The 284976-nt window shown below is 41.9% G+C and overlaps 4 protein-coding genes across 6 annotated transcripts in view; all 4 read right to left on the reverse strand.

The window, feature by feature from the left end:
- LOC117412673 (serine/threonine-protein kinase 26-like) overlaps nt 1–25253 on the reverse strand; it is a 48583-nt gene extending 23330 nt beyond the window's left edge. The window contains exons 1-3 of the mRNA XM_058988988.1: nt 24928–25253; nt 24697–24814; nt 9734–9964 (exon numbers count right to left, since the gene is read on the reverse strand). Of these exons, the coding sequence (XP_058844971.1) occupies nt 9734–9964; nt 24697–24738 (273 nt within the window). The 5' untranslated portion in view covers nt 24739–24814; nt 24928–25253. The remainder of the gene's footprint in view (nt 1–9733; nt 9965–24696; nt 24815–24927) is intronic.
- Nucleotides 25254–53131: 27878 nt separating this feature from the next.
- On the reverse strand, nt 53132–62913 carry LOC117412028 (interleukin-13 receptor subunit alpha-1-like). Of its 2 annotated transcripts, XM_058988989.1 has the most exons (11): nt 62677–62913; nt 61471–61601; nt 61206–61350; nt 60931–60984; nt 59253–59367; nt 58632–58822; nt 58397–58542; nt 57448–57583; nt 55369–55471; nt 54273–54354; nt 53132–53680 (listed from the first exon to the last, which is right to left on the reverse strand). In XM_058988989.1, the coding sequence occupies exons 1-11, from the start codon at nt 62762–62764 to the stop codon at nt 53522–53524; spliced, it is 1350 nt and encodes a 449-aa protein (XP_058844972.1). In that variant the 5' UTR covers nt 62765–62913; the 3' UTR covers nt 53132–53521. The 2 variants fall into 2 exon arrangements, with proteins under 2 accessions (XP_058844972.1, XP_033875859.3); XM_034019968.3 differs by lacking the exon at nt 60931–60984 and having other exon boundaries at nt 53138–53680; nt 62677–62910.
- A 374-nt stretch (nt 62914–63287) lies between these two features.
- LOC117412018 (dedicator of cytokinesis protein 11) lies at nt 63288–180097 on the reverse strand. The gene is made up of 53 exons (XM_058988990.1): nt 179813–180097; nt 160015–160131; nt 159584–159673; nt 157876–157958; nt 157722–157788; nt 151241–151336; nt 149778–149912; nt 147616–147796; nt 144216–144295; nt 143867–143950; nt 142883–143023; nt 141009–141224; nt 138167–138289; nt 137628–137710; nt 136057–136179; nt 135394–135470; nt 132576–132760; nt 132417–132482; nt 131207–131299; nt 130797–130920; nt 128943–129064; nt 128597–128680; nt 128227–128316; nt 125136–125257; nt 124493–124562; nt 123741–123866; nt 119996–120067; nt 119374–119520; nt 117734–117817; nt 117175–117286; nt 113829–114010; nt 112723–112839; nt 112393–112471; nt 112185–112282; nt 111786–111900; nt 111620–111686; nt 111230–111277; nt 110447–110589; nt 93823–93938; nt 93177–93314; nt 92842–93024; nt 87173–87286; nt 86631–86846; nt 85868–85925; nt 82836–82942; nt 81913–82035; nt 79542–79655; nt 79056–79202; nt 73480–73690; nt 71877–72067; nt 68899–68999; nt 68646–68784; nt 63288–65141 (listed from the first exon to the last, which is right to left on the reverse strand). The coding sequence occupies exons 1-53, from the start codon at nt 179912–179914 to the stop codon at nt 65016–65018; spliced, it is 6228 nt and encodes a 2075-aa protein (XP_058844973.1). The 5' UTR covers nt 179915–180097; the 3' UTR covers nt 63288–65015.
- A 13030-nt stretch (nt 180098–193127) lies between these two features.
- LOC131697768 (WD repeat-containing protein 44-like) lies at nt 193128–242271 on the reverse strand. 2 transcript variants are annotated; one of them, XM_058988991.1, is made up of 20 exons: nt 241715–242271; nt 230324–230357; nt 220137–220217; nt 214957–215575; nt 214433–214563; nt 213847–213951; nt 213528–213664; nt 210919–210996; nt 210616–210722; nt 209165–209316; nt 206199–206337; nt 205681–205745; nt 205307–205423; nt 204886–205008; nt 204150–204341; nt 196090–196191; nt 195585–195700; nt 195376–195503; nt 194508–194642; nt 193128–194264 (listed from the first exon to the last, which is right to left on the reverse strand). In XM_058988991.1, exons 1-20 carry the CDS (start codon nt 241789–241791, stop codon nt 194173–194175), a joined length of 2730 nt encoding a protein of 909 aa, XP_058844974.1. In that variant the 5' UTR covers nt 241792–242271; the 3' UTR covers nt 193128–194172. The 2 variants fall into 2 exon arrangements, with proteins under 2 accessions (XP_058844974.1, XP_058844975.1); XM_058988992.1 differs by lacking the exon at nt 220137–220217.
- Between the last annotated feature and the right edge of the window lie 42705 nt (nt 242272–284976).

Below are 284976 nucleotides of genomic sequence, written 5' to 3' on the forward strand. Positions count from 1 at the left end.
TATAGGGATGCCCACCTATAACGCTTTTTGGCTAACCAACAGCTTGAAACCCGAGGAAAGCCTCCTGCTAGAGCCCTAACAGTCTTCACAATAATTCTGCAAGCAGATCTTAATGTGGCAACGAGACACTGTGGGGCAAAAACTGCAAGCAGATTGACCCAGCGCGAGCATCTCGGTCTAACACAGGGCAGCTGAGCCCAGCAGTTAGTATTTCTGTGGAAAAAGATAGAAAATGCAACAGAGAGAACAATTCTCTCTCACACAAAACAATAACCAAATTACCGTTATTTTAATATATTTTTTATAACAAAAAACAAATTTTTTACTTTTACGCTTCAACCGAAGCTAGCAGCTTATGAGAGAGCATCAGTAGCCGACAAAGGCGTTCTATCCCGGGGAAGGGGTAGCGGAGCTGCCAGCTTCACGCAGGGCACAAGGCCACTAAGGGACTAACGAAACAGCTGAGTGCACAAACAAAGTAGATTTTACTAAAACATGTGAAAACAATCGCAATAAGTGTTAAAACACAAGCGAAAAGTCTGATATAACTCTTTCCAGGCGGTGAAAGGAAAAATGATGACGATACTTGTGTCAATGGTGGTTTATGCCCTTGGGGGAGGACATGACTACGTCACAAGCACTACGTGCAGCTCTGATATATCCAGACGGTATTAAAGGATAAATACCCATGAAGTAATGGGTACATTTCGTACTTGAAAGGGTCTCCAACCCTGGTCCTGGACGGCCAGCGTCCCTCCTGGTTTCTGTTCTAACTGTACACTAAACTGGACCAATTAAGCTTCTAACAAGCACTTAATTGGTCCAATTAAGTAAAGGATTACATCAATGATCTCTGGGGAAGAGATCAGTTTCTTCCTCCTGACCAAGCAACATGGAGTTCATCAAATGAAATAAGAAATAAACATCTCATACAGATAGTCATTTCTGACAGACATTTTTTTTTGCTGTCTTCAAATACATGTAAAAAAATGTGTTGGGATATTTGACCCAGCACTAGTTTTAACATGGTAAAAAACACATTAAATACATTTCAAATACCACAGACAGGTAGGATATAAACACATTAGCACTATTTAATATGAAGTTACTGCAAACTGAAAACAGACACTGTTTGTAAATGTTTGGAAAAACAAAGTTGTATAAATTACTGTTAAAGAGAAATTACAATAACAAACATTGGAACAAACAGATCTCAAACAATCTGTTCCTCTGTAAAATACTCATCCAGGACACACAACGCGTATGCTGCTGATACAGTTTAATGATTAACAATATTGACCCACTGGATCATTTTTCCCCAAATCTCTCCCAAACACAGAAATCAGAAATGGCAGGCTGCAACAAACGATACTCACTATGACACAAATAGCAACTGGGTCATTACCAGCTCAGGGCACAAAAAGGTGGTGAGTGGCCAGGACCTACTTTAACTCTTAGCGGTCCATTTATTCAGTGCGTCTCAGGCGCGTCAGGTCAAATTTATTTTCACACGCGCAGTTTATTTTAGACGCACGGTTTAAAAGTATTTTTTTTCCACAGTAAAACAGGTTTAAAAGGCACTGCATATCAACAGGACACTCAGTACTGCATCTCCAGCCCCGCCCCACCCCTTGTTCGCTGTATTTTTCACATACCTCTTCATAGTAGTGCATACCGATAAATCATCTCCTGATCTCTCGTTTTAATCACCAAACTCCTCAATAATAATTATTTTATTACTATAACATCTAAAAAAAGCTCTGCAAATGAATGTGATATTCTTTGAGCACTGGTTGCAGAAGCAGCTATCTTGTTTGTTTATGTCTGTGTTATCTATGTGGTGCCGGGGCTATCTGTATTCATGAGATAAGCTCCTTTTTTTGTTTCGGCTTCTCTCGGCTCCTTTCGGTCTCACTCGGCCATTGAATGGTTTTCTCGGCTTTAACCGGAGAAAAAACGACTAGAGACCTGTTTTTTACGACTTTTTGATGATGTCGGACAGGGTCTGACATAGGACTGCAAAGGGTTAATAGGTGGTGAATGGCCAGGACCTACTTTAAAAGGTGGCGAGTGGTCAGGACCTACTTTAAGCTATACTATCAATAATCTATGCTAAATAATGTTAATACCAAGTTTTATCACAACTGGATAAGCGCACGTGAACTGCCGACAGCACAGCATAACCCTATCGGAACTAAGAATGTTCACACCAAACGATTTGGTCAGAAGCCGAAGATTACCCCCCCCTCCCCCCCCTCCGGCACGAAGTTTTCGACTTTCGTCGGCATCCGATAGGGATCCGAAAGAGTTGCAGTTAAAAGAAAGTGTAATTTCACTCTGTTCTCAGGGGTCATTTACACAGCACATTTAACTCCCTCACAGCACACACTCGCATGTGCTACAGTACCTCATTTGACCGGTGTGTGGATTTCTACATGTCATTTTTGGTTAAATTACATTATTAATACTAAGATTTAAAATAAATGCATAAATAAAAATGCACTTTTCCCTAAATTAGTAAAAATATCTTAAAAATCACTAAAAATGAAAGCAGCATATTTTATATTTTTCCAATAAACAAATAAAGAAAGAGATGTTTTACAGTGCTCGTCTAATACCCCTTTCACACACACACGAGTTATGACGGCTCAGAGTCGGCACTGATGTGACTTTGTGGTCTGTGTGAATGCCGCCTCAACTCTGTGTGAAAGGCTATGCCTGCACTGAAGCGCTATAGTGGGCGTGGATTGAAAACCAGCATCCCACATGACTGTATACCGGACGTGTTGGGTAGTTTTGTCGTCTGTGTTACACGCTTTCATTTTTTTCAAATCCAATGGCTGATCAAGAACGAGGTAGTAACTGGAGTCCTGAAGAAGTTAAGTAACTTTACAGGCTGATGAGGAGGTGAATTCACAAATAGAAGGGATGGTGCGTGATGCTGTAATTTATGGGCGAATCACAGACATGATGCGCGAGCGTGGATACAACCATACCAAAAAATAGGTAACATCCAAACTGAAGGCCCTAAAATTAACATACTATGAAATAAAAGACCACAATTCTAGGAGTGGCAGAGCTCCTAAACAGATACGGCACTTTGAACTGTGCAGTAGAATTTGGGGGCACAGACCCCCCGCAGTTAATGTGATCGGGGGACTTCGAGAATGCAGAGGAAACTCAAAACAAACAACAGACACAACAGCTCTCGGGTCCCACTTCACCATCTACCGAAGAATGTGATGGATCCTGTGAAGCTGACGGTGGCAGCATATCTGGTAGCACTGTCAGTGACAGGCCCGGAATGGCCATCTGGTAGCGCTGGCAAATGCCAGAGAGGCCGGTGCATTAGTGGGCCGGTAATCACTATTGTGTACGTGTAGATTAATCAAATAGAAAAGACTTCAAATGACTTACTACATTAAGAACTCACCTAAAATAATCTAATTAAATACAAATTCAGGGGACTTCCCTCTCAGCAACTTTACTTAAAAAACACTGCGATGCACACACACTCATGCAAGGCTTCTCCCTAATCCTGAGCCAATCAGTACAGAATGTTGAGTCATCATGTGTTGACATTTAAAAAAAAAAAAAAAAAAAAAAAAAAAAAAAAAAAAAAAAGCAAAGACGTCAAAATTAGTAGGTCTGCACTCCCTGTTAGGAAGATGGATAAATCTAATAAATGAAAAGTTGGAGTATTGCCGTGTGGGTGATTTAGAGTTTCAACCAATTGGCACTAAGCAATAATGTGCAAGGGCGGGCGTTCTTGTTTTCAACCCATCAGTGATCAAACCAGCACCAAGCGCTGCGAGAGACAGTGTTTACTGTACTTGATGCTTTCGCTAACTGTGATGTCGGATGGCAAACTTTAAAAGTAAATTTCTAACTTACAGAACACCACATTTAAAACAATCGCACATGTGCATAAACTCTAGGTCGGACTACGCATCATAAACTCTGGGTGAGATTTTGTGCATACAGCTGATCCCTACAAGAAAATAGTTTGAACACTAATTTGAAGAAAGTATAATAATGCGTGTTTTTATTTATTCCACACCTCATTAATGCAGTGGTTTCATTTGCATGGTAGTTTCTATACTGTCATTTATAAATTCTGTGACATGAATAGAAAATACATTTTAATTGAAGCTGCGTATTTGTCCCAGTGCTAAACAAAACAATTGCACTGCATGTTCCGTTTTGCCAGGATTGTAATATTGTTGCTACTGCATCATAAAGAAAATACAGCTGCATAAGCATTATATCTTTCTACCACAGAATATGTTCTTAAAAATCATGTGAGAGAAGTTTCTTATTATTTATATTTAAGTTAAAGCTGCCAATTGTCCTGGGAAAATAGAAATAGAAATCAAATTATGTTTTTAAGTAGCATGTGTCTGTAAACTGTACCGTATTACTGTATTACTGAGGGTTACATATTAATTAATTTAGCTGATTGAAGTGTTTCATATGCAATATTAAGCAGTGTACATTTTAAAACAAATCTTAGGCAATGAACTAACAGACTACCTGAAAAGTCTCTCTTTGGGGCTGTGAATCTCACTCTTTAGGACAGCCAACCCTTGGCACCTCTGTCTTGCATATAAAAGCGTGTTAATATTAGCTTGGATATTACCTCCGAAATGTCAGCAATAATAACATATTAGGCTACTGACATAAATAAGCAAACCTATTGTACACTGTATTCCAAATATATCTGTAGGTCTCCTGTGGTTTATGTATATTTACAGCAAACAGTAAAACAGTCCCATCACAAGATAGCCTGTTTTAGTTCAGTAATTGAAATTTGCTAAATGCCTTATGTAATGCTCTGTCAGAACACAAATTCTGCCTCAACGTGGGCCGTGCATTTTAAAATGCCAGCGCTGATTTGGAGTCCCAGTCAGTCACTCATGAAGATGCAACGTGTGATCGGGCTCAACTCCAACAGGTAGAACTTCTCTTTGTAGCTGTTGACAGTATATGCAACAGGTAGAACTTTTTTTTTTTGATGGTCGACAAGCCTACAACTTTTAATACACTACAGTTGGTATCAGATGGCTGAATGAAAATAATATTAATGCTTCCCCACTTAAATATTCTTATTTAAATTTTCCGCATATATACAAAGCGAGCACAGGGAAGTTTACAGTACACTAGTTCTCCAGCACCATTCATTAAAAGATAAGAAATTGATATACCTGTCTATAGGTTATGGTTACTAGAAGGGGTGCCATTTCAGATTTCAGTAGGGGGGGTGACGCTTAGGCCCCTGGAAGCTCTTGGATGTTTTGCAGATAAAAATCAGTTTATTACGGGAGCATTTTCTATTTTTTTTTATAAAATCATACAGTAACAAAATTACCAGCACAGGACAAACAAGCAACTTTTAAAGCAAAGCAATGTGTACCTGCGTGGTGCAGACCCAGTACCAAATAAAGCCTTATTTTTAAGCTTATATATAAATTCAGAACACACAGGAGATAACAGTAATATATTACTGATCCCACAGCCTTGTATCAGTCTTAGCACAGGTATCAGTCACAGTTTGATACATTGGGGGGGGGGGGGGTGGAGGAAGGAGTGTTATTGTATGGAACTCACAGTATACTAATGACAGCTTAGTAGCAAGTGATTTTCTAACAATTTGTGAATAAAATCAATCCGTTAATGCTTTGAAGTTGAGTCGATGAGGTCGTTAATGAACAAATTTCTAGTTAAAATGCTTAATTGGTTGCATTTTGTCATCCTGAATTTCATTTATTTAGAACACTTCACATATAAAATGCTGATTTATGATTATCTGGCGTGTGGGTAAAAATTAAAACTTTTAATGTGCACCTTGCAATCATTCTTTGGATGGGGGTGGGGGGGTAAGCTTGGTGTAGGCTTGGTGATCCTCTGCTTTTCCAAGACGTGGCCTGTCCCTCACAGAGCTGGTTTCCTCGTTTCTCCAGACTAGTCTGCTGATTGTTGAAGCAGAACATCTCATTCTCTAGGCAACTTCTCTCACAGACAGGCCGCCTTCAATCATGTCGATAGCAACCAGTCGATCTTCATTCTTAAAGCGGGGCATGGTCATATCTTTCTCTGCTCTTGCGTTAATTAAAATCATGTCTTTACAAATGGCTATTTAAACAGATTCTTAATCAACTCATTTTATGAAATCACATGACTTAAGCTCAGTATTTTGTTATCCCAAGGAACAATACTCCTCAAACAATCAACAAACCTCTCTGCTCACTATTTAAAGTGTAAAAAACATTATGTATGTGCCCAATGAGCTATTGATGTAAAGCTTAAAGACTGTTGCGTTTTCATTGTGCATCACCATCTATATTATTGAAGAGCTGGTTTTCTGAGCGTCACTGGCTTTTTGGTGTTTTTTGATCTCTCTGGTTACCACAAACATTATTGTTGCTCCCACGTCTCACCGTTAAAATCAGTCCTGATAGTTTACAGAAAACTCATGTTCCAACATTGCTTAGGATTATGTGAGAAATATGTTGTGGTTCAAGAACAGGACTAGGAGTGCTTATCGCACGTGCAGCCATCGCAGATGGTCAACTAGGTGAGCTTGCCTCACACACTGAATGTATGCCTGCCACAGGGCTCCCCTGGGTCCTAAACCCTGCTAAGTTCTGACGGGGATTTCAGTAACCACAGACAGTACATGCATTTTGCAGAAATTAAAGGTTTTCTGACAAAGGGGTTTAACAGTAGAGTTTTGAGCAAAATACGGGAGAAAATCTGTCCCGGGAGATGTCTGGGAGAAGTGTCCAAAACACGGTAGAGTCCTGGTATAAAAGCGGAGTTGAAAAATTATACACCCTCTTGTTGGTGTTCCATTACCCAAGTACAGCGTTCACACAAGCATCCTTTATATATAGCAAATACCAGCATCCACGGTATTTTTGCTCTCTGCTTTTGCCTGAAGAGCTGGACTCTCTTAAATATATTGTATCGCCTTCTTTGCAATAAAATACGCAACCTATATTGTGCCTGAAGCTCCTGAAATTTGACACTTAACAGGTTGTTACATTGTATAATATAACTGAAGATTAAAAGCAAACAAAATGCAGTCTTTGACAAACAACAGTGCCATTTTGTTTTGTGATTTTGCCATGAAAACGATCTGTTGACTGACAGGTTTGAAAGTTGTACTGGCATGATCCCTTTGGCTGTGTACCCTTACCAGCATAGATTGCGCAGTTTTGTACTGCTCATTAGCGACAAGTGTGTGTGAAAGAGGTATAAGCTATCCTCTTTACAACCAACAATAATGCTCACAGGCTTCTTAATCTGTTGAGACTTCCTTTATATTGCTGCCACAACAGTGTAAATCTGCACACTGAGCACTGCAGCTCACTCCCACTATCTCATGCATGCCCAGCCATCTTCAACTGCTTAAGTCTGCCTACCACAAGTCTGAGCCATTGTTTTTTAATGTTGTATTTCATGTACTATGCCCTGTATTTCACTGTATTTAATGTATTATGCATTGTTCCTCACCATCTTGTAAAGCGCTTTGTGATGGTGGTCCACTATGAAAGGCGCTATATAAAATAAATATTGATTGATTGATTGATCTTGCAGCAAGGGGTGTTTCAATCTGGCTTTCACCCGTAAAGTTCAAGAATAAATAATGCTTTAATTCGGGGGAATTTAAAGTAAATTCAGCTGTACAGTTTTCTTGACAGGCTGTTTTAAATAAAGCGTTGCCCCACAAGTTAATCTGACTGTGTAACCCTTTTACCCATATTGAACTTGTTCTGGCAGTATCTGAGGTCAAAAGAACATGTACAGAGGTCGTGCTAGCTTTTCTATTCATGCCTTCCTGAAACACACATGCCTAGAATTCTGCATCCCCATCCATCAGATATTAAATGATCAGTTGTTAATACAAAGGCACATCCAGGGATGTGCATTTTGGTACATTTTTATGAACGCTTAAACCCTATGCTATATCATAGTTTAAACAATCTCTCTCTGTGCATAGATATACATATGAATACAGACACACTTCTTTATGCTAGTATATACTAACAGTACACCGTTCCTGCATTCCGTTTTCCTGCATTCCAATAACAGCAAACAGCATCGCCATGTCTGTGTTTTAAGCGAAGATTCTTGAAAATCTGTATATCTGCATGTATATGCATTTTTCTGCCCAGCAGCTCTTTCACACACACTACAGTACATCATGCCGTCTCAGTAAACAAGCCACAGGTACTTCATCTCCCATTCAGAATTATAAGAACATATTTTTTGTTTGCGTTTTTCTGCATTATTACTGTTTGCAACTGCTGAGGTCACTGTAGTACAGTACAGTCTCCGGCTTAGAGAACCCCCCTCAGGAAGCAAGTGAAGTGTTCTTATATCCGAAGTGTTCTCTAACACGGAGTGAGCCACCAGACACAATATGAATCAAATCAATAAATAAATACATATGTATTACTTGTCATGATGCACGTGTATCAACATGAAATGAACTGAATAAGTAAAAGCAAAACAATAGGCAAGTGTATGTTAATAAACTATAATAATAAAGTAACCGTCAAACTAAATTAACACAGCACCTCTACACAAAAAAAAAACACAACAGCAGCAATATTCAAGACATGCATATTATTTAACAGAATGGTGAAGCAACTCACCAGAACGGGAAACAGCAAATTGCTTGGCGACGTGTCTGGTCTGATTCAGGTTTCTTTCAAGAGCTCAAACAATTTCCAACTTTTTATAGCAAGAGAAACAGCAGCATATTTTGCCGTTTTGTTTACAGTGGCTCTCAAAAGTATCCACCCCCTTGGACTTTTCCACATTTTAGTGTTACAACATGGAATCAAAATTGATTTAATTAGGAGTTTTTGCCACTGATCAACACAAAAAAGTTCATAATGTCAAAGTGAAAAATAAAATCTACAAAGTGATGACAAGTCGCTTTTGAAAAGACTGCATAAACCATTTCAATTTAAGTTTGATGATGAGTTATCAGGTTATAAAACACCAGTACTGTATCAGTTGTGAACAAATCTCTATGGGTGTCAAGAAGGTGTTCTTTTAAGCAAAGTTCCTGTTCCTTTAACCACAGCATTTACAATGAGAAGAATCTGTTCGCCTAAAGTTTGTTTCCTTAGGAGAAATGTTCTCTTAGGAGGTGTTCTGGAGACTACTGTACTTGTACAGTCAGAAGATGCTGACTGCTTAGTAAAAAAGCTTCCGATTGACTGCTTCACCATATTGACACAGACACTGGTATTTTACGGTCATTTTGCTGCAGTGTAATAGATTACCATGAATATGCATGTTTGCATCCCTTTCCATTCTGTGCGTCCCATGAACGCAGGACAAAATATTTTTCTGTCCAATGGATTTATTTTGCATCTAGGACAGAAAAATGTGTGTTAACGCGGACTCTGACATGTATAAATACTGTGGGTCTGCCCTGAGCATCTTTATCTAGTGAAGCTCAGGTGAGTGTTCCTCAGATGACACTGGGTGCAAGCATTGGTGTTACCATCAGTTTGGCATAGCTCTGAAATTATAATGAAAAATTGATATTTAATAAACAGAGACAACCTTTTCAGTTACTCCATGCTCAAACACAGGGGGGCTCTCAGCTCAAACATACATCTTGTATTATAATCATGAAATAAATACTATTCATTACAGATTCTGTGTTGTGGGGGTTTGTCCTAAACTACTTAATCTAAGACATCTAACATACCTTCAAGTAGGACCCATAGTACTTGGTTACATAGGGACTGTCGCACTGACTCAAAACAGTGATTTCCTGTTGAATGTCTTCTATCTCATCTTCTGCCTCTTCCAGATCAATGGTTTTAATAGCCACCACTTTTTGTGTCCGATTATCAATCCCTTTAAAGACTTCCCCAAAGGAGCCCTTTCCAATTCTCTCCAGTTTGGTGAAGAGTTCCTCAGGATCTGCCCGGCTGTTCTGCAAAGAGAAGGACACAGGTATTGTAACAGGCATTGTCTTCGGGTGGTCTGCTCAAGGATTTTTTAAATTGTAATATTTACATTGTATTGAAGCCCTAGCAAGAGGAAAGCATTGGGTTTTAATTACATTGCATTAGGAATGTAAATATACTATAATCAAGTTTTTGTAAATTATTTTTAAAGGTGGGATTTGGGCCGGGGACATACTGTAGGTGTTGCAGATTTTGCCGATGTATTAGTGCATTTGCTGTAGCAGTTGATTAAATCTAAAGTATATTACTTCAATGTTTTACATGTATTTACAGTTAAACAGCCTTGTTGTACAGTACATGCTCAATGATGTCATCAGTTTGGATATTTGAAGGTGTAAAGGGAACAGGACACTACAGACTGTAACAGAGCCTCTCAGAGACTGGCAATGTGCTGAATGGGTGTGGAATTGGGATGTGTGCACTGATGTCCACGAAGATCAAGTCTTTTCAGCAAAGAAAAGGTTTTTATTTTTACCGAATGTGCAATGGCTGCTTTGTGGTGCAGAACACAGACTGGCCACTAAAAAACTTTATTTATACAAAGTACAGTACAGGGTAATTTCAGGCAGACGTTTATATCAGACAAATAGCGTTTGCCTTTCCCACTGATTTCAATAACAAAGGCATCATTTATACCGTGTTAAGCACGGCGTATATTTCAGGCAAACTCAGCTGTTTGGATCTCGTTATGTGCCGTTCACATAGATTTAAATAACAAATGCACTGCTTATACTGTAGTAATCACTCTTACTAATCAGCTGTTTTCACCTCGTAACCTTGCCATTCACATAGATTTCAATAAAAAGGCAGCACTTTACTGTAGTAAAAGCTTCACAGATCGATTAATCAGCTGTTTGCACCTCGTTATTGAGCGATAACCCCTGTACTGTACCTTGGCTATTTAATCCCTTTACGCAGTGTCTGGTTTGTACAGTTTGAAAAAACAGCACTGAGTGCAACAGCAAGCAAGCATGGCTGGAAAGAGAAAAGCGCTGCGCATAAAATGTCTCTGTTAGATGCTGTGTGCTTGCTAAAGCATGCTTGGAACTCTGTCAGTCAGCAAACAATGCAACGCTGCTTCAAAAAGCTGGGGTTTCTGTTGTTGAGGAGGAGACTGGGGAGGGGATGGGAGTACTCTGTAAATAATGTGTGTTTGTAAACTGTGTTATTGTTGTTCAGATCTGTTAGCATTCTCTGTGGGTTTTGGTGCTTGTGTGACTAGAGCTGAAAGACTGCCTGTGTGTAAGTGCATCACTGAGTGGGGTGGGAGCAGGTCTGACACCACCCGTCAGAGATAGGGAGTGTTGGAGCAATGAGTGAGGAAGGGGGAGGGACTTGGGTGTGTGTGTGTGGAGATGACACTTTGAAAGAGAGAAGCGGATCTGGTGGCGGGAGAACTGAAAGAGAGAGTTGAGAGGTTGAGTTTGTGAGTGAGAGGAGAGGCATGAGAGCCATTGTTCACTTAAAGCTAATAAAAAATAATAAATACAGCGGTTTCCTACTGCTTTGAACAGCAAATGCTGTCTTGTCATTATATCCTAGAAACCCTGCAGCTCAGCGCTACAATATGTAAATAAATCCTGTAAAACCTCCATCTCGATCTCCTGTCTGTCACTCAGCAGCGAATGCACACACCAACACGGCAGATGGCTACTCTGTCACAAGCATTAATACCCTGTATCTTTCTAAACAAGGGGTTTAGGGGAGCTCCCTAATTTAAAAGCTGAATCTCAAATCAATAACAACATAGTACAGTAATTGTTACAGCTGTGTATAATGGTATTTGAAAACATGATTCATTTATCCGCCTTTTTACATATCCGCTCTTACTCTCTCCCTAGCAGCCTGCTTGCATGTCAGTTCTGCGTGTGTGTATAAATACGAGTGGATATCGATGGGCCAATGGGTGACGTGTGGGCGGAGTTAGTGTCCATAAAAGGGCATGCTGCGTGCCAATTGATGGAATTGAGTAGAGCAGGAAATATGAAAGAGAGAGAGAGAGAGACACAGATCCTGACCAAGTACAAGCTCAGTGACCACAGCCTGGCCATTGAGAAAGGCTGACACCGGCAGACCTGGCTTCCTAAAGAAGAAAGGCTCTGTGGTCACTGTGAGACAGGAGAGGTCGAGACAGAGATGCACTTCCTTCTTCAATGTAAGAAATACTCAGAAAATAGACAAACTTATTTTAAAAAATTTGCAAATTCCCTCCCAAATTTTCCAAACATGACCAACCCTGAAAAAGTCACAAGCACAGCCCAACTAGCAGCCCAGTATGTGTCTGCATGTCACAGACTGAGGGACACACGATGAGAGCTCTGCACAGAGACACACACACTTATGTATATACAGTATGTATGTTGTTGTGTATGTAGGCATGTATGTATTATGTAAATACTTATTGTCCTGATACATGTTTATTGTTAGTAGTGATATGTTTTTTTTTTTACTGTACTTTATAAATCAGTTTGTTTATATATATAATGTATTTATATATATATATATATATATATATATATATATATATATATATATATGTATTCATGATGCATTGTATATATACATGTATGTATTGTATAATTGCTTTGGCAACACCTGCTATTGTAAGTCATGCCAATAAAGCACCACTGAATTGAATTGAATTGAATTGAATAGAGAGAGAGAGAGAGAGAGAGAGAGAGAGAGAGCGAGCGAGAGAGAGAGAGCGTGAGCGAGTCCCTTTGAATAAAACAGCGCAAGAACGATTTGATACAAATAAAAAAGCAGTTTTACCGCTTTCGCTGCACCCTGTTGTCTGTCTCTTCATTGATCGCCAGAACCCCCACACATAGCCGACCGCTATAATATATTTCTTTCCACTAAGCAGAAAATTAAGTGTTTTGCAATACTGATTCCAAAGTGCTTGCTGATTGGGGGATAAACAATACATTGTATATCAGGTTTTGCATACAACTACATATTGTATTACATTTAAGTCTCGCTATGGTACTGGAACCCTCATACACAGGAACGCAGAATAACTTTAAAGTAGCGTACATTTGTATTTTCAATGTTTCATTGTGTTATAACAAATTCAGTGAGAACAACTGCACTTCTGCGATCAGCTTTAAAACATCAGGTGTGAGTGTGACAGACTTGACAGCGATAATAGGCAGCCCTGCAAAAATGTACGCGTCTGTGTCGGGGTGATGCAGTGCTCAAGGAAAGGACAAACTAAGTACTGGTGAAATGAAGGTTTTATTTGTAATCCAAAGTCTGATGGCAACAGTAAACAAAAATGAGAACAGGCAAAACACAGCGTTGCGTATTGCTCCGTTTAATCCATGGGTCCAGTTCTGAAATAATAGTCCCGGTATTTAAACACCAACAGTTAAAACAAACACGATCACAAGTCCACAGTGAGTGCTGCAGTGCTCGTGGTGCAAATACAATTAATCATGAAACAGGTGCAGTGTTGTCCGGGTTTTATGCTGGCCTGTAGTGACAGCTCCGGATCGTGTTAGCCATCTAACAACAACAAACAAGTATATTTTTGGATAGGGCTGTAAAATCTACGTTTAATTGACTACACGTTTAAACCCATTGTTAATCAGGTCATTTAAGCGTTTAAAACGGCCATAAATTTAATGTTTCACTAATTTCATATTTTTATATTTTACTTCCAATATTTTAAGTCATATTTTAACCTTGGTTCGTTATGCAAATCGCGTACCATATAGATCCACTTAAAGACAAACAATGGTAAGCATAAGGATTGTAAGTTAGATTTCTCCATAAGCTCCATAAAAAGTGTGTGTATCCAACATTGAAAAAACATTAAAAAACACCTCTATTTAAATTCAACTTAAACACAGTGCACAAGATTTTATTTTTTAGTTCAATTCACTCGTATATTGATGGCAGGAAACCAAATGTCTTCAGAACAAAACACCTTTTTATTTTCATTAAAAATCAATTGCAGATGTCCTGTTGAACACACACAATAAAATATGGACGAATAAAAATTTGTACGCACTTTGTAACGACATCTTATTCGCCGTTCTTTTTATAAATAAATAAATAAATAGTAGCTACATGTTTTTCTTTTCCAATGTGTTAGAGAGTTTTACTGTGGCGTGAATGGAGCTGTGAGGTTTCTTAATCACACAGGCTATTGAAATAATGTACAGTACTAAGACTAGGGCCCTATGGAATTCGTGTTATTTTGTTCTGATTTCCATGTTATTTTTTCCTGATTTCCGTTTTTACCGTTTAAAAAATGTAATTAGGTTTATTTAAATTAACTTATGCACACCGCAGGCAAGGCGAACAGCACAAAAACGTAAACCTACAGGCTTCTACTTTTTCCATTTGGTTTGGGTTCGTGGTCATTGGATTAAGAGTACTGTTTTATCTAATTGTATTGAAAAATAGTATTGCTAACTTTAAAAAACGGGTTGTATTTTTTATTTTTGTGCAATGTGGGGGTCTCCAAAGGAAACAGACAAGCAGGGAGCAGAGTAGTAAAAATTTTTTTGAAATTGATCAGTTCTATATTTACTGCTATGCCTAAGGTTTCACTGCAATAAATCTTCTCTGTGTAAACATTGGGATCTTATTGTTCAAAAGTGACTGTATTGCAATAGCAGTCTGTGTGAGTAGTACTTTTTGTGTTTTAACACAGACGTTAAAAACAGTCTACAACGTTGTCTAATTGTTTAAGTCCTTAAAGGTTTCTATTTGTTTTCCATGATTGCATTTATTTAATGCACTCGAACGGCGAATTATTTTCACTGATTCAAACCTTCTCGTTGTTTATTCCTTACAGAATACCCTGCCTCATTTATAACCCAGGCAGCTACAGAAACTGCCCCCGCCCCTCCCACACACACTTTTGAAACCAAAGTTACGCCACTGCCTGTACTGACCTTTAAAGTTTCACATTTTCCCCTCAAATATGTAAGCTTAATGCTCTACTGTCAAATGCATTTTCTTTCCCGTACAGCACTTAATTCCACGTTAATATTCTTTTGATTCCGTGATTCTGTCCATGCTCTCGTTAACACGGATTCCATAGGGCCCTATAAGACCTGAAAAGAGGCAATGCGACGGAACCAGAAGCCAGAATGGGAAGTTTTGTATGCTGGAAACTATTGCATTCGACACCGCTACAGTGATTGTTTGTTTGGCCTGAGTGAAGAGATACCAAAGAGAATATAATATCTTTGGAGATACACAACGAAGCACAAAGCTGATCCCTCCTTAACTTATGCAAGACGTCTTTAGAGTGATCACGTGGGAGAACAGGTCAGGTTTCCTTAAAGGGGAAAACCACACATGTAGAAAGGGAAGCATATATATGCGGAAAACATGCAAAAAAAAATTGATAGTGTATTTTACTGTTAAATTGCGTTTAAACGTATAATACACATTTTAAACGAAAATATTTTTAATCCACTTTTACCGTTTAAACGTTTAACCCTTTGCGGTAATAAAATAATGACTTGGATCGCATTATTGACAAGTTTGGTGATAAAATGAGTGATCAGGAAATGATTTATCGGTATGTACTATTATTATTATTATTATTATTTTTTTCTTAGCAGACGCCCTTATCCAGCGCAACTTACAATTGGATTACATTATTAAGACGTATATGAAAAATATAGCGAACAAGGGGTGGGGTGGGGCTGGAGATGCTGTACTGAGTGTCCTGTTGATATGCAGTGCCTTTTAAACCTGTTTTACTGTGAAAAAAATACTTTTAAACAGCACGTCTAAAATAAACTGCGCATGTGAAAATAAACTTTAATCTGCCGTTTTTTTCCATCACGGAACAGATATCAATACATTGGGTCGTATATGCAGGTAAAGATTATTGATGCAGCATGTGAAAATAAACTTTAATCTGCCAGAATATGCCTGTAACCATGAGGATTTCATTGTGGAAGACAGCAAAGGGAAGAAGATACAAGTGTGCAAGTACTGTCCAGTTACTATACATATTGTGACAGAAAAAAAGACCCAAGAATTTTGGAAAGTAACTGAAAACAATAATTTCATATAATATAAAAAGCGAAAGCCGTGAAAAAAAAAACGACATCTAGGGGTATCTACATAAAACTCAAAAATAGCTCAAAATAAACATAGAAAAATGAAATTAATAAAATATAGAAAAACAAAAGTCCTATTCATAAAACACCCTTGTTTTATTATCCAATGATAAGAAATGTTTAACCATTTCCCCCTTTGTATTAATACAGTAGCCTATCACAGCAATGATTAGAAGCCATTAGAATACAGAAGATATGTGGATAACTGTGAGAGGGTGTGTGGGTGGTTCACTGAAAACACGGGAGTCAGAAAGTGTCTGAGACACTGGCTATATAAACTATAGTGCGGATCTAAGATATTAAAGGTTTAAATAATATAAAGCCCACAGCTCTGTTTAGTAATGTAATATTTTTAAGCGCACCTTTCTTTGTGAGTAGGGTGTAGTAGGATTTGAAACATATACGTGGATTCTGGGAAGACAGAAAGCAACAGTGTTTATTCAAAGTGTATTAATAAAAATGTTTCATACAAATCTATTTTTCACAGTGGCACTAAAGGTAATGAAGTCATGTTCCAAATGACAGGCCCCACACACATTATAAATAAGCTCTGTATGGCAAAGGCCTGTTTAAAACTTCTTGCCAGTGTAAAACACAAATGCCCTGATTGTAGCATAAACAGTAAATAGAGAGTTGTTTAAATGTATATTCAATGAAGTGCTTTATGTACAACAGTGTTTGTGAAAGTCAGTGTTCACAGTACATACATGAATAACACTGGATCACAAGCAGCGATAGGCTATGAATTATTTTGCTAGGGGATTTTAATATACACGTTGACATTAAATCTGATCCAAAGACTGGAATTTAAGGCTTTTTAGATTCTCTTGATTATACTCAGTACGTTACAGGACCCACTCACAATCGTGGACACACCTTAGATGTGGTCATTTCTCTGGGCTTTGTTAACTGTAGATTTTTCTGTCTCTCATCACTTTTGCATTCTTTTTGACGCTATACTGCCTTTATCCAACAAGTGGCACGTGCTATTAAAACACACAGAATACATTCTTCAACAGCAATAAGGTTTTCTGAAATGGTGACACTATCACCACGAACCACGAACCATTCTCTTTCTACTGACGAGTTAGTTCACAACTTTAACCACCTTTTATCAAGTGTGTTTGATGTTGTGGCCCCGGTTCAAACCGGAACAGCTCTTTCTAAAAAAGCTGCACCTTGGGTTAATAGTGCTGTATACCTCATGAAAAGGGAATGTCGCAAATCTGAACGTACATGGAGGGCTACTAAGCTGCATATTGTCTCAAAAGCTGGGGTGGCCTGACAGGAACTGTTCTTAACTGGTTTAAATCATATCTAACTAACACAATTAGGGGAGTCTGTATCAGGATTATCCAATATTGCTTGTGGTATCCCCCAGGCCTCTATTCTTGGTCCAATATTATTTTCTTTGTATATGCTGCCAGTGGGGGAAATCATTCGTAAACATAGTATTAACTTTCGGTTATGCCGATGACACTAAACTTTATATTTCTGTAAAGCCTGGTGACTCCACTGCTATTTCAGTCTTTCTATATTGTCTTGCTGACATAAAAAGTTGGATGTCTAAAATTGTTTTGCAATTAAACTCAGATAAGACCGAAGTTTTGCTGTTAGGTTCTCGGCAACAACTAGAGCATGCAAAAACTCCCTAAAAAATTATTTGGGCAACCCAACCTCTAATATAAAACCTGATGTGAGAAACTTGGGGGTTATATTTGATTCTCATTTGAGGCACATATTAAAAAAATTATAAGTGTCTTTTTATCACCTACGAAACATTGCTAAAATTGGGTCTTTTCTTTCTCTGGTTGATGCAGAGAAACTAATCCATGCTTTCATTTAATCTAACTTGATTACTGCAATGCTTTATTTGCATTATTACTTCCACATCATGCCTCATCACGTTTACAGCTTGTTCAGAATGCAGCTGCGAGGGTTCTGACTAGAACAAAACAACGGGATCACAGAACTGCTGTGCTGGTCTCACTGCACTGGCTTCCAGTGAATTTTAGAATTGATTTTAAAATCTGACTTTTAACATATAAAGCACTAAATGGCATAGCACCAGATTACATAAGAGAGATTCTGTCCCCATATAAACCTCTGCGCACATTAAGGTCGGCTAATGCTGGACTTTTGTGCCTCCCAGAGGTAACACTGAAAAGGAAAGTGTGTTCAGCTTGAATGCTCCCAGACTGTGGAACTCTTTGCCTCCCTCTATTAGAGGCGCTGCTTCGGTCAGTATTTTTAAATCAAGATTAAAGACTAACTTTTATAGATTAGCTTTTTTAACCTAACAGATATAAAGTTGCTGGTACCTATTTATATCTGCTAAGTTTTGTATTTTATCTATCATTCTTATTTATTTCCTTGTATTTTTTTTACTTCTTTCCTTTGTTTTTATACTTGTCTTATCTAGATATTTGTTATGTTATTTATTGCTATTATTGATATAATTGTATGTTGTTCATTTTGTGGTTTTACTGTGTTTTATTGATGGTGATGCATACTTTCTGTAAAGCGCTTTGAGATACCATGGTATGAAAGGCGCTATACAAATACAATCAATCAATCAATCAATCAATAAATAAATAAAGTAATAAAGTGATAAGGGGAAAACTGAAAGGTTAAACACTTCATATCGGTGGACAAAACACACAGCTGTGATGTCACCAAAATCGCATTGCGTGTTTTTTCATCAAAATCAGGGCCAAATGCAATTTGCCCTTGCGTTAGAGGTTTGCTCTGTCATCAAAATTAGTCTCTAAATATTTAAACATTGTCCATACATTAAACTTGTAGAATTGTGTCTACACATTTAAAGAATATCAAAAATATGAGAATAAAAGAATGTCCTTACCAAGTTTCTTCACACCGGGATGCACAGTTAATCCTGTATATGTGAAAATAGAAGTGCACCACACTAACAATAGTGTCACCCATATACATGTATCCCCAGATGCTGATATTCGTTTATACCCTGCCCTTGCAAAATTTCAGCACAACTGCAAAAGCGTGTCTCAATGTATGACATGTAAAAAATAGGGCTGCAAGGGTTTAAACGTTTAAACAGTAACGTGGATTAAAAATATTTTCATTTAAAATTTGTATTATACGTTTAAACACAATTTAACAGTAAAATATATTTTTGCATATTTTCCGCAAAGATATGTTTCCTTTTCTATGGTTTACTCCTTTAAGGAAACCTGACCTGTTCTTCCACGTGATCACTCTAAATACGTCTTGCATAAATTAAGGGCAGACCAGCTTCCTGCGTTGTTGTGTATCTCCATCACATTGCCTTTTTTCAGGTCTTATAGGGCTCTATGGAATCCGTGTTAACGAGAGAACGGACGGAATTATGGAATCAAAAGAATATTAATGCGGAATTAAGTGCTGTACGAAAAAAATGCATTTGGCAGTAGACCATTAAGATTGAGATTTACATATTTGAAGCGAAAATGTGAAACTAATGGTCAGTACAGGCAGTGGCGTAACTTTGGTTTCAAAAGTGGAGGAATGGGTGGCGGGGGGGCGGTTTCTGTAGCTGGGTTATAATGAGGCGAGGTATTCTGTAAGGGATAAACAACGAGAAGGTTTGAATCAGTGAAAATAATTAATTCACCGTTCGAGTGCGTTAAATAAATGCAATCATGGAAAATAAATAGAAACCTTTTTAAGGACTTAGACAAAGTTGCAAACTGTTTTTAACGTCTGTATTACAACACAAAAAGTACTCCTCACACAGACTGCTATTACAGCAGTCACTTTTAACAACACGGTCCCAATGTTCTCAGAGAAGATTTATGGTTTATTTATTTATTTCTTAGCAGACGCCCTTATCCAGGACGATTTACAATTGTTATAAGATATCACATTATTTTTACAGTACATTATTTATGGTAGTGAAACCATGGGCATAGCAGTAATATAGAATTGATCAAGTTCAAAACTAAAAGTTATGAAACACGCCTATCTGTTTGCTTTGGAGCGCCCCACACTGCACTAAAAAAATTAAAATAAATAAATAAATACAACCCGTGTTTAAAGTTAACAATACTATTTTTCAATACAATTAGATAAAACAATACTTAATCCAATGAAGACGAACGCAAACCAAATGGAAAAAGTAGAAGCCTGTATGTTTACGGTTTTGTGTTGTTCACCCGGCCTGCAGTGTGCATAAGTTCATTTAAATTAACCTAATTACATTTTTTTTAAACAGTAAAAACGGAAATCAGAAAAAAGGGAATCAGAACAAAATAACACGAATTCCATAGGGCCCTAGTCTTAGTACTGTACATTATTTCAGTAAAGGGAATAGCCTGTGTGATTAAGAAACCTCACAGCTCCATTCACGCCACAGTAAAACACTGTAACACATTGGAAAAGAAAAACATGTAGCTACTATTTATTTATTTATAAAAAGAACGACGATGTCTGTTACAAAGTGCGTACACCCTTTTACTTGTCCATATTTTACTGTGTGTTCAACAGGACATCTGCAATTACAGAACAGCTTTTAATTATTCAAGCAAGCTGAACCGAGAAGCCGTGAAAGAGAGGGAAATGTGAAGTCTTTATTTTTTCACGTGAATGCGCAAACGCCGTTGTGAAGGGGAGGGACGCTGGAAACTAGTATTGTATCAGACAACGGCTTCGATTTTTAATGAAAAAAAAAAAAAAGGTTTTTGGTTCTGGACATGTTTTGTTTCCTGCCAACAATATACAAGTGAATAAAACTAAAAATTTAGTCTTGTCACTGTGTTTTAAGTTGAATTTAAATAGAGTTGTTTATAATGTTTTTTCGATGTTGGATGCACACGCTTTTTATGGAGCTTCTGGAGAAATGATACGTTGTAAAATCGACTATGAATGTTTTTTTATTCTATTAAAATAGATTACATTTTAGTGTTAATTTACAGTCCTCCTTTATGCTTTTATGTTTACCATTGTGTGTCTTTAGGTGGATCTATCTGGTACGCGCTTTGAATAACAAACCAAGGTTAAAATATGACTTAAAATATTGCAAGTAAAATATAAAAATATAAAATGAGTGAAACATTAAATTTATGGCCGTTAAACGGTTAACAATGGGTTTAAACGTGTAGTCAATTAAACGTAGATTTACAGCCCTAGTAAAAAATAAAGCAAAATGAGGCATGTTGACAGGTTTAGGACTTCGTTGGGTGCCTCCACTATGTCCCAGTCGATAGGCATATGAGCATTTAGAAGCCACGTTGTTTTTGTGGATTAACCAAAAATACTAAAATGTGTAGATTAAGCTCAATGTAAAAGCAGCAATGTCTTACTGCCCTTACCAAACAGGATTTTTACTTTGAACTGTATCTTTTAGGGTTAGGGATATTATTCTTGCTACTGAATAAAGTTATTTGTATGAAAATGACTGAAAATAGAACACAATAAGAAATCTAAATAACTACGTAGAGTTTATTTCTTTTTCTGCACCATTTCAATTCATATGTTCCCAGCTATGTTAATTAAAGCTGTGACTGTCTGGCCGAGTGACAGTTACAGATGCTGTATGACAATCAAGAATTGAGATGTTGAACCTTTGTGTTTGAATTTCAGATGGAGATGCTGTGTTCTTATACAGGACAAGTGAAGTCAGGAGACTGACAAGCACTGAAGCTTTCAAGAACACCACACACTTTCATAGCATTCTCACCGTTTACTCGCCCCAGCCTTACTGTTTACTGGGCTGCTTTCCATGGAATAGGTGTTGCACATTTCTTAACCATGTATTGTATAAGAACATCACTATTGGATCCTAATTAATTGAACTGTGTACAATGGAAAGCCCTTTGAACCTCTGCAAAGAGAGAATGATAGCAAACTGGTTGAGAGCTTGAAGAATTGCTCTAGCCTAAATAGACACAAGACTAAATAAATAATTTCTACACAGAGTTTGAATGGCGGGCAGAAAGATTTATTTGGAAGCACATCACAAAATCAGATTATAATCAGATTAGATTAAATTAGATACTGTATTATCTGCTTCAGCCATTACAAAACAACAACAAAAATATATACAAAAGGGCCATAGAAAATTTCAGAAAGAAATAAAAAGATGTACAGTAATTACTGGACAGTAACTCTGTCCCAAGTAGTAATTTGCACAGATTCCTCCCATTAAAATGGAATCTGCATGTTTGCACAAGTTGCACAGTGAGAGGTCTGTATCCTGCTCAACTACAGCACACATAAAGCTGCGATTGCAACATTCAACATTGAATATTTGTCCCAGTTCTAATATATTTTGAGATAAACCTCCATCAACAGTGCTGCCATTTAGCCATTTGAACTCCTAGTCTTCAAAGTGCTACAGTACATACCAAGCAAAGACTGCAGTTGTCAAGGCAATATACTGCAAGGCCCTGTCCACACTACATAACGAGAACCGTACTCAAAACCGTTCTAATTAATCGAGCTAAAGGCCCTGTCCACACTACATAACCGATCTGGAGAACCGTACTCAAAACCGTTCTAATTAATCGAGCTAAAGGCCCTGTCCACACTACATAACCGATCTGGAGAACCGTACTCAAAACCGTTCTAATTAATCCAGCTCAAAGCGTCCACACCGAAGTAGCGTTTCATGTTTAGTGTTTAATGTGTACACACACTATTAAAATAGCTTGGTTACAGTTCCTAGCAGCTCTAGGTCTTGATTTAGGGTTTTATTTTTAATCAGGTGACATCCCTTTAAACAAATTGAGCTGATTCTGTTTCATAATGAAACTCAGAAAAAACTGTTAATTACAAAACAATCTTTGCTTTTACCTTCATATCTTGCCCAAGTCTAATTCTGGTCCCCTTAATTTTATTTGAAACACAGTTGACAAATTACGTGAATTGTTCATCCCAGTTCTTACTTTTAACTCGCATTAATTTTTGCAGTCGCCTAATTTAACATTGTGCTTAAAGGCAATTTATACGGGTTAAAGGCATAGTGTGGACAGGGCCTAAGACAACTGACCCCAAGTTATGAGCACATTATGAATGAACAATGTTAAAAAATGAAGATCACTGAAATTTATTATTTTAGGAATGTTAAGTGTAACAAAAAAGTTAAAGAGAATTAATAAGAAAATAAGAAAAAAAGCAAAAGTCGTTGAATACAAGAATTATTTTCACTTTGATAACATATCTTTACTACATAACTTAGCAGAACTGGATTTAATTTGGAAAGCACTCTGCAATCAGGAAACTGTAGGGTGGTGTTTTCTGGAGGGGGCGGGTTCTGAGCAATTCTGTATGTCAATCACTGCCCTTGTTACCTCATTGGCTTAGCCTTACCCTGAATGATTGCTTTCCCTTAGTATGTATTTTCAGTAATTGTATGTATTGCAGCCTGTTATTTGTGCCCCTATAAGGAAAAGGAATTAACTTTTACTCTGCCTTTTTATTTGTCTTCTCCAAATCTACAGTCCCCAAGTACTCTGGTATTTTTAATTTGAACTTCCCTCCTTCCGTGGCCAGTAGCTCTGATTAAGTGCTGTGTGCTGTTGTCTGGTCAGTTTGTAGTTGTAATATCAAAACAGCTATTGTTTCTTTAACTTCTCCATAGAAAGCAGGTTTTTAGCACGGAGTATCTTGCTGCCACTGTATTACTCTACTGCCCATGACTGGAATCCAATGCTATGCTGTAATGTTCACACACCGTTTATAGTTGTATGCATTAACATATAATAATAATAATAATAATAATAATAATAATAATAATAATAATAATAATAAATTATTATTATTTGTTTTGAACGCCTTTCATACCAAGAGGTTCAAGGCGCTTCACACAGACTTACAATTAGATGGCAGATAAATGCAAATCAAATTAAAGCTCCAACAATCATATTTAATTTGATATATATGATTTAATTAATTGTTATCTGTTAATTGCATCCTTCTCAAGTGCAGCTCCACCAAACAATACCATGGTCACATCACAGTCCAGTTTGTTTAGTCTTGTTCTTGTCGACTACTGCTTAGGAAGCTTTTCCCCTAATGTTGCCTCTTATACCAATAGTATTATATTATAAAGCACTTGTGATATTTCTTAAGTTTTAGGTAACAGCAGTTTTAACTTCAAGCATTACACATAAACAAACGAGTGTTCGTACTTTAGTACAAATGATGCCGTGCATAACTATCCAACACGTTTAACAAAATCACAACTCATGAAACATATAAGGCACACATTATATTTTGTGTGCAGGCTTTCTTAATAATATCAAAATTAATTTACAACATTTACATTGCGTTTAATGGGAAACAACAAACGTACTTTGGTTTCCACATAAAATATCGCGTTTCGAAACTGCTCCAGGTGCACTTGTGTTTATCACAGGCGTGTATCTTTCCAATTCAAGACGTAAACATTAACATTAACGCGACGCTTCTCTGCAACTGTAACTACCTTCTTTCTAGAAGACTGTGTCGAGTATACAGTCAGATCGCGCAGAGTGGAGCAACAACACGGGTAAGCGAGGTTTACAGTCCTTTAACTCGAGCAGCGCATGCTCAGTCAAAGCGTTTCGGATATTTCAGTTTCCAGTTCATGAAGTTATCTGCGGCCTCCTTACCTGCATCCCCGGTACTTGAACCGACACCGGCGAATGGGCCATTGCGGTCTCCGCGTCCTCTTCCACGGGTAGCTCAACCCACACTGCCTGGACTTCTTCTAGGGCCTCTCCCCTTTGTCTTAACACAGCAGTGACAGGTCAGCAGCAATCGATTAAAACAACTGTGTCTAAAACTTTGCTTACTGTTATTGTTGTATATAACGTAATATCCCCTTTATTCGATAAACTCACGTAGATGTAAGCCCTGTCTGTTCTTGTGATCACTGCCCTGTGCAGGGTTAAATGATGGTCGGTATTTCTTCTGCCTTATACAGGTGCTCGTCGTCAGATTGATTCCACTGTTGTCATGTTTTCGCAGAGAAAGGTTTAAGCAAGGCTTCAGCAATGGGATGTGATCGCCATGTTTGCTGTTTAAAGTGATTGTACTGTGTTCAAGCTGGTTAGGGTGGAGCCGTGTTACCGAGCCAGAACACACAGACAGCCTACGTCACGACTGCTGCTGCTGCTGCTGCTCAGCACTGGCGCTTAGGGTGTGATACGGTGAAAGCTGTGCACTGTGCTCAGCCCATAACTTGCTCAATGTTGTAATTGTTTCCTGAAAGGAAGGACTTTGTAATGGCAGCGCCCTTGTCAGCGAAAGACACTTTGCCTCCGGCACCGATACTGTGACACCGCAGGACTGGCAATTAATTTAGTACTAGCTGTCATTTACAGCATTGTTTTTGTAGTGTACATTGTTTCTCTCATATTTTTCTTTGCTTTTAGAGGTATTAACCAGATTTAAACGTGTTTACATATTTAAGTGTATTACTTTAGATCCCATGTATTATTATTTTTTATTTATTTACAAGTTCTTGTAAACGTTTACGTTGACAAAATACTTCTAAATGTAGCTTATATAGCTTTTTACTAAAGTACCAGTTTCATGTGTATGACTGAGTACAGACGCAGCGGAAACTTTATTTATTTTTGCTGTCCTTACAAAGCAAAGGTACCACCAAATGTTCCTGTCAGGACACTGCACTCTGATTGGTTATCATATTATTGGTAATAAAGCAATGAATAATCCTCTCCCAACACCGAAAATCAAAACCTAAGGTCAGTAACCTATACTGCAGCCATTACACAACTAAAGTAGTTCATGTTTGGCAGCGAATAAGCGTTTTTGTTACTTAAAAAAAAAAAAAAAAAAGTGACCGGAGATGTTGACTTCCTCAGTTGTCCTGACAGGAACATTTCGTGGTACCTTGGTAAGCAGTGCATTTATTATTTTAATTTATTTATTTATTTATTTATTTATTTATTTATTTATTATTATTATTATTATTATTATTATTATTATTATTGTTCTCCTCCACTTGTCAAGTTCATTCCTGATGTCGCCCTAGGAATAGTCCTAGATGTCGCCGTCGATGCTGACTCGCCTTGCTCACTGACTGGATACTTGACCTGGACGATTGCACCCGATTACATGAAAATATAGCCCGGCTCGATAGCTTGCGATCGGGTACAAGGTGCAATCGGGTGCAATTTCTATGCAGTTTCGGTGAAATCCGATCGCATTCCGATTGCATGCGATCCGATTGTACCGAAATTCCATAGTGTACCGTGGCCTTAAATCTGCATCCACATTGGACACGAGCGAAGTCGCCGAATGTCAATCCACACCAGACGCGACTTTGAAACGATCCGAGAGACTGGAAATAAATACATGACCCCGCCCATGTCCTATTGGACATACTAGAGATGGGCTGTCCCATTACAAAACAGGTCTTGTTTTGATAAAAGGTTACCACCCTGACCTCCAGCAACTCCGTTGTAAAAATAAAGGTTGGACTTGTAAAATCTATAGAGTTATTGAACATCCCTATATATCCAGCAGTTTTATTGTTAGTAGACCACACAAAAATAGGAGTGGCAAACACTGTTATTATTATTATTATTATTATTATTATTATTATTATTTATTTCTTAGCAGACGCCCTTATCCAGGGCGACTTACAATTGTTACAAGATATCACATTATACATTATTTCACATTATACAGATATCACATTATTTTTACATACAATTACCCATTTATACAGTTGGGTTTTTACTGGAGCAATCTAGATAAAGTACCTTGCTCAAGGGTACAACAGCAGTGTCCCCCAGTGGGGATTAAACCCACAACCCTCCGGTCAAGAGTCCAGAGCCCTAACCACTACTCCACACTGTTGCAGCAGCAAAGGTCATTCAAAATGATCTAGACAGCATTCAGAACTGGGCAGACACATGGCAAATGACATTTAATAGAGAAAAGTGTAAAGTACTACACGCAGGCAATAAAAATGTGCATTATAAATATCACATGGGAGATACTGAAATTGAAGAAGGAATCTATGAAAAAGACCTAGGAGTTTATGTTGACTCAGAAATGTCTTCATCTAGACAATGTGGGATAGCTATAAAAAAAAGGCCAACAAGATGCTCGGATATATTGTGAGAAGTGCATGCTACAGTATTTTTGTTTGGTGAATTTACACCAAATTTCACTTTATGCGTATGTAAAGACATTTTATTGTCACGGATTTGTGCCACAGAACAATTTAGTTAACAAAACTGTTTTTTTTTTATCATAAAAGCTAACAAACAAACCAAAAAAGCCATAGCTTCAAATTAGGTCACATGTTCAAGTTGTGTGAATGCGGGACATTTTTTTGTCATTTAAAATGCAGCAAAAATGTCTCGGTGCTGCTAAACACACCACCTGCAAGCCACGACTACTGGTGCTACATAAAATGATTAACATGTTTTGAGGCGTGTGTTTGACGTGTTTCAAGGGTGTTAATCTTGCTTCTGATTTCTCAGTTTCATTCCAGTCGCGCGACGAAAGAAAAAATGGAAACGGGTTCGAGATGTGGAATTTTCTCAAAGCGACGTCGCTCGGTGCTGGTGTGGATACTCCCATTTGACTGCAGTGACCTCTAAATGATTCGCTCGTGTCCAGTGTGGATGCAGTTTAACTGTGTTTAAAAAGTAAGCAGCGCCCGGTTGTTTGAACCGAGGAGGCTGTGCTGGATCGTACCTGTAGTTCTGATTTCACTTGGCTACAACCAACAGGAACACATTTTTTTTTGTCTGTGCTGACTTTCCAGTTTGTTTTCTGAAAGCTGTTTATTTGTTTTACGTTCTGTTTAGCATCCTCTGTAGTATTCTTTCATTTAATGTGTGATTCTGAAGTTAAATAGCGGTCGATCGTATTTCCTCCGCTCACATGGCGTTTACCTCCGTCTGCATGTAGAATTTCTTTGGGAAGTTTCTTGACACGATCCTCACCTGAAATATACTTAACTTTTTTTTTTTTTTTTTTTTTTTTTTTTATGTTAGCCTTTAGGCGTAATTCGGGGGATGCCATAGAGGGCGCTCTCCCGCTTTGCGCTCCTTTTTTCTTCTTATCCTATTTCCTTTTCTTTAGCCTGTCTTACCTTCCCTCCGTGGCATCCTGCCCGGTAGCGTCCGCGATCTCTTCCGGGTGGAAGCTGATCCCAGTTCAGCCTCATTTAGTATTTCCAGCCAATCGCACAATGCAGCGCTCGCCACGTCAATTATTAGGGCATGGCCAGCGCTGCTCCACGTATGTGTTATTGGCTGCCCCTCCTGTCTATCTCGCTCTCTTTTTCTACTTTAACCCAGCACTATTTCCGCTTCCTTGTCTGTGTTTGTTTTTTGTTCCTCCTCCTCCCCACCTCTGCTCCTTTCCATATCGCACTGTCCGCACAGGGCTCCCTCAGGAGGGGAAGTGAGTCTCACTCCCCCGGCTGTCCGGGTCGGCTTCTCGTCTCAACCACTGCCGCCCGGCTGTTCATCGCCGGCCTGAGGGGACCCCCGGCCACATCCTATTCTTCTGCTGCTTATGCGCTAAGCCTTCCAGGCCTCAACCTTGCTGTCCCATCTCCTCTCTTCTATTTCAGGTCCAGGACCATTTCAGCCCCCTCATGCAGTAGGCCGTGCCTCCACCTGCCGAGCGGGCCCCGACCGAGGGGGGTGGGGGGGTTTCTCTGTTTTCGTCTCTCCTAAACGGACCCGAGACACTTTTTCCTAAGCTCTCCACGCTGCCCAGCTGCCAGCTTAGCTGCCTGAGGATGCTGCACTGAGTTGCGAAGGATCTGTCCTTTTGTCCTGTTCGTCCCCTTCCTGTCTCTTGCTCCACAAAACGCCCAGCAGCCAGAGGATGCTGCCTGACCCGTCGGGAGCGAGAGTCAGTTTGTTGTATGTTATATGTCTAAACTTTGCTCTCTCTCTCACTTTTACATCACCCAGCAGTCGGAGGATGCTGTCTGACCCGGCGGAAAGTGTTTATATCTAATCCTTTGCTCTTCTCATGTCTCCCTCTCTATGTCGCCCAGCAGCCAGAGGATGCTGCCTGACCCGACGAGAAGGGAAAACTCTTCGTCCCCCCTATCTCGTCCTGCTATCAGTATCTAACCTCAATGTTACTAAGCACCATTCCCAAACTCCAGCCCTCAATCTCGCCATCCCTCAAACTCGTCTCACTCTTAAACTCTCAAATGTCTCACCCCTCTCAAGCCTCCTAAGCAACCGGAGAAATCTTCTCATCTGGTCTCATTCTTAATATCTCACTCCCAATTTCGCCTCCTCTCAAGCCCTCGTAGGCAACCAGTGAATTTTGCTTTGTTGTCCATTTTTGGTATTTTACTTTCAATGCTGAAAACTAGTAGATTTTAGCAACCTAAATCAAAATAACAATGCAACACTTCCTGTTCAGGTCTCAGAAAAGTCAGTACACACGCACGGATACCGATAGGCTGATTAAAACACTGTTGTCATGTGAACAGTAATCAAGAAAGTTAACCGCGTTGGCGTATTTTTCATTGATTTTATTTGTCTAAGGCACGTATTATTTATTTATTTATTTGTTTTACCTAAGTGCAATGCACACAGGACGGCGAATGATAAAAAAGCCTATCTACAGAATTAAGATAGGTAGTGTTGCTTGTCTTGTATGGAGGATAATTTGTGCCAAAATTAAAAAATAAATAAATAAAATTCGAAATACATAATCAAAAAAATAAATAAAAAACTAAATAAATACACAAATAAGTAGAAACTGATATATATTTAATAATTTATCTATTTATTTATGTATTTCGTTATTTATTTACGTATTTATTTCTTTTTTTATTTATTTATTTACTTATATATTTATTTATTTATTCCGTTTTTTATTTCGTTTTTTATGTCTGTATTTATTTCGTTTTTTGTCTATTTAGTTCGTCTTTTCATTTTGGCACAATCTTTTCGAGCTACCGTCAATCATGCTCGATGGGCGGGACAATAAGTGAATCGGTGATCTACTAACTTTGCCTGGTAGTAGTGCGGAGCAGTGATGGTCAGTTCTCGATTCATTTTAATGACTCGATTCATTTGATTCATTTCAGATTGTTGAATCGATTCATTTCGTGCATTTGATTCACTGATTCAATGACACAAAACCAATCAATGTAGACCGCATTAAGATTGTTTACGTAGGTTTATTTGAAACGGAAAGAACGAGTCGTCAACCATTGTTTTTTACAACAACAAAAAAGAGAGGCTCGAACGAGTGGTATTTGTGGAACTAATCCGTGGTATTTATTCAGCACATTGCAAAACGCTGCTTGCCCAATTCCTCTTCTATCCAGTAAATCTTTGGGATTAGTCATGTGATCAATCACACGTTGAAGCACACCCATAACCGCAACATGTAGGCTACATTTTATATAAACAAAGTTTAAATGTGTATATATTTAGTATTTACCACAGTAAAATAACATTTAGAAAATGTGTATTTAATAATGTAAAATATAGACGTTTAAGAACGTCATCTGTTAGAATGTGCAATGTCATCCTAAAAGGTCGTTGTATCGTAGCTGATACTACGTGTCATCTTGTGGACTAAGGTGAGTCGCCATCATTATTAAATTATACAATATTTAACCGTAGTTGTAAATCGTCATGTAAGTTATATAATTAAGCCTAAACGTACAATAACGTTACAATACCAGTAGATGTATGTATTTATTTATTTAGGAAATTAGGTGTATATCTCTATTATTATTATTTTTATTATTATTATTATTATTATTATTATTATTATTATTATTATTATTATTATTATTGTTATTATTATTTAGTAATTTGGCTGACTTTACTCAAGATGACTTAAAAGTATTAATCATAATTTGTGCAAAATAGTTAACTGTAGATAGGATTAATTTTGTATGTGTATAAAAAATAACAAACATACATAGACTACAACTAGTAGTGATTCATTTTATTATTTATTTGTTTGGCAGACTTACACAAGGTTACGTACATAGTAAACTAAGAAGAACTGTAAGAAATTATGATGCACAAACTTGTAATCTGAGTTTCTGACAGCGTGAAGCAGCACTCTAGAAAGTACGCACCGTCTGGATCACAGATATATAGCTATGGTCTGGAGGATGTAACTGGCGCCATTTTGGCTCACACAGAGTTCTTATCATGCACTAAGTAATCGGGAATTTGGATCCAACATGGCACATACGGTCTTCAGTTTCATAACACTCAACGAGTTGAGAGACAACCCGGTTTCCTTGTTACAACGAACAAATCAGCGAGACTCGAGAGGTAAGGAATCACTTGAGTTTTGATAGGCTGGTAACTGAACTCCTGTGCGCCACGCAGCTTGTTCATTGGGTGAATCAAAAGAACCGATTCAATAGGGACTCTGATCCGAGTCCCATCGTTCACCTTAGTGAGTCGTTCAAAAAGAACGATTCGTTCGCGAACTACACATCACTAGTGCGGAGAGGGCTCCCTGGGTAAAAACATCTTGGGACGTCCAGATTTTCCCGTCCCAGTTTGGCCTACCGCTGCGGACTCTTCTGCTATACTGTCAACACTGGTACTGCGTAGAATTTGATGGCGAATTATCTGCAAGTTAGTCATCAATATTTTCATCAGTACATGCCAAATATCTGCCCTATTCTTTCCAACAGCCAATCTACTCGACACAAAATAAAGTCGTCATTTACCGACCCACATTCAACTTGAATTAAAAGCTCCCTAATCTTTTCTAGGATAAGACTCATATAAGTCATGTTGCACACATTTGTAAGATATGGAATATTCACAGCATTGAAACTGTACAACAACGCCGTTGTAGCCCTGACTGCACACCTGTCCGCACTATTACCAGGCAAAGATAGTAGATCACCGATTCACTTATTGTCCCGCCCATCGAGCATGATTGACGGTAGCTCGAAAAGATTGTGCCAAAATGAAGACGAAATAAAGAAATAAAAAACTGAATAAATAAATAAATATATAAGTAAATAAATAAATAAATAACGAAATAAATACGTAAATAAATAACAAAATAAATAAATAAATTGATAAATTATTAAATATATTTCAGTTTCTACTTATTTATGTATTTATTTCGTTATTTATTTATTTAACTATTTCAAATTTTATTTATTTATTTATTAATTTTGGCACAAATTATCCTCCTTAGTGTTGTGCAGTATTTCATTTAAACCAGGTTTCTTTTTTCTCTGTCTCTGTACTTGTCCGGTATGCATTGGCCCCTAAAGAGGTGAATTTTGTGGTGGCCCCTCAATTTCCCAATTTTCGTGAATTAGGTAGACCCCTACTTATTAAGGTCACAGAGGGGGTTATACAGTATTGTTCATGACAACATCCAGTCTATTCTTGAAGGATCCAATAGTCTCTGCTTCAACAACTCTGTCCGGCAGCCTGTCAATGCTCACCATCCTTTCTGTGAAAAAAGCTCCTTCTCCCCTTGATTCTGAATATGCCCTTCTTCAGCTTCAAAGATGACCCCTAAACTCTTAAAATTCTAGTTTAAGTTTATGTGAACCCACTGGCATAACCTCTGTTTTATCTGAATTCAACATTAGGAAATTCTGTGACATCCAATGCTTGATGTCTGTAAGGCAAGCAGCTAATAACACCCAGGCAGAAGAAATTCCTGGCTTTAGGGACAAATATAGCTGGGTATCATCAGCATAGCAATGGAAGTTCACTCCGTGTCTGCGGATAATGTCACCTAATGGTAGCATATATAATGAAAACAGCAAGGGACCTAGAATGGAGCCCTCTAGCAGCATCCAGTTGTCCTGGGCGAGGATTGGTTTTAACACCTTTTCTTGGTGGTTGCTCTCCTGGGTGGAGGAATGTTGTCTTTTGTGTGTAAAGTTTTGATGGAACTGATGGCAACTTATGTGTCATGTTACGGCCAATGCTAAGGCCAAACATCGCAGCACCTGGTCATGGCGCCAAGTAAACCGTCCTTGGCTAAGAGCCACCTTACATCCTGTCAAAATGTGCCTTAATGTTGCAGGTGATGAACACAAAGGACATGAGGGATCCTCTCCTACCCAGAGGTTTAGGTTCTGTGGTGATGGGAGAACATCATATGTTGACCTGATGAGGAAACTGATCCTGCTCTGTTCCATTGTGCATAGGTCTTGCCAGCCAATCTTGCGTTGTTCCACACTCTTCCATCTCATCCATTCTCCCTGCTTGGCCTGGGAAACGGCCTATATACACCTCATCCTCTCCTCCTGCTTTTGCACCTCGTTGACTACCAGCTTCCTCCATTGAGCTGGGGCTGCCTTGTGCCATGTAGGAGGAGCTGAACTGAGACCAAGACCCCCTCTTCCATGCTGAACTTGCCCTATGATATCACCAATTCGATGGGCAGTCTTTGCATCCTCCACAGCTTTCTTTGCCGCCCACTTCCAGTTTTCAACACAGGTGCTGCCTCCCTTACACATTTGTCGTGAGACTCTACTAATGTCATTTCCAGTCGGACCTTGGCGCACTTAAACTCCTCAGGCAGTTCTTTAACAGGTAAGTTGACAATCTCTGAGCAATAATGCTGAAGAAAATCTTGCCTTCTACGTTTAATAGGGAAATAGGGCGAAACTGACTGATGCTTGTAGAATATTTTTCTTTAGGTATAAAGACCCCACCTGCTCGGCGCAATGCTCTTGGTACAACCTGTTTTTCCCATGCCACTTTCATCAGTTTCCACAGGATTCTTAGAACTCCTGAAGCACTCTTGTACACTCTGTACGGAACTCCATTAGGCCCTGGAGATGATGAAGCCTTTGCTTTTTTCACAGCTTGCTCTACTTCTTTCCACTTAGGTGCACAGTCCTCCATTTGGTATTCTGGTGGATTGATAGGTGGGATGTCTGAAGGAAATGACATCTGGATGTGTTTCCTCCTAATATCTCTCCAGCTCAAACTTAGATGCTTTTAGTGTGCCATTCTTCTCACTGGTGAATAACTTCTTTACAAATTTGAATGGGTCTTTATAAAAGTTAGTTCTCGCACGCTCCTTCTTTTTGTAGCGTTTCCATAGGCACTCAGCTCTGCGCAATGTTGCAAGCTTGTCTTTTATGACCCTTTGTAAGAGATTGAGTCCCTCCTTCTGACTTTGTTCTGCTCTTCTCCATTGCTTCCTCAGCTGTCTCCTTTCTCTAACTAAGCGTTCAGTCTCCTGCTGCCGTCTAGACGTTCCAGGAATAGTTTGTACTTTTTCCTTCCTTTTTTCAACTCCAAACCTCTCGCTTCCATATGCGTAGATGATGTCCCCAAATTTATCCAGCTTCTTTTCAACTGTTCCACTTAACCTTTCCAACGCAAAACAGAGATCTGTGTTTACTGTGTCCCACGCAGTTTTCTCACAAGCTCTTAGCCATTTAACTCCAGGCTTGTGCCTGTTGAGGTTCTTTTCTCTCTTATGCTGGTTTGTCTGACCAGGTTCACAAGGATTATTAGGTTCATCACTAACTGTATTCATGCAAGTCCTCCTCACATCTATGACAGGGGTGCTGATATCCTGCGAACTGTGGTTTGCTTCTTGTCGCTGGATTTCATTCGACTGACTTGACTGACTTCGTAAGAAGTACTGATCAATGCGAGGCCCTTGTCCCTTCTCCCTCAAGCATTTCATTCTCCCTTGATGAATCTTCAAACCCCTGACCGTTGTCGCCTTGCTCCAGTCGCAGACACAAACATGGAGTTCCATGTCTTTGCTAACTGCAGATCTTGAACTAGTCTTTTGTGAAGTACTCTCCATACTCATATCCGTTTCCATTCCTAAGTCGTTAACCGTGTTGTCCAATGTTGAGTCATCTTCCGCCCCCACTCTCGCAGACTCTAGGGGTATTTTTCTCTTTAATTTCTTAGAAGCCTTGGGCGGGTGTCTCCAACATCAAGCCGGATACTGTCGACAAGGGTAGCTAACCCTTGCCAGCCCCAATGGGGTCTCTTTCCTCCTGTCAGCTGTCTCTCTAGGCTGTCACAAGGTATTTCCCTTGTTGCCAGCTGCACTATTCACAGCAGTCACTGGACGTATTCAGATCTTCATGATTTCATAAGAACATAAGAAAGTTTACAAACGAGAGGAGGCCATTCAGCCCATTTTGCTCGTTTGGTTGTTAGTAGCTTATTGATCCCAGACAGACAAACGAAACACGGTGAGTGAGACAGTTATTCACTTTATATTTACGTTCTTTCTTATTATTTAGTTTCTCCTTCTCCACACTCGTTCTCCACTCACCGAACACCTAACCCCGACTGACAGAAATGTGCATCTATATATACTGTTGTGCTGGGATTCAATTACTAATTAATTATTCACTTGAATCCCAGCACGTGAATTAATTCTGTGCAACCCCGTGCTCGCATATTACATTTAACCAGCACGTGAAGTGATTTGTGCTCTCCTCGTGCCTAAATACAAATCTACACTTTTTAAATACATGTGAAACACAGACCCGTTTATATCCCGTGTACCAATGACTATACACCAACATTAACACACGCACGCAACACACAAATGCACACAGGGACGGGGCACATTGCCACATATACCCCCCCTTGTGCGCAGCACACATGGCCTCAACGGCCACCTCCCCCCTTAAAAATCCAGCAGTCCAGGACAAAGTCTCGGGCTGGGAAGGGAGGCTTCAGTGGGCCCATGGCTGGCAATGCTGTCCGCACCCCTGCCGGTAGTGGCACGGCTGACAGCCTGCTGGTCCATGCTTGCAAAATTGCTGCGGGGGATGCTGGTCTCCTGACCTCTCCCCCTTCCTTCGTAGCCGGTAGCTCCCCTTGGTGGGGCTCCGACCACAGTACTGCCGGCAGCGAAGAAGCTGCAGTGGGAGCAGGTCTCCGGACCTCCCCCACGATCTCCGGCAGCGAAACTGCTGCTGGGGTTGGTGGTCTCCAGACCTCCTCCCCCTTCTTCGTGGCCGACAGCTCCCCTTTCTGGGGCTCCGGCCACCGTACTCCCCGTGGTGGAAGTACGGGAAGCAGAGACAGCTGCTGTTCTGCTTCTGGCGGTGGTGGAGGCAGAGGCAGCTCCTGCTCCTCTGCTCCTGGAAGTGGCAGAGGCAGCTCCTGCTCCTCTGCTCCTTCCGGTGGTGGTGGCGGAGGCAGAGGCAGCTCCTGCTCCTCTGCTCCTTGCGGTGGTGGAGGCAGAGGCAGCTCCTGCTCCTCTGCTCCTGGAGGTGGTGGAGGCAGAGGCAGCTCCTGCTCCTCTGCTCCTGGTGGTGGTGGAGGCAGAGGCAGCTCCTGCTCCTCTGCTCCTTCCGGTATAGGTGGCGGAGGCAGAGGCAGCTCCTGCTGCTCTGTTCCTGCCGGTGGAGGTGGCGGAGGCAGAGGCAGCTCCGGCTGCTCTGCTCCTGCTGGTGTAGGTGGCGGAGGCAGAGGCAGCTCCGGCTGCTCTGCTCCTCCCGGTGTAGGTGGCGGAGGCAGAGGCAGCTCCGGCTGCTCTGCTCCTGCCGGTGAAGGTGGGAGCAGCGTGTAGTCTCCTGCCGATGGAGGAGGGAGCAGCGTGTAGTCTCCCCCTTTTCCAGGGGACTGGTGCTGCTCTGCCTCTCTTGCAGGGGACTGGTGCGGCTCCGCCTTTGACGGGGAAACCAGCAGGCATTCTCCCTCTGCTGGTGGAGGTGGAACCAGCAGGCATTCTCCCTCTGCTGGCAGCTTGGGTCCTGGGGCTGTGGAAGCCCCGACTTCCCTCTCTTCGGGCTGTGGACGCACCGACTCCTCCCTTTTGGGCTGTGGACGCACCGACTCCTCCCTTTTGGGCTGTGGACGCACCGACTCCTCCCTTTTGGGCTGTGGACGCACCGACTCCCCCCTCTTGGGCTGTGGACGTTCGGGCTCCCCCCACTCAGGCGTAGGACGTTCGGGCTCCTCCCACTCAGGCGTAGGACGTTCGGGCTCCTCCCACTCAGGCGTAGGACATTCGGGCTCCTCCCGCTTGGGCTGTGGACACTCAGGCTCCTCCCGCTCGGGCTGTGGACGCAAAACCAGCAGGCATTCTTCCTCTGCTGGTGGAGACGGGGACAGCAGGCATTCTTCCTCTGCTGGTGGACCTGCTACCTGGGCTGCTGTTCCACGTATAATTGCCTCCAGGTAGCTGAGGACCAACCCCACACCTTCCTCCCAGGTGCTTAGGGTCTGTTCCCTCGCATATGCCTCCCATCGCTCTCTGTCCATAAACCGCAGGAACTGGACGACTAATGGGATAGACTGGGCCTCCAGCCCAGCATTTTCCAGCATCCAGTCCCGCACTTTGATTGCGTCTTCTGCCATTTTTAGCGACGACTAAATTAAAAAAAAATAAAAAAATAAAAAAATAAAAAAAATAAATGATTGTTTCATGCGGCAAGGTCTGCACAGGTGCAGTGTGGAGAAGCACCACTCTGCTGGTACAGACAGCAGCAGCAAACACCGCCGCAGCCTCCATTCCACAGCCCGCCCCGTCTTTCTCTACCCCGAGAGGCCAACATAGTCCCGGAGGTGGCAAGGCAAGCGCCTTCAGCGGTGAGGCTGGTGGGAAGAGGTGGGCTGGGGTGCCCACAATCACTGGCGGAGCACAAAATGTTTAGTTTTGCTTGGATATTTATAGTCTCTCTCACTCTGCTAAATAGCCACTTTCATGAGATCATTTGTGTATCTTGCCCTTTGTTAAACTCCCAGTCCTTTGATGTTTTAATGTCCTTTTCCATGGGACATCGCTAGTTTGTCGTCTTTTGCGTCAAAACAATTATTGTTGCACGTGTGAATTATCTGTACATAATTCAACTGTCCGCTCAGCCTAATCCAGTTCAGGCGCCGGTCCTCTGATCAGTAGGTCACATAGTTCAGTATGTCTGCAAGCCAGAGGCCCCCTTCTCAAGACACAGCAGTTTGCCCTGTTTCTCAAGACACACAGTTTCATTAATGTTTCACAATCCAGTTCCATTTCTAATACATGTTCATGTGTTATCATATTCAGGAAATATGTCCCTGTCACACGGCTAGCTGAGTGGTGACGTCAGAACCAGGAAATGAATACACAGAGAACAGATGAGGTGAAATGATGAAAGCGCTGTTGCGCGGTTTATTATAAATAAAAGGTTTAAACGAACAGAAGACAGGACACGGCACTTTACGCCAAAATAAATAGACAAACAAAACGGACTAACACTTAACAAACGGTGCATGGACAGACAAACACACACGGTGAGTCTAAACACTTATTTACGTTACGTTACGTTACATTACGTTATTTTACTTTCTTTCTCCTCCTCTCTCCGGTTCTCCACTCACCGAACACACCCAACCCCGAGTGAGTGAAACGTGCACCTATATATACTGTATGTGCAACCTCGTGCTCACATATTAAATACTTTAAATGCACGTGAAGTGATGTGCCATCCTCGTGCCTAAATACAATTATACATTTTAAATCACACGTGCAACACAGACCTGTTTAGATCCCGTGTACCAATGCCTATACACTAACATTAACACACCACACGCAACATACAACATAGAAACGCACTCAGGGGCGGAGCACATTGCCACAGTCCCACATCATACTTGCCTGGGAACGGTAGCTTCCAATGTGTTGGTTTCGTGTTGTGCTGTTCTTTCCTGCTAATTTAACAGAATGTTCTCAATTAGGATGTAGCGGCTTAAGACTTAAAGGCAACCGTTAAAAGGAAAATAGCAGATGGGAAAATGTAAAAGTGATGTTACTTATTATCAAGCTGCGCAGACAAGGTCCCCCAAGGTGAAGTGGTAGGTCAAACACAGCCTCGTGTATTTCCTCCCTGTAGTGTTAAGACTCTAAATTGTTCCCATCTTTCCAAATCTTATTAATTATAATGTAAAAATGTTCTATCAATGTTCTGTTTATTTTTGTTGCCTGTTGCTTTTTTATTAGTCTGTACAATACCTCATTAATCTGTAAAGGTTTGTCATATAGCTTATGTAAAAGTTACTCCCTAGTAACTTGTACAATTTTACATCAGGACAAATACACTCAGCTTGTAGATTTTAATTTTATGTTCTTAAATCAGACACAATTAAAGGGGATTAAATGTGTCAAGGAAAAGTTACAGAAAAAAATCCTTAATGTTATAAATGTTAGTTTATGCAAGATAAAATATTTTCATATCATACTTTTCTGTACCTGTGACAGGGTGGCTGGGCAGTGACGTCAGGTCAGAAGCAGGAACTGAAAACAAACTGACACCAAATACTGCGGTTCAAAACAAAGACGCGTTTTATTTAAATACAAAAATAAATAAAAAGGTTTAACAAAACGACTTGCTCACAGAGCGAAAATAAAAGGTTTAAACAAAACAAAATCACGAACACAAAAATAAACAAACCCAGGTCAGGCTGAGCAATAGCCTTCACTGTTCCTTGGGTTATTATTATTATATTTTATTTATTTATTTATTTATTTATTTTTAAAGTTTCGTTTTCTCTCGCTCCTGACACCCACCCACCACGAGTGCCGACAGCTGCAGGCTTTTATATTAGTGACCGAGGGATTACCTACCTATTAATTATTTAATAATCCCCCGGTCGCATTCTGCACAGGTTTTCTAATTATTCCTGGCAGAGGACGAGTACCCACTCTCGCCTCTGCCAGAACACATTTTAAATTAAAACAAAAACCTGCGGCGCTTCGCTGTCACATAAATAAATACACTTCTAAATAAATACAAAAATAACAAAACACTCGGCTACTCCGTCAATACATTTTTAAATAAATACAAAAAAACACATGGCGCCTCGCCGTCATATAAATACAAATACAATAATAAACCATAAAACAAAACAAATACAAAATAATACACTGCACAGGGGCGGAGGGGGAAACCCTGTTCTAAAAATCAACAAATACTACATTTAAACAGCACGGCTTTCTACCACCCTGCTACAGTACCTTTTAAATGTTCTTATTAAAATCCTAGTATAAAACTTTTTTTTTTTTTTAAAGATACAGCTCTTCTTCATAGATATATAACCTTTTTATAGCTATGGTAGTTATACTTCATTACAAATTATTATTGGCCTATTAAAAAAAAAAACAAAAAAAAAAAACCTGTCAGTCATGAGGGTAGCATTGAAATAAATGTCATCTTCTCTATATGTTACACCCATCATTCTGGGTTTGTCATCTTCTCTATATGTTACACCCATCATTCTGGGTTTGTCATCTTCTCTATATGTTACACCCATCATTCTGGGTTTGTCATCTTCTCTATATGTTACACCCATCATTCTGGGTTTGTCATCTTCTCTATATATTACACCCTTCATTCTGGGTTTGTCATCTTCTCTATATATTACACCCTTCATTCTGGGTTTTTATTTAACAATCAAAAAACACCTGTTTTGTAAATCAATATTTACACGTAATTTGTGATTTTAATATATTACGGAACAAGTCAAAGTTTAAACAACGAAACACCCCTTCTGTATCTCCACTCCTATCTGTTACCTTATAGGGTATGAAGTTCCTTACCTAGGCCACCCGGTTTGTATTCTGCTGCTAGGAGTTTCCATGGGCGTGTCTGATCTAATCCTTCTATATCTATGGGTGTGACACAGGCCCGGGTTTTTGGGATGGAACCGCATAACAGTCTCGGTTTTGATTGGTCCTTGTCTGTCACAGGAATATGACGTCAACACAAGTGGGAAAGCTTGGAGGCATTTTAACATTGTTACCGGAGACAGAGAGAGAGAATTGCTTTCCAGAATCTTTCAATTAAAATCTAAGGTGATATTTTGCTGTATGAATATAATAAAATGTGGGTGATTATTACTTAATGTAAATTATCATGTTATGAACAAATGTGGTGATCTACTTTTTTTTTTATAATTGTTTGCATGATTTATTTTAATTGCAAATATATATCCTGCCTGCTATTACAGTTTTGTTATAGGGTTCATTAGTTTAGCTGTAATGTAATCACCATTGTACATATAGACTGCTCCTGTTATTATTATTATTTATTTCTTAGCAGACGCCCTTATCCAGGGCGACTTACAATTGTTACAAGATATCACATTATACATTATTTCACATTATACAGATATCGCATTATTTTTACATACAATTACCCATTTATACAGTTGTGTTTTTACTGGAGTAATCTAGGTAAAGTACCTTGCTCAAGGGTACAACAGCAGTGTCTCCCACTGGGGATTGAACCCACAACCCTCCGGTCAAGAGTCCAGAGCCCTAACCACTACTCCACACTGCTGCACACTCCTGTTCCCAGATAACGTCCTAAATTCTGTGCCACTCTGGTTTTCAGATAACGTTCCAAATTCTGTGCCACTCTGGTTTTCAGATAACGTCCCAAATTCTGCGCCGCTCTGGTTTTCAGATAACATCCCTGTAGCAGGGCGATTTCCCTGCACGTGTGTATTTAGTGTTGGCATCATTTGTATGGGGAAATTGGTTTATTGTGTGTCGTTTTGCAGTTGATTTGTTTAATTACATTATTGTTTACAGATGGGCGCTCGATTGAGACTTGCTGCCTGTTAGGCTTGGTTGAGGGGAAGGGCAGCAAGTGATTGGCTGTGCTGGACCTCAATCAGCAGGTGGGCAGGTCTTGACCAAGTGTCCGTCAGTTCAAAAGCATCCGCGGGAGATGGTTTGAGGCGACTGCAACGCCATGCCAGAGGGGAGCGGCGTACACTCAGGAGGAGAGGGTCCGCGCTGCAGGAACGACAGCGACGCAACCCTGAGACTGCAAGCGGTGCTTGTGAAGGCAATGCCCAGCCAAGGCCGTATGAAGCAGCAGGAGTCGTTGTATGAATACCGGCTCATGAGTAGGTTAGTTAGGGGATAGTGATCCCATGTGATGTATAGCGAGGGTTATGTAGTGTAGCCGGTTCCTGGAGCGGGACGCCTCGTTTATAAGGCTAGCGCTCACCCTCTGGGGCACCTTTTATTTGTAGTTTGTGTACTGTGTTTTATTTTGCCTTTTGTATAAGCTTGCTGTATGTGTCCTCTGTGCGTTACCATGGCTGGTAATGTCACATGACCACCTTTTACTTTCTTTTCTGTTTGTATTAATAAATCCTGCGCGCCTGTGCTGGTGTTTCAACTCCATCCCCAGTTGTCTCTCTGTGTTGCTTAAATAGCGGCTATCCACGCACGTGACGTAAGACCCTGTCACAGTCCCAAATTCTGTGCCACTCTGGTTTTCCAAATTCAGCCCAGTTTTTGGGATATTCTGCTCAGCTGACAGCCGAGTTTCTGGGTCATGCTCAGTTTACCATAAAAAAGTAAATTCACTTAAGAGTAACCCTTAGTACATGATCAAAGTTAATATATTTTTTTACTCTCCTCAGAAAACACTATTTTTTTTTATGAAGAAACAAATACAATTTAAATGTGTTTTGTTTTTTAAATGCATTTCTTTGTTACAATGAAAAAAACTACATTGCACTGGAATAGCTACCTGAAAATTCATTAAAGCAGTCATTTTCCTTTATTAAAGGCTAAACACATTTTTGAAAAAAAAAGGACAATTAAATTTGCTTATGTAATGTCCATCAATATATAGTCATGCGTAGGGGTTTATCAGAGCTCAAAATGAATAGAATGGCAGAGTTCAATATATTTAATTCACCTATCACACGCAAAAACAAAAATACAATAAAGGCCTTGTGACAAGCTGGCCTGAGCGGTGACGTCAGACCTGGAAGAAACACACAGCACTGCGAATGAAATGAAGGGAATGTGCTGTGGCACCGGTTTATTACAAAATAAAAGGTTTTAACAAAACAACTAGACAAACACTGAAAAACAAAACGAACACTCAACCAGACAAGTGTCGTGCTGTTCTCTTTATCTTTCTCTTTCCCGCACCTCCTTGCTGTACACCGAGTGAGTGAAACAGACTATTTTTATACAGCTGTACTAAGACTCCATTGTTAATCAATCATTCAATTGGAATCTCGGTACATCTACACGTATTGTGCTCCCTGTGTTTCCATCCTAATACCCTCTTTAATCTGCACGTGGAGTGATTGTGCATTTCCCCGTGCCTAAATACAAATATACTCTTTACATCACCTGTGCTACATAACCCACACTCTGTGCACCACTGCAATAATACATATAACAGACAACATTAACACAAACTACACACAGGGGCGGGACACCCTGCCACAGGCCTATACCAGCTCTTTCACGTCTGGGTTTTAAGAGACCAGTGCCTTTCAACGACTTCACAGAAATACTGTTGCATTGTATTGGTAAAATATTCCTTATCTATTCCTGATAGTTTAAACTGTAGGCGATGGATAATGTTTAAACAGTTGGACTATGCAAATATAATGTATAAATTCCAATTTGGGCACTTGCAATCTGGCCTACCTAAATTTCCTCCTGTAGTTCAATTGGCTAGCAATTCCTCACTCCTCCTCACTCCTCCCACTTTAACTGCTATGTCAGCGTGCTGGCACAGAATACTGCCGCGTGTGAAGAGCTTTGGGATCCTATGGGATGAAAGGAGCTATATAAATCCAGAGTATTACCTTTCATTTAAATAAAGAGCTTTTTAAAACTAGGGGTACAGTAATTTCGGGAGTTCAAAGTATTTTGAAGATCTTGGGTCAATCACCCTCAAAATGGTTAGAAAGGGCATTCTGTCTGGTATGGTAAAGGGGGTTCTAAACCACAGGGTGTTGCAGTGTGGTATGCTGACAGCATAACAAGCTCTCTGATTGCTCCTGGAGTTTTAGAACCCTCCTGTGACAAAATGGACATTCCATTGCTTAATTATCAGTGCCCGCTTTGGGATGCTGGTAGAGGACACAGCAAGTTTCTTCTTGTTGTTTTTTTTTTAAATTTTTTTTTTTTTTTTTTTTAGCACATTCTTATCTCAAACTCAGCTGTGGGTAAACACAAAATGCAAGACAGGCTGTTTATAATTAGGCTTGCTACTCTCTACCTGCCTTTAAAGCTGTAATTAAACCATCTCAATTTCTTAATTACATCACGGATATCTGACGATGAAATGAGCTACACATTCCTTGAACGAAACTGATGGCTTTACTCTCACTGTAAGGAAGATGTAGTGACTACACTACACACCACTTGTTTCATAAAATAAATAAATTCTGTCTGGAGAAGCACATAACAAATGCAGAATTAGCAAGGAACAATAGGGGGTTAATTACGTGTTTGAATTAAAAAAGGGCGCAATATAAATCTGGTGATCTGGAGCAATGAACCTGCTAGAAGGGGTCTCCAATCCTGGTCATGGAGGGCCAGCGTCCCTCCTGGTTTCTGTTCCAGCTGTACCCTACATTACTTAATTGGACCAATAAAGTGTGTATTATAAGCTTAATTGGTCCAATTAAGGAATTTAGGGTAGAGTTGGAACAAAAACCAGGAGGGACACCAGCCCTCCAGGACGAGGTTTGGAGACCCCCGATCTAGACAGTTATTAGGTGGCACAGGTTGATACATTTTACCTGTGACATTGGGAATGCCTATGGATTGTTAGAAGTATCAACTCCAGCAAAGGTCACACAGATTGACACAATTAAGTTGTGTCATTCTATCACTCTTCCAGTTAACTCTTTTATGACCAGTGTAAATGTTTCCACGTGAGAAGGACTGTACAGTAAATGGTTGAGGTCACATTGTTACACGTTACTTGTACTTTGCACAAGAATGTCTGTAATCTCTCACTAGATGTAATCATTACTGTGTACAATGTGTTTACTTTTTTCCCATTATATTTGCATAGTCCAACTGTTTAAACAATATCTATAGATGATGACTAATACAATACAATAAGATTTATTTGAAGTTCTTGAAGGGCACTGTCTCTTAAACCCAGACTGTCTGATAAACCCTTATGCATGACTATATATTGATGGACATTACATAAGCAAATGAGCTGTCTTTTTTTTTTTTGGGGGGGGGGGGGGGGGGGAATACACTTTCCTTCTCAAAAATGAATTGTCATGTACCTATTTCAGTGCAATGTAGTTTCTTCATTGTAATAAAGAAATAAGCTTATTTAAAAAAAAAAAAAAACATTTCCATTTTATTTCTGTTTCTTCATAAAAAAATAATGTTTTCTGGTGAGATTCAAAAATCCATTAACTTTGATTCCTGTACTAAGGGTTACTCTTAAATGAATTCACCATCCAGTTCTTTTGTACTTTATGGTAAACTGAGCATGCATGACCTAAAACTCTGCTGTCAGCGGAGCAGAATATCCCAAAAACTGGGCTGAATTTAGAAAATCAAAGCAGCCCAGAATTTGGGCCGTTAGGGGGAGTAAGGGGAGGGGGAGTGGAGTGGAGGGTGGAGGGTGAGTGGAGGAGGAGTAGGGGAGGGGGAGGAGTGGAGAGGAGAGGGGGAGGGTGGAGGGTGAGTGGAGGAGGAGTAGGGGAGGGGGAGGAGTGGAGAGGAGAGGGGGAGGGGGGTAGTAGAGAGGAGGGGGAGTGGGGGAGGGTGGAGTAGTAGAGAGGAGGAGGAGTGGAGGAGGGTGGAGGGGAGGGGGAGGAGAGGGGAAGGGGGAGGAGGGAGTGGAGGAGGGGGAGGGGGTAGGAGGAGGTGGAGGAAGAGGAGGTCTGTGTAAACAGAACGGAGTACAATCTGTGTGTGTGCTTAAAGTGAAGGAGGAAAGAGCCTTTACTGTGTTTTGGTGTGGCGACAATTGTAAATAGTAAATCTGATTTTGAAGGACATTGGGTGGCTGTAGTCTTAAAATTGGATGAAATTAATCACATTTTGATTAACATGCATGGGTTCAATAATATAACAAGGAATAAACGACTACTCTTTACTATTTGCTTCCTAATTAAGGAATGGAAATTGTTATACTCGATGACCGTATAATAGTAGCTAGTGACTTTAACATCACTCCAGACGAATGGCTAGACCGTTTCCACAACAAAACATGAATCACGTTGTATAACCCATTGATCCTTGAGTTTTGTAATGAGCTAGGTTTGATTGACATGGTGCCATATTCATCCCTGTATCAAGAAATTCTCATGGTTTAATTCTAGCAAAAATTCTCAAAAATCTGGAATAGACTACTGACATTTCTATCAACACATTACAATGTGTGTCAAAATGTGTGTCATTACAATGTGTGTTACACGATGTGATAGGTGTTACAGAAACTTGGTTGTCTGAAAGTGATGGAGAAGAATATAATATTAGTGGGTACACACTGTATAGGAAAGACAAGCAGGACAGAAGAGGCGGAGGGGTAGCGTTACACATAAGAAATAGTGTACCAACAGACTAGAGAATTGCAGAAGTAATACCGATCCACAAAAAGTGAAACAAAACCAAACCAGGTAACTACAATAAGCCTGACTTATATGTAAACTTATGGAAACTATAATAAGATCCAAAATGGAAAATTACCTATATGGTAACAGTATCCTGGGTTGGCCTGACAGTTAATTTCCTGGGTCGGGAGGTCAGTCAGCCTGGAAAAAGGCAAGACTCTGGTGCAGGAACGTATTGACCTGGAAGGTAAACAATTCTCCAGCCCCTTTATGCGATTATGCATGACCCCTTGGTAAACTATTGCAGCTGACTCTATTGCAGGCTGCAGGCAATAGAGTCAGCTGCAATAGTTTACCAAGGGGTCATGCATAATCGCATAAAGGGGCTGGAGAATTGTAAATCTTTTCCTTCGCTTGGGTTTAAGAGATACGAGGAACTGGAAGGACCGGGAGATTTTCCAAAGTAAAAAGAAAAGAGTTTGTGAGTGTTTTGTTTGTTTGTCTGTTTAGTAACTGTCAGTGTTTTTGTTATATAGCACTAGACAGCTAAACACGAATCCGGAGCTGTCGCCAAGGGCCGCAAAAAACCGGATCAACACTGCACTACAGTCACGATTAACATTGTTATCAGCACTTGTTTCACCACTATTAGCACGTATTATATTGTACTTCACCACAAGCACTGAGAGTGCTCACTTTGGACCTGTGATCGTGTGTGTGTCTAATTGTGTGTGTTTCGTACTGTGCTTATTGTTTACAGGACTGCAACCCTTTTTCATTAATGTGTAATACACATTGCTGTGTATTGCCAGCTCATTATTATTTGCTGGCTGGTCATCAGACCATTGGATTTATAATCATTAAAACAAACCATTTCACCCGTACTTTGTTGTCTGTATGTTCTTGGAATTACTGCATCCGCACTGCACCTGCTTTACACCTGCTGCCAATTACCAGTTTGCCACATGCATTAGTAAGACCTCATCTAAAATTTTGTGCTCAGTACTGGTCACCTCGTTACAAAAAGGATATTGCTGCTCTAGAAAGAGTGCAAAGAAGTGCAACCAGAATTATTCCGGGTTTAAAAGGCATGTCGTATGCAGACAGCCTCAAAGAATTGAATCTATTCAGTCTTGAACAAAGAAGACTACGCGGGGATCTGATTCAAGCATTCAAAATCCTAAAAGGTATAGACAATGTCGACCCAAGGGACTTTTTTGACCTGAAGAAAGAAACAAGGACCAGGGGTCACAAATAGAGATTAGATAAAGGGGCATTCAGAACAGAAAATAGGAAGCACTTTTTTACACAGAATTGTGAGGGTCTGGAACCAATTCCCCAGTAATGTTGTTGAAGCTGACACCCTGGATTCTTCAAGAAGCTGCTTGATGAGATTCTGGGATCAATAAGCTACTAACAACCAAACAAGCAAGATGGGCTGAATGGCCTCCTCTCAATTCTAAACTTTCTTATGTTCTTAAGACAGCCCTGAGTAAGGGTCAGGTCCCCCTGGAAGCTGAGCCCCTTTCGAAGGTCCTGCTAGCTGCCGGTTCATCTGAGAATGTCCAGTCCCAGGGTGCAGGGATTTTGTACCACTGACACCCACTCTGGGTGTTCATGGGCCCCTTCCAAGCTCCGCAGTTGCACGGTCGTGGGCTCCAGACAGGCTGGTGATTCTCGGCTGCTTGTTGGAAGATGTCTGGCTGCACTAACGTCACACTCAAACAGGTGTCCACCAGGGCTGTGCATAGGATCCCCTCTACACTGATGGGAATGTGCCAAAAGTTCCCCACTGTCGTTCTCCCCACAGCTGCGGCTGGGCTCGGCGGGCTGGCGCAGGGTGGGGGTGCACTGTCAGCTGGTTCTGGGGGGAGCTGAGCCCTCCCACAGTGCGACTGCCGGTCAGGTTGAGATGTGGCTGTAGTACTGTCTTGTTTGCTGGGGTTCTAGAGCCTAGAGTCGTTTCTTAGCGTCTTGCGGGGAGGCTGCTGCAAGGTCTGCGCAGCTTGCAAGGTCTGGGGCCGCTGCAGGTGTCGCCTCAGCTCTCCGGTTCCGAGTGCTTCCAGAAACTGCCGCCTTGCCTGCTTATCTGCTCAGAAGCAATGTTGGCCAGGCCATCCCCCCCCCCCCTCCATTGTATCAGTCAGTGCTGCAGTTTTAGCTTCAGCCCCTCTTGATCGTCAAGGCCCCTGAAACAGGCTTTACCTAGTGAGCGTAGCTCCCCAGGCTCCCAGGGGGAACATTTAGTAGCATCAGCTGCACGTCACCCCTCAGCGCTTTGGTCAGACGGCTTGTTTTCTCTGCCTCACTCCAGCAATTCCGCTTCGCCAGTGTCTCCAGCTGCACAGCCTCCCAGCTGCTGCTTCCATCGAAACTGTGGATCTTTACTGCTCTCCTGCTTGCGCTGCCCCCTGTGGAGCGCTCGCTTCTCGCTGCTCTCCGCTGGTTGGCTTTGCTTTGGAACCCGATCCCGCTTTGCCTGGCGAGCTGCTCCCTCATAGCCGGTCTGCTTCACCTCAGCGTATCAGCATGGACTGCGGCTTCCTCTGGCTCTTCCTCGGCTTTCGTCCATCCCACTGACACCAGTGTAACAAGCTTGCAAAAGGAGAAACGTAGAAGCAGGTAGTACTTCGTTTAGACAATAGTCCCATTCGGATCTAGTCCAACAGAAAGGCCTGGGCTGTCCCGGCTGGCCAATCAGGGTGCTTCTGTCACGCCCCCCCCTTGTTTCCCGTCAGCTGAGCCCAGGGCGCTTCTCCCGCGCACAGCAAGCTCAGCACAGTGCAGAGTGGAGAAACACAGCTTCAAACAAATCCCACCGCAAGCCTCTGTTACAATACAGTTCCAGTGATTTAACTAAAACAAAACAATGCTTTCGTGTGCTTCTTTCCTTTCTTAGTGACAGACATGCTCCCAAAAATGTTAAAAACAAACCAAAATGTCCAAACATTTTTTTAAACTGTACAGATACTGCACTAATGCAAATAAAGAAACAACAGCATTGTATTTCTTACTGATCGCCTTGCTATAGCAATATAAAGCATCCTGACTCTCTCTAAACACAGAAGATTGTATTTATTATATACATTTACCATCCAAAAATTCGGTTGACAGATAGGTCAGTTGGTGAGAAATCCTAAGGCTCATTCACCAGTTACAAACATGCATTGCAAATGAGGGGATTCAACCATAGTTTATTTTGTATTGAAAACGTGTACTAACTGCTCACGTGTTTATGGCCATTCCCAGGTGGCTACAATTAGCTGTACTGACAGGATCCATTCTTTAGCTACCACATGCAGTTTATTCACAATTGACCATTGAGACACCAGGAACCAACTAAGTACACGAAGCTTGATAACATGCAAACTCAAGCTGTGCAGCAAAATTGCTATGTGTATTCTTTACGCATTCAAATATAATGCGTAAAACACCCAGTATACAGCTTTTCTGGAGCGCTGGCCAACGCTATCAGGTTTCTGCGATATTCTTTTAAAACACCCTCAATTACACCAAGCATCCTAGCATTCTTCTCCAAAAACGTCTTTACTTGTTTATATAAACATTAGTCAGTGGATAGTTAAACCAGCTGAAGGAAATGCCGTTGTTTAGCATCAGCGCCTGCCACTGGAGCCCCACAACCTGTAATCAGAGGAGCTGCTTGTCAAAGTGTGTGGGTGAAGCGCTGCTCTTCAGCCGCTGTGTAATTACGACATGGGGAGTTCACTGTGCAAGGAAAGCTGCTTATGAGGGAAATCTTGTCAGACACTAAGCCAGGGATTACATTTTAACTATCCTTATAGCAGCTTTTCAAAAGTACAAAATAACAAAAAACTTCTGTGGTAGAGACAACTAGTGTTGGACACAGCTCTGCTGTTTTAAAAGCTGCTTGAAGGATAGAGGTGCTAGGTTATATATCACATACACTACTTTCTTGTTTTAGTTTATTTACCATTGTTGGATCAGATTTTAAAGTCTTATACAGTATTATTAGATGGATTGTCCTCATTTCTAGTACCCGCCATTGCCTGCTTTGTCCAGACACCAGTGCAGTCACAGCCCTGCATGCTGTCAGTACCTGCTGAAGGAATGAATTCATACCAGAGGCCACTTATACAACATTATAAAACAGCTCAGGATTATTTTTTGTTCTTCAGTAGTGACTGCACTAAATATTGTGTCACGTTAACTAGAGTCCAGATCCAGTCAGTCCAATAGAAATCAATTAATTACAGGTCTTCATTGCATTTACTGCTCAGAGGACCAGCACATAGAAATAATGCAGTGCTTCTCCTCGGCCACAAGAGGGCAGAAGCCGTTTGCTAGATTCATCAGCAACGATTCTAAATGAGGCCTAGGGAATGGGAGTTGAACTGATGTGATATTGAAACAAAGTTATTTTTATTTCTGTAAATGTTTGTATTTTGTGTATATGATGCTATTATTTGTCTTTAATCTAATATTGTGCTATTATTCTCTATACCCAGTCGAGGCTACATTATTTCCAAGCAATCCACAAGTTTATACTGTATAAGTGCTACTTTATACTGTACATGCGTGTAAAAATGTAGGTGTGGTACAATACAAGGCAGACAGAGAGCAGGCTTGTATAAAATACACTGTTAAAGGCAGGGCCGCTTTGTTTGTTGTTTGTTCGACTCAAGGCCAAAAGGGGATATGGAGTCTTACTGCTTGATTTATATTCAATTGAACTCACAGAATAAAACCACTAGAGATCAATCTTTATTAAACAAAATAAAAATACACATTTCCCATGTATTCCCTGCTTAAACCAACACCTTCTTCAGCCCCCCTTTAAGAAAAGCAATATGACAGAATACACCAAAAACCAATACAATGGCAAACTAGACGCTCTAAAACACAGAGAACACAAGTTTGCAGCTTTTAGCAGAAGATCAGATCTGTAACATCAATGCTTTTTGTTGTTTATTTAGTGGTATAAACTCAACACTAGATAAAAGAAAGCTTTATGATAGCCCATTGTGTGCTATATGACACTGTATCAACACCATTGTATAAGTCCAGCAAACCAAACCAGAATAACTAGTAACTAGTACAAAGCAAACCTCTTGGGTGTGCATGTAAGATTGAGGGTGACTTGGTTTTGTACAGTCTCATGACACAGAAAGACAATGCCCTGGTTAGCTAGAGATGCCAAGAGGATTTCTAGCAGGCACTTAATGACTCCAGTGGTTACAGGGTCCCAGGCCACACAGCCCTGTTGTGCATCATTAGTATTAGTACAGTGTCCTTGTATCTTCATGGGACTTCACATGGAAACAGAGATTAGAGGGGTCACAAATGGAGATTAGAAGGGTCACAAATGGAGATTAGATAAAGGGGCATTCAGAACAGCAAATAGGAGGCACTTCTTTACACAGAGAATTTTGAGGGTCTGGAACCAACTCCCCAGTAATGTTGTTGAAGCTGACATCCTGGGATCTTTCAAGAAGCTGCTCGATGAGATTCTGGGATCAATAAGCTACTAACAACCAAACTAGCAAGATGGGCTGAATGGCCTCCTCTCCATTGTAAACTTTCTTATGTTCTTAACCCCTGCAGTGACCCTGCAATCAGGTAATTACTGCGAGCATCCTTATTTCTTCAGGCTGGTGGCAGCGGATCATGCACTACATACAGAATGTTATTAATACATTATAAACAGGGTCATTGTGACAGATGTACTTTTAGACCTGCTGTACATACAAATATTTGTAATGTAGCAATCAGGCATTACTGGACTAAATGTACTGTACTTGAGTGATAACTTGCTTTTATATAACTTTAAATTAATTCTGTCCCGCTGACCTATATATTTTCTGTCAGAATAAAGTCACTGACTTTTCTTTTTATTTCAAGGTTTTAAATACTGAGCTTTTTTCACCCCCATGAATTCAGTTCTCTCCTTTTATGTTTCAGGGATTGTGGCAGGGCTGAGGCGCTCACCTGTAAATAGTGGGGTTTTGTTTAATTGTAAATAAAATACAATAGAATTCAAATAACATTTGTGCTAGATATGGCAGGGCTGGGAGGTTAGAATTCCCTCTGTGCCTAATTTAAATTCATGTGCAACATGTGGCCAGGTGTTGATTGACTCATTAATTGCCAATGAACCCTGGCCACACGCCTTTAAAAAGGAGTGAAAAGCCCATTTCTTAATCTACAAGCAGGAACAGGCTGTCTGGGAAGGCAAGTTTGTCGGTACTGGCTGGCTGGCTGTACAAATATCCAGGGTGAGCAAACACAGGAACAACCACGTGTAGACCAGGGTTCCAGTGTTTAGAAGAGGGATTCGTTTCAGGGAATTTGAATCCCATGAGAGTATATTTATATTTGTGTCAGGGAGAAGGTTCTTGGAGGTACCTCCCTTATAGTGGGAGCAGTGCCGAGCCACATGACGGCAAACCTTTGTTTTAAGCTGTTTTGCCCACTGTTTTTTTTGTTTTTTTTTAACTTTTTTGGATGTACATTTTTGTATATGTCCTCTTGCACTGGGGCTACCATTGTTGGTACCCTAGTGGCCGGCTCCTACCACTGCACCTGCTGGTTTTCTGTCTGTCTATCAGCGGATCCCCTCACTTGTATGTGAACACCCCTCACAAGGACTAACAATGTGCACTTATAGAGAACATGTTTGCACATACAGTACATGCAATTTCACTTGCAAAAGTTTTTACTTCTGCTATTTGCACTCGACTCATCCAACACAGATTACCAGTGCTTTCAATTCTTGTTACAGACTCTGTGCATTTATAGATCGCCCAAATATTATTATTATTTTTTATTTTCATTCAGTTATTTTGTTATGTTAGCAACTGTGTCATAAGGTGGCCACATGCTGTAACTGCAGCTTGTTTGTTTTCCTCACATACTTTATTATTTATTATTATTTATTTCTTAGCAGACGCCCTTATCCAGGGCGACTTACAATCGTAAGCAAATACATTTCAAGTGTTACAATACAAGTAATACAATAAGAGCAAGAAATACAATAACTTTTGTTTAAGCAAAGTACAAGTGTGACAAACCACAATTCAATAATACAGCAGATAATAGTGATAGTTACATCAGGATATGATTACAAAGCCATAAGGTAGCTACATATCACTACTGAGGTAAGGATCTCAAAGGGATGGTCAGATCCAGTCTGTACTTCTAAAAGGTCTCACAATAACTCCTCGGATCCTTTTCCAGTTCCGGTTCTCTTCAGGTTCTGATAATCCGATATGCATTCCAGTTCCTGCTCCACCTCCACCAGGACTGGGATACAGACTTCTTCTTTAGGAATGAATATCTGGCATTCCTTTGCTTGCATTGTCCAGTTCTGCAAATAGAACATTAATTAGGGATTATTCTGAATAACCTTAGAGGAAAACATTTGATGCAAAAATGCTAACAGGGACTACCATTTGAAACAAGTGTGTTATAATGGCATGCATAGATGAGTCAAAACGTACATGAAGTTTATTATTTCTACAGAGTTCATGTTTTTAGCAGTAATATAGAAAAATAATACTTTCTAAAACTAAAAAATAACTAAGCATAAAACACTTCTTGAACTATCTTATTTGATTGTGTATATTAAATGATTACTTCATACAGTCTGACAGAGAGAGCACTAGCTATTTAACAGCTTTGGGTAGGTTATACTATATTAAAATGTACCAGCTTCAAGTAAACACAGCAGGGCTCACTCAAAAACAGAGCACAGAAGAATGAAAGGAAGTTATGGGACTAAATAACACAATCATTAGCTAGCTGCTCTGTGTGCTGCTCCCTGTTTCTTTAATGGTCAGGTTTTTATAAACACAGTGTGAGGGTTTATTGTGTAAGGCTACTGAGGCAAAGATCTAAAAGTTAATGTCAAATTCCACTTAAAACAGGCTTCAAATGAAACCCTTGAGCACTTCACTTACCAGCATCTCTCCATTCCTTTCAAACATGTCTTTGAAAAGCTTTCCTGGGTCAGGGATCGGAGGCAGTAGATAAATCTGGAGTCTTAAATAATATAAAAAACAATAATAAACATCTGAATAAATCATAAAGTAATGTGTAAAAATTAAGAGGATACTGTATACGAGCTGTATACGAGCTATATTGAGGATACTGTATACGAGCTGTATTGAGGATACTGTATACGAGCTGTATTGAGGATACTGTATACGAGCTGTGTTGAGGATACTGTATACGAGCTGTATTGAGGATACTGTATACGAGCTGTATTGAGGATACTGTATACGAGCTGTATTGAGGATATTGTATACAAGCTATATTGAGGATATTGTATACGAGCTATATTGAGGATATTGTATACGAGCTATATTGAGGATATTGTATACAAGCTATATTGAGGATATTGTATACGAGCTATATTGAGGATATTGTATACGAGCTATATTGAGGATATTGTATACGAGCTATATTGAGGATATTGTATACGAGCTATATTGAGGATATTGTATACAAGCTATATTGAGGATATTGTATACGAGCTATATTGAGGATATTGTATACGAGCTATATTGAGGATATTGTATACAAGCTATATTGAGGATATTGTATACGAGCTATATTGAGGATATTGTATACAAGCTATATTGAGGATATTGTATACGAGCTATATTGAGGATATTGTATACGAGCTATATTGAGGATATTGTATACAAGCTATATTGAGGATATTGTATACGAGCTATATTTTCTGAATATTGACTATTTCTTACGTGTTTAATACCCTGTAATGTATCATTTCTCTAGGGGGGTTTCTGCTTGACAAGTTTAAAGTGTGTATGGTGGCCTCCACCGTGGTCAGGCACACACACCCCACAGGGGCAAATCAAAGAGAAGAACACACTAAGAATAATAACAACAGTGAAATCAAAACATGACGACCATGTTCAATCTATTTTAAATGTGTCCTGCACCCTGGAATTGAACAGCAAAAAGAACACTCCTATGCCTGTGGTCAGTATTTATTCCTCAGCCCCAAGGTGCTAGAGACTGCAAGCTTACCTTTTGAGATAAACCAGAAGTGTAATAGCTGCTGCAGCGACCACAAGAGGAGCAACAATTAACACAACAATGTAGAGAGTCCGGTCCGTTTCAGCTGCTTCACCTGGACAAACAAGAGGTCTTTAAAAAAGAGTCCAATACTACAACTGTAGAAACAGTTTGCAGTGTATAACAAACATCAGTGAAAAACATGTGGCCCAAGTCATACATAACCCAATGAATGTGTAACCTGTAAGCCCTTTGAATCCCAGCATGGTTCCAGAACAGCAGGACTCTTCTCACTTTAATCATTGAACAATTATAAGGGTTAATAGCATTCATTCAAATAGTTTGTTTTTCAGTTCTGTAGCATTAATGTGGAATGTTATCCTTTCAAACAAACAGGAGTTAACACTTTGCAAATACACCTGTGACAGAGAAAGAATACATCTTGGATATAAATCCCCCTCCTGACCTGTGAGGGCGCTGTGTAAGGGAACAGAGTGCCCCAGACTGGATGGTCTGACAATTAATTCCAGGGAAAGGTGGAAGTTGGCCATCTAGAAAGGGGGCGGAGCTACGGGACACCAAGTCATCGCCCCAGAAGGGAAGCGATGTGGCAACCGCGGATTGGACGTTTGCACTCGCTAACCAAGGGGGCGTGACTGACAGTACAAAAGGGGACGTTGCTAGGCGATCTGTTCCTTTTGTTATGGTTAAGCTGAACCCAGAAAGGAGAACTGTGATTTAACCGTGAGCGTTTTGATTGTTTGTCTCATCAAGTAGCTTCTTGAAGCTGATCCCAGGGTGTCAGCTTCAACAACATTACTGGGGAGTTGGTTCCAGAACCTCACAATTCTCTGTGTAAAACATGCCTCCTATTTTCTGTTCAGAATGCCCCTTTATCTAATCTCCATTTGTGACCCCTGGTCCTTGTTTCTTTTTGCAGGTCAAAGAAGTCCCCTGGGTCGACATTGTCTACACCTTTTAGGATTTTGAATGTTTTAATCAGATCGCCGCGTAGTCTTCTTTGTTCAAGACTGAACAGATTAAATTCTTTTAGCCTGTCTGCATACGACATGCCTTTTAAACCCGGGATAATTCTGGTTGCTCTTCTTTGCACTCTTTCTAGAGCAGCAATATCCTTTTTGTAACGAGGTGACCAGAACTGAACACAATATTCTAGGTGAGGTCTTACTAATGCATTGTGAAGTTTTAACATTACTTCCTTTGATTTAAATTCAACACTTCTCACAATATATCCGAGCATCTTGTTGGCCTTTTTTTATAGCTTCCCCACATTGTCTAGATGAAGACATATACAGAGTCAACATAAACTCCTAGGTCTTTTTCAGAGTTCCCTTCTTCAATTTCAGTATCTCCCATATGATAGTTATAATGCACATTTTTATTGCCTGCATGCAATACTTTACACTTTTCTCTATTAAATGTAATTTGCCATGTGTCTGCCCAGTTCTGAATGCTGTCTAGATCATTTTGAACGGGTTAGTGTCTTTCAGGACTGTAACCCGTTGTTTTGGATCAATTCAATACACATTGCTCTGTATTGCCTGGGATTATTCTTTGTGGTCGCCAGACTGGGATTATAAATAAACGTATTGTTTGGACCGTGAACTTTGTTGTCTGTCTTCTGTTTCGTAATCACATCACCTCTACACCTGCGCACTGCAAACCACTTTGCCACAACACCTTACTGAAATTTTGTTTAAAATAACTGCAAAAAGAATATTCAGCCACCAGGTGCACATTCAAGTGATTAGTCCCAATCTCCACCATGAAATGAACAAACAGAACATGGCCGAGGCTCCTGGGTGCAAGGTGAGCTGTGCTCGTGGGGGGGGTCACATTATTGTGCTTCAGCGACCCCTCTGGGAGGGTGAGTAGAGCTGTGCAGGGAGGCAGGGGGGTTGTGCTTGTGAATAGAGATGAGAACAGAGGAGGCCCGCTGATCTCCAGTCCTCCTGGCTGCTCAGCAATCACTGGACATTCAAATTGGGTTGAAAAAAAATCAGGGTAATGCGAAAATACTAGAAGCAGAACAAAAACAATTAGTATTGTTGTGATGCATAACATAGTTACCATAGTGTTTCACTTCACTCCATTCACCCAAGCTCTTGCTTCCACAGTAGCCATTGTATTGGGAACGCACTTGAACCATGTATTTTTTCTTTAGCTCAATATCGAAGCTGAATTTAGGGTCTTTTATTCCAGTTATCTAAAATGCAAACAAGAGTATGTATGACATACAGCACATACGGATGGAAAACATATATATACTGAATGAATAAATGAATAGTAAGACACAACCTTTATTGACCCAACTCAATTAATCACAAGCAAAAACACGTCAACATGAGCCACCGTTAGCAATATAGATTTGATTTCAATAAACACACCACCCACACTTCAGAAGCAGTCCTCTTCCAAACCTTTTCATTAAAAGTTGTATTATTTTAACTTTGTATCTTTTGGAATGTCTGTGTTTATAAAAACCTGATAATTACAGAAACAGGGAGCAGCACACAGAGCAGCTAGCGAATGATTGTGTTATTTACAAAATAACCCTCACACTGTGTTTATAAAAAACTGATAATTAAAGAAACAGGGAGCAGCACACAGAGCAGCTAGCTAATGATTGTGTTATTTAGCCCCATTGCTTCCTTTCATTCTTCTGTGCACCGTGTTTTTGAGTGAGCCCTGCTGTGTTTTCTTTTCTTGTGTCGTCGATGTAGCAAGTATTTATCACATTAAATGACCACAAGAGTTTCGTGGGCTGTTAACTTCAACAAGGGCTGCTTTTGTGCACTCAAAATATAAAGTGTAATGCTCCCATTTCATAAAGCCCGGTGGTGCTTCTTTTTTACGGGGATGTCAGGGACTGATGGAGCTGGTTACCATGTTCCTCTAAGCATGGCCATTATTTGGTTGAGCACATTCCCAGAAGTTTGTTTAGGCAAACACAGTTAGCAGTCACTTAGTAATCACGAATTGCATTTGAAACAACAAAACAGAAAGCACTCTAACTTACATCTTTCCAGTGTGTCAATATGCTGTCCTTGTATCTTAGATCAAAGGCAATGCAACGTGTGGGGAAGTGACTTGGTTCTGCCCACTCAACGAAGAGTTTGTTTTCTTTCAATGTTATGCTTGTAATGTTTGGAGGATAAGGCTTCACTGCAAAAACAACCATGTAAGCAGCATGAACACAGGAGTACAGCAATTCCACCAAACAACAACAAGAAAAACAAGAACAACATATATACCTATTGTCTGTGGGTCAACCGCCGAGTGGAAGGGTCTGACTTCAGCATAATCTTGGGATCCATTGACTAGAATATACACAATACGGGATGCATTCCACGGCTGTCTGGACTCGTGGAAATGGCATCCCTGCCTCACACCATCACTCACGATGTATTCGCTGCATGTTTGCAGTTCGCCCAGGTTTTTTTGCCTACACAACAAATAGCAGAAGTTTGGTTGTAACACAGTACACACTACCCTCCAGAAAGAAAGAAAGAAAGAATTAACACAGCTGACTACAAATGTTTTATCGGTAGGTTTGGACAGCATTCTGCATTAATTGCTGCTTCTATTTTTTCTATTTAGGTAGATAACAGGTCAAATTGGTCCTCCTTTGTGGCTCTACATAGAAATACACACACTACCAATACAGGTGAACAAATGAAAGTTGATTAGCATCACTGTAAAACAGAGCCAGTAATTTGTTTCCTAATCTCTCCCAGCTGTCACATTGCAGAGAAGTGTCTATGCAGTTTATAACAATGTGGATGAGCAGGTCTCATCAAAATGACCACATTCAATGAAACATCAATAGAAACAGTGGCTTTGGCTTCAGGATCAAGAGTAACTTCAATACAAACCAGTAGTAGAGGCTGTATGCGAAGTGTGGTTTAGTGCCAGGCTGCCAAGTGCAGTTCATGCATCCCTCCTCATAGATAACACACTGGAAATGTTTCACTGAACTTTCTACATCGCCTGATGAACGTGAAATGATATGAAATGTATTATAGCAGTATGCAGTTAACAAAAGCTATAAATACCTTAACACTTATTAGAAATAAATAACACAGCACTGTACATCAAAGAGCTGGTAACTAGAAGTTCATTTCAGGGGGTTTCTGTATCGGAAGACATTTTTAACACCAATTCCATAGATAAACTGACCCTGTGCAGAATAGTAGCGGTTTACTCCTTCACCTCAGATTATACAATAATAGAGTAATACAAATACCAGGGAAAGTATGACATAGAAACCAGAAATCTGCAGCACATGTGCTACCCCATGGACATCTGCAGCACATACTGTATCATGACAGTGTGCTGCCCTGCCCCATGGAAATGGCTTCCAGGTGTCCCATTATAATCAACAAAGATTTTGTCGAAGCATTCATTTCCAATGCAACAGGAACGTCCTGCTTGATAGTGATGCAGTGGACCGTGGTGACATGCTCAATTATCTGTCAGAAACCCTTTGGAATCTTTTGATTTATACAGTATTGTATGCTAATAGGATAACATTTTAATTTGAACAGTCAGACATCATCAACAAAGAAACAGAATGTGTGCTGCAGCATAACAAGAGAGTCGACGAACCAGCAGCAGGGCTAATGGGCTTTCTGATGTGTGGGACACTGCAGCTCTTAGTTAAGGTTTGTTGTGTGTGGACACTGCAGCTCTTAGTTGAGGTTTGTTGTATGTGGACAGTGCTGTCCTCGGTTAAGGTTTGTTGTGTGTGGACAGTGCTGTTCTCAGTTAAGGTTTGTTGTGTGTGGACAGTGCTGTCCTCAGTTAAGGTTTGTTGTATGTGGACAGTGCTGTTCTTAGTTAAGGTTTGTTGTGTGTGGACAGTGCTGTCCTCAGTTAAGGTTTGTTGTATGTGGACAGTGCTGTCCTCAGTTAAGGTTTGTTGTGTGTGGACAGTGCTGTTCTTAGTTAAGGTCTGTTAGGACATGTAACAGGGCGAGCAGCCCTGTACATTGTTTATTTTTAGATCGGGGTCTCCCCCTCCGCCCCTGTGCAGAGTATTGTTTTTGTTTATTATGATTTATTGTATTATTGTATTTATGTCGGCGAGCGCCGTATGTTATTGTTTTGTTTATTTTTTAAAACGTGTCCTGGCAGAGGCGAGATCGGTGCTCGTCCTCTGCCAGGAGTAATTAATTAATAAAACTCGTGCAGAAGGTGGCCATCTCCCGAATGAATTAAGTGGTTTAATTTGTTGCTAATCGGGAGATGGTCACCTGTTAATAAAAGCCTGCAGCTCTCGGCACTCGGGGTGGGTGTCAGAAGGAGAGAGTGTGTGAGACAGGAGACGGAGTTACTTAAAACGAAACTAAATCATAGCATACAGGAACAGTGACAGCGACTGCCCAGCCTGACCTGTATGGTTCATGGTTCATTTATTTTGGATTTTGTGTTCGTGATTTGTTTTTGTTTACCCTTTTATTTTGCTCTGTGAGCAAGTGTTCTTTTGTTTAAATATTTATATTTATTTTTGGTTGCTTTAAATAAACCGGCGCCCGCGCCACTGCACAATACCTTTTTGATTTTGTTGTCCCTTCTTCTGCCGTGACGTCAGACCCTCAGCCATTCCTGTCACAGGACACTACCTCTTAGTATTGTTATGGCCCACAAGCTTATGGTTGATGTTTTCACATCTGATCTCAACACTAACTTTTAGTTCCAAATAATTGTACAGTTTTGAGTGCTGCTATGTCCTGGTAAAGAAATACAGCAATAGGACTGATTAAGAAAGCTCTCGGCCCGTTGCAATATAGACCTAAAGGATGGCTGTACTAGGATCTGCGTCTTACCTGGTGGTGCTGGTAGAGATATGTTTGCCCATTCACCGTCCTTACTGGAATCACAAATATTAAATGCTTTCACATGGAAATGAATTTCATCATTCAAAGCAAAGTAAACTTCCCGAGACAGACTGAAATCCCTGACATGATTTTTCTATAAAAAAGAAAAACATTTCAGAAATATTGAGAAATTATTCATTTAAAATATTTCGAGCGTAAACAATACACAAAACAAAATGTAATGGTGAAGAATGAATGAAGATGCAGCGCTCACAGAGTTTAATGAAGACTCGTATTTTATACAGCCTTTGTCTGCAGCTACACCGTCTGGGGGGCTCCATGACCACGTCACATCAAACGGGTTCTTTATGGAAGACGTGAGGTTTCTCGGGGCTGGGATCTTATCTGAACAGCACAAAATGAAATTAAGAATGACAAATTACAATGGAGTTGTGTTGTGTTAATGCAGCTTAACAAAATCATACTGATGTCAAATTCCACTTTCAAATTAACATGCATTTGTTTTATAATAATGTTATTTGTTTTATTCTAGAAACTCCACTGACAAAACTTTATTTAAACGTGTATTTTGGTTAAGCTGCTTGTATTCTGTTGCCGTTTTTTTTTCTTAAGAATACATTAAAATGCAACATGACTTCAATAGGACCTAAAGTTGAATGGATGAGGAGGTCAAGTATATATTATGGGCTATATTTTACTAACTAACTTAGGCTGGGACCAAATCAAAACTTTGACAACCCGCTAATCGCACTTAACAAAACTGTATTTAATAGCATTTTCTTTTTTTTCTTTTTTGTAAGTATCTTATTTCTTCTACTAATAAAAAGAAAAAACTCATCGATCTAAACAGCAGCTCAACCTTGTAATCCTAAAATAAGACACGTCAAAGTGGACCATGATCTCGTATGGTGTATGTAAAAGCGGTTCTATAGATTTAAAAAAAAAAAAAAAAAAACGTGTACTAAGCAGACAGACAGACGGACGGACGGACAATGTGATTCCATGTACCTCACAGACAATCTCCGTATCTATTCTACACCAGCTTTAATGTAACACAATGACGGTGGTGGATCATTTTGTTTTTCAAACTACTTACAGTTAAAGTGGAGTGTATCGGACGCTTTTTACCTGTGGTTGAGCATTCTCTAGAAACTAATAAACGCTATCCTGTCACACTTACAACACAGTAACCCACAAACACTTGAATTCACGGAATAACGACAAAAGCACTTCTCGTAAGTATTCATTACTCGAGTAAGTAATATTCCCCAGGAACACTGGCGTAGACTATGCCAGCAATATGCTGAAATTTTGATATGTTCTCGACCAAAATGAAGAATATGAACTACTTTCTGACAACTATAGTTTGTTGTATTCTTACTCGTTTCTCTCCCGTGAAATAAGGTGCTGTATTAGCCACAAGAACGTCGTGTATAATATAAAGTGAAAGTACAAATACCTCTGTAACTTTCAGCCCAGGTGATCATTAAAAGCAATCCAATAAACCAAAACATTACTAATCCCATCTGTCTGCGTATCCGATACATGTGACGGGCATGTCAAAAAATAAAAATAAGCTGTCTTTCTGGCATCCAGCGAGCCCCAGGAAGCGACTCGGTATGAAATCCGGGAATAGTAGCAGCACTGCTCTCGCATGATTCAGAAACCAAAGCTGCGGGCGCTCCCTCGAATGAAACGTCAGTCCAGCCCTCCGTGTGTAGGCGGGATCTATCAATTGTTATCACTATGCAATTACAAAAAAAAAACAAAAAACAAACAAACAAATAAAACAACTCCAAAATAAAACGGCAATGCCTTAGAATTGGAAGTACTGCGGCTGTGCTATGAACTTTATACACGCCAGTGGTACTCCACGCAGAGAAGTAGGCTACATAATGATTTGAACCACTTTTGTTCAACAAAATAATTATCTTTTTTTAAAGTGACATTTACTTTATTTACATGCCCACGATTCTTCTTTTGTAAACGGTCTCTGTACAACACCCTTGTTTTGCGTGCTGCAATGATTACAAAAAAAGAAATGAAAAAGTAACTGCATGCATCACAACATTGGGGTAAAAGGATTTAATGAAAAATTTAGGTTAACATAGATTCCAAAAATGTATTTTCAAAACATACAGTGTAAAAAAAAAATTATAATAAAAAAACAGGTCATGACAACTTAAAAAGACTTTTCACATTTGAAATTAATCATACGATAATTCATTGCAGGAAATATGACACATTTCATAGTACATGTTTATTCATAAAGCACATTATACAACAAGTGTATCTTTTTAAGATTCTTTCATATATTATTATACAGTATATGATATAAATCTGCATATGTATTTTTTCAGTGCAACAACATTTCATACTATATATAGTATGAAATGTTGTAGATAGATAGATAGATAGATAGATAGATAGATAGATAGATATACTACGGCAAAAGTGGTGTGTGTGCATTTGCACTTGTTTATGAATTAAAAACAAATATAGGTAATTGAGATGTGTGATATCTTACATTTTTATCATTGAATACATGACTACGCTGATAACATTTACTTTCTGAGATGAAATGAATCAGCAATAGTGAGAGCTGACTGTTTACCTCAGTACAATCACATTCAATATGCCCAAAGATTACGCTAGTCCTTGTCAGGTGAGTCCTCCTTACCCAGATCACAGTGCATCTCTCAGGTCACTCATATTTAAGCAATAAGCCATGGGAATGTGTAGAGGAAACACAATAGCTAATGAATATGAGGTGAAGCTCTGCAGTGTCTCTATTAAGGACTTTGCAATGTACATTATTTCTGCTCCAGTCAAGGTTTTTATCATTGCTTTGAGGGGAGAAGCATTCTGTATCTTCACTGCCACATTCTGCTTGGTTTCTTGAGTAAGAGATGGGTGTTGCAATTCTGCACAGGAAGTAGATGTATTTGTTTCTTGTAGTTTTGAGAGATACTTGCACCATGTTTGTGGGTAGGAAGGAGATGTTTTCTACAAGACTAAATGGAATTAGGAAAATGTGATACCTGACATAATTTAATACAGTAACCCCCCTTTATTGAAAGCAACCTTCAGACTGGAGCAGTGTTCCCCAACAATATCCACCTCTCAATGTTACAGCATCAGCAGTGTGTGTAGAGGGCTATACTGTCCTTTCATTCTACTGCACTGTAAAGTGTAAAGTAACAGAGGCTGCTCTGAAGACTTGATGGACCCTCCAGCACCAAGGCACTTCTTCTCTTAGTGCATAATGATCAATATTGTACAGCAATGGGAAATCACAGTACAACACCATTCTTAATCATGATCAATATCGTACAGCATTGGGAAATCACAGTACAACACCATTCTTAATCATGATCAATATTGTACAGCATTGGGAAATCACAGTACAACACCATTCTTAATCATGATCAATATTGTACTGCATTGGGAAATCACAGTACAACACCATTCTTAATCATGATCAATATTGTACAGCATTGGGAAATCACAGGACAACACCATTCTCATAGTATGCATTGTTTAGAGAATAACTGGCAAAAAAACAAAACAAAAAAATAAGCACCTTCTTTGACGTTTACCAGTAAAGCTGTCAAAGAAAGCAGCTCAATCTTTAACAAACACAGGCTGTCCTGATTCAGTGACACTACATTATCTAAACTCTTCTGGGGACACACATTTTTTGATAATCGTGTGTTTTGAAGAATCAATGTTTTATAGGCTTTTATTGTGTAAGGAGATACTTAAGAGTTTCAGCCTCATGTTGATCCTGATAAAGGCCTACATGGTAGCAGGATAGGAATGCTGGGGAGACCCGAAGCTCATATCAGAGGAGGTCCCACTGATCGCTCTGAAGACATGCAGAGAGTTCTGCAGCAGAGAACGCATCATGTCCTCCTGGAAAATCTAAAAGAACATCAAAGGCAACAGATCAGAAATGAGGCTTAGCAAATGAAATTCCAGTAATTTTCCTTAAATGAATGAACTGTTGGCGCAAGATTACCCAGTGTCCTTATAGCTGAATGGCAATGCGGCATGTTTAGGAGGAGAGAGGCAAAAGGTTAGAACAAATCACAGGTCAACAGGATAGATTTTTCTTTTTGCAGGTGTTTTCATTTATAAATGTACAGTATGTATTATACATGTAAAAACTTTTCTAATGGAATACCTGGATGAACCCTGCAACACTACCAGTGTCACAGCAATGTCAGTAGACTGTTCCTGGGTCTTGTAGTAATGTGAATGTCAGTGGAGTGTGTGCAGCAGTGCTGTCTAGGTCAGGGGTGTCAAACTCATCTGGCAACTTAGGCCATTTAAATGAGGACTCTTCACTTGGTGGGAAAGTTACACATCGTAATGTACCTGAAAATGTCTATAGAAATTGTACACAGGCCAATATAATCAAATATACTACTTTACACAAAACCCATTCCCCCCACTGCACGATTCCTAGTCATCAAAAAGTATGCAGGCATGGCTTCAATCAATGAATCAACATATTACTTAATGTATTTTATAGTACAAAAATAGGCAGATATAACTAGAAGCAGCTTTCTTCGAACACTGAAAAACACCCAATATCACAAATCTAATATAATGAAGGAAAGAGAGTATTTTACTTTCAATGGAAACCTTAAACAGAAAAAAAAGATGTCAATATATATAATGCTTAGGGGTAGATGTACTAAAGTGTTGCGTTCCAGAAGGAAGTGTAGCGTGAAATGTACTAAACAAACACAACGCTGTTCGCATCATTGTAACGAATGCTTTGCAGCCGCAGTTCTTATTTGCACTTTAGCCTTAAATGAATATGTAATTCTGAGCGTTCCTGCAGAAATTCATAAAAACAGGGTGGAGATAATGAGGGAGCAAAAATACTGTAACGAGATGTACTAAAGCTGCGGGCAATTGCGACACTTACAAATGCATCAATTTGTTAAGAAGTTTTGAAAGCATGTTTTAAACAGTCGCAATTGTTGCTGGCATTTCCCTGTCCGCTTTTTCTCGTGTGTTGCTAGCTGTGCTCAATGTATTTGAGACAAACACCCAAGTACCTAATTTTCACTAAAGTCAGGGTGTACTTACAAGCCTTGAAAACACATTTCTATCACATTTCTGGTTTTCCCAGTGTGTTTGGAGTAATAGACTGCACACATGTGCCACTAACCCCTCCAGCTCATTCTGAGCATCTGTATAGGACCATGATCTATTGTCTAGGCTACTAAGTAGACCAAGTTAAAAATAATAATAATTAAAATAAAATAAAAAAAACCTTAAAATCATTTCATTTCAATTTAAAATAATCTTTTATTCGCACTGCACACCAATGCGTACAATGCAACAGCATGATTTATTTTCATTTGATACTACTGTACTGTACTGTATACTGTATAGGCCTACTGTACAGATTTATATTTTTACATAATGTAATGTGTAGCCTACCCAAAACACATCAGTGTTATTTCAGCGCAATGATTTATATTTAAAATACACTGAGAACTGTAAATGTATGTGTGTGCGATTTTATTGTATTGCTTTTAATCCCGACACCTCCTTATGTCAGACAAACATGTCCGGTTTAGCGAGGGGTTACAGTATGATTGTGAAAAGCTTTTTGGGGATGAAGGTTAAGAACATACGAACATAAGAAAGTTTACAAACGAGAGGAGGCCATTCAGCCCATCTTGCTCGTTTGGTTGTTAGTAGCTTATTGATCCCAGAATCTCATCAAGCAGCTTCTTGAAGGATCCCAGGGTGTCAGCTTCAACAACATTACTGGGGAGTTGATTCCAGACTCTCAATTCTCTGTGTAGGAATGTGCCTCCTATTTTCTGTTCTGAATGCCCCTTTATCTAATCTCCATTTGTGACCCCTGGTCCTTGTTTCTTTTTTCAGGTCAAAAAAAGTCCCCTGGGTCGACATTGTCAATACCTTTCAGAATTTTGAATGCTTGAATCAGATCACTGCATAGTCTTCTTTGTTCAAGACTGAACAGATTAAATTCTTTATAGGGGGACATGTATCAAGATTGACCGATACAGCAGCACAAATTTGAACCCATCCCGAATGTATTAACTGGCCCAAAATTAATGGGGTATGGCGTAAGCTGGCACATTTAAATGTAAATGCTCTGCGCTGGTGCTCAAAATGGGCTACCGGTAGTACAAACGAACAGACTAATCTGAAAAATAGCGCCTCCCCTCCAAACAGGCTACCTCAATTGAACAATAGGTAGATAATTTGGAGAGGCAAAAATGACACTTCAAAATGGGCAAGCCTGTGTTTTGAATTAAATGTATAGGTTTTAACCCACTAAAGTCTGGGTAAGCTCATCTGGAGAGGCAGAAATTACCCATGCTGACTAAGTGTCTTGACTTTATATTATATTAGTGCTCCCCCTTTATAACACTGTAGTTGAGTGCCATAGTTAAGAGACTATGCTTTTTGTGTTCCGCCTTATAACAAGACTACTAGTGTTAGTGTAATAGCATTATGGGGCAAATGGGAGCCATGACCGTACCGCCTTATAACCTGTTCCGCAGTATAAAGGGCCACCTTATAAACGGGGAAAACTGTATTATTATGCATGCTGTGACAGGATGAAGGTATATAGAAGGAGTGAAGTGTGGCATCCTGACAGAGGTGCTAAAGAGGCTAACTCCCGTATCCTTATCAAGATGGAACTGGCCTCAGGTCTAGTGTCAGGTTGTGGCAGCCACCTTGATAAGGGCAGCTAGACAGGTGCTCCCGATTCCGACTCCTCAATCCCAAGGTTAAGCAATTAACCCATTTATTAATGAGTGGTCAGGATGGGGTTGATGGGACAGGGTTGGGAGTATACAGGGAACTGTGATAGCTGGGGAAGGGGACAGACGAGAGCCGGACTATATATAGGAACGAGACAGGAATCCTAACCTGTAGCCTTTCTTTCCTGTGACCAGAAACCCTAAGGACAGCCTGTGTAACCAGGGCTGGGGAACAAAGATACGTGCCATTGCAGAACCATCTGAACCGGATGCACACAGACGCAGCCGGCTCAGTAACACACCGGTCGTCTCTTATTTCTGTTTATTCTCGTCACACTTGCTTTTCTGTTGTTTGTTGTGACACTGTATTGTAAATACTGCAAATATACACACTGTTTGAATCACACCTCTGGACTCTGTTTATTGTTTCATCCCTACTGTACCACCTACGCATACCTATCAATAATTACAAATATGATGGTGTGTGGTGTCTATTGTGAATTCCCTGGATACCTCTATACCAGGAGAAAGCCATGACATTATTTGTGTCCCTCTGTGTAACAAGATACCTGGGCATCCCTAAAACAGTTTGAAAAGCGAATGAATGGTACACAGGTAGTGTTAGTGTTAATATTGCACAATGATGTATGTATCTGTGTCTAACCTGCTCATGGATGATATCAGAAAGCTCCTTCACCATGTCCTTGAAGTTTGATTTTAGTCCTTCATGATATTCAAACTGGTCCTCTTTGATCAAACGCTCGTTGAGGTCCAGAGCAATGCTGCACGCCTGCACAAATTTCCTATTCAGAGAGAAGAGCAGAAGAGAATGAGGAGGATCTCCCCTGGAATCGAAACACACCAGAACATTGGTTTCAGTTGTAAAAACCTTACCTGAATATTTCTTTAACCCATACCTGAATATTTCTTTTAACTCCTTCACCTTTTTATTCGAATACCTGCTGGATTTGGAATCCTCAAGAAACACCCTGGCGTATGCTAATGGTCCAGCATTCACCTAAATATGAACAGAACATTATTGGTGAGGGGCTGCTGTGACAGAACAGCACAAAGCAACAGTGTTTAAACATCTACGATACCTGCTCTCTCACAAGCAGGGTCTAAACATCTACTACACCTGCTCTCTCACAAGCAGGGTCTAAACAGAGGGGGATCTAAACACCCCTTTAACTCTTATGCCAGCTTGTGGTGGGGTGCCCCGCCCCTGTGCGTATTTTGTGTTTTATGTTGAATGTGATGTGTTATATGTTGTATGTAGTGTGTTATTGTTGGTGTATGTATTGGCACACAGGATATAATGCAGGGTTATGTAGCACGAGTGATTTAAAATATATTTTTGTATTTAGACACAAGGATTGCACAATCACTTCACGTGCAGATTAAAATGGGTATTAGTATGGAAGCACGGGTAGTAGAAATTAATTCAAGCGCAGATATACTGAGATTCAAATTGAATGATTGATTAGCAATCAAGTCTCGTACAGCTGCATAAAAGGGTGAGTTCTTCACGCACACGGTGTTGAGTGTTCGGTGAGTAGAGAACGAGAGAGAGAGAGAGAGAGAGAGAGAGAGAGAGAGAGAGAGAGAGAGAGAGAGAGAGAGAGAGAGAGAGAGGGAGAGGAGGTAACAACAAGAAATGATAACAATTGCTACTCGTGCTGGCTTTAAACCAGCATGATAAATGTTTGTTCCATGTCTGTTTTGTTTGTCTGTTTCTTTTGGCCAACGTGCCTTTTGTTTTTGTAAAAGTGTTTGTGTTTTGTTTATGCCTTTTATTTTTGTTAATAAAACACTGAGCGCTGCAGCGTCTCAGTTTCACCCGCAGTTGCTGTGTTTTTTGGTTTCATTTCTGGTCTAACGTCACCCCTACAGTCATCCTGTTCACACAGCTGTAATGCATTGCCCCACAGCAGAGCAGGATTAGGGGTAAGGAGACCCGTTATCGTCACTCCATTCCTTCAATGTTCTGACAGCATCTTTACCTGAGCAGTGTTGTACCTGCAGCTGCTGTGATGGTTTCCCTGCAAGGAGTGCAACTTCTACACCCCTGGCAGAGGGTTACTAGTGTCCATTCATTTCTAGGGACATTGTGTCGTAAAATGTGTGAACAGATTTGAAATAAAAAAGTTACATTTAATGTGCTCAATTCTTTTACAGCAGACTCTTGGGCTCTCAGTTTTTTCGCAATAAGGTATTTGCATTAGATGCAAATTAAACCACATAAACAGACTGAAGCAGCCTCACTGTAAATGGAAAGTGAAAAAAAAACTGTTCAGTGAGAGAAACAATAAGAATGGCCCACATGCAGTAGAAATAATCTATAGAGTACCATAGAACATGGGTCATTAAAAGCTTGAGAATTAGGTCTACTGGCTGGTATTCTGTCCTAAACCAGCAGTTTGTCAGTCCCAAACTATGTAACATAAATTATATATAAAATAAACAGAAATAATATAAATGTGTTAATCAGATTATTTTGTTTTTTTTATTGCATCAGTGGCAGCATTCAGTAGAGCGGGAATTGTAAAGGGCATTTGAGCTGAAACCCCCAGACAGGAGGGGTAGTTTTAAAAGAGATGTTGAATTGAACATTGCCATTGAAAGGGCAGTTTTTTGTATTGATTTGTTACACTTTTTGTAATTCTTGGTTTATTAATTGAATTTTAAAGTAAAATGCTACTGCCCATTTTCATCATCACACAGCACAAATGAGTCTGCCTTTAAATCATGATACCATCGTCCCTGGACGAATGTACGTGCAGAGAAAGGTACGGCAGGAATTCGATGCATTTCTAAATATTCTGCATCAGATTACACAGCAGGCAGACCGAGAGGAGAACAGACCGGGAGCAACGGCAACAAAACATCCATTTAACCACCAGAGTCTCTTAAGAGTGACCCAAATCTGTTTAAAAAGCTATTTATTTTCAAATCGCTGTAGTTCAGGGACAAGACTTTGGCAGTTCATCTAAATAATGCGCTTTTTAAAATTAATTTTTTAACATAAACTATGATGTGTATCTCACTTGAGATACCTTTAGTAAATATACCAATTTTTTGACAAGATTTGTTATTTATACTCTGCGGCCACTTGTGCTTTTAACCTTGTGGTCGCTCAATGTTGCAGAACAGTTTCCCGATGTCTCCATGGAGGGGTTTGGGGTTTGTTTCAGAACATGGTTTTGCAGTTCTATTCTGTGCTCACGATTGATTCATCCTGTAGTTTAAGCTGTTAACAGGTGCTCTGGATACCAAAATAAAAGAAAGCAAATTAACATGCCCATATTTCTATTGAAAAAGAACAAAAAAACAGTTTTCGATGTGAGAACGTGTACAAATTTCTGTGCAGAATTCTCCACCTTTGTGTGAATTCTGTTTTGATAACTTGAGACTAAAAATAGTCTAGTGTTGCAAAATGCAATTCAAGTAGGTGACTAGTTATTACATGTAGTCTTATACTGTTTCATACATAAATATTGTTAAATATTGGACACTTGGCATGTTTATAAACATATTTGTATTACATTAAAGGTTGGGGCGGCCTACACTAAGGTCCTGCACAACGCTCTTCCTTCTCTTCCTCTGTCATGCTAAAGAATGGAGAACATCCAGCACAGGCTCATCCACTCCAGCTCCATCACCAGGGATCTGCACCCCCAGCAGGGGAGAAACAAGCCCACTTTATACCCAAACTCTAGTATACGCTCATGTAAGTGAAATCAATCTCAGATTAGTCACTTATGCTTTGTTGTCAATATGCTCATTGGTCAATGGTCTTCTTTCCACGTGTGCACCACACCCACACCAATGAAACCTCCTGTAAATGTTTAGAATCAGAGATCTCTCATGAGCTAACACTGTGGATGGCAGTCACCTGCACTGAAACGCAGCCCTGCAGTTTGAGCTGCAGCTGGATCATATCCACGTCGCTGGAGGAACACAGCCCCTGCAGCTCAGCTGTCCTGTCTTTCATCTCGTCTAGTGCAACTTCGATCGGCTTCAGGTCCACCTGGTGTTCGTTCATGACTGCAATTCTCTTTTTCACGTAGGGGAATGTATTTGTTGCTGGGAAAGACAAGAAATACTGTATATTACTTCTTGTAAGCCGTATCACATCTATAAGTTATAACAATACCTGTAAGATGTATTGCACCATCCAGTCGCACTCAGCTACCACACAGTGAGCCTTCATCGACGGGCACTAACGCTTACATAATGACATCTGTAACAGCTTAATAGCAAACTTGTGTTTTAATAAACAATGGACCGCAGACCGTTAGAACTGCACTTCTGTCTTTCTAAAACTACACACTTCTTGATAAGTGTCCTTAAATTCAAACAGCTGAATACAAATACAATATTAACACTACTAGCTTGCACTACAGTAATATGTACTTTAAACAACTATGTTGCTGCTTTGAAACTGAAGAGTGTGATTCATCGATTGCCAGTTTCTGAATGTGATTCTGAGCGTGATTCATCGATTGCCAGTTTCTGAATGTGATTCTGAGTGTGATTCATCGATTGCCAGTTTCTGAATGTGATTCTGAGCGTGATTCATCGATTGCCAGTTTCTGAATGTGATTCTGAGCGTGATTCATCGATTGCCAGTTTCTGAATGTGATTCTGAGCGTGATTCATCGATTGCCAGTTTCTGAATGTGATTCTGAGCGTGATTCATCGATTGCCAGTTTCTGAATGTGATTCTGAGTGTGATTCATCGATTGCCAGTTTCTGAATGTGATTCTGAGCGTGATTCATCGATTGCCAGTTTCTGAATGTGATTCTGAGCGTGATTCATCGATTGCCAGTTTCTGAATGTGATTCTGAGCGTGATTCATCGATTGCCAGTTTCTGAATGTGATTCTGAGCGTGATTCATTGATTGCCAGTTTCTGAATGTGATTCTGAGTGTGATTCATCGATTGCCAGTTTCTGAATGTGATTCTGAGCGTGATTCATCGATTGCCAGTTTCTGAATGTGATTCTGAGCGTGATTCATCGATTGCCAGTTTCTGAATGTGATTCTGAGCGTGATTCATCAATTGCCAGTTTCTGCCAGTGATGTCACTTTTCTACTCCACTGCCCTTTATAAGTTTACCGCATTTTTTTGCATGGTATCTTTTTACACTTTAATATACTGTACTAGACGCCTGTATAGTTACAGTAGAGGGAGTGCTTCTCTTCAGTGTACTGATTTCTAAAACATGGGAACCAAAACAGTTCATTACTGAACATGGTTCGAATTTTGCAATGATGTTACTAGATATGCAGATATCCCTTATAAAAGCTAACCAAAGTAAAAGCATAGTAAAGTGTAATAAAGCATAGTGAAAGCATGGTAAAGCTTAGATAAGCATTGTAAAGAATAGCAAGGTATGCATAAATCATATTAATAAGCATGGCAAACTATGGTAAATGCGTAGCATACCCATGGCAAAAGCATGCGGGTCTGCATGATGCCCGTGGGTTCTTACTTGTCAGCACGGTTCTTTTCTTGCACTGCTCCTCAATCCCTCCGTGTTTCTTCCCTGATAAGGTATAAGGAGTCTCAAACACAAATCTGTTGATGTTGTGGTTCTTTTCGAAGTTGGTCTTCTTTTCAGCAAGTTCTTTCTCCTCAAAGAACGGTTTCACAAAGGTCACTTGAATATATGCATATTTAGGGTCCAGTTGCTTAGAATCCACCTTAGAAGAAAAATGCTCGTTTACCTGGCTTTTATTGCACTGTTTAACACACTTTCCTTAACATCACAATAACTATGAATAAGAACAAGTAATGTTGCGGCAAAGGCATTCTAATCAAATTGTTTTGTAAAAGTAAAATGGATGTGAAAAGGTGTGATTTGTATCAGTCTGGACGTTGAAACAATGTCACAGTGAAAGATGAACTTTTGGACAACACCTGTAATGGAACCGAAGTGAACTCTGAACATGTGCAGTACGCGTGTATGTCTCTATACAATCAGAAAGGATGAGGCACATGTCACTTTCAACCTGTTCAGTGCCACTCCCATGGGATCATGTGTGCTTTTGAAAGCTACCTTTCCGATATCAAGAAACCATTTTGGTCTGTTAATTTCCTCTTCACCATTAAAACTAATGAAACTCCTCCATATTGCTATTCATAAAATGATCTTAGCAAACGGGCGACTGTCACAAAGCACTTTATGAATGGGTATACTGTCGTTGAAGAACAGAAATCCGCCTCTTTTTGATGACATCATCAGCATTACTAATTTTCTTTGGGTAGCGTCGGTCGCTGTTGCAAAAAGAAAAACAGAATCCACCAACAGTAGCCTCTTACCGAAACCCGAGTCTGCAGCTGCCAGTCACGGGCAGTCTGCAAAACCTGATTCCGATGCCCCGATCACGTCTGCCAAAAATTCAAGAAAGGATTCTTTAAATAAATACTTTGTATTTTCGTTTTGTTTGGCAACGCTGGTAAACACATTTCCATACGCACACATAAGATTTCCATTCTTAACTGCAGGAACCAAAAAAAAAAAAAAAACAACCTAAAAACTAAACAAAAAACACGGACGTTTGAATAAGAATAATAATAATAATAATAATAATAATAATAATAATAATAATTTTGAAAACTACAAATTCTCAACTTTTAGTGGCACGATCAGTGTTTTTTGCAATACCAAGCAAGCCCAAATTTCCCACCGACTGTATCAGCAGCACTGGTATACTGTATATTGTAACGCTCCATGACACACAGGCGGTGTTCGTCCATACTGTTAACTGTGAACACAGGTAAAATAAATAAAAAGAAAAGGACCGCTGTCAGCCGCGGATCACGACAAAGAAATAATAATAACAGAATAACTGTCTATTCTCAGCCTCTCACTTGCTCTCCGCTTCAAAATGATTATGCCAGAGAATATGTTCTTGTGTGAGTATACATTTATATTAAACATTTTCCTTCATATAAAGCTCCACATTTATTTATTTTTTTTCAAAATAAGCAGTGTTAATCACGGGTATGTCAAACTGTATAAAAGAGCAAGAGTAGTAATAAAATATGTCTTTAAAATAATCGTCTGCCGAGGCTGTCATTAGTTTAGACTTGACTGTAGAAAGCATTCAATAACTCCTAGTTATCGACAGCATTTTGCTGTCGTTCACTCTTGATGCTTAGGACCGATTAAAACTTTATGCTAATGAGGTAATCGTTAACCTTTCTCTCAATTCGTTACAAACATGCCTTCATAGACGAAAATCATTGGGGCTTAACGACGCATCTGATTTATCTGTTATGACTAGCAACTGTCGTTAAATAAGCGGCTATGGACAAAATCCAATCATGTACTCCTGATTTCTCATTTCTACAGGCATTAACCCTTTATAAACAGACCCCACGGGGTGTAACAATGAATCGATGCATCTCAACGCCCTGGTGTTACTGTGAGGAACTGCAGACACTAGGGGTGCAGCTATAAATCGATTAATCTCAACACCCTGGTATTACTGGAACTGCAGACACTAGGGGTGCAGTAATGAATCAATGCATCTCAACACCCTGGTATTACTGGAACTGCAGACACGGTGCAGTAATGAATCAATGCATCTCAACGCCCTGGTATTACTGGAACTGCAGACACGAGGGGTGCAGCTATGAATCAATGCATCTCAACGCCCTGGTATTACTGGAACTGCAGACACGAGGGGTGCAGCTATGAATCAATGCATCTCAACGCCCTGGTATTACTGGAACTGCAGACACGAGGGGTGCAGCTATGAATCAATGCATCTCAACACCCTGGTATTACTGGAACTGCAGACACTAGGGGTGCAGCTATGAATCAATGCATCTGTTATTGATCATCTGTCCTTAAATTTCCCAAGCTTCAATTACATATTGGTGAATCGATGCATCAAATTAGAACCGTTTGAAGTCTCCTGATGCCGGTTTGCATTAACCTTGAGTGTGCGCTTCTTTCAGTGCTAGTACGACAGATTAACAAGGTCAGCGCGTTGCTAGGATACGCACTTTAGGCCTCTACATTCACGCTGGACAAGCCATATCTGAAGTAGGTCTATTGTATTCACGTTTTCTTGATTTAAAAATGAAGGCAACAAGTTTTTTTTGTTTGTTTTAAATCTATTAAATCTACCGATTACCTTTTGTTTCAAAGCACGTTGTGTTTGGATTATATGTCAATGTTACATAAAAATATGCTGAATTTAGTACGGTGGTTAAATTACTCAGGATTTGTGAAATTAATTAAAATGCTTTGCTTTGGACATAACATGTTAACAGTAATGAGCAACCATAGTTCAGACAGAAATGGATTCTGTTAAAAAATAGTGTATTTTTTATTATTATTACAATGTTAAAGGGACATCTGATACGGACGCACGCATATTATTTTCAATTGTTAAAAACTCAAGTCCTTTATTTCTTTTTTGAAGTTGTGCCTTTGTGTTTCTGATTGCACCACTAGAAGACATACATTCATATCTGATCTGTGCTGTGCAGCTGTGCTGATAAACTGATAGTGGGGGTTTTAAATAATATTCAAATGTTTGCAAATCAGGCTGGTTCCTAGACATGTTTCAAAGACAGGCTTTCTTTGTTGGATCTCATTGAGGCTGCAAATAGGATGATGACACGCAGACACCAGGGCAGCAGTGAGAAGTAGTAGGGCAGCAGTGTGGAGTAGTGGTTAAGGCTCTAGACTCTTGACTGATGGGTCATGGGTTCAATCCCAGGTGGGGGACACTGCTGCTGTACCCTTGAGCAAGGTACTTTACCTAGATTGCTCCAGTAAAAACCCAACACTATAAATGGGTAATTGTATGTAAAAATAATGTGTAAAAGAAAAAAATAAATAAATAAATAAATAAATAATGTGATATCTTGTAACAATTGCAAGTCACCCTGGATAAGGACGTCGGCTAAGAAATAAATAATAAAATAATAATATAAAGTTAGGTTAACAATACACAGCACAGCTTGGCCATTGTGAAATATAATTGACTCTCTACTGTATTCTGTAATGTGATACTTTACAATGTGATATTCTGTAATGTGATACTTTACAATGTGATATTCTGTAATGTGATACTTTACAATGTGATATTCTGTAATGTGATACTTTGTACTGTGATATTCTGTAATGTGATACTTTACAATGTGATATTCTGTAACGTGATATGTTGTACTGTGATGTTTTGTAAGTTGCCCTCGATAAAATAAATAAATAAATAAATAATAATCTGGACACCAAGATTAGAGCAATCAGTAAAATGAAAAAGAAGATCCACAGCCTGTATCAACAGTATGCAGGTACATGTACAAATGTAACACTGTGACAGAGAAAGAATGAATCTTGGTTATAAATCTCCCTCCTGACCTGTGAGGGCGCTGTGTAAAGGGAACAGAGTGCCCCGGACTCGATGGTCTGACAATTCATTCCAGGGAAAGGTGGAAGTTGACCATTTAGAAAGGGGGTGGAGCTACAGTACACCAAGTCATCACCCCAGAAGGGAAGCGACGTGGCAACTGCGGATTGACAGTACAAAAGGGGACGTGGCTAAGCGATCTGTTCCTTTGTTATGGTTGCGAGCGAACCCATGAAGTAGAATAATAAGGTAACAGTGAGTGTTTAGTGTTTGTTTGTTTTGTTGTGTCTAATTGTACTCGTTTGTTCTTGTTAGACAGCTAACACGTACCGGGATCTGCCGCTTAAGGCCAGCAGCAGCCCAGACCACACTGCACAACTGTGCACTAATAAATTGTATTTCACCACTCGCACATTAGCACTCATTTTGGACTTGTGATCGTGTGTGTGTATTTGTGTGTGTTATACTGTGCTTACTATTTCGGGACTGTAACCCGTTGTTTGGAACAGTGCAATGCACATTGCTGTGTATTGACTGGGATTGCTCTTTGCGGTCGCCAGACCGGGATTACAAAATAAACGTTTGTTTGGATCGTGAACTTTGCTGTCTGTCTTCTGTTTCGTAATCACATCACCACTACACCTGCGCACTGCAAACCACTTTGCCACAAACACATAGAGAGCTGATTGGACAGACAGACAGACAGCGCCAGATGTGACACATAGAGAGCTGAATGGACAGACTGACAGACAGCTCCAGATGTGACACATAGAGAGCTGATTGGACAGATAGACAGACAGTGCCAGATGTGACACATAGAGAGCTGAATGGACAGACTGACAGACAGCTCCAGATGTGACACATAGAGCTGAATGGACAGACTGACAGACAGCTCCAGATGTAACCCCATATACTGAGAGATAAATACACTCAACAACTTGTTCCAAAAAGGTTAATCAAAAAAGGAATAGTGGTTATCTAGATATTTTCAAAACTATATATTTTTAAAAAGTGTAATCTGCGAGTTACACTTGTTATTTATTTTCTGCAGTTCTGAGTCAGGGATCAATCAAATCATTAAGCTGGCTAAAGTTGATAACTGTTTATAGCTTTATGTGAATTAATGCAACATTGATGACATGTATGCATTGTACAAATATGTAAATGCATTGGATAGCGTCTGTGTAACTAAACTGTTGAGCTGGCACCTCTCCAGGGAAGCAGCACTGCTGCTAGCTGACTGGCACCAGGACCATCCGCTTGATCTCACAAACACAATGAACTGCATGTGCATGTGAAGAAAAGCATGATTCTACCACCTGAAACTATTCCTACCTGTTTTATAGCAAACAGGTATTTGCAAACTTTAGATCCAATTTTGAAGAAAGTGAAAAGGCAAGATCAACATTTCAGAGAGGAATAACATGGTTCTAATGGTATAAAACCTGCAATAAAGTCCTCTTAATAATGGAGCTGCTGTGCACAGCAACTCAGGGTTGTTCTTGCTAGTTTATATTGTCAGAATTGTTTTATTATTCTTATAGAATTGCCTTTGCATGTGCGTCAAAATACAGCACATAGAACCATCATATATTCTTCTACTTGTATCATCGTCTGTAGAGTACCACTGATATCGAGCAAGAGCAATGCAACACAGATAACACAGTGGCATGGGTAAAAGGAGGCAAGGATGTACCTTATTGGAATCCGATATGATCTTCACATTTTCACATCCAAACTTGTCACTGTAGAGACTCACAAGTCTCTGGGAGATCTCAGAGAGCCCAGTCAGCTTCGGCTCCTTATAGATATACTCCTTCCCATCCTCGTCCTCAAAAAAGGACTTTAACACACAAAACACAAACAAACAGTAAAACTTCAATAGTGATACCAAGTAATATTTCAAAAACTAAACAGCCAAAAAAAGGACCTGTGGCGGCCATCAGGTTTCTGTTAATATTTGTATGAATTATGTGAATTCATTGTGGGAGTCTGAAAAATTGTGGGAGTCTGGAACCAACTCCCCAGTAATGTTGTTGAAGCTGACAGCCTGGGATCCTTCAAGAAGCTGCTTGATGAGATTCTGGGATCAATAAGCTACTAACGACCAAATGAGCCAGATGGGCCGAATGGCCTCCTCTCGTTTGTAAACTTCCTTATGTTCTGCTGCACTAGTACTCACCTGTCCATAAAAAGCAACTCTGAAAAATGTTCCCAGCAGCCTTCGTCCAGAGTGCATGACCTCTATGACCTTGCTGTATGCCCGATGAAGCGTACTGTACAAGAGGCTGAGTTTCTGGTAAGGAAGACAAGGGCTTCATTTAGCGTAGTCATAGCAACGTCTTTGATCAAGTGTTTGAAGTTATGCTTGATATGATACATGCATTCTTTAGAGAGTTCAGAAAATCATACTGCGCAATGCCTGAGGCAAAACAACATTTCATGAGGAAATGAGCGTGCACACATCGCATTTCCTGCATTACTAGCACTTCTATGTTATAAGTCAACAGATTTGGAATGATACCTGCTAAAGAAATGATCTTAATTCTTAAATCCTACAATGAAATAATAAAAAAAAAATGCAAATTACTTAATTTCACTGACAAAAACAGCAATAATATCTCCCAGCAGAGTAAACAACTCCATTAACTGGTAATTCTTATTGTGTTGTACAAGTATCATTGCTAATGTAAATACTACACTATGTACGTATTTAAATACCATACTGGATATTCAAGAAATTCAATTTTCAGGTAATTTTGATGATCTGTGAGCTGCTTCCTTGTTTAGGAAATCATTAATTAATGAATCTTATGATGCTGCTCTTGTAAAACATTTGCTGTAAAAAGGAAAAACAACAATGATTTCAATACTGACACATTGATCTTTTTGCAGAGACTAGCATTTGGATACTGTGGACCTCATTTCATTTTTATAGATAATGTATGTGTGATAAATGTACAATATTTGCATTTATTTTATGCAGAGTCTGTTCATAATACATCAGACCATCCAAACCAGAACCTACAAATGAGTTTGCTGGGAAATCACAAAGAACTGAAATAGGATATGCTCTTTCAGCCTGTGCATCAGGTTCAAATAGGATACGCTCTTTCAGCCTGTTCATCAGGTTCAAATAGGATACGCTCTTTCAGCCTGTGCATCAGGTTCAAATAGGATACTCTCTTGCAGCCTGTGCATCAGGTTCAAATAGGATACGCTCTTTCAGCCTGTGCATCAGGTTCAAATAGGATACTCTCTTTCAGCCTGTGCATCAGGTTCAAATAGAATACACTCTTTCAGCCTGTGCATCAAGGTCAAATAGGATATGCTCTTTCAGCCTGTGTATCAGGTTCAAATAGGATACTCTCTTTCAGCCTGTGCATCAGGTTCAAATAGGATACTCTCTTTCAGCCTGTGTATCAGGTTCAAATAGGATACTCTCTTTCAGCCTGTGCATCAGGTTCAAATAGGATACTCTCTTTCAGCCTGTGCATCAGGTTCAAATAGGATACTCTCTTTCAGCCTGTGCATCAGGTTCAAATAGGATACTCTCTTTCAGCCTGTGCATCCGGTTCAAATAGGATACTCTCTTTCAGCCTGTGCATCAGGTTCAAATAGGATACGCTCTTTCAGCCTGTGCATCAGGTTCAAATAGGATACTCTCTTTCAGCCTGTGCATCAGGTTCAAATAGAATACACTCTTTCAGCCTGTGCATCAAGGTCAAATAGGATATGCTCTTTCAGCCTGTGTATCAGGTTCAAATAGGATACTCTCTTTCAGCCTGTGCATCAGGTTCAAATAGGATACTCTCTTTCAGCCTGTGTATCAGGTTCAAATAGGATACTCTCTTTCAGCCTGTGCATCAGGTTCAAATAGGATACTCTCTTTCAGCCTGTGCATCAGGTTCAAATAGGATACTCTCTTTCAGCCTGTGCATCAGGTTCAAATAGGATACTCTCTTTCAGCCTGTGCATCCGGTTCAAATAGGATACTCTCTTTCAGCCTGTGCATCAGGTTCAAATAGGATACTCTCTTTCAGCCTGTGCATCAGGTTCAAATAGGATACGCTCTTTCAGCCTGTGCATCAGGTTCAAATAGGATACGCTCTTTCAGCCTGTGCATCAGGTTCAAATAGTATACGCTCTTTCAGCCTGTGCATCAGGTTCAAATAGGATACTCTCTTTCAGCCTGTGCATCAGGTTCAAATAGGATAAACTCTTTCAGCCTGTGCATCAGGTTCAAATAGGATAAATTCTTTCAGCCTGTGCATCAGGTTCAAATAGGATAAACTCTTTCAGCCTGTGCATCAGGTTCAAATAGGATACGCTCTTTCAGCCAGTAGATCAGGAGATTGTGTTTAACTAACCTGCTTTTGAGGATGCAACATCGACAATGGATAATTGCACCAGGTTCTACTGGACAGGTTCATGCTTTTACGCACTACTGAGTATTTCAGAGCACCTCTACATTACAAATGGCTTTTCTTTTTAGCAGTGGAGTAATACGTCACAAGACCAGCTTGGTCAAGGAATTAAAAAACAAACATTACTTCAAATTCCCGCCGCTTCTCATACACCGGAATGATGAACTTGGAGATCTCGGACATGAGTTCATAGCGTTCTGCTTTCCACAGGCCGTCTACACACTGCTCCAGCAATTCCACCAGCACCTCCTGTAGAAGGAAAGCCTCAGCATTGTCAGCACAAACACCCGGAGGAACAAACTCAGGGCAGAGATCCGCTCTACACTGCTAATCATTCTCCATCTCCCCTGCTGCAATAGCGTTTACGATCAAGAAGAAAAACGGATTTGTAGAACGGCATCGGCAGTAATACAAGGTAAGTGGTGACCTGCGCATAATAACACAGAGGATAATAATAATAATAATAATAATAATAATAATAATAATAATAATAATAATAATAATAATAATAATAATGGTGCACTTTAAAATAATTAAAGAAGTTAATAAAAAGGATCAATAAAGGAATTTGTAAAGAAATACAATTGAGATTACAGTATGTTGTATATATAAATATATAACAAAAAAAAAATTTTGTTGAAAATATCAGTTCAACTATCCTACTATTGTCAAGCTGTTCAAATCAGACTGCAGTACTACTACTGCTACCACGAAGAAAAAAATAATACTACTACGAGTACAACTGTACAATTACTGCTAATATATGATAACAATAAAACTGTTGGATATATAGGGATGTTCAATAACTCTAGATTTTACAAGTTGCTGGAGGTCAGGGTGGTAACCTTTTATCAAAACAAGCCCTGTTTTGTAATGGATCAGCCCATCTCTAGGATGTCCAATAGGAATGCATGGGCGTTGCAGTTGTAGCATGCTTGATTAATGTTGCAGTTGTAGGGTGCTTGATTAATATTGTGATTAAATAAATAGAAACTACCTCCCCGACTCGACCATTACCCCACTCCCTAATATTACTTCCTCCAGCTCACCTCTGTGTAATACACATCTTGCATTCCAGCATCCTCTTTCATCGCAGATTCCTCATCTATATTGAGGGTGATTTTCTTAAATGCAGACAAACCACTCGCGAAGGATTCTAGATAAAGCAAAGTTATGACAATTTAGAGACACACAGTATATACGTGAACACTAATGCATACATAGCACACATGTGACATTAGGAACCATCATTGCTTTCAAAACAAATCTTGTCCTGTGTGACCAAATAGTGAAAGCTTATTCACTGAGTATGTACTTGTGACAGAGATTGAATGATTCTTGGTGTTCGATCTCCCTCCCGATCTGCAAGGCAGCTGTATAAAGAGAATAGAGTACCCTGGAGTAGTTGGCCCGACAATTCATTCCCAGGGTTAGGTGGAAGTCGGCCATCTAGAAAGGGGGTGGAGCTACAATACACTAAATCAATGACCCGGACGGGAATCGGCGTGACATCCGCGGATTGGAGGAGCAGATGTGCTCGTTAAATAAGGGGTCATGGTTGACGGTATTTAAGGGGACGTAGTGATCTGATCTGTTCCTTTGTAAATGGTTAATTAACAAAACTGAAAGGAGAAACTGTGTTGGAATACCGTGAGTGTTCCAGGAGCTGTCGCTAAAGGCCAGCACGAACCTGGACATCACTGCACTTTGTATCCCCGCTGAACTGTATTCATCACGAGCAGTAGAGCACGCACTGTGGATGGGTGTTTGTGTATGTGTTACGTGTGGATGAAATAAAACATGACTGTTATTACTTCGGGGCCAACACGTGGATTATAAATAAGCAATACACACCGCTGTATTGCTTCTCAATGACATTGTTTATTGTTTACTGTTGTTTGCCATCAGGGCATTGGATTTAAAAACCATTACAACAACTTTGCCTCAGTACTGTATACTTTTAAATCAAGACGTTTTTGTCACGCTACTCTCTTGAAAAGTGTGTCAATCGCAATGCCAGCGTAGCTCTCCTTGCTGAACCAGTTGTATTGGTTGAAAAGGTCTTGGCACACAGTCGCTGTACCACAAGCCACAGCTTGTTAAGGAGGCTGCCCTGATCACCATGTTGTACAAAGCCGCAGTTGCATCAGTGCAAAGATGAGTTTCACAACAAAACACAAACACACATCTTGCCACAAAAATATGCCTGTTGTTGTATTGTCTTGGTTTTACAGTATCTAGAACTTTCTACAGTGTCCTGAAAAAAACACCCTAATCCAGAGCAAAGCAAAAAAACTGAAACTAAAGCTATTGAATTCTTACGAGACAGGGTGAGACCTGCACTGCAGTCTAGTTATACACTAACACAGCACTGGCAAGTGGCTGCACTGCAGTCTAGTTATACACTAACACAGCACTGGCAAGTGGCTGCACTGCAGTCTAGTTATACACTAACACAGCACTGGCAAGTGGCTGCACTGCAGTCTAGTTATACACTAACACAGCACTGGCAAGTGGCTGCACTGCAGTCTAGTTATACACTAACACAGCACTTTAATGTGATCAGTGCTAAAAAGAAAAGAAATGAACTTCTTTAATGTGAAAGAAAAGGAAAATGGAACCTGAGTTAGTGAGACATTGGTTAACTTTAGGTCAGGGCTCCAGTACTGACCGCGGATTTGTGATGGATAAATACACCTTATAGAATCATTAGCTATCCAATTTATACCAAGTTGTACCTTAGTTGTATCAGAATTCACATGCCAGGTACTGAGTGAAACCCTCAGTGCTGCTAAGTGCAAAGGAATGGTAAAATCAAATGTGTTTTATAAGTACGCCATATAATGGCATGTTATTCACTTGTGGTCTATTTAGTTTGTTTATAGTTTGAGTTCAGATCCCTTGTCATTTTCATATTCAAGTCAGATGTCAGCTGCTGGTCTCAACAACCACACCCAACTCCCCATAAAAGTACTGGCCCTACCACATAGGTGGTTCTTTTCTGTACAGTGCATACCCATATATACAGACAGAGAGGAACGACAGACTACAGTACATGCATACATACATACATACATAGACAGGATAGACAGACTGTACAGTGCATATACATACATACAGAGAGGAAAGACAGACAGTGGAAAACATGAGACTCTAGAATTATACGTATTTCTTCATTGTAAGCAATTGTATCAATATTCTCCATTACAGGGGCACAGCATGCACTATACTTTTGAAGTAACAAAGAGACCAGTACAGATATTTGTCAGTACTCAATCCTTTCTCATGTATTCAATCCTATGTTAAATGTGCACTCACCATTAAAATGGCTTGCCCTGCCTTACTTTTATTAGCCAATATGTTTTATCAGATTAAGGCAACCTGCAGAAGAATAGGTAATAAAGAGACGAATGGTAATCAAATAAATGCATATTACCTAACAGGACTTTCATGGAAAATGCAAACTGATAAAAACTATTCAAATTCTCTAGTGACTGAAGGGCTGGAAATCAATACACCACAGTGTGTACCGGCTGCTTAGTTCCTGGTAGCCCGAGTCACAGAGCCTTATATAGCTCATAACCCTTGTAAAAGTTAAAGATATGAGTGCGAAAGGGGTTTTCCAGAAATTGTCATTTAACAATGTCTGTTTTGTTTCAGGAGCTAAACTGAGTTGAGCTTGACACTGTCCTGTAACTTGCTAACCTGCTGCAATAGTAAAATGTTGATTTTATTAATATGCAGTATGAGCACGCATGGGGGAGGAAGTTCATGAACCCAGATTTCTATCAGCCTCTGGCAATGTAATCAAACTGGATTGCTGCGTCTGATAAAGCACAATGCAAGTTAGGCTAAACTATGACAAATACTGAGAAATTGTATATTGTATTTTTATTGAAACATAAAATCATTTGATTCTTAATTTTGTTTGAGATCTGAAAAAACAACTTTAGTCTGTTGTGAAAATCCTGACATGAATATGTCTTTCTAAAAAGATTTTTAAAAGCAGGAATCCAATGATAGTAACACAAAGTACAGTACAAAGTGATTCATTCAGAAAGGAATTATTCGGAATGCTTACTTTTTCTGTGTAGGTATTCTGCAACCAGAGCTGCAGCATGGACATAACACATTGCTGCCTGAAATGGAAAGAACAAATCTAATAACTATCAAGTGTAAATGTAAGTGCTAGTCCTCCTCCCCAACCCCCATTTTATCTTCTTGTACTATGAAGTACTCCCTAATTCCTGTAGCTAATGGTGCCACCTCCTGGTAGAATGGGACACTGCAGTCTGTGCTTCAGACAGAGACTTGTCCTCCCCATGGTGAGCTGCATCCTGTTGATTCACTCCAGTGCATTATTATCACAAGCTGCACTTTCCTTCCCCTTGAGGCCAGCTGCTTTCCCCATCATTGAGTAACGATGGAGCCTATTCTCAAATTTAAACATCTAATTCAATTAAATAAGAAACACCCTACCCACCCCTATTTGTGAAGAGGGTTGATTCTCATGTTTCAAAGCACCCCAATAAAAAATAAAAAAAATAATATATATATATATATATATATATATATATATATATATATATATATATATATATATATCAGATCTGCAGTTTTCAGTTCTCTTTCATAGACCTGTATACAGGTGTTCAGTGTTGAAGGAGTTAAATTGAATCAAGCTTGGCATTGATTAAAATTTTTCTGGGCTGCTAAAACAGTTCAATGAATACTACACTTCATTGAATTAATCCAAACAGGCATTGAAACCGTCTTTAAATAAGTCATGAGTTAAGGATTTACAAATCCTGCAAGTTATAGTATTCTCAACTCTGAAATGGTACCTCGGAGAAATCTCCATTCTTCACGTGAACCTTTGCCATGCTTTCGAGCCAGGTCTTCCTGAGCTCGGGGGTGCTGGCATAAGACTTGGCCAGGCTGAACTGCAGATCCACCAGCATCTCCGGGTCCCGCTCATGCTCCTTCATCTGAGCCGTGGCCATCAGCACGGTCCGGATTTTCTTAGTGAGGTCTTTCACCTCTGAAGGAAAAGCGGTTGCCTGTAGGAGAAAAAAGGTCACAATCTTTAAAAAGTAACTTCTATACATCGATTCAGAACAATAGCCCTCTTGCTGGGAGATAAACTAGACCTAGATTTTGCTAAGAGATCCCCTTGCAAAGTTTCATTACAATTGGGTGAACAGTTCTCAAGAAATATGCAATGATGTGTCTATTAACAAACGTACGGCATACATGAGCCTCAATACCTGCTGTACCCCAGGTGCCAGGGGATAATCATTCTGCTGCTTAATAAACACATGCCAAATGCACTGCCAATATTTTCTGTGCAATCTAGTAATATATCAGTCGGTGTAAAGCTTGGTACCTTCATGGCTTTGTCGCTGTTGGCAAAATTGTTAATAATGGACAGAGACTCCTGGAACCTGGAGCCTCCAGTCAGTGCCACGTCTGCAATCAACTGACTAACTGCAATGATAATCTGAAACAGCAAAGCAATAAGGTTAGGAACCAAAGGAGCAGATTCACAAGGAGCAGATTCACACAGCTTCACAAGGAGCAGATTCACACAGCTTCACAAGGTGCAGATTCACACAGCTTCACATCAAGAGCAGATTCACACAGCTTCACAAGGAGCAGATTCACACAGCCTCACAGGAGCAGATTCACACAGCTTCACATCAAGAGCAGATTCACACAGCTTCACAAGGAGCAGATTCACACAGCCTCACAGGAGCAGATTCACAAGCTTCACATCAAGAGCAGATTCACACAGCTTCACATCAAGAGCAGATTCACACAGCTTCACAAGGAGCAGATTCACACCGCCTCACAGGAGCAGATTCACACAGCTTCACAAGGTGCAGATTCACACAGCTTCACAAGATGCAGATTCACACAGCTTCACATCAAGAGCAGATTCACACAGCTTCACAAGGAGCAGTAGGCAGCAGTGTGGAGTAGTGGTTAGGGCTCTGGACTCTTGACCAGAGGGTCGTGGGTTCAATCCCCAGTGGGGGACACTGCTGTTGTACCCTTGAGCAAGGTACTTTACCTAGATTGCTCCAGTAAAAACCCAACTGTATAAATGGGTAATTGTATGTAAAAATAATGTGATATCTGTATAATGTGAAATAATGTATAATGTGATATGTTGTAACAATTGTAAGTCGCCCTGGATAAGGGCGTCTGCTAAGAAATAAATAAATAAAATAAATAAAAAGGAGCAGATTCACACAGCCTCACAGGAGCAGATTCACACAGCTTCACATCAAGAGCAGATTCACACAGCTTCACAAGGAGCAGATTCACACAGCTTCACATCAAGAGCAGATTCACACAGCTTCACAAGGAGCAGATACACACAGCTTCACAAGGAGCAGATTCACAGCTTCACATCAAGAGCAGATTCACACAGCTTCACATCAAGAGCAGATTCACACAGCTTCACAAGGAGCAGATTCACACAGCTTCACAAGGTGCAGATTCACACAGCTTCACAAGGTGCAGATTCACAGCTTCACATCAAGAGCAGATTCACACAGCATCACAAGGAGCAGATTCACACAGCCTCACAAGGAGCAGATTCACACAGCCTCACAGGAGCAGATTCACACAGCTTCACATGGAGCAGATTCACACAGCTTCACATCAAGAGCAGATTCACACATCTTCACAAGGAGCAGATTCACACAGCCTCACAAGGAGCAGATTCACACAGCCTCACAGGAGCAGATTCACACAGCTTCACATGGAGCAGATTCACACAGCTTCACAAGGAGCAGATTCACACAGCTTCACAAGGTGCAGATTCACACAGCCTCACAGGAGCAGATTCACACAGCTTCACAAGGTGCAGATTCACACAGCCTCACAGGAGCAGATTCACACAGCTTCACATGGAGCAGATTCACACAGCTTCACAAGGTGCAGATTCACACAGCCTCACAGGAGCAGATTCACACAGCTTCACATGGAGCAGATTCACACAGCTTCACATCAAGAGCAGATTCACACATCTTCACAAGGAGCAGATTCACACAGCCTCACAAGGAGCAGATTCACACAGCCTCACAAGGAGCAGATTCACACAGCCTCACAGGAGCAGATTCACACAGCTTCACATGGAGCAGATTCACACAGCCTCACAAGGAGCAGATTCACACAGCTTCACATGGAGCAGATTCACACAGCTTCACATCAAGAGCAGATTCACACATCTTCACAAGGAACAGATTCACACAGCTTCACAAGGAGCAGATTCACACAGCATCACAAGGAGCAGATTCACACAGCCTCACAAGGAGCAGATTCACACAGCTTCACAAGGAGCAGATTCACACAGCCTCACATGGAGCAGATTCACACAGCCTCACAGGAGCAGATTCACACATCTTCACAAGGAGCAGATTCACACAGCCTCACAGGAGCAGATTCACACAGCTTCACAAGGAGCAGATTCACACAGCCTCACAAGGAGCAGATTCACACAGCCTCACATCAAGAGCAGATTCACACAGCTTCACAAGGTGCAGATTCGCACAGCTTCACAAGGTGCAGATTCACACAGCTTCACATCAAGAGCAGATTCACACATCTTCACAAGGAGCAGATTCACACAGCCTCACAAGGAGCAGATTCACACAGCCTCACAAGGAGCAGATTCACACAGCTTCACAAGGTGCAGATTCACACAGCTTCACAAGGTGCAGATTCACACAGCTTCACATCAAGAGCAGATTCACACAGCCTCACAAGGAGCAGATTCACACAGCCTCACAAGGAGCAGATTCACACAGCTTCACATGGAGCAGATTCACACAGCTTCACATCAAGAGCAGATTCACACATCTTCACAAGGAGCAGATTCACACAGCCTCACAAGGAGCAGATTCATACAGCTTCACAAGGAGCAGATTCACACAGCTTCACATCAAGAGCAGATTCACACATCTTCACAAGGAGCAGATTCACACAGCCTCACAAGGAGCAGATTCACACAGCTTCACAAGGAGCAGATTCACACAGCCTCACAGGAGCAGATTTACACAGCTTCACATCAAGAGCAGATTTACACAGCATCACAAGGAGCAGATTCACACAGCCTCACAGGAGCAGATTCACACAGCTTCACATCAGAGCAGATTCACACAGCTTCAGAAAGAGCAGATTCACACAACTTCACATCAAGAGCAGATTCACACAGCTTCAGAAGGAGCAGATTCACACAGCTTCAGAAGGAGCAGATTCACAGCCTCACAGGAGCAGATTCACACAGCTTCACATCAAGAGCAGATTCACACATCTTCACAAGGAGCAGATTCACACAGCCTCACAAGGAGCAGATTCACACAGCTTCACAAGGAGCAGATTCACACAGCCTCACAGGAGCAGATTTACACAGCTTCACATCAAGAGCAGATTCACACAGCATCACAAGGAGCAGATTCACACAGCCTCACAGGAGCAGATTCACACAGCTTCACATCAGAGCAGATTCACACAGCTTCAGAAAGAGCAGATTCACACAACTTCACATCAAGAGCAGATTCACACAGCTTCAGAAGGAGCAGATTCACAGCCTCACAGGAGCAGATTCACACAGCTTCACATCAAGAGCAGATTCACACCGCCTCACAAGGAGAAGATTCACACAGCTTCACAAGGTGCAGATTCACACAGCATAACAGGAGCAGATTCACACAGCCTACCCTTCCTCTCCAAAACCCTCGAGCGGACTGTACACCGCCAGCTCTCTGCTTTCCTGTCCAACCACTCTCTGCTTGACCCTCTCCAATCTGGCTTCCGCTCTGCTCACTCCACTGAAACCGCCCTTCTCTCTGTCACCAACTCACTTAAGTGTGCCCGAGCTGCCTCTCTCTCCTCTGTCCTAATTCTCCTCGACCTCTCTGCTGCCTTTGACACTGTTGATCACTCTATTCTACTATCATCTCTTGCTGACCTGGGGATCTCTGGCACTGCTCTGGCCTGGTTCTCCTCCTACCTCTCCAACCGCACTTACCAGGTAACCTGGCGTGGAGCAACCTCCACACCTCACCCTCTCTTGACTGGAGTCCCCCAAGGGTCAGTCTTGGGTCCTCTCCTGTTCTCTCTCTACACCCGCTCCCTGGGCCCCCTCATCGCATCCTATGGTTTCTCATACCATTTCTATGCTGATGATGCTCAGATTTTCCTCTCCTTCCCCACCTCTGACTCCACCATCTCCTCCCGTATCTCTACCTGTCTGTCTGCTATTTCCTCCTGGATGCACTCGCATCACCTCAAACTCAACCTCTCTAAATCTGACCTCCTTTTCTTTCCCTCCTCCTCCCCCTCCTCTGATCTCTCTATCTCTGTTCCTCTGGAATCTACCACACTCTCTCCCTCTTCCTCAGCTAAAAACCTTGGAGTCACCCTGGACCCCTGCCTCTCTTATTCCCAGCACATCTCCACTCTGGCACGCACTTGCAGATTCTTCCTGAGCAACATCCGAAGAATCCGACCCTTCCTCACCAACTATGCTACCCAGCTCCTGGTCCAGGCCCTGGTACTCTCCCGCCTAGACTACTGCAACTCCCTCCTGGCTGGCCTCCCTGCGTCCGCCACCCGTCCGCTCCAGCTCATCCAGAACTCTGCTGCTCGCCTGGTGTTCTCTCTACCTCGCTTCGCCCACGCTACTCCACTACTCCGCTCGCTCCACTGGCTCCCGATCACCGCTCGCATCCAGTTCAAGACTCTTGTACTAGCCTACAGATGCCTTGATCAGACTGCACCCAGCTACCTCCAGACCCTCATCTCTCCCTACACCCCCACTCGACCTCTCCGCTCCGCCTGCACTAGAAGACTGGCTCTACCTCCGCTACGCTCCCCTGCCTCCCGAGCCCGCTCCTTCTCCACCCTTGCTCCGCAGTGGTGGAACGACCTTCCTACAGATGTCAGGACTGCCCAGTCCCTGACCACATTCCGGCGCCTCCTTAAGACTCACCTCTTCAAACAGCACCTGTAGAACTCCTCTGTTGTATCCTGGGACACTATCACCCTTCATTTAAATATGCTTTATTTTGCTCTTATCTGCCCCCTATTTTACTGCATTTAATCCTGTACCTCAGAATATTGTAATCTCCCAAGTGTTTAATCTGTAGTATTTTGTACTTAATCATATCCTGATGTAACTATCACTACTTAATCATATCCTGATGTAACTTTCACTATTATCTGCTGTATTATTGAATTGTGGTTTGTCACACTTGAGAATTATTGTATTTCTTGTTCTTATTGTATGACTTATATTGTAACACTTGAATGTATTTGTATTTGCTTGCGATTGTAAGTCGCCCTGGATAAGGGCGTCTGCTAAGAAATAAATAATAATAATAATAATAATCAAGAGCAGATTCACACAGCTTCACAAGCAGATAACACAGCTTCACATGAAGATTATACCATTGTGCACCATGAAACTTATTTTTATTTAATAACATTGTAGAAGAAAAAAATAGTTACAATTTATACATTGTGACTGAGATACAGATAATAATGTTCGACAAACATCCTTTTTCAATAGGTATGTTGCATACACTGTTCTAGATGTAAATGTGGCTTTTTAATTAATAAGATACCGTAATCATATAGCATAGGTCCATTGCGTTGCTAGATTTTTTCATTTGGTCCTAAGAAATTATATTGGAGTCTGATTTGCACAGAATAGTTTTCACTTGCATCTAAAGTCGAGAGGCTGTACTTCAGTGTGCAATACAAAGCAGAATGCGGGGTCCAGGTGAGACACTTTTACTACATATCAATTAAGCACACATTTCTTCTACTGTAGTAGTGAAAATCTAATCAAAACTATTCAGAGCATATCCTTATAGCTTTCATTGTCATGACATGTGTTCGTATGTGAATGTGAGTCTGTCCGTGTGATTGTGATGGAAGGTCATTAGGGTAAGGTGTGCTCACCTGGAGGTGTGTTCGTATGTGAATGTGAGTCTGTCCATGTGATTGTGATGGAAGGTCATTAGGGTAAGGTGTGCTCACCTGGAGGTGTGTTCGTAGGAAGTTCCTCCTCTTGCTGTACTCGAAGTTGCTCCTCATGAGCAGGTAGAGCAGGGCTGATGCCTCACCCCGCGTGGAGCTGAGCTTCGATGTGCAGCACTTCAGCACCTCGTAGCAGAAAGCAGCACACAGGCTGACCCTGCCTTTGAAAAATGCTGCAGAAAACTGAAGAGATCATAAACATGGGAAAAACATCCAACAGTCAGCAGGAGTTCTTACTGTATTGGTTTTTTTGAAAAGCAGGAAATTTAAACTGGTTTTGTTAAGATGGTTTTGTTTTGGCCTGTTTTACACCTTATCTACAGTCCCGTACCTACCTTACTGCTGAAGGCTCTTAAGGATGCAAACACATGTTTCAGGGCTGTCTCTGACTGTCCCATCTTGAGGAAGGCAAGATAAATATCAAACACCTTCTTCATCAGGGGGTTGTGACCATCATTGTCAAGGAGCTGGGTCTGGAGACAAGCAAAGCACATCCTTTTACCCAATGCCATTCAAGAGTGTGTCAAGAGACCAAGAACCTTCTTTAACTATCTACCTCTTACCAAACGGCTTACCAACAATATACAGCAGGCTGGTAAAAACAATAATCATGAAATACCGTCAAGCAATTTATATTGCTTTCTTATCAAATGGAACAAAAAAGAAAAAGAACATACACTGTGTACCAAAACTCCAGTATCGATAGCTGTTTCATACTCCAACAAGTACTGGGACACACTGCATTGTTGTAATAGTTTAAAGTTGTCAGTAGTATATCAATAGCTTATCCTCATCCTGGACTGTATATAATGCTGTCTGGGTGCCAGTGCCTTTCACTCACCACTCATTGAATAGCACACATGGGCTTCACATCTCTTTCCCTTATCAATGAGGGGAGCAGCACACCAAGCCCTCACTGCCAGTCCCAGTGGATGTACGTTTATTCATCTTAGCACACAATCTAGTGCAGCATCAACGTACCTTAAAGCTCTGGGTAAACAGGGAAACAATGTCCAGAACAGTGAGGCAGGTTTCTGTTGCAATGTTGCCTTCCAACAGGGACTGGTGTGAAACATCTGCCTCCGGTGTTCCTAAGCCTGAAAGAGAGCAGCCAGCAAAGAGAGCAACACTTCGGTCAATTTCACACATATAACTGAAAAAAACTGAAACAGAAATGTAACCATTACCGAACAAGATATATCTCTTGTAGCCGGAATTACCTGAGCACTTCTATTAAAACGGCTCCTTTAGAGCCCCATCTGCGGCAGACGTCGACTCCGCCCCCAGGAGATAAACACGACTGTCGTCTCCACCCCCAGGAGATAAACACGACTGCCGTCTCCGCCCCCAGGAGATAAACACGACTGTCATCTCCGCCCCCAAGAGATAAACACGACTGTCGTCTCCGCCCCCAGGAGATAAACACGACTGTCGTCTCCGCCCCCAAGAGATAAACACGACTGTCGTCTCCGCCCCCAGGAGATAAACACGAGTGTCGTCTCCGCCCCCAGGAGATAAACACGAGTGTCGTCTCCGCCCCCAAGAGATAAACACGACTGTCGTCTCCGCCCCCAGGAGATAAACACGAGTGTCGTCTCCGCCCCCAGGAGATAAACACGAGTGTCGTCTCCACCCCCAGGAGATAAACACGAGTGTCGTCTCCACCCCCAGGAGATAAACACGAGTGTCGTCTCCGCCCCCAGGAGATAAACACGAGTGTCGTCTCCGTCCCCAGGAGATAAACACGAGTGTCGTCTCCGTCCCCAGGAGATAAACACGACTGTCGTCTCCGCCCCAGGAGATAAACACGACTGTCGTCTCCGCCCCCAGGAGATAAACACGACTGTCGTCTCCACCCCCAAGAGATAAACACGACTGTCGTCTCCGCCCCCAGGAGATAAACACGACTGTCGTCTCCGTCCCCAGGAGATAAACACGACTGTCGTCTCCATCCCCAGGAGATAAACACGACTGTCGTCTCCGCCCCCAGGAGATAAACACGAGTGTCGTCTCCGCCCCCAGGAGATAAACACGACTGTCGTCTCCACCCCCAGGAGATAAACACGACTGTCGTCTCCACCCCCAGGAGATAAACACGACTGTCGTCTCCACCCCCAGAAGAGAAACATGAGTGTCGTCTCCGTCCTCAGGAGATAAACATGAGTAAGGCTCAGCACCATTTTCTCTTCAGGCCTGCTGCGTAAGAGTTAACGCAGTGACTTTGAAGGGTAGTGGTAGTGGTTCTATTTCAAGGAACCAGAGTTATGATAATAGCCTAGCGTTCCCTTTGAAGTACTAAATGTAACCATTACTGAATGGGATACAATACCTAAGCTGTCACAAGTGAAGGACTTGCAGCACCGGCAGATGTGCTAAAAAGGAAGATAAACTGCCTTTAACATTCTGGCCGAGGACCGATAAGGGTCCATGGCATATAGTCCACAGTAAAGTGCGGAAGAACCCTCATGCTGTGTATATGCTGCAAGGTTACACTGAGTAACCTCAGCATTTAACACCAGAAGTCCAAAAAAGTGTGTATGGCTAACTACCCCAGGACTTAAAGTGGAACATAATAAAAATGTGGTAAAGAGCAGAATGAGTGGCTGCTCGTAACACTGGTCCCAAAACCAGGGTTCTGCTGATCTACGACATTCAGCCGGTAGAACCTGGTCAAAGTATGAGGAGTGGCCCATATTGCAGTGTTGAACATGTCTGTAATAGATGCGCCCTGGAATAACGCCCAAGAGGTTGTGGAGTGACCAGTGACCTCTTGTAGAGTGACCAGTGACCTTTTCTGGTGGGGGCAGGTTGGCTAGATCATATGCAATCCTGACTGTGTCTGCAATCCACCTCGACAGCCGCCAGGGCTGGATTAAAGGACGTGGGGCCCCTACACTAACCCATATTTTGGGGGCCTATCACAAAGACGGCCGGAGTGGGTGGCGTCAGACCAGATGCAGGAAATAAATAAACAGAGAGATGGGGTTTTGGTGAGGCTGAATGCGTGATCGCGCTCAGCATTTAATAAACAGAACAGAAAATAAAAGGTTGGAACAGACAAAAACACTGGACACGGCACTATATGCCAAAATAAAAGGACAAACAAAACGAACTAAACAGTGCACAGACAGACAAACACGGTGAGTGAAAACACTATTTACTTTATATTTCCGTTCTTACTATTTAGTTTCTCCTTCTCCACACTCGTTCTCCACTCACCGAACACCTAACCCTTGAGTGCAAGAAATGTGCGTCTATATATACTATTGTGCTGGGATTCAATTACTAATTAATTATTCACTTGAATCCCAGCACGTGAATTAATTCTGTGCAACCCCGTGCTCACATATTACATTTAACCAGCACGTGAAGTGATTTGTGCTCTCCTCGTGCCTAAATACAAATCTACACTTTAAATACACGTGAAACACAGACCCGTTTATATCCCGTGTACCAATGACTATACCAACATTAACATACGCACGCAACACACAAATGCACACAGGGATGGGGCACATTGCCACAGGGCCCTATGCATATTCTGGCGAATGGTGTTACTGGCATATTGGTTAATCCGGCCCTGCGTTGAGGACAGAGAGTGTAAGTGGAGCGGAGCGAGCCAATTGTGACGTATGGAGCGGGGGAGCTGCTGGAGCGGAACGCTGAGAGGACATTTCCAGCCCGCTCTTTCACAGCACTGAGAAGAACTGAGAACGGTTTTTCTTAAATACTTAAACACATGTTCGGCCATGGAGTTTGCAAAAAATGCGACAAATACAGATGCAGTCACTTTACAATATTTCCCATCATACCTATGCATGATAACCATTTATTTTCCAGTTTCAAACCAAAATTAGGCACTTTTAGGTTTTGTAGACTTCAGAATTGCATTTTTTTAAAAAGCTTTTATATTCAATGTGATTGGCTTTGCACTTTATAATTCATTATGGAGGGAAAAATATTTATTCTCCCGATTGTGAAGCTGCCATATAAAAAATGTGAGAAACGTCATCAGTGTGTCCATCTGTCAGTGGTTATTACATAGCCTATATTGTTCTTATACAGTTCTGCGGTTAAGCACCAATACAGTGCTGTGAACACGGTTTATATTTTCTGCACTCTTAAGGATAATTCATAACTAAGGGTAGTCTGTTAGCCCTGTTGAGGCTCACTCGTGTTTGTGGGTTGCTTTGAGCTCCCTCTGAGATATTCATATACAAACAAACCCAGTATAAAGCTAATTTGATACGAATCATATGCAAAGCTTGAAACATGTTAGTGCACCATACACAACATTGAAGGAACCTGTTATAAACCTGTTAATTGAAAGATGAGATTTCCTAACTTGTGCTTTATTTTCAATTTACGCATTTTTTCAGTACCAATCAATAATAATGAGGAAGCATCTTCGAATTGAATTAGATAACTTATCTGAGCACTTTATGTAGGCTTTTTTCTTTGCTGATCATAGCTGGGCATGAGGCTCGTTAAACTGTGTATGCCTATATTGCCTTGCACCATACGACAGAAATCACATGCGAGTGATAATAATTAAATCGCACTGTTGTTAATGATCATTTTAATTAACACTCAAACATCCGTGGGAACATAGAACACAAAATGATGCAATATGGATCACAGACATAAAAAAAGCTTCAGTCCCAGGCAGTAAAGTACAAAAGCACTGGCAAGTGCATAATATAACATCCACTTAATGGGTCAGTGGTTTTGTTAGTTTACCCGACAGTCTAGCAGCTACGTATATATATATATATATATTGTAACCCGGTTGGTATTAGTTACGTAATGTGTAGGATAGCCAGAAGGTGTAGAACAGGGTGAACAGATGGACGCCACACAGGAAATGCAAAACTACAGTAACTTTTATTGTGCTGCTGCTCTTTCTGCGTTATCCACAACACAACATAGAGTGTCCCTGTAGTCTTGAGGGAGTAAATCATACACGTAATAAAGTTCAGGATTGTCTCAGGTCCGTCGCTCACCATCCACTTAAACCTCCTGGCGTGGAACTGCAAGGTGAGTAGGTTCAGCTTTCTAGTGGGCACTCCCAACCCTTATAAACCACAGTTACTTTATTCCTGCGTTGCATACAGTTCCTCCAGTCCCCTCTAGAGGCAGTGCACAGACAGGCCACCCCTCCTCCAGCGAGTACGTTGGTTCAGCTCTGCTGCTCCTGGGTTACAGAGGTCCTGTACTGCAAGGTGGACACGACTGCCCCTCCTGGTACTTGGTGGAAGTCCTTTATATGCTGCAGGTCTTAAAGTTAAAAAGTATACCGTCCAGAGACCAATCCTAACAACTAATAAAACAGTACTTCAAATAAAGCACACGGTGTTTTTTTCTTCCACTGTACACCGTGTGCGCCAATCTCTGCTTCTCTCAGCCTTTGTTCCCCGTAGCTCAGAGATATAACAGTCACTGACTTGTATGCATTGTAAATCCACTCCGTTGAGTAAAATAATTAAACACGCTGTTACTTCACGTCTCACAAGAACAGACGCGCACTTTCTGTGTGCACAAGCAGTGTGGTACTTCCCAGCAGCGTCCTCGGTGTTGTTAGTGCACCGCAAGAATCTTAACAATCAGTCAGTCCCACAAAGAACGCCAGTTCCCTGTACACATTAACACAGGCCGTCTGTCTGGTAACAGCGAATGAATAACAATGCAAAACCTGGGTTTACATACCCTTTCTTTAAGCCTCTGTACTTCGTCCAACTTTAAAAGACGTTTCAATTGCTGGTTGTTTTTATAAATCCGAAGTGCCTCTTCAGGTTAATAAAAGAAAGCTTACAGCTTTCCTTCTTCATAAACTGAACTGTGCTTCGTTGTTCAATTTAAATCTTCCACCGTACGCCGTCTCCAACTACTTCAACAAATTTAATATTGTAGATTTTCGCCGTCTCTACAATCAACACGGAACTCTCCAGCGTTCCTACGACCCCCCTCTCATTAGCTTCACCAGTCAATTTAAACCTGCGCTAATTACCCAGTATGCATTGACTGGTCACGCTAATGATTATGGGTTCTGTAGTTCACTCTATCCCTTACTTCTCACAACGGGATTTAAAAACAACCAGCAACACATTCTTCTTAATACATCCCATTTATACAGCGTTTTCGTTTTGGTACAACCGTTCTTTTTACTTCATTTACTTTATTGTACCCTCTGTATACCTCATTCCTTCTACATATCCTCCCACTCAGCTCTAACCTACCGGTTCGAGCGACCTTACTACCCCAACAATGTATTCTAGAGAGGCCATCAGCATTGGCATTCTGCTTACCACTACGATGTTCAATTGTGAACTTGTAAGGCTGTAAAGCTAGAAACCATCTAGTCACTCTCGCGTTCCGTTCTTTATTTTCCTTCATCCATTTCAGCGGCGAGTGATCAGTGACTAAGATGAATTCTCGTCCTAACAAATAGTACTTTAAGGACTCAATTGCCCACTTCACAGCCAAGCACTCCTTTTCCACTACTGCATAACGAGTCTCTCTAGGCATGAGCTTCCTGCTTAAATACATGACTGGGTGCTCTACACCATTCTTTATCTGCGACAGTACTGCTCCTAGTCCTATTTCAGACGCATCTGTCTGCAAGATAAATTTATTTGCAAAATCAGGTACCGTTAATACTGGTTCACTACACAATGTTCTACTGATCTCACGGAACGCTGCCTCCGTCTCCGTGGTCCAGTTAACCTTATTCAAAGCTGACTTTTTAGTTAAATCAGTTAGTGGTGCTGCAACAGTTGAGAATTCTGGTACAAACCTCCTGTAATACCCTGCCAAACCTAAAAATGCCCTCACTTGTTTTTTTCGTTTGCGGGGTTGGCCAGCTCTTTATGGCTTCTACCTTATTGACCTGAGGTTTGATAATACCACCACCTACCACATACCCTAAATACTTTGCTTCTTTCAAGCCTACATAACACTTCTCAGGGTTCGCTGTTAAACCTGCGTCCCTTAAGCTACCCAAAACGGCTTCCACCTTTTTTAAATGATCTTCCCACGACTCTGTAAACACGACAATGTCATCAATATACGCAGAGGCATACTCTAAATGAGGTCTTAGAACTTTATCCATTAGGCGTTGGAACGATGCCGGTGCGCCATGCAACCCAAAAGGCATTACCTTATACTGGTACAATCCCCACGGTGTGGAAAAAGCTGTTTTCTCCCGTGCACCCGGTGTTAATGGGATTTGCCAATATCCTTTGGTAAGGTCCAACGTTGTTAAATACCTCGCCTTACCTAGCCTCTCAATAAGCTCATCTACCCTAGGCATGGGGTAGGCATCAAACTTTGATACAGCGTTTAACTGTCGGAAGTCATTACAAAAGCGCCAAGTGCCATTGGGCTTAGCCACCATGACAATTGGGCTACTCCATGGGCTATGTGATTCTTCGACTACGTCTAGGGTTTTCATTAACTCTAGTTCTTTCAGAACATCTGCTTTCTTTGCTTCCGGTATGCGGTATGGTCTGACTCTAACTTTAACACCCGGGGCTGTCACAATGTCATGCTCTATAACACTTGTTCGGCCCGGAGTTAAGGAAAACACTTCACTGTGCCGTTGTACCATTCTACGTACTTCTTGTACCTGTTTTTCTGCAAGGTCCGGTCCTACGTTTATTTGACCCTTTTTACCACCTTTCTCCATATTATTTTCTACGGGTGTCTCTGGACTGCGAATTGCCTGTCCAGTTTCAACTGTTAAAGCTTCTCTATCTACCCATGGCTTTAATAAATTAACATGATATAGCTGTTCCTTCTTACGCTTATCATGTTGGCGCACCTTATAATTTACTGGCCCCACTGCCTCGATAATTTCATAAGGTCCCTGCCAATGGGTAAAGAGCTTACTTTCTGGAGTAGGGACTAACACCATCACTCTATCTCCAGGGTTAAACTGACGAACTTTAGCCAGCTTGTTATACTGCACTGCCTGTTTCCTCTGTGCCTGTTTAAGGTGACTAGTGACAATGGGAGTGACCCTATCTATCCGGTCCTGCATTTGGATAATGTGGTCCACTATATTTTTACCTACTTTGTTTTGCTCCTCCCACGTTTCTCTGGCAACGTCTAATATTCCCCGTGGTTGACGCCCATACAACAATTCAAATGGCGAGAAGCCTGTGGAAGATTGGGGTACTTCTCTAACTGCAAACATTAAGTAGGGTAACAGTAAATCCCAGTCTTTCCCATCCTTGGATATCACCTTCCTTAACATTGATTTAAGGGTTTTATTAAAACGTTCTACTAATCCATCCGTTTGTGGATGGTAAACAGATGTTTTAATTGGCTTTATTTGCAGCAATTTACACAAATCTTTCATCAGTTTACTGACGAACGGGGTCCCTTGATCCGTCAGGATCTCTTTGGGGATTCCCACCCTAGAAAATACCTGGATTAACTCTTTGGCAATGGTTTTTGATGCCATGTTCCGTAAAGGAATCGCTTCAGGGTATCTAGTGGCGTAATCTAAAATTACCAGAACATATTCATGTCCCCTAGCTGATTTATTCAGCGGACCTACCAGATCCATAGCTATCCTTTCGAAGGGTACCTCTATAATAGGCATAGGCTGTAGAGGAGCTCTGAAACTAGGTCTGGGGCTAGCTCTTTGACATTCAGGACATGATTTACAAAACCGTTCTACTTCTTTGTTAATCCCTAGCCAATAGAACCTTTGCACTATACGTTGTAATGTTTTCTCACTTCCCAAATGGGCACCAAACAAATGATTGTGTGCTAATTTTAACACTAGTAAACGATATGCCTTGGGTACCAACAGCTGTTCTACTTGATTACCATTAATTACCGTAACCCTATACAACAAGTCATTTTTAATGAGATAATGCTCTTGTGGGTTAACAGTTACATTCTCCACGGGCACATCATTAATAGAAACCACTTTCTCTCTAATGTTTATTAGCGTGGGATCCTGCGCTTGATCCCGCCCAAAATTCCTGGTTGAAGGAGAAAATGTATCATACCAATTATCTACCCCACCGTCATTTATCTCCACAACCTCTTCACCAGTTTCCTCTAATATGTCATTGGGGGAGCACTGGGTGCTTACACCTTTCCCCGCCCTTTTTCCAACTTCTCCCACCAATACATTTCTACCTAGTGACACTTTCCATTTTTCTAGGCGTCTTTGTCGACGACTCTTATAAATTTTATGGGGCCGTGGCCCTTCAAACAAGGATGCATCGCTAAATGGAAACAATGTTGCTAGACTCTCATCAGTAGTATTCCCTACTGTATCTTTTAGCTTTGGGCATGCCAATTCCCTCTTTATGGTTACCAGGTCTTTGAATCCTGGATAATCTCTACCAAGGATTACACGATGGGGTAAACTGCGCACCACACCCACTCTCAGAGTGTACACTTGCCCTTGAAATAACACAGTAGCCAGAGTGGTGGGGTAACATTTCACATCCCCATGTATACATGTAATACCTATGGTGAAATTATTGTCCAATTGGTTTGTAGCTATTAAATCTGCTGCTACTAACGTTAATGAGCTACCAGTATCAATGAGAGCGTTAACTATGGTTCCATTTATACCTACTTCTGCTACATAGGGAGCTTTACCTTCCAGCTTCCCTGGTATTACAATGCTACCACAAAAGTGATGCCCCATATTGCACTGCATAGGCTCTTCCGTCTGCGGACAGTGCCTAGCAATGTGACCCATTGCATTACATTTATAACATTTGTAAAAAGAGTAATCAACTCCCTCTCGTTTACATGTTATACCACGCCCCGCCCCCTGCATTTGTCCCTTCACGACTGTATGCCGCTCTTCATTACCCCTTGTAGAGGGCTTACCCGTCTTGAAGTAGACGCGCTGCTTCCTTTCCACCGGGTCAGGTGTTGAAGTTTTAGGACTGGGGTTCGCAGTTGTGCGCACCAACTCTTCGGCCGCTAGTTGGCGTTCCACCAATGAGATAAACTCATTCAGTGTAGTTGGATCTCCTTGGCCCACCCACTTTCTCATAGGCGATGGAAGGGCTCTGAGATATCGATCCATCACCAGGAGATCAATAACCTGGTGACTGCTGTTCTCATCTGGTTTTAGCCACCGCTTGGCTAAGTGGATGAGATCAAACATTTGCGATCTTGGCGGTAGTGACATCTTGAAGCTCCATGCGTGATATTTTTGGGCTCTCAAAGCAGTAGTAATCCCAGCCCGGGCTAAGATCTCAGCTTTGAGTACGTCGTAACTGTCAGCTTCCTCTTGAGCCAGGTCAAAGTAAGCTTTTTGGGCCTCTCCAACCAGAAAAGGTGCGACAATTCCAGCCCACTTATCACGTGACCAGCCCTCTCGTATTGCAGTCCTCTCGAAGGCTAAGAGATAGGCCTCGATGTCGTCTCCGCTCGTCATCTTGTTCAGGACATGTGTTGACCTGATTGATGCATTGGTTGCAGATGGAGTAGAGGAAGTAGGGGCTGTAGCCACTTGTTCCAACCGTTGAAAAATAGCCACTCTTTCTACCCTTGCTTCATGTATCTGTTCATTCTGCAACCGGTTTGCTTCCTGTTGCGCACTGGCCATGTTTATCATGGTCTGTAGCAAGACGTCCATGTTTGCCATGTTCAATGGTGTTCTTCGGTCAGGTGGGTACTGTAGTTGAATCCTGCAGTTTTGGCAATCCCACCGCTGCCACCAAGTGTAACCCGGTTGGTATTAGTTACGTAATGTGTAGGATAGCCAGAAGGTGTAGAACAGGGTGAACAGATGGACGCCACACAGGAAATGCAAAACTACAGTAACTTTTATTGTGCTGCTGCTCTTTCTGCGTTATCCACAACACAACATAGAGTGTCCCTGTAGTCTTGAGGGAGTAAATCATACACGTAATAAAGTTCAGGATTGTCTCAGGTCCGTCGCTCACCATCCACTTAAACCTCCTGGCGTGGAACTGCAAGGTGAGTAGGTTCAGCTTTCTAGTGGGCACTCCCAACCCTTATAAACCACAGTTACTTTATTCCTGCGTTGCATACAGTTCCTCCAGTCCCCTCTAGAGGCAGTGCACAGACAGGCCACCCCTCCTCCAGCGAGTACGTTGGTTCAGCTCTGCTGCTCCTGGGTTACAGAGGTCCTGTACTGCAAGGTGGACACGACTGCCCCTCCTGGTACTTGGTGGAAGTCCTTTATATGCTGCAGGTCTTAAAGTTAAAAAGTATACCGTCCAGAGACCAATCCTAACAACTAATAAAACAGTACTTCAAATAAAGCACACGGTGTTTTTTTCTTCCACTGTACACCGTGTGCGCCAATCTCTGCTTCTCTCAGCCTTTGTTCCCCGTAGCTCAGAGATATAACAGTCACTGACTTGTATGCATTGTAAATCCACTCCGTTGAGTAAAATAATTAAACACGCTGTTACTTCACGTCTCACAAGAACAGACGCGCACTTTCTGTGTGCACAAGCAGTGTGGTACTTCCCAGCAGCGTCCTCGGTGTTGTTAGTGCACCACAAGAATCTTAACAATCAGTCAGTCCCACAAAGAACGCCAGTTCCCTGTACACATTAACACAGGCCGTCTGTCTGGTAACAGCGAATGAATAACAATGCAAAACCTGGGTTTACATACCCTTTCTTTAAGCCTCTGTACTTCGTCCAACTTTAAAAGACGTTTCAATTGCTGGTTGTTTTTATAAATCCGAAGTGCCTCTTCAGGTTAATAAAAGAAAGCTTACAGCTTTCCTTCTTCATAAACTGAACTGTGCTTCGTTGTTCAATTTAAATCTTCCACCGTACGCCGTCTCCAACTACTTCAACAAATTTAATATTGTAGATTTTCGCCGTCTCTACAATCAACACGGAACTCTCCAGCGTTCCTACGACCCCCCTCTCATTAGCTTCACCAGTCAATTTAAACCTGCGCTAATTACCCAGTATGCATTGACTGGTCACGCTAATGATTATGGGTTCTGTAGTTCACTCTATCCCTTACTTCTCACAACGGGATTTAAAAACAACCAGCAACACATTCTTCTTAATACATCCCATTTATACAGCGTTTTCGTTTTGGTACAACCGTTCTTTTTACTTCATTTACTTTATTGTACCCTCTGTATACCTCATTCCTTCTACAATATATATATATATATATATATATATACACTGTATATATATATATATATATATATATACACTGTATATATATATATATATATATATATATATATATATTGTAACAGAGCGACACTCACTCTGGTTCGTTGCCCCTTTAAAAGCAGGACCCAGGACACAAGAAATGGATTTTTAAGCGCTTACGCGCTAATTTTAATATACACAACAATAAATAAACAAAACGAAACAAAACACCTAGCTCCGTTTTGAGCACTAACTAAACATTTTATGCAGGTCCCTGACTAGCTCGCAGGACGGCTAAGCCGTTTACCTGTCATAAAAACACTGGAAACCACACAAGTTTAACTCAGCACTTTGACTGCTCGGAAGCAGAGCGCACCTTCTGCCGCCTCCTACTCAGCAGCCATGTGCAGACAAGCTGCACGTCTCAAATACCTTGCGCCTGGCATTAATTTACAATAAATATCAGGTGCGGGTGATAATTAAACAATAAACAAATTACCAAAATAATAAAACAATTAAACAAAATGTGCATACGCACATGTTTTCTTCAGGGAGGATACTAACCCCCTCCCTGATGTGTTACACATCCTCCCCCTCAAGTGTGCAACACTGATCGGGGCCATTCGAAGGCCACCCCCTCCCCTAAAACACAACCACCCACCCTCGAGTCCACAAATGTAATTTTTCGCCCTCTTACACGGGCGGGCTTGAGGGTGGGTCGGTTCCTCCGGCGCTTCCAGGAAGGGACCTTGAACCGGCGACACGGGACCCCACCGGGCTGACAGGGGCGACCGAAGCGACGGCCGGGGAACAGGCGGCTGCAGCAGCGGGCAGAGGTCTTCACCTGGGGACCGGCGCAGCGAACAGGGGGAGCACCAGCGACGTCTGGCAGCAGCCCAGCGACGTCTGGGTGCTTGGGGAGAGCGGAGTAGGGAACCAGGGGCAGAGCTGTGGCCGATGGTGCAGACTTCTGGGCTCCAGACCAAGCGCAGGGAGGTCTAGGAAGACCGGCAGGGTGTCCAGGAGCAAGGGGCAAGGGACTGCACTGACCAGCGCCGGATCCTCTTCCGGGGTTGTGGGCTGGAGCTGTGGTGGAGGTGCGGTGCTCACCTCCTCTGGCTCCGGGACGGACTCTTCCTCCTGTTCTCCCTGCAGCAGCTCCTCTGGTGCAGGCGATTCCGGGGCTTCTCTCGCCGGCACTGCCGACAACGCCTCTGCCTGCTCCCATTTTTGGAGTAGCAGCTCCAATTCTGTTGGCTCCCGCTCCTTGCTTTCCAGCAGAGTCAACCCGAACTCTCTCTCCCATCTCTCAGTCTGCTCAAACTGAGCAGCGGTGTTCCGGTTGATCCTTGCGATCAACTCCTCAATGCTTTCCATTTCTTTTTGGGTCGTAGGGGCGCCCACACACGCTGCCACCATATGTAACAGAGCGACACTCACTCTGGTTCGTTGCCCCTTTAAAAGCAGGACCCAGGACACAAGAAATGGATTTTTAAGCGCTTACGCGCTAATTTTAATATACACAACAATAAATAAACAAAACGAAACAAAACACCTAGCTCCGTTTTGAGCACTAACTAAACATTTTATGCAGGTCCCTGACTAGCTCGCAGGACGGCTAAGCCGTTTACCTGTCATAAAAACACTGGAAACCACACAAGTTTAACTCAGCACTTTGACTGCTCGGAAGCAGAGCGCACCTTCTGTCGCCTCCTACTCAGCAGCCATGTGCAGACAAGCTGCACGTCTCAAATACCTTGCGCCTGGCATTAATTTACAATAAATATCAGGTGCGGGTGATAATTAAACAATAAACAAATTACCAAAATAATAAAACAATTAAACAAAATGTGCATACGCACATGTTTTCTTCAGGGAGGATACTAACCCCCTCCCTGATGTGTTACAATATATATAGCAAAACAAAAACAATTTTTTTTTTGTTTTCACAAACCTGTTTGTAGATTCCTTCTACCAGTAGTAGTATTGCATTCGATAGAACAAAACAATGTAGTTTAACAAAAAAAAGGGAATAACTTTTCTTTCCTTCACCTCCTGCACACATCCACATTTGAATTTCCTTCAGAATCCCGCATTGTACACGTTTACCTTTACCTGCTTTTTTTTCTAAAATTCCAACCGCCAAATTAAAAGGAAAATGTTTACAATTTAAAGAGGCATTCTGTGCACATTTGAGGCAGGACAGGTTTTTAAATTGGCCCTAAAACTGAAATAAATGAATATGTAAATTAAGCCTGATTCATACATTTGATCCTGCAGACTGACGCTTCTGATGAAGGACTAGGGACGGATCTCTCCCAGGAGGTAGAGAGTGTGGGGCATTTGGTATTGTACATTAGCAGGAAGATGCTTGTGTGAGAGACTCACGAGACCAGGTATGCTGTAAGCGAGAAAGAAATGCCTAGTGAACAAAATTAACCAAAAGCAAGCTTCTGTGCGGCTCTCACATGCAAGCTGTCTTTAAGGACAGGACTTTCAGCTCTGGATGTAGGGGCTCAAACGGCAGTCTTGTAAGCGCATCCAGCACTACATTAAGTCGCCAGTGAGGGACCAGGTCCTTTCTAGGGGGTCTTAACCTCCGAGCACCCTTCAAAAACTGTACCGCCAGGATATGGCAAGCTGAGATAGCTGCCAGGTAGACCTTAAGCAGGAGGGAGATTTCTCTTCATCAAAAAAGTTCAGCAAAAATTGCAGTACATCTGCCATGGGGCAAGTCGTGGGCCATCTGTGGGCCAGTGTGTCTATGCTGAGTAAGTGACCGCTCTCCACTAGGGAATACCAGTGAGGACAATGGGTGGACTCCTGGGTCACAAATAGGTCTATCTCTGCGCACCCAAACCTCTCCCAGATGAGGTTCACAGCCTCTGGGTAAAGTCGCTATTCCGAACTGTGGGGTAACCCCCTGACAGGTGAATTGTGAATAGGATTGCTGGTGGTGTCATCAGGCCAGGAAGTAGACAGACAAAAGTGCTGGGGTATGGAAGCACTGATGTGCAATAATAAATAAACAAAACAAAAGGTTTGAACAAAACACAAACAGTTTCACAAAACACAAACAAAACGGCACGGTGGCCAAAACAAACAGAGACAAAACCAAACTTAAAGTCAGAGCTTGCGGGGCTCCCGAGTGGCGCATCCAGTGGAGAGCAGGATGCGCCCTATAGCCTGGAGATCGCAAGGTCAAATCCAGGCTATGTCACAGCCGACCGTGACCGGAGGTTCCTAGGGGGCGGCGCACAATTAGTCGAGTGCAGCCCAGGTAGGGAGGGCTTAGGTCGGCAGGGGAATCCACAGTTCACCACACACTAGCGACCCCTGTGGCCAATAGGGCGCCTGTGGCTCTGCAGTGGAGCCATCAGATCCGTGTTGTCCTCCGGCACTATAGGTCTGGTGGCCTCGCTGTAAATCCACAGTGTGAAAAATGACAGCTTGGCAGGAGCACGTTTCAGAGGATGCGTGTTCCAGCCGTCATTTCCCGAATCGGTGGCGGGGTTGAGAGCAGTGAACCGAGGATACAGATAATAATTGGGCATAGAAAATTGGGGAGAAAAACAAGGGTAAAAAATTAGCGACGACTAAATTTATATATATAAAAAAAGTCAGAGCTCACTCCTTCCTCAAGCAAGGCTGAAAGAAGAATGGCACTTATTTATGCGTCACTCATATTTATCTCCTGGGGGCGGAGTCTGACGCACACGGGGCTCTTAAAGAAGCAGCTTTGATATACGTGCTATAGATCCCATTCACTAATGGTTACATTCGTACTTGAAAGGAAACTGTGTTGAGCCAGGCTTTTCTTGGTTTTCCTAAAAGAAAGAGTACAGCTATGACCAAAAGTTTTGCATCACCCTATAGGATTGAACTAATATTGCTGAATAAAGTCGAACAAAACTTGCTGAATAATGTTACGTTACATACCGCTTCGTAGTTTTCCATATACTTAACAAAACACTGACAAATTAGAAAATGTGACATTTTGAAATCTATCATGAAATACTGTACTCCTATTATGGCTTATGGTAGACTTTTGCGATATAATTTTGTAGTTTCTTTGATTACAGATGTTAAAAAAAGATCTAAATTATGTTCATAATTTTTTTTTTTTTATAATGTCTCATTCTTAAAATTATTGGTGATGCAAAAGTTTTGGCTATAGCTGTGTTATTGATGATCCCTGTGTTGTATTCAGTAATAATCTTCTATTTATCTACATTTTATTTTTAATTTACTAGAGCAGTGTGCAAAGCTGACACTGTCCTTGATGATATAATGACTCTAATGAGTCTTTCCTCCTGCAGATCTTGTGAATGTTTTGTGAAAACAGCCATACACATAGAATAACTCCTAGAGTAACAGAGGGTACTGTAAGCAGGCTGTGGTGGTACAGTACACACCAGGGTTCAGTGTGAAGGAGGTGAGGGTGCAGTATGCACCGGGGTTCAGTGTGAAGGAGGTGAGGGTGCAGTACGCACCGGGGGTTCAGTGTGAAGGAGGTGAGGGTGCAGTACACACCGTGGTTCAGTGTGAAGGAGGTGAGGGTGCAGTACGCACTGGGGTTCAGTGTGAAGGAGGTGAGGGTACAGTACGCACTGGGGTTCAGTGTGAAGGAGGTGAGGGTGCAGTATACACCGGGGTTCAGTGTGAAGGAGGCGAGGGTGCAGTACGCACCGGGGTTCAGTGTGAAGGAGGCGAGGGTGCAGTACACACCGGGGTTCAGTGTGAAGGAGGTGAGGGTGCAGTACGCACTGGGGTTCAGTGTGAAGGAGGTGAGGGTGCAGTACGCACTGGGGTTCAGTGTGAAGGAGGTGAGGGTGCAGTATACACCGGGGTTCAGTGTGAAGGAGGCAAGGGTGCAGTACGCACCGGGTTTCTGTGTGAAGGAGGTGGGGGTGCAGTACGCACCGGGTTTCTGTGTGAAGGAGGTGGGGGTGCAGTACACACTGAGGTTCAGTGTGAAGGAGGCGAGGGTGCAGTACGCACCGGGATTCAGTGTGAAGGAGGCGAGGGTGCAGTACGCACCGGGGTTCAGTGTGAAGGAGGCGAGGGTGCAGTACACACCGGGGTTCAGTGTGAAGCAGGTGAGGGTGCAGTACACACCGGGGTTCAGTGTGAAGGAGGCGAGGGTGCAGTACACACCGGGGTTCAGTGTGAAGGAGGTGAGGGTGCAGTATACACCAGGGTTCAGTGTGAAGGAGGTGGGGGTGCAGTACGCACGGGGTTCAGTGTGAAGGAGGTGGGGGTGCAGTACGCACCAGGGTTCAGTGTGAAGGAGGTGGGGGTGCAGTACACACCGGGGTTCAGTGTGAAGGAGGTGGGGGTGCAGTACACACCAGGGTTCAGTGTGAAGGAGGTGGGGGTGCAGTACGCACTGGGGTTCAGTGTGAAGGAGGTGGGGGTGCAGTACGCACCAGGGTTCAGTGTGAAGGAGGTGGGGGTGCAGTACGCACCGGGGTTCAGTGTGAAGGAGTTTTCCAGGTTGTTGAGCTGCTGGAGCCTGGCCTGCATCAGTCCGGGTCTGCTGCGAATTGCTGGCATGGTCTGGGACTTGCGCTCTGTAGCAAAATGCTTGGCTACCCACTCATCCTGTGTCCTGCAAGCAATGGAAAGATCATTCAAATAGAGTACTGTTCTTAATTAGTACCTCACTCTCGAAAAACGCTCCGCATCTCTGATGTCAGACAACAGGTCAGTGAAACAGAGAGCACATCAGTTTCAAGGACACTGTATAACCTCAGGTCTGGGACAATATAAACTACCTGACCTATGCTTACACTGCTATATTTGATGCCTGTCAGTGAAGAGTAAAGCATGGAAACATAGAAAAAGCATTGAAACTTGTATAAAGCATCATGACTCAAGGTTAGAAACTCACAGTGGCCCTGTTTATGCATTACAATGACCACGAGACAGAATGTTGAGAAATCAGGTCCCTACTAACAGTGTTCTGAAATGAACACACTTTAATGAGTCTGTAGCTCTACTACAGTATGTGGATTGGTTCATGCAGCTCCAGGGGGAGGAATCGTTTATTTGACAGGGGTTAACTGGCTCAAACTCGTGGCTTCTGATCATTTCAAAAATATATTACTGAGAGCAGTTCTGAAACCCGCAGGGATAGTGCGAGTTTCTCTGCCTGCTTACACCCCTGTGTGTGACACGTAAAAACAGGTGTTCCTGAAAGCGATTTGTATAGAAAGAATCTAATCTCTGGCTCTTATTACATACAGTACCTGGTTATGTTCCTTCTTCCAATGTACCTGAACTGTAAGAGGCATATTCTGAAAGAAAACCGAACAGGGAACATTAATGAGCAGCACCGAATGCTTTAAACTCTCTTGAAACCCATCACACATATGTCAAACATTCACAGATCATTCCGACTTACAAAATGTTCAAACTCTTTTCATCGTTATCAGGTAAATCTTTCATATAACTAATAAGCTACTCCCCCATTGACTACAGGGTGTGCAATCACTCAACTAAACACCTGCCTGGATTTCTCATGTCACCTGACCCACAAACAACCCACACTGATGTAAAAAGCTTCCCCTTAGAGGACAACCCTGGTCTACTCTGCTGTACCATATAAACATTCAGCTCAAAAGACTACCAACACTTACTCCAGAACAGAGAGGAAGTTCATCCCTTCTTGAGGGGTTACCTTGTTCCAGTAAGTCAGAAGAGTATCTATGAACATGATGAGAATGGAAAGGTATAAAAAGCGTACAAGAGAGCTACTAAAATAATACAAAAGTGCAGCAAATCCATGCAGTGTTGGACACTAACCTTCAGATATTGTTTTAATAATATGGAGGAAGCACATAAGAAGGTTTTTGATCTCATGTTGGTGAAGCTTGTTGTACAGTGGAACATTACTCCCCGCTGAGCTTCTCCTGTGGATCTGCAGAGTCAGGAAAATGAACGGGGTTTATGAGAATCTGAACAAACACAATCCAAACACATACTTGTGCTTTCTGTGCATTAAAACATAAAAAAACTATTGCAAAAAATCCCTTGAAGGGTTAAAAGTTTTGACCCTTTACTTTAAATGCAATTTGAAGATCAATTAGCATAATTAATGTAAAAAATGTTCAAACACATCCATGCTTAAATTATATGAAGCAAGGATTAAATGAAGAGCTTTGGTCCTGCTGCCTGTGGTTCAGATGCATCCATGCTGTTTACCCCATTAGTAGTGTCAGGCGTACTCGGCTCCATGCACAAAGAGCTGCGGGAGTCCTCTCGCTTCACTACCAGTCGGTTCTGACTCTGGGCACCGTATCCTGGGAATGAGAAACCTGACATTAGTGTAGCACAGGCTTTTAAACATCCACTGCAATTGCAACTAAATATGAAAAATCTATTTCGAAAACAACTTGAATAGTTAACGCACCACTGTCTTTGTCTATCATGGCACTTGACCTGTTGTGAAGTGTCGATGGAAAAGCAAACATCAAGTCATCTCTGGAAGCCTGTGACAGTACAAAGAAATTAAATAGCTATTAATAGACCTCTTTAGGAACAAATTCTGTGCAGCTGTGCAGCATCGTCAGCATAATTACAAAATAAATCAAACAATACATAGGAGATTGTTTTTTATACTAATATCCATGCACATCACAGCAGTCCACATTGACTGTTTTTATTGAATTGAATTACCACTAAATGATCACAAAGGAATGGGTTTGTTTAAGATGCCCCCAGCTCCCAGTATATCACTTACACTTGCAGGCATGCCTCTGTGGAGTGAAAGGGGGTCCGTCGCAGCCAGCTGCTTCATATTTCCATAGAGCAGCTCGAACAAGGGCAGGTACAGGAGAGAGATCCTTGCCTGCTGGTTCTTGAATTGAAAACAAACAGTTTTAAGTTTTAAGTTTTAAGAGGCCTCACCTCCGTGAGAGTGTCTCTCTACGAGCCAGGGGGAGACCCTGTCCTCTCTCACCTCCATAAGGGCGTCTCTCTATGAGCCAGGGGGAGACCCTGTCCTCTCTCACCTCCATGAGGGCGTCTCTCTACAAGCCAGGGGGAGACCCTGTCCTCTCTCACCACGAGGGTGTCTCTCTACGAGCCAGGGGGAGACCCTGTCCTCTCTCTCCTCCATGAGAGCGTCTCTCTACAAGCCAGGGGGAGACCCTGTCCTCTCTCACCACGAGGGTGTCTCTCTACGAGCCAGGGGGAGACCCTGTCCTCTCTCTCCTCCATGAGAGCGTCTCTCTACAAGCCAGGGGGAAACCCTGTCCTCTCTCACCACGAGGGTGTCGCTCTATGAGCCAAGGGGAAACCCTGTCCTCTCTAACCTCCACGAGGGTGTCTCTCTACGAGCCAGGGGGAGACCCTGTCCTCTCTCACCTCCATGAGGGTGTCTCTCTACAAGCCAGGGGGAGACCCTGTCCTCTCTCACCACGAGGGTGTCTCTCTACGAGCCAGGGGGAGACCCTGTCCTCTCTCACCTCCATGAGGGCGTCTCTCTACAAGTCACAGGGAAACCCTGTCCTCTCTAACCTCCACGAGGGTGTCTCTCTACGAGCCAGGGGGAGACCCTGTCCTCTCTCACCACGAGGGTGTCTCTCTACGAGCCAGGGGGAGACCCTGTCCTCTCTCACCTCCACGAGGGCATCTCTCTACGAGCCAGGGGGAGGCCCTGTCCTCTCTCACCTCCATGAGGGCGTCTCTCTACAAGCCACGGGGAGACCCTGTCCTCTCTCACCTCCACGAGGGTGTCTATCTATGAGCCAGGGGGAGACCCTGTCCTCTTTTCAAGTCACAAGCACAGCATACAACACTGAATTCAATTACTGCATCATGTTGGATGCTAGTACTGTGACTCACCTTGTAAGCTGTAAATCTGTCATCAAAGGCATGCTTTATCATGAGGTTCTTCAGCACAGATATTGCCAAATGCCTGATTTCATAGCCGTCCTGGAGGGCGACGGCCAGCTCTCTCAGGAGAAGGCCAACGAGAAAATGATTCCTACAGTACTCTTCAGACAGACTGTACTCCAGATTCAGGTCTGAAACAAATATTACAGCAGCACGGAGGAAACAAACAGGCTTTTTACAGAACTTACAATTACTTCAGAAAAGTCTAATCTACCTTTAAACATGCAAGAGTTGCATTTGAACTGGATACCTGGAATTCTTAAAATTTGTAGAGCCCTAATCAAAGAAGATGACTTTTTTGTTTTTCATACAACAAATGTTAAAAATAAAAGTATAATTAGGGCTTCTGTTTTTCGGGTTTTATTAATTGTATTTTTCGGTGCTTATTTTTAGTTATTTTCGAGTTTTATGTAAATCGTTTTTTTTCGGGGCTTTTGCTTTTGATATACTGTATGAAATTAGTGTTTTCGGTTACTTTTCAATGCTTGAGGGGTTTTTTTTTTGTGTGTGTGTCAAAATATGTATAGTAACTCAACAGTACTTGCACACTTAAGTTGTACCTTCTTGTTGTTCCAACGAAATCCCTATGGTCACGGGCACATTCTTCTGTGGTTTTTGTGTGGAGGCATTTTTGTACATTTCGCCATAATTCTGTTTTAAATCCTCCATGTCTTAACTGTAATACAGCTTTAAATCCCGCTAACAAGCCTCCATCCTGATTGTAATCTTGTTTTAAATCTCACAAGCAGAGTCTCTAATAGAAATGTAGGAATGTGCTGTCACTCAGTAGTTGGGGTGGGTTTAAAGTATTCAGAACTAATCAATAATAGATACACATTTATTTTTTTAAATGTGAAAAGGGTAAAGTCAACGTGAATTGATTAACCATTTCCAGTTTTTCCCGTGTTTTCCGTGTTTATTGGCTATCCACTGATTTAATTTTTTTGTATCGGAGTTTTATCGGGTTTTATCGGTTAAAATCGAAAATCAGAAGCCCTAAATATAATGTACAGTGCCTATAGAAAGTCTACACCCCCTTTCAAAATGTTCACCTTTTGTTGCCTTATAGCCTGGAATTAAAATGCATTAAAATATATATTTTTTTTCATTTATTTACACATCCTACCCCACAACTTCCAAGTGAAAAAATATTCTAGAAATTTGTAGAAAATTAATTAAAAATAAAAACTGAAATAGCTTGGTTGGATAAGTGTCCACCCCCCTTTTAATAGCAATCCTAAATTAGCTCAGGTGTAACCAATCGCCTTCAAAATCACACACCAAGTTAAGTGGCCTCCACATGTGTTAAATTGTAGTGATTCACATTATTTCAGGATAAATTCAGCAGTTCCTGTAGGTTCCCTCTGCTGGGTAGTGCATTTCAAAGCAAAGACTCAACCATGAGCACCAAGGCGCTTTCAAAAGAACTCCGGGACAAAGTTGTTGAAAGGCACAGATCAGGGGATGGGTATAAAAAAAATATCAAAGGCCTTGAATATCACTTAGAGCACAGTCAAGACAATCATTAAGAAGTGGAAGGTGTATGGCACCACCAAGACCCTGCCTAGATCAGGTCATCCCTCTAAACTGGATAGTAAGAAGGAGACTGATCAGAGAGGCTACCAATAGGCCAATGGCAACTTTGCAAGAGCTACAGGCTTTTATGGCCAAGACTGGTCAAAGTGTGCATGTGACAACAATATCCCAAGCACTCCACAAATCTGGCCTGTATGGTAGGGTGGCAAGAAGGAAACCATTACTCAAGAATGCCCACCTTGAATCCTGTTTGAAGTATGCAAAAAAACACTGAGGAGATTCTGTAGCCATGTGGCAAAAAGTTTTGTGGTCTGATGAAACTAAAATGGAACTTTCTGGCCTAAATGCAAAGCGTTATGTTTGGCACAAACCCAACACAGCGCATCACCCAAAGAACACCATCCTTACTCTGAAGCATGGTGGTGGCAGCATCATGTTATGGGGATGTTTCTCATCGGCAGGGACTGGGGCACTTTTCAGGATAGAAGGGAAAATGAATGGAGCAAAGTACAGAGAAGTCCTTGAGGAAAACCTGCTGCCCTCTGCAAGAAAGCTGAAACTGGGACGGAAGTTCACCTTTCAGCATGACAACGACCCAAAGCACACAGCCAAAGCAACACTGGAGTGGCTAAGGAACAAAAAGGTAAATGTCCTTGAGTGGCCCAGTCAGAGCCCCGACCTAAATCCAATCGAAAATTTGTGGCATGACTTGAAGATTGCTGTCCATCAACGCTCCCCAAGGAACTTGACAGAGCTTGAACAGTTTTGTAAAGAATAGTCAAATATTGCCAAACCTAGGTGTGCAAAGTTAGTAGAGACCTATCGCAACAGACTCACAGCTTTAATTGCTGCCAATGGTGCTTCCACTAAGTATTAACTCAGGGAGGTAGAGACTTATCCAATTATGATCTTTCAGTTTTGTATTTTTAATATATAATTTTTTCTCATTAAAAACTTTTTTCCCCTTAACAGTGTGGAGTATGGTGTGTAGATAAGTGGGGAAAAAAATCCTCATTTAAATGCATGAAACTCTGAGGCACTGACACAACCAAATGTAAAAAAAGTTCAAGGGGGTGTAGACTTTCTATAGGCACTGTACATCATTAAGCATTTTCTAGAGATTGCAAACAGTTTAAAAGTAATGGCCATGCCAGAACAGATTCACTTGAATGTACTGCAAAGCAGTGTGAAAATAAATATGTAACAACATGCACAGTGAAATGCATAGCTTTTGTGCTGAAATGTGAATGAATATAAAACAAAAGTTAATGTTCTGTTAATCTGGTTAGCAAAACAGGAAGTGATTATTCTGAGCATGTATTATATTTCATTAGGTTATGTTCATTAATGCAATGCAGTATTTTAAATGTTAATTATCAATTTATTTTATACTGGGCGTGGTGACACCTACCTACTGCACTGAAACGTTCCACAGCATATGAAATAATATCTAATCAATATATAAAAAAGAAAGAAAATACACAGCATGCAATTTAATGAAAAACCGGTTATACCTGGTATAAAAACTGGTTGCATATGTTATATAATGTGAACCACAGACGAGAGGGGACCACGGGATTAGCATGTAAGGAACCTGGTATAAAAACTGGTTTGTGTATGTTATATAATGTGAACTACAGGCGATATATATATATATATATATATATATATATATATATATATATATATATATATATATATATATATATATATATATATATATATATATATATATGCCAATTACAGAATACACCTGTACCTTGGACTCTCTGCAGTTTAGTCTTTCCAAACGTCATAGGCAGATTCAGAGGAATATAGTGCTCATGGCTGCATACCGTTAACAAGAATTCAAACTTGAACTGAGTCAGCATCTAAAATAGAAAAATGACATAGTTACAACACATCTGAAACCATTCGAAGGATAGTTGTGTATACTATTCCTCCCAATCCACTTCTGCTGTATTACATGGATGAGGTGTCACATGAATGAGGTGTCCCATGAATGAGGTGTCACATGAATGAGGTGTCACATGGATGAGGTGTCACATGGATGAGGTGTCACATGGAGGAGGTGTCACATGGATGAGGTGTCACATGGATGAGGTGTTGCTTAAAGTGGAGTTTCTTCTCACTGCCATAGGGTTAGGGCAAAACTGTTTATTAAAATCCTAATTCCATTTGTTACTGTTAATGGGGGAGCAGAGGGAGAGGATACACATGCATTTGTTATAAAGTACAATATATGGTTCAAATACACCTACATGCTAAAACATAACAATGGAAGTTTTACATAACCATTAAAAACTATGAACACGTACCTTTGGGTCTTTCAAGCTAAACCCACAGATGTAGTCATTTACCAGGCTGAAGCTGAATCCTCTATCCATGAACGTAAAACATCGCTGTAAAGAGGTAACATGAAGATCAATTATTACAGTTGCAGGAATCGACTGACTTCAATCTATATTCTGAAATAATAAAATGCATTTTGTTTGACTGAACTTGTTTTTCTGAAACCATGAAATCCCCATCTGGACAGAAGAACTTGTATAATTACATAATACAGTAAAAAGGAAATATCTTCTACCTTTTATTAGATATTTTTTTAGTTTTCCAGGCTAACAATGGTTCATGTAAAATACATGATAGCATTATAATCCCAACTCCAGGTTTACTCGCTCCAGCCCTATAACATTAGACAGCCATACTTCCGGGCAGCGCTATCCACATCATATCAACTTTATAGACAACCATCAATCCAATAGAAAAGAGCAGCCTGTCCACACAAGACCGTGCAGAAGGATGATCCTACACAGCAATGCTGGGATCAATCCACACAAGACCATGCAGAAGGATGATCCTTCACAGCGATGCTGGGATCAAACCATACGAGACCGTGCAGAAGGATGATCCTACACAGCAATGCTGGGATCAATCCACACAAGACCATGCAGAAGGATGATCCTTCACAGCGATGCTGGGATCAATCCACACAAGACCATGCAGAAGGATGATCTTTACAGCGATGCTGGGATCAAACCATACGAGACCGTGCAGAAGGATGATTCTACACAGCGATGCTGGGATCAATCCACACAAGACCATGCAGAAGGATGATCTTTCACAGCAATGCTGGGATCAATCCACACAAGACCATGCAGAAGGATGATCTTTCACAGTGATGCTGGGATCAAACCTCACTGCTCACCACTGAGTAGATTCAAACGGTTGGGACTCTTATGTACTAAAACACATGGGGACAGATGTATCAAGGTCCTCCACCAAAATGCAGTTTGAGCCTAGCTTAATTTCCACATTGTTTGTTACTAATTATATAACATTAAGAGTTGTGTGGCAGGTAGAGCCCTGTGTGTAGATTGGGGGCAGGGAAAAGCCCTGCTGATAAATGTATGGTTGTGTGTTTATTTGAAAAGACGGGAATAATGTGTTTGTTTTGGGTGGTGGTCATTTGTTTTGTTAAGCCTTTTATTTTTGCTCTGTGAGCCGTGTTTTTGTCAAACCTTTTTGTTTATTTTTGTTTGAATAAATACGCGCACCAGCGCTTTCCACTCGCAGTACCTGTCTGTGTGTCTCTGTCAGTTTCCTGGTCTGTGGACGTCACCACAAACCTTCCTGTTACAGATGCAAATTGCACTCTGGTGTAAAGATCTTGATAGATCAGAGCCATAGAAGTCCATTTCATGAATAAGATCATACCACAGATTTCAGTGCACTTTAGGGGATGTAGATGATGTAAAACATCCCTTTACTGGTCTACTGCAGAGTGCCTAATCGACAGGGTGTTTAGTTCCTGTACCAGACAATACATTCTTCCTCCAGCTCAGTTACTTTGTGTGCATTTGTGTTTTTGTCTTTATAATACATGTTCAGGCTACTGCAGTCCTGTGCTTGTACAGTTTGTATTTGGGGGTTCAGCACCAATTGTCTAGACACTGACCTTAATAAAGTTGGCCAAGCCCAGATTGACATTTCTAGCCTCCTCAGGAATCTCAGTGTATCGAATAGTGATATGAGGCATTATTGCAAGGAGCAGTGACTGCAAGGCCTGATGGTAGGAGTCTGGGAACCTCTGTGCTCTAAGCATCTGGAAAACATAACACAGAAAGCTGAGGACAGATCTTTTAACATCACAAAGTAAGAGAATATTGCAGTAAGAACATAGAAGAAGAACATAAGAAAGTTTACAAATGAGAGGAGGCCATTCAGCCCATCTTGCTTGTTTGGTTGTTAGTAGCTTATTGATCCCTGAATCTCATCAAGCAGCTTCTTGAAGGATCCCAGGGTGTCAGCTTCAACAAAGTAGCTGACATGTGCACCTGTACACCCTTCAATTTAATTGGTGTAAATTATAGTACAGAAGAAATATTTTAAAATAATGTATTAGCTGTTTGGTTACTTATGACACATATAGACTCATCCCATATTTAATGTATGCAGTCAGTCCACTTTATAAACTAGGCTCCCTCAATTCTACCATTTAAGCATCTATATAAGATGTTCCCATGTCAAGTGTCTTCAAGTTTTCTTTCAAATTTGTAGAAAATTATAAATAAACTTGCCTTCATTTTGTTTTCCTCCAGCAGATACTGAGCCATCGACTTGATCATGGCTTCGAAGAAAAACCAAGAGTACTGAAAAGGACAGACACCACATATAAACAACATAACACTGTGCATAGTTACAGCCAAAAGTGTTCCATCACCCCATAGAATTAACTCATTTTGCTTCATGAAGTCAAATGAAACCTGCTGATAATGTTACATTAACATGTTGAATTACATACCGCTTTGTTGTTTTTCATATACTTAATTAAAAACTAACAAAACTTTTAAAATGTGACATTTCGAAATCTAACATGACATACTGTACTGTAATATTATGGCTTCAGGTAGACTTTTGCAATAACATTTCGTAGTTTATTTAATCAGGATGTTAAGTAAAATATCTAAATTATGTTCATATATATACATTTTTAAAAAGATGTCTCAATCCTAAAATTCTAGGTGATGCAAAACTTTTGGTCAGAGCAGAGAGATCTACTGCATTGTATATACAGAGAGAGACAGATTGCATTGTATATACATAGATCCATTACATTGTATATACAGAAAGATCTATTACATTGTATATCCATTACATTGGACTGTGTCTGGTCTGTTCCTGACTCAGATGCAATACTTTGTGCTGCATCTCTTAAGGAAATCCAGGGGTAGAGTGTAGCTTCATTAAGCTCCTTTAAATTCTCAGTTAGGTTAAATACCCTGTAATGGTTCATTTTGTAGCAGAGTAATAGGTAAGCAAAAACCTACCAAAATGTAAGCCAGGCTCTGACTTCTAAATTAAAGAACTGAAGCAATATCTGGATATATAGCTTCTTAATGCAGCCGTTCATTCCAGGCATGCAACCCACGAAGGAATATTTAGTTGTAACATAGAAACAATATACAAGAATAGAAAGTTCAGCTAGTATCAGTTTATCCAAAATAATAATTTACAGAAAGGAAAAGATTAATGTGCATCACATATGACAAGGTAATAAAGTAGGCCAAGTCAGCTTTGTTTTATACTGGGCAGGATCAAACACATCCCTTTCACAACTCATTATTGATCTAATTCTAGTACATCAAGCAACTCAAAATGTGTATACAAAAGTATATACCAAACATGTTTTATATAGAATAACGATAGCTCTAATATGCAAAGAACAAAAAAAACTAACTTACCTACACAAAAACAAATAAACCTAATACATACAAATCAACCACTCCTGAAATGCTGAGTTCCATGACTGAGAGACCTAGGAAGGGATGTTCAAGAGTAGATACATCCATATACAACATATGTGCAAGCACCCCCACACATAAGATACACTGTATCTCAAATGAATTGCTATTTACTATTAGAATAATGCAAAACAATACACAACTCAGCAGGTGTTTGCTAACCAATAAATGCACACAACACCTCGGCAGTAAGATTGTTCAAGAGTTCCGTACAGCCCAAAAGACTTCAATTGTTAGTGTGCGTTCCAAACCATTCCAAACTTCAAGCATAAAGTAAGGGAAGAAATAGCCCAGCCTGTTTCCAGAAGATCAGTTTCCTTGGTGTGTTGGTTAAAAACAAACCCTGTCATGCCACATGCTGCCCACCTTTGTAAAAGGCATGCGCAATATTAGGCAGAGTGCTAGAACCTATCAAATAAAGGTATTTGTATCAGCTTGTTAGTGACACACTGCGTTTGAGTTGATTAGAGCAGTCACCACCCCCACTCCCCTTTGTAGAGGCTTCCTGACTGTCCCTTCACAGCGGCACAGTCTGTCTTGCCTTGTGCAGCATGGTCCCTACCCAATTGGACAGGAGCTCTGCATCCTCAGCACCAAGCCCCCTGGACATGCTTATTGGGAGCTGAGACACAGTACATTATGCACAGGACTGAAAGCGAATACTCTTCATGAACAGACCCAGTCTTCTGGATTAAAACACAAAGTTATGATATGACAAAAATAACTGCAAACACACAAGACTGTACCGTTGTAGTCAAAAGTTTACATACCCCAACGGAAATTTCTCAAAAACAAATAATTATAGAAAAAATCTTTTGTAGCAAAAGTTTTGCTTTTGTGGATGAGGAAAAAAAGTTACAAGAAATAGATGTCTACAGTTATTTATTTCAGCTTCTTTTTTGCAAAACTCCAAAAATGCTAATTCACATTCACACCGACAAGGAAAATGAAATTAATAGCTAGTTGAGGCACCTTTAGCAATAATAACCCCTTTTAAATGATTAGGAAATTTGTCAATGAGCTTTTGGCTTGATTCTTTAGTGAGTTTTGACCACTCTTCAAAGCCAAATTGTTCCAGTCATTCAAATTCCGAGGACTTCTCTTGTGCACAGCCTTCTTCAACTCATACCAAAGATTCTCAATCAGATTTAGATTGGGACTTTGACTAGGTCATGCCAGAACCTTGATTTTATTCTTCTTTAACCATTCCGAAGTAGATTTTAATGTGTGCTTTGGATCGTTGTCGTGTTGGAACGTCCAGTTGCGCTTTAAACCAAGTTTTGTAGAGGAGGGTTTCAGATGATTGGCCAATATCTTTTGGTATGCTATGGAATCCATTTTACCATGTATTGGAACTGCATTTCCTGTGCCATTAGAGGAAAAACAGCCCCATAGAAGGATATTACCAGCTCCATGCGTGACAGTAGGTATGGTGTTCTTTTCTTTGTATGCCTCACCAGACTTTCTCCAAACGTAATGATTATCAGCGTGACCAAAAAGCTTGATTTTTGTTTCATCACTCCACAAAACCTTTGACCAGTACTCATATCCATCATTCAAATGCCGTTTTGCAAACTGTAGTCGATTGTCCGTGTGATGTTTTCCTAAGAGTGGCGACCACTGAGACCTTTACCATGCAATACTCGACCTATGGTTGAAATGGAAACACCAGTCCCACTTGCATCCAATTCACTTTGAATATCTTTGGTAGTCAATCTTGCATTGTTATTAACCTTCCTCACAATTCTTCTACTTGTTCTTGGTCAAAGAACCTTTTTTTCTTCCAGACCGAGGGAGCATTGTGACAGTACTATGAGTCTTGTACTTCTTGTTAATAGAAGCAATAGTTGAAATCGGGATACACAGATGCTTGGAAATCTTCTTGTATCCTTCTCTAGCTTTATGACAATAAATCATTTTCTGCCTGAGGTCTTCAGATAGCTCTTTACTTGTTCCCATATTGACTTATTGGTAATGACAGAAATCATCCTATGCCTAATCCTTTTACACTCTAATGTTCACCTACAATTCAGCATTTTCTAGACTTTTCTACAATTAGGTTCTGCATTATCATACTGTAATTTCTAGCATCTTGTAGACAGTACTATCATAGCATCAAAGGGTATGAATACTTTTGAATTAGCATTTTTTGAGTTTTGCAAAAAAATTGCTGAAATAAAACTGTTTCTTCATCCACAAAAGCAAAATTTTTGCTACAAAAGATTTTTCCTAAAATTCTTTGTTTGAGAAATTTCTAGAAATTATAAATTTTCATTAGGGTATGTAAACTTTTGACTACAACTGTCACTATACTTACTTTTTCAACAGCACGTCAGCTAAATCACATTTTCTGCTGCTTTTTGAAGTCACAGTTTATCCAGAATTTGGCAAAATAAATATATTTCACAACACAAAGGTACAATAACAGACAGATATGTAGTTAATACCTGTTTTTTAGCATACAAGTATTGCTATTAAGAACATGAAAATATATTATGAAGAGTGCTGCGGTATGCCCTACCTTCAGCAGCTTGTCAATGGTTAGGAAATCCGCAGACTGCTTCAAGATGGCTGTCACAGCTGAGGCCAGCACTTCATGTGTTGTGATGGAGGCTGAAGACGGTGATTTCTCTGTCACGAAGACATACTGCAGAAGCACATGGAAAAGTCAGATTCAACGCTGTTCATTACCACTTCACTACATGCAATCGCAACCCTGCAGCCGCGCCCCTGTATAATAGCTCACACACTTTACATCCCATTCCAGATCCAATCGCAACCCTGCAGCCGCGCCCCTGTATAATAGCTCACACACTTTACATCCCATTCCAGATCCAATCACAACCCTGCAGCCGCGCCCCTGTATAATAGCTCACACACTTTACATCCCATTCCAGATCCAATCACAACCCTGCAGCCGCGCCCCTGTATAATAGCTCACACACTTTACATCCCATTCCAGATCCAATCACAACCCTGCAGCCGCGCCCCTGTATAATAGCTCACACACTTTACATCCCATTCCAGATCCAATCACAACCCTGCAGCCGTGCCCCTGTATAATAGCTCACACACTTTACATCCCATTCCAGATCCAATCACAACCCTGCAGCCGCGCCCCTGTATAATAGCTCACACATTTTACCATTATATTAGCAGGAATTTGGGTGGCAGAGGCAATTGTAAAAAGGCCCTCATGACAGATTGGATCCATCAAAATATAAACATTTGAAATCCTTTTGAAAAAAACATAAAAAGTCTTAGGTAGATTACCTTAAGGAAAGAGCGTAAATAATGGTCCAAGCCTTCTTCGTGGCACTTTGAAACAATGTGGATGATGACTCTGCATAGGAACAAGGACAGTTTTCAACAGCCTCCAAACAACTCTCTGGTAATATGAGCTAATACACTGTGACTGAGGCACAGCACACCACCCACTTCACTTTACAGTCTGACACCCACATTACCAGTGAGCATGGCGCTCAAGTGTTTTAACAACTGTGATAAACAAAAACAAAAACATAGTGCCGGGACCAACACACCCACATATACCAGTGATATATGGTGCTCAAGTGTTTTAACAACAATATTCAAATATTCTTAATACCTTCTCATGACAATGACCTGGCTTCACTATGGACTAACCTTGTCATGACAATGACCTGGCTTCGCTATAGACTAACCTTGTCATGACAATGACCTGGCTTCACTATGGACTAACCTTGTCATGACAATGACCTGACTTCAGTATAGATAAACTTGTCATGACAATGACCTGGCTTCACTATGGACTAACCTTATCATGACAATAGACTAACCTTGTCATGACAATGATCTGGCTTCGCTATGGACTAACCTTGTCATGACAATAGACTAACCTTGTGATGACAATGACCTGGCTTAGCTATGGACTAACCTTGTTGAGTTGACAGTGATCTCATGCTGCTCTTTGGACACCTTGGTGAGAACCTGAAAGAGCTGGATGAGGATAGTTGGCAGGAACTTGATGATGCCCTGGGTCTCCATGGCGTGCAGGCACTAGAGGAACACAGACATGCCTCTCAGCTGGGCAGAGGTGGGCACAAAGGGATGGCATGTGCCCCAGCAGTATTACTGTGCCTGGCATTCTTCTGCAGTGTAGTCATACTGTAGCTCATTCTGTTTACAATCTTTGTGAGTTCAGTTTACAGTATCACAATGCATAATATAGTAAAACTATTTTTGAAAGTTCATTTGTGTGGCTTTGTGTTTTTCTATAAATCTGTCTAACTGGGGTCCATTTCTAGCAGTTGTTGTTTATCTGTAATGACCTGTAATTGTATATATTTGTGTGATTCTTGTTTGTACTTTGATGCCCTGATGAAGGTGTGAATGCAATGAAATGTCTGGTTTTGGCTTTTTAAAAATTGTAGAATAAAATAAAATAACTACTTAGTTTCATCCATATGGAGTTGCCAGTGTTTCTGTACATGTGAAATATGTTGGTGTGATACATACCTTTTACTTGACCACATGTTATGTTCTTTGTTTTAAAATGTTTAAAAAGCTTTAATATTTCAATTCGGAATCTGATGAGCATAATGGCTGTGGGGCTCAATAAGCTAATAAAAATACTGAGAGAAAAAGTAGATTTTTTTACTTCTTCATATTTCACTGAATCCCTTACAATTCTTTTTTGTAAGTGTTTAATTATTACAACAAACAGCTTCGGTGAGATTGGAACACATGGTGTTACCATAACTTTTACCCTATACAGTATTAACCCAGTAAAGACAATTTGGTGGTAGCAGTTGAATGCATTACAAAATGACCAAAAAAAGAATAATTATACACTACAATGCCATTGTAACCAATACGTGATATAACGATTCTGCATGGAACTTACAGCCCCTTTATGACACCTCTTTTTTATAACGATTATTTAACACTGTATAAGAATTCATTCTGCAGGTATTTTGCGTCGACCTTCGAGAGTCACAGCAGAGTTACTCCAGCCTTTCTTCGAGCTTGGCTGGACTCCAGTAGTCATTGTAAAATACCTGCACAATGTATTCCTTGCCACTCTATTCCCATATGCAATCTGAACAAGAATATCCTTTCTGGGCTCCAAGCACCTGACCTTGTTTTAGCTCCACCCATCTATGACATCATTGTCCTATCCTTCTTTTTACTATCCATTGAAACATTCTGGAAGAGATCGAGTCATCGGTGATGACTGAGGCACAGACATTAGAGCAGCCTGGCACGCTGGGGTTAAAAAAGAAAAGACCACCAATATAGGTGCACAACAGAGGAAAGGTAACAAGACTAATTTGTTTCTTTTTTGGGGAAAATAACTGTAATATTATTACTCAGATTAAAAATCTTTACCTCGTTATTGACAAAAGTAATATTTTTACAGTAACGCGTTACTTAAGTAGTGAGTTACCCCAACGCTGTCGATAGATATGCAGTATCCTGCAGGACCACTAGGGGGTGTTAAGATGCATGTCTCAGTTCAGCTAGGACTGCAGGCAGGGAAGCAGTAAGGATTAGCAATGCAGTGAGGAACTGATGAGCCGTTCACTCCTGTACTATAGATTATGACATGCATTGCATTAGTATGAGTGGGGTTGTTGAATACAGACATTATATAACAGTAACATATTTGTTGCCTTGAAACCTCAATGATAACCTCTTCAGACTACAGTCCTAGTCAGCAGTATACTGGAGGGCTGGGGCTGCCTCTCTGATTCTGCAGTGACTCAGTCCTAGTCAGCAGTATACTGGAGGGCTGGGGCTGCCTCTCTGCCTCTCTGACTCTGCAGTGACTCAGTCCTAGTCAGCAGTATACTGGAGGGTGGGGCTGCCTCTCTGACTCTCTGATTCTGCAGTGACTCAGTCTTAGTCAGCAGTATACTGGAGGGCTAGCTTTGTGATTCTGCACGCACACTGCTTTTCATTAAGCTCATCCACGTGCATGACTGTCTTCACTTTGGCATTTGCTATAGGAAAAAAATGGCTACATACAAAATGAATATCTACTTTTAATTGGTATCCCCATTCACTCAAGCAACTCTGACTAATATATGTTTATAACTCTATGTAAACGAACTCGCCCACTCGGGTTCGTTGCCCCTTTAAAAGTACGACCCAGCACACGAGAAATTGAGTTTTTAGGCGCTGACGCGCTAATTTTTAATAAAACACAAAAGTAAACAAAACACAAACAAACACCTAACTCCCACTGGAGCGCTAACTAAACAGGATTTTCCCTGACTACCTTGCAGGACGGCTAAGCCGTTTACCTGCCACCGAACACAAAAGCTAACACAGCACTTACTTCTTTACTTCTTCCGACTGCTCGGAAGCAGAGCACCTCTCTTCTGCTTCCTTCTACTCAGCAGCCCTGTGCAGACAAGCTGCACGTCTTAAATACCCCGGTGCGGGTGATAATTAATCAATAAACAAATTAACAAAACAATAAGACAATTAAGAAATCAAATGAAACAATAAAGCAACACAAATCAAAACTGTGCATTACCCTCGCAGGGAGGTTTTAACCCCCTCCCTGCTGTCTCTCACAACCCTCTATCTCACACTCTACAATATATTTAGTTTCCTATAGCAAACCCTTAATCGATCTTTGTGTCACATCAATGAACCTTAAGCTGAGAAGATGGGTTTTCAGATACAAATTCACAGCATAAACAGAGCACATGTGGTGGATACAGTTAAACATTGTTTTTAATTATAGATCAGACTTTCTGTGACTTCAGGAGTTTGGAAGTGTTCTCTAAAACTGTTCACCATTTCTGTTTGTTATGTTTTGGGTCTGGCTGCTCTAACATTGAGGTCTGCTGAAGCATTTTAAAAGCCGCAGAAGAGGCTGTTCTGCCAGATGCAGTGAAGCCAGCTGTAACTGACACTGTCGGAAGCACACTCTCTGTGTAGACAGGGGTCAGGCACTGCAATATAGAGCTACAATGGCAAGGGGTGGAAGGGCCAGTAAATGAAACATTAGGTACCTTTAAATATTTAACCAGCTCTCCTGGGCTCTCCTGTGAGCCAGACTGTATCACCTGGCAATGCTGGAAGAATCTGTGCAAGTGGGGGTCCTATGGAATGAACACAAGCAAACTGCTGAGCCATACGTTTGAAGATTCAGTTTTTTTTCCTATCACAACAGAGAAGTCCAATAAAATGATAAAATGTGCAATTTGTATAAAATGTTATGGCCGTCAAGAACTGGATCTTGGTAGCCCTTTAAATAACATTCATTCTTCATGTAAAACTGTTCTATAAAATACAACACAGGACAGTTTTAATATGACGATAGCAAATTAACATACTTTTCTTTCACAATATGAGTTGAAATGATTATATACCTGCACGTACCTGGGTATAAATTGTGGAAACTACATGGCTCCTGACTTTAAACAGCAGTTTAGCATTATCAACCCATTTTACGTCAGGAAGACACTGAAAAGCCAAACAAAAATAATGTTAAATTGGAACAGTATAGCTGTTTTAATGATCATATCTCCATAGCAACTCAAGTAAGAAACAGGGATAGGTGTTATATTCACTTATAAATTCTGCATAATTTTAATCTCCTTCATCAACTGATTGAACCCATTTGTACTGTATCTAATATTCCTTCCCAAGTTTACTGAGAATGGCACTTAAAACTTCCAAGCTTTGAAAATCAGACTGAGAAAATCATTGTGAGTAATACGTCAACCTTGCGAGAATCCCCACTCCTGTCACACAGGTAGCCAGCAGGCAGGTTAGCAGACACAGGTAACTGCTGGTCCAATGAGCAGAGACAGCCATCCTTCAGCAGTGGAAGCCAAGCGCACCCGACTGCAGAGGAGAGAGCAGAGAGGAGGGGATTCATTACAACAGCAGCAGCAGCTTCTCCAAAACACATTGAGGCTGGGCTTCTCAAGAGAGCTTCAGTCAAGACCAAAACACACTGACACTGGGCATCTCAAGAGAGCTTCAACAAGACCAAAACACACTGACGCTGGGCTTCTCAAGAGAGCTTCAACAAGACCAAAACACACTGACGCTGGGCTTCTCAAGAGAGCTTCAACAAGACCAAAACACACTGACGCTGGGCTTCTCAAGAGAGCTTCAACAAGACCAAAACACACCGACACTGGGCTTCTCAAGAGAGCTTCAACAAGACCAAAACACATTGACGCTGGCTTTATCAGAGCTTCAATCAAGACCAAAACACACTGACACTAGGCTTTATCAAGAGAGCTTCAACAAGACCAAAACACATTGACGCTGGCTTTATCAGAGCTTCAATCAAGACCAAAACACACTGACACTGGCTGTATCAGAGCTTCAACAAGACCAAAACACACTGATGCTGGGCTTCTCAAGAGAGCTTCAACAAGACCAAAACACACAGATGCTGGGATTTATCAAGAGAGCTTCAACAAGACCAAAACACACCGACGCTGGGCTTCTCAAGAGAGCTTCAACAAGACCAAAACACACTGACACTGGGCTTCTCAAGAGAGCTTCAATCAAGACCAAAACACACTGACACTGGCTGTATCAGAGCTTCAACAAGACCAAAACATACTGACACTGGCTTTATCAGAGCTTCAACAAGACCAAAACACACTGACGCTGGGCTTCTCAAGAGAGCTTCAACAAGACCAAAACACACTGAAGCTGGCTTTATCAGAGTTTCAACAAGACCAAAACACACTGACACTGGGCTTTATCAAGAGAGCTTCAACAAGATCAAAACACACTGACACTGGACTTTATCAAGAGAGCTTCAACAAGACCAAAACACATTGACACTGGGCTTCTCAAGAGAGCTTCAACAAGACCAAAATACACTGACGCTGGGCTTCTCAAGAGAGCTACAACAAGACCAAAACACACTGACACAAAGCTTTATCAGAGCTTCAACAAGACCAAAACACACTGACACTGTCTGTATCAGAGCTTCAATCAAGACCAAAACACACTGACACTAGGCTATATCAAGAGAGCTTCAACAAGACCAAAACACACTGACGCTGGGCATCTCAAGAGAGCTTCAGCAAGACCAAAACACACCGACACTGGCTTTATAAGAGCTTCAACAAGACAACAAAACACTGTGACGCTGGCTTTATCAGAGATTCAACAAGACAACAAAACACTGTGATGCTGGCTTTATCAGCTTCAATCAAGACCAAAACACACTGAAGCTGGCTTTATCAGCGTTTCAACAAGACCAAAACACACTGACACTGGGTTTCTCAAGAGAGCTTCAACAAGACCAAAACACACTGACGCTGGGCTTCTGAAGAGAGCTTCAACAAGACCAAAACACACTGCCACTGGGCTTCTCAAGAGAGCTTCAACAAAACCAAAACACACTGACACTGGCTGTATCAGAGCTTCAACAAGACCAAAACACACTGACGCTGGCTTTATCAGAGCTTCAACAAGACCAAAACATACTGACGCTGGGCATCTCAAAAGAGCTTCAATCAAGATGTTATTTAGTTAACATAGATTTCAAGAATGCCTAAGGACATTCAATTCAATTAATGAGGATTAGTGACAGACCAGTACGTACCCATTGATTCAACAGCATCCCGTTTCTTGGTGGTCCCCTTGGAGTTGTACTCACAGCTGACATGGTAGAAGGTAAACAGCAGATGATGCCTGTCATGGAGATGTACTGGAAGCTCAATCTTAATCTGGAATGAGATGCATGGGAGTCGTGTTATAATGTCAAGACCGATGCAATCATTATGTCCCACAACCCCATTTCTTTAATTGCTTTGACAAGCAGAGTGGAGGGTGATGCATGTAGGGCGTGTTACAAATTGCAGGTTTCAATTTCCATTCTTAAGCAAAACATCACTGTCTGCTTTCTTGTTCACATTTGATAATGGAGTGTTTGGAGCATTAGATGAAAGCACGTTATGCACTATTTATTACACTGGTATTCAGAACCCCATCTAAATCTGTGGAATGATTTACCTCATCATAGAACTCTGGGTTCTGATTGTGATGCAACACGGCTGCATATGCAGAGCTAGTGAAGAGAGGCCCGCCAGGTTTCCCGTAGATACACTGTAAGAAAGAGCATCTAGAAATGGTGATTGGGAAAAAAACGCTTTCTAAAAAAAATGGTTATAAAAAATATCAACTGTTTTGAATGCATACAATCATTTTAAAGGACTTTCATTTTAGTTTTCAAGCTAATATGTTGTGTGTAGGGTATCGCTTATTGTTATATGGTTCTGTCTGCTCAAACTGTGCAAAATGATTCCTGTTATAATAAGACACCCTACACACAACTTATTAACGTATTATTTATCACAAAAGCAAAGACTGTACTCAGGAAGTACTATTAAACAGCTACAGCATAGTGTTCTATCCATGGGAGGACACCTATACACCCTGTATCTACACACAGGAGAAGATAGACTGACATTTTGAGAAACACTTAATGCTGATTGGTTACATGATTTATAATTACAAATGTGAACTTTTTTCAACAACCATTGGTTATTGTACTACTGTACAAACCCCTAAAGACATTGATAAACACCCTTTGTAAGTGCAGTGGGATTGTCAGGAGGGGTCCTATCTAGGGTTGGAACAATAATCGATAATATCGATAATCACGATCATTTTTTTGCAGCGACAATGTTATCTGACAGTGTTATAGTTCTCAGCTGTTATTGAATAGCCATCACTGTGGCTTGTCATGTTGTATGCAGACTGTCTGAAGCTGTTATAACTAACAAGTGGGTCTGTTTGTTTTGGACACTTTCTATCTGTTACTGTTAGCAACGTGGCATGCAATCTCCTTCAGTGAGAAGCCTGTCAAAAAAGCTGCTATACCAGCTCAACCAACAAGTGAGATATGACATAGTTAGATAGATACAGGGCAGCACCGATTTACAAAAAACAGCATGTGCACAAAAAGATTCTGGGGTAAAGGAAAAACAAGCCTGTCATCCTGTAGCACACCCCATCTCTACTGTGATCAATGGGCTTCACTCAATTCTAAGAGACAGTAATGTCTGGAAAACTAAACAAACTACTGAAAAATGAGAAGAAACTTGTAATAAACGTGTCATGGTAAGAAAAGGGTTAGCTATTACCCGTTAAGAGGTGAAATCTGCTACCTTCTCAATACTGTAACATATCTTGAAAAATAGAATCCCTCATTTATACCAACCTTTAAAGCAGATGCATTCTCTTCATCGGAATCCCTAAACTCCACGCACACAGCAATGTTCCTCGCCTGGGAGAAACACATGTACATATTGCATATAGAATACTGGAAGTGTCTGTTACAATATTGCAATGTTTGTTTTCAAAAGGACTCAGTCCTTACCTTGGCAAACGTTTTCTGGTTATCATATTTCAGCTGTAAGGGGTACACGTACATGTGGTTTTTGTAGACAGTGTAGGGGCAGTTGTACTTTGCCTCTTCTGGAACAAACTCTTCAATTTCCACAGAAGCCTTGCTGCAGCCCTCCTCAAAGGGTTTCACAGGAATGTAGGAGGGGGTAACAGAATCTGAAAGCAGAGCTCAGCCTTCATTCACAGGTCAACTGAGACACAAATGCATCACTGGTACGTCTTACAGGGGTGGGAGCAGAGCAAAGTAGCCAAGATGGAAAATGTATGGTGCTGAGTGATGCAAGGAGAACATTTTTAGAAGTTTATATTTTAACAGTAGTTGCACATAGCCTATACACTACACACACAAAGCAAATATGCGTATACAACCTATAGAAACAAACACACTGTGCACAATAATTGCACAAACCTTTTCATTTTACAAAACAAAGTGCAAACAGAAACTAAAAAAACCTTTAAGTCGTCGTGCATAAGGGCGTCAGTCAAGCAAATACAAAAAAAAAATGGAGATTAGATAAAGGGGCATTCAGAACAGAAAATAGGAGGCACTTTTTTAAACAGAGAATTGTAAGGGTCTGGAACCAACTCCCCAGTAATGGTGTTGAAGCCGACGCCCTAGGATCCTTCAAGAAGCTGCTTGATGAGATTCTGGGATCAATAAGCTACTAACAACCAAACGAGCAAGATGGGCCGAATGGCCTCCTCTCGTTTGTAAACTTTCTTATGTTCTTAAAAGCTTATTACTATGCTGAGAATACCTCATTTCCAGCTAAATATGGCTGCTCGTTTTCACTGCATTTTCTCAGGTACAGCTAACCTAAGATATTCTATTTATTTCTATTCTAGTAAATATAATATTTTTTAGCTAATCTTGGAAGTATTTGCGCTACGTAAAAGGTCAAACGGCATTCAAACATTGAAACTCGAGCCTCTATTGAAACAATCTTTAAAAATGTATCAATGTTCTATAAATGTGTTGGCTGCAAAAAAACGTTTTTTTTTAAAACAACCTTGAGTGACAAACTTTCATTTTCAAGTGTTGTAAACCTTTTAAAATGATGTTGACATACTATTGAAAAGGAACGTGCAATTTCCATATTTTGCTGCCTTTAAATTAATAAATCGTATACACAGGAGGCAAACCTTAAGACAGTGTTTGTATTTTTGTTTACATTTCTAATACTACGTAGAGATAATTTTGAAGTCAGAAGGCCAGAAGCAGGAACTGAAACTGGATACCGCAGGTTGGGTGAAATGGCGTTTGCGCCGTCTTTATTTTAAATACAACAAAAATAAACCAAATGTTTTCACAAAAAGAGAAAAACTGTGCTCACCGAGCAAATAAACAGTTAAACAAAAAACAAGTCAGTCAGTCAGTCAGTCAGTCAGTCAGTCAGTCTCTCTCTCTCTCTCTCTCTCTCTCTCTCTCTCTCTCTCTCTCTCTCTCTCTCTCTCTCTCTCTCTCTCTCTCTCTCTCTCTCTCTCTCCCCCCTACACCACCACCCCAAGCTGGAGAGCTGCAGACTTTTTATACAGGTGACCATCTCCCGATTAGCAACAAATTAAATCACCTAATTAATTCGGGAGATGGCCACCTTCTGCACGAGTTTTCTAATAAACGGCTACGCCATTACAAATACATAAATAATAATATACGCGGCGCTTCGCCGTCCTAAAACACAATAAATAAATAAACAAACAAACACAAAATAACACGGCCGGAGGGGGACCCTGATCTAAAATAAAACAAACAAATACTGTACAGGGCTGCTCGCCCTGTTACAGCCACTTATTCGCTAGGTCAATGTACAGACTAGTATAAGTATAACTCGAACACCAATCATGAAGTCGGTATTTGTTTGACCCCGTTGCCATAGTAACCAAATGCACGGCGCTGATAAAAGTATGACTTTACAGTGTAAAATGCATATTTGTCATGGTAAATTGCAAGAAGCTTAAAACAACTTTTCATTTTTGCTTGTGAAATCAGCTCTCGGCTCGCCAATGCCCGCCACTGCTTCAGTACACATTCCAAACACACACTCATTTTACACAGTGCCTGTGGCAGGCTGGCTGGGCGGTGACGTCAGACAGAAGCAGGAACTAAACAAACCAGTACTGCAGATCAAAGCAAATGACGCGGTGCGCCGTTTTATTTAAATACAAAAATAAATCAAAGATTTGAACAAAAAGAAACTTGCTCACAGAGCGAAAATAAAACAGGTAAACAAAAATAATCACAAACACAAAATAATAAATAATACATACAGTTCAGGCTGGGCTGTAGCCTTCACTGTTCCTGTATCTTTTTTTTAGTTTCGTTTTTCTCTCCTTGCTCTCTCCACTCTCGCTCCTCATACACCCACCACGAGTGCAGCGAGCTGCAGGCTTTTATGCAGGTGACCATCCCCTGATTTAGCAACAAATTAATCACTTAATTAATTCGGGAGATAGCCACCTTCTGCACGAGGTTTTTATAATAGTGGATGGGGCTTCCCATCCACACTACCAAGCATGAAACAAACAAACAAACAAACAAACGGCTATGCCGTCACTAAACAAAACAATAACAAAACATACGGCGCTCGCCGTCATTTACACACAATAACTAAATCATAAACAAATACAAAATAACACAGGGGCGGAGGGGGAGACCCCGTTCTAAAAATAAATAAATAAATACGTACAGGGCTGCTCGCCCTGTTACAGTGCCCCAAATATTTTTAAGATGGAAAACCGTCTATAGATGGAACACTCCCACCCGTTCTTATAAAATGTAAAGTTCTTACTTGGAAAGTCAGGAGGAACACATTCTATTGTGATGTTTAACTGTCCAGGAATCACCTGAAGTTTAGTCTTCTCTGGTCTAAACAAATTCATGACAGGGAGGAACAACAATTACAATTTGTATTTCAGACATGCTGTAAGAACAGCCAAATAGGTACAGTTCAAAATACACAAAGTCTGCATTAAGATTCAGTATAAATTGGATAAATTAACACAAAGTCCCTAACACGAGGCCTTATTTATTCCAGGTGTAGACCAAGAAAAGAAAATCACTGGCACACTGACAGAAATGCCTGCAAGTGTTCTATTATAACATCAGGTCCCAGTTTAGCTAGGTCAGAGATTCAGATCAGACCCCAGTTTAGCTAGGTCAGAGATTCAGATCAGACCCTAGTTTAGCTAGGTCAGAGATTCAGATCAGACCCCAGTTTAGCTAGGTCAGAGATTCAGATCAGACCCCAGTTTAGATAGGTCAGAGATTCAGATCAGACCCTAGTTTAGCTAGGTCAGAGATTCAGATCAGACCCCAGTTTAGCTAGGTCAGAGATTCAGATCAGACCCCAGTTTAGCTAGGTCAGAGATTCAGATCAGACCCCAGTTTAGCTAGGTCAGAGATTCAGATCAGACCCCAGTTTAGCTAGGTCAGAGATTCAGTCTGCACTCACTTTTTAATGTCCACCAGCAGTTTAATGAGATCCTCGTTGGAAAGTTTGCTGCTGTCTTGTCGATACAAGGGGGAGAATTTCCCCTCCAGGTCCAGGCTACCTTGAAGGTCTTTAAACACCTGTCTGGAATACATACATGAATGGAAATGATTGTCCTCTTTCTTTCCATGTGGAAAAACAAGCTTACAGGTAGTTTCATATACAGGATGAAGAGTACAACCTGGGACTGGAAACATGATGGCCCGCACCCTATTAACAGTGATACAGGACGTGTGGCAAGATTTTATTTATTTATTTTATTAAAATGTACTGTGAATATTTCAGCTGAAAATCAGCAAGATAAAGTTTGTGACTATTGTGACAGATGCAATACTGTAGTAAACATACCCCTATGTGTTTTAAAGAAGAGAAACATGAACAAAAACAAGGCCTGCTCGGAGGCATAGTGTAAGGGGAATGGCAACTCAGATGAGATGGCTTGTGAACATCAATTAAAATGGATATGTGAAAAGTTCTGTATCATTGATATATCCTGAGGCTAATACAGCGTGGTACGGTTCACTTAAATACATAGAGGTGCCTCAAGTATGCTTTTATTAAAGTGGGTGACGTCAACCATCCTGATATGGGGCGGTGATGTCATCAGTGGGGTTTCTTGTGTGCTTTGACTGAATAATAAGACAATAACAGCCTCTAAGCAAGTCGCATCAGGACAGAGGACAATGGTGCATTCCAAACAGAGACTCTCTGTACACAGAGGACAATGGTGCATTCCAAACAGAGACTCTCTGTACACAGAGGACAATGGTGCATTCCAAACAGAGACTTTCTGTACACAGAGGACAATGGTGCATTCCAAACAGAGACTCTCTGTACACAGAGGACAATGGTGCATTCCAAACAGAGACTCTCTGTACACAGAGGACAATGGTGCATTCCAAACAGAGACTCTCTGTACACAGAGGACAATGGTGCATTCCAAACAGAGACTCTCTGTACACAGAGGACAATGGTGCATTCCAAACAGAGACTCTCTGTACACAGAGGACAATGGTGCATTCCAAACAGAGACTCTCTGTACACAGAGGACAATGGTGCATTCCAAACAGAGACTCTCTGTACACAGAGGACAATGGTGCATTCCAAACAGAGACTGTCTGTACACAGAGGACAATGGTGCATTCCAAACAGAGACTCTCTGTACACAGAGGACAATGGTGCATTCCAAACAGAGACACTCTGTACACAGAGGACAATGGTGCATTCCAAACAGAGACTCTCTGTACACAGAAGCAAGTTGGCTAAAATTTGACTTGCTTGGGAAGGAAGACTAATGCTCTGTAGAACAAAACAAAAACTTGAAGACATATTTAATCCCAGAGCAATTATTGGTAAGTGTAAGGGGGAACCAGAGTTTAGGCAGCAGTGGTTGATTTCAGTCTCATAGACAAAGAAAGTCTATAGTTATTATATATAGTAACTTCTTATAGATAAAACTGTTCTTTGTTCTCACAGAGTTAAAAGGATATACTATTTTCAGCTTTATTTGTAATAGTCTTAACTATGCTTACTTGGCAGCCCATGCAAATGGCATTCGGTATTGCCCTAGCCTCGTACACGTCTGTTTGGCAGCCTTCAGCACTTTCTGAGCAGTCTGGGAAAACAAAAAACTAAAATCAGCACGACCATGTGGAGCTCAGTCTGGGAAAACAAAAAACTAAAATCAGCACGATCACGTGGAGCTCAGTCTGGGAAAACAAAAAACTAAAATCAGCACGACCACGTGGAGCTCAGTCTGGGAAAACAAAAAACTAAAATCAGCACGATCACGTGGAGCTCAGTCTGGGAAAACAAAAAACTAAAATCAGCACGACCACGTGGAGCTCAGGCGAGTCATTCCTCTCCCGAGTCGCTTAGCGGGTCTCCAACAGCAGGGTGACGCTTGCATTGGGCATTTTCAAATTGGAGAAAAAACGTGAGTAGCACACATGATAGCTTAGTTTTGCATTGCCCTGCATCTTGAATCTCGCTAAGGCAGCAGTAGTAATTCTGCGGTGTATCTGTCACGTTTGCAGGTCACATTGTTGAATAGGCAGTGAAATAGCAGCACCTTGTTTACATCGCATGACTTGATGTAAGGCTCTGCGCAGTGAGTGATCCCGTTCTGTAAGACCTTCTCTACTCTCGCCACAAGGAAGATGTCAGGATGCGTATCTGTGACTGAGAAAATGCCCTGGAAAAAAAGAATACAAATGGAATTAACAGGAAAAGCAATTTTTACTTTTTCCAACTTCTAAAAACTACACTTGCATTAAAGTCATAATACAGCAGTAAGCCCATGCGAATCATTTACAAATACTGTCTAATAGGAACCAGACTTGTACCGAGAACATATCAGCTCATGTGTTTGTTTTTCTGCATAATAATAGATATAATATGTGTTCCCTTTAACATTTGAACAGTGCCTCTTGTGGACTAACGGATCAGATGTGTAATTGTTACAAGGATCTAAAGAGCTAGGCTGTATTAACCTAGAAGCAGAGACAGGAATATCAGGACATTACATTAAAGACTATAGAAACCGACGCACACCCAACCACCACGCACCCACAATCACACATATACATTCATTTTTTTTTGCAATGTTTTTGTGCATTATGCAATAGCCAAAGTTTGCAGCATTTACATGTTGCATTTCACATACTGTATGAACATTTACAGAGGCTTTTCCTTTAAATACCCATGACTTGAATGAACAGATTCCTGTCAGCTATGTCATGCTTCTAATTTTAGAAAGAAGGCAGATTGTCTCAATACTGTCATTCATTACGGGCCACTCAGCCCATTTGAGAGCAATCCAGCTAATGGGCAGTGCTCTGATGCAGCGCTCGAACACTGATGCAAAGCAGCTGCCTCTGCTCTGAACCACAAATAAATCAGCCCCAGTGAACATGGCTGTCGACCTTCAAAAGATTGAAAACTACAAAACAAATCTGTTTCTTTAGATCCCTGCTGCCTGGAACTGTTTTACTGAGTGAAAGTATGAATTCATGGGGTTGCCAGGAGGTGGGTTTCCCAGATTGCATGAAGTAAAAAGACAAGCCATGATGTGCGCTGCTGTGTAATGACAGACTGCTACTGTAGGTCATTAAGTAACAGCAGTTACTTCACAACAAGGACTATTATTGCAATTTTGAAATGAATGAAAACCAGAATACAGTAAGTGTAAGAAAATGCAAGCTGAGAGACGACAAGAACACTCCCTGCGGAGCCCATCAGAGTGCTCCGTTCAGCCAAGCCACTTCATAATAAATACTCCACTCACAAAAGAGATTCATTGAAAGAAAATATATTTTCTTTTTTTATTATTATTTCTATTCTGACATTCTTTTCAAGGGTCAGGAAGTAAAGTATACAACCACATCTAATTAACTGCCTCTGTTTACAGAAATGCTTGGAAAATCACAACAGATGTGATCTGATGTGTGAGGGTCTGGAACCAACTCCCCAGTAATGTTGTTGAAGCTGACACCCTGGGATCCTTCAAGAAGCTGCTTGATGAGATTCTGGGATCAATAAGCTACTAATAACCAAACGAGCAAGATGGGCTGAATGGCCTCCTCTCATTTGTAACCTTTCTTATGTTCTTATGTTCTTATGTTATGATTGCCATGGATTTTCATCTTACAAATTCATTGATCCTGGTGCCCTATAGAGAGTCTCATATATTTATACACACACATATATCTATATATCTTTATATATATATATATATATATATATATATATATATATATATATATATATATATATATATATATATATCACCCTGCCTATCCCACTTGTACTAATGATACTTGATTATGGAGATTGGCTGCATGCACCTCCAGAATCACCCTGCCTATCCCACTTGTACTAATGATACTTGATTATGGAGATTGGCTGCATGCACCTCCAGAATCACCCTGCCTATCCCACTTGTACTAATGATACTTGATTATGGAGATTGGCTGCACTCACCTCCAGAATCACCCTGTCTATCCCACTTGTACTAATGATACTTGATTATGGAGATTGGCTGCACTCACCTCCAGAATCAGCCTGCCTATCCCACTTGTACTAATGATACTTGATTATGGAGATTGGCTGCACTCACCTCCAGAATCACCCTGCCTATCCCACTTGTACTAATGATACTTGATTATGGAGATTGGCTGCATGCACCTCCAGAATCACCCTGCCTATCCCACTTGTACTAATGATACTTGATTATGGAGATTGGCTGCATGCACCTCCAGAATCACCCTGTCTATCCCACTTATACTAATGATACTTGATTATGGAGATTGGCTGCACGCACCTCCAGAATCACCCTGCCTATCCCACTTGTACTAATGATACTTGATTATGGAGATTGGCTGCACTCACCTCCAGAATCACCCTGCCTATCCCACTTGTACTAATGATACTTGATTATGGAGATTGGCTGCATGCACCTCCAGAATCACCCTGCCTATCCCACTTGTACTAATGATACTTGATTATGGAGATTGGCTGCACTCACCTCCAGAATCACCCTGCCTATCCCACTTGTACTAATGATACTTGATTATGGAGATTGGCTGCACTCACCTCCAGAATCACCCTGCCTATCCCACTTGTACTAATGATACTTGATTATGGAGATTGGCTGCATGCACCTCCAGAATCACCCTGCCTATCCCACTTGTACTAATGATACTTGATTATGGAGATTGGCTGCACGCACCTCCAGAATCACCCTGTCTATCCCACTTATACTAATGATACTTGATTATGGAGATTGGCTGCATGCACCTCCAGAATCACCCTGCCTATCCCACTTGTACTAATGATACTTGATTATGGAGATTGGCTGCATGCACCTCCAGAATCACCCTGCCTATCCCACTTGTACTGGCTGTGTACGGTACCTGTTTTGGATTCTGCAGTAGAGACTCAGCCACTCTCTGAAGGACAGGCTGGTTTGCAGAGGAGCCTCCTTGGTCCTGATCCCTGTTTGATTGTGCAGATGCCTCTGACAGCATTTCACGCACACACGGTGGGTTCAAGTCTATGTGGAAATCGGCTGAGATTTTGCAGTTTTTTGTGATGTCAAACAAAGCAAGGGTGACAAAAAATGGCTCCAGCTGAAAATGAGAAAACACACTTTATTCAACACACATCCCTGCAACTGCTTGCGACGTTGCGAGATCAAAGTAGGAGGAATATGATTGGCTAATCACTCTACAGGATTAGGCAGACTCTCCCTGATCCTCTGCTCCTCCAGCGACTGTATGGGAAGCAGTCCAGCACAGAGAAGCCAGATTTTCCATCAACTGATACAGCTCTCAACCACGTTCGTGGAGCAGCTTGTGTGCAAAATAAGTCATATTTATGCAAAGAAAGTAAATGTATGTGATCACTCATTATGTGATTTTATTTATTTATTTATTTATTGCTTAAATTTTCGAGGCGGCACTGTTAGGTATACGATGACAGTTACTAGTTTGATTTGAAAATGTGGTGCAAGAGAAAAATACTTAATGAATATTGTGCACCCTGGCCGATCTGCCTTGCCTTCCAGTGACTCTGAGTGCCAAAAGTTATTTCAATTAGAATGCTGGTAACCATGGATTTGTTGCATGTTGAACATGATAAAGGGGTTTCGCTAAATGAGATGTTTTTCACTGGCAGAAAAAGTCTGTTTTTTTTTCAAAGCATAAATGTCAATTTCATTCATTCTCTGCTTGAATTGAAAAATAAAAGTAAATTGTTTCTAAAATAAACATCAATATTAAGCGTCGATTTGGCAAAAAAATAAAAGTGTAATAGTAGCAAGCGTATTTATACATAGGCAGTGAATCTGCTGTCCCTGTAAATGCTGCTGTGTTCCTAGCATGCTGAGTTCTCACTTAAGGTTTTATTTCTGGCTCTTATTCATCAACATTAACCCACACAAATAACGGATGTATTTATTTATCCATTCTATGCAGCTTGTCCAGTGTATTCATAACCCTGTTCCTGCACCTCTGAATAACAGATATGTATGTATTTCATATAAACAACTTGGTAAACAGTGAGTGATCAAGTTACTTTACACCACTGGATGTAAACAGTTATGGATTAAATACATTTTAATGGAAATTTTCATCGAGTAGAGTTTAAACAGTAAATGTTTTCCAAGTGTTAAATGTTTGGAAATGTTCTTAAACATTTAAATCACTGTCAAAGATATGTATGTCAAATATAGAGGTCAGGTCAGCTGTAGTGTTTATAAAGTGTAAGGTTATTTACCATATACACAGAAATATTGTGCACATGCAGTCTCATCCACATTCATGTTGTCAAAAGTAAGAGCACTCTAACGGTAACGGAGGGCTTCACATGATGGCTTTTATGATTGGTTACAAAAATTCCCAATATATAATGATTTAAACATTAATATGTGTTTATTCTAAAACACATATTAAACTAAAGTGGTTAATCTATGAAATGGACTCTAGCGTCCGCACTGTAGAGACACATGCACATGTGCAGCAGCAGTGGTAATCAATGAAATGGACTCTAGCGTCCGCACTGTAGAGACATGCACATGTGCAGCAGCAGTGGTAATCAATGAAATGGACTCTAGCGTCCGCACTGTAGAGACACATGCACATGTGCAGCAGCAGTGGTAATCAATGAAATGGACTCTAGCGTCCGCACTGTAGAGACATGCACATGTGCAGCAGCAGCGCAGTCCATCTTATAATGACACACAAAGCATGCTAACAAGCATTTGAACAAGTGTTAAATCCACACTCACATTTGTTAGAGTCCCATCCAGTTTCTCATTAACACAGCCTTGAAGGCTGAAGGCTAAATCATGACAATTGACCATAATGCGCCTGCCAAACCTCTCCTCGAAGGGCTTCACATCTGGCTCAATTCCTGAGAAGTCTAACCTCTGAAGAAAATGACAGAAGGAAATGTTAATTACTGAGGAAATATTCAGTGGTAGTCAAGTGCCTTGCCACAGAGATGTAAGTGATCCATTATATGTGCTGGCTTTAATTCTACAGCAAACCTGTCATATACAGTATAGACATTGTTTTTAATTGTGTTCATACAATACATTTTCCACATGCCGACAACCTATTACATTCTGCTGTTCCCTGCTGCTGACTGTATTATGTTCGGTAGTGTGTGACCTTCATTCCACTCCATTCTCACTATTAGTCAGGCATCCCTCCAGAACAATGTATACACCTCTGAGACCATCGAGTAACAATGTATACACCTCTGAGACCATCGAGTAACAATGTATACACCTCTGACACAATCGAGTAACAATGTATACACCTCTGAGACCATCGAGTAACAATGTATACACCTCTGAGACCATCGAGTAACAATGTATACACCTCTGAGATCATCGAGTAACAATGTATACACCTCTGAGACCATCGAGTAACAATGTATACACCTCTGAGACCATCGAGTAACAATGTATACACCTCTGAGACCATCATGTATACACCTCTGACACAATCGAGTAACAATGTATACACCTGACACAATCGAGTAACAATGTATACACCTCTGAGACCATCGAGTAACAATGTATACACCTCTGAGACCATCAAGTAACAATGTATACACCTCTGAGATCATCAAGTGCCTCACTGCAATTTACAGTGTTGTCCACACAGCTGTAAAGGCGCTGCCATATTAATTCATGATATATGAATCTAATGTTCCTTGTCATTAACAATCCACAGCTGTTCAGTCCTTTTACTCAGGATGTTACCTGTGTGTCTGGATCCAAAGAAAAGATCTGGTGTCTTCCTTCATTTCTGTTAATTTTATTGAGCTGATCGTTTTCTCTTGCATACTGAAAAACATAGTGGAATATATTTTCATCTATATTAAACATAGTGGAATATATTTTCATCTGGTTTATTAAACATATTGGAATGTATTTTCATCTCTATTAAACAATGTGGAATATATTTTCATCTATATTAAACATAGTGGAATATATTTTCATCTATATTAAACATATTGGAATATATTTTCATCTGGTGTATTAAACATGGTCACTTTGAAGTCCACATTTCTGAGTCTTGCCACACCACTATATGGATATTTGTTAATACCTTCATCAGCTCGGGATGCATACTCCTTTCCAAGCTCTCCATCATGTTTTCTGGTTTCCCTTGGCTGCTGGTGTCATCATCTTTTGATTAAAAATAAACACATATTTGGAGGACAGGGTTTTTAGCTGCTATTGCATAACTGAAATAAATGCTGACATGCAAAGATTCATAAGTAAAATTATTTTCAACACCAGGAAGATGATTGCAACTTTAATTTCTGTAGTTTAGGTCAAATCACCACAACACAGAAATAATTATATTTTATTGATGATTATGTGACGTACAGAATGAACAATTTCCTTACACGCAGTAGGTTTGAGAGGGTCCAGCACCCGACCCCATAATGAGAATGAAACAAACGCAGGAGAGAGGTAAGTCACTGTTCTCAGATTGGGTGAGGTAATGTGTGTAGGGGGCAGTCTTTCCTCCCAATCGCAAGTTTTAAATGACACTCATTCAAGGCACACCAAGTTCCTTATTCAGGATCCTGACAAAAAATGTTGATGCATAAAAAATCAAGAAACTACAGAAAAGATTACAAAATCTTGTTATACTTTCAATTTCTTTTTACAAACAAGTCATCCTCCGAATCATAGCTTGGCAAAAACAGGTTCCGTGTTCTCCAGTGAACACTTGGGTGGACCTTCAGTAAGTCATTAAATTACATTCAAAGGCTTTTTATAACATCAACAATTTTATTGTAATGTTAGAAAAATCATTCAAATTTTGTACTTGAGTGAAAATCTTCAAAAATCATCCTACAAACATGGTGTGTAAATTGGGTCAGATTGTACAGGAACAGGAGAGGACGAGCAGACTCTGCATTCCACTGAAGCAGTAATGGCCTCTATACTGAACGAGTTGATTCATGCTCCAGCCAGCAGATGATAAACAGACAAACCCAAGACTATTCAGTTCCACACCATCTCATCCCTTCTCTATGCTTTCAGCTTCCTGATATCTGCAGTAGTTTCACAGGTGGGGAGACACAAAATCCTTTGCTAGCCGAAGCGCAAAGTAAATACAAGACTGATACAAGACTGAATCTGTTAAAGCAGGGCCACAAGCAATTAAACTGTTGATGGGTTTCATTAGAAAAGTGAGTAACACTGCAAACTGTGAAAGGTTTCATCAGAACAGTGAATAACACTGCAAACTGTGATGGGTTTCATTAGAAAAGTGAGTAACACTGCAAACTGTGAAGGGTTTCATCAGAACAGTGAATAAAACTGCAAACTGTGATGGGTTTCATTAGAAAAGTGAGTAACACTGCAAACTGTGATGGGTTTCATTAGAAAAGTGAGTAACACTGCAAACTGTGATGGGTTTCATTAGAAAAGTGAGTAACACTGCAAACTGTGAAGGGTTTCATCAGAACAGTGAATAAAACTGCAAACTGTGATGGGTTTCATTAGAAAAGTGAGTAACACTGCAAACTGTGATGGGTTTCATTAGAAAAGTGAGTAACACTGCAAACTGTGATGGGTTTCATTAGAAAAGTGAGTAACACTGCAAACTGTGATGGGTTTCATTAGAAAAGTGAGTAACACTGCAAACTGTGAAGGGTTTCATCAGAACAGTGAATAAAACTGCAAACTGTGATGGGTTTCATTAGAAAAGTGAGTAACACTGCACACTGTGATGGGTTTCATTAGAAAAGTGAGTAACACTGCAAACTGTGATGGGTTTCATTAGAAAAGTGAGTAACACTGCAGACTGTTATGGGTTTCATTAGAAAAGTGAGTAACAGTGCAAACTGTGATGGGTTTCATCAGAACAGTGAATAACACTGCAAACTGTGAAGGGTTTCATTAGAAAAGTGAGTAACACTGCAAACTGTGATGGGTTTCATCAGAACAGTGAATAACAGTGCAAACTGTGATGGGTTTCATCAGAACAGTGTATAACAGTGCAAACTGTGAAGGGTTTCACTAGAAAAGTGAATAACAGTGCAAACTGTGATGGGTTTCATCAGAACAGTGAATAACAGTGCAAACTGTGATGGGTTTCATCAGAAAAGTGAATAACAGTGCTTCCTCTTCGCACAATCACACACTGAGAATAGGGGCCGTCTCACTGACACGGACTGTGATCAGCTCATAGTGTGTGATTGTGTGAAGAGGAAGCAGTGAATAGGGGCCGTCTCACTGACACGGACTGTGATCGGCTCGGAGTGTGTGATTGTGTGAAGAGGAAGCAGCGAACAGGGGCCGTCTCACTGACACGGACTGTGATCAGCTCATAGTGTGTGATTGTGTGAAGAGGAAGCAGTGAATAGGGACCGTCTCACTGACACGGACTGTGATCAGCTCATAGTGTGTGATTGTGTGAAGAGGAAGCAGTGAATAGGGACCGTCTCACTGACACGGACTGTGATCAGCTCATAGTGTGTGATTGTGTGAAGAGGAAGCAGTGAATAGGGGCCGTCTCACTGACACAGACTGTGATCACCTCATAGTGTGTGATTGTGTGAAGAGGAAGCAGTGAATAGGGGCCGTCTCACTGACACGGACTGTGATCAGCTCATAGTGTGTGATTGTGTGAAGAGGAAGCAGCGAATAGGGGCCGTCTCACTGACACGGACTGTGATCAGCTCATAGTGTGTGATTGTGTGAAGAGGAAGCAGTGAATAGGGGCCGTCTCACTGACACGGACTGTGATCAGCTCATAGTGTGTGATTGTGTGAAGAGGAAGCAGCGAACAGGGGCCGTCTCACTGACACGGACTGTGATCAGCTCATAGTGTGTGATTGTGTGAAGAGGAAGCAGCGAACAGGGGCCGTCTCACTGACACGGACTGTGATCAGCTCATAGTGTGTGATTGTGTGAAGAGGAAGCAGTGAATAGGGGCCGTCTCACTGACACGGACTGTGATCAGCTCATAGTGTGTGATTGTGTGAAGAGGAAGCAGTGAATAGGGGCCGTCTCACTGACACGGACTGTGATCAGCTCATAGTGTGTGATTGTGTGAAGAGGAAGCAGTGAATAGGGGCCGTCTCACTGACACGGACTGTGATCAGCTCATAGTGTGTGATTGTGTGAAGAGGAAGCAGTGAATAGGGACTGTCTCACTGACACGGACTGTGATCGGCTCGGAGTGTGTGATTGTGTGAAGAGGAAGCAGTGAATAGGGGCCGTCTCACTGACACAGACTCGGCTCGGAGTGTGGGAATTGCCTGTGAGACACTTTCCAGATTCAGTAATTCACGATGAGACAAACATGACATAACAACTGACAACTGCTAACCTTCCTGTGACTAACCAAATGAATAAACTGAACTTCATATACTAGGACTATCTGCAGTACTGGGAGGGGGCTGCAATTACCCGATCCAAAGATGTTGTACAGAACCCCTCTAATGGTGTTAAGGCAAACCCTGGTATTGGATATTAAGATGTACCTAGTAAACAGTCGAGTGAGTCCCCGTTTCTCTTGTCCTGGGTCACGGGGTCAGCGCTGCTCTGAATGACCTTCTTCAGCGTGCTCACCCACTTCTCCATTTCCTGCTCACTCTCCGCTGCCAGATAGTGACTGTACTCCTGCATCTTGAGCTCAAACCCATTGCGGCGCATCCTAGGGCACTGTGGCAGAGACAACAATAGGACCCAGTCACCCTCTCAGTATGGATTTAGTCAAATTCAATAAAAGAGCCTAGGACTCTTTAAGGGTCCATTCCTCTAAGCTACAAGTATGTTTTCACTAAGCTAGAAATAGTTATTCTTCATTAGAGAAAACAGTGGTGCACAGCGATGGCCATTCTAGCCCCAATACAACTATACCCTTAATTACTTTACTGAATCAATTACACCTGTATTCAGGTAATAATCTGGTCATTATATTATTGATAACCACTAAAACCTGATGTGGAATGGTCACTGAGGGCCATGGCTGTGCAAGCCTGATCTCAAAGCTTTATCAAATGTTCAGATAAACAATGAACAAAAAAACAAACAAATAATGTAGAGAATATGTTTCCATATTAATATCACTGTATACATAAATAAATCTCAACAAGGTCCTCAGGTTCCTATTCAAGGTAATAAGGCAGGCTCACTGTATTTTATTGCTTTTATTTTATTGTGAACCACGCTGGTGTTCACCTCAGGGGTGGTCTGTTATTAACATCTCTAAATACAATGAAAACACACTGAAAGTTAGTCTGCCATATACTGTGGCAGCCCTGCACGCTTTTTGGAAATAAATAATTCAATGATGATATGCATTATAATTTACTATTTAGTTATCCAAAAAACACTGCAATCCAATCTCCATATACAGACTGTTCGCCATCAAAGTGTAATCCAATCCAAATCCAAAGTGACTTTTTGACGACGCAGTTTGAAAAGCAGCCCTGCCTGCCACCACTGTAGACTGGGAAGAATTAGACAGCTGGTGCAGAACGTGCTCTGCTGCTTCACTGCGCACACTGGCTCCCATGCAACTCAGAAGAGGAGCTGGAGTGAGGAAAGCTGGGCCTCTACCAAGGAAATTTCACACATCAAAGGAAAACACGGTTTGGTTGATGTAGGTTTGTGACAGAGATCGAATGAGTCTTAGTGTTAGATCTCCCTCTCGACCTGTGAGAGCACGGTATACGAGGAACAGAGTACCCTTAATGAAATGGCACGACAATTTATTCCGTAGGGTAGATGGAAGTCGGTAGGGGGCGGAGCCATGGCACCCGAGCTCAGTGACCCAGACGGTAAGCGGCGTGGCATCCGAGGACTGGAGGAGCGGATGCGCTCGTTAACCTCGGGGTCATGGGCGAGGGTATAAATAGGGGGCATGGCTTGAGTGATCTGTTCCTTTGCATATGGTTAAGTTAACTAACCGAGAAGGAGCCCGTACTGTGAGTAAACCGTGAGTGTTTTGTGTCTGTGTATTAACACTGTGTGTCTTGTGTGTTATTTGTCACAGAAGATTACTGAGCACGATCCGGAGCTGCAGCCGCAGGCCAGCGAAAAACCCGGACTTCACCACTCACCTTTCACTACCGGAACTGTCTTTGTGTTTGCACCTTTTAGCACTTGAATCACGCACTGTCTTTGTGTTCGTGTTTAGTGTGGGTGTCGGAACGGGACTTTGGGGTTGCGGGTCAAACCCGTAGGATTATAAATTAGAAGTGATACACGCCGCTGTATCATTTCCAGCACTATTATTATTTACAGGTTTTGCCTTGAGGCTCTGGACATTTACTAAATTAAATAAACACCCTTGCACCTGTACCAACGTCTGTCTGTGTAATTATTCTGCACTGCACTCACCTGCACGTCATTACCACTTTGCCACAAGGTTGTAAAGACTCATTAAGGGCAGCAACGATGGTACTGGCATACCACAGAACAAGGCAGGGGAATTAATAGAATTAGTCAGAAGATCAGCATATAACAATAATGAGAGCTGACTTGTACTGTACCTCGTGGCTGTGGGTAACCTGTTTAGAGAGCTTGACTCACTGATATAGGGTTAGGGTTTAAAGGGTTTCTATTAAGCTGTACTTTACTGTGTAGAACAACCTGTACACATGGTGGAATTGCTTGTTATATATATATATATATGCACCTGCACAACATCGATACAGGAATCCAGAAAGATGGATCCTTTGGTTTCTTTGGAATTCTTTTCATCCTTGTAAAAATTGAGGATGTAAGAGCCATCAGGGAGCTGGGTTAGGTAGACGTACCTCTTCTTGAATGCCTGGAAAAAAAAAAATCACATGCAGAATTTGAAATTCTATTGCATTTCCTGTAAATCCATTGACTCCTTCAGACTTAGGACACAACGCCAGCCTGTCGAGCGGCTCAATCACATACGGATGCACCAGCTGTGAGGTACTGTAGGGTATTGGGTTAAGCAACTGAGAAAAAACAAACAGGAAGCTTAAATAATTGTCATTCCTGTTTGCCAGTTTAAGACTTTAACATAAATACAATCCAGCTGTTAAAGCTACTAAAGAAACTCAATAAGTTTCACAAGTATGTGCTTTAATGACTGTCTGGAATAACGCTCGCAAAGAGCTGAAACACAGACAGAGTTTTTGGATCTAGCAAAGATCCTTGGGGTTCTTTTTTTATAACCTGCTGTTCCTTTGACCCAGATTGCACAAATCGTCAGAGATGACAGACTGCAGTCCTGCGTACATTTAAAATCACAGCACTCCTCCGTGTCACAGCTTCCAGATCCCAGGCTCATAATTGTATTAAATCGACTAAGTTGCAATAGTTTTGTACTAGTGGTTCACACATCTTTAATATGCTAGGCCTAGGCAGTTATTCAGGGCAAAGCACTGCTTTACAATCAAAGAATGCCTAATATATAGCATTTAACACATATCATAATGCTTGGTTTGAAATCTCATCTTTACTGCTTGCTTATTGTTTAAAGGCTTTATTTTATGTATCATTAAAACTGTTTTATAATTTACTTCCTTAAGCCTAATGAAATGCATCATTTCTTTTTTTACATCATTATTTTAAATAGTTGTTGTAATGCAAATGGCTTTGTTATTTGTTATAGCAGACTCACCTTGCTTTAATTTGATCATTAACATCACAATAATTGTGAAGCTATCCTTTCCTGGCTTGCTCATTCTAATTATAGCCACGTATCTTTTTTCCACCCAGCTCAAGAAAGTCAGACAGAGAGGTTTACTAAGACAGTACAATTATCCTGCCTCTGCAACACCAAAGAGCAGAGAGAGAGTGTTTACTGACCTGCCCAATGACAACGGCAGGACACAGTGTTTACTGACCTGCACATGGACAAGGGCAGGACACAGTGTTTACTGACCTGCATGTGGACAAGGACAGGGAGAGAGTGTTTATTGACCTGCCCAATGATAAGGGCAGAGAGAGTGAGTGTTTACTGACCTGCCCAATGACAAGGGCAGAGAGAGTGAGTGTTTACTGACCTGCCCAATGACAAGGCAGCGAGAGAGTGTTTACTGACCTACACATGGACAAGGGCTCGGGTGACAAGGGCTTTAGCTGATGAAAGCGGTTTGTTGTTCTTCACTTCAAACTTACCCTCATGGTGACGGTGATGGTGCTGTTCATGTTGGCTTTGTACAGCCAGCCCTGTTTCATTATCCCTTGTTTCTGAGAACATAACGAAGAAGAGTCCTAAGAAAAGAAAACAAAGGAAACTTCATTGCATCTCTGCTTAATAACCATACAGTAATTTTGTGTTTAAATGAAACATGAACGAGCTGCCTCTTGGGACATATGTAGTGCATTCATGTGAGCACCTCTATGAAATCAATATGGTAAGCAATATAAAGCAGCAATCTGTTAAGAAGCAGGGCATTGCTACTGGCTGCTGACTGCGTTCCTTTGTAAAAGTCCCTAAATCAAAGGACTGCTGATTGCCATACTGCAGTAAAGGCACAGAATAGCAAAGTGAAGCAAAGTAAAAGAGCCTGGACCTTGAAGACTGAACATTGGAATAGGAACTTCTTTCAAGCTTTCTGACAATCCACACTGAGGAAGATGGAAAGTCAAAACATGTGTCTACTGTACTATGATGTTTGTTTCTTATTTATATAAAAAAAAAACAATTCAAATAAAAATTAATGGCAATGTAAAGTGCAAAAACATTTTAGGGTGTAAAAAAATGTGTTGACTAATCCTGTTTTAGTTATGGTTAGTGCAGACTGCTAAATAAATGTCTTATAACGATAATTGAATCAAGTACCACCCAATCCACTTATCCTAAACGTTTAAAGCCTGGTAGATAGAGTCTGGAGGGGGGAGAATATTCTGAACACCGGCTATCTGCTTCCACAGCAATACTGCAGTGCTTTCAGGGTAAATACAGTAATCTTGCAGTGCTTTCAGGGTAAATACAGTAATACTGCAGTGCTTTCAGGGTAAATACAGTAATACTGCAGCGCTTTCAGGGTAAATACAGTAATACTGCAGTGCTTTCAGGGTAAATACAGTAATACTGCAGTGCTTTCAGGTTACATACAGCAATCCCCGTCCCGCCAAGAATCAAAGACTGATTCTCCTACAGTCTTGTAAATTCTGCTGATTTATAATCTCCTTATATTTGAGGGTGTAATAAAAGGGGCAATATATATATATATATATATATATATATATATATATATATATATATATATATATACATATACACTACTGGTCAAAAGTTTTAGAACACCTCAATTTTTCCAGTTTTTATTGAAATTTACACAGTTTAATGTCTCAATGTACTCTGAAATTAAAGCATAGAACAAATAAACAATTGGAGATAAAAAAGAAATCATGGAATCGTTTTGTTTAACAAAATGTAATCTAAATTTTTGACTCATCAAAGTAGCCACCTTTTGCAGATATAACAGCCGAACACACTCGTGGCATTCTTTCTACAATGGAAATCAAATATTGTTCAGAAAGTTCTTCCCAACACTGTTGCAGAAGTTCCCACAAATGTGTTGCACTTGTAGGTTGCTTTGCTTTCACCCTTCTGTCCAGTTCATCCCAAACCAGCTCGATGGGGTTTAAGTCTGGAGACTGTGCTGGCCATTCCATGATTTGAAGCCTACCGTCTTGTTCTTTTCTTCTAAGGTAGTTCTGACATAGCCTGGAGGTATGTTTTGGGTCATTATCTTGCTGTAGGATGAACCCCTGACCAACTAGGCGTATACCAGAGGGTACTGCATGGCGCTGCAAAATGCTGTGGTAGCAGTTTTGGTTCACTCACTCTGTGCAAGTCGCTGACTCTGGATCCAGCAAAAGAGCCCCAGACCATCACGCTTCCTCCTCCATGTTTGACAGTTGGTGTCACACACCGAGGAACCATCCTTTCGCCTACTTGACGGCGTACAAAAACCCTGCGTGATAAACCGAAGATTTCAAATTTTGATTTATCGGTCCATAAGACCTTCTTCCAGTCTTCAGTAGTCCACTGGCGGTGCTTCATGGCCCAGGCAAGCCTCTTTTTCTTATTTTGCCATCTTAGCAATGGCTTTCTTACTGCCACTCGACCTGTCAAACCTGCAGCTCGAAGTCTTCTCTTCACAGTTGAAACTGAGACTTGCTTACTTCGACCAGTGTTAAGCTGTGCTTGAAGCTGTTGTCCTGTGAGCTGCCTATCACGGAAGCTGTTGACTCTCAGAAACTTGTCTTCTGATTCTGTTGTGGCTTTGGGTCTGCCAGACCTCTTCCTGTCAGAGTTTCCTCCAGTTTCCAAGTGCCTTTTGATGGTGTAGGAAACTGTACTCACTGACACCTTGGCTTTCTTTGCAATTTCTCTAAAGGAAAGACCTACACTTTTAAGGGTTATAATGGTCTGTCTGTCTTCCTTTGTTAATTGCCTTTTTCTCGCCATTATGAGAGCAATATACTACTTCCTGCAGTACAATACTGTCCAAATAATGCTTAAGAGGGTGTAGTAACACAGTCTGTTCCAACACTGCTTTTATACCGACAGAGGATTTGTAAGTAATCAACAAAAGTTGGGACACCTGTAGGAATTGTTAGCATCAACTTTCAAGGCTTAATTTACTTCCATTGCTGCAGAACAGATGTAAGTTGTTAACACATTTCTTGTTCCCTGAAAAAGGCCTTTTTGTATAACTCTGAAATGTACATTATTTTTCAGTTTTTGGTAACCTAAACTTTTTTTTTTAACCTCTGGCAGTTTACCGCTTACCTTTGTACCATTTCAGGTTATTCACTGGACGAACTGCTTAAATTTCAATAAAAACTGGAAAATGGGGGTGTTCTAAAACTTTTGACCGGTAGTGTATATAGTGGCAGAGTGAATCTCTGCCTGGAAGCAATGTGTTGGGGATTGGCAGGGATTGGGTTAAATTCTATCCCTGCCAAAAATGGAAATGGTACCAAGTGCACTAAAGATAAGACAGAAGTATTGGTAAAGATAAACTGGCCACTGAATTAAAGGAGTGGGAGAGATGCATGAGATTAGCAGAATATTTTTTCAATGAAAATATCTCTGATTCAGAGGGTAATTATGAGCATGGGATTAAGGTTAATAGTACAAGCACTTGGACTCCTCCGGACGGAAGAGATAAATGGTTAGAGATATAAATTGAAGTAGTTAAACATAGAGACGGAGTTAAGAAAAGTGGATAAACTAAAAAGAGATGATCCACTAGATTATAAAAACAGAGATAAAAAGGTCAAAAGAGTCCCATTAGTAATGACTTACTCTTAACTTTTGCCTAATATTTCTAAGATAGTTTGGAAACACTTGCGGATTTTACACAATTCAGAAAAATTGAAAAAGTATTTAAGGCCCCAGGTGTAGCATACTTGCACTAGTACATGTAAAGTGTGTAAATACATGGACAAAAGTACAAATATCATTATCCACTAAAAACTAATACCTACTGTAAAAATAGCACTGTTGTTTATGGAATAGCCTGTGAAAATGTGATGAAGTAAAATATGTTGGAGAGACTGGAACAACTTTATATAAAACAATTCATGTTGTTAAAGCTGACAGTAATGTTGTTGAAGCTGACACCCTGGGATCCTTCAAGAAGCTGCTTGATGAGATTCTGGGATCAATAAGCTACTAACAACCAAACGAGCAAGATGGGCTGAATGGCCTCCTCTTGTTTGTAAACTTTCTTATGTTCATATGTTCTTAATTCAGAGCCACCTTTCATTAATTAGAAATAAGAAAATTAATGAACCAATAGTACAGCACTTCACCAGTCAAGGACATGATATAAATGATTTTGACATAAAAGTTTGTAGTATTATAACAGCTGAAATTAGACAATGCGACATATCGAAGAATAAAAGAAAGTAAATGGATAAATAGACTGAACACGATTATGACAGCGGGACTCAACAGAAAAGAATGAACTAATTAACTCCAATAAATATATAACATTTTAAATAAACACAATTAATTCAAAAGTTGTGCATGCTGATGCGCTGGGGAGGCCAAATCTAGACTGATCCTCAGAGCCAGCATTGCATGATATAATAAAAATATAAGTTTATATAAAGTAGTGTTAATTAGAATTAATACAGATTCAAAGATAGAAGTAAAAATGATGTCACAATATATAGAACACCATTACATCATGTAAGAATAAATCATGGATTTGAACATAAACAATAACAAGTTGTGAGAACCTCAGACCACAACATGGTCTCATTTGAAGTGATTTTTAAAACCCCAACAGTAACGACTAAAGCTAAGGTTACAATTTTAGAAAAGCAAACTATGAAGGTATGAAACAGAGACTAACAGAAGTAGATTGGAGTAAAATAGAGAAAACACCCACAGAAAAAGGATGGCTGTTTTTTAAAAATGTAGTACTAGAGGCGCAAAACAATTACATCCCAAAGGTAGACAAATCTAAATCTAAAACAAAATGGCCAAAATGGTTTAATAGATCAATTAAATAAAATATTCATCGAAAAAAGGCACTTTACAAAGCGTTTAAAAGGGACCAAAAACAAAGTACACAGAAAGAGGACTTGGAACTGCAAACACAAGTCAAAAAGGAAGTTAGAAAGGCCAAGAAAGAGATAGAATTCAATATTACTAAGGGGGCTAAAACCAATTCCAAAATGTTTTTACAATATTATAACAGCAAGAGAACATTCAAAGGGAGGTTAAATGTCTAAGAGACACAAATGGCAAAATCATAGATGAAGAAAAAAAAATAGCAAATATAGTAAATGACTACTTTTCACAGGTTATTACAAAGGAGGACACGGACAACATGCCCCACATGTCGACCTGTTCCTATCCAGTTTTAAATAACTTTAGCATAACAGAGGCAGAAGTGTTAAAGGAACTAGGAGCTCTTAAAATAAACAAATCCCCTGGGCCGGATGAGATCCTCCCAATAGTACTCAAAGAAATGAAAGAAGTTATTTACAAACCGCTAACCAAGATCATGCAACAGTCTCTTGACACAGGGGTTGTACCAACAGACTGGAGAATTGCAAACGGAATACCGATCCACAAAAAGGGAGACAAAACTGAACCAGGTAACTACAGACCAATAACCCTGACTTCTATTATATGTAAACTTATGGAAACTATAATAAGATCCAAAATGGAAAATTACCTATATGGGAACAATATCCTGGGAGACAGTCAGCATGGTTTTAGGAAAGGGAGATCATGTCTAACTAACCTGCTTGATTTCTTTGAGGATGCAACATCGACAATGGATAATTGCAAAGCATACGACATGGTTTATTTAGATTTCCAGAAAGCTTTTGACAAAGTCCCGCATAAAAGATTAATTCTCAAACTGAACGCAGTAGGGATTCAAAGAAATGCATGTACTTGGATTAGGGAGTGGTTAACATGTAGAAATCAGAAAGTACTGATTAGAGGAGAAACCTCAAAATGGAGCGAGGTAACCAGTGGTGTACCACATGGATCAGTATTAGGTCCTCTGCTATTCCTAATCTACATTAATGATTTAGATTCTGGTATAGTAAGCAAACTTGTTAAATTTGCAGACGACATAAAAATAGGAGGAGTGACAAACACTGTTGCAGCAGCAAAGGTCATTCAAAATGATCTACACAGCATTCAGAACTGGGCAGACACATGGCAAATTACATTTAATAGAGAAAAGTGTAAAGTACTGCATGCAGGCAATAAAAATGTGCATTATAAATATCATATGGGAGATACTGAAATTGAAGAAGGAATATATGAAAAAGACCTAGGAGTTTATGTTGACTCAGAAATGTCTTCATCTAGACAATGTGGGGAAGCTATAAAAAAAAAGGCCAAGAAGATGCTCGGATATATTGTGAGAAGTGTTGAATTTAAATCAAGGGAAGTAATGTTAAAACTTTACAATGCATTTGTAAGACTTCACCTAGAATATTGTGTTCAGTTCTGGTCACCTCGTTACAAAAAGGACATTGCTGCTCTAGAAAGAGTGCTGCCGAGCCACCATCGCCATAGCCTGGGGATGCCTGCTTGTCATTGCCTGGGGATGCCTGCTTGCCATCGCCTGGTGATGCCTGCTCGCCATCGCCTGGGGATGCCTGCATGGCACTGCCCGGGGATGCCTGCATGACACCATCAGGGGATGCCTGCTCGTCATTGCCCGGGGATGTCTGCATGACACCATCAGGGGATGCCTGCACGGCACCGCCCGGGGATGCCTGCATGACACCACCAGGGGATGCCTGCACGACATCGCCCGGGGATGCCTGCACGGCACCGCCCGGGGATGCCTGCGTGACACCATCAGGGGATGCCTGCACGACATCGCCCGGGGATGCCTGCATGGCACCGCCCGGGGATGCCTGCGTGACACCATCAGGGGATGCCTGCACGACATCGCCCGGGGATGCCTGCACGGCACCGCCCGGGGATGTCTGCATGACACCATCAGGAGATGCCTGCACGACATCGCCCGGGGATGCCTGCACGGCACCGCCTGGGGATGCCTGCACGACTGTATATACAGGCATGTTTAACAGGGTGTTCTGCTATTCCTATAACTGATATATACAGGCATGTTTAAAAGGGTGTTCTGCCTACCTCATCTTTTGCGTCTTCATCAATTTCAAAGACTGGAGTTGGAAGTTTTTCTGACTTAAGGCCTTTGCTGTAAAGAACAATAATAATAATTAAAAAACTATTTGAAACAGAACTATGTTGTAATGATCCAACTTTTGAAAGGCTTAAGACTTACCAAGGAAGCATCCTGAAATCTCCGGAGTAAGCTTCATATTTGTAGTTGACTACATGCCAGTCCATGTTGTAAGTTTTTATACACTGTGATCAAATGAGGTATTGTTAGCAATCTCATTGTAGGATGACATTCATAAATAACATTGTACTGTACACCTCCAATACTACCTATTTGGAAGAATCTTTAGAACCGAACATGAATTCCCTTCATAATCTTAATAAAATATGATTACATCTATGTAAACAAATTGAATAATAAAAAGTATGCATTTCAGCACTTTAAAATGCCTAAACTAACTTTAGATAGAGCTTAGAATTGTTCTTTTACATACAGCTGGCAAAGTGCTCAGACAGTTATATCACAGCCTACTCTAGCTGGCAATTATTGCATTGCAAAGCCAAGCTGAGGATCGGGAGAGTTATACTGTGTGTACACTTTGGCAAACAAATACAAAGTGCCCCAGGGTATAGTGTAAGGGAATGGTATAATGTGCAGAGGTATACACAGTGTGTATAATGTGCAGAGGTATACACAGTGTGCATAATGTGCAGAGGTATACACAGTGTGTATAATGTGCAGAGGTATACACAGTGTGCATAATGTGCAGAGGTATACACAGTGTGTATAATGTGCAGAGGTATACACAGTGTGTATAATGTGCAGAGGTATACACAGTGTGTATAATGTGCAGAGGTATACACAGTGTGTATAATGTGCAGAGGTATACACAGTGTGTATAATGTGCAGAGGTATACACAGTGTGTATAATGTGCAGAGGTATACACAGTGTGCATAATGTGCAGAGGTATACACAGTGTGTATAATGTGCAGAGGTATACACAGTGTGTATAATGTGCAGAGGTATACACAGTGTGTATAATGTGCAGAGGTATACACAGTGTGCATAATGTGCAGAGGTATACACAGTGTGTATAATGTGCAGAGGTATACACAGTGTGTATAATGTGCAGAGGTATACACAGTGTGTATAATGTGCAGAGGTATACACAGTGTGTATAATGTGCAGAGGTATACACAGTGTGTATAATGTGCAGAGGTATACACAGTGTGCATAATGTGCAGAGGTATACACAGTGTGTATAATGTGCAGAGGTATACACAGTGTGCATAATGTGCAGAGGTATACACAGTGTGTATAATGTGCAGAGGTATACACAGTGTGTATAATGTGCAGAGGTATACACAGTGTGTATAATGTGCAGAGGTATACACAGTGTGTATAATGTGCAGAGGTATACACAGTGTGTATAATGTGCAGAGGTATACACAGTGTGTATAATGTGCAGAGGTATACACAGTGTGTATAATGTGCAGAGGTATACACAGTGTGTATAATGTGCAGAGGTATAAACAGTGTGTATAATGTGCAGAGGTATTAACAGTGTGGCACTGAAACACGTAATTAAAGGTTAGGACTGCTAATGGAACTGTATTGAGAGAATAATAGACTATAGCTGTGTCCTATCTAAATACACTACTGTATGTCAAAGTAGAGGACCGCTTATAAGAAACACGGAAGTTCCTCAGAGGGACGCTTAGCTCTGTGTTGCATTGATTCTGTTAAGCATTAACCCATATAAAGATGTGCCAGGTACAGTGTGCAGTAAGCCAGATGATAATATGCAAAGCATAGACTCAGGAGTTTCTTGTTTCCTACTCGTAGAAAATATCCTTGTGAAAATGATACCTCTTTGGCAAACAAGCTTCGGGCCTCTTTTTCTGCATTCTGTGGCACTGAAGAATGTAGAGTCCTTCTGGGACGAGGAATCGATGAGACCTAGATAATTAAATCAGTGGCATTCTAACATTGCAGTCCATCACACAATGTAATGTTGCATTGAAGTGCAGTGCCCCACTAATAATATGGTGACTACCTTATAAGCCCGTGCTAAAAATATATCCTCTACAGGTATTTCCTATAACATGTTTATCATATTATCATTTGACAAAAACATAATTTCACTTTTCTACCCCAGTAATTAAATGCAAGTCAATTACAGTATTAGGGTGCTTTCTGACAACGCACATTACACACAAGAGTACACTATGGAAGGATGTGGGTGATTATGTCACTGATGTGGGGCAGTGCAGTTTAAACAGACACAGGAAGAAACATACCGACACATCGTCGACGGGAAACAGCAGCAGGTCTCTGTGAGGGTCATTGTGAATCTGCACTTTTCTTTGGATGATAACATTCTCATAATCCAGAGGTTCAATTATCTTCGGCTTTTCCTGTAAAACACAGAACAGCGTTGCAGTTCAAACAAAAACAGCAGTGAATTGCAGCTTCATATATTCATAGAGGAATGAAGCAAATACAAAGCACCGAATTGCAGCTTCATATATTCATAGAGGAATGAAGCAGAGACTCAGCACCGAATTGCAGCTTCATATATTCATAGAGGAATGAAGCAGATACTTTATTAGCTATGGGGCCTATTTACAAAGCTTAACACATGAGATATTTCTTTTGCTTTTTTTAAGTACATTTTAATGTATTCAATGAAGTCTGATATCCATGAATTATTCCTAAACTAACCAACTCGAGTCTAGAAAAGTTTCATGAATATCAAACTGTATGTAAAGCAGACTAGTAAAAGTAAATGAAATGATAAAGTGGCAGTAAGTATACTGGGGTCAAAGAGACACTAGCTCAAACTTCTTTGCTATACGTGGTGCTGTACAGGAAGTGCTCTGAGAATCTCTTTACACTGTACTGATGAAATACTAGGGACATGGTTACAACAGGGATATCATGTGGTGCTGCTGGCTTCACGCTAGCCCCATTGTGCAAATCGTTTCCTTTGGTAAACCAGTTGGAGTTCTTGTTAAGTGGCATAAGGCCAGCAGAGCTATTCCAGCCTTACAATTACAAACTGCATGCAGGTTAATGACATACAGTGTAAAATAATGAGTTGAATATTTCCACGCAGGCAAGTAAGCTAACATGTTTTGATCGTGTATCTAAGCAACCCAAGTGTACTAGCTCTGCCAGCTGTGGGAGGTGTGAGCTGGAGGAAGTATTTGTCAAGTTCTCATTTTCTACAGAGCGGCTCTGTCTCTTAGCGCCACATGTAGAAAGATGTGAAAGTAGCCGGTCAGCACACTCACAGGTGTACTCTCAATTTCTACACACATTCCTAATGTATCAAGTCAAGACATCTTTAAAAGTATAAAAACCAAGATGTCATGCTATTCAAACTAGTCTCCTGAAGCCCTCCACACCACGCCCTCCAAAGCTGAAGAGCGATACCGTTACAGGACAAGTGAAAGTGGGCATTTACACACTAGGGTATCTTGTTCTATACCGGACACAAGATAAGTATTGCTCTCAGTAAGATGATCTGACCACATACTGAGAAGCTGCATAATCTCCATCCATAAAGGAGAGTTAGGATTCATCTATAGGATGATTACAGGGAACCATAGGGGATCCATAATGAGTACTGGTGTTTATTCATATATCTGTATATGTAGACCTGAAAATCAAAAAGAACCATGACAGCTGTTTACAGACTTATTTTATAGCACGGTCTTGAGCTGCCAGAAATAAAATTAAACTAAAAGCTTTCTGATCAATTAGAAACAGCCTGCAAACAAGGGGGTGTCCTGGGATCATTAGTATGGAGCGCCATTTGTGCCAAAACTATCCGGCCGTTAGTTTGTCAGTTTGTTTGTCAATTTGTTTGTGAATTCATTTGTCAGTTTGTTTGTCAATTCGTGAATTGGTCAATTTGTCCAGCAATTTGTCCATAAATTTGTCAATTCATACAGTAATTCATAAACGTATTTGTTAATTCATCTAATAATTGATTAATTAATTTGTCAATTCATTACTACAAAAGGCTGTACAGACCTGCGAATTTCCAATCAACCAGACAAACTTCCCAACAACCAGCAAACTTCCAACTGTCAATCTCGCACTGTGCCGAAAAGACTGCCACCTTTCTAGCCAATGGGAGCACACACTAATATTTTAATCAATGAAAATTCAGCCTCACTCAAAACTGCTTCAGCCAATAATATCTAGAAGGGCGTTTCAAAAGATATTCTATTTAACAAGATACTCGACTCTGCTGATTTCACTATGTAACACAATTTTTGTTCCTGGGTAGTAAGTGTTGTTTCCTAATTGCTTATGCCTCAAAAGTATAGAAAATGGCTATTATTCCCCACAAACTTTGCTTTTGTGACCAGGACAGTGATATTTTGAAATGTACCTATTTCCAATGAGAAAACGGGCGAATTTGTCAGAAAAAAACAACATATGAATCCAAATTAACATGTATTTATACTAAAGTAATACAAAAATGACTACAAAAGATTTAGAAGTGAGTAGTTTTTCGAGATTTACGATTATACTGTAAATCTCTTTCACGAATCAGCCCCCAAATGTAGTCTCCCATCATGTTCTTGTTATACTGTCCTTGGTCGCGGCGTTCAAAGTCCAGTATATCCTGGTGGAAGCGCTCGCCTTGCTCCTCCGAGTACGCTCCCATGTGCTCCTTGAATTTATCAAGATGAGCATCAAGGATATGGACTTTGAGGGACATCCTACAGCCCATTGTGCCGTAGTTCTTCACCAGAGTCTCAACCAGCTCCACATAGTTTTCGGCCTTGTGATTGCCCAGGAAGCCCCGAAGCACTGCGACAAAGCTGTTCCAAGCCGCTTTCTCCTTACTAGTGAGCTTCTTGGGGAATTCATTGCACTCCAGGATCTTCTTTATCTGTGGTCCGACGAAGACAGCGGCTTTGACCTTTGCCTCAGACAGCTTAGGGAAGAAGTCTTGAAGGTACCTGAAGACTGCCGACTCCTTATCTAGAGCTCTGACAAATTGTTTCATAAGGCCCAATTTGATGTGCAGTGGTGGCATCAGCACCTTCCAGGGGTCCACCAGTGGCTCTCACTTGACGTTGTTCCTCCCCACAGAGAACTCGGTCCGCTGTGGCCAGTCCCGCCTGTGGTAGTGCGCCTTGGTGTCCCTGCTGTCCCAAAGGCAAAGATAGCAGGGAATCTTGGTAAAACCGCCTTGGAGACCCATCAGGAATGCCACCATTTTGAAGTCTCCTATGACCTCCCAGCCGTATTCATCATACTTCAAGGCGTCCAGCAAGGTCTTGATGCTGTTGTAATCCTCTTTGAGGTGCACCGAGTGAGCCAGGGGAAGAGACGGGTACTTGTTACCATTATGGAGCAGCACGGCTTTGAGGCTCCTGGATGAGCTGTCAATGAAGAGGCGCCACTCATTCTGGTTACAGGCGATTCCGATTGCCTCGAACAGACTGGTCACATTGTGGCAGAAGCAGAGCCCATCTTGACAGGTGAACAAGCTGGAAAAAGGTTGGTGACGCTTCCTCTGATCTGCGACTTGCACACTTTCATCCAACAAGTTCCACTGCTTGAGCCTAGACGTCAAAAGCTCGGCATTGGACTTGGTGAAACCAAGATCTCTAATCAAGTCGTTGAGGTCTTTTTGGTTGGGGTAGTATGGGTTTCTCTCCTCAGCTCTACCTCTGAAATTGTCATCTGGATCTACAACGTCTTCCTCGCTCTCTGACTTGCTGCTCTCTTCTAAAGACGGCTGCTCTCTCTCCAGAGGAGTGGGTACGGGGAGCTCATGGCAGTGTGGCACCGGGGCGATGGATGAAGGAAGGTCCGGATACGTGATAGCAGGTGCATTCTTGCCAGTCCGACGTTTGGTAGGGTCCACCATGCAGAAGTAGCAGTTGCTTGAATGGTCAGTGGGTTCCCGCCAAATTCTTGGGATAACGAACTTCATGGCTCTCTTTTCCCCTCTGTACCATCCTACAAAAATACATTTATTTCACCCATGACTAATGTCTAAGAGATTCTCGCAACATTTTTCATATATGATATATTTTTTCAATAACATTGAAAATTGTAAAACATTTTAAAATTAAAAACTTTTACAATTTTAAAAATTTTAACAAATTTTATAACATAAAATTCCGAGCAACAATTGTCCATCTTACCTTCCAGAGTTTTTTTGCAGTGCTCGCAGGTGAAATGAGGTGCCCAGGGTTTGTCTTGATCCCCGACAAGCATGCCGAAATATGCCTTGTAGGCCTCACACATCTTAGCAGATGCTTCCACGGAGTACTTTTTCGCTCTTGTCTTGATAAATTGGCCGCAGACATAGCAAAATGCGTCTGCCGGATGCTTGCAGCCTCTTGATGCCATCTCAGAAAAATGCAGATATGTATCCACTTAGGCAGCTGGAACTAAACTGAACTGGTGGGCTTAAGGCCCCTGTATTTATACTACTATTTATATTACTGGAAAGTTCTAGAAAGTTCTAGAAGTTACTCCAAGTTTACTCAGCACTGAATCTATCTGGAATGTTCTGGAAAATAGGTAAATTTCAAAATATCACTGTCCTGGTCACAAAAGCAATTAGGAAATAACACTTACTACCCAGGAACAAAAAAATAATAATTTGTTACACAGTGTTTTCAATGGAGACTTCCGTCTCACTGCGTACAAAGCATTGTGGTATATAGAGAGTTATGCAAAACAATTCTATGGAGAGTTAATGCAGGCGTACGAAATGTTGCTGGTTTTCGCCATGTTAAAAAAATGCACAAAACATTTGAAGTAGATTTCACACTTGCCCAAGGCCTTTTGAAGAAAACGGCAACATTAGCAAATTATGACAATACGTAGTTATTATGAAAAATGCTATTTTCTGAGCAGTGTCCCGTGCATGCGCAGAAACATCGCTCTAAAGAAGCGTATTGATTAAATCATTTAACAGTCCGGTAACACCGGTTACTTTAGAAATACATAACAACATAAAATGTTATCAAGACACAGCAATATAGTACAGTAAGCAAACTAATTTTTTAACAAACATTTTTAGGAATGAAAAACAAGCAAGAGTATTTCTGCACTACACTGCTGAGGTAGAAAGAAAGCAGCTACAAGAGAAAATAAAAGGTGCACATTTCCTGTCAGTGATGTCACATGGTTCAGCCGATAGCGCTGTCATAGAAGAGGAGCTGGTATAGATATGATTCTGCCAGAAAGGGCTGGTGACTGTGCAGTTTGTGTGCATGCAGTCTGTGGAGAAGACAGGTGACTGTGCAGTGTGTGGGCATGCAGACTGTGGAGAGGGCAGATGCCCAACACATCTCAGAAGCTATATCTTCACTCATGAGGCAAGTTGTTTCAGACCTATGGAAAAGTTAATTTCAAGCCCTGCTACACAAACATTGGTTTGACCCATGGTCCGCGCTGTAGTAATATCTAGTTATATCTAACATTATCAGCGCTGTGAATGCAGCAGAACCCGCAGTTTGTGGATTGCAAGAAAAAAGAAAATCCATAAATAAATAAATATATACATTTCTATTTAGGCAAGATAGTTGTTAGCTTGGTTTATTTAGTCTGTATTAATTCAATTATATTCACTGAAAAAGGAAAGTGAGAACCAGACTGTTCTTACTGTTTTTATATATTTTTGAATAGGGGAAGTCAGCAGGCAATGTTCCTGCATGGGGGTAGGGGTACAGGCAGGCATGAACACGTTTAAGTTCAACACCATCCCTGAAAAAAATGCTGTTCCTGTTATTAAGCAGTAGTATAATTGGAAGCAGTGGTATTTAAAAATAACAGACGCCAGTTTTCACTTTAGTAAAGTAGACTACAATATTTGTTTTCATTAAAAACTTGTTGTTTATTGAAATGAATGTTCAGCTTTCATATTGAAGCTTGTTGTGTACTACTCATTCAATCAAACCAAGTAGTGTAGGAATTTGCTAATCATTTTCTAATCAAATTCAAAATGACAATAGAGTTACAGTCCTTCTTTCGCAGCCAGTGTCATCTTTATGGCATGTAACTGGTAAAGTACAGTGCCTTGCATAAGTATTCACCCCCCTTGGACTTTTCCACATTTTGTAGTGTTACAACCTGGAATTAAAATGGATTTAATTGGGATTTTTACCATTTGATTTACACAACATACTTAACACTTTGAAGGTACAAAATATTTTTTATTGTGACACAAAGGTTAATTAAACAAAAAAAAAGACATTTGTTGGTTGCATAAGTATTCACCCCCCTGAGTCAATACTTGGTAGAAGCACCTTTGGCAGCAATTACAGCTGTTAGTCTTTTTGGGTAAGTCTCTACCAGCATTGCACATCTGGATCCTGCAATTTTTGCCCATTCTTCTTGGCAAAATTGCTCAAGCTCTGTCAAGTTGGATGGGGACCGTTGGTGAACAGCAATTTTCAAGTCTTGCCACAGATTCTCAATAGGATTGAGGTCTGGGCTTTGACTGGGCCATTCTAAGACATTCAGGTTCTTGTTTTTAAACCACTCCAGTGTAGCTTTGGCTGTGTGTTTAGGGTCATTGTCCTGCTCCCAGCCCCAGTCCCAGGTCTCTTGCAGACTGAAACAGGTTTTCCTCTAGAGTTGCCCTTTATTTGGCTCCATCCATCTTGCCCTCAATCCTGGCCAGTTTCCCAGTCCCTGCCGATGAAAAGCATCCCCATAACATGATGCTGCCACCACCATGCTTCACCGTGGGGATGGTGTTCTCAGGGTGATGAGCAGTGTTGGTTTTGTGCTAAAGGCCAAAAAGTTCAATTTTGGTCTCATCAGACCAGAGAACCTTTTTCCACATGTTTGCTTTGTCTCCCACATGCCTTCTGGCAAAATCCAAACGGAATTTGATATGGGTTTTTTTCAGCAATGGCTTTCTTCTCGCCACTCTTTCATAAAGCCCAGCTTAGTGGAGCGACCGGGTTATAGTTGTCCCATGGACGGTTTCTCCCATCTCAGCTGTGGATCTCTCCAGCTCCTTCAGAGTTACCACTGGCCTCTTGGTTGCTTCTCTGACTAATGCCCTCCTTACCTGGTCACTGAGTTTTGGTGGACGGCCTTCTCTAGGCAGAGTCGCGGTTGTGCCATATTCTTTCCATTTTTTAATAATGGATTTAACGGTGCTCCAAGGGATGTTCAAAGTTTGGGATATTTTTTTATAACCCAACCCTGATTGGTGCTTCTCCAGAACTTTATCCCGGACTTGTTTTGATAGCTACTTGGTCTTCATGATGCCGTTTGTTTAGATATGCTCTCTAACAAACTCTGGGGCCTTCCAGAAACAGGTGTATTTAATCTAAGATCATGTGACACTTTAATTGCACACAGGTGGACTCCATTCAACTAATTATGTGACTTCTGAAGGCAATTGGTTGCACCAGAGCTTATTTAGGGGTGTCACAGCAAAGGGGGTGAATACTTATGCAAGCAAGGCTTTTCAGTTTTTTATTTGTAAATAATTTTGAAAAATATGTAGATTGTTTTCCCCACTTCGACATTATGGACTATTTTGTGTAGATCAGTGACAAAAAATCCTAATTAAATCCATTTTAATTCCAGGTTGTAACACTACAAAATGTGGAAAAGTCCAAGGGGGGTGAATACTTATGCAAGGCACTGTAATTAAATGTCCCTGGCAGTGGACTGTCTCTGTTTAGCGCATGAAAGAACTTGCAGAATGGATAAAACTGTGTTGAGAATTGTAAGAAAACGCATTTGAGAGCAAAACATTTAATGACATTTTTAACTTTCACAGTTGAAGAGGTGCTGGGGCTATGCCTCATCAAACCCAAATAATGCATCTTCACTTTGCAAAAAGTTGCGATGGTTCTGTACCTCAAGAGAGAGTTGTGGTTGATTTCCTGTGTTAATTCATGTTAATTTATTAATTTCCGCAGTGCTGTGATAATTGCAGTTTCTCCGCAACTCTTTTAGATTTCACTCACTTGTGATTTTACGCAAAACATACACAACGCAAGCAGAGTAGCGAGAAAGATGAGAAAATTCACAAGACCTTTGAATATTTGCCCCACAGTCCGCAGTACAATCGTTGTACTTTTCAGAATGTGATTCCTGGGTGAATAGGTAATGCATTAGCTTTGCCCTCTGTGTTCCCTGAATCATCAGAGACTGGACAGGTAGTTTGCATTTCCTGCTAGACCAGCTGCAGCAGGAACCCTTGCCTCCTTGAAGCTCTGTGGACACCCAGTCACAACGTTTGCTAAACAACCTTTCTCCTCTGGAAATATAGAAACATTATAAAGGAAGGAGTGGCAAACACCGTTGCAGCAGCAAAGGCAATTCAAAATGATCTAGACAGCATTCAGAACTGGGCAGACACATGGCAAATGACATTTAATAGAGAAAGGTGTAAAGTACTGCACGCAGGCAATAAAAATGTGCATTATAAATATCATATGGGAGATCCTGAAATTGAAGAAGGAATCTGAAAAAGACCTAGGAGTTTGTGTTGACTCAGAAATGTCTTCATTTAGACAATGCGGGGAAGCTATAAAAAAGGCCAACAAGATGCTCGGATATATTTTGAGATGTGTTGAATTTAAATCAAGGGAAGTAATGTTAAAACTTTACAATGCATTAGTAAGACGTCACCTAGAATATTGTGTTCAGTTCTGGTCACTTCGTTACAAAAATATACCTTGTTACAAAAATATACAGATATTGCTGCTCTAGAAAGAGTGCAAAGAAGAATTATCCACGGTTTAAAAGGCATGTCGTAGCAGACAGGCTAAAAGAATTGAATCTATTCAGTCTTGAACAAAGAAGACTACGCGGTAATCTGATTCAAGCATTCAAAATCCTAAAAAGTATAGACAATGTCGACCCAGGGGACTTTTTTGACCTGAAAAAAGAAACAAGGACCAGGGGTCACAAATGGAGATTAGATAAAGGGGCATTCAGAACAGAAAATAGGAGGCACTTTTTTGCACAGAGAATTGTGAGGATCTGGAACCAACTCCCCAGTAATGTTGTTGAAGCTGACACCCTGGGATCCTTCAAGAAGCTGCTTGATGAGATTCTGGGATCAATAAGCTACTAACAACCAAACGAGCAAGATGGGCTGAATGGCCTCCTCTCGTTTGTAAATTTTCTTATGTTCTTCTTATGTTCTTAAAAATGTAGGGATCACTGACTGCACCTTTAAAGATCTGTTAATAGGGCAAACTAATATTTATTACAGATACTCAGATATTGAAAGCTCAAATTCAAAGGTGTAACATCTTTAGGATGATTCTATCAAGATCTCGCATCATTACTCTGAACCTGCTACAGTGTACAGGGTTCTCGGTGCTGTTTAAGTAAAAAAGGCTGTTTCATTTGAACTTCCTGTCATGCTTTTGGGCGGGGAGCTAACCACAAACCACAACTCCTCTGCAAAAAGAACTGCATCAGAAATTCTGTCAGCTAGGCTGCTTACCTTAGAAATCCAAGGCTGCTGTTGTGACAGGGTCTTGCAAGGCTAATACTACTCCATATTTCATAGTGAACAACTGAAATGTACATTTGAAATCTATAATGTACAGCTATAATTAGCAATGCTTTCTATAGTGTATTGTTGTAGTAAAGTATTTGTAAACAAATAGGGAAAATAATCTCAACCCAAACAGTAATACCCTAAACTGCTGTAAATTTATATGCCTGGTAGTGACATATTCTTCTTTTCTTGCTTCCTCTACAGTACTTGTTCTAATGATGTATTTTGGGGATTTGTGTGAATTAGGTAATATGTTTGTAACAGACCAAGGCTATTCACGCTGGTATCCAGTACAGTACCAGATATGTTTTAAAAGGTAATCAAACACTGACCGCTCCAGTCATTTTGACAGGTTTGTCCTGTAGCAAGACAATGATCTAAAACATGCCTCAAGACTCGAAACCTATTCGGATTAGAAGGAAAGATGAGGTGGAAAGACAGGGCTCTGCAAGCAGCAGCACCTGCACAGCCCCACTCCTCGAGGTGGTCCGGACAGCAGTGTTAACCTGCACACAGCCCCGCTCCTCGGGGTGGTCCGGACAGCAGTGTTAACCTGCACACAGCCCCGCTCCTCGGGGTGGTCCGGACAGCAGTGTTAACCTGCACACAGCCCCGCTCCTCGGGGGGGTCTGGACAGCAGTGTTAACCTGCACACAGCCCCGCTCCTCGGGGTGGTCCGGACAGCAGTGTTAACCTGCACACAGCCCCGCTCCTCGGGGTGGTACGGACAGCAGTGTTAACCTGCACACAGTCCCGCTCCTCGGGGTGGTCTGGACAGCAGTGTTAACCTGCACACAGCCCCGCTCCTCGGGGTGGTCTGGACAGCAGTGTTAACCTGCACACAGCCCCGCTCCTCGGGGTGGTCCGGACAGCAGTGTTAACCTGCACACAGCCCCGCTCCTCGGGGGGGTCTGGACAGCAGTGTTAACCTGCACACAGCCCCGCTCCTCGGGGGGGTCTGGACAGCAGTGTTAACCTGCACACAGCCCCGCTCCTCGGGGGGGTCTGGACAGCAGTGTTAACCTGCACACAGCCCCGCTCCTCGGGGTGGTACGGACAGCAGTGTTAACCTGCACACAGCCCCGCTCCTCGGGGTGGTCTGGACAGCAGTGTTAACCTGCACACAGCCCCGCTCCTCGGGGTGGTCTGGACAGCAGTGTTAACCTGCACACAGCCCCGCTCCTCGGGGTGGTCTGGACAGCAGTGTTAACCTGCACACAGCCCCGCTCCTCGGGGTGGTCCGGACAGCAGTGTTAACCTGCACACAGCCCCGCTCCTTGGGGTGGTCCGGACAGCAGTGTTAACCTGCACGCAGCCCCACTCCTCGGGGGGGGGTCTGGACAGCAGTGTTAACCTGCACACAGCCCCGCTCCTCGGGGTGGTCCGGACAGCAGTGTTAACCTGCACACAGCCCCGCTCCTCTGGGTGGTCCGGACAGCAGTGTTAACCTGCACACAGCCCCGCTCCTCGGGGTGGTCTGGACAGCAGTGTTAACCTGCACACAGCCCCGCTCCTCGGGGTGGTCCGGACAGCAGTGTTAACCTGCACACAGCCCCGCTCCTTGGGGTGGTCCGGACAGCAGTGTTAACCTGCACGCAGCCCCACTCCTCGGGGGGGGGGGGTCTGGACAGCAGTGTTAACCTGCACACAGCCCCGCTCCTCATGGGGGTCTGGACAGCAGTGTTAACCTGCACACAGCCCCGCTCCTCGGGGTGGTCTGGACAGCAATAGAGCTGCAGGTAGAATCTTGGAAACAAGCTGCTGTTCTGACTGAGGCCAAGCTGTGCTGGGTGAAAAAGCAAGCCCGAGACGTTCCCATAACTGAAGGTGAATTAAAGGGCACATAAGGACCTTTTTATTTTATTGTGTTACATGTTCCCATGTGTTGCAACAACTGTTTACGTAAGGTGTGTGTATTGTTTAAATTTTTTTTTTTTTTACATTTTGACCCCTTGTGGCAATGTGCCCCGCCCCTGTGTGCATGTGTGTGATATGTGTTGTATGGTGCGTGTGTTAATGTTGGTGTATAAAGATTGGTACACGGGATATAAACGGGTCTGTGTTTTTAGGTTTTGTATTTAGGCACGAGGAGGGCACAAATCACTTCACGTGCTGGTTAAGTAATATGTGAGCACGGGGTTGCATGTAATGAATTCACGTGCTGGGATTCAAGTGAATAATTAATTAGTAATTGAATCCCAGCACAACAGTATATATAGACACATTTTCATTCACTCGGGGTTGTGTGTTCGAGATTGGAGAACGGGAGAGAGAGAGAGGAGTTAAAATAAATAAACGTAAATATAGTGTTGTACTCACCGTGTTTGTTTGTCTCTCCGTGCACCGTTTGTTAAGTGTTAGTGCGTTTTGTTTGTCTGTTTTATTTTGGCGTAAAGTGCCGTGTCCTGTGTTTTTGTATGTTTACAACCTTTTTATTTTGTTAATAAACGCTGAGTGCTACCATTTGCACTCAGCTACTCATCACCACTGTCTGTCTGTGTGTTTCTCTCTCTCTGGTCTGAGTTCCTCCCTACAGCCAGCCTGTCACACGTGGTGTCAGAACTGGGACGACAGCGCTTCCAGACTCAGGCCAGAGAGAGTACTACAGGAATAAAAAAAAAAACACCTACCAAAAAAAAAAAAAAGTGGGGGTGCAATGGCAGATGACTACATCAAGCTACAGGACTGGATCCTGGAAAATGCTGGGCTGGAGGCCCAGTCTATGCCAGTAGCCATCCGGATCTTGTGGTTGATGGACAGGGAGCGATGGGAGGCCTATGAGAGGGAACACACCCTAAGCACCTGGGAGGAAGGTGTGGAGTTTGTCCTCAGCTACCTGGAGGCAGCTATAAGTGGAACAGCAGCCCAGGTAGCCGGGTCTCCAGCAGGAGGATTCATGGCCAGCTGCACCTTCCTAGAGATGGGGGAGGAGCCCGAACGTCCTACGCCTGAGTGGGAGGAGCCCGAACGTCCTACGCCTGAGTGGGGGGGAGCCCGAACGTCCACAGCCCAAGAGGGGGGAGTCGGTGCATCCACAGCCCAAAAGGGAGGAGTCGGTGTGTCCACAGCCCAAAAGGGAGGAGTCAGTGCGTCCACAGCCCAAAGAGAGGGAAGTCAGGGCTTCCACAGCCCTAGGACCCAAGCTGCCAGCAGAGGAAGAATGCCTGCTGGTTCCACCTCCACCAGCAGAGGAAGAATGCCTGCTGTCCCCATGTCCACCAGCAGAGGGAGAATGCCTGCTGTCCCCATCTCCACCAGCAGAGGGAAAATGCCTGCTGTCCCCATCTCCACCAGCAGAGGAAGAATACCTGCTGGGTCCCTTTCCAACAGCAGAGGATGAATGCCTGCTGGTCTCACTTTCCCCACCATCACGAGGAGAGGAGCGGGAGCTGCCTCTGCCTCCATCACCATCAGGGGGAGAGGAGCAGAAGCTGCCTCTCCCTTCACCAGAAGGACCAGGACTAGATGCTGGCAGTCCTCAGCAGCCCTTTCATAGGCTGCTGAGGGAAGCACGGGGAAGAACCGCCTGGCCGCAGAGGCCGAGAAGAGGGCCAACACCCGCACCCCAGCTTGTCCTGACTCCCTGCCTCGCTTCGCCCAAGGATGCCTGCCTCGCTTCGCCCAAGGATGCCTGCCTCGCTTCGCCCAAGGATGCCTGCCTTGCTTCGCCCAAGGATGCTTGCCACGCTGCGCCCAAGGATGCCTGTCTGGCATCGCCTGGGGCTGCCTGTCGCTCCGCATCGCCTGGGGCTGCCTGTTGCTCCGCATCGCCTGGGGCTGCCTGTCGCTCCGCATCGCCTGGGGCTGCCTGTTGCTCCGCATCGCCTGGGGCTGCCAGCCACTCCGCATCGCCTGGGGTTGCCAGCCGCTCCGCATCGCCTGGGGTTGCCAGCCGCTCCGCATCGCCTGGGGCTGCCTGTTGCTCCGCATCGCAGCAGGAAGTACTGTGGCTGGAACCCCACCAAGGGGAGCTGCCGGCCACGAAGAAGGTGGGGGAGGTCAGGAGACCTGCTCCCACTGCAGCAGTTTCGCTGCCGGAGATCGTGGGAGAGGTCTGGAGACCTGCTCCCACTGCAGCTTCTTCGCTGCCGGAAGTACTGTGGTCGGAGCCCCACCAAGGGGAGCTACCGGCTACGAAGAAAGGGGGAGAGGTCAGGAGACCAGCAGAATTTCGCTGCAGGAGTGGACCAGCATGCTGTCAGCCGTGCCACTACCGGCAGGGGTGCTGACAGAATGGCCAGCCATGGGCCCACTGAAGCCTCCCTTCCCAGCCCGAGACTTTGTCCTGGACTGCTGGGTTTTTAAGGGGGGAGGTGGCCGTTGAGGCCATGTGTGCTGCGCACAAGGGGGGGTATATGTGGCAATGTGCCCCGCCCCTGTGTGCATTTGTGTGTTATGTGTTGTATGGTGCGTGTGTTAATGTTGGTGTATAAAGATTGGTACACGGGATATAAACGGGTCTGTGTTTCACGTGTATTTAAAAATGTAGATTTGTATTTAGGCACGAGGAGGGCACAAATCACTTCACGTGCTGGTTAAATGTAATATGTGAGCACGGGGTTGCATGTAATGAATTCACATGCTGGGATTCAAGTGAATAATTAATTAGTAATTGAATCCCAGCACAACAGTATATATAGACACATTTTCATTCACTCGGGGTTGTGTGTTCGAGAGTGGAGAACGGGAGAGAGAGAGAGAGGAGTTAAAATAAATAAACGTAAATATAGTGTTGTACTCACCATGTTTGTTTGTCTCTCCGTGCACCGTTTGTTAAGTGTTAGTGCGTTTTCTTTGTCTGTTTTATTTTGGCGTAAAGTGCCGTGTCCTGTGTTTTTGTATGTTTACAACCTTTTTATTTTCTGTTTAATTATTAAATGCTGAGCACAACCAAGTGCTCAGCTTCACCAACCTCACTGTCTCTGTCTGTTACTTCCTGTTTCTGGTCTGACGTCACCCACTGCAGCCGTCTTTGTGACACCCCTTTTTTAAACTTTTAAATTGCATTCCCTGCCTCAAGATGGCTTCCCATGTACCCCCATGGACCTCTCAGAACGTTTAAAAGTTTAAAAAAGTAGTCAAAATGTAAAAAAATTAATAAAATTAAAACAATACACACACCTTATGTAAACAGTTGTTGCAACACATGGGAACATGTAACACAATAAAATAAAAAGGTCCTTCTGTACCCTTTAAGATATACCTTCTTCTGCAGACCCATCCTCACAATCGATATTGAGCTCTAATATATTTTATCAGTGTTGCAGATGTTAATTTCCACTCAGCATCCTTTTTTAGGGCTTGATAATAAAGTGTGGTGGCTGAGCGCAGGTTTCCTGATCTGTGCTCTCAATGAAAATGCCCTGCACACATTCCCATTACACAATGCAATATGATTGCAGACTAATACTGTTGTACCAAACGATTCATTTGAATTTTTACACAATAATAGAAGTTCAAATAAGCAAGTATTTCACAGCTGCGTAATTTAAATTATAACATGATTTATCAAATAACGTTTTAATTAAGGCTGTAAGGGTTTAAATGTGTAAACGGCAAACAGAAATTAAAATCCTAAACGGCATAGTAATATACTATAAAACGTACACTATGACTGACATTCGAATTCTCCCAGTATTCTCTTATTCAGCTGTTAGGGAAGGGGGTCACTCAGCACTATGAGAGGCCATTCAAATTGAAGTGAGAACTTGAACATATACTGTACCACATTGTGTATCGCACATAGTGAATGGACACAACACCAAGCAAAATGCATATAAAGTATAACAAAATGCAGGGAACATAAGGCAAAATGGATTTGGTACATCTATTCTGCTACATTTGCTATCCATTCTGCTACGTATTGTATCCCCTTTGCTATGTTCTATCTCTTTCACTATATGCTGTATCTATTTTGCTATATTATATCCACTGACTGCTACATGTTATGTCCATTTAGCTCTGTGTTTGATCAACTTCACTATTTGATATATATTTTCATTATATGATACCCATTCTGCTACAGTGCCTTGCGAAAGTATTCGGCCCCCTTGAACTTTGCGACCTTTTGCCACATTTCAGGCTTCAAACATAAAGATATGAAACTGTAATTTTTTGTGAAGAATCAACAACAAGTGGGACACAATCATGAAGTGGAACGAAATTTATTGGATATTTCAAACTTTTTTAACAAATAAAAAACTGAAAAATTGGGCGTGCAAAATTATTCAGCCCCCTTAAGTTAATACTTTGTAGCGCCACCTTTTGCTGCGATTACAGCTGTAAGTCGCTTGGGGTATGTCTCTATCAGTTTTGCACATCGAGAGACTGAAATTTTTGCCCATTCCTCCTTGCAAAACAGCTCGAGCTCAGTGAGGTTGGATGGAGAGCATTTGTGAACAGCAGTTTTCAGTTCTTTCCACAGATTCTCGATTGGATTCAGGTCTGGACTTTGACTTGGCCATTCTAACACCTGGATATGTTTATTTGTGAACCATTCCATTGTAGATTTTGCTTTATGTTTTGGATCATTGTCTTGTTGGAAGACAAATCTCCGTCCCAGTCTCAGGTCTTTTGCAGACTCCATCAGGTTTTCTTCCAGAATGGTCCTGTATTTGGCTCCATCCATCTTCCCATCAATTTTAACCATCTTCCCTGTCCCTGCTGAAGAAAAGCAGGCCCAAACCATGATGCTGCCACCACCATGTTTGACAGTGGGGATGGTGTGTTCAGGGTGATGAGCTGTGTTGCTTTTACGCCAAACATAACGTTTTGCATTGTTGCCAAAAAGTTCGATTTTGGTTTCATCTGACCAGAGCACCTTCTTCCACATGTTTGGTGTGTCTCCCAGGTGGCTTGTGGCAAACTGTAAACGACACTTTTTATGGATATCTTTAAGAAATGGCTTTCTTCTTGCCACTCTTCCATAAAGGCCAGATTTGTGCAGTATACGACTGATTGTTGTCCTATGGACAGAGTCTCCCACCTCAGCTGTAGATCTCTGCAGTTCATCCAGAGTGATCATGGGCCTCTTGGCTGCATCTCTGATCAGTCTTCTCCTTGTATGAGCTGAAAGTTTAGAGGGACGGCCAGGTCTTGGTAGATTTGCAGTGGTCTGATACTCCTTCCATTTCAATATTATCGCTTGCACAGTGCTCCTTGGGATGTTTAAAGCTTGGGAAATCTTTTTGTATCCAAATCCGGCTTTAAACTTCTCCACAACAGTATCTCGGACCTGCCTGGTGTGTTCCTTGTTCTTCATGATGCTCTCTGCGCTTTAAACGGACCTCTGAGACTATCACAGTGCAGGTGCATTTATACGGAGACTTGATTACACACAGGTGGATTCTATTTATCATCATTAGTCATTTAGGTCAACATTGGATCATTCAGAGATCCTCACTGAACTTCTGGAGAGAGTTTGCTGCACTGAATGTAAAGGGGCTGAATAATTTTGCACACCCAATTTTTCAGTTTTTTATTTGTTAAAAAAGTTTGAAATATCCAATAACTTTCGTTCCACTTCATGATTGTGTCCCACTTGTTGTTGATTCTTCACAAAAAATTACAGTTTCATATCTTTATGTTTGAAGCCTGAAATGTGGCAAAAGGTCGCAAAGTTCAAGGGGGCCGAATACTTTCGCAAGGCACTGTATGTATTGCATGCACTACCATATGACACATCTCTTTTCATATATATGATATTGTGACAGGGCGACCTTGCACTGTCTGACACTGGTGGCAGGTAAGTCCAGGGGTAATGGTTGGGGGAACCTTGCATTGCTGATGTACGGGTTGGTAATGTGAGCACCCACGCATTAGTGGACTCAGGATGCAAGCACATTTTAATTGAGGAGGCTCTCTTGGTGGGGGTGTCTTGGCAGGCACTGGGTTGGGTGGTCAACTCCTATATCCATGGGGAAACCAGGACATATCCCACCACTAAATATACGTGACTGCTGGGAGTCAGACACGGCACGTAATCGTGGTGGTCACTAGGGTTATTTTAGGTTGAGACTGGCCACACTTTGAAAAAGCCATAAATAAAAAGGTGGGAGCAGTCTCCGGTAGGACCACTGGGGCAGCGGAAGAATCGATTGGTAACATTTTCCTGCTGCAAGCTGATTTGTTCCCCTCCTGTGTCCACCCAAAGAAAACAAAACAAGAGAGCGAAGGGTGGAAACATGGGAGGGAATATGGATGACAAGGTTGGGGTTTGGTGGGAGAGTGCTCGAGGTCTGTTATACACCAGGGAAGAGGATTGGGATCCAGAGTGAACTGGGGGGGGCAGGTTACCAAGACCCCCAGTGCTGAAATATTCCGGGTTTAAAAGGCATGTTGTATGCAGACAGGCTAAAAGAATTGAATCTATTCAGTCTTGAACAAAGAAGACTACGCGGTGATTCAAGCATTCAAAGTCCTAAAAGGTATTGACAATGTCGACCCAGGGAACTTTTTTGACCTGAAAAAAAGAAACAAGGACCAGGGGTCACAAATGGAGATTAGATAAAGGGGGATTCTGAACAGAAAATAGGAGGCATTTTTTACACAGAGAATTGTGAGGGTCTGGAACCAACTCCCCAGTAATGTTGTTGAAGCTGACACCCTGGGATCCTTCAAGAAGCTGCTTGATGAGATTTTGGGATGAATAAGCTATTAACAACCAAATGAGCAAGATGGGCCAAATGTCCTCCTCTCGTTTGTAAACGTTCTTATGTTCTTATGTTCTATGATCCCTACTGTTAGCATCACACCCTCAATCCTGGCCTGACAGCCCTTTCCCAGGATATAACTGTTACTGTCGGTGGATTTAGTACTTCCCAAATTTTAGGAGCTAACCATTGATGAGATGGTCAATAGGTGATGTATTCTATTCAGAATTCCACTTTGTAGTTCTGTTCACTAATGTATAGAGTTTGGAGACATGCCCTTTTATTACCATGTAGTGTTAGAAAGTGGTTTGTCGTCACAATGTGGTACACGTACAAAACTTGACCCGTGTAATGTCAGAAAGTGGTATGCTGTCAGACTGAGTGGTACTTCGTCAGATTTTGGTACAGGTGCAATCTGATAGGTGTTTTGCTATTGTATATTTTCTGTTAATTATACAATTTTTTTTGCAAACTTAAACTGGAAACAGACAACCAATTTCCTTAAAAGAAAAAAAAAATTTCAGAGCAAAATTTTCAGAGCAAAGTAAAAAAATGTACAAGACCCAATGTATTGCATATGATAAATTTGTGCATACTATTTTCTTTTCTAGATATGATAAATTATATTAAAACGATGTCAAAGACTGGAACATATGATACGTTAAATTTAAAAAGATGTAAAAGACAAAAAACAGCGTAATGTATCAGATTTGAATGGGCGTTTCCCTGCTTTCTTAGCAGAAGTTATTTAGACATGCAGGAGCAAGCGCAGTAACACCGGTAGTACTTTATGACTACCAGCGAGGAGAACGTATTGCGCTACATGTGCCATGTTTATAACATGTTGCCATGTGTTACCGCCAAACACCAATCACCCTCGCATAGTCTCTGTTGCGATACAGCCTGTCACACTAAGAATGCTACAGAAACCACTTTCAGTATGATTAGTAAAGAAGGCGGGCAGGCAGGAAGCACACAGAACAGAACAGGCTGTATCTACAAACCCACCCCGATAAACGAGTATTTCAAAGCGCATAAACATCATTTTTATAAATTATCAACGAAAATTGTCCAGTATGACGGGGTTGATCAAAAAATAAACACATAAATGCACGTGTTGTTTGTTCTCCATTATTTCCTTTAATAAAATATTGATGTTGCTATTCAAAGCAGAAGTAAACGGCTCTAGTGTTCAAACGAAAAGCACAACTGGTTCCATCACATCACTTGAAATGATGAGGCAACATCCAGGAACATGAACCCGAGAAGCAGCGGCGTACTCTGCGGGTGTTCCTCCTTGAACAGAAACAATGGAACAGTCCGTACACGGAACACAACTGATATGATCTCCCTCTATCAATTAATCAGAGGAATAAAGAAAATAACGTTACGTCTATTGCTTTGCAGAAGTGAAACTGACTACAGTACTCGGCCTAAGGGAAGGAAATTAAATTATAAATAGCTGTGGGTAAAATGACAACTTCGCTAGCTGACAAAAACACGCTTTACACCAAATCAATGCGTCGAGATTAATTTCATTACTTTACGGTTGTTATACCAGCAAGTGCTCTCCATTTTGTTAAAATAAAGACATGAATAAATCATTCTCTCAAATCTCTCTATTTGTACATTAGAGAAATAGTAATCAGAAACCTCGCAATATAAAAAGATACCCTGCGGCTGATGACAAGACTTCAGTGAAAGTTGCAACACCCTCCGTTTGCATCATAAAAACGATTTCAAGCACCTTTAGAGAATCCATTGAATATATACTGAATTCTTTACAGGATGTGTTCTAATTGTGTGCAGCCCGTGGGCGCTGGTTCAATATCGATAATGCAGGACTCGTCTCCTCAGTGCTTGCACTATAGAGTCATTTACAGTACGGTAGTATCAGGCTGCTAGTACTATACTTACCGCAATAACAGAGGTCCGCACCGCTTCACAGACGCTTTGCCTCAGCTCCGCCGCTGTTCCCGGTTTGCTCAGTCTTTTAGTAAATTTCCGAACTTCAGACATATTCTTGCTTCGTTACTGTATGTGTTTTGTAAATCACTGAAGTCAGTGCCCTGACTCGGAATCCAGTCCAGCTTGCACAGTGAAGCACTGGTGCTCGATGCTGTGACAGATGGGGGAGTCTTGCAGCGGCGTAGTAGCCCGAGTCACGAGGCAGGCTTACTACTCGTGAATAGGCACAGCGGAGAGCTCGGCTGCTGCTGCTTCTTCAATGTGCCTGCAGGAGAGGGGGTGCAGGCGGGCTTTGTGTCATACCGCTAGCATTCGTGCATACAATGAGGGAACACGTTACTCCAGTTCACAGGTCATGTTACAAAACTACAACTAAGAAACTTAATTTGAAGGCTCAAATTAGCCAAGCCAACAAGCTGGCCTTTTTCTTTAATAATCTTCTAAGAGACGTTGCTTTATGAAAGGATCACAACTGTTACACAACTAGAAATAACAATCTCCAGTTCTGTGGATCTAAAGCTTGTAACGATGGCAGCTGTCCATTTTAGAATGAGATCTTCAGAACTGGCACCACTAGAATAAAATGTGTAAGAATATTTTCTTCTTGGCAAGGTTTGTAACATACCAACTATATGTATGTCCCCGGCACATTAATTTCTTAAAAACGTGCTATTATTGTGAACGAAAGAATAGTCTGAAAGGAAAACAGCTGCACTGTGCGGGGGGTGTGTGTGTATCTGTGTTCACAGCTGTACTGTGCGGTGTGTGTGTGTATCTGTGTTCACAGCAGTACTGTGCGGGGGGTGTGTGTGTATCTGTGTTCACGGCTGTATTGTGCGGTGTGTGTGTATCTGTGTTCACAGCTGTATTGTGCGGTGTGTGTGTGTATCTGTGTTCACAGCAGTATTGTGTGTGTGTGTGTGTGTATCTGTGTTCACAGCTGTATTGTGCGGTGTGTGTGTGTATCTGTGTTCACAGCTGTATTTTGCGGTGTGTGTGTGTATCTGTGTTCACAGCTGCACTGTGCGGTGTGTGTATCTGTTCACAGCTGTATTGTGCGGTGTGTGTGTGTATCTGTGTTCACAGCTGTATTGTGCGGTGTGTGTGTGTGTGTGTGTATCTGTGTTCACAGCTGAACTGTGCAGTGTGTGTGTGTATCTGTGTTCACGGCTGTATTGTGCGGTGTGTGTGTGTATCTGTGTTCACGGCTGTATTGTGCGGTGTGTGTATCTGTTCACAGCTGTATTGTGCGGTGTGTGTGTGTATCTGTGTTCACAGCTGTATTGTGCGGTGTGTGTGTGTGTGTATCTGTGTTCACAGCTGTATTGTGCGGTGTGTGTGTGTGTGTGTATCTGTGTTCACAGCTGTATTGTGCGGTGTGTGTGTGTGTATCTGTGTTCACAGCTGTATTGTGCGGTGTGTGTGTGTATCTGTGTTCACAGCAGTATTGTGCGGTGTGTGTGTGTGTGTGTATCTGTGTTCACAGCTGTATTGTGCGGGGGGTGTGTGTATCTGTGTTCACAGCTGTATTGTGCGGTGTGTGTGTGTATCTGTGTTCACAGCAGTATTGTGCGGTGTGTGTGTGTATCTGTGTTCACAGCTGCACTGTGCGGTGTGTGTATCTGTGTTCACAGCTGTATTGTGCGGTGTGTGTGTGTATCTGTGTTCACAGCTGTATTGTGCGGGGGGTGTGTGTGTATCTGTGTTCACAGCTGTATTGTGCGGGGGGTGTGTGTGTATCTGTGTTCACAGCTGTACTGTGCGGTGTGTATGTGTATCTGTGTTCACAGCTGCACTGTGCGGTGTGTGTATCTGTTCACAGCTGTATTGTGCGGGGGGGGGGTGTGTATCTGTGTTCACAGCTGTACTGTGCGGTGTGTGTGTGTGTATCTGTGTTCACAGCTGTACTGTGCGGTGTGTGTATCTGTGTTCACAGCTGTATTGTGCGGTGTGTGTATCTGTGTTCACAGCTGTATTGTGCGGTGTGTGTGTGTATCTGTGTTCACAGTTGCACTGTGCGGTGTGTGTATCTGTTCACAGCTGTATTGTGCGGTGTGTGTGTGTATCTGTGTTCACAGCTGTATTGTGCGGTGTGTGTGTGTATCTGTGTTCACAGCTGTACTGTGCGGTGTGTGTATCTGTGTTCACAGCTGTATTGTGCGGTGTGTGTGTGTATCTGTGTTCACAGCTGTACTGTGCGGTGTGTGTGTGTGTATCTGTGTTCACAGCTGCACTGTGCTGTGTGTGTATCTGTGTTCACAGCTGTACTGTGCGGTGTGTGTGTGTATCTGTGTTCACAGCTGCACTGTGCGGTGTGTGTATCTGTTCACAGCTGTATTGTGCGGTGTGTGTGTGTATCTGTGTTCACAGCTGTATTGTGCGTTGTGTGTGTATCTGTGTTCACAGCTGTACTGCGCGGTGTGTGTGTGTATCTGTGTTCACAGCTGCACTGTGCGGTGTGTGTATCTGTTCACAGCTGTATTGTGCGGGGGGTGTGTGTGTATCTGTGTTCACAGCTGTATTGTGCGGTGTGTGTGTGTATCTGTGTTCACAGCTGTACTGTGGGGTGTGTGTATCTGTTCACAGCTGTATTGTGCGGTGTGTGTGTGTATCTGTGTTCACAGCTGTATTGTGCGTTGTGTGTGTATCTGTGTTCACAGCTGTACTGTGCGGTGTGTGTGTGTATCTGTGTTCACAGCTGTACTGTGCGGTGTGTGTGTGTATCTGTGTTCACGGCTGTATTGTGTGGTGTGTGTGTGTATCTGTGTTCACAGCTGTATTGTGCGGTGTGTGTGTGTATCTGTGTTCACAGCTGTACTGTGCGGTGTGTGTGTGTATCTGTGTTCACAGCTGCACTGTGCGGGGGGTGTGTGTGTATCTGTGTTCACAGCTGTATTGTGCGGTGTGTGTGTGTATCTGTGTTCACAGCTGTACTGTGCGGTGTGTGTGTGTATCTGTGTTCACAGCTGCACTGTGCGGGGGGTGTGTGTGTATCTGTGTTCACAGCTGAACTGTGCAGTGTGTGTGTGTATCTGTGTTCACAGCTGTACTATGCGGTGTGTATGTGTATCTGTGTTCACAGCAGTATTGTGCGGTGTGTGTGTGTATCTGTGTTCACAGCTGCACTGTGCGGTGTGTGTATCTGTGTTCACAGCTGTATTGTGCGGTGTGTGTGTGTATCTGTGTTCACAGCTGTATTGTGCGGGGGGTGTGTGTGTATCTGTGTTCACAGCTGTATTGTGCGGGGGGTGTGTGTGTATCTGTGTTCACAGCTGTACTGTGCGGTGTGTATGTGTATCTGTGTTCACAGCTGCACTGTGCGGTGTGTGTATCTGTTCACAGCTGTATTGTGCGGGGGGGGTGTGTGTATCTGTGTTCACAGCTGTACTGTGCGGTGTGTGTGTGTGTATCTGTGTTCACAGCTGTACTGTGCGGTGTGTGTATCTGTGTTCACAGCTGTATTGTGCGGTGTGTGTATCTGTGTTCACAGCTGTATTGTGCGGTGTGTGTGTGTATCTGTGTTCACAGTTGCACTGTGCGGTGTGTGTATCTGTTCACAGCTGTATTGTGCGGTGTGTGTGTGTATCTGTGTTCACAGCTGTATTGTGCGGTGTGTGTGTGTATCTGTGTTCACAGCTGTACTGTGCGGTGTGTGTATCTGTGTTCACAGCTGTATTGTGCGGTGTGTGTGTGTATCTGTGTTCACAGCTGTACTGTGCGGTGTGTGTGTGTGTATCTGTGTTCACAGCTGCACTGTGCTGTGTGTGTATCTGTGTTCACAGCTGTACTGTGCGGTGTGTGTGTGTATCTGTGTTCACAGCTGCACTGTGCGGTGTGTGTATCTGTTCACAGCTGTATTGTGCGGTGTGTGTGTGTATCTGTGTTCACAGCTGTATTGTGCGTTGTGTGTGTATCTGTGTTCACAGCTGTACTGCGCGGTGTGTGTGTGTATCTGTGTTCACAGCTGCACTGTGCGGTGTGTGTATCTGTTCACAGCTGTATTGTGCGGGGGGTGTGTGTGTATCTGTGTTCACAGCTGTATTGTGCGGTGTGTGTGTGTATCTGTGTTCACAGCTGTACTGTGGGGTGTGTGTATCTGTTCACAGCTGTATTGTGCGGTGTGTGTGTGTATCTGTGTTCACAGCTGTATTGTGCGTTGTGTGTGTATCTGTGTTCACAGCTGTACTGTGCGGTGTGTGTGTGTATCTGTGTTCACAGCTGTACTGTGCGGTGTGTGTGTGTATCTGTGTTCACGGCTGTATTGTGTGGTGTGTGTGTGTATCTGTGTTCACAGCTGTATTGTGCGGTGTGTGTGTGTATCTGTGTTCACAGCTGTACTGTGCGGTGTGTGTGTGTATCTGTGTTCACAGCTGCACTGTGCGGGGGGTGTGTGTGTATCTGTGTTCACAGCTGTATTGTGCGGTGTGTGTGTGTATCTGTGTTCACAGCTGTACTGTGCGGTGTGTGTGTGTATCTGTGTTCACAGCTGCACTGTGCGGGGGGGGTGTGTGTATCTGTGTTCACAGCTGAACTGTGCAGTGTGTGTGTGTATCTGTGTTCACAGCTGTACTATGCGGTGTGTATGTGTATCTGTGTTCACAGCTGAACTGTGCAGTGTGTGTGTGTATCTGTGTTCACAGCTGTACTGTGCGGTGTGTGTATCTGTGTTCACAGCTGTACTGTGCGGTGTGTGTGTGTATCTGTGTTCACAGCTGTACTGTGCGGTGTGTGTATCTGTGTTCACAGCTGTATTGTGCGGTGTGTGTGTGTATCTGTGTTCACAGCTGAACTGTGCGGTGTGTGTATCTGTGTTCACAGCTGTACTGTGCGGTGTGTGTGTGTATCTGTGTTCACAGCTGTATTGTGCGGTGTGTGTGTGTATCTGTGTTCACAGCTGTATTGTGCGGTGTGTGTGTGTATCTGTGTTCACAGCTGTACTGTGCGGTGTGTGTATCTGTTACGGTTACACGGACTCAGCGCGCGGCTGACGTCAGGGACCAAGCAGAGTCTGTGTTGTTTTCATTGAGGCGATGGAGGAAAAAATTCCCTAATGATAAAATGTTTACCTGGAGTAACAAAGCATGTTCACAACAGTCACGCATTGATTATTGGTTAGTCTCAAGATCTATAAATGAGAATAGCATTAAGGTAGAAATTCTTCCAACCCCCTTAACTGATCACAAAACAATATATATACATTTAGATTTTTCAACAACTCAAATAACAAAAAATATCAAAGCTTCATATTGGAAACTAAATATCTCTTTATTAGAAAATGAAAAGGTTAAGAAAGATATAAGTAATTTAATTGACGTTTATTGGAATAAAGCCTTACATGAGAATATCTTTGGGAAGAATTGGGAGCTCCTAAAATTTGAAATGAGAAAATTTGTTATGAAACTTGGTGGTAAGCAAGCTAAAATGAGACAAAAGGAAGAAGAAGAGGTAATAGCTAAAATTATTGCTCCTTCAAAAAAAACTTCTGAGCATGACTCTGATGAAGAGAGACTTAAAATGAACGAACTACAGAATAAATTAGATGCTTTATATAAATTCAGGGCAAAAGGGGCTTTCATTAGGTCAAGGCAAAAATGGTTAGACGAAGGGGAAACAAATTCTTCTTTTTTCTTTAGAATGGAAAAACACCACTTCCAGAGCAACTCGATTACTCAACTTGTTGTGGATGGCAGTATCACAAATAACCCAAAGAAAATAGCCGCACATTGTGCAAATTTCTATCAGAACTTATATAAGTCTAATGTCTGTGAAGATTCTACTAGAGATTTTTTTAAATTAATAGGTAATGTTAAAACTATTAATGCAGATGAAAAAAGTTTTTGTGATGGTCCCATTCTTATACAAGAAATTGTTGACTCCATTGCAAATCTTAAAAATAATAAATCACCAGGAAATGATGGTATTACCGCTGAATTTTATAAAATGTTTGTAAAACAGGTATCCATTTTTTTATACAAGGTATATTTAGAAAGTATAAATGTAGAATCTCTACCACAAACCATGAACCAGGGACTAATTACCTTAATACCTAAACCTAAAAAAGACCTTCTCTTACTTGATAATTGGAGGCCCATAAGTCTTCTCAACAACGATTATAAAATTGTAGCTTTGATTTTTGCCAAAAGAATAAAAATAGCTCTTAATACAATAATAGATGAAACACAATCAGGTTTTATGAAAAATAGACATATTACAAATAATATTAGATTAGTATTAGATAGCTTAGATTATTCCGACTTGGTATTGGAAGAAAGTTTTATTCTCTTTCTTGATTTTTACAAGGCTTTCGACACAGTTGAACACCTTTTCATCGTTAACGCTCTTGAAAAATTTGTCTTTGGAGTTTTTTTTTATTAAAGTAATTAAAACTCTTTATAAAAATAATAATAGCTCAATTAAATTAGGTCATGGTACCTCGCAAAGATTTACTATACAACGTGGCATCCGACAGGGTTGCCCTATTTCACCTTATTTGTTTCTACTTGCAATGCAGCTCCTGGCAGTCCATATCATTAATAGTGGTTTGCAGGGTATTTCCATCGCAGAGAAACAAATAATTATAAGTCAATTGGCAGATGATACAACTCTTTTTCTGAAAAATAAATCTCAGATACCAAAAGCTATTAACATAATTAATTCATTCTCAAAAGCTTCAGGTTTATACTTAAATATAAACAAATGTGAATTATTACCTATCAAAAATTGTACTGATTCGTTTATATCAGAAATCCCAATTAAAAACGAAATAAACTATTTAGGAATTATTATAAATAAAGATAAAACAACTAGGTGCTCTCTAAATTTTAATCATCTTATTGAAAAGACACAACATAAATTAAACCAATGGTTGCAAAGAGATTTGTCTCTGAAAGGTTGGATTTTGCTTACTAAGGCTGAAGGTATTTCTAGGCTGACTTATGCAGCTCTTTCTCTGGATGTATCAAAAGACATCAGTAGTATGGTTGATAGAATCTTATTTAACTTTATCTGGAAGAATAAAACTCATTATATTAGAAAATCAGTAATAATGAACAATCATGAATCTGGAGGACTTAACTTTCTTGATTTTTCTACCTTAAACAATACCTTTAAAATAAATTTGATTAAACAGTTTATTAAAAATCCATCTTCAACTTGGAACTTTATTCCTGCATATATTTTTAATAATCTTGGTGGTCCAAGCTTTCTGTTAATATGTAATTACAATATCGAAAAAATTCCCATCAAGTTATCAAATTTTCATAAACAAATGCTTCTTTCTTGGTCTTTAATTTATAAACATAACTTTTCTCCACACAAATATTTCATTTGGAATAATAAGGATATTTGCTATAAGCATAAGTCCTTATTTTTCCCCAATTGGTTTAATAATGGCATCATATTAGTTACTCAATTATTTAAATGTAATGGTAATCTTCTTAACTATACAGAATTCTTGTCCACCTTTAAATTACCTATTACAACAAAGGAGTTTGCCATTATTTTTGATGCTCTCCCTAGAGGAGTAATCACTTTACTGAAAAATGATTTGAAAGTATTATCTTGCCCTCTACCTTCCATAGACCCTTGTGAAACTTTTATTGGAAAATATTGTTTTATAGATCATTCTAAAAATAATAAGCATATAAGATCTCTTTTCCAAAATGATCTAGTATCCATCCCTTATGTTATTTCATATTGGGACGGGTTTATTGAAGGTATTGACTGGAAAAAAGTTTGGATTTTATCCAACAAGTACTTATTAACTAACAAAGTTAAAGAAGTTTCTTATAAAATAATACATAAATGTTACCCTGTTAAAAACTATTTAAAGAAACTGAAACATGGTATCGACCTGAGCTGCTCATTCTGTAAGGACTCCACTGAAACAATGTTGCATTTATTTTGGAATTGCAGATACTCCAGATTTTTTTGGAAAGATTTAATTACTTTCACCAACAATATTAAAAAAGAAAAAAACCTTAAATTTCATATTGGTAATGTACTGTCTGGTTTCACTAACTATAAGACCAGCGAAAATAATGAGTATTACATTATAAATTTGATTATTCTAATGGCCAAATTTCATATTCACAAGTGTAAATTCTCTAATCAGAGCCTTTCTTTTTTCTTTTTGTAAAAGAAATGGAACAGTACATTAAGGTTATATGTCCAATAATAAAAAAGCTTTGAAAACACTTCATGTATGTAACCTATTTAATACTTTTTTGTAATTGTATAAAGCCCACCCCCTGGCTTCCATTATAATATGTTCACTATTCTGTTTTTTTCTACTTTCTGTACATTTTCTTTGTTTATTTCAATAAAAATGCATTAAAAAAAAAAAAAGAAAGTTTTCATTAAGTGCCAAAGTGCACAAGGACTCGGGAGAGAAAGGCAATTCTCCAGGTTTAAAATAAAAAAAAAATTCTAGTTATTCTTAAACGGTGTATATTGTGCCACAGTTTTCACATTTACTTAAAAAAATAAGAATAAATATAATCAGTTTAATTCGATATTTATTTTGTGTTTGTTGGTTAATGCGTTGTCACATTATTTCTATCCTCCTCCTTCCTCCCTTTGTAACTAACTTACTCCTTGCTTGAACACGAACAGTGTATACAGACGTGCTCAAATTTGTTGGTACCCTTACAGCTCATTGAAATAATGCTTAATTCCTCCTGAAAAGTGATGAAATTAAAAGCTATTTTATCATGTATACTTGCATGCCTTTGGTATGTCATAGAATAAAGCAAAGAAGCTGTGAAAAGAGATGAATTATTGCTTATTCTACAAAGATATTCTAAAATGGCCTGGACACATTTGTTGGTACCCCTTAGAAAAGATAATAAATAATTGGATTATAGTGATATTTCAAACTAATTAGTTTCTTTAATTAGTATCACACATGTCTCCAATCTTGTAATCAGTCATTCAGCCTATTTAAATGGAGAAAAGTAGTCACTGTGCTGTTTGGTATCATTGTGTGCACCACACTGAACATGGACCAGAGAAAGCAAAGGAGAGAGTTGTCTGAGGAGATCAGAAAGAAAATAATAGACAAGCATGGTAAAGGTAAAGGCTACAAGACCATCTCCAAGCAGCTTGATGTTCCTGTGACAACAGTTGCAAATATTATTAAGAAGTTTAAGGTCCATGGAACTGTAGCCAACCTCCCTGGGCGTGGCCGCAAGAGGAAAATTGACCCCAGATTGAACAGAAGGATAGTGCGAATGGTAGAAAAAGAACCAAGGATAACTGCCGAAGAGATACAAGCTGAACTCCAAGGTGAAGGTACGTCAGTTTCTGATCGCACCATCCGTCGCTTTTTGAGCGAAAGTGGGCTCCATGGAAGAAGACCCAGGAGGACTCCACTTTTGACAGAAAAACATAAAAAAGCCAGACTGGAATTTGCTAAAATGCATATTGACAAGCCACAATTCTTCTGGGAGAATGTCCTTTGGACAGATGAGTCAAAACTGGAGCTTTTTGGCAAGTCACATCAGCTCTATGTTCACAGACGAAAAAATGAAGCTTTCAAAGAAAAGAACACCATACCTACAGTGAAACATGGAGCTCGGTTATGTTTTGGGGCTGCTTTGCTGCGCCTGGCACAGGGTGCCTTGAATCTGTGCCGCGCACAATGAAATCTCAAGACTATCAAGGCATTCTGGAGCGAAACGTACTGCCCAGTGTCAGAAAGCTCTGTCTCAGTCGCAGGTCATGAGTCCTCCAACAGGATAATGACCCAAAACACACAGTTAAAAGCACCCAAGAATGGATAAGAACAAAACATTGGACTATTCTGAAGTGGCCTTCTATGAGTCCTGATCTGAATCCTATCGAACATCTATGGAAAGAGCTGAAACTTGCAGTCTGGAGAAGGCACCCATCAAACCTGAGACAGCTGGAGCAGTTTGCTCAGGAAGAGTGGGCCAAACTACCTGTTAACAGGTGCAGAAGTCTCATTGAGAGCTACAGAAAACGTTTGATTGCAGTGATTGCCTCTAAAGGTTGTGCAACAAAATATTAGGTTAGCGGTCCCATCATTTTTGTCCATGCCATTTTCATTTGTTTTATTATTTACAATATTATGTTGAATAAAAAATCAAAAGCAAAGTCTGATTTTAATTAAATATGGAATAAACAATGGTGGATGCCAATTACTTTTGTCAGTTTCAAGTTATTTCAGAGAAAATTGTGCATTCTTCATTTTTTGTGGAGGGGTACCAACAAATTTGAGCACGTCTGTATGTATTTGATTGAATGGACAGTGTGACTATCCAGGAGGCTAAATAAACGCACTATATTATATAGGCAGTAATAACAAAAATATATTTAAAAAGTTAAATTAAAAAGGGGGGCGGCAGATACAAAAATAAATTCCAGTGGGGCGTGAGTAAAAAAAGGTTGAGAACCGCTGGACTCTGGAAAGACGCTCATCTGAAGTTGCCGCTTGCCTGTCAGTCTGATATGAGTGTGAGCCACTGACTGAATGAAAGCCAGGTGCCAGGGCTGAAGGTATTGTCAGGTCGTCAGCAACATAGTTTGACTGAATAAACCTACCTACCTAATGGGTAGGTAAGTAGGTTTATTACGTTACGACCCATTGCTAGCTGCTGACCCACGTCCTTGGTGTTAGCTAGCTTCAATTTATTATTTTATCAGGTGAATGAAGCAATGCACCCAGGTACGAGCAGCAGCACAGACACAGGAGAGGCAGGCAGAGCACGTGAGCGTGCATGTGCTCATGCTTGTAGCGCCAGGGGTATTGGTAGCTTACAGTAAGGCTGGGATAGGTTATAATTCAGGTTATTAGTAATTCTATAGCAGGGATGTCAAACCAGCTTCCAGGAGGGACACTTTATCATAGTGTTTTGACTGTATACCAGCCAACTTCATGTCAATCAAATTGTCCTCGAATCATGTCCAGCATTCATTTCAAGCCACCAGAAGTGACCATTTATAGGGCAGCAGTGTGGAGTAGTGGTTAGGGCTCAGGGCTCAGGGCTCTGGACTCTTGACCGGAGGGTCGTGGGTTCAATCTCTGGTGGGGACACTGTTGCTGTACCCTTGAGCAAGGTACTTTACCTAGATTGCTCCAATAATAACCCAACTGTATAAATGGGTAATTGTATGTAAAAATAATGTGATATCTGTAAAAAATGTGAAATAATGTATAATGTGATATGTTGTAACAATTGTAAGTCGCCCTGGATAAGGGCGTCTGCTAAGAAATAAATAATAATAAAAATAATTTGTGGTTAACCACTATGGCACACTAATCATCTCTGTGTTCATTTCCTCCTTCCATACATCGATACCTTCAGACTGAAGTCATGCATTCTGCTAACTGCTGCCATTACCTTCCACAAAATACGAAGCACTGTCTCTTACAGAACATGGCAGATGTTTAGCAAATCTTTATAAAAATGGAAACAAGTTTGTAGTCTAACTTTACTGAAGTGGATCTGTTTTGGACCCCATTTCGGGGCTGTTGTAACACTGAACAATAGAAAACATCTCAGTTTTGATTTGGTATCAGAATGGGTAGACTCTGTTCCACTGATACAGGAATCTTATTTCCAGGCAGCTCTGGTAAAACTGTTAGCTGTTTGTGGGGTCTTCCATTGTCCCACTGAGCCCTTCAGAATAAGTTCAAGTTCATTAATGGTATCAATTATTTTTGATGCCATTATATGTGATTAAAATACACAATATAAGAAAATACCTAGATGCATTGGTACTTTGCAATTTTTATTTATATATATAGTAAACGAGCCTGCACCACTCGCGGTTCATTGCCCCTTTAAAAGCAGACCCAGGACACAGAAATTGATTTTTAAAGCACTATTAAACAAACAAACAAAAACAAAATAAACACCTAGCTCTAATGAGCACTAACTAAACACAACACAGGAACCTAAACTAACACACAGGATGGCTAAGCCGTTTACCTGACAAATAACAAAATAAATCACACCTGGTTTAACACAACCTTTTTTTTTTTTTTTTTACAGTTTAACACAACTCCCAACCAGGCTCTTCACTCTTCAGCAGCCCCAAACAGACTGGCTGCTTTCTTTAAATACCCTGCACCTGGCTCTAATTTACAATGATAGCCAGGTGCAGGGGATCATTACTAATAAAACAATTAACAAAATGAAATTAAACAATTAAACAAATGAAGGCTTTTTTCCCCACCAGGACTACCCTCTCACAATAAATATATATATATATATATATATATATATATATATATATATATATATATATATATATATATATATATATTGTATACACACACACACAGTATATATATTATTTATATTATTGTCAATTTTTATTGACTATAAATAATATATATACTGTGTGTGTGTATACAGTGTATATATATTGCCAAGACTATAACTGGTCTTGATCTCTTCTTTCTATTCTGATGGCTATTAGCAATCTGTTGGCATTCTTAGAGCTGTCCAGTGGTCAATAAATATTGTTTCCACTATTCTCAAAAGAACACGGTATGGCGTTGGCATACTCCTTATTAGTTACAGACCATGTGAACTTTTGCAAAAAATATTGTACTGAAACAGCCACCATGTAAAGTCATGTGTTTATATTTCACAAAACATCCTTTCAGCACTTTATTAATGCAGCAGATGAGATGCAACAGTGGAAAAATAAAAGGCAACCAGATGAGTCACAGCCAAACTAGTCTATGATGGATTTGTACATTCATATTTGGATTAATTGGTGGGAAAAAGCAGACGGGAAAAAAAATCTAACTATTTCTCTAAGGAAAACTGAAACACAATACGAAGGTAGAAAAACCTCATGTTTTAAGGGAACAAGCATTGCCTCTTCACGTCAGCAGCGATTCACAGCGGCTCCCAGCTCGAGGCTCCACTGGGAGTGAAACAGGCAGACTGAAGCTTTTAAACACACTGAATGGAATACACTCTGCTCAATGCAGTAGAGTACCTCAGCGCCTTGAATGGAATCCTAATACGTGTGTTGTCCTGTGCTGAATACAATAACAGAATATTTGTGTCATGTTCATGCCATGTACTGTTACACAATGGGACATTCTCAGCATTGTTTCCATCGATTGAGGAATATTGTTCTAGATCTAGATGGGTGGTATCACTGGTAGTCTTTGAAGATTGTAATGCCTTTCTGATTTTAAACGTTTTCCAGCTACTGAAACACAGTAGAATTAACACAAACATACTCAGCAATGAGCTTAAGAATCACACATGTGCCATAGTTACTTTGGTGATCAATTTTTACTTTGTTTAACATTTTGGTAATTCAAACATTTTCAACCATCGATAACACTTCCCAGGTAAGTGAACCTTAAAATGTTATGTCATTAGTTTAACAGTCAGATATTTACAAAGGCTGTCAATAGTGAAGCTATACCCAAAATAAAATGACCAAACCAGTTTTGTAATAATAATAATACAATACTGTAATAATAATAATACAAAAAAACCTGAACAGTTTATTTTACAATTCTTTTCAAATTAACACCATATTTCTAATACGATTCCACCATTAAGATTTGTTTCCAATCTTTTGCCAGTCAAAGTTATAACCCACAGTAATCTCTTCTGCAAAAAAAAATAAAATACAAGATCACAAAAGTAAAAGGAAATTGTATTTAAAGCTGAGCCAGTATTATTTCAATACAAGATCACGAAGGTAAAAGGAAATTGTATTTAAAGCTGAGCCAGTATTATTTCAATACAAGATCACAAAGGTAAAAGGAAATTGTATTTAAAGCTGAGCCTCTGCTTCTGCTGCTTTTGAGCCTCCAAAAACTTTAAGCAGTTTTGCAATGTGATTATTGTTTGTATTTTTTTTATTTGTTAATAAATGTTTATTTGTGTATTTAACACAGTGAATTTGTTTTACAATTTCCACACATGGTTACTGTTCAGGAGGTGCACACTCACTAGAAAAGCAGAGGGACATGTGAGTACTTGATCACCTTTTCATGCAAGAATCCTGATCTCCATTATTAAACACGTATATATTTATCTATATACCTAGAGATGCCAAGCACTGCTTTCTTGTTGACCCCTACACAGTTACAAACCCTTTTTCTATAAACTTTAAATATCCTTTCTCTGCATTCTGCATAAAGAGCTCTGTAGAAATATAATCTCCCTTAACCACCAGTCTTAATTAGTAAACTTAACACCTGTTTTAATACATCATGTGGATCCACCAATGGTAAATGTACATTAGGCTTCAACAAAGAAACAATGTGGAAAAGATGAGGCTCATGTACTCTATTCTATTCCGCTTCACTCTTTCTTTTTTCTGTTGATGAACACTTTTATTGCACCCGTGAAATCCGCAGACAAAAGTACTTCAGTGTGATCAGACTTCAAGGCTCCTAAAAGAAAAAAAACAAACCATGAAATTAACTCCATGTACAACATGTTAACCACTACACCAGATACAAGTTGAGCTAATCTTCAGTTACCTCAGATGTTACAAACCCTTTTTCAGAGGAGAGCAGGATGAAGGGTGCTTTATACTGTCCTTGCTATTGAAGAGCTGTCATTTAGTTTGGTTACTCATTCATACAGAGTGGATGTCATCGCTGCCCTGCTCTCTTGCAGTCACAGCAGCTCACCTGAAGGGAGGCTCTCTTCGCTGGGGACCTCGGGGCTCTTGCCCTCCTCCTCGGGTTTGTCTACAGCAGGCTCTGCAGACACAATCAGACTCGGGTTCGGTGCAAAGATAGCGGACGTGACCACTGCGTTGTGGGCTGCAGATTGAAGAACAGGCTTAGTTTAGAGAAGCATTGCTGTTAGCATGCTGGTGCCCTCTTTGCAGTCTGGCTCAGGATCCAGGGAGGCAGTGCTCCGTGTACACATCCCCAGAGTTCAGTTTTATTTGAAACATATTTTTTTAACAATGCTATTGACTGCACTCGATATATCACCATTGACTGCACTCGATATATATCACTATTGACTGCACTCGATATATATCACTATTGACTGCACTCGATATATATCACTATTGACTGCACTCGATATATATCACTATTGACTGCACTCGATATATATCACTATTGACTGCTCTCGATATATCATTATTACTGACTGCACTCGATATATATCACTATTGACTGCACTCGATATATATCACTATTGACTGCACTCGATATATATCACTATTGACTGCACTCGATATATATCACTATTGACTGCACTCGATATATATCACTATTGACTGCTCTCGATATATATCACTATTGACTGCACTCGATATATATCACTATTGACTGCACTCGATATATATCACTATTGACTGCTCTCGATATATATCACTATTGACTGCACTCGATATATATCACTATTGACTGCACTCGATATATATCACTATTGACTGCTCTCGATATATCATTATTACTGACTGCACTCTATATATGCACAATTTGAAACATTAGTTTAAAACAAAAAAAAACAAACAAAAAAAAAAAACACAACAGTTACCTTTAATTCCCTCCCAGAAGTCATTGCGATCTCTCCTGACTGAAGTGAACTTGCTCAGATCATGGTATGTGCTCCAGATGTATACATATCTATCTTCAGACCCACTAATTATGTAGGAGTAATCGTGACTGAAAGGAAGATGAATTTGAGTTGCTTTACAAATCCTCTTTTCATTACATCAGAAAAGTTTTGTATGGATTCAGCCTTACCTGAAACTGGCTTTAATTTGACTGCTGCTGTTGACATAACCCTTGTATTTCATAGACAGGGACAAGTCTCTCAGATCGTACAGTCGGATTCTTGAGTCATTTGAGGTGACTAAAATCTAAGAGGCAGACCAGAAAACAGAGACAGCTGTCTTTAGTGGATTACTGGTATCTTTGCTTATTTTCAAGCAGATTAATGCTATACACTGTTCCTACAGTAACACAGTGTAGTAGTCTTCATCAAGGAACTGCTGCAAGACTTCACTGCTGCTGTGTAGAATGTTCCATAACTGCATACATGTTCCATAACTTACCGTGCTTATGTCTAGGAACAATGTTGCATCATCACTCTTTCACATGGTTTTAACTGCCATATGGAGACAGAGAAAGTTCTGTTTATCTCCGTCTCCTTTACCTTACATTACAAAACTATTTTAGAACTGTCACAGTGTTGCAGACTTCCCCACTAGCTGCTCAGTGGTTAGGACTGGCTGGGAAGCCCTCATACCTTGTTCTCTCCAGGCAGTGGTTCAATGCCAGTGATTTTCCTCCCCACTCTGTTTCTGCCCCTGGTGGATCGTACGTGTATCTGCGTGTGGTATTTCAAATGCTGCAAAACAGAGGAATGTACATGAATATCACTAATTTCATTACATACAGTGTACTTGAATTTGTGGGGTTTTTGGGAGGTTTTTCTTTTTCTTTGTTTTTTCTTATTTGTCAAAATTGGTTATTTTCGGTTATTAAAAATAACCACCACTCAGAACACATGAACTTTCAGTTTGTATACTACATGGAATGTACGTTTCACTAATACATACACAAATGTTAACTTACTGCGCTGAAGTGAGGATGCCCACATTTAAGATTCAGGAAATGTACAACTCTGCCTTTTGAATCCGAGAATTGTGAGAAGTAACAGATTTCGTTTTACGCCCCATACCGCCCGTGTATCTATCACACTATAATGCTGGGGTTGGTATGTGGTGAAGAAGTAACTCTCATATCAGTAATTCAGCTGGATGCAGACAGATTCCAATCTTACAGTGTTATTACTACAGCTCACACGTTGTGCACATTGTTTCCAACTTCAACTCACTGCCTGGTTTATCAATAAAGCTTATTGAATACAAGACCCCTCAATAACAAACAATGAGAAGGCAAACACTAATAATACACTGATACAGTACTGCAAAGCAATACTGCAAACACTGATACACTCCTCCTGCAAACACTGATACACTCCCCCTGCAAACAATGATACACTCCTCCTGCATCCTGCAAACACTGATACACTCCCCCTGCAAACACTGACACACTCCTCCTGCAAACACTGACACACTCCTTCTGCAAACACTGACACACTCCTCCTGCAAACACTGACACACTCCTCCTGCAAACACTGACACACTCCTCCTGCAAACACTGACACACTCCTCCTGCATCCTGCAAACACTGATACACTCCCCCTGCAAACACTGATACACTCCTCCTGCAAACACTGATACACTCCTCCTGCATCCTGCAAACACTGATACACTCCCCCTGCAAACACTGACACACTCCTCCTGCAAACACTGACACACTCCTTCTGCAAACACTGACACACTCCTCCTGCAAACACTGACACACTCCTGCAAACACTGACACACTCCTCCTGCATCCTGCAAAACACTGATACACTCCCCCTGCAAACACTGACACACTCCCCCTGCAAACACTGACACACTCATCCTGCAAACACTAACACACTCCCCCTGCAAACACTGACACACTCCCCCTGCAAACACTGACACACTCCCCCTGCAAACACTGACACACTCCCCCTGCAAACACTGACACACTCCCCCTGCAAACACTGACACACTCCTCCTGCAAACAGACACACTCCTCCTGCAAACAGACACACTCCTCCTGCAAACAGACACACTCCTCCTGCAAACACTGATACACTCCTCCTGCATCCTGCAAACACTAATACACTCCTCCTGCAAACACTGACACACTCCTCCTGCAAACACTGATACACTCCTCCTGCATCCTGCAAACACTGACTCTCCTCCTGCAAACACTGGCACCCCCCTGCAAACACTGACACACTCCTTCTGCAAACACTGACACACTCCTTCTGCAAACACTGATACACTCCTCCTGCATCCTGCAAACACTGACACACTCCCCCTGCAAACACTGACACACTCCTCCTGCAAACACTGACACACTCCTCCTGCATCCTGCAAACACTGACACACTCCTCCTACATCCTGCAAACACTGATACACTCCTCCTGCATCCTGCAAACACTGACACTCCTCCTGCAAACACTGACACACACCCCCTGCAAACACTGACACACACCCCCTGCAAACACTGACACACACCCCCTGCAAACACTGACACACTCCTCCTGCAAACACTGACACACTCCTTCTGCAAACACTGACACACTCCTCCTGCAAACACTGACACACTCCTCCTGCAAACACTGACACACTCCTCCTGCAAACACTGACACACTCCTCCTGCATCCTGCAAACACTGACACACTCCCCCTGCAAACACGGACACACTCCTCCTGCAAACACGGACACACTCCTCCTGCAAACACGGACACACTCCTCCTGCATCCTGTAAACACTGATATACTCCTCCTGCAAACACTGACACACTCCCCCTGCAAACACTGACACACTCCCCCTGCAAACACTGACACACTCCCCCTGCAAACACTGACACACTGCCCCTGCAAACACTGACACACTCCTCCTGCAAACACTGACACACTCCTCCTGCATCCTGCAAACACTGATACACTCCTCCTGCAAACACTGATACACTCCTCCTGCATCCTGCAAACACTGACACTCCTCCTGCAAACACTGACACACCCCCCCTGCAAACACTGACACACTCCTCCTGCAAACACTGACACACTCCTCCTGCAAACACTGACACACTCCTCCTGCAAACACTGACACACTCCTCCTGCAAACACTGACACACTCCTCCTGCAAACACTGACACACTCCTCCTGCATCCTGCAAACACTGATACACTCCCCCTGCAAACACGGACACACTCCTCCTGCAAACACGGACACACTCCTCCTACAAACACGGACACACTCCTCCTGCATCCTGTAAACACTGATATACTCCTCCTGCAAACACTGACACACTCCTCCTGCAAACACTGACACCCCCCCTGCAAACACTGACACACTCCTCCTGCAAACACTGATACACTCCTCCTGCATCCTGCAAACACTGATACACTCCTCCTGCAAACACTGACACACTCCTCCTGCAAACACTGACACACTCCCCCTGCAAACACTGACACACTCCTCCTGCAAACACTGACACACTCCCCCTGCAAACACTGACACACTCCCCCTGCAAACACTGACACACTCCCCCTGCAAACACTGACACACTCCCCCTGCAAACACTGACACACTGCCCCTGCAAACACTGACACACTCCTCCTGCAAACACTGACACACTCCTCCTGCATCCTGCAAACACTGACACTCCTCCTGCAAACACTGACACACTCCTCCTGCAAACACTGATACACTCCTCCTGCATCCTGCAAACACTGACACACTCCTCCTGCAAACACTGACACACTCCTCCTGCAAACACTGACACACTCCTCCTGCATCCTGCAAACACTGACACTCCTCCTGCAAACACTGACACACTCCTCCTGCAAACACTGACACACTCCTCCTGCAAACACTGACACACTCCTCCTGCAAACACTGACACACTCCCCCTGCAAACACTGACACACTCCCCCTGCAAACACTGACACACTCCCCCTGCAAACACTGACACACTCCCCCTGCAAACACTGACACACTCCCCCTGCAAACACTGACACACTCCTCCTGCAAACACTGACACACTCCTCCTGCATCCTGCAAACACTGATACACTCCCCCTGCAAACACTGACACACTCCCCCTGCAAACACTGACACACTCCCCCTGCAAACACTGACACACTCCCCCTGCAAACACTGACACACTCCCCCTGCAAACACTGACACACTCCCCCTGCAAACACTGACACACTCCCCCTGCAAACACTGACACACTCCTCCTGCAAACACTGACACACTCCTCCTGCAAACACTGATACACTCCTCCTGCATCCTGCAAACACTGACACACTCCTCCTGCAAACACTGATACACTCCTCCTGCATCCTGCAAACACTGACACTCCTCCTGCAAACACTGACACACCCCCCCTGCAAACACTGACACACTCCTCCTGCAAACACTGACACACTCCCCCTGCAAACACTGACACACTCCCCCTGCAAACACTGACACACTCCCCCTGCAAACACTGACACACTCCTCCTGCAAACACTGACACACTCCTCCTGCATCCTGCAAACACTGATACACTCCCCCTGCAAACACTGACACACTCCTCCTGCAAACATGGACACACTCCTCCTGCAAACACGGACACACTCCTCCTGCAAACACGGACACACTCCTCCTGCAAACACTGACACACTCCTCCTGCAAACACTGACACACACCCCCTGCAAACACTGACACACTCCTCCTGCAAACACTGACACACTCCCCCTGCAAACACTGACACACTCCTCCTGCAAACACTGACACACTCCTCCTGCAAACACTGACACACTCCTCCTGCAAACACTGACACACTCCTCCTGCAAACACTGATACACTCCTCCTGCATCCTGCAAACACTGACACACTCCTCCTGCAAACACTGACACACTCCTCCTGCAAACACTGACAAACTCCTCCTGCATCCTGCAAACACTGACACTCCTCCTACAAACACTGGCACCCCCCCTGCAAACACTGACACACTCCTTCTGCAAACACTGACACACTCCTCCTGCAAACACTGACAAACTCCTCCTGCATCCTGCAAACACTGACACTCCTCCTACAAACACTGGCACCCCCCCTGCAAACACTGACACACTCCTTCTGCAAACACTGACACACTCCTTCTGCAAACACTGATACACTCCTCCTGCATCCTGCAAACACTGACACACTCCCCCTGCAAACACTGACACACTCCTCCTGCAAACACTGACAAACTCCTCCTGCAAACACTGACACACTCCTCCTGCAAACACTGACACACTCCTCCTGCATCCTGCAAACACTGACACTCCTCCTGCAAACACTGACACACTCCTCCTGCATCCTGCAAACACTGATACACTCCTCCTGCAAACACTGACACACTCCTCCTGCAAACACTGACACACTCCTCCTGCATCCTGCAAACACTGACACACTCCCCCTGCAAACACTGATACACTCCTCCTGCATCCTGCAAACACTGACACTCCTCCTGCAAACACTGACACACTCCTCCTGCAAACACTGACACACTCCTCCTGCAAACACTGACACACTCCTTCTGCAAACACTGACACACTCCTGCTGCACCCTGCAAACACTGATACACTCCCCCTGCAAACACTGACACACTCCTCCTGCAAACACTGATACACTCCTCCTGCATCCTGCAAACACTGACACACTCCCCCTGCAAACACTGACACTCCCCCTGCATCCTGTAAACACTGACACAGTCCTCCTGCAAACACTGATACACTCCTCCTGCAAACACTGATACACTCCTCCTGCAAACACTGATACACTCCTCCTGCAAACACTGATACACTCCTCCTGCATCCTGCAAACACTGACACACTCCCCCTGCAAACACTGACACACTCCCCCTGCAAACACTGACACACTCCCCCTGCAAACACTGACACACTCCCCCTGCAAACACTGACACACTCCCCCTGCAAACACTGACACACTCCCCCTGCAAACACTGACACACTCCTCCTGCAAACACTGACACACTCCCCCTGCAAACACTGACACACTCCCCCTGCAAACACTGACACACTCCCCCTGCAAACACTGACACACTCCTCCTGCAAACACTGATACACTCCTCCTGCATCCTGCAAACACTGACACACTCCCCCTGCAAACACTGACACACTCCTCCTACAAACACTGACACACTCCACCTGCAAACACTGACACACTCCCCCTGCAAACACTGATACACTCCCCCTGCAAACACTGACACACTCCCCCTGCAAACACTGACACACTCCTCCTGCAAACACTGACACACTCCCCCTGCAAACACTGACACACTCCCCCTGCAAACACTGACACACTCCCCCTGCAAACACTGACACACTCCCCCTGCAAACACTGATACACTCCTCTTCTACTCCTCCCGCAGACAGAGTTGTTGAAGCAGATTATTGGATCCTTCAATAATAGACTGGATGTTGTCATGAACAATACTGTATAACCCTCTCTGTGACCATAATAAGAGCTTTAGCTAGCCGCCTGGAGGAAGGGCGGTCCATTTAGCCATGGATTCCCAGAGGTTTCATTTCCCCTACTAACTTGGTTAGGGTTTTTTTAGTTTTCCTCTCCTGAGTGCAAACAGATCATGCTTGCTTCACAGCGAACGAGCATAGGTGGGTCGAATGGCCTTTTCTCGTTGCAGAATTTCTTATATTCTTATGTTCTTTTCTCCTTATAGAATTTCTTATGTTCTTATGTTTTGCGTCTAGTTAAATAACACCTTCAGTGTTAAAACTACACCACTAATGGAGAACTGTCAAATAAGTTGATGGCTCGTCAATCTGAAATGGTTGTTTTGTGAAAAGCAATTTGTAACAATTACACTTCCTTGGGACTCAAAGCTTTGTAGGCCCCTTCATAAAACAGCTTCCCAATTGTCAGGGTGGGCCAACTCCTGTTCGCACACCTTCTCAGAGGTGGTGATGGACAGCATGTCCTCCTGTGGTCAATCTGCGCTTGCAGACCAATGTGGCCCCAAACGTTGCTGCAGTAATTCAGTGAGAAAGGTTCCTTGGTGGAAAACAGCTGCCTAGAGCTTTCCATCTGCTCTGACCTCTTCTGCGGGGGAGGAGAAGGAGAGGTAACCCGAGTGGGACTGGTTTGGTTCCGGACCGGTGACCTGAACACCGGTCAGTAGTGGGTCGGTACCTGGAAGGTACTAGGTCAGTTAGGTACCGGTTTGGTGTATTTAACACTAGGTCGGTACTGGTTCAGAACCTGGTCAAAACCGGGTCAGTTCGGTTACTTTAGCACCGGGTAGGTACGTTTCGGTGACTTTACCACCGGGTTGGTTGGGGCGGCACCGGGTCGGTACCAGCACAGTAACCTCGGTGCCAGTACAGTACCGAGTCGAGAGCGGAGCGGGTCGGTGTCCTCAGTACAAGTCCACTGGTTTGCAGGAACCGCGGGTGGCAACGTACAGGGATGCCCACCTGTAAAATCCTAATTTTATTCCATAACCTACCCCGGGAAAAATACGTAAATTCCCCGCAATTTAAGTAGACCCCTAATAATCATGGATGATATACTTGCTATTACTATAATTTCAGCCATTGAGAGGAAGGGTATATCAGGTATGTAATATTATTTTAATTAATGCATTACAAAAGAAATAACGTAGTTAGGCTAAATTGGTTTATTGAAACAGAAAGTATGGTATATAAAGAAAATATTATGAATTTTAGTACAGTGTGTGGACCTAGTCAGCACATACAAGGACGGGCCATTGGGAGACAATACATAAACCACACATTATGAGACAGAAGTAAAAAAAATAAAAGTTGGCAACACACATAAAGCAATAATGTAGGGCACAGCGAATAGCCAGGACCAGAAGTAGTGGATGAATGAATGTTAACAGATATTAATATAGCAGTCTCCTGTGTCGTGAAGCGTGGTTTACGTATTCTCTTGGCGAGTGACCGACCACTTGCTGTTCTGACTTGCGCTGGTTGTTTATTAACATACACTTGCCTATTGTTTTTCTTTTACTTATTCAGTTAATTTCATATGTTGATGCATGTGTGTCATGACAAGTAATACATACTGTATGTATTTATTTATTGATTCATATTGTGTCTGGTGGCTCACTCCGTCTTCGAGAACACTTTGGCTATAAGAACACTTCACTTGCTTCCCGAGGGGTGTTCTCTTAGCCGGAGACTACTGTAGTTATATATCAGGAAATTTAACTGCGGCAAAATTAGGTTTCATCAAACAAAACCTATTTCATAACACTAGCCACCATTGTATTTAATATTCCCCTCCAATGGTAGTAATGTTGATTAAAATGAAAAAATGTTGTTGAAGCCGACATCCTGGGATCCTAATCAATAATTGTATTCTCTTATACATGTTGAGTGATATATGATGTTATTATTTATATAAATATACAAACAAAATCAGACCAGTGTATAGCTGAAACTGCCACCCTGTGGCCATTAGGGGACAGTCCATGTAATACAATGAGGCGATCAAAGGGATTTCACCAGTAAAGAAAAAAAAACCTCCTTGCCATCAATATACAGTAAGGGCTATTTGCCATTTTCAGTATTTCACAATTTTTTGATATGCAAGTCAGAGATAGCGCTGTAATAATAGTTTTTTTATTAAAAGCAAAAATAAATCTTATCTAATTTCAGTTACCTCTGTGTCATAGAAGATGCATCTCCCATCGTAAGTGCCAATAACAGCATACTTCCCATTCTGACAGAAGTTAGCAGCTGTTATCAACCTGGTCTGCCCGTCCACCTCGTTCCAGAGCGCCACTTTCTTGTCAGGAATGTTCCACAGACGCAGTTTGCCATCCAGGGACCCGCTTAAGAAATACCTGTCATCCTAAAGAGGAAACAAAGTCCATAAAGCATGTGACAGAAGCAAGGTCATTCTTTACACAGAAACACATGGTAAAGAAAGGATCTTCTCATTCCAGCTGGTTTTACTTTAAACACAGTATCTATGCTTCTTTCATTTTACTAATCTAGAATTAATCTTTCTAGCATGTTAATATATGTTTATGTATTGTGTTCGTATTTTCTAGAGTGAGCTGTAAATAGTTAAAATACACAGACATAAAGAGGACATCAAGGCAGTCTGTATGAGACCCTGAATGCGTTGACTAATCATTTCTACTCTCATGAACGCTCCATCTCCAGTGTTACACACGCATGCCTCGAACTACAGTATATTATACAGTTCACAAGATGGGAACAATATTCCAGCATCATGCTCTTTATTATACTGCCAGTCTGTGGCACTGCTGTGCCTTAACAAAGAGCTTCACAGACATGAAGGCAATGGGTTCCACCAATCTGCAAGGAATCACTCCAATGGTGCACTCTGAATGAGCTCAGTGCTACAGTATAAAATGTGAAGCACTTACCCTAGGATGGAAAGCAATTGCAGTGACAAAGTCAATATGCTGAAAGCAGCATAAACACTCCCTCCGGGATATGTGCCACAATCTCACTGTCTTGTCCATGGACGAGGAAAGCAAAAAGTAGTTCTGCAGAAAAAAAAAGGATGTTTTTGTTTCACTCTTAAGTATTTACAAGATTTCAACTGACTAGTTCATATGATTGATAACCAATAAGTACAGCAAAGGATATCCCATTCCCATCTGTTGCTGTGTAAATTTGGGACTTCCGGTTTTCAGCTTTTACTTGTGACTTTTTTTTTTTACATGTTCTTTTTGTAGATGTCTAAAAATCAAGAGTTTATATGAGCTTTGTATTTTATTATGCCGTATGACATGTGAAGGAATTGGTTATTTCTAGCATGCTGGAGTTTTTCTGAACTCCTACCTTAGACCAGGAGAGGTCAAGAAGATCTGCAGTGTGGCCTTTGTACTTGCAAAACGGCTGCTGTCGGAAAGGAACGCTTTTATCATCAAGGTCCGGATCTTCAGGAGCATTATTCACCTTGAAACAGAATTAGGCAGGTTAAGATTCCGACTTCTTCAGCACTGTGGTGTATTTTCATTATTTGTAATAGTACCGACATGGACAAATGGACGATTTAGCACTTGGTGTCCTCAGGCTGTTTTAAAAACATCTATACAACTGTACACAGACATCACAGACAGGAATTTCAACCTTACAATACTGTGCATTGTGGCTGATAATAAAGACAACACTATATACCTTTGTATTTTATTTAATAACAGCAAATAACTTACTCCAGTGTCTGTCTCGGACTTTGAAGAATTCAGACTTTCTTGAGAAGGTGAAGGAGACACACGACCTAAAGAAAGCCAAGTCAAGAAACATTTATCATCGATTTATAGTAACAAACACATGAAAGAGCTTCACCTTGTGTGTGTATATTAGAGGAAACAGCATGAATGTTCTTGGAGTGCTGTAATCCTTCCACGAATGAGGATGGCTGAATAACCCACGCCATCCTCATGCGTCAGAGTAAAATAACCACAGCACTCCACAAACACCCCCAATGCTGTTTATACAACAAGTACAATGTATGCAAAGGAAAGTATTTTTAAAGCTAAATTGAAAAAAAAAAAAAAAAAACGGAATTCAAGAGAATTATTATTTCCTTCATTCAAGCTCTGCATCTGGGTGCAAGAAGTACAGCATCCTACTTAAGAGATTTCCATCATTGCTTGTCATGGCTCCAATTTGTTTTTATAATTTCTAATTTGCTACTATATATATATATGTTTAATAATTCACTTATCACCTTCGGTGTTGTATTTCATTCTCATGTTGTTGAAATAGTCAAAGGCATTTTTTAGAACCCATATTCTGACTACTTTGTCTTGCCCAGCAGTTGCCAGTAATCTTCCACAGTGAGAGAATTTCATGGTCCACACCGCGCCCTAGAGGAATGTAATGAACCACACAGTTAGAAAACTGGACAGCATTCACATTTATCATCTTTGGTTAATGTGCAAGCTATTCTTTACTTTCTTTTTTTACACAGAGAATTGTGAGGGTCTGGAACCAACTCCCCAGTAATGTTGTTGAAGCTGACACCCTGGGATCCTTCAAGAAGCTGCTTGATGAGATTCTGGGATCAATAAGCTATTAACAACCAAACGAGCAACAGGGGCCGAATGGCCTCCTCTCGTTTGTAAACTTTCTTATGTTCTGTCAGCTTGGTTGGCCAGTACCTTTACACAATGCATAATCCACACAGGCTACATCTCCGCCACAAAGAGTCTTACCACAGTATAGGAGGGCTTATATTTACAGTGGAAGTAGCTGAAGTATGTACTATATGCTAATTGACTACAGTGAGTCAGATTAGTTTACTGCCCACCAGTAAACCACATTGGAGCACACTCCAGAACAGGATTCTAAAAATCTGTTTTACATTTTTCCCTATCAAGTGATCGACAATTATTCAAAACCATCATATTCTCTTTCCTTCTACATTTATACCACCAGCCACCAACAAGCATCAGGACAGATGATCATACAGCAAGTCCTTCAGGGAGGCACAACACATTACTGCTGCCAAATAACTACAGCGAGAGTGTGTGGAGGCTTTTAGGAGCAGAGAATAACAAGCATGAATCAAGGACATTACATTAAGCTCTTAAGAAGGGCCTGCTTTACTGAAATTACACTTGGAAAAAAAAAAAAAAAACATGGGAGATACTTATTGCAACTGAACATCATTAAAAGCAGAAAATAAGTCCCTGATTTTACAAACATACTTGATCACGTTGTACGTTTACATTGTACACATTATCTGACAATCAAAGACACACACACACACAATATATATACAGTGCCGTGAAAAAGTATTTGTCCCGTCTGATTTTCTGCATTTTTGCACATTTTTCACATTGTATTTGGTCAGATTTTTTGTGGGTTGTAGTAGTATATAGAGGGAGTCTGAGAGAAAAAATGACACCAAAGTTTGGTGCTTCTTTCATTTGTTTGGTGTGCAAGGTAATCAAACATGCAATCTTCAGGTGTGAAAAAGTTATTGCCCCCCCTAGCTAACTCAACCCAATTAAAGGGATAATTAGGGTCAGCTGTTTGAGTACTTTGGTTAACAACCAGACCTGATTTGGGCCAGCCCTGACCAATATAAATCTGACTAACTTTGGCCCAGCACACAGGTTCTAGAGGCACATCATGCCACGAACAAAAGAAATTCCTGAAGACCTCCGGAAAAAAGTTGCTGATGCCTATCAGTCTGGAAAGGGTTACAAAGCCATTTCTAAGGCTCTGCGGCTCCATCGAACCACTGTCAGAACTATATTGTCCAAATGGAGAAAGTTTGGGACAGTAGTGAATCTTCCCAGGAGTGGCCGTCCTGCCAAAATCTCTACAAGAGCAAGGCGTAAAATCATCCAGGAAGTCACAAAGAACCCTAGAACAAGTGAAGTGCAGCTGGGTCATGCAGCAAGACAATGATCCGAAACACACAAGCAAGTCTACATCAGAATGGTTGAAGAACAAGCAATTTAATGTTTTGGAATGGCCTAGTCAATGTCCAGACCTAAACCCCATTGAGATGTTGTGGCAGGACCTGAAACGAAAGCAGTTCAAGCTCGAAAACCCACAAATGTTGAAGCAGTTCTGCATGGAGGAGTGGGCCAAAATTCCTCCATAGCGCTGTCAGAGACTAATCAATAACTACAGGAAGCGTTTGGTTGCAGTTATTGCTGCTAAAGGTGGTGTAACCAGTTATTGAGTCTACGGGGGTGATTACTTTTTCACACGGGGGCATTGGGTGTTGCATAATTTACTTTAACAAATAAATGAAATATGTATCAAATGTTTGTGCTATTTGTTCTCTCAGGGTCCCTTTTATCTAATACTGGGTTTTGGTTGAAGATCTGATAACATTCAGTATCAAAAATATGTAAAAATGCAGAAAAATCAGACTTAGGGCAAATACTTTTTCACAGCACTGTATGTATATGTATATATATATATATATATATATATATATATATATATATATATATATATATATATATATACACACACACACATATTACACACACTGTACACACACTGCTGTGCAAAAGTCTTAGACATGTTGCATTTCTCTACTCTGATGCATTATGAGCATCAACAATTTACGCAAAGCCTCCGCTAGTATTTTCTACTATTAACAACCTTGACTTGCATAAAGAAGGAAAAACGTTGAGTTAAATAGAAGATAATATCCTTAAGGAATTGAAAGAAGACAAGCGTTGAGTTGACAACAGAACTGGCAGAAGGCACAGGTGTCGTTGTCCATCCATCAACAGTCCAAAGCACATTTGATGTGATGGACAACGACACCTGTGCCTTCTGCCAGTTCTGTTGTCAATTCAAAGCTTGTCTATTCCTTAAGGATATTATCTTCAAGTACTGCTCGTCCTTGTTAGACAGCTTTTTGGGTCTTCCAGTCCTGGGTTTGTCAATTACAGACGATGTTTCTCTGTACTTGTTGATGCTTCAAATACCACACCTTGAAAATCGAGTGATGCAACTATTTCACTCAAGGTTTTGCCTTTTTTAATTTTTTAATTTTTTTAAATTTAGTGGTCGCCAATTTTTTACCCCTGTTTTTCTCCCCAATTTTGTAATGCCCAATTATTATTATTTGTATCCCGGTTCACCGCTTGCAACCCCCATGTTTTTTTAATGCAGCCCTGCTGTTCCAACTCACGAGGGTCTTTGGGTCCCGCCACTCACCATGTGCTCTCCACTTAAATCCTGAACAACTTTTATTTGGTCAAAGTCAAAAGGCCCTTTAAAGCCATGAGCTGCCTTAAACTTGACAGGCCTTGTGTACGGCATTCCCTCGTCATCACTGGAGGAGGGGTCGTCCTGATCAGTGTGGAACACTGTGGAGAAACACAACACAGCACTGATTCAGCTGAGTGCAGGGCACAGTGGGATCACTCATTGCAATGCTCAGCACACACAATTTCATTTCAAGTGAATTGAGAAACACTCTGGAACCAGCAGTGCTTGAAGCCCCACAGCATATGAAAGACTAGAGAGTAAACAAGCAATTCAGTGACGTGTGTATTCCGCCATGAGTGTAAATATAAAATGAGAGCTATCAGTATTATGAATGTATTACCACGACCTTCCATATGCACGATATGTACATCTGCCAAAGTAAGCTTGAGACACAGACAGCTAATGCATGACCCGACCAAGTTTCATCCCAAATTGACTTATCTAGATAAATATCAGTGTGACATACAGACACTAGGGCAGACAGCCTCCATATTCCACACGATTTGTATTCAACATCCTGAGCCCCTTTCACACTGGCATGCTCAACCCGAGTCAGAACCTACCCGGGTCAGGACCCAATGTCATGCAGGTCGGGTACTAGATTTCAGACTGCTTTTGATAAAGCAGGGGTGACCTGGGTGACAGACGCAAGTACACAATGCGTGTATCAATGCCCCGGAAGCAGCTTGTTACTGACGCTTCCATCCAAGCTTCTCTGGATTGAACCATCGGCCCAAATGTTGATTAGAGCAAATGTTTCTACATCCCTGCAGCAATCTGGCTCATGGTGTGTCTCAAATAAATACAAAAATACAGCTAAACAAAATGAACAGAAATGTTCCTTGCGGAAGTGAAACCTTCACGCAGGCGTGGCTGTTATTGCGTCGGCTCACGAACGGCAGTCAAGCATTTTGTCTCGCTCAACCTGGGTCAAAGCGTGTCGACCCACATCCTGAGGTGGGTCGCTGCGACCCAGGTTAACCTGGGTATGACCATGACCCAGGTCCGGACCCGGGTAGGAGTGCCAGTGTGAAAAGGGCTCAGGTTTAAAAAGAGTCCTTAAGGAGTTTAATTGCAATTGGAAAAGCAGTTCTCTAGACCAGTAGTTTTCAACCCGCTCGAGTGCACTGATAGTGTAAGAAGTATTGTCAAACAGGTAACAGAGCACTAACGACCCATGATGTGGTACAGAACAGAAAAGTCAGCGTACTTTTTTTTTTAATTATTTTATTTTTTTTAAATCGCTCTTCCTGCAGTGATTTAGAGGACAGATCTCAAACCCTAGTGCACTACAGCAGCCATTTTGAAATGTGGGGAATGTTATATTTTTCGTAACCCCGCTTTTTAGTCTTTAAGCCAAACTGCAGGAATGGTTTGAAAGTGGTGCTTGTTCATACCTTCATCTCGGACGCTTTTCACCTTGTTCACTGCCTTTTCACCATACTCTTCAGCAAGATGTTTGGCCCTCTTCACAGATTTGCCCAAAAACTTCTTAAACTGTGTACTAGAATTGGAAAAAAATAAACAGTTCAGGTTTTTGCTAAAAAAACAGTGTTAGGTAATATAAAACTATGACAAGCTATGAACTACACTAAAATATGTTTGGCAATGTTATGCGTAGCAAGGGTTCAGCATTATGGGTCAATTGTAGCTATATGTCCCTATTGCACCTTCAAAAACAATAATATTGAAATCCTTACGTTTTCTGTTTTAGTTTTCCCCCGTCAGTGTCAGCTGACTGTGACTTATCTTCATCATCGGACTGTGCTGCATCGTTACTGTGAAGAAGAAAAAAACAAAAACATTCAGCCATTCAGCCAGAGTGTGATTTTTTTGGGCTCCCTAGTGGCACATCCGGTAAAAGCGCTCTGCGTGGAGTGCAGGATGCGCCCTATAGCCTGGATGTCGTTGGTTTGAGTCCAGGCTATTCCACTGCCGACCGTGGACAGGAGCTCCTATGGGGTGGCGCACAATTGGCCGAGCGCCACCCGGGGGGTGGGGGGGCTTAGGTAGGCCAGGGTGTCCTCGGCTCACCGCAGACCAGCGACCCCTGTAGCGTGGCCAGGCACCTGCGGGTTTGCCTGTAAGCTGCCCAGAGCTGCATTGTCCACTGACGCTGTAGCTCTGAGGTGGCTGCGTGGTGGGGCTGCAGTGTGAAAAGAAGTGGTCGGCTGACGGCACACACTTCGTGTGTTTGTCTTCGCCGCTTCCAAGTCAGCGGAGTGGTGGTAGCGGTGAGCTGAGCCGAAAAATAATTGGCTACTCTAAAATTGGGAGAAAATGATAAAAAAAAAAATAATAATAAATTGGCAACTACTAAAATTTATAAAAAAATAAAAATAAAAATGCTAAATTGGTCTTGTAAATTAAATGGGGAAGGATGGCAATTTTGTAATAAGCCCTTTCACATTTTCTCCTTACTGTTTCCATGCCAGCCTAATGCAGTTGTGAAGTGGTTTTAGGTAAAAGCAGATACCTAGGAGCGTCACGACCGCATCAGGTAAAAGCAGATTCCCAAAAGTATGTGAGCTTGTTACATATCCACCGGGACTAATCCAGCACATATTAACCTGGAAAGGATAAAACTGTTATGCAATGAGAGTCTTATTTCCATCCCTGCACTGCATTGCATGATAATACAGAACTTACAGCCGTAAAAGAGAAGCAGATGGATTAAAGTCCTAATACCATTATTTGTGTAACCAGCAGTTTTTGATGTCCAGCCCATTTTTAAAAAGGCAAAGCAATAACCACAAGCAATGGAGGACAGCAATCTTCTGACTCCAGCTCTGCCTGTCTGCTGGGAATATTTACAAACACCCATTTTGCTTTTCCAGTTGGGTTACAGTGATGGCAATGCTATGATTGGAAGATGTTTTTCCCCAACCTTTGGTCATCCAGTTCCATTGTGTCTAGATCCCTATAACCAGACCCTCTCTCAATGAGTAATAACATCACAACACATCACCTTCTGCTAACCACTATAGGATTTAGTCTAGAAACGCTGTTTGTGTGCACCAGCCCCCACAGATCAGCTAGTTCATGACCACATACAGTAATTATGACTCAAAGGTAAGGGGGGTGGGGTAGTCTGCATTCCAAGCCTCCACTACGAAGGTTTTTCACTGCTTTCAAAGATGCAATTTATTTGGTGCAAATAAAATAGGTGGTTTCCTAGTGAACTGATTTCACATGTATTCTCTAAAGCACCTTCTAATAAAATTATAATAAAACCACTTCACAACTGCATTGGGCTGGCATGGAAACAGAAAGGGGAAAAAGTGAAAGGACTTATTACAAAATTGCCATCCTTCCCCATTTAATTTACAAGACCAATTTAGCATTTTTTTTTTTTTTGTATATAAATTTTAGTAGTTGCCAATTATTATTATTTTTTTTATCATTTTCTACCAATTTTAGAGTAGCCAATTATTTTTAGGCTCAGCTCACCGCTACCACCACTGCGCTGACTCGGAAGCGGCGAAGACAAACACACGCTGTCCTCCGAAGTGTGTGCCGTCAGCCGACCACTTCTTTTCACACTGCAGCCCTACCACGCAGCCACCTCAGAGCTACAGCGTCAGTGGACAATGCAGCTCTGGGCGGCTTACAGGCAAACCCGCAGTCTCCTGGCCATGCTACAGGGGTCGCTGGTGCGCGGTGAGCCGAGGACACCCTGGCCTACCTAAGCCCTCCCCCCCCGGGCGGCGCTCGACCAATTGTGCGCCACCCTATAGGAGCTCCTGTCCACGGTCGTCAATGGAATAGCCTGGACTCAAGCCAGCGACGTCCAGGCTATAGGGCGCATCCTGCACTCCACGCTGAGTGCCTTTACTGGATGTGCCACTAGGGATCCCAATTTAGCTTTTTAACCTAAGATGTCAAACAAGACACTAAAGTCCCTCTGGATTTACAGTAAGCAGAAACAAGCAAGGAGCACGTGACACGAGCAGGACGACTCGGACTCTCTTGAACAAGCAAGGAGCACGTGACACGAGCAGGACGACTCGGACTCTCTTAAACAAGCAAGGAGCACGTGACACGAGCAGGGGGACTCAGACTCTCTTAAACAAGCAAGGAGCACGTGACACGAGCAGGAGGACTCGGACTCTCTTAAACAAGCAAGGAGCACGTGACACGAGCAGGGGGACTCGGACTCTCTTAAACAAGCAAGGAGCACGTGACACGAGCAGGGGGACTCGGACTCTCTTAAACAAGCAAGGAGCACGTGACACGAGCAGGAGGACTCGGAATCTCTTAAACAAGCAAGGAGCACGTGACACGACCAGGATGACTCGGAATCTCTTACGTCACATATTCCTTTGTTCTCCTCATGATGTGCAATGTCAGAGGGTTGATTCCTGTGGGCAGCTTTTCTTCTGCTAAGCTGAGTGGGATCTCTTCCCCAGTGTCCAGGTTTTTGATCATCACACTTGCCAAAATTTCCTGGTGAAAAAATATATATATATATATATTTTTTTTTTTACAGTAGCTTGCATATGTGTCTCATCCTTTATACAGGTACAATAATGTTGAAAATCATGGAAGGCATTAGCCAAAAGGTCTACTGGACTTTCGTCTAGTTTCAAAGAGTATCGATATTCTATGAGGTTTGCAAACTAGGTTACCTCGTCTGTGAGCTCACGTCCAGAGTTGGATCTGGGTCTTTGTGGTCCTGAAGCTTCACTCCCATCGGTGGTGGAGGACTGTCCATCAGCTGCCTTGCCATTCTCCTGCAATTTGGGAGATGCATCTTTGTACATTGCATGGGTATTTAGATGTAGGAGACTCTCATATCAGTGTGTGTAAAGAGCCGTCTGCCTCCCTCCTAGGGGAGTCAGTTTATGATTAATTTCCTAAACGTTTAACATATGTATTGAGATGTTTGTAACCAATCAGAAAAGCAATCATAAGAATCCCTCCATCGCTATTTTATAAATGACAGCAACAGGCCTTTGTGCACAAGATTGTATGTGAGGTGCATTTAATAGTACAGTATATGGAAAGAACTAAGAAGAAATTGGAACTAAATTAACTGAGACCCTATATTTACTACTGTGCAAACACTAAGGCCAACATCTAAATTTGGCCTGCATGTTTTTGACAACATTCTAAATGTTTAACACTTGGCTAACATTTAAATTAATAAACTCTAAACAATGAATGAGTCCTTTTAAAACAGACTGTGCTATGGAAATCTGAATTCTGACTAACCTGAGCTGTGACCACTTTGTCCCCACTGGTTGCACTGGCCAGATCCAAAGAATGCTGCAGATCTTTGGTGATACATTCAACGGCAGTGTTGGGAGACACAAGACCAATGGATTTAACTGTGTCTGACGGAACTACACCAAAAATAAATTGAAAAAAGGCAAATAAAACACAAAATAGGCACAAACGTGGTTCATGAAGGAACATTATGGGAATTGAGAATTTGTATTTCAAAACAGTTGTATGACAGATCTCTAGGAAACTCCAAATTACCAGTAACAGGTAGCAATTTAAAGTGGTTTTATCTAAAAAGTAACTCCATAAACTGGTTTTCCCTTCACTATACAGGTACAGTTTGAAAGAAACCTGTGTCATAGCAAACATGTATTTTCATTTTAAAACATGGTATCTGATACTACACCAGGTTGAAGGTTTTCGGGACAAAATAAGGAATAGAAAGGGTATTGCGGGTACTAGTCTTAAACAGATGAGTACAAAGGGAGCAGAGTAAGAGACACAGTCCCTACCTTCCAGTGCAGACGGCCGCTGGGATTCCACTCCCAAGTCGCTCTTCTTTTTACGCGGGGGAGGGGCAGGTCGAGCAGGCGGGGGGGGTCTGGGTGGGGCGCCCCCTGCTGGAGGGGGGGGTCTCACTGGGCCAGGCCTCTTGGTGCTAGCCACAATATCAGGCTCCAATGTTAACTGGCGTGGGGGTTTGGCAGGTGGTAATGTGTCTTCAAAATCATCCGCCGTCACATGTTCTAAAATGTCAGCTTTCTTCTGTTCCTTGATCTCCTCCGTTGTTCCCTGTTGCACAGGCACACTCGAGTTCTCAGTGGCCTCCTCCACTAATGCACTGGTGAGGTCCAGTGACCTGATCTCGTCCGGATCCTTGGCAGAGGTCTGGGGAACGCCCTGGCCTGGCTTCTCTGCCTTGTCACCCAAGATGTTCTGTTCTACAGAGTCTTGGCTCCTTTCGCTCCTTTGCTTTTCTGTCGCTAGCAGTTCAGGAAGCTCGTGCAGTAGCTCTGCTGCCGCTACTGAAGGGCCTGGACTCTGATCGACAGGTTCTTTCTGAATTGCTGTCAGAAGTGCGTTTTCCGGGTCTATCTCCTTCTGGCTTTCCTCAATAATGCTGTCAATAATCTGTCAAGACAAACACAGTATTGCAAGTTGAGCCTGATGAGTTTGAGTGCCTGTGTTCAAATCAGGCAACGATTTGCTTCGAATGAGGAGATACCATTTGTACAAAAACATGTTAAATACTGTACACTCGCACACAGGACACTTACAAGCGGGATGAATATTTATTGGGATACTGTAAATGTAGGTATTAGAAACTATTGAGATACGTACTTTGCACATTTACATGTGTTGCTGCATTTTACCAATTAGCCTTAACCATAGACATGCCTATTCCAATAAAATGGCATCTTCTCAGATTGGCATGATCAATAATGGTATCTCTATGACCATAATTACATTTTTACAAGTTTTGGTGCAATTGGACCAATCAATCATAGTTATGGTCATAGAAAATGCAGGTGGAGCTTGACAAGTTATGGTCTGAATTTCACAAAAAACTAGATTTTTGTGTCAGGGATGGGGCACGTATAAAACGGGGAGAAATCCTTTGTTTGGTGAAGGGAGTTTGGAGTGAGTTGGTGCTGGTATTTTGACAAACAGTGTAGTGTGAATGCCCAGCCTACACCTGGTTATTCTTTTGTTTAAACCTTTTATTTTGGCCCTCATGCCCTGTTAATTTGTTGTTTGTTTGTTTGTGTATTTGTATTAATATACATGCACAGTAGTTCTTGAACTGCAGCTTCTGTAATGGTTCTAAATAAAGACCGGATGACAAGCAACGACAGCGGCGCTGGGCACTCCAGATGTGCGGTTGGCTTTCGCCGCGCTCCCGTCAGCAGCAGGTGTAGCAGCTGCTGAGGTTGGCCCGGCGGTTGGCCTTCCGAGCCTAGAGCCGACAGAAGCTCCTTCCCAATTGGCTCTGATTGCAACAGCTCCTCCCCTTTTGCTAAGGAGACTGCAACAGCTCCTCCCCTTTTGGCACTGGAGAGCACAGTGGCTCCACCTTAAAACACAAGACCAGCTCCCCACCTGAAAGCCAAAGACGGGCCCCTCTGCCTTCCAAGCTCCATAGGAGGGTGGATTAGACACCCTCCTCGCCTGCCTCGAGGACCAAGTTTGGTGCCTCACCTGCAGGGAGTTTGGGCACTTAGTGCTATGCTGCACCCTCCAACATCAGGAGGAGGAACTGCCTGTCCGAGTGGCTGAGAAGGAGGAACGCTCTACCACAGTTTCCAATTCATAATTAATGGTACTAATATTTTGGTCCAACTGCCTTTTGGTACAGTATATACCCCCAAACCCCTGCAGCTCCTGTTTAAAGCACCTTTCAATGCTTGTCTTCAACTTCTGCAAGCACGATCCTGGACTTCAAGGCAGCAACTCCTCTAGGGAGCTTAAAGCACTCCCTGAAGCCAGCACTGCTCTTAATCATAAACGTTAGCTGTGCAGAGCAGATCTCCCCTCAGACTGCACGCAGGGCTGATCCACAATACCTTCCCTCGGGAGGGCTCAGGGGTCAGAGCTCAGGGAGGGAGCGCTCTGTCAGTGAAGCCACATGCGTTTCCTGAGAGGGTCTCCACTGCAGACAGGGCTGGAATGCAAACGTATCCAATAGGAATGTGGTCAAGTCAAGAGTGCACAGGCAACCCCGTTCAATAGCAGACTCTGTGGGAGTTCAATTCTTTACCACGATTGGGGGATACACAGGGAGTGCTGCTACAGACTGAACAGGTAATAAACAGAATTTTACAAAAAGTTTAGCCGATTCCTTTCTAGCAGTGCTCAGAACAATACAACATACAAACAAACAGACAGACACGCAGTGAAAGGAATCTTGGCAGCAGTGCAAGTATTTCTGGTATCTCTTGACTGTAGCACCAGTAATATCTATTCATCTTCTTTTTATTTTATCGTTAGATATTCTACATGCTATACACAGTGACCAACAGAGATGCCATCATACTAATTAATTTATAATTGCTTTATAATTGTTCAGGACAAGGGCAAAAGGAGATGCAACAAACTGAAGTCCCAACAGCTCAACAATTTCTATGAATTACATAGCTTCATCAAACACTTAAATCAGTAATACTTAAGAAAACTACATCCAGGTAAACATGACATAGTGGAGTTTTTGAAACAGTACTTGTAGCAGGGCAGGGCCCTGCCTGTAAATATTGTTGTTGTGTGGTGATTTGGTGGTGGTTGGCAGGGATGGGGTTAATTTCCTGTCCCTGCCAAAATACATGTGAGAATGTGGCTGGAGCTAATTGAATCATTGATAATTAGGCTCCAGCCACATGGTATAAAAAAGGGTCAATTCTTTTGTTTGGGGGAGGTTTTTTGGGTGAGTGGTTGTTTGTTTGTGCTGTGTTTATTTTTGAAAAAAAAAAAAAAAGAAGTGTAGTGAAGGCTAATGCCCAGCCTACCTTTTTGTATTTTGTTTAAACCTTTTGTTTTGGCCCTTGCGCCAGTTATTTTGTGATTTGTTTTACTGTGAAAGTTCTGTTTTGTTTAACTGTCTTATTTTTTCTCGGTGAGCAGTGTTTTGTTTGACTTTTTGATTTATCTTTTGTTGATTAAACAGCGCAGAAGCGCGTTAACTGCAGTTCCTTGTCTCTGAGTCTCTTTGCCTGCCAAATACCATCTGGCCCCACGACGCTACCCTGTCACATACAGTGTCAGCAGTGGGATAGCGCCCCCTAGAGACTCGGAGCGGGACTGTAGTTTTAAAAAAAAAAAAAAAAATGGGAAAGAAGCAGCAGCGCGGGGCTGGTCGCAAGCCCCACCACGCATCTGGCAAGGTGGACGTCTGCATGACCTGCTTGAGGGGGGAGGAGTGGTGTTTTGAAGTTGGCAAGGTTGGGCACGTGTCGCCTGACTACTACCACTCCCCACCTCAGGAAGAAGAGGTGGAACCAGAGCCACAGCCACAGGAGGAGGATGGCTGGGAAGCCCTCCTCCACAGCATGGGCGTACAGTATTGTTGCTGCATCTGTGGGGAGTGGGGCCATTTCCCAGCTAACTGCCCCCTCCCACCAGAAGAATGCCTGCTGCCTCTGCATCCACCACTGCCACCAGCAGAAGGGGAGGAGCCCCTGCCGCCTTCGCAGCCAGAAGGGGGGGAGCCCCTGCCGCCTTCGCAGCCAGAAGGGGAGGAGCCCCTGCCGCCTTCGCAGCCAGAAGGGGAGGAGCCCCTGCCGCCTTTGCCATCAAGAGGAGAGGAGCAGGTACCTCTGCCTCGAACACCACCATTGGGAGAAGGGGAGCTCCTGCTGCCGCCTTCATGGCCAGGGGCTCCCCTCCCGCCGTCACCATCGCCTGGGGATGCCAGTTTGCCATCGCCTGGGCCTGCCTGCTGCTCGGCATCGCCTGGGGTTCCCTGTGTCTCCCTTGCTTCTCCTAGGGTTGCTGCCGGTCCTGTGACTCCTTCCGACGGTCCGCTGCTGCCGCCGTCGCCTCCCTCTGGTCGCTGGGCCTGACTCCCAGGTCGCAGCACCACCAGGCACAGGAGGTCACCTGGTCTCCTGCTCCGCTCCCCCTGGTTGCCCAGACGTCGCTCCACAGTTGCCTGGGCTCGCACCTCTGCCTGGGGCTGCAGCTGACTACTCGCCTGCCTGCGCTCCTGACGCCCCATCCACAACGCCTGGGTCCCCTGACGCCGGGTCTCGGTCCCGCCAGGAAGGCACCGGACTATGGACTAACCCTCCCTCAAGGATGGGAGAGGAAGGACAATAGGGGACTTGAGGGAGGGTGGATGGCTTTCAAAGGGGGGGGGGGGGGGTGGCCGTGGGGCCATGTGTGCTGCGCACAAGGGGGGGGAAATGTAGCAGGGCAGGGCCCTGCCTGTAAATATTGTTGTTGTGTGGTGATTTGGTGGTGGTTGGCAGGGATGGGGTTAATTTCCTGTCCCTGCCAAAATACATGTGAGAATGTGGCTGGAGCTAATTGAATCAATGATAATTAGGCTCCAGCCACATGGTATAAAAAAGGGTCAATTCTTTTGTTTGGCGGAGGTTTTTTTGGGTGAGTGGTTGTTTGTTTGTGCTGTGTTTATTTTTGAAAAAAAAAAAAAAAGAAGTGTAGTGAAGGCTAATGCCCAGCCTACCTTTTTGTATTTTGTTTAAACCTTTTGTTTTGGCCCTTGCGCCAGTTATTTTGTGATTTGTTTTACTGTGAAAGTTCTGTTTTGTTTAACTGTTTTGTTTTTGCTCTGTGAGCAGTGTTTTGTTTGACTTTTTGATTTATCTTTTGTTGATTAAACAGCGCAGAAGCGCATTAACTGCAGTTCCTTGTCTCTGAGTCTTTGCCTGCCGAATACCATCTGGGCCCACGACGCTACCCTGTCACAGTACTGTACAGATTAAATACATTAAGCTGGCTACTCAAACTACAGACTGATGCTATGCACAAAAGTGTCATGGACACCACATCATTTAACTACCAAACAGACTTTATAAAACAGTCTTTAAATAGCTCACAAATGAACACTTTGTGAATCAGCTCAGTGTGTCATAACATTACATGAACTACACATACAGCAGTTTCACTGCAGGCACACAGATCACATTTCATTGGAACATTTTAAACTGGAATAGCCTGCAAGAGTTTAGCAACAAACCTCAATGGGATCCTCTGGTTTCAGTTCCTGCACTGCAGACACCAGTCCTGCATCCTGAGCACTGCTCTCTGCTGGGGGTTCCTATTAATTCAACAGCAAACAGCCTCATTAGGGAGAACATACACTACAAACATTATAGCACTTGCAATAAAGCAGGGGTTCTCAACTGGGGGTCTACAGCCCTCTAGGGGGTCTTCCAAAAATAAACCAGAGGATGTGTTATTTTTCCTGCATGCTTATGACACGCTGAAACCTATCAGCTTCAGCATGTCATGAGCATGCGCAGAAATGAACGAGTTCTCAGGTTACGCAACACTTTCTCAGGTCACATATGATGTAATAGAGTTATTTCAGCGGGAGCACAACAGATTACAAAGCAGAAGAAAAATAATTTGAAACACACACTAAATACCAGATATGGATACATTTTTAATTCGACCATCAGCATCAAAACAACAAAATCAGTGATAGTTACACCAGGTTTTAATTAAATACAAAATACTACAGATTAAATGACACCTGACAGATTACAGTACTCCAAAGTACAGGATTAAATGCAGTAAAATAGGGAGCAGATAAGAGCAAGTAAAGCGCATTTAAGGAGGAGTGATAAGTGTCCAGAGGGAAAAGAGGAGTTCTACAGGTGCTGTCTGAAGAGGTGAGTCTTGAGGAGGCACCGGAAGGTGGTCAGGGACTGGGCAGTCCTGACATCTGTAGGAAGGTCATTCCACCACTGCGGGGCGAGGGTGGAGAAGGAGCGGGCTCTGGAGGCAGGGGAGCATAGAGGAGGTAGAGCCAGTCTTCTACTGCAGGAGGAGTGGAGAGGTCGAGTGGGTGTGTAGGGAAAGATGAGGGTCTGGAGGTAGCTGTGTGCAGTCTGGTCAAGGCATCTGTAGGTGAGTTCAAGAGTCTTGAACTGGATGCGAGCGGTGATCGGGAGCCAGTGGAGTGAGCGGAGCAGTGGAGTTGCGTGGGAGAAGCGAGGCAGAGGGAACAACAGGCGAGCAGCGGAGTTCTGGATGAACATAGTTTTGCAGTGCATTGATCGGCTGCATGACAATGATTTTGCCATACAACTCGATGAATCCACAGACATTTCTAAAATGTCCCATTTACTTGTCAAGGTTCAGTATGTGTGGAATAAGGAAATGAAGCAAGACTTTTTGTTTTGCAAGGAGCTCAAGACAACAACAAATGAACTAAATAAACAGGATGTTATTTAGAGATCTATTAAAAAAATTAGAGGGGTAGTTATGCCTTGGTAGTGTCAGGAGAGAAAAAAACCAAAAAAAAAACCCACAACATTCGCAACAAGCCTAATGCAAGTTTAACATACTACTGGGGTACAAACAGATTACAGTACTTTGGACTTAAATGTAAACTTTAAAACTCTAATAAGATCTGAAATGGAAAATTACCTATATACTAAACAGAGGTCAGAGAACCATTGGCAAACTCAGACCACAACATGGTCTCATTTGAAGTATTTTTTAAAACCCCTAAAGTAATGACTAAAGCTGAGGTTTACAATTTTAGAAAAGCAAACTATGAAGGTATGAAACAGAGACTAACAGAAGTAGATTGGAGTAAAACAGAGAAAACATCCACAGAAAATGGATGGCTGTTTTTTAAAAATGTAGTACTAGAGGCACAAAACAATTACATCCCAAAAGTAGACAAATCTAAATCTAAAACAAAATGGCCAAAATGGTTTAATAGATCAATTAAAAAAAATATTCAGTGAAAAAAAGCACTTTACAGAGCATTTAAAAAAGGACCAAATTGCAAACGTAATACCGATCCACAAAAAGGTAAACTGCCTGCAGTTTGCTTGAGACTGGATTCTCATTGGTTGCAATTTTAGTATCTGTTCCAATTGGCTAGACAAGGTTAAGCCTTTTTGGCACAGTGCAAGATTGACAGTTGGCAATTCACCTGTTGAAGCTGACACCCTGGGATCCTTCAAGAAGCTGCTTGATGAGATTCTGGGATTAATAAAATACTAACAACCAAATGAGCAAGATGGGCTGAATGGCCTCCTCTTGTCTGTAAACTTTCTTATGTTCTTATGTTCTTATTAATTCACAGGTCAATTGTGGCACAATCGATTCACCCAGAAGGCAGTCAAGCCTTTCGTATGGATGAATTGACAAATTAATGTATTAATTGATGCACAAATTGATGAACTGATGGACGGATCGCCAAATTAATTTCTGAACAGATGAATGAATTGATGAGTAAATGAACAAATTAACTGATGAATTGAGAAATTTATTGATTAACAGGTTTTGGCACAAATAGCGCTCCATACCTGGAGATGTAGTCAACATTTCATTTCATGCAGTCTCGGTGTTTAAATATATAATATTAATATACCATCGTATATAGTGGCTACAGGGTTAGAGTTACACAGGTACTAACAATCTATTATTTTACTGTACATTGAAACAGGGCACTTAGACTAAATGCGCATCTTAAGGGCCCTAAGGAAAGACTCTTCAAACCATTGCCTACAGTGTATACTACTAATGGGAAAGTACTGTACTATGAAGGTACGACTTTGAGCTATGAAATAAACACATGGCTATGGTAGAAAAGCTCTAAAAAATGCAATGTGAGATTATAGACACCGGAGCACACATCTTTAGTGTTATTATTATTATTATTATTATTATTTATTTCTTAGCAGACGCCCTTATCCAGGGCGACTTACAATTGTTACAACATATCACATTATACATTATTTCACATTATACAGATATCACATTATTTTTTTTATTTTTTTTTTTTACATACAATTGCCCATTTATACAGTTGGGTTTTTACTGGAGCAATCTAGGTAAAGTACCTTGCTCAAGGGTACAACAGCAGTGTCCCCCACTGGGGATTGAACCCACAACCCTCCAGTCAAGAGTCCAGAGCCCTAACCACTACTCCACACTGCTGCTGCTGTTGATACTATACATGCAGAAGAAACCTTGTTTTTAATTGGTTTTGTGTTTTATTAACATATGCTGCAGCAATGAGCAGACACTCTATCCGCAGTGCATTATTAAAGCAGAATACCAATTACCATTAGTTACAGAGCTCTTATGTGCTTAAACTACTGTCAGACACCTTACTGATATACAGGAACACTCACTCAGTGTAACAATAACTCCTGAACTCATTCTTGCTGCTGTTCGGGTCAGAAACTACAACCACCTCCATCTGTGTTCAGTACACTGCAGGTTCTACACACGCTCCAGCATCTGTGTTCAGTACACTGCAGGTTCTACACACGCTCCTGCATCTGTGTTCAGTACGCTGCAGGTTCTACACACGCTCCTGCATCTGTGTTCAGTACACTGCAGGTTCTACACACGCTCCTACATCTGTGTTCAGTACACGGCAGGTTCTACACACGGTAATGGACACTGGCCATGTGTCAGTAAGGGTATCAATTCTGCTGAATAAGAGTAAAGCAGCTGGGAGAGACAGGCTTTCACCCACAGCTACTCTCAGTCAACTGCAGCTCCAGGCTGAGGAACAATAAATCAAGAGGAAACTAGCACATCACCACCACTATACAGGATACAGGTTAATTTAAACACACAAAGTAACTTTCAACCAGGGTCATTTTAAGTGTCCTGGAAAATTAGATTTGAGGTCCTTTGATTATTATCGTGGTGGCATAGTGTTCTTTACTGAGGCATTGGAAAAACTGGAATCCACGTCGCTCAGAAGCTGCTGGCTGGAAAGTTAATACAACACAGTATTTACAAGTGTTTAACCTTTAGACCAAGCTGCTGCTCACTGAAATTACACAGAAGCGTGTGAACAAAGAGTCGCTCAGACAGAGTGTGCTGCTCTTATTCAATAGTAGCCCATTTGTTTCCAAAAATCTGGGAACTGAACAAGAATATGATAATAGCTATACCAAATTTAAATTACTTATATACTTATTAGCTATCTTTTTAACAGTAAGAAAGGAGGGGTGGGCATACTCAAAAAACAGGGAACAATACAATATATAGCCTCTAAATGCACATTTCAATTGACAAAGAGCTTCTGTGGAAGGGGGTGGAGGTTTGGTAGATTTTCCAGCGCTGCATATAGTGCCCTACATGTGAATGTCAAATGGGAATGTAATAAAAGTACTGTACCAGTACATGTTTGTAATTGTTCATGCAGTCACTAGCCTGTGCCCATTTTTGCAGGACAGTTTATTTGTATTCAAAATGTTGTGTTTTCCATCAAAAGTGCAGAAGTTAAAAAAACACTTCACATGCTGATGTTTATTAACTAAATCTGTGTTTACATGTACTGTGGGCCTCGCCATGCCACACCTAATCATCAGGAATCACAAACTTACATTGGGACAGTCCTAATCTGATGAGCTGTGACTGCAATAACAGTGAACAGCTTCTGATGAGCCGTGTTTGCAATGAGAGTGAACAGGTTCTCACACTGACTTGGTACCAGTAAAGCCTAGGACACACGACGGGCGCAGCACCGCTAGCGGGGAGCGGCAATATGCTGCACATATCACTCACCTTCTATTTCAATTGAGTGAACACACACGGACACAAAAAATGACATTGTGGAAAAAAGTGTCGCAGCGGCAGAATTTTAGAAGGCAAAATATCGCTTGCAATATTTTGCTGCTCAAACATTTTCCTGCAGCGGCAAATCTGGGTCTAGCCAATCAGGTCCATGATGTGGGATACGTCATGTCTAGATGAACTCCAATATCCATCAACATGGAGGAGCTACTGATAGCTGATGGTTCTCAGCATCCCGAGCTATTTGATTATAAAAATAAGAATTTCAAGGATGTTGGTTATGGGTCTACTGAATGATCCAAAACAAATACTAACCGCTTACACTACGCATTAATCCATTTACTTGACATCCTGTATCATTTGTCAGATATACACGTCAAGTAATTAACCAGTTGCCAGCCGACTGATTATTGTGTATACATTGCGAAGAATGTGATCCCTTTTTTCCTTAACCCTTTGCAGTCCTATGTCGGACCTATTCCGACACTGCAATTTTCCCTTTCCGGTCCAATGTCGGACCCTGTCCGACATCATCAAAAAGACGTAAAAAACAGGTCTCTAGTCGTTTTTTCTCCGGAAAACGCAGAGAAAACGATTCAATGGCCGAGTGAGACCGATAGGAGCCGAGAGAAGCGGAAAAAAAAGGGGGCGTATCTCATGAATACAAATAGCCTCGACACCACATAGATAACACGGACATAAACAAACAAGATAGCTGCTTCTGCATCCAGCACTCAAAGAATATCAGACATTTGCAGAGCTTTTTTTAGATGTTATAGTAATAAAATAATGACTTGGATCGCATTATTGAGGAGTTTGGTGATAAAACGATCAGGAGATGGTTTATCAGTATGCACTACTATGTAGAGGTATGTAAAAAATACAGTGAACAAGGGGTGGGGCCGGGCTGGAGATGCAGTACTGAGTGTCCTGTTGATATGCAGTCTTTTAAGCCTGTTTTACTGTGAAAAAAAATACTTTTAAACTGCGTGTCTAAAATAAATTGCGCGTGTGAGAATAAATTGGACCTACCAAAAGTGACCTTCCACACTCCACCATGCTCACCTACCAAAGTGACCTTCCACACCCCCATGCTCACCTACCAAAGAGACCTTCCACACCCCAATGCTCACCTACCAAAGAGACCTTCCACACTCCCCCATGCTCACCTACCAAAGTGACCTTCCACACTCCCCCATGCTCACCTACCAAAGTGACCTTCCACACCCCCATGCTCACCTACCAAAGTGACCTTCCACACTCCCCCATGCTCACCTACCAAAGTGACCTTCCACACTCCCCCATGCTCACCTACCAAAGTGACCTTCCACACTCCCCCATGTTCACCTACCAAAGAGACCTTCCACACTCCCCCATGCTCACCTACCAAAGTGACCTTCCACACTCCCCCATGCTCACCTACCAAAGTTACCTTCCACACCCCCATGCTCACCTACCAAAGGGTTTCACTGCAAGCACATTCTAACAAGTGGGAAGTGAGTGTTCAAAAATGTCTTTGCACTGAACTTAATTAAAGACTATAAAGCTCTACTTCAGGTATCTGTAAAGGTCACCAGAACAGACAATCAATTTAAAAGCATGTTATCAAACAAAAACAAAGTTGTGCAGTACCAGTGTGCTGTGTTTCCATTCATTCCAAAAGAAAATATTCCCTCCCCAGTTCAATTGATTTTAAATGAGCCCTGTGTGCAATGACATTGAGATTTCCCATAAACACACCCTGGAAGTGATCCTTCCCATTGTGTGCGACAGGCCTGACCCACCCCCAGCCTGCAGTAATTACAAAGAAACAGAGGCTGCTGACTGCTCGAGGTTCTTGTGTTTAGCTGCATTCTGTTTCAAACGGGCTCGGTCTGGTTTGTTCCGGTTCAAACAATGTATCAATGTGCTTGCTGTTCACACTTATCTGCGAGCAAAGGGACCAAGTTTGTTTGTTTGGATGCGAGCTAAAGTTTTTTTTGGTCCTTTTCCATTTTGTTTCAGTACCGAGTTCATTTGTGTTCACAATGCAGTTTTCAAGTGCACTTGGTTTGTTTATATGGTGTGTGAACCGGATGTTTACAATATCCTGCAAGGTATATTGAAAGATGGCAGTTATTGATGTATTGCTCCAGTTTTTAATATAGCATGATTTAGATTCTTACGTATTGGTGGAAGAAAGCACTGGGGGAGCACTTTGCCAATTTAATTAATACATGTATTGAATGCCTACAGTAGGAGAATCGTGTAGAATTGCGTTGTTCTCCTACTGTCGGCATTAAACAAAGTAATTTGAGAAAAGACTGAATACATTTTACTATTTTGTAAAATATATTTTGTCCATGAGTTTTGTCCAGTTCGGCTTGGACTTTGGTGTCTGACCAAATTTCTGTCAGATCTTTAGTTTCTCCCAGTGTTTAGATGTCCACAGTAAAACTGGGGCGCTTGCTTGCTTCTTCAATTCACTGACATTGTAGCAACTCCGAAGCAGTTAAACAGTATAACGCAATAATAGTTTAAAAATGAAACATCGGGCGAATTTATTGCACATCATGACAGCTCATTATTTTCTTTATATTGTCATCTAGTCAAAACATGTTAAATGTACAAAAAGCCAGATTTAAAAAACAGATCAGATATTACCATTTAAACATGGTATATATAATCAGAATAATTAACCCTTTGCGGTCCTATGTCGGACCAGGTCCGACATTACAATTATTTCTTTCCCTGTCCGACATCAAAAAGATGTCAAGCACAGGTCTCTAGTTGTTTTTTCTCCGGAAAAAGCCGAGAAAACATTTCAATGGCCGAGTGAGACCGATAGGAGCAGAGAGAAGCCTAAAAAGGGGCGGATCTGAGCAATACACATACCCTGCACCACAGAGGTAACACAGACATAATCAAACAAGATAGCTGCTTCCGCATCCAGTGCTCAAAGAATATCACGGACATTTGCAGAGCTTTTTGAGATGTTATAGTAATAAAATAATGACTTGGATCACATTACTGAGGGGTTTGGTGATAAAACGAATGATCAGGAGATGATTGATCGGTATGCATAACTATGAAGAGATATGTGAAATACAGAGAACAAGAGATGGGGCGGGGCTGGAGATGCAGTACTGAGTGTCCTGTTAATATGCAGTGCCTTTTAAACCTGTTTTACTGTGAAAAAAATACTTTTAAACAGCGCATCTAAAATAAACAGTGCGTGTGAAAATAAATTGGACCGGACGCGCTTGACATGCGCTGAATAAATGGGCCGCTCGCTAAGGGTTAAACAAATAAGCCATAAGGATTGTTTATTTTACTTTCGAATGGCACTAACACAACCCAATACATTACTCTGCTATTAACTTACAGAGCACAATGATTATAAAATAAAAATATAACTGCAAAACCAGGAAAATCAACAATTTTACTGTTTCCGACCGGGACAACAAATTAAGGCTGAAACTGACAATCCCAGTTTTCACGGCATGTCTGGTAACCCTCATGTAGTTCCCAAAGACATTTTTTGTTTTTTGCTCTACTTGTTTCCACAGAATTTGAATTAAACTATGCGCAAAATGTTCACTTCCGAGGTTATCTTGTACAGTTCGTTTCCTATGTGCAAAGGACCGAGTCCAGCAGTTGTTCACATTGACGTTTTGCAAGTGCGTTTGCCAAACAGACCAGGACCACCTCTTTAAGTGGACTCAGTACGGTTCGTTTTCCAAGATGACTTTGTTGTCCACACTTCACACCAAATGTACCGAACCGCAGCTAGTGCGGACCAAACCCTCTAAACGGACCCAGTGCGAGCACACCCTTCGACTCATTTTTGTCTGACATTAAAAAACCTTCCAAGAGTACCAGAAGCTGTACCAAGCAAATGCAGAGCCACTCTGTAGCAAAAAACATACTTTGACCAAAAAGCAACAGTATTGTGGAGGGCAGAGGCAGTATACCAACAGGATAGGCCAGGGAACACTGGGGACAGATATATCCAGATAAACAGGGACAGCCCTGGCACTGGGGACAGATATATCCAGATAAACAGGGGCAGCCCTGGTACTGGGGACAGATATATCCAGATAAACAGGGGCAGCCCTGGCACTGGGGACAGATATATCCAGATAAAACAGGGGCAGCCTTGGTCCAGAAATGAGTGATCGCAGGGCACTGACACACGTCATTCGTTTGTTGATGCTGATTTACCCTCACTGGCATTTAAAGCACATGACATCTGTTTAGTTTCATGAAGCAGCAAAACTTAAATGTGTATGAGCTCACAAATAATCAACCTTTGTTCTCCCAGCGGATTTGTACCAATCCATGCTTTTTGGGATACAAAACCTTTTTTGATGAAAGACTGCTTTATATCCGACAGCCTTATTGCAAGAATCAGAGAAGAACTGAGGATCCCAGACATAACCCAAGCTGTATCTACAGCTCTGGCCAAATGTTTTGCATCACCCTATAGAATTAACTGATAGTCGACTGAAACCTGCTGAATAATGTTACGTTAACATATTGAATTACATGCCACTTTGTAATTTTTTATATACTATATACAAAAAACTGACAAATTGAAAAATGTGACATTTCAAAATCCAACATGAAATACTGTACTACTATTTTGGCTTCCGGTAGACTTTTGCAATATCATTTTGTAATTTCTTTGATTACATTGTTAAATAAAACATCTAATTATCTAAAATAAATGTTGTCTTCAATCCTAAAATTCTAGGTGATGTAAAACTTTTGGCCACAGCTGTACAGCACAAATCATTTAAAAAGAACCGGCCTCAGTCTAAACTGAATTATTCAACTGTCAGTGTCCAGCAGCCAGAATTTCTGAAAACCATGGAATCGTTGTTGTGACATACAATCAGGCTCTGAAACGACACAGTGTGACAATAAACACATCCACAACTATTAAACACTCATTGGAATAGGCTTTCACAAATGTTTGTCACTGACAATAAAACATAGCTTGGCTGTGGTGCCATACTGTGTGCTGTACCCAGCACGGTCCAGGAATGGGTTAATCAGGGTATATGTTAATAGTTCATTGTTTTAACATAGATACACATTTCTGGTTAAACTTTAAAAATGTGGTTACTGCAATTATACTGATTCAACACTTGTTGTTTATCATTAATTGCTGATGCATTTTATGGGTCAGTGTGAGTCTGTTCTATGAACAGAAGAATCCAATTAAACATGTTTTTACTGCAAGTAATTTAAATCTTATGTATAAAACTAGCATTTATTGCACATATAAAAACCTAACTTGCATTTGGTTGTGAACCTTCAGCTTTTGAAAAATAGCCAATTTGAGCCAAGACACACATACTGCTGAACACCTGGGGATAGTGTCACAAAAGCACTTCAGGCACTTAACAGGCTGGAGCTTGTAAAAATATCCCACCTGTCTTCTTTCTTCCTGTTTTCACAAAGCAATATTTCACTATTTCAGCTCAGCCAGTCTGTGTAGAAATGAACTGGATTCAGCATACTGTTGCCTGCTGTAGAAGTACTTTGAAACTATCCTCTGAACATAAAGAGCTTTCACAGGGGCACCAGTGTTTCAACTGACAATCAACACAAAGACATTCAACACAGTGCTTGAGAAAGATGCTACACAGTACATACCTTTACTGAGGGAAGGACCAACTTTGCCGGCGACCTATGGAACACAAGAAAGTTTAAGAAGTCATTCTGTTAAGTTCAGTTATAGTTAAGTGTTACTGAACAGGCTGTAGGGTTTAAAACACAGTGCATCACTTTCTCTAGCATTCTGCTTTGTTGTACATATTTTTGCAAAATCTTTTTCAACATAATTGTAATAGATTTTATATTTTTAATAACATAGCTCTGGTAATAAATCAGGTTTTTTTTTTTTTTGTTTTTTTATAAAATTAAGGAGTGACCAATTGTTTTTATTTATTTTCCCCCCAATTTGGAATGTCCAATTATGTTGTTTCTCCTCACCGCAGAGAGTCCCCACACAGCACAGACGTTCTGAGGGCATGTGAGTGTCCTCCGATCTCACAAGCCTAAAGCCAGAATCGCTTTTACACAGTGCAATCCAGAGCAGAGGTGGGCAGGCTACCGATCCCGGAGAACAGAGATCAGCCCTGCCTCTTATCCACTCTGAATGTGCTTGGTGTCTGGCCAGTAGGGTTCGCTGTTGCGCGATGAGGAGAAGCAATCCCTGCCAGTTTCCCATCCCCCACCCTGGGAGTGTCAGAGCCAATGTGACGCCCCCTTCGGAGTCCCCAGCAAAGTTCTGCCTCTTTGCACAGCCTGGATGCGAACTGGCGCGGTCCGAGCTGTGTGACTCACCCTGCTCTCCCAGCGGCAGCGCTTTAACTGGATGAGCCACTCAGGGACCCAATAAATCAGTTTTATCGTTATCACATTTTTTATACTTCGGGTCTTCCAGTCAAAATGTCTCTGAATTCATAACACCGGCTGCTAAAATCAGCCGTTATTTAATCCTTTAGTTTTTCACTCCTATGTTGTTACATGCCACTCATTTTTAACCTTTTGCGGTCCTATGTTGGACCTGGTCCGACATTGCAATTATTCCTATCAGGTCCAATGTCGGACCCTGTCCGACATCATCAAAAAGACGCAAAAAACAGGTTTTTAGTCGTTTTTTCTCTTGAAAAAGCCGAGAAAACCATTCAATGGCCGAGTGGGAGCGACAGGAGTCGAGAAAATGTCAAAAAAAAATTAAATAAATAAATAAATAAATAAATAAATAAAAAAGGGCGTATCTCATGAATAGTCATACTTGCCCCTGGCATCACATAGGGGTGGTCATAAGGAAACAAGCTGGCTGGTAGTGCATCAGCGCTCAGAGAATATCACGGACATTTGCAGAGCTTTTTTGAGATGTTATAGTAATAAAATAATGACTTGTATCGCATTATTGAGGCGTTTGGTGATAAAACGAGTGATCAGGAGATGATTGATCGGTATGTACGACTATTATTATTATTTATTTATTAGCATATGTGAAAGCTATAGCGAACGAAAGGGTGGGGCGGGGCTGGAGATGCCTAGTGAGTGCTTTGTTGATATGCAGGGCCATTTAAACCCGTTTGACTGTGGAAAAAAAATACTTTTAAACAGCGCGTCTAAAATTAACTGCGCGTGTGAAAATAAATTGGACCTGACGCGCCTGACACGCACTTAATAAATTGACTGCAAAGGGTTAAAACCTTTAAAAATGAGTGGCATGTAACAACATAGGAGTGAAAAACTAAAGGATTAAAATAATGGATGAATAAGGAAAAACAAATAATTAAGGACTACTGTAGCTCTTAAATATCTCATTACAAAAATGCAAAAAACGAAGTTTTGAAAGCTTTGAGCCATACTTAAGATACAGTATTTGAAAGTATATATTAATGCGGTTGCAAACAGTATTGTTTATAGTGATGTGCAAAATAAATGTGACATTCAAACTTTTTAAAATGAGTGGAATTTCATGGAATTAAATTATATTTCCTTTCATTCCAATTCCAATTCTGTATCCTGAAGATTTTTTCAAATCAAATTCAAATTCCTATTTCTTGAATTGAATTGGAGTTTACCAACACATTCGGAAATGACCCCAACCCTGTATGAAACTAAGCCCATCAAAAAAAATCCAATCAGAATAGCTGTGGAAATTTTTAATAAAAACAGAATAGCAACAAGCACAATACTGCTAGAGTAAAACTGTTTTAATAAAGCTGGCACTGTGCCCTCTTTCAATCTTCACGCTGCTGCTGCCAGTGTGGTAGAGAGGGGAAAGCACTGACATTCTGAACACTCAACTCATGATTTGTGCAGGACCACTCAGACTGTCCGACTGCCACTGTTCCTTGATGAATTTGAACACATTTCTATTTACTTATTTATTGCATTTACATAGCGCTTTTTATACAAAAGTATTGCAAAGCACTGTACAGTATATAGCAGAGAAAAAAAATACATTTGTATATTTAATTTTTGTAATATTTGTGCAGGTAATATTTTTACAGGAGATGCTAGTTTTCAAGTATACAGTCTCCAGTCCCCTGTGCCTATTTATAATTGAAGATATAGTATACTCTACCCCCTGTGCTGTGGAGATATTCAAAAGATATCTTCCCAGTAACTGCCTGGCACTGTCCCACATTGGTCTTGCCAATTACGTATGAGATTCAGATTGACTCCAGCGTTGTCTGCAGCCCCTCTAAGCCATACTATTCCATATCCCCCAAAACACTGCTTATCCATCAGAGCCTGAAAAAACATCTGCTCAGTAAGAAGAACTCACCACACACATAAGTGTGAAAGACTAGCGCTACTGGCAAGGCTTGGTTTCGTCAGGGAGAGACTCACACAAGAAGGTGCAGTTTAAGCGCTATTGCACCCTTGTTTTTAAATTTAGTAGTCGCCAATTTTTTTTTATTTTTATTAATTTTGTAATCATTTTCTCCCAATTTAACACAGCCAATTACTTTTAGGCTCAGCTCACCACTACCACCCCTGCGCTGACTCAGGAGCGGCGAAGATGAACACACGCTGTCCTCCGAAGCATGTGCCGTCAGCCGACCGCTTCTTTTCACACTGCAGACCCACCATGCAGTCACAGCATTGGTAGGACAACTCAGCTCTGGGCAGCTTACAGGCGCCCGGCCAGACCACAGGGGTCGCTGGTGCGCGGTGAGCCGAGGACACTCTGCCTGACCTAAGCCCTCCCCCCACCCCGGGCGGCGCTCGGACAATTCTGCAACGCCCCCTGGGAGCCCCCTATTGCATACATTTAATAAGAAAACTAACAATTAAAAACACACAAACAAACAAACAAACAAACAAACAAACAAACACGCACAAGGGCCAAAATAAAAGGTTTAGACAAAACACAGCACAGCACAGCACTTTCTATTCTATTATGGCCCCAGCCACATTCCCACGTGTGTTCTGACAGGGAGGAATTTAACCCCCTCTCTGCCAACGCAATATTGCCCCCACACACACCCACACATAAACCATTTTTGGCTGAGTATGATTGTCACAAAAAAGAAGGAGATTTTAGATTGCACAACGTCAAGTAACACTGCTTTTAAGGCTGCAACGAAGGGTACATTTTGACCTTCGAAGGTTCAGAACACATTACCGAAGGAAGGTTAGAACCTTCGATGGTACTAATTTGCATAACTTACTGGTGACGTCACCATAGCTACTTGTTTATACTTGATTGAATATCCTATTTTACAGTAATCCATAAAAATGGAATCAAACATTAACATGTAGTTAAAAAATACATTATATAGAACAGCAATCGTGTTTTTATAATTTAAATAAAGACACATTTATCTACACGTAATTGATGCTGCTTGCGATATATACAGTAACAGGGGTGGACAAATCGGTAGTCCACGCAACCGGGACTACCAAATTTTGTTTTGGGACTACTTAACTGTAAGGTTCTAAAGCCTGCAGGACTACCGGCCGCATCTGATGTGTTTTTTTAGCAGTAAGTATAAACTGCAGAGCAGCACTGTGGTATAAAGACTATGACAAAATATATGACAAGAATAAATGCAGACGCACATTTCAGCTGCACTGGAAAAATACCTTCAATTGGTTAGATACAGAGGAATTCCCTACTGCTGAAAAAGAAAACGGTGACAGTGATGGAGAAAATTCCTGCAGGCAGTACAAGACTTCCTGACCACGGTTACAAGCTTGTTTGAAGTTTCAAAGGCACAGTTACCTCTTGTCTGATATTATGGTGGATCTAGATCTCCTCAAAGAAACATTGCTTGATCTGGCAGAGAATGTTGGTGTAAGCATGAACTATTTTTAATGCAAGGAAACTAAGATATACACTAATGCTAATGACATTTAATAGAGAAAAGTGTAAGGTACTGCACGTAGGCAATAAAAATGTGCATTATAAATATCATATGGGAGATACTGAAATTGAAGAAGGAATCTATGAAAAAGACCTAGGAGTTTATGTTGACTCAGAAATGTCTTCATCTAGACAATGTGGGGAAGCTATAAAAAAGGCCAACAAGATGCTCGGATATATTGTGAGAAGTGTTGAATTTAAATCAAGGGAAGTAATGTTAAAACTTTGCAATGCATTAGTAAGACCTCACCTAGAATATTGTGTTCAGTTCTGGTCACCTTGTTACAAAAAGGATATTGCTGCTCTAGAAAGAGTGCAAAGAAGAGCAACCAGAATTATCCCGGGTTTAAAAGGCATGTCGTATGCAGACAGGCTAAAAGAATTGAATCTATTCAGTCTTGAACAAAGAAGAATACGCGGGGATCTGATTCAAACATTCAAAATCCTAAAAGGTATAGACAGTGTCGACCCAGGGGACTTTTTTGACCTGAAAAAAGAAACAATGACCAGGGGTCACAAATGGAGATTAGATAAAGGGGCATTCAGAACAGAACATAGGAGGCACTTTTTACACAGAGAATTGTGAGGGTATGGAACAAACTCCCCAGTAATGTTGTTGAAGCTGACATCCTGGGATCCTTCAAGAAGCTGCTTGATGAGATTCTGGGATCAATAAGCTACTAACAACCAAACGAGCAAGATGGGCTGAATGGCCTCCTCTCGTTTGTAAACTTTCTTATGTTCTAATGGCAACTCCATTAAATTACCAGGAGCTCTTTCCACAGAAATTCTCAACAGTAATATTCAGAAATTTGTGATGTGTACAATAACATACCTCACTGAAAGATTTGATTATTTTGACAATCCTCCAGTTTCAAATTTCCAACTTTAAAAAGTTGCCATGTGATTTAGAATCTCTGAGGCAGTATGGCAATGATGAGATTAGAGGCATGTACATCACTTTAAAGATGTGTTGCCTGTGGGAGTTAATGACAGGTCACTTCAAGGAGCGTGAAAGCTCATGAAAAGATCAGATTCTCCAGCTCAATAGAGATTTACAGTAGACTGCTGCAAGAGAATCCAGACAACATGTTGGGCATACTACAGCTAGTTAAGATTCTTCTTACTATTAGCCCAAGTTCAGCAGAGTGTGAACGGGCTTTTTCAGGCTTGAACCTACAAGTTTGGGAGTCAGCTTGACAGAAGAAAGAAAGAGTAGCATTCTTAAATATACTGTAATGGCCCAAGTATTGAGAGCTAACCCAGATCCTTATATTGAGCATTGGATCTTCTCAGCCTTGACACCTACAAGGACACAATGCACCCACCCAAACCAAGTCTGTGTCAGAAGAGACTCATACAGAATTTGTTTCTGATGATAGTATTTCAGTGATGATGAATTCAAAGTATTTGAATAGAAAGACACCTCTATAACAATGCCTTGCTTTTTTCTTTTATAATTCAACTTGCAAAACAATGTTTACTTTATTTTATTTTCCTAACATATCTACAAATTAAAATGCTGAGATTTTTTTTTATGTTTTACAGAAATTTTGGGTCATTATTTTGCACTTCATTTAAAAATGAAATAGCATTTAGCAATGCTCTCATCCTCTTAAAGACTTTTCTTGAAAGCTGAAGAATTTGTATTTTGGGGGAAAAAAATATATATAGTTGTGATATGAACAGATCTGAAACAGGGAGTTGTGGACGGTGCTCAGTTTTCGAAATTCAAAGCATTAGTGTTAGCTAGGGGTGCAACAATTAATCGATCCATCGATTATTGATCATCTGTCCTTAAATTTTCTGAACTTTGATTACATATTGGTTAATCGATGCATCAAATTAGAACCCAGTTTGAAGTCTCCTGTTGTCAATTTACATTAAAACCTTGAGTGTGTGAGAGTGCGCTTCTTCTAGTACTCGTACGGTAGATTAGCGCGTTGCCAGGATACACATTCGCGTTGGACAAGCCGAATCTGAAGTATGACTATTGTATTCACGTACAATACGTTTATTTGTTTGTTTTAAATCTATTAAATCTACCGATTACCTGCTTTTGTTTTAAAGCATGTTGTGTTTGGATTATATGGCAATATTATATAAAAAGAGCCAGAATTTAGTACAATAGTTAAATTAGTCAGGATTTGTGAGATTAATTAAAATGTTTTGCTTTGCTTTTGTAATGAACAACCACAGATCAGATAGAAATGGCTTCTGTTAAAATAAAGTATTTTTTTTTATTATTATTACAATGTTAAAGGGACACCTGATACGGACGCACGCATATTCTTTTCAATTGTTAAACTCAAGTCCTTTGTATTTCTTTTTTTTTATAAATCGGAAGTGTTCTAATTTGAATAGAAGTTGTGCCTTTGTGTAACTATTATGTACAACAGTGTTTTAGTTATTGGATCTTCTGTTTAAAAAAAACTAATGCTTGTTTTTTTATTTTGAAAAATAAAACATCAATGCATCGATTATCGTTGAAATTAGGGTGCCGATTGCACCACTAGTGTTAGCGTTTAATTTGTATGTTTCAAACATATTCTACCAGAGCACGTCTCTCACACTGTCTTGTAGGTATTCAGTACATATTTTACTGAAGCACTACAACCCCAGTGTTTTGGAGAATATACCCTGCTCCACACAGCAGTGGCGCCATATAGAGTTGCTAGGTATAACGATTTGGTAGGGGATTTTAATACAACAACTTTTGTTTAATTAACATGCATTATACAAATCAAAAGATCAAATTTTGCATGTGAGTGACATTTAATGTCTGATTTATAATATTCACACAGTCAAACAGTTCCTGTTCACAGAGAAAAAAAGAAAAAACATACAGTGCGTGAATGAGCCTGATGAACCTTCGAAGGGTTAAAACTGCCTTCGAATTCCTGGCTAGCGAATGAACCTTCAAACACAACCCTACTGTTTATAACTCAGCAATGGAAACAAGAGCCTTATTAGAAAGTGATGGAGAGCGTTTGCATGGAGCACTGCTGTCTAGTGTTTAACAGCTCCACGTGGCAAACATAATCGCTGCTTATAGGTCTTTAGGATTCTTGTGCAAGCTTCAGCTTGACCCTGAACTCATGATTTACTGCAAGGTATTTGTTTCCATTTAAATTATCTGTAACAAGAATCTCTGTACTTTCTTTATGTATATACTAAGAGCTGAAATGAAACAGAATTGCTTTGTAAAATGTTAAATATTCCCTTTGAACTGTGCTGTAGCCTATATGCTAACTGAATCAACCCCATTCTCTCTAAAGGGGAGCGCAGACTCATCTCACGACAGTGTTTGCCTAATGCTTTCAGATCCAGGACAGCTATGATTACAAAAGAAATGTTCAGAAGAAATAAGATAAGAAATAATGCCTCTGCCAAGTTCGTTTTTATTTTGATATCATCAATACTGTGCATGCTGCATCCAGGTTCCAATTTCATCACAGGTCAAAATAAAAAGGCTAATTACACTGCAGTGCAATGTAGTGCACAAGAGAGGCAGTGTACTGCTCAAAAGAGAAAGAGCTGTTTAAGAAAGAATCAGCACTTATCTCTACTGAAATGTAAAGAAACGTGTGCCTTTGTGGCAGGCCAGCAACCTGAATATCCATTCCACAGTTTGACTCCTAAAAACCTTTACACCTGCACTTATCATTAGAGCTAATGTTTGTTCTACGGTGTCAAAAAAACATATTGCATAAGACTGGGGGTGGATAAAAGCAGTTAGCAGCAACAGAAACACTATTCTCCTATAATAACTGTTAAACAGTAGGCTATATGAATGTTATTTGACCAATCAGTCCAATTAATGCTTACAATGTACTATCATGTGACTTATTTTAAAAATAAAAAGGTGTTATTCTTACTTTACAACCAGGGCCCGATTTAAGGGGGAGCAACCGGGACATTTGTCCAGGGCCTGCGCTGTAACTGGATTTACAACTAATGAACCTAAACAACTGGTCAACGAGAGTTTTGGCGGCACTACTGTTCCAAATAACGGGCCTGAAGAATTAGAAAGTAGTACAGAACAAGGAGTCAGACCCAGTCTGCCCACATCGCCAATTAACGATCAAGGTAACTTCAATCTGCCTTTTGCTTTAACCCACAGACTTGTGGAATAACATTCTGGAGAGATTCGACAAAACTAGTAAATCCATTCAAGCAGAAAACATCGAACTGTCAGTGGTAGTTGAATTACTTGAATGTCCGAAAACATTTCTGGATGAGATTCGTGATCATTTTGATGATTTTGAAAAACGTACAATGGAAACTGCAGTGCTGAAGAAATATCGAGACGAAGAGCGACGGCAGAGATGACCACCCAGTGCTCTGCAGGATCACGACTGCCCCAGTGTAACTAAAGATTTACTACAGGGCAGAGACAGATTTCGTGTCCATATTTTCCTAAAGATTCTAGATACTCTTTCAACAGATTGCTTGCACCGATGTTTGTTTGGCTTCCTTACCGACTTTCAGAACATGTCAGAATATTATATCAAAAACAAAGCTGCTACACTTGTGCAAACCTATCCTTCAGATCTGGATATTTCCCATCAGAAATGCTCCAGTTTACTAAATGTGTTTCTGGCAAGGACAAGAGAACAGCGTTTGACCACCTTCAACTTATCCTGAATTCTCAAGTGATTTCCACGTTTCGAAATGTCACCAATGCTATCCGCATTTACCTATCCTTAATGTGCACGAACTGTTCTGGAGAACAATCATTCTCGCGCATGGGACTCATTAAGAATGAACTGAGAGCCACCATGAACCAGGATTGCCTAAACAGCCTTGCCATCATGTCCACGGAATGTGATATACTCAGAAAACTGGATTTTACTGACATTATTAGGACTTTGCACAGATGAAATCAAGAGAGATCAAATTAAGGTAAGTGTATGACTTAATTACTCTGCGATGTAAGGTTTACTTAGAACAGAGGTGATTAAGAAAATTTAAGTAACATGCTGCTTAGTTTTAAGATATATTGTGGTATTGAGCACTTAGTAACATTTAATATTCCTAACATTGTCTTTTAAAAGTTATTTTCATATTATTATTATTGTGTATTTAAGTCACTAGGTGGCGCACATTTATCTTTTATAGCTAACTAGCTGAAGTACCCGACGTTGCCCGAGGAAATTCAATATTTCAATATTTATGGTTTCCTATAAGGTACCTATCTTGGGTGTCGCACAATGCGCTCGGACCCCTTTCCCTCTTTTTTTGCCATTTTTTATTTATTTTATTTTTTAATTTGTTCTTTGGTCAAAATTTTGGATCCAAACATAGCCCTCGACCTTCCCCTGGATGAAAGAGGAGGCCATGCAAAGTTTGGTTGCACTGGCTCCTGCCTGATCCAAATGCATAAAGGAACAGACAGACACACTTTCTTCTTTATATATTAAGATTGTTTCATGAATGTATTGCACGTTTGGTATTCCTGTTAAAACAATGGAGTGGTTATTTGAATCTGGTGTCAGTCATATTTTCCTTCCACTGTCTTTTACATTGTTAGAACAGTATTAATTGAGGGGGGGGGGGGGGGTCTGCTCTGGTTCCTTGTCCAGGGGTCCATGATACCAAAATCCAGCCCTGTTTACAACCTATACCCAGTGATTCAATAATATTTGTGGCAGAAAAGTGGGGCACCAACAGATCCTAGTTCCTGTCAGAACAACTTTAGGTATTACAGCTTGCAGAAATTCACTTTTTAAAATCACCCTAAAACAGAATCACAGTCAATACTTGACTCATTGGTTTATACTCTTGAAGTACAGTACTTTTGTGTCACTCATCAAGACCGCTGCTGTATACAAAGTAAAGCAGTGCATAACCAGTCATGCTGGTGACTTCCATGCAGATTGAGCAGGGCTGAATCACCAGTATACTGTACCTGCCCACTCTGAAATATACACATTGAATAGCTTTTCCACCCCCTTTATACTGTTAGCTCAATGAGTCATACCGAGTGCTTTATACACTGCATTAGGAAAAACACACATGAGAAAGCTCAGGTAGGCCTTCTTAAGAGCACAGTAAAACCTGTAATGGAAGTCGTTGTCAGTGTGGCTGAAACACATTTTAACCTTGTTTCATTTAGTCGTATTATTCTATCAATGCTATGACACTGATGTGTAATTAAAGTTATATATTATTGTATTATTACTAACAATAGGTTGTAGACTGTTCCTGGTAAATAATTCAAATTGAAGAACAGATGGCTGGTCACTAATCTACACTGTGTGAAGATGCAAGGATCACAAGCAGACTGACTACGAATAGGCAGGTCTAATTATTCAAATTGAAGAACAGATAGCTAGTCACTAATCTACACTGTGTGAAGATGCAAGGACCACAAGCAGACTGACTACGAATAGGCAGGTCTAATAATTCAAATTGAAGAGCAGATAGCTGGTCATTAATCTACACTGTGTGAAGATGCAAGGACCACAAGCAGACTGACTACGAACAGGCAGGTCTAACAATGCTGACTGGTTGACTGGGAGTAGTACTGCGACATAGCCACATTGTTGTTGCAACAGGTCGTACTTCGTTAACTCATATCAGTTACAAGGTTTAAATAAAGCAAACCTATTACAGCGCTTGGGTAGGGCATTCCATTGCACAGTATCTGCATGTACAGGACCTGCTAAATTAAACAGCACACTGCTAGAGGAGTGCTGGGCGACTTGGTTTCAGAAGACTTAAATACTGTATCTACTGTCTGTACGCAACATACTGAGGAGATCAAAAAACACTTCATGCCTAGGGATTTACTTCACCCACTGTGGAGAATGCAGCTTTATTATTGGCCAATTGAGTAACAAAACCTAAACCTGGTCACTGCTGAGAAGCGATTACTAATAATATAGCAACAGTCAGTACATCAAAAGAAACTGCAGCATACACGACAGGACGTTATCTTATCCTAAACGTTACACATCACATATTAAAACGAAATTCATTTTGATTCCGATAACGACATAACGCATTCAAAATTAATGTATGTTTACATTCAAAAGATCCAGAAAATTAAACATCTGTTTTTAAACAAATGGTACTTTGATACCTGCACTGTAAAGATATATGTTAATAAATAAATACATAGATACATAAATGGTACTTACACAGTCGGAGAGGAAGCCAAATTGACATCTTCAGCAGCATCATAGAATTCTTCTGTGTCACTAGTGTCTGACGCCATTTAGTACAGACTAGTACAAGCAGAGGCTGAAATACCAAAGCCTAGATGCCCTGGCAACAGGGCTACAGCTGTGCTAATACCAGCTCACGAAAAACTAAAAAAGGAAAAGAAAATGTAACTCCAAAGATGCTGCTGCTGGTTTTGTGTTCCCCAGTTCAGAGACAGGGAAGGGAGAGGCCTCCGTCATCAATGTATGAACAGACCAAACCTTGAGGCGTTTCAGCCAGTGCGAGCTACAGAGAACCCTTACACGGTGCTGTCAGTGTTGAGCCTGTCCTGCCAAACCCTTTCCAATGATTTCAGAGTGATTTCCAATAGCCCTGCTGAATATTTCGAGTCATAATCGTGTTGGGCGAGACAGGAAAGACAAGAGACGCTATTTCTGCTGCAAAGCTGTCAGGCTCAGAACCCTTGCTCTCTCCGAGCACCACAAACACGTCAGAAGAACTCGCGAGACCACAACAAAAACCGCTCCTTGCGAGTCATAGGAGATGAAGAGCTTGCAAGAGGTGTAGCATCAGGTGCTAAACAGCGTGTGCCTCGTACATGCAAAATATATAACGTATCGTATATATAATTACAATGCGTGAGTCTCAAGTGTTGGCGTTTCTATAGCTCAGCTTCACCTACTCCCGACCCTATTTCCGGGGTGGTCTGAGAATCTGTACTATATACAGTTCGACCAGGCCTAGTTTGCGGAATTTACTCTCATGAGAAAATCCATTGGTAATTGGCAACTATACACGTAGGATTATTGTCTGGCTCAAGAGAACATTATTTTTTGTCATGTGACTAAAGAGGTAGGTACAGTGTGGGGTGGGGAAAGAAGCGAACCCTGAAATCGATAATACCCTTACAACAAGATGGAAATAACAGAATAATGGTACACGTCATCTCAGCAATAGCAAAGTAACGGCGCTATAGTTTTGTTTTTATTCTTTTTTTGAATTTGAATTTAGGGACAAGGAAATACCAGATGGCTTAAACCACAGGCAATGGATTCAATTTGTGTAAGGAAGAAAAAAATATTCATGTGCATTCACATCTAAATTCTTAACAGTAAGTATTGGAATGTTTGTATTTTGCTGATGGTAAGGTGACCACCAAAGCCATTTTCACACTGGCACTCCTACCGGAGTCCAGACCCGGGTTCTTAAGCCCCTTTCACACTGGTACTCCTACCCGAGTCCAGACCAGGGTTCTTATGTTGAGAGGACTGAAAAAAATGACCCTGTATATTCGTAGATTTTGTGTGTCACAATACTTACACAAGGTTGCAGTAGATTATATTATGAATACCTATCAAAATATGTTAGCATACTTTATTGTTATCTGTTTTAGCAAACTACATAGATTTCTCAAAAACAATCCTTGTTATATATTTCAGGAGTATGAGCTTTCTACTACAACTTTAATCAAATGGCAAAGAAAACATGTCTGTCAGAAACCCACCACGATATATAGAGCAATGTCATGCAAGTCATTATCTGTAGGGGTTTGTCTCTTCTTTACACCTATGGTAATAATTCTCTCTGGGATTTATTTGTTCAGATTCTGTTGTTATCCCACTGTGGGGATTGTTGTATGTTGCTGCTAGTTTCCAATGGGCCATGTTGTCAAACCCCTGAAGATGAAGTGTAAAATTATCTTAGTTCTCTCCCCCATTACTTTCTATCTGTATGTTAATGTCTGAAATGTCATACATTTTCTACTATTTTAATATATTAATTCAGCATTTCAAAAAATGTTAGATGTCGATACTGTAACATTTTATTTTGTGAATAAAACCTTTAATTGCATTCCAACTCTCTGTGTTGTTCATCATTGTGTCCAAATATATATTAATATACTCACATACAATACCTGCAGGACTCAAATACAATTCCTGCAGGACTGCCATGAATCCTGCAGGACTCAAATACAATTCCCGCAGGACTGCCATGAATCCTGCAGGACTCAAATACAATTACTGCAGGACTGCCATGAATCCTGCAGGACTCAAATACAATTCCTGCAGGACTGCCATGAATCCTGCAGGACTCAAATACAATTACTGCAGGACTGCCATGAATCCTGCAGGACTCAAATACAATTCCCGCAGGACTGCCATGAATCCTGCAGGACTCAAATACAATTCCTGCAGGACTGCCATGAATCCTGCAGGACTCAAATACAATTACTGCAGGACTGCCATGAATCCTGCAGGACTCAAATACAATTCCCGCAGGACTGCCATGAATCCTGCAGGACTCAAATACAATTACTGCAGGACTGCCATGAATCCTGCAGGACTCAAATACAATTCCCGCAGGACTGCCATGAATCCTGCAGGACTCAAATACAATTACTGCAGGACTGCCATGAATCCTGCAGGACTCAAATACAATTACTGCAGGACTGCCATGAATCCTGCAGGACTCAAATACAATTCCCGCAGGACTGCCATGAATCCTGCAGGACTCAAATACAATTACTGCAGGACTGCCATGAATCCTGCAGGACTCAAATACAATTCCTGCAGGACTGCCATGAATCCTGCAGGACTCAAATACAATTACTGCAGGACTGCCATGAATCCTGCAGGACTCAAATACAATTCCTGCAGGACTGCCATGAATCCTGCAGGACTCAAATACAATTACTGCAGGACTGCCATGAATCCTGCAGGACTCAAATACAATTACTGCAGGACTGCCATGAATTCTGCAGGACTCAAATACAATTACTGCAGGACTGCCATGAATCCTGCAGGACTCAAATACAATTACTGCAGGACTGCCATGAATCCTGCAGGACTCAAATACAATTCCCGCAGGACTGCCATGAATCCTGCAGGACTCAAATACAATTCCCGCAGGACTGCCATGAATCCTGCAGGACTCAAATACAATTCCTGCAGGACTGCCATGAATCCTGCAGGACTCAAATACAATTCCTGCAGGACTGCCATGAATCCTGCAGCACTTGTGTTTGAGTCCTGCAGCATTACTATAATTCCTGCAAGACTGGAGTACAAGTCCTGCAGAATTGCTCCGATTCCTGCAGAACACCTACTTTTTTATAAGGATACATTAATTTGACACACTAAGGTTAACTCTCTTAATGAAAACTAGACAGTCGATTATAATTATATACACCACAGTACCATCCAACAATTGGGACAAATTAATATTAATCAAAACAAGTGTGGGTCATTGTTCCCGTTTTACTCCACTCAGACAGAACCCATACCTAACTAGTATGTATTGGTTACCATCATTTGATACTCGAACACCACTCAGACTCCTTAATCACTAAATATATTGATATTTGAATGGATCATTATTTACCATCTTCAAATACATTTTATTATTTTATTTATTTATGGTCACAGTCCAGCCTGGTGCAGCATTCTTCATATATTCATGTCCCATTTCTTGTTGGAGGGTAATGCATATATGCAACTATATTTGATTAGTGCATCAGACCAGTACATTTAAATGTACAGTAAACAAACTTCTCATAAATACAAAATGCACAAAATCATGAACTGCAGGTGCCAGCGAAGTAGAGGCTGTTCATTCATAATGGCTCTGTGTTTGTCTGTTATTAGTCATGGTTGTAAGGTCATGTGGATTAGTTGGGCTCACTTTCTGGTGTGATGCTGATTCACTCCTCCATGACTATATTGTTCAGTCTGCAGTGCAGCAGCATTGCTTGGTTCACGTCTGTCCAGTTCTATTGGATTCCTGTCGAGGGATTGGCTTGCCTACAGTAGGGATCTTATTCTGCGCCTCAGACTAGGATACACCCTGCTGGCCACATATGAGAAGTGCTATCAATCTGTACATAAAGCACACTCATTTCCACGACCATGAAGCTGAGAAGTGGAAACTGAAGAAGAGACTTTGAATTTAAATCAAGGGAAGTAATGTTAAAACTTTACAATGCATTAGTAAGACCGCACCTAGAATATTGTGTTCAGTTCTGGTCACCTCGTTACAAAAAGGGTATTGCTGCTCTAGAAAGAGTGCAAAGAAGAGCAACCAGAATTATCCCGGGTTTAAAAGGCATGTCGTATGCAGACAGGCTAAAATAATTGAATCTATTCAGTCTTGAACAAAGAAGACTACGCAGGGATCTGATTCAAGCATTCAAAATCCTAAAAGGTATAGACAATGTCGACCCAGGGGACTTTTTTGACCTGAAAAAAGAAACAAGGACCAGGGGTCACAAATGGAGAACAGAACATAGGAGGCACTTTTTTACACAGAATTGTGAGGGTATGGAACCAACTCCCCAGTAATGTTGTTGAAGCTGACATCCTGGGATTCTTCAAGAAGCTGCTTGATGAGATTCTGGGATCAATAAGCTACTACAACCAAATAAGCAAGATGGGCCGAATGGCCTCCTCTCGTTTGTATACTTTCTTATGTTCTTATATATATATATATATATATATATATATATATATATATATATATATATATACAGTGCCTTGCGAAAGTATTCGGCCCCCTTGAACTTTGCAACCTTTTGCCACATTTCAGGCTTCAAACATAAAGATATGAAACTGTAATTTTTTGTGAAGAATCAACAACAAGTGGGACACAATCATGAAGTGGAACGAAATTTATTGGATATTTCAAACTTTTTTAACAAATAAAAAACTGAAAAATTGGGCGTGCAAAATTATTCAGCCCCCTTAAGTTAATACTTTGTAGCGCCACCTTTTGCTGTGATTACAGCTGTAAGTCACTTGGGGTATGTCTCTATCAGTTTTGCACATCGAGAGACTGAAATTTTTGCCCATTCCTCCTTGCAAAACAGCTCGAGCTCAGTGAGGTTGGATGGAGAGCATTTGTGAACAGCAGTTTTCAGTTCTTTCCACAGATTCTCGATTGGATTCAGGTCTGGACTTTGACTTGGCCATTCTAACACCTGGATATGTTTATTTGTGAACCATTCCATTGTAGATTTTGCTTTATGTTTTGGATCATTGTCTTGTTGGAAGACAAATCTCCGTCCCAGTCTCAGGTCTTTTGCAGACTCCATAAGGTTTTCTTCCAGAATGGTCCTGTATTTGGCTCCATCCATCTTCCCATCAATTTTAACCATCTTCCCTGTCCCTGCTGAAGAAAAGCAGGCCCAAACCATGATGCTGCCACCACCATGTTTGACAGTGGGGATGGTGTGTTCAGGGTGATGAGCTGTGTTGCTTTTACGCCAAACATAACGTTTTGCATTGTTGCCAAAAAGTTCGATTTTGGTTTCATCTGACCAGAGCACCTTCTTCCACATGTTTGGTGTGTCTCCCAGGTGGCTTGTGGCAAACTGTAAACGACACTTTTTATGGATATCTTTAAGAAATGGCTTTCTTCTTGCCACTCTTCCATAAAGGCCAGATTTGTGCAGTATACGACTGATTGTTGTCCTATGGACAGAGTCTCCCACCTCAGCTGTAGATCTCTGCAGTTCATCCAGAGTGATCATGGGCCTCTTGGCTGCATCTCTGATCAGTCTTCTCCTTGTATGAGCTGAAAGTTTAGAGGGACGGCCAGGTCTTGGTAGATTTGCAGTGGTCTGATACTCCTTCCATTTCAATATTATCGCTTGCACAGTGCTCCTTGGGATGTTTAAAGCTTGGGAAATCTTTTTGTATCCAAATCCGGCTTTAAACTTCTCCACAACAGTATCTCGGACCTGCCTGGTGTGTTCCTTGTTCTTCATGATGCTCTCTGCGCTTTAAACGGACCTCTGAGACTATCACAGTGCAGGTGCATTTATACGGAGACTTGATTACACACAGGTGGATTCTATTTATCATCATTAGCCATTTAGGTCAACAATGGATCATTCAGAGATCCTCACTGAACTTCTGGAGAGAGTTTGCTGCACTGAAAGTAAAGGGGCTGAATAATTTTGCACGCCCAATTTTTCAGTTTTTTATTTGTTAAAAAAGTTTGAAATATCCAATAAATTTCGTTCCACTTCATGATTGTGTCCCACTTGTTGTTGATTCTTCACAAAAAATTACAGTTTCATATCTTTATGTTTGAAGCCTGAAATGTGGCAAAAGGTCGCAAAGTTCAAGGGGGCCGAATACTTTCGCAAGGCACTGTATATATATATATATATATATATATATATATATATATATATATATTGTAACAGAGGACAGGGACCTCTTCAGGCTAGACTAGTTCTTTTGGTGAAGTTGAACAGATGCCTAAGGATAGGCTCACGGTCAGATGAGTAGACACGGGGAGACAGGTAATTCCAGAACGTGTGGGTTTATTCAGAACGTGCATCAAATAAACAATCCGTGTTTATAATCACCAATGAGGAGATAATATTATCCGTGTTATACTAGTATCTGTGTAATGCTAGTATCTGTGGTCTGTAATAAACAAGAAACAACAATTTCTATAAACCCTGCTTGTTCCAATAAACAAGGGATTAAGTAAACTAAGGAAACATTGCGGTTGGCAGAGTGAATATGCATGAGCTTACTATGCTATGTTTACAATCATTAAACTTAAATCTTACGTATAAGTACTGATATCAACTTAAACAGAAATGATGATGAAATACTTATAACTAAGATTATTACTTACATTTCGGCACTGACGCACAGATAGATGAATTATTCGTGTAAGAAAGGGCTTGCTGACTCTCAGCCATCTATGACAATACAGAAAAAACGACTTTCTAAGCTGACTCATAAGGAAACTGTCTCACTAAGATGACGTGTATAAAGAGAACAATATAACATTCATGAACACTAGAGGGCAGCATTTAACCGTAAATCAAAGACTTTCTAACACAGCCGCCCCCAAATTTGTATAGAAAATTTGCAAGTCAGGAGGAAAGTCTCTGGCTGTTCAGTTGGTCTGGATATCCTCATCCTCTTCCTTGAGAAAGGGAAGCCGGATCAGTCTGGCTACTGGACGGATGTAGGCCCGGTCCCGGACCTGGACTTTGGCTGTTCGGATGCGACCATCTGGTCCTCGGTGGGTCTCTGTAACCTTGCCGGTCGGCCACAGAGCACGAGGTAGCTGGGGGTCAACGATCATGACAACCTGATCAACTGTCAAGTCTTTGCAGTCCTTGTGCCACTTCTGGCGTACCTGAAGATCTGGGAGATAAAGTCTTACAAAGTTGGCCCAAAAGTGGTCTGCAAGAATCTGGCTGTGGCGCCAACGGCGTCGGCCTAACAGATCGTTTGATGGGTATATCACCTGAGGAAGGGATGCGTCCCGACGTCCCATTAGAAGCACATTGGGAGTAATTGGATCCGGATCAGCTACAGCTGAAGACACGTAGCCAAGGGGCTTAGAATTCAGAATCCCTTCAACTTCGATGAGGACGGTGCATAGAACAGGCTCAGTCACAGTACGGTCACCAAGCACCACGCGCAGAGCATTCTTCACCGACTTAATCTCACGTTCCCAGGTTCCACCGAAGTGCGGAGCGTTTGGCGGGTTGAATCGGAAGGTCACTTTCTGATCGGCAAGCTGCTGTTTAAGTGAAGGCTCCATGCTGGCGATAGCCTCTTGTAGTTCATTATCTCCACCACGAAAGTTGGTGCCTCGATCAGAAAGGATTTCAAAGGGCTTGCCCCGTCGAGAGACGAAGCGTCGGAATGCCATCAGGAAGGCATCCGTGTCGAGGTTCTCCAAGAGGTCAAGGTGGACGCAACGGGTCGTTAGGCACTTGAATATAATGCCCCAGCGTTTCTCTGTTCTCCGACCAATTTTGATGGTGAAAGGACCGAAGCAGTCTACTCCTGTAGACCAGAAAGGGGGCTTATAAAGGCGTAAGCGTGCAGGAGGCAAGTCTGCCATCTTCGGCACTTCAGGGTTGGTGCGCCACCTACGGCATTGTTGGCAGGTGTATTGGTGTCGGCGGATGGCCTCTCGGCCGCGTAGTATCCAATACTTACGCCTGATTTCAGCAAGGACTCGTTCTGGTCCAGGATGGAGAAGCCTTTCATCGTAGTCTTGTATGAGGAGCTTTGTTATTGGATGGCTCGGGTCCAACACAATGGGATGGATTGAATCTGGATCCAGGCCCTCAGCTCGGCGTAGCCTACCCCCTACTCTAATGAGTCTGAGGCACTGGTCATACTCGGGTGAAAGAGTCCATAGACGGCTATTTGCTGGTATATCTTTGCCTGTCTCAAGGGCATTCAACTCCCCTGAAAAGCTATCTGCCTGAACTTGCTGTAAGAGGAGGATCTCGGCCTCCATCCGACGTTCAGCTGTCTGTGTGGAACTTGTATCGCTGCTGGCCGCCCCATCAAGGGACTGCTGTGTGGCTACGATCAGGTCATTCCAGGTGCTGAACTGACTAGGATTGGGAAGGTTGATAGACTGTTGTATGGAGACATTTCCACAGAACACTGCTTTCTTCAATTCAGCGGGATCCTCTCCATACTCCGCGGATGGTATTGACGGCCATTTCTCTGGTGGCTGAGACAGAAAGGGAGGACCATGTCTCCAGCGGTTGTGCTGACCTAGTTCTCGCAGGGATTTACCTCGTGTTATGTCGTCTGCCGGATTATTGGCCGTGTCCACGTAACGCCATTTTCTGACATCGGTGAGATTCTGAATCTCTGACACTCGGGTGCCTACAAATACCTTGTACCTGCAGGAGTCGGATTTCAGCCAGGTGAGGACAGTTGTGGAGTCGCTCCATAAAAGCACCTGTGTGATAGGCAGAGTCAGTTCTGTGCAGAGCATTTGGGCGAGCTGGGCTCCGGTGAGCGCTGCGCAGAGTTCGAGGCGTGGCATGGAAAGCTGGCGTTTGGGAGCTACACGGGATCTAGCCATGACGAAGCTGACGTGGATGTGGCCATAATTGTCTTCCGTGCGAAGGTAAGCGACTGAGCCATATATGCGCTCAGCAGCATCACAGAAGATATGAAGATCCCTCTTTGAGATTGATACGTTGGCACAAGGTGGGGTGTAGCACCTTGGCATTGTAACTCTCGGTAGGTCACTGAGCTCACTCTCCCAGGTAAGCCATCGCTCCAGCAGACTCTGAGGTTTGATAGGATCATCCCAACCTCTTTCTGTCTTCCATAGATCTTGGACGAGTACCTTGGCTCTGGCTGTATATGGAGTGATATAACCAAGGGGGTCATATTGACTGGCGAGAACCTTATAAATATTCCTCATGGTTGGCTCTGGGTACTCTACTGGGCGGTGTTTATAGCCTATCTCATCTGTACTGCAGTTCCAGCGTAGCCCAAGAGTAGGTTCTTGGGGGTCCCCACTGTTGTTTAGCGGCAGCTGCCATAGTCAAACTTTGTAAGCAGTTGTCGACATAGAAGGCCTTGTCGATGGAGTCTAGGACATCTTCATTTCCATCACTGTTGTCATGTGCGTGCTTACGTAAGGCGAAAGTGGCACAGCAGGGGCTGCAGGTAGTGCCAAAGGGCAAGACTTGCCATTCGTAGACATTTGGGGGTTTGTCCCGTTCCATGCCTCTCCAAATTAATCTGAGCAGCGGCTTGTCTGCAGGCAGGAGGCGTACCTGGTGAAACATAGCTTTTATGTCACCACAGATTGCGACTTTGTGTTGTCTGAATCTGAGTAGTACTCCTAGTAGGGATGGACCGAGGGTAGGTCCCGGGAGCAGATGATTATTCAGCACTAGACCATCATGTTGGTAGGAGCAGTTGAACACCAGTCGGTTCTTGCCATTGTGCTGCACTACGTGATGCGGGAAATACCAAGATTCTTCTGAAGCTTCAACTTCTTCTTGACTCAGTATCTTTACATACCCTGCATCTACTAGCTGTTGGATTAGTTGGTTATGAACTTGAGCAAGTTGTGGATCCTTTGCAAGGCGTCGCTCCGTGCGTCGAAGGTTGGGGAGTACCGCCTCCTTCGTTGCTTGGAAGTGGGGGCTGTCTTGGACTCGAAGTAATGGTGTGGCGTAGCGCTGTACTCCTTTTTCGTCCACTCTGACGGTCTTTGCCTCCAGTAGTTCTATAGCCTGCTGATCTTGCTTTGATCGGGTTGCATGTTTCTCATTAATGAATGGTAGGGTGTCCACCTGCCAGAGTCTCTCAACATTCTTCAGCAGATCAGATGTTGAAGGCATAATAGCCGTCAGCAAACATTGCTGTTCACTGGTTTGTTGCTTGAGAAAACTAGCAGGACCCTGTAGCGCCCAGCCTAGGTTGGTACAAACTGCAACTGGAGCCCCAGGCGGGCCTAAATTCACTGGCTTTATGGGTATTACCAGATGTGGGAAGTCTGAACCAATTGGGACCATCGGATGAGCCTTGTCTATCTGGGGTAATGGGAGCCCACGAAGATGAGGGTAGCGCTTCTGTAGGACATTAGTTGGGTAAGAATACTCTGAAAGACCGAGAGTATCCGCTGTGAAGGCATGATGTATCTTGTACTTTGTGCTGGGATCATCAGCAGGGGATATGTCAAACGTGACTGAAGCACCACGAACTTGTACAATGTCCTGTCGCACTGTTCGGAGTGTCATCGTTTCTGGTTGTTTTTTTAACTTGAGCTGTTGGACTGCTGGAGTCAAGACGACTGTCCTCTCGGATCCATCATCCTGTACAGCATAAGTTTCGACGGTTTGGCCTGCATGGCGTAGAAGCACTTTCACCACCTTCAGCATCACATTGTGAGGGCGGTTTGGCCGGTCGAAGTAGATAGTTTCAGGCTCCATGCCAGTCATAAGAACGTTCTTGCATCCTTTCTGAACAGCATCATGCAGGACAGTAAGGTGCAGCTCCTTACATGTGTTGCAAGGCTTCTTGAGGGTGCAAAACTCTGGAGAGTGTGATCGTCCACATCTCCAACAGCGTTCTTTCTCTGTAATCCACTTGATAATCTGTTCCGTGGAGAGTTTCTTGAACTCTGCGCATGCATTGAGATAGTGTTCACTATTATTGCAACGGGGGCAGTATGGTTTCGGCTTGTCTTTCCTCTTTGTAGGTGATATCGGACTGGTTGAGGAGCGTGACGTTGGATTGGCTGGCATGGACTCTGTATTGTAGTACACTGATGTTGGTTGCTGTTTCTTCTTGAATGTACAGCATTGCTCCTTCTTATCTGGCTTTTGGGTCTCTCCCTTATAGAGGACGGCTGCCCGGTTAGAGATTCGTTTAGCACGTGACTTGGTCTGCAGCCAGGCGGACAAGTCACAGAGAGTGTAAGTTTGGTCTGCATCAGCTCTCAGTATGCCATGGTTGATGCAGTACTCCACGAATCCATCACGGTAGCTTGCAGGTAGCTTGCTCATGAGTCGGTCGACGTGTGAGCCGCACTTTAGTTCGTATCCATTCTCTCCTTCGAGAGATTGCAGCATGCCAACCAGGGAGTGCACCGCTAGAGCGAAGTCATCAAAGTCTTCAGCGTCTCCAAACTTAATTGGTGGAGCATTCATGATGGTACCTATCTCACACTGAACAAGTTGACGTGGCTGCCCATATTTATCCTTCAGGGCCTGGAGTGCAGCAGTGTATGGCTTGGGGTCGTGCATATAAGCCTTGGCTAACTTGTATGCACTGGGGAGTTTTAGGCGACCTAACAGCACTTGGTACTTGTACTGCTCGGTGAGGTGACTATGGTTGTTGATAAGGCTGTCTAGTGCCATCTTGAGGAGGGCAAAGTCACTCTCTTTACCATTCTCGAAGTAGGGAAGGGTAGGCTTTGGTATACCATGTGAGGAGGCAATTAGCAGGTCCATCAGGTTTGGTGCAGGAAGTACCCCAGGTGGATACATAGGTTGCATGTATGGTGATGCTGCTGGTAATGCCTGGTAGGCTACCGATGAACAGGGTGTTTCTCCTACTGAGGGGTGAAGAGGCGTATTGACAGGGTGAGGCTGTTGTAGGTTAGCTGCTCCAGGTATAAACGATGAGACTGTGTCATGGACAGCAGGTGGTAAGTTGGCTGGAGAAGCCTGATTGACTAGGTAAATAGGTACTGATCCCGTAGGTAGCACATTGTGGCCCGGGTCAGTCCCTGTGGTGGTGGGTGCTTGCCATATTGGACTTTGGATAGGTTGGGAAGGCTGGGCGACCGCAGAACTGTCTGTGGTGCAGTCCCATTGCAGTGATAGGCCTACAGCCTTGGGCTGACTGGCTGGAGGGTAGGGCGTTGCCTCAGCATTCAGAGTGCTCTGTTGGGCATTAGAACCAGTCTTGGTCTGCTGGGGGCCTGTAGGAGGCATTGCAGTGTTGCTCACTGAAGTAATGGTAAGCTGTTCTGCACAGGCATCACCTGAAAGTGACGTGATGCCCTCACTTTGTTCATTTTCTTTGATGAATGATGTAATCATCTGAGCTTCTTCTAGTTGTCTTTCTACCTTCCTGAGGCGCCGTTGTCTCAACAGTTGTTGTGTAATCATTTCTCTCTGTCGGAGGGCCTCACGGGCTTGATAATCTAGTTGTCTATATTGTTCATCAGCCCTGTTGTCCTCAGCTATCTGACGTTTCAGCTCTTCCAGTTCGGCTCGTTTTTGTTCTTCCCGGAGAATGGCTGACTGTGAATCCCTGAGTGATGTGCTTGAGGCATGGCTGCGTGCGGTGCGTGAGCTGAGCTGTGTGATACGGCTGCTTCGCTGAGATGCGATATCAAACTTTCTGCTCTGGCATGAGCGTGATCTGCTTTGGGTGCTTGACTCGCTCTGTGGTGCTCGGGCATGTTGTGTGGTGGAGGGTGCCCGTGACGGGTGGTATCCCATGTCATAGTCTGAAAGGTATTGCGGAATTTGTCTCTCCCGGTGGATACGGGCACGCACTGATGGTTGGCTGCCTGTACTGATGGTTGGGCCCAGTGGTTGGGATATTGTCACTGTACAGACAGTCGGGGTGTCCACTACGGTGGTGGTGGCAACAGCAGGATAAGGTAGGCTGGTAGTTAATGGGTTAACTGGGTTCACAGCACTGGAGATATCCATGCTGTCTGCACTGGCGCCGTGGGTGACAGGATTAGGTCCATCAGCGTTTTGCTTGTTATCCATTTTATCCTTAGGTCAGTCTGTTCAGTAAGCTCCGGCTCGAAGGACCATGTAACAGAGGACAGGGACCTCTTCAGGCTAGACTAGTTCTTTTGGTGAAGTTGAACAGATGCCTAAGGATAGGCTCACGGTCAGATGAGTAGACACGGGGAGACAGGTAATTCCAGAACGTGTGGGTTTATTCAGAACGTGCATCAAGTAAACAATCCGTGTTTATAATCACCAATGAGGAGATAATATTATCTGTGTTATACTAGTATCTGTGTTATACTAGTATCTGTGTAATGCTAGTATCTGTGGTCTGTAATAAACAAGAAACAACAATTTCTATAAACCCTGCTTGTTCCAATAAACAAGGGATTAAGTAAACTAAGGAAACATTGCGGTTGGCAGAGTGAATATGCATGAGCTTACTATGCTATGTTTACAATCATTAAACTTAAATCTTACGTATAAGTACTGATATCAACTTAAACAGAAATGATGATGAAATACTTATAACTAAGATTATTACTTACATTTCGGCACTGACGCACAGATAGATGAATTATTCGTGTAAGAAAGGGCTTGCTGACTCTCAGCCATCTATGACAATACAGAAAAACCGACTTTCTAAGCTGACTCATAAGGAAACTGTCTCACTAATATGACGTGTATAAAGAGAACAATATAACATTCATGAACACTAGAGGGCAGCATTTAACCGTAAATCAAAGACTTTCTAACATATATATATATATATATATATATATATATATATACACACACACACTTTTTATTATATCCAATAAAACGCTGCATGTTTCAAAAGGTACTTTGTAATTTGAGAAGAAATGCAATACAGTAATATAGTATACACAGCACATAAGGTAAGCAACAGAGTATAACAAAAACATCCTGGACTTACTTGATTAATGAATCATGAGTGATGTCATTTGTAGAAAAAAATATTTGGAAGATAAAGAGCCGGTTTGAAAAACCGAACTGCAAATACTCAACAATTTCGTTTTTTCGTATCATGAGCAATTAAAAAGTCAATTTTGGTTTGGTCCTCCCTGTTGAAGAAGGTCCGATTTAGGATTTAGACGACATTTATTGTTATTTTTTATTCTTGTTTCCTCAATTGAAAGCAAGGAAAATGGCGTATGAATTTAAAAAATCTACAACGTACTATATGGAAATCAATACTTAAGGGAGTAGCCACACATGATCCATAACCTGCCTGGCAACAGACACGTCAAGATGAAGTCTAATTATGAGTGGTAGAGGCTAGCCACAATCTTGCATCGTGTAGCCAATATAAATACAATAAAACTTGACAGACAGAGGGTGATTGCAGGTGGAAGACACACAGAATCCCCCCCATTTTGAGGCTACATTAGCCAATAGCAATGCAGTAGACCTCGGAAAGTATGGCGTAAGGTACGTTTTTATACTTTTACAAAATGACTTGCAGGTTTAGCCTCCGTAGCCTCTTATTACGAGCTGCCCCTGGTACGTCCTTACAGCTCTTCTGTGTTCAGGTGCCTTTGCACAGTTCTTTTCATGTCTTTAAGTCCTTGGCTGTTAACCTTGGATGTTTTTAGCAGCTCGGACGATTCTCATTTTCTTTGGAGGTCCACTTCTTAGTTGGATTTGTTCATTGGGTGTTCTTGATTATTGCTCTGATTGTGGATTTTGATGGTTCATATTTCTTTGATACTGTTCTGAAGCCATTTCCTTTGTTGTAGTTTTGCTACGAGTGCTTTTCTCAAATGTGAATCCAACTCCTTTTTCTTGACCATCATCTGCTGTGTTGTCAAACACAGCAGATATTGGTAATAAGGACTTTTTTCTGGCCATTGACTTTATAATACATCTTTGTTACTGTGTAATGGTTTCAATCAATGAATATATGTTTTAATTAGTTCTATTATTGGAAAGGTACCAATATTTTTGTCTTGAATAAATATTTGAAATTGCTTAAGTGCTTTTGTGTTTTTAATAAAGATTGTTAAACTACCAGAAATTGTGTATGTTATATTAATTTGTGGCTAACGTTCACTAAATGTTTGTATTTAAAAAACATTCTTGAATTGTCTTATATGAAGTGTAGGGTGCCACATTGGAACACTGACAAAAACACTGAAATATACTCTCCCATATTTTAAGATTCATGAAGTCATTTGAATTTTGAAGGAGAATTTCTCTCCCTAAAAGAAAACTACCGTAAACCCAAATTTCCCAAAAGGTACGACCAAAATAGCATGACAAAGAGGAGAGCCTTATTTTTAATATTCCATGTAAGCCAAGCTAAAGAGGGCCAGTCTGTATTGAGTTGGGTGTAAATGAACTGAGTCGTGTCTTCAGTGCATCTTCAACCAGCCGCGTGGGGGTAAAAACTGCTAGCACTACAGTACCCTGCAGGGCTGCTTTCCATGCAGAACCCAACCCCACTCCCACCACATCCGCATGGCCTCGCCAACCGGCGTAGATTTAGCTAGGGACAGTAGGGACATGTCCCTATCAATGTCAAGGGACCGTTGAATTGTCCTGTCACAAAGACGGCCAGAGTGGGTGGCGTCAGACCAGAAAGGAATACACAGAGACGGTGGTTGTGATGATGAGCCGAGTGCAATGGCTGCACTCAGCGTTTAATAACAAAATAAAAGGTTTACACAACGGAATACAAAACAGGACACGGCACTTGCGCCAAAATAAACAGACATACAAAACGACTAACACTAAACAGACGGTGCAGGACAGACGAACAAACACGGTGAGTACAAACAAAACACTTTACTTTTAATGATTTTAACTCTCCTCTCTCTCTCTCCCGTTCTCCACTCACCGAACACCTAAAAACCCCGACTGACAGAAATGTGCGTCTATATATACTATTGTGCTGGGATTCAATTACTAATTAATTATTCACTTGAATCCCAGCACGTGAATTCATTACGTGCAACCCCGTGCTCACATATTACATTTAACCAGCACGTGAAGTGATTTGTGCCCTCCTCGTGCCTAAATATAAATCTACACTTTTTAAATAAACGTGAAACACAGACCCGTTTATATCCCGTGTACCAATCTATACACCAACATTTACACACACAACATACAACACATAACACACAAATGCACACAGGGGCGGGGCACTTTGCCACATATACCCCCCCTTGTGCGCAGCACACATGGCCTCAACGGCCACCTCCCCCCTTAAATACCCAGCAGTCCAGGCCAAAGTCTCGGGCTGGGAAGGGAGGCTTCAGTGGGCCCATGTCTGGAAATGCTGTCAGCTCCCCTGCCGGTAGTGGCACGGCTGACAGCATGCTGGTCCCGTCCTGCAGCGAAAAAGCTGCGGGGGCAGGTGGTCCCCCGACCTCCCCCTTCTTCGTAGCCGGCAGCTCCCTCCTGTGGGGCTCCGGCCACAAGAACTCCTGCAGTGAAACTGCTGCTGGGGAAAGTGGTCTCCAGACCTCGTCCCCCTTCTTCGTGGCCGGCAGCTCCCCTTTCTGGGGCTCCGGCCACCGTACTCCCTGTGGAGGTACGGGCAGCAGAGGCAGCTCCTGCTCCTCTGCTCCGGGCGGTGGCGGAAGCAGAGGCAGCTCCAGCTCCTCTGCTCCTGGTGGTGGTGGAGGCAGAGGCAGCTCCTGCTCCTCTGCTCCTGGTGGTGGTGGAGGCAGAGGCAGCTCCTGCTCCTCTGCTCCTAGTGGAGGAAGCGGTGGAGGTGGCGGAGACAGAGGCAGCTCCTGCTGCTCTGTTCCTGCCGGTGGAGGTGGCGGAGGCAGAGGCAGCTCCTCTGCTCCTGGTGGCGCTGGCTCCCTCCGCTGTGGCGGCTGGGCTGGTGCGCGCCGTGCTGCCTTCAGCAGCATGAATAAAGGCTGCTGGGGGACACCAGCCTCCTGCCCCTCTCCCCCCCAAAAATTTTCAGGGGGTTGGGCCTGTAACTCCTCCCCTTCCGGCTCTTGGGGCTGAACCAGCAGGCATTTTCCCTCTGCTGGTGGCTTGGGTCCCAGAGCTGTGGAAGCCCCGACTTGCCTCCCTTTGGGCTGTGGACGCACCGACTCCTCCCTTTTGGGCTGTGGACGCACCGACTCCTCCCTTTTGGGCTGTGGACGCACCGACTCCCCCCTCTTGGGCTGTGGACGTTCGGGCTCCCCCCACTCAGGCGTAGGACGTTCAGGCTCCTCCCACTCAGGCGTAGGATGTTCGGGCTCCTTCCACTCAGGCGTAGGACGTTCAGGCTCCTTCCGCTTGGGCTGTGGACGCTCAGGCTCCTCCCGTTTGGGCTGTGGACGCTCAGGCCCCTCCCATTTGGGCTGTGGACGCTCAGGCTCCTCCCATTTGGGCTGTGGACGCTCAGGCTCCTCCCGCTCGGGCTGTGGACGCTCAGGCTCCTCCCATTTGGGCTGTGGACGCTCAGGCTCCTCCTGCTTGGGCTGTGGGCGCTCAGGCTCCTCCCGCTTGGGCACTGGCGAGCTGGCATAGGGGCATCCTGACCAGTCATGTCCCCCTTCCTCACACCTCCCGCACCAGCTCGGTGGAACCTCGGAGCAGTCCCTCCAGCGGTGATACACCTCTCCGTACCAGGTGCACCAGGGGAACAGGTTCTCTGGCTCCTCTGGTCGCTGTTGCACTTGTGGTTGGGGCGGTGGGAGCAGCAGTCTACCTCCCCCTGCTGGTGGTGGAGACTAAGGCGACCCCTGCTCCTCCCTCTCCTGATGGACAGGGCAGTGGGCCACGAAGTGCTCACCTCCGCAGATGGGGCATCGTTGGGGTAGCTGTCCGAGGGGGTACCAGGGGCAGTTGGTGCTGGAATGCCCAGGCTCAGCACAGCAGTAACACCCGGGCTGCTGTTCCTCCTCCTCCTCACCTTGGAAGGGGCAGATCGCCACCGTGTGTCCTTGGACCCCACAGGCCATGCACCAGCCTTGGTCCTCGAGGCCCCCGAGGAGGTCCTCCAGGTCCCGGCAGCCGTCTCTCCAGCCTTCCATTTTCCCCTCGGGGTGCACCAACCAGTCCCATATTTCTCGGGACGGTGGGGAACCCGGTGGCAGTGGGGTGGCTACTGCTGGTTGGGGTGACCGCTGCTTCTGCTGCTTCCTGCAGCTCTTTCTCCCCATCCCTCTTCTTGCTCTTACTTTTTTTTTTTTTTTTTTTGTAATCCAGACCCCTCCTGGTCTGACGCTTGGAGGCGCGGCTATCCCACGAAGACACCACGTGTCACAAAGACGGCCAGAGTGGGTGGCGTCAGACCAGAAAGGAATACACAGAGACGGTGGTTGTGATGATGAGCCGAGTGCAATGGCTGCACTCAGCGTTTAATAACAAAATAAAAGGTTTACACAACGGAATACAAAACAGGACACGGCACTTGCGCCAAAATAAACAGACATACAAAACGACTAACACTAAACAGACGGTGCAGGACAGACGAACAAACACGGTGATTGATTGATTGATGATTTTAACTCTCCTCTTCTCTCCCGTTCTCCACTCACCGAACACCTAAAAACCCCGACTGACAGAAATGTGCGTCTATATATACTATTGTGCTGGGATTCAATTACTAATTAATTATTCACTTGAATCCCAGCACGTGAACTCACATATTACATTTAACCAGCACGTGAAGTGATTTGTGCCCTCCTCGTGCCTAAATATAAATCTACACTTTTTAAATAAACGTGAAACACAGACCCGTTTATATCCCGTGTACCAATCTATACACCAACATTTACACACGCAACATACAACACATAACACACAAATGCACACAGGGGCGGGGCACTTTGCCACATGTCCCTACCAATAATTTTGATAAATCTGAAACGTCTTTTGTCAAGTCATTTTATCCGCTCCACAAAGGGTTAACTCTCTCAAGATCCCCTCGTTGCTCCTCCCTCCTCCAAAAAAAAAACCAAAAAAAAACGCTAATTTGATTGGCTTAGGCACTAGGTTCTCAACCGGGGGGGCGTGAAACCTTCCAGGCGGCGCGGTGAACGTTTGAATAATAACGTACTAGTAATAATAACAGTGACGTGAGAGAGAAAAAGAGATACCGGTAGCTTTAAAAAGAATGGCACCCTGGGATGTGTAGGTGTTTGGTGGGGTTTTGGGGTGTAATTAGCAGACAAGAAAACTACAAATTCCATAATGCATCACTGTAACACTGACTCAGTGCGCGGCTGACGTCAGGGACCAAGCAGAGTGTTCTGTTTTCATTGAGGCGCGAAAGTGCACAAGGACTCGGGAGTGAAAGGACGTGTTCCGAGTTTAAAATTTTAAAAAAATCTAGTCATTCTTAAACGGTGTATATTGTGCCACAATTTTCACATTTATTTTTTAAAATAAGAATAAATATAATCAGTTTAATTTGATATTTGTGTTTGCTGGTTAATGTGTTGTCACATTATTTCAATCCTCCTCCTTCCTCCCTTTGTAACTCAGTTACTACTTGCTTGATATTTTTGTATCGTGTGTGTAAAAAACGAACACGAACATATGTTTTTGATTGAATGGACAGTGTGATTATCCAGGCGGCTAAATAAACGCACTATATTATATAGGCAGTAAAAAAAAATACATATTAAAAAGTCAAATTAACCGGGTGGCGGGGGCACAGATATAAAAAATAATTCCAGTGGGGCGTGAGTAAAACAAGGTTGAGACCCGCTGGCTTAGGCTGGACTCTGGAAAGACGCTCATCTGAAGCTGCCGCTTGCCGGTCAGTCTGATATGAGTGTGAGCCACTGACTGAATGAAAGCTAGGTACCGCGACTGAAGGTATTATCAGCTCGTCAGCAACATAGTTTGAGAGAATAAACATACCTACCTACCTAATGGGTAGGTAAGTAGGTTTATTACGTTAGCGACCCATTGCTAGCTGCTAACCCCACATCATTGGTGGCTAGCTAGCTTGTTTCACAGCTAAATCATTGTGTGTGTGTGTGTGTGTGTGTGTGTGTGAGAGAGAGAGAGAGAGAGAGAGAGAGAGAGAGAGAGAGAGAGAGAGAGAGAGAGAGAGAGAGAGAGAGAGAGAGAGAGAGAGAGAGAGAGAGAGAGAGAGAGAGAGAGAGAGAGAGAGAAAGAATGTTTTGATATCGTCAACCAACTAAGGTTATCTAATCACTTCAATTTGGCTTTAGGTGACTAAAGCATAATGGCAGCCAAAAAAAGAAAGATGGACATAAGGAAGTTTTTTTTACAAAAAGTCAAAGTGTAAGTAGGAAGATGTTATTAAAGTAATAAACACAATTGATAATGATTCTCATAGCAAATGTAAAAATAATTTACTAATGAAGTTAGCAGTCATACTTTCTCTCTAAACAGCATGCATCAATTTATCATTTCATCAGGCAAGTGAAGCAGTGCAACCTGGTAAAAGCAGTACAGAGGCAGGTGGAGCAACAGGGTCGCAGGTGAGGTCTGTAATGGCTTAGTGATTATAACAGTGAAAGTGTTAGACTCAGTTTTGAGATATATTATTGTTTGAGGCACATTGTGATATGATAGTAGGCTAATGCTGTATAGTAACACTCAGCAAATAAAGTTAGCATAGCCATATATTCTCTCTCTATATGGCATGCATCAATTTATTATTTTATCAGGTGAATGAAGCAATGCACCCAGGTTCGAGCAGCAGCACAGACACAGGAGAGGTAGGCAGAGCACGTGAGCGTGCATGTGCTCATGCTTGTAGTGGTAGGGGTAATGGTAGCTTACAGTAAGGCTGGGATAGGTTATAATTCAGGTTATTAGTAATTCTATAGCAAGGATGTCAAACCAGCTTCCAGGAGGGACACTTTATCATAGTGTTTTGAGTGTATACCAGCCAACTTCATGTCAATCAGATTGTCCTCGATTCATGTCCAGCATTCATTTCAAGCCACCAGATGTGACCATTTAACAGCTGTCTCCTAAAAAAAATTTTCCCGGGTGGGCATGCCCCCGAACCCCCCTAGCAAACGCGACTCCGCCCCCCTAAATAATTGTGTCCCCACCAATGTTCAAACCAAACCTACGCCCTTGGCCTCGCCACTCATCTGATCCGCTCTTGTTTAGGACTGTGTTTCTGCTTTCCATGCAGAACCCAACCCCACTACCTCCACACCTGCATGGCCTCACCACTCATCTGATCCGCTCTTGCTTAGGACTGTATTTCTGATTGTGTTTTATTTTGGAATATGCTGATATCTCATCAGAGGTCACGCCGACACAGGCTGTAGCATCTGCACAGATCGCGCAGCTTTTGAAACCTGCTGCGATGGAGCAGCCACGGCTTCAAAACAAGAGAGGAGCGCTGACTGACAACCATACGGTCATCACTCAACCTGCTACTGCCACCTAGTCAGGGGGTGTGAATAACACAAAATCGCCTTCGAGCCATGTCATGTGTTTGTTTTTTTTTTTAATGGATGACATGCTGGATACAGAAACCCTTAAGTACAGCCCACAATCGCTGGCTATACAAATGGCATTGATATTACAATTCCTAAAAGTATCTTGCAAATGACTAAAAGGTATTTTGTATTAACTTGTTATTATAATTTTAAAAAAAGCTTCCAATAGCACCAATAATACAGATACATATATGTTTAAATTCAAACAGTTTCATAATATTTTCCTCTATGTGTTTGGTCTGTCAGCATAGACTTCTGCATAAGGAAAAATAGTACAGCACAACATTATGAAGCAAACAATTTCAGTGAAGTTCAATACTTGTGATTTTAGAATAGATATAAGAACATAAGAAAGTTTACAAACGAGAGGAGGCCATTTAGCCCATCTTGCTCGTTTGGTTGTTAGTAGCTTATTGATCCCAGAATCTCATCAAGCAGCTTCTTGAAGGATCCCAGGATGTCAGCTTCAACAACATTACTGGGGAGTTGGTTCCAGACCCTCACAATTCTCTGTGTAAAAAAGTTCCTCCTATCTTCTGTTCTGAATGCCCCTTTATCTAATCTCCATTTGTGACCCCTGGTCCTTGTTTCTTTTTTCAGGTCAAAAAAGTCCCCTGGGTCGACACTGTCTATACCTTTTAGGATTTTGAATGTTTGAATCAGATCCCCGCGTATTCTTCTTTGTTCAAGACTGAATAGATTCAATTCTTTTAGCCTGTCTGCATACAACATGCCTTTTAAACCCGGGATAATTCTGGTTGCTCTTCTTTGCACTCTTTCTACAGCAGCAATATCCTTTTTGTAACAAGGTGACCAGAACTGAACACAATATTCTAGGTGAGGTCTTACTAATGCATTGTAAAGTTTTAACATTACTTCCCTTGATTTAAATTCAACACTTCTCACAATATATCCGAGCATCTTGTTGGCCTTTTTTATAGCTTCCCCACATTGTCTAGATGAAGACATTTCTGAGTCAACATAAACTCCTAGGTCTTTTTCATAGTTCCCTTCTTCAATTTCAGTATCTCCCATATGATATTTATAATGCACATTTTTATTGCCTGCGTGCAGTACCTTACACTTTTCTCTATTAAATGTAATTTGCCATGTGTCTGCCCAGTTCTGAATGCTGTCTAGATCATTTTGAATGACCTTTGCTGCTGCAACAGTGTTTGCCACTCCTCCTATTTTTGTATCGTCTGCAAATCTAACAAGTTTGCTTACTATACCAGAATCTAAATCATTAATGTAGATTAGGAATAGCAGATGATCTAATACTGATCCCTGTGGTACACCACTGATTACCTCGCTCCATTTTGAGGTTTCTCCTCTAATCATTACCTCTAATCTCCTCTAATCAGTGTTGAACACAATATCACATATATATGAGTCTTACTAAAGATGATTCAGTGAATGAAATAAGATTTCCCCATTTCACTCTCACGGTCTGCTCTTGTGCAGTTCCTGTGCCAAAGCTGTCCACGCTCCGTCTGCACAGACCGTGACGTCAGCTGCAGACTGTATCGTGAACAAGTAGTGAAGCTGTTTCGAAATGTTTCGATGTCAGGGTACGGTGTCCATATTAGGACATCCTCGTTTCTCAAGTATCCCCCAAGTCAGTTGTCAAGCATCATGACATTTGTTTCTCATGGATCACTTAGTTTTGTGATCAGCCATCGGTTGTCACTCGTCACTCGAAATTCGTATCATTCATCAGTTATGTTTTTTGTCAATAATCATTCCGATTTTCTATCAAGTAGCATTTATATTTTACATCATTTAGTTATCACTTAAATTCAGTGTCATGTGACAAAAAATATTAGGATGACTGATTAAAATTTCGAGTGAGATGAAATTCAACTGATGTAAAATGTAAATGATACTTAATAGAAAATCGATACTTGAGAAATGAGAATGTCCTATATCAGGGAGCAACATTATTTTTATGTACATTACTTGTACTTGATAAATGTGAGAGTTGGTGTATTTTTGATCACATCTTCAGTCACCACTAGATGGCGCAGTTGTTTGCCTACAATCTTGGTTTCTTTGTGACAGCTCACCGGCTTGTCTGTGCTTGGTACAGATAACAGATGCTAAATCATTCATAGGCTGCTTTGGGTTTGCTCATCCCAGTAAACAGCAGCTGAAATAAACTGTTCAGGAATTCCTTTTTTTTTCTACAGACAACAGAGGTTGTGTAATCATTGAACATTACAATGATAATTGGAGAACAATGGTGTGCTCATAATTAAAGTGTAGTTTAGCACAGGGATTAAAACAAGAAGTGGCTGGGCCTTCTGCTGACTTCATATACTGTATTTATCACCTTGTTATATTTGAATAAATACTATTCTTGAGGTTGAAAAGCTGATCACAACCATAAAAAAGACATTAACATGGAATTTTCAATTTTCAAAAAATAGAAGTTAATTAAAGACTGGAGTAAACACTTTGGCCCTGTCCACACTACATAACCGATCTGGAGAACCGCACTCAAAACCATTCTAATTAATCCAGTTTAAGGCCCTGTCCACACCACATAACCGATCTCGAGAACTGTACTCAAAACCGTTCTAATGAATCCAGCTCAAAGCGCCCACACTACATAACCAATCTGGAGAACTGTGCTCAGAACCGTTCTAATGAATCCAGCTCAAGGCCCTGTCCACACTACATAACCAATCTGGAGAACCGTACTCAAAACCGCTCTAATTAATCCAGCTCAAAGCGTCCACACTGAAGTACCGTTTCATGTTTAGTCAGGCTTATTGCGTCCACACACCATTAGAATAGTTCAGTTACAATTCCCAGCAGCGCAACGAATTGTGGAAATTAATATGATAGTATCCCACCATGCACTGTGTTATGCCCCATATTAACAGAGGTCCATATTGCATAAATGAAATATAACAAGTATTGCGGAAAAAGTAAATCAGAACAGAGTGCCTGCTCTGAGTATTTCGCCAAACATACCGCAAAGCATTTTGGGATATTGGAGGATACACAAAACATGTAGTTTGGTATTACAGCGTCCACACTTCTGATAAACCACATTACCTGATGCGATCTAATTAGAACCGGACTCAAGACTACCTCCTGAGGTGGTCTCGAGTACGGTATTAAATGCTGCGTAGTGTGGACGCAAACCGTATTTAGCACTTTTAAGCCATTTTAACTAACAAGGTTTAAAGGCATAGAGTGGACAGGGCCTTTGAAAATATGTCCTTGTGTTTGTTTAAGGATGATAGAGTGAAAGGTATGAGGCCTGCATGCAAACTGGTACAATGATTACCTGCACCTTGAAAGAGTGTAGCAAGGGGCAGCTGTCCCTCCCTTTCCATGAGCAATAAAAACTGATTTTAAAAGAAATACAAATAATGAAATCAGTCAGAATTTGCCACACTGTGTTATGTGTTATTAGATAAACTTGAATATTTCTTTAATAATTATTACTAATTATACACCATTTCATCATTTCTAACCAATCAGGTTTTTTAACTCCAGGCTTGCACATACTGCGTACCAAGGTGAATGTGCCCAGTAGTTTAATACAGTGGTTTAACCATTATACTGTGCATTTGCCATGATTTACCATGCTTTACAACACTGTGGTTTTTACCATGGTACTCCACAGTGAACTTTAACAAGGGTGTGTTTATTCAAAGCACTAGATTTATCCATGGAAACTGTTGTTGCCAATGATGCTGTCATCAAGTCAGAAGTTATCTGGGCGCTGAAGGTGGTAATGAGCCACTGCTCATTTAGTTCCTGTCAGAATGCTTCACAGGTCTTTGCCAAGATGTTTCCTGATAGCAAAATTGCAAAGAACTTCACATGTGGAGCTACGAAGTGTGCCTACTTGGTGTGTTTTGGCCTCTACCCATATTTTCATGATCAGCTGGTGGACAAGATCAGAGCTGCCAAGTGTCCTTTGATGAATGCCTGAACAGAATTTCTCAGAATGAGCAGATGGACCTTATAGTCAGATACTGGGACAATGACACTGATCAAGTGGCTGTAAGGTATCTTGGATCAGAGTTTTTGGGTCATGTCACTGCAGCTGACCTAATGGAGCACTTCAAACAAGGTACAGCCCAGCTGGATCCAAACTGCTTACTGCAGATCTCAGTGGATGGCCCAAACATTAACTGGAGATTCTACCAGGATCTTGTGCAAGACACAGGAACTTCCACAGTTTCTAAATATCGGAAACTGTGGACTCCACATTATCCATGGAAACCTTCAAAAGGGAGGAAGTGAAACTGGGTGGAAGCTGGGACACCTGATGAGGTCACTCTGGCAACTTTTCCATGCCTCACCAGCAAGGAGAGATTTTTTTTAAGGTAACAGGGAGCGCACTTTACCCTCTTCAGTTTTGTGCACACAGATGGGTGGAAGATGCCAAAGTGGCCGACCGTACTCCTCAGATGTGGCCGAATGTGAAGAAATATGTTTAAGACTTTGGCAAAGATCCAAAGAAGACACCTAATACAGTCTCATTCACTGCAGTCAAATCAGCCTGTGATGACTCACTGACAGACGCAAAGTTGGAGTTCTTCATTTCTGCAGTCCTGTCTCATCAAGTTCCAGACAGATGCTCCTATGGTTCCATTCTTGGGGCAATGCTTGAAAGATCTCCTGACAAGCCTGATGGGCCGTTCCATAAAGAAGGAGGTTCTTGAGAAACCAGAAGCTGTCAAGATTGGATCCTCAAGACAAGAAGAACCAGATTAATGTCAAGCATATGGACTTGGGGTTTGCAGCTCAGAAGTCACTAAAGATAGTGATTGATCAGAAGGCTGTCAGTGACCTAGGGGTTCTGCAGTTCAGATCAGAGTGTACTACTCTTTTGGCTGCCTTGACTGCCAAGTTTATAGAGAGGTGTCCACTAAAGTACCCTCTGGTGCAATATCTGGCTTCACTGAACCCCCAGAAGATGGTTGTGTCATCAATTAATTCTGCAGCACATTTTCAGAAAGTCCTACAGATCCTCCTGAATGGCAGATGGCAATCGGGTGAACAGTGTGATGAGCTGCTCACCTTATACAAAGCCTTCTCACTCGAGATGAAACAGCATCATGCAGCTGAGTTGTTGCCCTATGAACGGTCTATGACACTGTCTTTTCAACATGCCCAAGCTGGAACACAATGTTAAAGCAGCCAGAATGAGGTACCACCATGTGGCAGAGCAGGGCTCTACCCTTAGAAATACTGGCAGGGAAGGAGCTAAATTCTCCTCCCTGCCCAGGTTGATTGCATCAGGTAGGAGCAATCAAACACTTAATCATTCAATAAGGACCCAACCACCTGGCATAAAAGGAGGCCTCAGCCTCCCATTTAGAAGGAGAGTTCTGGAAGGAGAAGAAGAGTGTTTTTGTTTGTGCTGTGAAACCAGTGAAGGCAACGCCCAGCCTGGAAGCTTTATTTTGTAAGTTTTGTTTTGTGTTGATTGTTTTGTGTTTTTGAAACCTTTTTGTTTGGCCCTTGTGCCTATTTATTTTGTATTTTTGTTTATTAAAAAGCTTTATTTTGAACTTTAAAACTGTCTCTGAGTCTCAAACCTCTGCCAATCCTGTCACACACCAGTACCTAGAAAACAAGAAAAAGACAAGAAAAAGGCACAACTTGATGACCAGAAGGCCAAGAAACGCAAGACATTCCAAGAAAAGAATAGCACAGTAATAAGGGCAATAACACAAGTGATAAAGCATCACAGTATCTTTGATTGAATCTACCCCTTGAGAAGACAGACTTGTAGAAGGCATAAGACACTTATACAACCGTCTACTGGACTAACACATTTCTTTAGGCTTTATTCCAGTAATACTGTAAGTTTATTATAAAGAATGTAACCCTTGAAGTTGGAGAGGGATTCCAACGTGGGAAGGACCAACAGTACTTTGTCTCCTGGCCGAAAGGTTTGAATCTGTGCATTTTTATTGTACTGCTGCTCTTGTCGGTGCTGAGCTGATTTAGATTGTCCTGTGCCAATCGACCAACCAAATCTAGGCAATCTCTGAGTAGAAGCACATGCTTTGCTACATTTTTAGACTAGCCTTTGTGCTCCTCCCACCCCTCTCTCACCAGATCGATGATGCCGCAAGGCTGTCGGCCTGATGAACTCTGCAGCAAAAAGGAGGTAGGGAAAAAGCGTTGCCCAATGTTTTTGCTCTTGAATCACAAACATCTCAGCATCTGCTTTAAGGTCTGATTGAAATGTTCCACCAAACCGTCTGTCTGTGGATGATAAACAGAGGCTCAGATGGGACGTATTTTGAGTATTTTGTATGCTTGCTGTAATCTTTGAGACAAGAAGTTTGTTCCATGATCAGTCAATATCTCTTTGGGGATCCCTACTCTGGCTATAATCTGCACTAGTTCTTTGGCTATTGCAGATGCACATGTAGACCTTAATGGAACTGCTTCCGGGTATCGCGTTGCATAATCTACCACCACTAATATATGCGTATACCCGGAATCAGAAGGTAGCAAAGGGCCTACAATGTCCATTGCAATGCGTTCAAAGGGGTGGAAAGAATTGGCAGTGGGACTAAAGGGGCGGGGCGAACTCGACCCTATTATATAATATTTCAACACCATTATAAAGTCCTACCCAATAAAATCAAGCCAGTATGCGTTCCCTAGTTTTATCGATTCTGAGGTGTCCCGAAAAAGGAATGTCATGCGCAAGCCTCATGACCTCGGACCGATAAGACTGGGGAATCATTAATTGTGTTACAGGCTGTCCTAGGAGGCGATCTAGGAGGTCTCAGTCTAGGATCAAGTAGTAGTGGAGCTTGGAGAGGAGGCGGTGCTCGGCTGCTCTGTGGTAAGGGAGCGGTGAGTAGGCCGGTCTTGGCGGATATCAGAGAGTCCTCGAAATCCTCAGCCAGTTTCACAGCAGCTTCCAGGGTGTCGGGATTGTGCCGCCGTATCCAGGTTTGGGTTTCGGCGCCGACCACATGGCAGAACTGCTTGCCCATCTGTATCCCTGACTTCTGGGCAGGACTTAGCCAGTGCACCATGTGGTCAAACAATCGTTGTGCGACTACCCTGGGGCGTGTATCCGGAGATCTCTAGTACTCCCTGAATTGTACCATGTGAGCTTCCCCCCGTGATTTTCAGGCAGCGGAAAATAACTTGCTTCACCAGGTCGTCCTGGGTGGTTTCGGCATCCGTCATGGCCTTGTAGGCTGCCTGGGCATCCCCGATCAGATAGGGCCCTAGCTGGCTAGCCCAGAACTCATTTGGCCATGACACGATGGTAACCAACCTCTGAAACGCGACCAGGTATGCTTCCGGGTCATCCTCCGCCATCATCTTTTGTGTCCGAGCCTTTGGGGCTGTCATCCTCGCAATACTGACCCTCTTGATTAGAGCCGTGTACCTCTCCTCTCTCCTTCTCTCCTCTGCTATCCAGCACCTCCAACAGCGCTGAAAGTGCAACGCGATCCATCCCGTGTTCTGACACCACGTGTGGCAAAGTGGATAGCAGTGTGCAGGTGTAGAGGTCATGTAATTACGAAACAGAAGACAGACAACAAAGTTCACAATCCAAACACATTTATTTTTATAATCCTGGTCAGGCGACTGCAAACAATAATCCCAGGCAATACACAGCAATGTTTATTGCACTGTTCCAAATGAAGGGTTTACAGTCCCGAAATAATAATAACAGTATGACAAACACAAGTCCAGAGTGAGTGCTAACGTGCAAGTGGTGAAATACAATTTATTTGTGTACAGTTGTGAAGCGTTGTCTGGGTTGGTGCTGGCCTTAAGTGACAGCTCCCGGTACGTGTTAGCCGTCTAATAAACAAACAAGTATATAATTAAACACGACAAAACAAACAAACACTCACAGTACAATTATGGGTCTCCTTTCAGCTGTTCTCTCTTCACCATAACAAAGGAACAGATCACCAGCCACGTCCCTTTTTGTACAGTCACGCCCCCTTGGTTAGCGAGTGCAACCTTTCTCCTCTAATCCGCGGTTGCCACATTGCTTCCCTTCTGGGTCGATGACTTGGTGTACCATAGCTCTGCCCCCTTTCTAGATGGCCGACTTCCACCTAACCCTGGGAATGAATTGTCAGACCATCCAGTCCGGGGCACTCTGTTCCCTTTACACAGCGCCCTCACAGGTCGGTAGGGAGATTTATAACCAAGATTCATTCTTTCTCTGTCACAGGGCTCTATCCAGAGACAGTGACCTTCCATTGAAAGGAACACTGTGGCCCAACAGCTTCAAAGTGCAACTCGTATGCATGGACAGAAAGGCATTAACCCATAAACGTATGTATCGCATCTTCAATATTTTATAGCATGGTTTTGTAATGCTCTTTCTGTTACTCGCCTTGGTCTTGTATCATTAACTGCAATAGCAGGCATTACTTCCTTGAGGGGAGTATTGCTATTACAAATATCATATTAAAAAAGAAAAAAAAAACTATTACCTATTGTTAGATATTCCAGCACAAAAGATAATTGGCCCAGTTTGAGCCGCATAAGCCTAGCAAGAATGCACTTACTAATGTAACTCTCCTCAGTAGCTCCTGGCTGGTTGTATATAGTGCTATAAATGCTTTTTTAATTTGCTTTCTTTGCACTTATTTAAAATAGGCTCTACTGACTTCACTTCTTTCTGATTAAGTGTTTGAAGTTTTGGATGATATGCCTCCTAGTGAAGACAGTGGCATGTAACGCTCCCCATTTTTAACAAGTGTGTCTGGCAAGAATTCAAGCCTGCCTTCCCTGGTGCTAGTTCATTTGGATTATAGATACAGATGCTTTTCAATATTCCAGAAGAAATAAAAACAGATTTTTTTTACCGCACACAAACATTTCACACTTTTTTTATACCTGCCTGCTTAATCACAGGCAGGTGTCCCTCATTTCATGAAAGCCAGGTGTAACTCATCCTCGCTCACTCCCATGGCATTCTAAGGGATGTAGACTTGCACCAAAACCCCTGGACTACATTCTCTCTTTCCTCCCCCTACTCTGCCACAGTATGTATGTATGTATGTATGTATTGTAACAAGGTAAGAGAGGGAATATATGTTAAATCTCAGGTTGAGAAGAGCATTAGGAAATAGGGCAGCCTGCAATACCAGCGACAAGGCCACTAGAGGTCACTGGTTGGCTAAAATCTAACACGCAACACCAGCGTGTAACAAGGTGATTATTAGTTGTGGAGTTGGTGTGGAGAGAGAAGGATTGGTGCGTGGATTAAAACCTTTACAGGGAAACAGCTCAGCTGTCCTGTTATAGATACAGAATTATATAAAAAATAAGTTTAGTTTAATTTAGTGATCCCTGGGGAGTTAGGTTTTTGTTTTGTTTATTTGGTTTTGTAAATACAAATAAATATACAGGCATCGCCCTGTTTTGCAAAATATCTGTGGTCCTGTGTTCATTTTACACCAGAAAGACAAAGTGGAAAGGTCCCAAACATGGGAAAGAATACCCCACTTTGCCACAGTACGATTTGTTTGATATTTTGAATGTGTTGCTGTTGCTTTATTTTTGTGCACAATGGTTACAGTCTCTAACAAGCGTCTGAATGCTAGCTTGTCCTTGTTATGGAGAGACTGCTGTGCCAGAATCATATCCTGCTGTGCCAAATGTCCCTCAGTGCGATCCTCCATCACACATTACCTCACAGTCTGCTTCCAATGTGTCTATAAGCCAACTGTCACATTCCCTGAAGCCGTTATTAATGCTGCCCTGAAATATGACAAGAACCCCCTATTCCACATAGAAAGCGATGCTGGATTCAGTTAAATGGCACATTTTATATGATCCTTCCATAGTCAGCATGCATGTCAACAAGAGCCAAACAGTGTGTTTTAGGATCAGTTTCTTATTGGTAAAGCATGACTTATTGTATTTAGTAAGGTAAAAACGACATTACAATCACATTTTCCTGCATAATATTTGCTTTTGTTATCTGTTTATTATCCCGTGGTATGTGTTCCTTGTCATCACTTGTTACTGTTTCTGCACTCATTATTTGGGACTCTGAGTAAATCCCCTTCAGACTCTGAGCACACCCGAGCAATGTGGGGGTTCTGGATGAGGTCAATATAAAAAAGACCACTAGGGTGTGCACCAGGCATTTTCTCTCCCTGGAAAAAGTGAGTTTAAAAATGGAACATTTCTAACAGGGAAAAAAATAACCATTATGAACACTTTTCTAAGGATGTAAACCAGCGTTCCCCACTAAAATTGGCAGGGCACATAGACATATTATAACCCCCTTATCCCGAAACATTAAACATGGAATACATTTTTAACTTCCCTTTACTCGTTGGAACTTCGGAAACGAGTGAACTTGCTTGTAATATTCTGATAACGTGGTTCATAGGAGGGGGTTGCCCCATCCACAGTAATTTAAAAAAACTCGTGCAGATTGTGGCCGAGGGGTAATAGAGTAATTGCTAGCTAGTTAAAGCCCTCGGCCACAGTATATTAGCCTGCAGCTCTCTGTGCTCGAGGTGGGTGTTAGAGTGGAGAGAGTGAGCGAGGAGCGAGTGAAAACGAAACAAAAAAATTAAAACGTAAGGAACAGTGAAGGCGATAGCCCAGCCTGACCTATTCAGTTTGTATTTCTGTGTTCGTGATTTTGTTTTGTTTGACTGTTTTGTTTTGCTCTGTGAGCAAGTGTTTTTGTTTAAATATTTATTTAATTTTTGTATTTAAATAAAATGGCGCCGCCTTTAACTGCAGTACTACTGGTGTCAGTATTTTTACTTCCTTCATCTGGCCTGACGCCACCGTCCAGCCACCCTGTCACACGTGGTGTCAGGGTGGGATAAACCACAGCCTCCGACTCAGGCCAGAGGAAGAGGGTACTGCAGTTTTTTTTTGTTTTTTTCATTTTTTATTATTACGTGTGGAGTGAGGAAGGAGAATGGGAGGAAAGAGGATGGGAGGAATGAGGAAGAGCTGCCAGAAGCAGCAGCAGGAGAGAGGTGAGAGGAGATGGTGGTCACGGGATCCCACCCAACTGGGAACCCCATACTGAGACACAGAACAGGAGCAGTGGAGAGCTGAAGGGGGCCCCCTGTGTGTCATCTGCAGGGTTTGGGCATAACCAGGAGGACTGCCCCTATGAAGACTCCTGCTTCTGGGAAGCCTATTCAATAGGGAGGGTGTCCTGTGCGTCTGGGTGGTTTTGGCTGCTGGAGCAGCAGACCCCATCACCTCCACAGGCCAAGGGAGAAAGGAAGGTGAGGAGAAGGAGGCAGAGAGGGGACACAGACCTGGAGTGGGAGGAGCCCGAACGTCCTGCACCTGAGTGGGAGGAGCCCGAACGTCCACAGCCCAAGAGGGGGGAGTCGGTGCGTCTACAGTCCAAGAGGGGGTAGTCTGTGCGCCCACAGCCCAAGAGGGGGAAGGCCGAACGTCCACAGCCCAGGTATCCGCCAGCAGAGGGAGAGTTCCTGCTGGTTCCATCTCCACCTCCGTGGGAGGACTGTGTGTCGCTCCCATCTCTGCCAGCAGAGAGTGAGTTCCTGCTGGTTCCGCCTCCATTGCCGTGGAAGGATGACTTGCCGCTCCCACCTCCACCAGCAGAAGGAGAGTACCTGCTGGTTCCAACTCCATCGCCGCCACCAACAGAGGGAGCATGCCTGCTGGTTCCTCCGCTGCAGCCAGAAGGGGAGGAGCCCCTGCCGCCTTCGCAGCCAGAAGGGGAGGAGCCCCTGCCGCCTTCGCAGCCAGAAGGGGAGGAGCCCCTGCCGCCTTCGCAGCCAGAAGGGGAAGAGCCCCTGCCGCCTTCGCAGCCAGAAGGGGAGGAGCCCCTGCTGCCTTCGCCAGGAGCAGAGCAGCGGGAGCTGCCTCTGCCTCCACCACCACCCGAGGAAGAGGAGCAGGAGCTGCCTCTGCCTTCAAGACAGGATGGACCGGGACAAGATGCTGGTGGTCCACAGCTGCCCTTGCATAGGCTACTATGAAGAGCAAGGGGGAAAACCGCCGGGTTACCGTGGCTGAGAAGAGGGCCAATCCCAGCACCACCGCTGGTCCAGGCTCCCCTCCTGCAATCACATCCCGAGGGTCCGCTGCTGCCGTCACCTCCTGAGGGACCGCTGCCATCCTGTCGTGCATAGCCTGGGGATGCCAGTTCGCCATCGCCTGGGGATGCCAGTTCGCCATTGCCCGGGGATGCCAGTTCGCCACCGCCCAGGGATGCCTGCCTTACACCGCCCAAGGATGCCTGCCTTGCACCGCCTGGATCGCCTGGGGCTGCCTGTTTGCTCCGCATCGCCTGGGGCTGTCTGTTGCTTCGCATCGCCTGGGGCTGCCTGTTGCTCCACATCGCCTGGGGCTGCCTGTTGCTCCGCACCAGTTACAGGGTACAAGGGAGAAGTGGAGCTCCCGCTGCCGCCTCCATGGCCCGAGTTCGCCTCCCGAGGGTTCTGCTTCGCCTGGGGTCGTTGAGGGTCCTGCTTCGCTTGGGGTCGTCGAGGGTCCTGCATTACCTGGGGTCGCTGGGGGCTCTGCTTCGCCTGGGGTCGTAACAGTCCTGCCATGCGGCAGGAAATGTGGTCGGAGCCCCATGGAGGGGAGCTACTGGCCATGAAGAAGGGGGGGGAGGTCAGGAGACCAGCTTCCCCAGCCGCATTTTCGAGGCAGGAGAAATTGTGGTCGGAGCCCCATGGAGAGGAGCTGCCGGCCATGAAGAAGGGGGGTGGGGGGAGGCCAGGAGACCAGCTCCCCCTGCTGCACTTTTGTGGCCAGTGGCGACGCGTTGGGGGGGCACGCCTGGTCACGTGCCCCCCCAGATTTCTGCCAGACAGTGGCTTAGCCACTGCGTTAGGATCGTTCACACTGAAACTTGTAATAAATAAAGAAATTGCAATATTGTTATATTTTTTGCTTCCCATTATAGTCTACCTGTGTGTTCACACAGGAAGCGGGGCAGATGTGGCACTGTTGCCAGGGTTTATTATTTAAAAATACATAAGTGCGCAGTTTATTTCAAACTTTCAAAACTTAATAACATAACCAAAGAGTGTCTAAGACCCTTCACCGTTATATTTGTTCTTGTGTGAGACTTTCACTTTTTCAGTCAGTGAAAATATGTGCTAAAAACTGAGTGAATTTGAGCCCTGTTAAAATGGCAAAAAGACAGCTACGTTTGGAGTTTTTCTACAACAAAAAAGCTAAACCACCAACGCCAGAGACATCAACAGGAACCGAACCCGACTCTCCTGTAGTTCAGAATGTTATTAACAGCACAAGAGTGTGACAATACTTCCATTTCAAACGCTCAGGTTAGTGCAGGTGCAGCTGTCTGTCGATAAGAGACCCTTGCCTGTAAAGTGTTGTTTGCAGCTCTCTTGATTGTGACAATCTGGCGTAGAACTGTTTGTGATGAAAGATCTGGTAATGTTAGAAAGCTAGCTTAATGTTTACATATAAATGGTTAAAATCAGGCATCGGGTTTGAGCATAGTTTTTTTTTCGGGAGGGGCGAAGATGAACACACGCTGTCCTCCGAAGCGTGTGCCGTCAGCCGCCCGCTTCTTTACACACTGCGAACTCACCGTGCAGCCGCCTCAGAGCTACAGCGTCGGAGGACAACGCAGCTCTGGGCAGCTTACAGGCAAGCCCGCAGGCGCCCGGCCAGACTACAGGGGTCGCTGGTGCGCGGTGAGCCGAGGACACCCTGGCCGACCTAACCCTCCCTTCCCCCGGGCGATGCTCGGCCAATTGAGCGCCGCCCCCTGGAAGCTCCCGTCCACGGTCGGCTGTGGAATAGCCTGGACTCGAACTCGCGACGTCCAGGCTATAGAGCGCATCCTGCACTCTAGCGAGTGCTTTTACTGGATGCGCCACTCGGGAGCCCCCATTTAAACTCTTTTAAATGTTAAAAAGGTGATGGTGGTGGTAAGATCTCAGCGGTTCTGCTCCTCTCAGACAAACATCATCATGTGACCCCCCCTTTGTGCTTAATTTAGTTTTAGTTTCAGTTGTGAAGGTAGTTTTTTGTGTGTGGGCTGCGGCCACCGCACCTCAATTCAAGTGTTCAGCGGCAGGCTGGATTTTAAACAGGCCCCCTCGCGTATTGGTCAGTGCTAAATGAGCAAGGTCCTCTGAGATAAAGCACACATCATGGAAGGCTCTCTAGCTAATGGACTGTAAATGTAGCCAGACTCAATTCAGCCAGTTATCATATTATACAGACTGGCTTTGGAAAATGAAACTTTTTTGGGTACAATGTCAAAACAGTGGAAATATACACGTTACATTCCATGGTGATAAAAAGTAACAATGTGTTACAAATTAATTTATTGAGAGAATTACAATGTAGAATTCCCATTCCTTGTTCTACTGGAATACTGTATTGTGACGAAGTGCCCACCCTGTGTGTATTTTGTGTGTTATGTGTTGTATGTATGTTGCGTGTGTTAATGTTGGTGTATAGAGATTGGTACACGGGATATAAACGGGTCTGTGTTTCACGTGTATTTAAAAATGTAGATTTGTATTTAGGCACGAGGAGGGCACAAATCACTTCACGTGCTGGTTAAATGTAATATGTGAGCACGGGGTTGCACATAATTCATTCACGTGCTGGGATTCAAGTGAATAATTAATTAGTAATTGAATCCCAGCACAACAGTATATATAGACACATTTTCTTTCACTCCGGGTTGGGTGTTCAGTGAGTGGAGAACGGGATTGGAGACGGAGGTAATAATAATAATAATAATAATAATAATAATAATAAATAATAATAATAATAATAATAATAATAAAAATAAAAAAAAATCTGCTCACCGTGTTTTGTCGGTATAGTTCGTTTTGTTTGTCTTTTTATTTTGGCATATAGTGCCGTGTCCTGTTTTGTGTTTGTTTGTTCAACCTTTTTATTTTCTGTTCTGTTTATTAAATGCTGAGCGAAACCATTGCTCAGCTCCACCAAATCACACCTCTCTGTTGTTTTATTTCCTGCATCTGATCTGACGCCACCCACTCCGGCCGTCTTTGTGACATGTATATGTGTGTCACGATAAATCTTAGTTAAGGGAGGGGATGTTACAATGTAAATACAGCACATGAAAAGGCCAGTGGTTCTGAAACATTTTCTAATATAAAAAAATGCATTCATATCTAAAGAAGTGAGTGTGAATGTAAATTGCATATTCAGTGCAATGTGGTTGTTTCACATCTCCATGAAACCCCTCTCCCCCAGGGAGTCCCAGCCGCCCCCCCTTTGAAAACCCGTGGAAAGCCTATTCTGGTGTGACTTATCCACACACGTTTCCACACCAGACATTGTGAATAACTCTGCTGGTGCATGGCTTGTGCTCTCAGACCTGGCTCTTGCACAGTGTGAGTGTTTGCAGAGCCTTTCCTAGCACAGCTTGTGTTTCGGAGCCAGGATGAGGGGCACTGAGTGCTCCCTAACCCTTAGAGTGTTATTCTATAGCCAACATGTGTTCACGCTGAAAGTTCCAGGCCATCCTGTATTAGGGAACAGGCCATTCTGTACTGCTGATAAAATGGCTGTCAGACCTGTTGAGCAGGAGTTGAAACACGAGATTGATCTGAATTCCATAAACCTGAAAGGGAAGAGAAAGCAGAACAAAAAGGACAAGGAGCCCACTGGAGTGGAGACAGTCATTCATCTTCTTACACTAGTGAAGCCTCATGAGTGGAATTGTACCAAATGATCCCAATGACGTGACTGAATGCCAGCACAAACAAGCCAAGATGAGCGAGCAGCAACAAACAGATGTAAAGAAAGGCTACAGTGGGGTTTGGATGCAAACTATCTGCGTTTGTGTGGCTATCCCAATTATTACGTGCCTGCAGAGGAAAAGTAAAGGCTGCACACACACATGACAAGAGTCAGTTTGCTGTTTTGTGCTTTTTTGTGATGGTGACTATAAAATAAATATGTGATGCTTTCATCATGTTACATCTGCTTGAACATTTTGGTGACAGTTAACTTTAACTGTACAGTACTGTGAACAGTTACTCAGGTTCTGAAATAATCAAACCCTTAGAAAGATTTATCATGGAAAGGACCTACAGTGCCTTGCGAAAGTATTCGGCCCCCTTGAACTTTGCGACCTTTTGCCACATTTCAGGCTTCAAACATAAAGATATGAAACTGTAATTTTTTGTGAAGAATCAACAACAAGTGGGACACAATCATGAAGTGGAACGAAATTTATTGGATATTTCAAACTTTTTTAACAAATAAAAAACTGAAAAATTGGGCGTGCAAAATTATTCAGCCCCTTTACTTTCAGTGCAGCAAACTCTCTCCAGAAGTTCAGTGAGGATCTCTGAATGATCCATTGTTGACCTAAATGGCTAATGATGATAAATAGAATCCACCTGTGTGTAATCAAGTCTCCGTATAAATGCACCTGCACTGTGATAGTCTCAGAGGTCCGTTTAAAGCGCAGAGAGCATCATGAAGAACAAGGAACACACCAGGCAGGTCCGAGATACTGTTGTGGAGAAGTTTAAAGCCGGATTTGGATACAAAAAGATTTCCCAAGCTTTAAACATCCCAAGGAGCACTGTGCAAGCGATAATATTGAAATGGAAGGAGTATCAGACCACTGCAAATCTACCAAGACCTGGCCGTCCCTCTAAACTTTCAGCTCATACAAGGAGAAGACTGATCAGAGATGCAGCCAAGAGGCCCATGATCACTCTGGATGAACTGCAGAGATCTACAGCTGAGGTGGGAGACTCTGTCCATAGGACAACAATCAGTCGTATACTGCACAAATCTGGCCTTTATGGAAGAGTGGCAAGAAGAAAGCCATTTCTTAAAGATATCCATAAAAAGTGTCGTTTACAGTTTGCCACAAGCCACCTGGGAGACACACCAAACATGTGGAAGAAGGTGCTCTGGTCAGATGAAACCAAAATCGAACTTTTTGGCAACAATGCAAAACGTTATGTTTGGCGTAAAAGCAACACAGCTCATCACCCTGAACACACCATCCCCACTGTCAAACATGGTGGTGGCAGCATCATGGTTTGGGCCTGCTTTTCTTCAGCAGGGACAGGGAAGATGGTTAAAATTGATGGGAAGATGGATGGAGCCAAATACAGGACCATTCTGGAAGAAAACCTGATGGAGTCTGCAAAAGACCTGAGACTGGGACGGAGATTTGTCTTCCAACAAGACAATGATCCAAAACATAAAGCAAAATCTACAATGGAATGGTTCACAAATAAACATATCCAGGTGTTAGAATGGCCAAGTCAAAGTCCAGACCTGAATCCAATCGAGAATCTGTGGAAAGAACTGCTGTTCACAAATGCTCTCCATCCAACCTCACTGAGCTCGAGCTGTTTTGCAAGGAGGAATGGGCAAAAATTTCAGTCTCTCGATGTGCAAAACTGATAGAGACATACCCCAAGCGACTTACAGCTGTAATCACAGCAAAAGGTGGCGCTACAAAGTATTAACTTAAGGGGGCTGAATAATTTTGCACGCCCAATTTTTCGGTTTTTTATTTGTTAAAAAAGTTTGAAATATCCAATAAATTTCGTTCCACTTCATGATTGTGTCCCACTTGTTGTTGATTCTTCACAAAAAATTACAGTTTCATATCTTTATGTTTGAAGCCTGAAATGTGGCAAAAGGTCGCAAAGTTCAAGGGGGCCGAATACTTTCGCAAGGCACTGTACGTCACATCGGTTATACCATATTGACATTATTCTTAATATATTATTGGCAATACATTACAAACATAAACAAAGTGGAATGATAAAAATAAAATAACTGGATTCTTTTTAAATAGAGATTTCTAATTACATAAAATCAATGAAACTGATAAAAAAAAAACAAGAAAGCAAGAATAACTTTTTTTTGTTTTTTTGTTTTATCTCATCCTATCATATCTTTTTCTCAAAACAAAGGTGTTTTCGCTCCTTTATGAATTGGTAATTCCATACACAATAAAACAACATATATGACTGCCTTACTACAGTACAGTATAGATGGTATAGCCCTTTGTCTCATGCAAATGTGATGAGTTTTAAAAGCACAACCACCATGTGAACATCTGCTTAGGTTTCAGCAGCACAGGAAGTAATTCCATTGTGTGGTGGAAAGAACAATGGACTTGACCAGAGTCAAAATGAAAATGATAGGCTTGAGGGGTTAGTGATGGTGCACTCTGTTGAGATCAGTTGCTATTTAGATATATTTACCACAACTGCTAGTGCTTTACCAGGCTTAACTAGTGTGTGCTTTCTATTGTAATCATGCTGGTCAGGGGTGTGAGATTCATAGCGCCCCAGTGCTCTACCAGGCTTAACTAGTGTGTGCTTTCTATTGTATATATATCATTCAAACATGATTGTTAAACATACAGCTGTTATCCATTTCATACTGTAAAATATGTAACAGCCGGCAACAGGCAGAGAATATAGTGAAAAAGAGCCATGTTTGAGTGTGTTGCATCTTATGAATCAGACACTTTTTAAAATCATATTTATGTATTGTCATTTTCCTAACTCAGCGTACAGGACCTTTAAGCCGTGTCTAAAAAATAACATATTTCTACATTTATAGTAACTATGCAAACATTTGAAAATTAAATAAGAATCATTGGCTTTTCTGAAATAATAAACCCCACAGCCTCATAAAGACCCTTGGCAATAATAACCATGGGTTTTTCTGAAATAATATACTCCACAGCCTCATAAAGACACATGGCAATAATAACCATGGGCTTTTCTGAAATAATAAACTCCACAGCCTCATAAAGACACATGGCAATAATAACCATGGGCTTTTCTGAAATAATAAACCCCACAGCCTCATAAAGACACATGGCAATAATGACCATGGGCTTTTCTGAAATAATAAACCCCACAGCCTCATAAAGACACATAGCAATAAGAACCATGGGCTTTTCTGAAATAATAAACCCCACAGCCTCATAAAGACACATAGCAATAAGAACCATGGGCTTTTCTGAAATAATAAACTCCACAGCCTCATAAAGACACATGGCAATAATAACCATGGGCTTTTCTGAAATAATAAACCCCACAGCCTCATAAAGACACATGGCAATAATGACCATGGGCTTTTCTGAAATAATAAACCCCACAGCCTCATAAAGACACATGGCAATAATAACCATGGGCTTTTCTGAAATAATAAACTCCACAGCCTCATAAAGACACATGGCAATAATAACCATGGGCTTTTCTGGGAAACTATAGTTATTCTAGGGACTGGTATGAAATGCTTTGCTGGAGAGAAGGAGCCCTATTGTTGTGTTTTATTGGAGCCCCCTGCTTTATATTTTCATATCTATTGGGAAACAAGTTTGGTGTAGAAATACGCAGGTGAACAGATAAAATGCCATTAAATACATTCAAATGACACTATTTCTTTCTGTGCATTGATGACAGTAAATGTGCCTCATCTTTCTACAAAGGGTAAACCCATAGCCAGCTTCCACACCTATGCCTAAAATAAAATAAGAATAAAAAATACAAAATAAAAACATTCTGGGATTCACACATTGAGACAGCGAGATAAAATGCACGGACGACACAATTGTTTGCATAGTTACTATAAATGTAAAAATCTCAGAACTTACAGCGTCAGAGGAACACGCGGTTCTGAATTGCGTACAGGCAGGCCTGCAGGCGCCTGGCCAGCCACAGGGGTCACTGGTGCATGGTGAGCCAAGGACTCCCCAGCCGACCTAACCCCTCCCCGTCTGGGCAGCGCTTGGCCAATTGTGCGCCGCTCCCTGGGAACTCTCGTCCACGGTCAGCAGTGGCATACTGTAGCTTGGACTTGAACCGCCAATTTCCAAGCTATAGGGCGCATCCTGCACTCCGGTCAGAGTGCCTTTACAGGATGCGCCACTCAGGAGCCCCTTTTAGTTGTTTTATAAGCAAGGTTATAAAAAATACTGACAATACTACAAAGTTAAAAAATGAATAAATAACAAAGATAGACAGATTTTTTTCATCCTTTACACCTCTGTTATTTTCATGTCTGGTGATGGGATAGCTGATTGTGTTTTGAACAGGTTTGCTCCCTTTGAGAGACAGCCTTACGACACAGCAAGCACAGTGGAGGGTGTGGTGTGGAGCCAGGGCACCACGGTGCCGCAGCCCCCCAGGGGAAATTCAAAAAGGTCAGCAATAGTCATAGGGGACTCAATCATTAGGAACACAGATAGTCAGGTGTGCATCCTCAGTCACACATGGTGTGCTGCCTTCCCAGTGCCCGGGTGCACGATATCACCACACAGGTGGACAGGCTCTTGGCCAGGGCCGGGGAGGATCCAGTGGTTGTTGTTCACGTAGGAACAAACAACATAGGTAAACGGAGTTAGGAAGCTGTGCAGAACACATGTATAGAGCTGGGCAGAGGATTAAAATACTGCCGGTGCCACGTGCAGGGCCAAGATGACAAGCGACAAGCTAAAAAACTGGTGTAGGCAAGAGGGGCACAGGTTTATGGGGCACTGGGGAACCTTCTCGACAGGGCGTGGCCTGTACAGGTGGGACGGGCTGCATCTGAACAGGAGGGGATCCAGTGCACTGGGGGAGACAGTTAACAGAGTAATCAGGCAGAGTTTAAACTAGGGAACTGGGGGGCAGGGAGGATAGAGCCAGGTGGAGCTACACTACAAACTACAGAGCAAACAACAAAGTGCAACCACACTGTTGCAGATGTTCATGAACTGAAATGCCGATATTTAAATACAAGAAGCATTAAAAATACAGTTTTAGAATTAGAAGCCGTAGTTAATGTGGATAGCTATGATATTATAGGGATAACAGAATCCTAATTTTAACATGGAAGGATATATGTTAGTTAGGAAAGATAGACACGATAAAAGAGGGGGAGGAGTCGCATTATACATTAAAAATGACTTAGAATGGGAAATACTGGAAAGTAATGGTAACAACAATGAATCAATATGGATTAAATTAAATGAAATCAAATCTAAAGGTTTCATAGTGGGAATCAGTTATAGGCACCCAAATTCTGATGAATCACTAAACAAAAACTTATATGCAAGCATCAAAAAAATAAGTAAGGAAGGGGACAGACACCCTAATTATTGGAGACTTTAACTTCCCAAACATAAACTGGGCCCACATGACCTCATTTCAGACATGGGAATGATAGCGTTAGTGCAAGATTGTTTCTTATCACAAATGGTGAATGTCCCGACTAGATACAATTCATGTCTAGATTTGGTATTCACAAACAATTAAGCAAGGCTACACAACTTACAGGTAATAGAACCACTAGGAATACGTGACCATAATATGATAGAGTTTGTGGCAAATAAACCAAGGGAAGTACATAAATCACAGACAATAGTTTACAATTCCAGGACAGCAGACTACAAAGGAATGCAACAGGAGCTTCTAAACACAGACTGGGATAGAATACTAATAGATAATTGTGGCAATGTGCCCTGCCCTTGTGTGCGTTTCTGTGTTGTATGGTGCGTGTGTTAATGTTGGTGTATAGTCATTGGTACACGGGATATAAACGGGTCTGTGTTTCACGTGGTATTTAAATTGTATAATTGTATTTAGGCACGGGATTGCACATCACTGCATGTGCATTTAAAGTAATATGCGCGCACGAGGTTGCACATTCACGTGCTGGGATTCAAGTGAATAATTAATTAGTAATTGAATCCCAGCACAACGGTATAAATAGATGCACGTTTCATTCACTCGAGGTTGGGTGTTCGGTGAGTGGAGAACGAGTGTGGAGAAGGAGAAACTAAATAGCAAAACGAAAGTAAGAGCGTAAATATAAGTGTTTC

Source organism: Acipenser ruthenus, chromosome 16 (genome assembly GCF_902713425.1).
Source record: "Acipenser ruthenus chromosome 16, fAciRut3.2 maternal haplotype, whole genome shotgun sequence".
NCBI classification, from domain to species: domain Eukaryota; kingdom Metazoa; phylum Chordata; class Actinopteri; order Acipenseriformes; family Acipenseridae; genus Acipenser; species Acipenser ruthenus.

What these genes read in the sequence shown, in the direction of transcription:
- LOC117412018 (XM_058988990.1), bottom strand. Translation starts at nt 179,914, where the DNA reads ATGTCTGAAGTTCGGAAATTTACTAAAAGACTGAGCAAACCGGGAACA. An exon ending in GGAGTGGGGATTCTCGCAAG is followed by an intron (nt 128,681 to 128,942) that starts GTTGACGTATTA and finishes TTGGCTTTTCAG; the next exon opens with TGTCTTCCTGACGTAAAATG. An exon ending in TCATATCGGATTCCAATAAG is followed by an intron (nt 73,691 to 79,055) that starts GTACATCCTTGC and finishes TTTTCTTCTAAG; the next exon opens with GTGGATTCTAAGCAACTGGA.
- LOC117412028 (XM_058988989.1), bottom strand. Translation starts at nt 62,764, where the DNA reads ATGTATCGGATACGCAGACAGATGGGATTAGTAATGTTTTGGTTTATT. An exon ending in GGGACAACAAAATCAAAAAG is followed by an intron (nt 59,368 to 60,930) that starts GTATTGTGCAGT and finishes CACGTTCATCAG; the next exon opens with GCGATGTAGAAAGTTCAGTG. An exon ending in GGTTGACCCACAGACAATAG is followed by an intron (nt 58,543 to 58,631) that starts GTATATATGTTG and finishes TTGTTTTTGCAG; the next exon opens with TGAAGCCTTATCCTCCAAAC.
- LOC131697768 (XM_058988991.1), bottom strand. Translation starts at nt 241,791, where the DNA reads ATGGCGTCAGACACTAGTGACACAGAAGAATTCTATGATGCTGCTGAA. An exon ending in GAAAAGCGTCCGAGATGAAG is followed by an intron (nt 209,317 to 210,615) that starts GTATGAACAAGC and finishes GTTTCTCCACAG; the next exon opens with TGTTCCACACTGATCAGGAC. An exon ending in CTTCTGGGAGGGAATTAAAG is followed by an intron (nt 194,643 to 195,375) that starts GTAACTGTTGTG and finishes TTCAATCTGCAG; the next exon opens with CCCACAACGCAGTGGTCACG.